The sequence below is a fragment of the Eupeodes corollae genome, chromosome 3, assembly GCF_945859685.1.
Source record: "Eupeodes corollae chromosome 3, idEupCoro1.1, whole genome shotgun sequence".
Lineage (NCBI taxonomy): Eukaryota > Metazoa > Arthropoda > Insecta > Diptera > Syrphidae > Eupeodes > Eupeodes corollae.
In genome coordinates this window covers 67,680,856-67,911,887 of record NC_079149.1, presented here as the reverse complement: position 1 = coordinate 67,911,887, position 231,032 = coordinate 67,680,856, and the positions used below count along the sequence as shown (strand labels likewise).

The window sequence follows — 231,032 nt, the reverse complement described above, 5'->3', positions numbered from 1 at the left end:
TTTCTATTTTCCGGACGGAAATTCATTTTCCTGAATAGCTGATAGTTTTTCTGTTCAAAAGCAAAACAATGCATTCCACTGATTGTGTTCCAATTACTGATTTCTGTCGGTAAACATTTTTCGGTAGATTTCAATCAGAAAATTAGTTCGATGACATACATTTTTAATTGAAGCTATAAACGACTTGTCAAACTTTTATAGCTTTATTTATTGGTTTCAATTATGAAAACTAATGATAGCTATAATTAGCTTTTGAATCTATGCTTGTCCTTTTGAAGGTTTTTTGGTAAAAATTATTATTCATTTTTAAACGCCATATCTTGTTTTTTATTGCCTAAATAATCATATTTTTTTTCAAACGAACGATTGTTTCAAGAATAAAAACCTTAAAGGTAAATATTTATCAAAGACCTCGTTTCGGGCGACGACATCTTCACATAATCCCATGTTTTTAGAAAATTGTTTGGAGTGACGAATTTAAATTCAGTGTTTATAAATAATAAAAGCCCGTAAGTAAATCAGCAAACAGTGATGGTTTTAGGTTTGTGATGTTTTACCTCGCACGGGGAGAAATTATGCGAGCAGGAAATGTCTGTTACAATAAAGCCATATTCGCTCGAGCTGTATGGCATGTTGTTGAAACCACATATTCTCCAAGTCGAATCCTTCAATAGCAGGCAAAAAAACAAGTCAGTAATCATATAACAATTACGCTCCGCATTGATGACGAGAGTCGCTCCATCGTCGTTGTCGAAGAATTAAGATCTAATCACACCTCCGGACCAAGGAGCGCACCAAAGAGTGACTTTATTTGGATGTATAATAGCCTCTCTTCAATTATTTGAGGATTCTCAAAACACCAAATTCGAAAATTTGGTTTATTAGCTTACCCACAGAGTGAAAAATGTGCTTCGTCGATGAAGAAAATTGTGTTTGAAAATCAACGTCCACCACCTGTTGTTCAAGCACCCTTTCGATGTATTAACGACATTGTGAATAGTCAGCTGGCTTCACTTGTTGTGTAAGCTGGACTTTATATGAATGTAGGTGTAGATCCAAATGCAAAATACGCCATAATGTACCGTAAAACAGTCCTAACTCCTGGTACGAGCGAAACGATGAAGCACAATATCTGTAACCAATCCAGTCTCTTCAAATTTCTTCACAATTTTGCCATTTGCTTGCGTAGTTGGAGGATTATGTAAACCATACGAGTAATCTTCTCTTAAAGCACGATATATGGCTGTGGCAGAATCACCATTTTTATAGTAGGTTTGAACAATAATTTGTATGCGTTGTGCGATAGTTAATTTATCCATTTTTGTAATTGTAAGACTTTAAACTGAAAATAAAAATTGATTTAATATATAGCCTAGTTTGGCAGATGTCGATCTCGACCTATAGTTTTGAAACCGCAAAATGGATCACCTGTTATATACAGATGCAGTCTTAAAACCCAATTGAACATCAATTTACAAGCTTCGTTTTAATGTTAAATTGTGTTTACAAATATATGAACTTTGAATACTCCAGAATTAAATTACTTGAACAATTTAATTAAAACATTGGGGCGACTTTCCATTACCGCAGCAGAAATTTCCTTCAGATTTTTTTAAAAGTTGGGTAGGGGTCGAAAAGGAACCTGTTTTAAATATTAAGGTGAGGAAGCACCTTTAAGTCATAGAAAAAAATATTTTCTTTTTCAGTCTTAACCACACTTTTTTGAGCCTAAAACTGCTGCTAAAGCTGCCCTCCTGCAACCCCCTGCTTGGAATCACTATAGGATTTGGGGTGGGTGCGTGTTTGGGTATATGCAAAGTACTTTTTGCATTTCAGCAGTAAAATCAAAAAAATCTCCAAACAAAAAAAGCAATTATTATTATTTATTTATAATAATAATAAATAAAACATATCTATCAAATAAAAAAATTAAATGCACGACTGGGTCGCACGAATTGCTCCTGTATGCAAAGAGTCTTTTTAAAAAAGTACCTTTATAAGGTTTAAAAATATACCTGTTAAATAAGTTTGTCTTGAAAGATATAAATGTCATTTAATTTAAAAAAAAAAAAACCGCGCGATTCACCCCAAGCCACAACGCATACTTGGAAATGAAAAATATTTGTAACCGTACTTAACGAAAACAATTGTTTGTGTATTCAACTAGTTCGTTCAAAGCCTTTTCTTTTATAAAGCGTTATTTTAATTTCATATTAGAAGAACCAGGATGGAAAATAAATTATCTAAAGATAAGAAAGAGGCAGAACACGTATGTTTAAATTGTAAGGCAATCGCCTATTGGTTGTGTGTCTAAAACGGATAAAGAATAGTTGATTGGCGTGCTCAGCTTTATGTAGATAGATAGATAAAGATATTTTAATGATGATAATGAAGGAATGTTATTGGTAGTAGAAGGTGCTTACTACAATCCAATTACTCTCCTTCTTTCCTACAATATTTCAGCTTAAACATGGAATTATTCCGATCAGTTTATTTTTTCGTTAAATTTTAAAAGAAACTAGAACACGAACAAGTACAAGGAATTGCTATTCGTGTGTTGTTTACAGTCAGGCTTTTATGCGTTTTAAATTTTGGTTATGAAGTGACACGTAAGCAATAGTTGTAGAGGTTGTAATTAACACCTGTACTGGTATAATACGTTGACAAAGTGATTTTAATAGAAAATACATATCCTCTTTCTGGCCCGTTTCTTAAACTTGTACTAAGTAAAGTATGTGAGAAACAACCTTAGTCTTAAAGAATAATATTTTAAAATCATACAAAGGTACCAAGACAATACTTCTTGATAGAAACTTTAAAATAGTTATAGTTATAAAAATAGATAAATGTGTACCAAATGCATTAATTTGTATAAAAGATAAGAATGCATATAAAATTTTGTCAAAATAATGCGCTCTTTCGGGCTCATGCACAGTTGTAATAATAAAAAGAAAAACATTATTTTAAGATTCAAAATAAGTTTGCCTTCAAAAATTTAAATGCCATTTTATAAATTAAAAAACCCTTGATTTTTCAATATATTTTTTGAAAATCGTTTTTTTTTAATTATTTATATATATGTATATACATTTTTTCCTTTTTGTTCAAAAAATATGTTTGGTATGCAGTTACTTAGTGATTGTAAATGTACGCTCTACATTTGAATTTCGTGAAAAAATGTTGACCCGTTTTTGAGATAACTGATTTTGAAAAAAAAATCAACATTTTTTTAAAAATCCAAACAATAAAAAATTGCACTTTTGATAATCAAATATTGTTAAGGCGATATAAGATCTTATTAAAAAAAAATTATTGAAATCAATTCATAAGTTGCTGAGAAAATTAAAAAAACAAAATAACAGTTCTATGAGCGGTGCCTTTCCTGAGCAATACAAAAATATGTTTTTCTTATTAAAAGAAGCCAAGTTAAAAAACCAAATTTTAGAGAAAATTTAAAAAAAAAATCTATCGGTTTGTTTTTGAAAAAATTCGAATTTTATTTTTTCGGCCACAAAAGGTGTATGGGGCCACTCTGTGAAATAAAATAAGTTTGAAGCCAATATTTTTAATTTTTGAAAAGCTATTTGAGTCGAAAATCAATTTTTACCAACTTTTGTTAATTTTTTTTCGGTTTTTTAATTTTTTGTACAAAAACTGTCAATTCGATTTTTTTCAAAATTTTACTGAATGTTGAAAACAATATTTCTTATAAGATATAATTAATTTGAAGCCAATACCTACAATTTTTGAAAATATATTTGAGTCGAAAATCAATTTTTACTAAATTTTATACATTTTTTTTTAAGTTTTTATTTTTTGTAAAAAAAAAACTGTCAATTCGATTTTTCTCAAACTTTATCCTAGTGTTAGACCAATATTTATTATAGGTAGAAATAAATAAGAAGCTATTATCTCAAATTTTTGGAAAGATATTTGAGTCGAAAATCATTTTTTACCAACTTTTGTTAATTTTTATCCGGTTTTTAATTTTTTGTAAAAAAAAACTGTCAATTCGATTTTCTTAAAAATGTTACTGATATTTTTTGATAGATAAAAGTAAATTAAAGCCAATATCTCAAAGTTTTGAAAAGATATTTGAGTCGAAAATAAATTTTTATTAATTTTTTTTAGGTTTTTATTTTTTGTAAAAAAAACTGTCAATTCGATTTTTCTCAACATTTTTCAGAATGTTGAAAACAATATTTCTTATAAGATAAAATAAGATTGAAGCCCAAATTTTAAGTTTTTGAAAAGATATTTGAATCGATATTCAATTTTTACCAGTTTTGAGTAATGTTTTTTTGGATTTTTATTTTTTATAAAAAAAAAACTGTCAATTCGATTTTTCTCAAAATTTTATCAGATGCCAAAAACATTATTCTTCGTTGCACAAAATTGTTTTGGAGATGAAATCATATTTTTGTCTTAAAATTTTGGAGGTGAGAATTTTTTCCAAAAAATATACTTGTTTGGTATCACGTTACAGTTAATATAGTTATAAAATTTAATTCAAGTCTCTAGCATTTTTGTTTCGTAAGATATTTAGGGTTAACCAAAATTTGCACCTTATTTTCAAACTGCTATGTTAAAAAAAAACCACCAACGGAATTTTCTTGAGAGCTCTTTCTGCATTTTTCTGCCTTATTATCTGTATAACAAAATTTATTTGAAGTCGATATCCCTTCTGGTTCTTGAGCTATGGACAACGAAAAAAACAGCGCGACGTACGAACGCATGTACCCACGCACGCACAGACATCTTTCTAAAAATCTTGACTCTAGGGTCCTTGAAACGCCGAGAAATGTCAAAATTTTCATTTGAAAAATCGGACCCATTACAATAACTTCCTATGGGAAGTTAAAAATGTCTAACGCGAATCTGCTCAAAACCTTAACTTCCAAGTTTGAACTCAATCGACCCAATGGTTTAGGCTGTAGAAGCGTGGACAGGCATACAAAACAGACCGGACGGAATCGCGGGACCCACTTTTTCGACTTCTCTACGATCGTAATATCATGTTTGATTAAAATGTCGAGTTCGAAATTTTGCACGAATGCAAAGCTTGACATTTAGTTCCTATATGTCACAAGTAAAAACCGCGTGTCGAAATTCGTGCTGCGGTAATGGAAAGTTGAACAAAACCATTTACTTTCCAACAAATAATTTTTTTTTAAACAAATATAAGGTAACTCTAATTTAAATGATCTAATTATACGACCACAACTGTAATATTGGATGCTTAAAATGAACAGGAAAGGATATATACTATATAGCTCCCTTATGTATGTATAGCAATGTCTATGGCTTTGTGTTGTCTCTGAGCTCTGACTGTGAGACTGGGACACTTTCGTTTTGCAGCGCTGCCGCTGCCACTGCCACTTCTTGGAAGGAACCAGTTTCTTTTGCTTCGACATCAGGTTTTAGATTTTATAGTATTCAGTTATATTTTGAACGTCGAAGTGGAAGTGGTTGTTGAAACTTAAGAGAAGTGTGAAATTTTGTGTAAGTTCAACCGATGTGCTTTGTTTCGGTAGAAAAAAAACAAATAGTTTTTTGAAAAGAAAAAATAACAATGTATTTTTAGCTGCATTAAAATTTCGAAAACACAAACACTTTATTTATTTTCTCTGCGGTATACCAGATGAACTTTTTCAATTATTTATTTAAATAACTAAAATTTTAGAAAACAATACAATTTTAAGTGCTTTGTTTGTTCTTACCACGCGGTTCAATGTGACCATTTTTTTTTTTAAGTTTTAATATTTGTTTTTTTTTTTGAAAAATCGTAGGTTTAAAGATAAATTGAAAATTACTTATTTTCGAAATGGATTGCGGAACATCGATGGTGAAATATATTTTATTCCTCTTCAACACATTATGTTCGGTAAGTCCATTTTATTTTAATTTAATTTTCTTAAATTTATCTCAATTGACAATGATTCATATGGAAGATGATGTCATCCCAAATTATTCAATTCCTCCTCAAGAATCTTGCTATTGGTGTTTATCATATAAGATTACCTATAGCTATCTACCTTCCTATGTGCTTCATTCTCTGGGCTGCTGGAGATTGTAACTTTTATATTATTTAATGACCTTGGAAAAGATGAAATTTTAAATTTTGTTTGTTTAACTACAACTCATTCTTCAAAATTAAACACCTATTTATCAGAAGTATATAGAGATGCTTCATTCATTTTGCAACTAGGTATTTTTAATAGAAACAAAAAACACACTATTCGTCTGACAAGGGTAGATTTCTTGATTTTCCTTTGTATAATGTAATTTCCATGAGATATATAGGGTGCAATACATTTTGTTGTTCTTGTTAGTACTGAAAATAATTTCTGGTTCTTTTGGAATTTTGTATTGCGTTGCAAATTTCAAGTCGCTAGTTGTATGCGTTGATGTATCCAGAAGCAACAGCGAAACTTTATTGATGTATAAGAGATATGGGGATTCGATGTGAAGTTGTTGCTTTTAAATTACCTACCATTCACCCCTATTGAGGTATCCGATTAAAATATTTTTCCCATCGGAAGATTTTGTGTTTTCTTGGTAATCGAATCGGGAGAATAAATATTTTTGCAGTGATTTGCCATCGGAAACAAAAATATATGCATTGTTGTTGGAGTTTGACGTTTTTAACCTATCTAGGTACATTAAAAATTATTAAAATGTTTCTGCGATTAAGGCATCCGTAAAATAATAATACAAAATGTTTACATTTTGTACAAATAGAAGGAACTTCATCTCCGTTCGGATACCTGTTACCTCGATAGTGGTGAAGATGTCGCGTTTTGTAGTTAAACTTAAATATTAGTTAAAATGCCGAAGAATTTATATATTTTTTACTGAGAAGCATATATAGTTTTTTGGTCAAATGCCTACATATGTATAGGTATATACCAATATGTACCTATATACTTATGGAAACAAAAAGATTTTAAATTTTAAAGTAAATCTAATGGGTATTTTTAATTCTAAGTCGGAGGACTGCTATTTCCGGTTTACAAAAATAAGAGATCTACCTTTGTAACCATCGCATCAGTTTTATTCCATGAACGTGGAATAGGGTATTGAACAAAAATGTATTAAACAATTGTAGCTTATTTCGATTATTTTATATCTAAAGTTTGATATAATGTGGGTACAATAAATACGTGCGAGTTCCAAACAATAGATTTCTCCGTATTTGTACACATGATTCAAAAAATTAAAGTGAAACGGGATGTGTGGGAAGTGAAAAAAACAAACAATAATTGATAATTGTAGAGAATACTCATACCTCCTCGTGCTCGTACTCGTTATTTGCTATTAGTCAACTATTATTGCTTGACTGCAGCTGTTTAATTTGTTTGCATCAACACAGTAAGAATTTCTGCAAATAAGTTGTATATGTATATATATATAGTCTTTACATAAACAGATATGTATGTATATGATAAAATCCCTCTTTTCGCAAGCTCATTAATCCTATACTATAAATGCAGTTACAAATTTATTTTATTTCCTGCCTGCCTACCTGAATTTATTAGTTCTTTTTAAAACATTACTTTACATTCAACTCCACATTCTTGTAGGTATTTCTATAAAATTGCAAACATGTTAAAATTGAGTTTCTTTTGGTAGATACCAAAGCTAGATACATACAGTGGTTGACAAGAATTTAGCACACTTGTTAAAGAAAAAACAAACCATTTAATTATCAATTTTTTTTTGTTATGAAATTAGTCATATTTTATTTACATTACACATATACATAGCACTATGTTTTCATAGTACCTACTTCATCAAATATGTTTAACATCTGTAAGAAGAAAAAAGTACGGAATGTAGAAACATCAATTTTTCGCCTGGTCACGAATTTAGTCCCTTCAACAGCTCCTTGATAAAATTTTACTTACCATTATCATATCTAAGTTTTTCTTAGTATTTGGTAAGAAAACCTTTATTTTGCAGTCAGAAGCAATTCTTCTTGGCAAACTTTCAACCAAATCCTTTGCAATTGCATACCAAGCATTTTGAATCTCCTGCCACAATTGTGTTAAATTGGTTGTTATTTTTCTGCTCAATGTGATATTCCACAGCATTCCGCAAATTTTCGATCGCGTTAAGATCGGGTGATTGTACTGGCCACTTCAAAACGTCGATTTTATTCACCTCTAAGGCACACTTACTCGTCCATGAAGCGCCATAATAACGTCAAATCGTCTTCTGCTTAGGGTATCATATGATCCAACAGGATATCTCTGTACACGTTCTGGTCCATTTTGGTGTCAATTTTTACGATGGGACTAACGCCGTGCCATGAAAAAGCAGCCGAGGCTATAACGTTGCCTTCATCGTGTTTCACCATCTTAATGGTGTACCTTGGATCATATTCCCTGTTTTTTGGACGCCATCGGCTCCAAAACACGTTTTTTCAAAAACTAATTAGTTTATCTAGTTGAGCTTTGGCAAACCTAGATACAAGCGGTTTTCTCCAAACAAAGCACCCACGTAAATTGTTTTCATTTAATCGGCGTCTTATGGTCCTTGAGGAAACATTTACTCCATAGTACGTAGAAAGTTCGCTTCGAATGGCACTAGAGGTCTTAAACGGATCCTTGGTCGATAACCTATAAATAATTCTATCTTCTGTCTATCCCGGGGGTTTTGTTTAACGTTTTCAATCACTCCAAATGACTAAGGGCATTATAAACCAGCTTCCTGAAGCATTCTAACTTAGAAATGTCTGTTACCGTCCGCCCTTTTGACTTCATTTTCAATATCAGACTTCTTTTTTCCTTTGAGCACCATTTTCCTTTTGCCATGAATAATTAACTTTTTTTATTTTTTTTATATATGTATGTAGATCATTACCGTTACTTGTAAGTAATAAAGAATTAAAAATAGAAAAATACTTGTACTCTTTTCAATGTGCTGAATTCGTGTCCACCACTGTATGTATCCAGTAGCATCCGTTCTGAGAAACGGTTTTTATTTATACCTAGTTGAATTTTGATGTTGGTAATACAGCACAGCCCTTTATGCACTCACTTTCAAAACTTAATACCGAGTACCTTCATAACTTCGTCGATATTAAACGTTAAAGAATTCATAAGACTGGTGGACAAGATATACAGTGTCGGACAAATAGCACTTAATATCATTGGGTTACAATTTCTTTAAATAAGTTTCAAAACTTTAATGAATATGAATGAATGGTTAGCTTAGCTCTTGTATTACAAACAAAATATATGTACATTATTTACACACCATTAGAAAATATAACAAAATATTTAACAATTTATTGAAAATAATAGCTACAAAACTAAAGCAAATAATTATATTCTGTTCTTGAAAGTACTTGTTTTTTAATATTTCGTTGCGTAACCATTACTTTTAATAACTACTTCACATCTACGAGGCATTGACTCTATTAAGTTCCTTATGATTTCCTGGAGGAGACTTTTCCAAGCAATTTGTGTCTGAGCAAACAACGAAACTTGAAGAATCTACTATGTTCCATAGATTCTCTATGGGATTAAGATCAGAGGACTGAGCTGGCCACTTTAAAACGTTGATTTTATTTTCCAAAAAACAATTTTGCACCATCTTAGCCGTGTGTTTTGAATCATTGTCATTTTGAAATATCCACTTTAACGGCATCACTTCTTCCGCGTGTGGCGGCATGATGTTCTAAAGGATGTCTTTATACATAAAGCGATCATGCCTTCTGTGCTATGAATTGGACCGACTCCAGCACTAGAAAAACTTCCCCAGACCATAATACTTTCTCCTCCGTGTTTTATTGTTCTTCTTGTGAAACGTGGTTTTTATCTTTGGCATTTAGGCCTGCGAACTTGCCTTTTTCCATCGGAACCCTGCAAATTAAACTTGGACTCATCCGAGAATAACACTGTATTCCATTTAGAAACAGTCCAGCCTTCGTGCGCCTTTGCAAGGGCGGGCCTCGCCCGTTCGTTTTTCTTGGAGATAAATGGTTTCCTAAGAGTTTTGTACGAATAGAAACCAGCGTCCACAAGCGTTCGTTGGACAGTCCTACTGTCCTGTGACAAGACTAGTTCACTTCATTTTGTTGTTGCCGAAATAAAAGGTTCTTTTTTAACCAGCCGGTTAGTGTTACAGCCCTATTCTGCTATTCACGTGGATCGTAAATTCGATTCACCCATTCGATTCCCTTTCACACTGTCTTTGCATTCTGCTATCCATCGGGTGAACTACATTATCCCAGACCAATTTGACATTCAAATAAACAGCTGTTCATGTAAAAATCTTGGGAATGTTGGATAAATTGTTTTGATTCATACAAAAATTAAGTTTATTCCTTCCCCTAAAAATGTTAATATTCTTTTATTTATAAAACAAATATTCTAAATTTAGTAATAACTTAGTTTTCACTTACATTTTGCTTACAAAAATAAACAAACCAGACATCAAATGAAAAATCACCTGCATTTTATATGCAGATCTGAATTGTATAGAATGAATGCTTTCACGGGAATAGAAGAATACCGTGGAGTATCACCGATGTTACCGACATACACAGATTCACTTGGAATGAATAGCAGAATAATGATTAGTGAAAATTCAAGAAAAATTCCCTCCGATAAATAGCTGAATAGGCCTGTTAGAACGTATAGTGTTTTTTTTTTGGTCTTCCACCACGCTGTTTGGTTTCCAAGTACCCTGAATTGAAATCGGCTTATTATTCGCGAAACGACGGAATGGTGAATCGCGTTTTTTTTGCTATACTGGTCACCGATTGACCTGCATTTTAATCCGCAATTATCTTCTTTTTATAATCTGTGGGATATTTGTTACGAGCCGTTTTCATAAATTTTACACTTAACAAAATTACAACTACTCTGACACTTTAATATCAATAAGATGATTATTGTGTATGCTTAAATTATCTTGAATGAGGTAAAATGTATAACAGAGTAGAAAGAGACAAAGCTATTGTTGATAAAATGTGTCCCATATATGCATCAAATAACCACCTCCTTGAATGAGAGATTTCACTGTAGTTTCTATTTAATTACCCTTACAGGCAAAACAAGGGATTCAAAAATAAAATAGTGTTTCTTTTTTTCATAAATAGACTCTTGTTTATTATTTCGTTGATTAATAGAATAAAATTATTATACAAAAAATCCAGTGTGAACATTTTCCCACCGAAAAACCTATTTTCAAGTTGATACTTTTAAACAAATCTATCTGTCTGAAACTAGCGTAATTATAAAAACCTGATCGTATTTGAAATAATTCCAAACTTAAAAATTATTTCACTCTTATCTTGTTAAAACGAATTTCATGGCCAGTAAGGACATACATAGGTAAGTAATTCACACAGAATTTTGGCTTTAAATATTTTATATTATTACTCAACGAAATGATAAATAACAGTCATTCGTGTTCCTTGTTTTCCCTGGATACACAGCTAGGGTTCTTTTGTTGCGCCATCATAAATACCTTGGAAATGACCCATAAACAACAAGTACCTAGTACAATACGAAGAGTTTTAATGGAAGAAAACTGACGAAACAAATTTCTGCTTTTAACAACTAGGTACATACATACGAGTTGCTACTTCTGTAATTAAAGATTAAAAATAATAAAAAAAAGAATATTACACAGGTACTCACCTCAAAAATAATAGTGTCATAGCTGTAGAACTGGGTGTCGTATCTCATTGGCTTATCTAAAGGGAAACAGTTTTGCATGACCGACATTTTTGAGTCACATATGCATATTATAACGTGTCATGTTTAAAACAGTTTGACACATTTAATAAGAAGAAGTACATACATACATAGATACAGCCTGTTTTACTTGAAACCGATAGTGCCTTTGTGCATTTTCAACGTTCATATTTGAACAGATTTAACTGAACTTTATTCAAATGGTAATCATTTTAAGTGTTACACATTTTTCTACCAATTTCGTTTAAATTTAAAAGCATTTAAAAAATTCAGTCTGAGCTCTGAGCCTTACTCTTTACGTTTCACAATGTAGACGTATTAGAATAGTCTACTTTAGTGGTACTAACTGTACCGGATCCGTACATAATATTAGATTATTTCTCATTAAGGGGCCGGTTATAGCATAAATGTTTGTTTTAAGTTTTTGAACATGTTACAGATTATTTCTAACAAAAGATTGATGCAATAATATGAATCCTATATTCAAGTATTTTTTTTTTCAAAAAAAAAAAAATTAAAGTTTTATTTAATTTATCAATCAATTTTAATATTTTTAATGATGAGATTTTATTTTAATGAACAGCTGACTGCCAAAAGCCAAAAAAAAATCCATTTCGTTTTATTGTTGGTGTTCCAATTTTTTTTACTATTCCGATCACATCATTTAAAATTTTACTGATGAAAGCAATAGTAGGTAAACAAATTGTGTTAGGCGCGAAGCTCGATGTTATGATCGAAAGAACACAACATTTAATGACGTAAATTTACTGATTGCTATAAATGCTCATCAGTAAAACATTTCAGATTCCTCCTGTTTCAAATTTTACTGAAAGCTTTAACCGGCCCCTTAACACGTCAGTTATAGCTATCATTGAAATCAATCCAGGAAAATGTATGAATCGATAATAATTGACGGTGTTTCTCTCGATTAGAAATGTAAATTATATACTAATCGATCGAAAATCACACAAAGAGTTTTTGTTATAAAAAAAAGTGTAATGCATTGACGGGCATTCATTTTCCTGGACTTTTATGTTCAAAAGTGAAACGAATAGTTCCACTGATTTGTGTTCCAATTTCACACAAAACCAATGACAGATTTCTGTCAGCAAACATTTGTCGGCAGTTTTCAATCAGGATTTTTTTTCAATGACAGACATTTTAAATGATAGCTATAAACGCCTTAGGCACCAGTTATAGCTTTCATTGGTTTTGATCATTGAAAAAAAACATTGGAATTTTTTTTACAGGTCGTTTATAGCTATCATTAAAAATATCTGTCATTGAAAACACTTCATCAGGTCCTCGCTTTGCTATGCCTAATGGTACGTATAAAAATCCGCAGTGTTCGTCTTCATATCATGGACGCAAAATACATAGAGCCACAGTTTTCGCAAATAAAACATTTCTTGCACTGGAATCTTCGCCAAAGGCAGGTTCTGCATATAGTCAAACACAATGGTTCAAACATCTTCTCTTTCACCACATAAAGCCAGCATACTTCTTGTTGTTTATTGTAAAACTTTTTTGTCCGAATGAATCATTTTTTCTGCGGCCGCCTCGCGTTTAGCAATATCACTTAGTCCTGCACAATTCATTTTTGTACTTAGTCCCTCGCATGTTGAACAGACGTCAATCTGTGGCCGCCCAAATCTGTACGAGTAATTAGTATGGAAGTGCTTCCGATAAAAATCGTACTTCACGACATCGGTGTGTTCAGGATACTTGGGCAGAAAAGTTCATACATTATCTTGATATTCAGTGATGCCTCCAAATACTGAATATGCTTGCTTCTGTAGTGTGATTCTTTTAAGGGAAAGAATCGTATGTGATCGTTCATAGCACGCTGTTAGGTAACTTGTTTGCACGTACATCATGTTTCCCACGCTGATCTACAGGTGTTCTGCCCGCCGCCACAAGTGATGAGAGCCGATAAATTGCACTACTGGATTCGCAAAACAAAAATGGAGAACGCTTAGATTTTCCATCCATTACCCTTCCTGTTCTAATGCTTTTGTAGGGCTCACCGCGTAAGCGGTGTAACGTTTGGGTTTATATATATGTTTTCTCCTTTATCCTCGCTTCCTTTTACTTATAGATGGTACATCACTGTTGCTGGTGTAACTAGACATTTCTGGGAGAAATTACAAATTTTTTCCTAATTGAAATTTTTTTTTGAAAAAATCCACGTCACCGCTAAAATGTTACACTTACAAACCTTTAAAAATATATTTATTTAAAAAGCAAAAATTACTGTTTTTCAAAAACTGTAAAACTCAGAATAGCTTACTCTCTAATATTAAAAACCAAACTAGATATTGATTTGAAAATAACATCACATTTATAGCACAAGTTTTTCGCGATCCAGACACTTTTTCGCACAGTTTGAAAAAACATACCTTGTTTTTATTTTATCCTTCTTTTTCATAAAGTTCGTGGGTTTTCCAATGACCCCAATATCTATATGAGTCCCTGTTTGCCAAATGTTTACTTTTTGGTAAAAATAAACATTTCTCTGAAAAAAAATATGTATCCAATAAAGGGTGTTATTGCGCTTCTAATAGGGCCAGGTATAAATAACGCAACTTCGCCTTAAAAGAGGTAAAATCTTACATTTCATTAACAGAACATGAGAAATTCCAAAACATTTTCCTAGCGACCTGTCAAAGCTGAATTAAAAAATAATTCGTTTTCCCTTACAAGAAATGATTCCGAGAAAATCTTGAAGAAATCTACAACTCAAAACTGTACACAAAATTCCATAAGCTTTGAGAACAGAATAAGTCCTGGACTTATTCTATTCTTCAAACTTCTGAAATTTTAACTTTGACAACCAAAATATTTTTTTTTCGACTTAGAAGATGCGTCTACGCCAAAAGATAACATCTGCATCAGAAAATGAATTTCGAAAACAAGTGGACTTATTCCGTTCTCACAACTGACGATTCAATTAGTAGTAGTCCATATCCACTCAAAAATCCCACTTTTAATTTACTTGCCTCATATTCTTAGAATTAGAAAAAGAAAACAAAGTTAACGATATGATGTTAGGAAAATGATGAGAAGTGGTTATAATCTGACATCAAATAATAATATTTCACTTTTTATACTGTTCCGTAAAAAAACAAATGACACATTTTGAGTTTTAGTACAAATTTGTTTTAAACCGTTTTACTTATCTCTGTAGGTTCAAAATTAAAATGTATTTTACTATATTGTGTGGTTTTGATTGTGTTATAAAATTTACAGTCACAAGGGTGTGTGCATACGTTTAAGTTGATAAATTATGTATCTTTTTGGGTACACATTTCTTATCTGAAGATTATTTTAAAGGAAATGACATCATGACACAAAATTCATGCATGTCACAAATGAAAATATTTTTGGGATTTGTTAATAGTTTTTTTTTCTTTTAACAAAGGAAAAAACAAGCAAAGATCTTTTTAAAAAATATCCCCTAAAAACACTCAATATTCTTAATTAAATGTTTTAAGATAACAGATTTATTTATCATTTTGTGTAGATATTTTAACATACAGTGATGGAAAAAATAATAGAAACGATGAAAAAAACTACCCAAAGTTATTAACTATCATCTCCGTCTATTTCTTGAAAGTACGAGGTGTGTTCACAAAGTACCCGGAATTTTTAAATTTCGCGGGTCTGGAGAGTCCGAATCCGAAGGCCAATTTTTTTTATTGCGTTGGTATACATGCCCCTGCAGTATGATGCAATTTCAGCTGTATTCACTGTTTACTTTGTCTGTGGTAGTTGCTAAAGCTCGACGTGTTTTTCTGAGCTTGGCGATGTTTGCTAAATTCATTCCAAAACTGCTGAATTTTGACCAAAAAAACAATTGCATGAACATCGCTCAGGAGCTGTTAAATGACGTCAAGGACGATCCAAGTTTGCTTCAAACGGTCATAACTGGTGATGAAACATGGGTGTACGGTTATGGTGTCGAAACCAAAGCACAATCGTCCACCTGGAAGCATCCAAAGCCACCAAGAGTGAAAAAAGCAGGTCAAGTTCGATCAAATGTGAAGGCTTCTTATTCTATTTTCTTCGATTATAATGGTAAAGAGTTATTGCCACAAGGTCGTACGGTTAATAAGGAGTAGTACGTTAAAGTTATGCGATGTTTGCGTGAAGCAATACGAGATTTATGGAAAAATAATTCATGGCTTTGGAACCACGATAACGCACCTGCTCACTCCTCGTTGCTTGTTCGTAATTTGTTGGCCAAAAATAATACCGTAGTCTTGCCCCACCTCCATTCACCAGATATGACTCCGTGTGACTTTTTCCTGTTTCTGAAGTTGAAGAAACCCATGAAAGGACTGCGTTTTTCTTCGATTGAAGAAATAAAGGCCGAATCGCTGGGAATGCTCAAGGACATATCAAAGAGTGAATATCAAGAGTGCTTGGAATATTGGAAAAAACGCTGGCATAAGTGTATTATATCTTTACTACTTTGAAGGGGACCAAATTGATGTAAGCGAATGAAAAAATATTTGTTTGAAAGAACGAAAATTCCGTGTACTTTTTGAACACAGCTCGTATGTTTAGAAAAACAAAATTTAATTTGTTCAATTAAGATGGGAAAAATGTATGTCAGACGGCTAAGAAACTTAAAGTTCGATCCTAAATACACGGAGATGATAGTTTTAAGGATTTTGATGGAAGCGGTATGACTATGAGTTTTTGTCACCATCTGAAGCTAGGCCAATTTATTTAATTAAATGAAAAACATGTGCTGTCGACTAAATGCGGACTCTAAGCATCGAAATTATGCGTTTTGCCGAAGAGGACATGCCAATTAATGAGAATTCACGCAAAATAAAGAATTGATGCACTATAAAAGCTGTAGAAAGTATATAATCTCCATAAAATGATATGTGTACATAATGGTAGGCCCATCAAAATAATTGGATTTTAAAATAATGGAACATTTTTGGTGTGAACTTAAAAGAAACTGCAGGACGAAAAACAAGCTTATTTTAAGGTTAAGAATAAAACAAATTGATAGTATTACGCACTCTTTAATTATTTGTTTATTTCTTCCACGGCAAGTTAGTGAGAAATACTTACCCGTGTTGGCATTGTATATATGTATAGTATAGTAGAAAATTCCCAAGAAAACCCATCGGTAGTAGCCTCGATTTTGTATTAAAAAATTGGTACAACTGAAAGAAGACATGTTAGGATAATAATACAAAATTTACTTCAGCAAAAAAAAACTACCTAAAACTCATAAAATGGACAATTTTCAATTTTACATAAAACACATGTGGTGTTAAAGTGTGCTTGAAGCTCGCCTCAATTCTTTATATAGGTACCTGAATCGAGTTAAAATGAGCTTGATTCGACTCCGATCCCCGAACCGAAATTTGTGAAGAAAAACTTGTGTAAAGGAGCTGGTTTTATAGATAATGCAATTTTGAACACGAATCAAACTATCTCTTTCGCTTCATAAAAAACATCGAAGCACCATTTGCATTTTAGAAAGTGCTGTCAAAGTTAATTATTTTTAAATATTCTTGTGCGGTGGAAAAACCAAAAATATTTATTTAATCTAAACTGAGATAAACCTGTGATGAAAACATAGAAAAACTTTTGGCTTGCAAAATAAGCCCAGTTGGTCCATTTTCATTAACAAAACTAAATAATTTCAACAGTAATAGATTGATATTATTCCCCAATTGAAAACACATGATACCAAATGCGCAACTACTCAACGAACACAGCCATCGAAATACAAATGGAATATCAATCGTACCAACATTTGAGAACGAAATCACATAAAATCCATTTGAGACTTGAGACAAAAACCCATCCGTAGTACGATTCTACTTTAACTTTTATCGGTAGTATTCATACTGCGGATATTATTTTTGTTATTCGTGTAAAATCCTATTACACTATTGATAGATTTTTCAACAAAACACGGGTATTGCTTAAGTTTAATAAGTTTTTCCTTAAAGTATGGAGAGCTGTAATATATTTGTTTAAATTTGTTTAAACTCTTCCCAATACGCTTTCATGTTTGTTTAAATTTGTTTATACTCTTTCTTTATACGCTTTTCATTTTGTTTTATTATTGTTATTTTTTATTATAAAATATATTATTGCAATAGAATTTGCAAACTAAGATCGTTTCTATTATTTTTTATATCACTGTACATAATGTTAATTGTAAGTCTTATAAATTTTGTTTGTCACTGATTAGCAAAGGTTGTTTTATAACTCTTTATTTTTAGAACTTCTTCATTCTATATTAATGCATTGAATTCGAAAAACTTTTGAATCATACAAATATTCTAAATTTTTTTTTAGGTAACTCATTGCTTCTAATTTGCTTCGAACTACTTTTTACAAAATATTAAAGGCAAAGCGAATTAAGTCCTTTTTAAGTAGTTTTAAGAGACTAAATAATAAAAGAGTACCATTTTCAGTGGACTCAACAGAGATAAAACAAAAGATTGAACGATTCAAGTGTTTTGTTTATTTTTATAAAGGAATTAAGAAAATAACAAAATAATTTAAAATCAAATCAGTTTAAGCGAAAAAACAGACATTCTTTAGACCAATACAATAATTGTAAGTGCAATAAAATTTCAAAAAATCTTAAATTAAAGTTTATTAAAAATAACTAAGTTACGAGTATATATGATTACCAAATGCAAATTAAATTTTTGAATATGAAACGTGGTTTTTCACAACTGTCAAAACAAATTAGCTGGATAAGATGTTAATTAAGTTAGTTTAAAAAAAGCGTCGAGGGAATGATAAAATAGCTTTAATTTTAGATGCGTCTACCATAGTACACATTCGAACAGAGATAATTATTAAGAAAATAAAATTTATTTGCTTCGTAAAAAATAAATTAATCTCAAAAAAGATAAGACATTCATCTAAACTGAGGACAACCATTTACCAAAATATAAATTTGCTATATTTTACATTCATAATATTGAAAGGAAAATATATAGCTAGATATAATATGACACTGTTATCTGAGTTTCTGTATGGTGCTAACGGTTGTTTATATTATTAAATTAGCTCATATTTTTGATTGAACAATGTTCATAGTACAAACGACGCGACGAGTCCCAGAAAATTACATAAATACATTTTATTGGTACAAAGAAATAAAAGTCTTAATATTCGAGTATTTGTTTACAAAAAGTATCATAAATGCCTAGGTCAAGACTTTATGGAGAAGGGTTTTATTTACGATACCCTGGAACCAAGCTGATGTATTCAGAATACTGATTTCGTTTAAATTAGATTAGATTAGGTTGCAAAAAATGTTTGTTTGTTTATATTTATAAAAAAAAAACAACGTGAGTGCTTGAAGATTCATTCGAGTAGTATTTATCATATTTCAATGCAAAGAGATGTGAGTAATACTTTTTGCGGTTTGGTTTTAAAGAAAAATTGATGACTCATAGAAAAATAAATAACTCTTAGCACTTTTGTTTTAATTATCTTATGTATATTTAGTCTATTTAGAAAAACACCTAATTGCGCTTTGTTTTGTTTACTTAAAGTTGAACACAGCCTTAGCATTTTTCCTGTTAAGTTAAGTTACCTTTTAACCCTTAATTAAAGAATCTCCAGATTTGATCTTTTTAAACTGAATGTTATAATAGTTAACAAAATAGAACTTAATAATTTTTAAATGATTTTTCTCCATTTTAAACATGAAAGGATAAAAAAAGAATTATACTGAGGGTCTCCTGCCATAAAAATTAATGTGCACAAATTTAAGTTTTAAAATACTCTATAAAAATATGAAAATAAAGCCAATCAATTATGGTACGAAAATTTAATTCGATATTGTACATTCTACTCTATTAATTGACCATTTATTGAAAGATAGAACAAATTTGTTTTTTTACAACTGACTAGGCATAGGTACAGTATAATTAGTACCCGTGACGTGATGGTTTGTGCGAAGGACTGACATGCTAGAGGTCTTGCTTTCAGGCTCTGCTTGTGCCTCCTAAAGTTTTGCTTCACGTGTAATAACTTTGCGAGAAATTGAAAAATCCTACAAGAGTAATTCTTGTCATGGAAAGTGCTTTCTCAATTTCAACTTAATCGTTTGGATTCGGTATAAAACTGTAGGCCTCCTCCATTCGTGAAATGACTACCACACAGGAATAGCTGAGAGTTGAAAGTCATTACGGACTGTTGCGCCACCCAATATATACGAAGTTCGTGCGAAAATAAAAACTCTTTAATTTTTATGGATAAACCTTTTTTATTTTTCAACGTAGTCTCCTTTCAGGCTTATACACTTCGTCCAACGCTGCTCTAGTTTGTTGATCCCTTCCGGATAATAGGATTTGTCCAAGTCTGTAAAGTAGGCATTGGTTTTTGCAATCACCTTCTCGTTTGAATGGAATTTTTTTCCCGCCAACCATTTCTTCATATCGGGGGACCAATAATATTCTGACAGAGCCAAGTCTGGAGAATAGGGGGGGTGTGGAACGATTTGGAATCCTAATTCCAATAGTTTTGCCGTCGCAAAAGCTGAGGTATGAACTGGTGCGTTGTCGTGATGGAAAAGACCTTTTTTGTGGGCCTGTCGTAAAAGTTTCTCTTTCAGCTCGGTTTTCAAACGGTCCAATAGCAATGAATAATATTCACATGTAATAATTTTACCCTTTTCCAGATAGTCGATGAAGATTATTCCTTGCGAATCCCAAAAGACAGTCACCATAACTTTCCCAGCTGACGTCCAGAACGTTCAGCGTCTGTTGTGCTCATATGGCCCTCCGAAAATTTTGAAACCACTTGTAAACTGTTCTACGCAGTCACCATAATGTTTATCAAGCTTCTGTCTAGTCTCCCGAGGAGTTTTGGCTTTCATAAAACTTGGTGTGTATCCTCTCAAGACATATGCTACTAACTGTAAATATGCACCAGTAGTGCCATCTGTCTGATTTTGCAAGGACTTTTCAAACAACCCTCGTGTGTATAATGAATAAGTATACCCAACATTTGAGTAATTAAATTTTACGTTTTTATGGTCGATGTTTTTTCGCAATAACCTATTAATATACAGATGATTCTATTTGTTCTCTATTTACTAATACGAGTATAACTAACTTACACAGGTACCAAACTTATGACTTATCCTAATTATATAACCGTACATACTCTGACAATCGTTCGAATGATTAATATTTGTGTTTGTTATTCATGAAACGAAAACTATTGTTTTCTAAATTCATTCGAATTGCCATAGAATTAAATTTGTAAATAATTAGCCATAGAATCTTGCACAATTTCAATAATTAGTAGATTTGTACGTCTTTACCTCTTAAAGTAAAGATCTAATTGTTAATATGGCTAGTTTTATTATTATAATTGTATTGTAAAGATAACGATTTATAATTTGGTGGTATTGGGATTTCCGATTTGTTTTGAATAAAATTAATTTATACGACTTCAGAGCATAAATTGAAAAACGATTTTGCATTCTGTAATGGGTTTCTAAAGCGAAACTAAGACGACTACGAGTTAATTAGTAACATACTTTGGAATTCAGGATGGCCCCTCTGCCTCTGCCCAGTATGGTCAAAAAGGGTTATGGTTGGAAAACTTGCCAACAGTGCACATTTTCTGAAGAAAGTCAAATTATAAACCTGAGCAGGAAATATGGAACAGGCTAGTGGCCGTGTCACTACATACAGTACTGTGCAAGGCAACTATCACCGCCGATCAAAAAAACAAAAATTCGTACTTATACATATATAAAAGTTGTTCCAATCAAATTTATTTGCATTGCTTTAAACTTTTGTATTATGTTGCCTTATTGTTCATAATTTTAAAGCAGTGATTCACAGTCAAATTCAACAAATGCACTGCGTTTACAAAAACAATAAGGATTTCAGCTTTGCAAAAAATTTGCAACTAGTGGCCATTTCTCTTTTTGTCTCATTTTGATAAAAAGGTTTATCTGATTTATTTTGAGGTTTGTAAGTGAACACGGGTAGCTTCATTTGTCAAGTTAGTTTTAGCCCGGGCTTTGATCGATTTTAAGATAAATTCTTCTTAAATTGACAAAAAAAAATATTTTAAAAATGGCGGGATATAAATATTCATCGAATTTAAAATCCAGAATTTTGAGTGATTTCAAAAAAGAAGCATCCCAAAAAAGAATTTTCAAAGAAATATTCTATTCACAAATCAACAACAAATTAGAATCATCAAAAATGGAAAGGTGTTATGCCATCATAGAGAAGGAAGTCCTCGAAGTACCACAGCAAAAGATGATTGAAAAATAAAACAATTCTTCAATAGAAACCGCACGGCATCATCCAGGGAAGCACTGCAAACCGGATGGCGTGGTTTTCAGATAGCAAAAGACCCATTTATTAAAAAAAAAAATGTAAAAGCTCGTTTGGCTTATCTCAATTGGAGTCCCCAAAAATGGGAAGCAGTCTTGTTTTCTAACGAATCAAAGTTCAATATGCACGGATCGGTTGAAAAACAAAATGTAGAGAGGCCAAGAGGTGTGAGGCTAAATCCAAAATACACTAAGGGACGGTCAAACATGGAGGTCGTTCAATATTGGTCTTGGGCTGCTTCTTTGGCCAAGAAATCGGGCCAATTCGACAAGTGGAGGGCATATTGTAGACATCCTTTGCAACCAGTCCATTGGGAAATGGACGTTCCAACCCAACAATGATCCCAAACGAAAGTCATAGTTTACCACAAAGTGTATTACAGAAAAAATAGAGGTTTTATCATGGCCAACCCAATCCCCCTACCGAAACACAATAGAGAACCTGTGGGAAATTGTGAAGAGAAGAATTGGGAGCAACATTTTTAAGCACAAAAGTGACCTATTTGCTGGAAATATTGGAGGTTCTAGTTGTAAATGTTTTGCACATAATACCCGTGTTTTGTTGGAAAATCTTTTAATAGTATAGTAGCATTTTTCAGGATTAACAAAAACAATATCCATAGTATTAATGACACCGATTAAATTTAGAGTAGAATCTTACTGTGGATGGGTTTTCCACATTTATACGAGTCTCGAATGGATCTTATGTGATTTCGTTCTCAAATGTTGGTACGATTGATATTGCATTTGTTTCTAGATGGCTGTGTTCGTTGAGTAGTTGTACATTTGTAATCATGTGTTTTCTATTGGGGAATAAAATCAATCTATTATTGTTGAAATTATTTAGTTTTGTTTTTGAAAATAGACTGACTGAGCATATTTTGCAAGAGATCTGTGAAACCAACTCCTCCACACAGGTTTTTCTTCACAAATTTTAACTTGACTTCAATTCCCGACGAGATTCGAGTCGAATCAAGCGCATTTCAACTCGATTGAGATATATAAAGAATTGAGACGACCTTCAATCTCGCTTCAAAACCACATGTTAATGTAGTAGTCTACGAACAAACCCCCTCCTTGATGCAATTGTTTAAGTAATTTTTTTTTATAAAGTCTCAATTTCCAGATGTTTTCTTACCATTTCTGGAAAATTGTCCATTTGATTAGTTGTAGTTAGTTTTTTTTTTTGCAAAGTTAATTTTAACTTTTGATTTTCACAAAACTTTCTTCTATTTGTGTGACGCTACAGCTTGTGACCTACAACTTTCATCACATGAATAGAAGATGTTCTATCAATAAAACTAACAACCCAATCAGCGTTAAAATGAGCATACCAAAATACGCATTTTTAGATTTCGATAAATGATATGACCATTACTGTAGAACACCTGTTGATTCGAAGAAAGTGCCTACACAAATTCTTTTCAAAGACGCCTTTTACTTCAACAGAATTTCGCAAGCAAAGAAAGTAAATTTGTTTTCCTACCAGCGTAAAACTCAAAATTTAGTTTCAGTTTATTAGTTTAAAATAAAGTTTTTATTGGCAGTTGCTTTACTGATCTAAGGTTTTGTTTCTTTCTAAATTAAAAAATATTTGCAGATCTACACTAAATCGTATATAGTGAGGTTTTTATTGAAAAAGATTTACAAGTTATCAAAATAATTTAAACTTACAAATAAACTTGTTGAATATATTATTTACCTACTTAGTTTACTATGAAGGAAACACAACTTTCACTTTAAAGGTAACTATACCGTATTTTTGGAAAAAAAAAACAAGTAAACTGACTCAATAGTAAAGTCAGCGAACTCTCATCCGCATGGAAAAAATTTAAGAATGGGTAAAACAACTCTTTTATAAGAACATACAATTTAAGTTCTAGTTTAATTTTGATAAAATAAAGGAAGCAAAAACGATAAAATCACTTAATAATCGACATACGGGGACTGCGGAACACCTTCATGAGAATATACATCTTGTACGTACATATGTAAATAAAATGCAGAGTTAACTAGACATATAAACATTATTGTATGGTGTTGTACCACTGGGCAATACTATAGTTTACAATCAATGTTGGTTAGTCTGACATCTTAAACCCTCTCTTTTGTCCAAAAAGTATATGATTATAAATTATCCAACCTGTATGTGACTCTCAATTTTCCAACCTGCAACCTTATGTTCTTCTGGTATTGGCTTTGTATAAGTTTTTCAACCATAACGACAACTATGTGCGATCTCATTCGGCACTTATTCGCTTGAACACACAACATTTATAACTTATGGTTCATGGATGTTGATGTCACTCAAGTTTCTTATTTTTATTTTTCTAAAGGGTGGTTACATTTTAAGAAACGATGTTGATTTTGAATAAAACACAAATAATTGTTTAGGAAATTATTGTCATTTTGTTTTATTATGATAATATTGGTATCATTTAATTATATATAGAACAAAATCAAGGCCAAATGAAACCCAAGAAAGAAGTCCAACGGCGTCAAACCACATTATCTTGGCGGCCGATTTACATCGCCACAACTTGTGATAACACTCACATTGAGTTTTTCGCTTAAAAGAGACATTGTTTCGTTAGCTGTGTAACAAGTAGCACACTTCCACGAACAGTAGCAATATTTTCTGCGATACGAGCTAAACGAGCAGTATTTTTTGTCGTAATTTTTGGTCATGCAAATACTTGGTATGTCGAATATGGGCGTTGCAAGGCCTTCCTGGCTTGCTTGAACTTATTCCGGTTTTCCTCAGTTGGATTGGCTTTAAAACAACTTACCTTCTTGACCCTAATAACCTCTTTACAGTCGCATCGAACCATGCGTTTTCCTTAGGTCTGATGCTTTTAACCTTATTCGGGATAAATGTTCTCATTCCCAGGAGAATCAAACTTGATTATATCAGCGCTGGCGTCAACGTCACTATCGAGAAAGCATAGTGACCAGTTAAAGATCCTGAAGTAATTATTGAGACCGTCCCAGTTGGCTTTCTGGTTCCCTTAGAAGCTCTTTTTTATACGAGAAATTTACTGATATGACACAATGGTCAGGTGCGGCTAGAGGAGATAGGACACTAATAGTGTTAAAAAAAAAAACAAGTCAAGAGTGTTTTTTGCTCGACCTAACACGTCCGATATTCGAGTGGGCTCGTTGACCAGCTGAGTTAGGTGGTTCAACTCAGCGAAGATCTCAGCACACACTCCTTCGGATGTTGTCTGGCCCGAATGTTGAAGACATTCAGAATGGTATACATTGAAATTGCCCGTAACAAACGATTTTAATGCGGGGATAGAACAAAAAAATTCTTTGGATAGAATCAGACAAGGCATCAAATTCACGAGAAGTTAACACTCTGTCTAAATTAGGGCTTTGATAAAGAAAGCAATAGTGAATGATTTCCTTATTTTCGGAAAATTTAAAACACCACAAAGTCTATGATTTGCATTATGAATTGAATGCCCATTTTCATAATAAGCCTATATAGTTTTAACGCGTTGCTCGATTGTGTATCTTTCCATAGTTCAAATTGGATCCGTCTGAAATTGAGAAATTTAAAATAAAATGCGGAAAAAAAACTTGACGTTTAAGTGTGGTTCACATTCAACATGAAATTTAACCACCCTTTACGAAACATTTAAACAAAAATTTATAACTGCTTGGACAGTAATGTGGATAGATTGTATACAAATACTTTGTGTTATACATATGTACATATTTACATTTCTGTATCTATAAATTTACATATAAAACAAAATTTGCTTGACTGGTTTAGATTGCAACGTTGACTTCACATTCAAATTAAACAAAACAGAATCATGTCCACACGCCCTAAAAAAATGATAACTGCGCAACAAGTTCAGATTCATAAATATAAATATACCTACCTAGATACATAAGTAAATACCTTTTACAAATACACACATGAATATCACAATATCACAAGCTTTATGATGCGTGCGAGTCTTAATTGAATAAATTACTTGCGATTCCAGGTTTAATATAGCCTCCGCCCAATCACGTTTGTTTAAATTAAATAATTGCCTTTATATGAATTAGGTCATTTCAAAGGTCAATGCACAGCAAATTTTCTGTACAAAAATAAATGGCCGACTAGTTATGAATAGTAGTAGCTACGAATGAATTATTTGTACCAAAAACGCGTCGCCCGAAGGTCTTCGTGGGCATTGAACAATTATGTGTTGTACAGAAAATGAATATTTTATATGCATGCCAGGCTTGTATAAAAAAGCAATCTTCTATGACTTTAATACAAAAATTGAATGGATCAAGAGATTGCTAGTTCAAATTTTTAAACAAATAATCATTTGACCTTAGAAGACTGCAATAAGTTTAACTCCAATCATTTGACAGCAACCATTTGAGAATACCTATGTATTTTTTGCATTCTTTTGAAATCTTTCCAATCACTTGAAATCTCCCTTTTTTGAAAGTTCATTACGCACTTTTTTAATTTTGGCTTTAATCGCTTGGTGGCGTACATCAAAAATCGTCAGCGGCGTCTGCACCGACAATTGGTTTCCAAAGTGTATGGGCCACTTTGCGTTTACTAGCAGCGTTTTTTTTTGGGACAGTTGCTTATGCATAAACTTAATTAAAAAAAACATTGGGCATGTTTTATTTAATTTAAATATTATCGCTAAATGATATACGATATGAAGATATGTTTTTAAATATTATTTGATTGAAAAATATATGATTAAATATATAGATTAAGATTTGCCAATGATTAAGCTACCTTAACTCAAACTCAAAAAAATGCTAAGACTTCAAGTGAAAAGTTTAAAAATAAAAAATAAAGCATTTCGATTCACCAAATCTAATGCAGCTTTAAAATCGACAAAAAAATTGTATACTTTTTTGTTTCTGGCTTGAAAGGCTTTTACTATTGATGTAAAAGTAAATTTGGGGTCAGCCGTCGGATAGTTCTTTCTAAAGCTTGCTTAATCCTCCGTTTACATCCACCCAATTTTCAAGCCTGTTAACGAGAATGCCACAAAATATCTTCGCAACGACATTCATGAAGAATATGCCTCGGTAATTTTCAACTGCATTAAGATCACCTTTCTTATGGATTGGAAAGATTGTCAATTTTTTAAAAGGGGACGGCACATCAGCATTATCAAAAATCTTATTAAAAAGTGTATGTAGATGGTTATAAAAAGTAGGGGCTGCATTTTTAAAATATTCATAGTGTATCCCATCTTCACCTGGGACTTTTCCGTCCTTGGCTCTTTGGAGAACGAGTTGTATTTCATTGAGTGATAAAACTAAGTCCAATATATGTATCATCAGTCATCACAAACGAAAGCAAATAATGTAAGAATTCTCATTGCAATTTAGTGATTGCAGTCTTTTTAATTTCAAATGATTGGTGATTGTAAAATTTCAAGAATGAATGCAATCCTCAAGTTTAATTTAATAGAAGATTTAGAATGATTACATTAAAAAAATTGCATTCTTTAAAAAGTCTGATGTAGACACAATTTATACACAAAAATTTAAGAGGGACCTTAAAATAAAACCACGATCTTTGGAACCAATAGCTGTGTCTGTCTTCGAGAATTATTCTAAAACTTCGAGTTTACAGATTCAAATTAATTCTTTACATTTATGCATTAGTATGTCATATCTTAATGGCTGCGTTCAATCTTGTATTGGATAGGGTATCTTGAATAGGCTGATTTTTTGATACCTTGTTGAACGAGTTGGATAGCTGTTTTTAGATAGCTGTCAAAAAATAAAAACAATTTTTCAAAATTGTTGTAAGATAAAACATATAATAGATAATTCAACTGATTCGTCGGACGATGATTAATTGATAGGTGCGTAACAATTTAATAAATAAGAGATAACCCTAATCTGTAATCTATGTTAAATGTCCTCTTTTAAAATTCTATACGATTAACAATTAACTTGCTATTATGCTCTATTATGTACAGAAGATCCTCAAATACAACTTTAACTAACATGTTTACCAACAAATACAAAAAGCTGAAATCAATGTTCAAGTTTCTTGAAATTCAACCATGTGTTGAATCAGCTGTTCAGAAATTCTTGGATTCCTTTTTTGACATCTCAGCTGTTTTTGATCAGCTGTCATTTTACACGTAAAGCACTAACTAAAAGGTTTCCGGGTACCCTATCTGTGTGAGATTGAACACAACCAAAATCATACCTCATAACAAGTACTTCTGTTGAAGTATTCAATTAAAAATCTTATTTCTTATATCTGAAAGAATCTATAAATTTACTCAAAATCTTTTCATTTTTCAGATATGTGGAATTCTATTGGTTATTTTTGGATCACTGTTACTAAATGATATTTCGCTCCACAAAAACCTTAAAGATACTGTTGCTGCCCAACAGATTCCCGTAGCACTTATAGCTATTGGGTCAGTTATTCTCTTGGTTTCATTCTTCGGATGCTGCGGAGCTATAAGGGAATCATATTGCATGTCCATGATAGTAAGATTTATTTTACAAAAAATTACACACAATTTTAAATTATATATTTTAATTTTAGTACTCGGTTTCCCTTCTAATTTTGCTTATCGTGCAAATTGTTGCCTTTGTCTTTTTCTGGATAAATAAACAACAATTTGTAAATTCAATGGGCAAGATCGTTGACAAGGCATGGGAAGAGCGCACATATGAAGCTGACTTTATGGATGCCATTCAAGTTGGAGTAAGTTTCTGTATTTCTACTTCAGTTTCTTATATTGAAAAGTTATGTTTAATTATTTAGTTAAAATGCTGCGGTAAAAATGGTCCAATTGATTATGTAACAACACTATCGCTGCCACGAACATGCTGTGAAAACACTGACTGCTCGAATCCATTGAATACTTATATTTCAGGTTGCAGATCTAAAATGACTGAGTTATGGTCAGAAAAGAGTGAAATTATTAAGATTGCTGGATTAGTAATTGTAGGAGTTGAGGTAAGCTAAAAAAAAATTAATTTATTTAAAAGACGGCGTTTTAATTATTTTTTTTTTTTTGAGATATGAATTTTATTTAAAAGTCGAAATTCGTCCTTTAAATATATTTCACGGCTTAAATTCAAAAACATTTTGTGTAAATGGATTTCAAATGACTGGGACTACAAAGTATAGTTCTTTTGACTAATACCATTGACAGCAGCAGAATATTTTGAGCATTCTGTCAAATCGTATTTTGCAATGGGTAGGTTCAGGCGACATAAGGGACTAGAAAGTAAGGCAAGTTTCTAGCAAAAATTGCCTTCTAATTAAGGCAACTTTATTGGAAACTTGACTGGAAAATTAGTCAATAAAAATCTCCCTAACTATCAAGTCAAGTCAACTTATGTCAGAATGACAATCGATCATGTTTTTTTCAAATAACTGAAAGTTGAACTTTATTCCTATACGATTTATTTATTTTTCGAACAATACGAAATGCAAATTGGGAAGGACTTGTAGCTTGCCCGAGGCTTGGTTTGTAGACAATAATGTTGTTGGTAATTTTTGTACGGTAAACTAAAGGTAGAAGTTAGTTAAGTAAAGTTCTGAGTTTAAAGTTTATGACACTTGAAAAACTAGATAGTTGACTTGGTCAAAATGTACATTCAAGGAATGCAGTTGACTGCAAATGAAGTCCCTTATGTTGTCTGAACCTGCCCAATATGATTTATTTTCACCGTCGTTCATCACGTTTCCAAAAATCTGAATAACTGAACTATTTCGGTACATTATGGAACATTGCTACGAGTATAATAAATATTTAGTTAGTATAGTTTAACATTCGTATTAATTAATTTAAAGGTATTATGACAATTCATTAGTTTTGTTCTGATTTTGTTTTTATTATTTCAGCTTGTTGGTTTTATATTTGGCTGCTGTCTGGCCAACAACATTCGCAACTATAAACGCAGGGCGGCCTACTAAATGATAATATCATGAACTTTTGTACAAAATGCTAGAAGCATTCCAAATTAAATAAACACAACTACAAAAAAAAAGAAGCAACCGAAATGATTGTTTAACGATGCGAATACGATTCGAATTGTTCATAATCGTGTATACAACAACATTTTCTCATTCATTTATAAGATTTTTGATACATTTTTTCTTGAAAAATAAAAATTCAAACAATAAACTTTATTAAACAATAAATTTTTATATATTATGTATGATAAGTTATTACGATAATATATATTTACAATGTTATTAAAATAATATATGTATATGAATTTAATAAGTACACTCCGATAAATTGCATTTTTTTTAAATAGTTACAAAATATTCAAAACGTTGGTTTGTCGAAAAAAGATCTCCACTGTACAACCAGAGAGAACTTGAAGACCGTAGTTACCTATTAATTTCGTTATTTATAGATAGAACGGATAAAGCAATTTTTGAAAGAAAGAAAGGACTTGTGGTTCCAACAGAATATACCGCAAGTGTACAGTTAAAAATAAAAATTCAAATATTCTTAACTCGATCAAGTTCAAAATCGACGAAATAAAAACAACTTTCAGCTGTTCACAAAGATTGTTTTAAAATAAAACATTTAGTGGATAATTCAACTGATTCGGACGATGATGAATTGATTGTTGCGTAACAATTAAAAAAATAGTGTACAGAACACCCTCAAATACAAATTCAACTAACATTTAGTATCTTTTTGTTTACCTTCAAATACAAAAAGCTGAAATCAATGTTAAAGTTTCTTGAAATTCAACCATGTGTTGAATCAGCTGTTTTGTCAGATACCTACATACCCCAGAAACTCTTGGATACGTTTGGATTCCTTTTTTGACATCTCAGCTGTTTTTGATCAGCTGTTATTTTACAAGTAAAACTCTTACAAAAAGGTATCTGGATACCCTATCACCCGAATCCAGGTGAAATGAAAAAGCCCACAAAATCAATGGAATTAAATCCTTCATTGGCAAGAAATTTTACAACAAAAAAAACAATTGGGAATCTGTTTCAAACACCCTTAATTCCTTGGGTCCACAGATTAGAACGGTAAAGAAGTTGCAAAAGGTATGGTTTAATGCCAAGTTTAAAGTAAAACTTCATCGACTATTTCCTTCTTGGGCGGATCTGAATGGTGTTATTAGAAAGGGTTCCATGGGATAGCCTTTATTCAAGCTATTTCTGTTGTACTTACGATGTTGTTAATCTTTTTTAGGTACTTGAAGTTTTATGTGGCTGCCATTCAAAAAAATCTCCAAGTAGCTGACAGCTTTAAAACTTTAGGCACCGATAATATGCTTTTTCTTTTCGGTACCTTTTCTTCAATTTCATTTAAAAGGTAAATCAAGGAGCCCTTATTCAACCTAAAGTACATTACATGTCTTGAAAATATTACAAAATAGAATGATTTGTCTAATGAATCATACTTGGATGTATTTGCTTACTTCGAATCTGTAAAGGATTTGATGTCGATCTTATTCTTTATCTCTCTCTCAATAGGTTTGGTTTTTTATTCTCGTCCAATCTATTCCCTTCAAAGCTCACGTAAGAAGCGTTATTTAACAATATAAACAGTCCAATGCTATACATTTGTGCCTTTTTTATAATTTCACTAAAAAACTTTGATTTAAATTTTTAAATTGAATTTATTTTTTTGAATATCAATGGACGCATTCACAAAGCTAGTTCCTTGCTACGTAGTCAAGGGATTCTGATTGGCTAAATCTAACTACAAAAGTTGTTGAAATTTCCCCTCCGACGTAGTGTAAGAAATACGGCTATAAAGTTAGTGGAGAATGAGTTTGACGTTTCAGAATCAGCTGCTCTGTAAAGACACACTAATTCAAAATGAAATAAATCGTTCAGTATTTAAATACAATAAATTTGATTTTATTGAATTTAAAAACACAAAAGATAAGTTAAAGTTATGAAATCAAAAATATTTCTTATTTTATATATTTGCATTTGTCAATAATATGACAGTTTCAGATTGACTAGCTTTGTAGTGTAGTGTGTTTCATACATATATATATGTATATGGATGACCAATAATTACAATGGTCAAGGGGTTTTGTTCCTGTTCCTGGTAATCAATTTACATTTTTTGATTGGTTTTAAAGGCCTAAATTCAAATCCGACTCCAAAATCACATTAAATTTCTGATAACAATTTTATAAAATTAAAAAAAAACGTAGATATACACAGTTATTCAAAATAATTTGAGTTACATTGACAAGACTAAAGATCATCCTTTGGAATGATGGAACAAAAGTAAAGCTCACAATGGAAGAAATGTTAGGCATCTTTAAGGAAAGGCGTTTGAAGAAAATCTTGGTTAAGTATTGGGCGGATCTTTAAATCCATGGAAATCATGACCAAGGAAACATATTACGATATTTTGAAAGAGATGCGTCCGTGTGTAAAGGGAGATAACGATCTAAATCGCTCTTTAAAGTTAGTGATTTTTGACTTCGCAACAATCGCATCCCTGTGGTGCCCTGAAGAACTCTTTAGCCAACATGGTTTCAACCATGAACACCAACTATGGCGTGAAGTTGAAATATAAAATTAATGGTACATTATTCCGGTAAGTGAATGCCAAAAACTTATAAAGTCTATGCCCGTTCGTATAGAGCCGGTCAAAAATATTAGGAAGGCAACACAAACAATTTTTTTAATTTAAAATTTACTGCTACTTAATTTAATATGACCAGTTAACACATTTACTTTTAGTTTCACACTTACAAAAAAAAAAGAATTTAGTAGAACAAAAATGTATTTTGGAGAAATAAGCGAAATCGTAAATAAGAATAAAAAATTGCACGGTTTCTTAAAAAAATTTTAACTTCTCAATATTCGCTCGTATAAATTTCTAAAATTTTTAAAAATAAGTTGACTTGGTGCTTTCCCTATTATTTTAAACAGCTGCGTATTTTAAAGGCTATCCTCATTCATGGAGTAGTTTTGTTAGTCAATAAAAGCTATTGGGAATTTCCATTTTTATTTCTTTTGAACATCTTTAAAGAGCCATATTTTAAAAAACTGATGTGATAGAAAAATTATAGATCGAGATCGAGTAATAAAACTAGATCACTTTTAAAGTGACTATTAGAATTTGCCTACTACCATTGACAGTTGCATTTGATCTAAATTTCTTTTTTGTTATGGGATTCCCCATGGATAAATGCAGATTTTGCTTCCTTCGCATGGAACACGATTGGATTAATTGGGTTGAGTCCGACAAAAAATCCGGATCTGCAGATTTGATCTTAAATAAAAAAAATCAGTTTATTTTGCCCCATGGAATACAAAAATAGTGAAAATTTGTGTTTTGACGGATCTGGATCAAGAATAAATTGATTTATTTTACCCATCAAAACCGCATTAGATAAAAAACTTGTTGGTAATTCTATCAAATTTTATTTTGCAATATGATTTATTTTAATCGTCCCGTCTGCGTCTTCAATAAATCAGTCAATATATATGGAATATAGAACTTTTTTCATAAAAAAATAACATTCATGCAGAAAAATATTATGTTATTGTTCTTTTGTTTTTTTTTTGTTTTAATTCGTAATAATTACTTTTTTTAATTAGATTTGATTTTTTTTTATTATTTCAGGTTCTTGGTTTTATATTTGGCTGCACACTGGCCAACAACATTCGCAACTATAAACGCCAAGCAGCGTACTAAATTATTACAATCCAAACTTCCTTGCTAAAAGAAAAATGCAACCGAAATAATTGTTTAGCGGACAATACCATTCGAATAGTGTATATCGTGATACAACAAAATTTTCTCACTTATTCATAAGATTTTTGATACGTATTTTCTTGAAAAATAAAAATCCAAACAATACATTTTATTAAACTATAAATTATTGTATATTTATGTATAATAAGTTTTTGCGGTAATATATATGTACAACATATATACTTACAATAAATAATATAAAAAAAGCGCAAAACCACTCTCTTTATTAGTTTAATTTTAAGCGCAGAAGAGTATTTGGGTTTGAATCACTTTGAGCAAGTGTCTGCCGTTCTCTGGATGAAGTTTTGAATTTTATGAAATCTACTTTATTTTAACACCATTTCGTGTATCCATATATTACCCAGATTGAAAGCCAAAGATAAGGTCATTGAAATACATACATGAATCCAAGTAGGGTACTGAGACTCATTTTATTTAAAAAATTAAAAAATATCCAGATCCGAAGAAGGTACGAAAATGCGACTTCCTGAGCCATAAGCTACTTGCAACGAGGTATTGGGTGAAGAGTAGCGATTAGTAGGTCGTCGGATGTTATCAGGGGGGTGGGGGGGGGGGCTGGGTTGCTATGCTACAGTAACCGGATATCAGCTCTATTAAAAAAAAATATATCACACCGGATTAGATCGATGACCAAAAAATATATGAGTATTGGAAGTGCCATACGAGTGACTCAAGTATGCCGCAGCTGCATACCCAATCCTAACCTCTTATGCAGGCCCAGTTCCACCATCATCGCCCGGAACTATCCTATACCCATTCCTCATACTGTTCTTTTTATTGCTATATGCAGTGTACACATGGATTGAGTTGATGTGTTTTCGGATAGATTAGTATATGTGATATCTAGTTAACCAGGGGCGGATCAGTATGCAGATTTTCACTAAGGCATAACACTAGTGAAAGTCTGTTATTGAAAAGTTGAAATTGGATTCTAGATACTACATAATATACTATAGGTAATTGTCCGAATTTGTTGTTTTACGAGGTTTATACATTAAAATGCTGAGTGAATTTAGGGTGGACTTTAGTAACATTCGTGGTTTAAGAAAGAATTGCACTGCATCAAACAGGCCAGCTGTTTTAGCATTGAGTGAAACTCAAATAGATGAAGATTCCAATCATTCGGAATTCAATTTAAATGGGTATAACTTAGTGCCATTATTTTTTCCTCACCATGTATTAGCCGTATATATAAGAAATGATGTTGCATAGCAACTTCAGCCACAATATGGTTCATGCTCTAACACAAACCTTAACTTCATGTGGTTAAAATTCACGGTAAATAAGCACATTATCCACGCATGTTTTTTTATATCGAAGTCCAAATCTGGACAGAAATTCAACTTTTAACGAATTTGATGCTCTGTCCGACTTCATTCAAAGAATTGTTGCCCATTATCCTCACACTGAAATCGTCATTGCGGGCGATTTCAATGTACACAATTCTTTTTGGCTTCGTTATTCTGGCCAGTCAACGCCGCGCCGGAAGGAAGGTATGTTGAGATCTTTGCTGAGTTAAATCAATTAACTCAGCTTGTCGATGAGCCAACTCGAATCCCTGACGTTGCAGGTCAATTTGCCAACACCCTAGATTTGTTTCTTTCCTCTGACCCTAATAAATACACAATCAGTGTATTACCGCTTCTAGGCACATCAGACCATTGTAACGTATCTGCAAAATTCTCATACTAAAAAACCCAGTTAAACGCAAAACTCCTAAGACAACCGTTTGACAATATGAGAAAGCCAACTGTCGGTCTCAATGAATTCTTCAGGAACTTTAACTGGTCACTATGCTTCCTCGACAGTGACGTGGATTCCAGCGCAGATATGGCTACAAATTTATACTTTGTGGAATGAGAAATTTTATCCCGAACAGGGTAAAATCTATCAAACCCAAAGAGAACTCATGGTTTGATTCGAGCTGTAAAGAGGTTATTAGGATCAGAGATGTAAGTTTTCGTTTTTATAAAACCAACCCGACTGAGGAAAACCGGAATAAGTTCAAACAAGCTAGAAAGACATGTAATGGTCATATTCGTAAAACCAAATTTTTGCATGATCAGAAATTAGGGCAAAAAATACTACAATGTCCCAAAGGTATTAAACATTTCTGGTCATTTGTTAAAAATGACAATGACAATCCCTATGTAAGCTCGATTGATAAAACCAATTTGCTTGCAGCACAGTTTGCTGTTAATTTGACGCTACCAGAAAGTCTCATGAGTCCTTCTGTTCTTCAAGAGCGTAAATGATTCTATGGGACGAATCTTCTTTCGCACTCGTGCAATTGTAAGAGTATTGAAAAACCTCGGCATGCACAAATCCGCTGGCCCGGATAGTATTCCTCCTATTGTTCTGAAGAGGTGTTCTTCAACGCTGACAAAACCACTGCGTAAGCTTTTCCATCTGTCCTATTCTAAAGGTCTCTACCCGAGTGGATGTAAAACTGCATTTATCCAGTCTGTCCCTAAAAAATGCGAATCCTTCTCTCCCTCGAACTATCGTCCAATAGCACTCACGTCCCTTTTTTCCATGGTCATGGAAATGCTGATTAATTATCAGCTCAAGAAATATCTTGAAGAACGGAAGCTTCTTAATGACCGACAGTATGGTTTTCGTAGCAATAGGTCCACTGGTGATCTCATATTCTATCTCACCTTACAGTGGAACAAATCTTTACATCGTTTTGGAGAAAGTAAGATTATTGCATTTGAAATTTCAAAGGCATTTGATAGAGTTGGCACCAAGCTCTCTTATCGAAAATGCGTGCTTTTGGTATTGATGAATCGCTCCTTCGTTGGATTAGAAATTACCTTTCTAACCATCCAATACAAGTTGTATTGGATGGTTCCAAGTCTGAAATTCATAAAATAAATGCTGGTGTTCCCAAGGGCTCCGTTTTGTTTTCGACTACCTTTCTTATATTCATAAATGAACTTATGTCTGCCGCTTCTAATCCATTAAACTGTTTCGCCGACGGCAGTACCCTCAGCTTCTCATACTCATTTCTAGATTCACTTCCTTGACCTTCGGATGTGGAACTTAAACGGCAGCGTATGATAAGCTCATTGAATTCTGATCTTGACAGCATTGTCCAATGAGGAGTCAGAAACCGTGTAGAATTTAATGCTTAGAAAACTAAATGCTGTCTCCTGTCGTTAAAGCGAAACACACACCCCATGCCACTATCTATGAGTGGCACCTGCATCTAGGAAACTAATCAACTGTCAGTACTTGATATGTGTATCACAGATCACCTTTTATGGAACGATCATATATTTGATATTGCCAAAAATGCTGCAATTTAATGCTGACTATAATTCGCATATCTGGGCAGGTGCCCCTAAAACAAGTTTAAATCTCTTAGATAGAATACAAAAAAGGGCTTTAAAAATGATAGGCTATAGATCGAAACATTTCCATCGCTAGAACACCGCCGCAATGTTTCATGCCTTTCGTTGTTTTACTGATATTTTAACAAACAATGCTCTGTCGAACTAGCCAGTTGCATTCTACCCCTTAAACGATTAAGCCGTAATACTCGCACTTCCAGGAATGTTCATCAGTTTACCCTTGATCTCAATTTCGGGTGTACTGTCAAGTATAGAGATTCTTTCTTAAAACGCACATCGAGAATGTGGAATGCTTTGGCCAACTCTCTTTTTCCCTCCCATTTTGATGTTCAGAATTTTTAAACCAATGTGCACCGGTATCTCCTTTTAAATCGTTCCCTATTTTCCTAACGCTCGCACTGTGTTTAAATATAAACATATTGTTGCGAACATAACCTTAAGCATACAGCAGCTCAACTGATGTAACCATACAGTGGCTCAACTAGATATACTTTCAACAACCTCTCAAGCTTGGAAGTCAAAATATATAAATGTCATTTATCAAATGTCATATATAATATAATTTTAATTTTGTAATCTCTTTGTTTTAAAAATACATAAATCTTTTATATACTATAAAGCTGTAAAATTGTACCTAAAATGTTACTATTGTTTGTTCAATAAAATTTATTACTTTGTCACACCTCACCGAGGAAACAACATTTCTTTTATTTCTGGTTGGAAAACCGTTTTTGGACGAAACATTTTGGTCCATTCGAGCCATATATATAATATTACAATTAATCTGTGATAAGACTGTGATTCAAAATTAATATAAACTGTGATATAAAACAAAATCGAGCTGTGATATACTACGTGTTGAGTGCTGTCTTTTTCTGGAGTGCCATCAACTTCCTGCCAATTGCTGTTTGTCCAGCGGATCATCGGTGTGATACATACAAAGTACCTGATTCTGGGATATTGTCCAGCGGAGTTCCTTCAACGAAACAAATCTTTAAAAACCAATAAAAGTCATTGTGTGAGTAAAAATAACCATTTTTATTAAAAAAAAAAAACAAGAGTGTATAAACCAACAATCGTTTTTTTCATCATTTTTTGTGAGTTGGAGAAATTGCTGCTGGAGTTGTATCCATTATCCAGTTCTTCAGTGCCGTTATTGAGTGCTGTTGTTGAGTGCCGTTGTTGAGTGACGTTATCAAAAGCAGTTATCCGGAGCAGTTATCCGGAGGAGTTATCCATTGCTGTTTTCCAGAACCGTTGTCAATAGCTGTCGTTTGTGCTGTTTTTTTTTTTTTTTTTGGAATCGCTTGTTGCAGTCATATACATATACGTACGTTCTTCAGGGGTTAGCGGAGTCCCAGGTACCTGAAAGCGATAAATTGATTAATCAAGGAAATCAAAGTGAGTGAATAATCTTTAACAATATTAATTATATTGATTTATTATATATATTGAGTGTGTTACAATGAGTGATTCAGTGGAATTAAAGGTTTTCAATAAGACATGTTCACAAATTTTGAAAAATAGCGCAAAGTTCAGAAATTTGAAACCTGAACAGAAAACTAAGAATTACTTTTTTTTTTTTTTTTTTTTTTTTTTTTTTTATATCCGATGGAAATCTTCAAAAGACACTCGGTAAGAATCGGTACCGAGTAGTGTGGGACTCTTACCGCACTAAAACCACCGGTGAATCAGGACCAATCTATGAAAGATCGACAAATGATTTTTATTTCTTAATTTTTAAAATCGCATTGGGGGAAGTTTAAGGTTATAACACTTTCCCGTAGCTTTTAGCCCATCAGCTCATGAGGCTTGGTTCTTCTTAATCTCCGAACATTGTCTCGTACATTTAATACGGTCTCCATTTCAGAGTTAGTATGACTTTGCAGCCGCTTATTGTGTGATACAGCGTGTTTCTTAACCACTTCTGTAACCATTTCAATTTGAAGGTCACGATGTAGATCGCTATTTCTTATATACCAAGGGGCATTTATTATTCCACGAAGGACCTTGCTTTGGAATTTTTGGATGGGTTCAGCATTTGTTTTCTTTGTACAGCCCCATAGTTGGATGCCATATGTCCAAACGGGTTTCAATACTTGCTTATATAACATTAGTTTGTTCTGGATAGAAAGGTCAGAGTTCTTTCCTATTAACCAGTACATTTGTCTGTACTTCAAGTTTAGTTCTTCTCTTTTCTTTTTGATGTGTTCTTTCCATTTAAGCTTTGCATCCAAATTCATTCCAAGGTATTTGGCGGTATTGGAGTAAGGTACTTCTGTACTGTTTATAAAAATTGGAACATTGTTTATGTTTTTGTTTGTAAAGTTTATATGCGTCGATTTTGTTTCGTTTAATTTGATACGCCATTTGTGCGTCCAATCACTAACTTTATCGACTGCATTTTGCAATTTTTGTGTAGCCTTCGTAACGGATTTATCTGGCACCAATATTGCAGTATCATCAGCAAAGGTGGCCATGATAGCGTTGATGTCCACTGGAATATCCCTTGTATATAACAGATACAGGGTTGGTCCTAGGACACTTCCTTGTGGTACACCGGCTTCAATTTTCTTAAGTTCCGAGTAATTTTGGTCGTACCGTACTCTAAAGAGTCGGTTCGTAATATAGGATTTCAGTATTTCGTAGTACTGCCTGGGGAAGTCCCTATGCAGTTTGTACTCAAGTCCCAAGTGCCAAACCTTGTCAAAAGCTTGAGCAACATCTAAGAATACAGACGAGCATACTTGTTTTTCTTCAAGTGCCTTTTCCACAACATCCGTAATTCGATGCACTTGGTCTATCGTGGAATGTTTATTTCTAAATCCAAACTGATGGCTCGGAATTAGTCTTCTTTCTTCAATTATTTTGTTAAGCCTTTTAAGTAGCAGTTTTTCAAAAACTTTTGCCATGATTGGTATAAGCGATATTGGTCTGTAAGATGTAACTTCTGTTGGTGGCTTACCTTGTTTAGGTATAACAATGACTTCCGCAATTTTCCAATGATGTGGCACATATCTTAGTTTAAGGCATGCGTTTATTATAAATTGGAGTTTCTTGAAGGCTATAAGAGGCATTTCTTTCAGAACCTGAGCAGTTATAAGATCGTACCCTGGTGATTTTTTGTTTGACAGCTTATGTTGACACATGCTTCTTACTTCTTTGAGCGTGACAAAAGGTATTTCACATTCGTCGTTTCTGTCAACAAACTGTAAGGGATCTGTAGCTGTGCTTGCTGGGAATGGCTTGAAAACATTCGCGAGATGTTCAGCAAAGAGATCAGCCTTTTGTTTGGGGTTTCCGATCCATTTACCATCTTGAGATTTTATCGGCGGGTTTTGTGTCTGAGGTCTTTTTAGACGCTTAGTTGCTTTCCATAAGGAGTATTCTGTAGAAGCATCCGTCGTCAGACTTTTCAGGAATCTACTTAGTGAATCATTTTTAAACTCACAGATTCTTTTTTTTAATTCGTTGTTAAGACGGTTAAAAACTACCTTATCATCTGGGAATCTCGTGGATTGCCATTTTCTTCTAGCTCTTCTTTTTTCCAATATCAACTCCTTTATTTCGATAGGATATTTTATTTCTTTTTCTCTCGCATTCGAAATAGTTGGAGTACTTTCTTCTGCAGCCTGCTGCACATCAGCAATAAATTGTTCTACTTCATGATCAATTTGTTCAATTGTTTGCATAGGGGATCTTAGGTTTATAAAATTTTCAAGTTTGTCTCTGAATTCGTTCCAGTTTGTTCTGTTATTCACGAGCTTGGGATTACTTTTTTCTATTATTTCTGTTTCGCTCAGTGATAAAATTACTGGAGTATGATCTGATGATAAATCATAATTACCTTCGACACTTATATGATTTCGTTTAATACCTTTAACTACGAAAAAGTCTATAAGGTCTGGTATTTTGTTAGTATCAGATGGCCAATATGTTGGCGAACCAGAAGAATAAAATTCGCAGTTGTATTTTCGGCCTGCTTGGTATAGCCGTTTACCTTTTGTTGTTATGAGCCTAGATCCCCATTGGGTGTGTTTAGCATTGAAGTCGCCACCAACAAGGAAGTTATGTCCTAACAAATGTAGGAGTTCTGCATAGTCTTCTTCAGTTGGAGAGCGCCTCGGAGGGCAGTATATAGCTGCTATTTTGAATTCTTTCTTTTTTATACCAATACTAATTGTTGTTACTTGCATGTTTTCTTTAGTAAACTTTGGTTCTTCAAAGTGTGTTAAGCACTTTTTTATAAGTATTGCTGATCCTCCCCTAGCTTTGTCAGCTGGGTGCGGAGCGTGATAACATGTATAGTTTGGTAATTTATTATCAAGATTTTGTTCAATAGCGAGGTGGGTTTCGGACACCAAACAAATGTCTATATGCTCTATGTCTAAAAAGATGTTTAGTTCTGATACATGCTGTAAGAGACCGTTTGCATTCCATGTTGCGATTTTGAGTGTTCTGTCCATCATTGTTTTTTAAGAGCGACTTCTTCGCTTAGCTGTTTTATGTTTAAATCTTGTTGGTCAATCCTTTTCAGGATGAGTTCCAGCATTTCTTTTATAGAAGTTTCCTCATTCTTCCGCACATTTTTTACAATCTGGGAATAGGATTTATTTTCATCACTTTTGCTTAGTGCAATTGCTTTTCCCGGTTGATTTTTAGTAATGTTATCGACCGTTACTTTTTTGCTTTCAACTACTGGTTTTGTGTTGGTTGAGTTTCTAAACTTGTTCCCAGTTTTGTTTTTTCTTTTTGTGTCTTGGAACTTTTTTGCTACTGGACATCCTCTGTAACTTGCAGGATGATTGCCTTGACAATTAACACATTTCGCTTTCTGTTCTCTGCCCATGGGACAGTTTTTGGTTGCATGTCTGCCTTCACATTTAACACAAGCGAACTCGCGATTGCAGTATTTTTGTGTATGCCCAAAGGCTTGACAGCGCTTACATTGTGGAACACTTTTCGACTTTCGCAGTGGTTCAATTTTGACAACTATGCCCATAATTGATTTAATACTATAAATCTTATCGAGACTTTCTTTATTTTCAAACGTGAGCATAAATAAAGGTAGAGATCTCTTTTTTGTCGTTGATACCCCAGTGGAGTCTTTTACTATCTCATTTTTAATAAGGTTATTGGCATCGAGAGCTTGAAAGCCTTTTTGTATAAGGTCTTCGACAATTTCTTTGGCAACACATGAAGAGTGAAGGCCTCTTGCTACTACTTTTATCGATCTTGTAGCTTTATTTTCGTACGAGTGCCACTGAATTTTCTTTTTGTTCAATTCTTCAGTGACAGATCTATACGCATCGGCGTCTTCAACCATGACTTTCCAATTGTCTTTATTGTATGATGTATATTTACATGCCTTATTCGTGCATTTTTCTACTATGCTCTTTAGCTCGCCAAACATTGCCAATCCGGAGATCATAATTGGGGGTGGGGCAGTTTGCCTGGTACCTTTAACGTGAGACTTATTTTGGGGTAAATCTCTTATTTCTTTATTGGATGCTCTCATTTTTGTAGCAGTATCTGATTTTGAACCTGTTTGCTGACATTTTATAACAGCCTCTGGGCTACTCTCTGCTTTTCGTTTCTTTGACTTACGTTTATTTCGGTTTGCTTCAGTTTCAAGGAGGAGCTCTTCCTCATCAGTATGAAACTCATTAGCAGTTTTTTGTGGGCTTTTCACTACTGGTGACTTTTGACTTGATATATTGTCTTTCACGGACTTTTTATCGAGCAAGCTGACTTTTTCTTCGAGTCTCTTCACTTGTTGCTGAAGACTTTCAACAAGGGCTTCAAGTTGTTTTCTGGCTAAGATTTCTATTTGCCATTTATCGAAATAATTTTCGGATTCAACTTGGTGGATCTCGTTGTTTTTTGTGAAACACTGCTGATCTTTTGTTTCGATCTTTTCATGGATGGTTCCTTTTTCGTTAATGACTTCTATGTCATTTGATTTTTGCGTTGGGGGTTTCGATGGAGTAACCCTTGGTGATATTTTTGGTGGAGTTCTTAGTGTTTTTGAACTCCGTCTATTTCCTAGAAGCAATAATTGGTCCTCCCCAGAATCCATAGGACCGATCTCCGAAGAGAGTGGATTTACCAGTTTATCTGGATTGCCACCTGGGGTATTATATCTATTTGTTTTACTCATTGCCATATTTGTTTTTATTTTTGTAACTTTTGTTTAGTTCCATAAATAGCTCAGTTACCTCTTCTATTTAGGTTTCTTGCAGAACTGGTTCTTCAGAGCGATTATCTTATCTTTTGCTCCTAATTCCTTGATAGGACATTTGAATATTCTAGAAGAAAATTTTAGAAAAGTATGCGAGTTGTACGATGCTTTTCAAGGCGCCGAAGAAGATGAAACAGTTTTAGATGAGTGTGAGGAAAAGTACGATGATACTATGGAAACTTGCCTGTCGTACAAAGCTGGTATTTTAGATGAGTTAGATAGGTTAGATAGTTTGCAATTTGGTGAAAATTCCAGAGATGAAAGTAAGGATGGTGCCAAATCCCATAATCGGCGGGAATCTTTTTTGAATAACGCGGCTAAATCATCAAACTTCCGTGAAATAAGACTTCCTGCGATAACTCCCCCAACGTTCTATGGGGATTATGACAATTGGCGTCCATTTCACGATCTCTTCGTCTCTTTAATCCATAGCAATTCATCACTGTCTAAAATAGAAAAGTTAACATATTTGAAATCTTGCTTAAAGGGTAGTGCAGCTTCGTTGTTAGATTACCTCGAGGTCAACAATGACAATTATGACCAGGCATGGTCAATTTTGGTAACGCGTTACGACCATAAGCGGATTTTGGTCACCACTCAGCTTAAAACATTTTTCGATCAGCCGGCAGTCAGTGTTGAAACAGCAGATTCCATCAAGGGCCTCTTAGACAAGTCAACAGAGGTGCTTCATGCTTTGAAGAATTTAGGTGTTCCTGTAGATAGTTGGGATGTTGTAATTATTTTCACTCTCCTGCAAAAATTACCAGCAAAAACTCAACAGTTGTGGGAAGAAAAGCTTGGTTTAAGTACAGAGTTACCTACCTTTAGAGAATTTTCAACCTTTTTGACAACTAGGTTTCGTTCTTTAGAGGTTGTTTGTCAGCAGAACTCCAAACCCAAGGTTAACTCGGGTTCGAGTAAGGAACAGTTGAAGCTGAAACCAAAGGTGCTGCATATGAAGTCGGTGAAGAAGCAGAAGTATAGCTGCGCAGTATGCCACAAGGGTCAGCATTCACTTCGTTCGTGCCACTCATTTTTGAAGCTGGATGTTCCTGCAAGGTTGAAACATGTGAAACAAATCGGCGTTTGCGAAAATTGCTTAGCTTACAATCACAAAACGTTTCAATGTCCTAGTGAAAAACGGTGTTTTCACTGCAACCAAAAACATCACACGCTTTTGCACAGTTCTCTTATTGCTCAAAATTCTAATTTCAGCCAAAATTCTCAAAATTCACAATCCAATCAAGCGAATTGTTCCAGTTTTAATTCAGCTACATCGAATGCGCTTAATACAAACACAAATTCACAGTCTGGTAATTCAAATAATAATCAAAATACAAACCAGATTAATCCAAACGCGAAACCATTCAATCCGAGTACTAGCCAAGCTGCCACTTCGCAAATTTATCAAAATTATCACGTCGCAAATCCCTTGAGTACTATGGTGTTACTTGCTACAGCAGTCATCCAAATACAATCAGCCAACGGAGAATTCATCAGTTTGAGAGCGCTGCTAGATCCTGGTTCAGAATCAACATTCATCACTGAACGAGCGGTACAACAACTTCGTCTAAAAAAATGTCGTACCTTCATGGAATTCTCTGGTTTGGGAAACAACAAAAGTGGTTCTTGTCAAAGCTTTGTCGATATGAAAATCAAATCTCTACATACCTCTTTTCAAACTGATGCTAGGGCGTTTGTTCTCAAAACTATAACTGGTTTACTTCCCAATAGAGAAATTCTGCCTGATCAATGGGGTCACATTCAGGGTTTGTGTTTGGCTGATCCTTCTTTCTATAAACCTTCTAGTGTTGACTTGCTCCTAGGTAGTGGTGTCTTCTCCGAGGTCGTTTTGCCAGAAATAGTAAGGGGAAATGAGCCTGTAGCACCAATTGCACAGAATACTCAACTCGGGTGGATTGTTTTTGGCAATGCGCCAATTCAAACTTGCCGTGTCCACCTACAGCTTGTTGATATCGATACCCAGCTTCGAAAATTTTGGGAAATCGAAGAATCGCCGTTTGAAGATCCAGAAACTGCAGAAAATATCGCCTGTGAAGAACACTTCAAAACACACACCAGACGTTTGCCAAATGGAAGATTCGAAGTCTCACTACCATTCAAAGAAGGTGTTCGACCAGCACTAGGAGCAAGTCAGCAAGGAGCATTACGAAGGTTTCTCCAGCTCGAAAGAAGATTCGACAACAATCCTCAATTGCAGAAGGAGTATTCAGCGTGCATCTCGGAATATCTTCAGTTGGATCAGATGGAAAAGGTAGATGTCAGCCAAGGTGAAATTCTCCAATCACCATTCCACTATGTTGTTCCACATCATGCCGTGTTCAAGGAGTCCAGCACAACCACAAAGCTTCGAGTAGTTTTCGATGCTGCCTTTAAAACTACAAATGGGACTTCGTTGAATGAACATCTTTTGGTGGGACCTAAAACGCAATCAAATATAATGGATATCATACTAAAATGGAGAAAATTCAAGATTACATTGACGGCTGACATCGAAAAAATGTACCGGCAGATCCAGATGAAACAACCAGACACCTTTTATCAGCTGATTTACTGGCGAGACAACAAGATGAATCCGCTGCAGCTGTATCGATTAAAAACCGTCACTTTTGGAACAGCCTCCGCTCCTTACCTGGCCACTCGCACGTTGAACAAGCTTGCTGATGACGAGAAGGACAAATATCCGTTAGCAGCCCAGATGATACGTCACGATATGTACGTTGATGATTTGGTAAGCGGAGCAGACTCAGTACCAGAAGCTCAACAAAAGGTAGCTGAAATCAACCATCTTCTATCATTAGCTGGTTTTCACTTACGTAAATGGGCGAGCAATTCTGAAGATGCCTTGATCAATATTGCACCCCAAGAACGTGAAGTTGATTTTCTGTTGCCTTTCGATTCTTCTGAGCACATTAAAACCTTGGGCATAAAATGGCTCCCTTCCAGTGACTCATTCACTTTTCAGTGGGTTCAATCTGAAGCAACTGAAGTCACTAAGCGAACCATCTTGTCAACCATTGCTAAACTTTTCGATCCACTTGGCTGGATTTCTCCGTGCGTGATTTCAGCAAAAATTATCATGCAAAAATTGTGGTTGAAAGGTTTAGCATGGGATGTTCCTGTTCCTCTCAATCTGCAACAAGAATGGATTTCTCTGCGAACAGATTTGCCAAGTCTCGAAAAAATTCGAATACCAAGATGGATTTGCACTGAAAAAGAGAATTTAGAGTTAGAATTACATGGTTTTAGTGACGCTTCTATGAAGGCATATGGGGCAGTAGTTTACCTTAGGATTCTGAACAGAAGCAACAAAATTCACACTCACCTCGTTATGTCCAAAACTAGAGTTGCTCCTCTTAATACAGTTTCACTCCCTCGACTTGAGTTATGTGGGGCTGTTATGTTAGCTCGTCTTCTGTGCTATGTAAGAGATGTTTTGCAACTAGGCCAAATCAAAACTTACGCGTGGACTGATTCCACCATAACTTTATGTTGGATAGCTGCACCGCCATCAAAATGGAAGACTTTTATCAGCAATCGAGTAGCCGAAATTCAGCGATTAACTAACGTTAACATTTGGAATCACGTCCCCACTAAACTGAATCCTGCGGACTTAGCTTCGAGAGGAATTTCGCCATCAGAATTAAAAGTTAACACTCTTTGGTGGCGAGGACCAGAGTATCTTCAATCAATTTGGAAGTTCCCGTTTCCAAGTCCAAAAACAACGTATGAAACTAAAGAAGAAATGCGATCAGTAAAGGTCCAGTTACATTGCGCAATAGAATCTGAAAATCAAGTTGCAAAATTATTTCATAAAATCTCAGATTTGAAAAAACTGATACGAATCATCGCTTATTGCCGGAGGATTGTTCACATTTGCTTAAAAAAACTCCCGATGAACCATTTAATTGAACTACTTACCACTTCCGAGTTACAAAACGCAACATTTAATTGCATCAGAGCTGCTCAAAAACAGATGTTTCCTGAAGAAATCCAAAACTTAATCAAGCATCCATCATCATCGAAACATTTTGGATCACTACATCCGTTTATCGACCGAAATGGTATTCTTCGAGTTGGAGGACGCCTTCAAAATTCAAACTTACAGTTCGAACAATAACATTCAGTCATCCTCAAACCAGAACACGTCTTTTCGAAATTACTCATCCGGGAAGCTCACGAAAAAACGCTCCATGGTGGATTGCAGCAAATGGTCACCAATCTCCGCACCAAATATTGGATTTTGAATCTCAAGAGAAGCGTGAAAAAATACATTCATAAATGCGTAATTTGCTTTCGATTCAAAGCTAAGCCCATGCAACAATTGATGGGGAATTTACCAGCTGTTCGAGTCAGAGTGTCCCGGCCATTTACACACACAGGTGTAGATTATGCTGGACCGATAGAGGTTAAATCCTGGAAAGGACGTGGAGGCAAAATCTATAAAGGGTATTTCGCCATATTTGTTTGTCTAGCTACCAAAGCAATCCACTTGGAAGCGGTAAGTGACATGACGACTCAGGCATTTTTGGCAGCTTTTCGAAGATTTACGGCACGTCGAGGTGTCTGCACTGAAATGTACAGCGACTGCGGAAAGAACTTCGTGGGTGCCAATACCGAGCTCCAAAGAATGATGAAGTCTGCAAAGATCGATTGGAAGCAAATCACAACAACAACAACGAACGTCGGAACTAAATGGAATTTCATTCCTCCCGCTTCTCCCCATTTTGGTGGATTATGGGAAGCAGGAGTGAAATCCGTAAAGTTTCATTTGAAAAGGGTCGTCAGAAATGAAACCCTTACATTCGAGGAGCTCAGCACGCTTCTAACAGAAATAGAAGCATGTCTAAACTCGAGACCTCTTTGTCCAGTTTCCGACAACCTAGACGACTTCGCTATTCTCACGCCAGCACACTTCCTGTTTGGAACATCGGCCCAACTAGTTCCAGAAGCAGATTTGGCAGAAAAGGTTTCCAACCTTGATAGGTGGAGAAAAATCCAAATTGCTGTTCATTCGTTCTGGAAGCAATGGAGTAGCGAATATCTAGCTCGCCTTCAGCAACGACCGAAGTGGTTGAAAACCGAAGCACAGCCTCAAATCGGAGACCTGGTTTTGCTCAAGGATGAACGATTGCCACCTTCTCAATGGGCTCTTGCACGCATCATATCTTTAGTTCCAGGAAAAGATGGGTTGATTCGTGTCGTCAACATAAAAACGCAGTCTGGAGAGTTCAAAAGACCAATTACAAAAATTTGCCTACTACCATCCAATCGAACTGCAGATGAAACCGCAACTATCTAACCATGGACGAAAATCTAACATGCAATCAACAAACACTCGTATTAACTAAATCACAATAAGAAATAACAATCATGCATCCATCACAGTCGTTCAACTCTGATGTTGTTAGCAGAAAATCAAAATATTCAACATCAGTCACTCACAAATCAATAATCATTCAGAAATGTCGTCACAGATAATAAAATTATTTCTGCAAAGCAAGATTGCATTCTGAAAAAATCAATCACTCACAACTCATACTCATTTATTCGATACACTCACTCACTCGCTATCGCTCACAAAATCAATTATTCGATACACTGACTCACTCGCTATCGCTCACAAAATCAATTATTCGATACACTGACTCACTCGCTATCGCTCACAAAATCAATTATTCGATACACTGACTCACTCGCTATCGCTCACAAAATCAATCATCGATACAATCATTCACTATCACTCACAAACGCACACTCAGTAACTTGAAACACTCAATCTTCGATATCGATCAAAACTCACATTCGTTATCACTCTCACATGCAAATCACACGCACTCATACTCTACCAACCGATAACACACACATTCGATCGATATCACTCATATATTCAAAAATATCACACTCACAAGATTCCATAATATTCACAGTAAATCACAATAAATTCATTTTGAAATATCACATAATAAATTATTTTAAATAAACACATATTCGAAAAAAAAAACATTCAAATACAATTTATTTATCACACAACTAATGTTATTATCACAAAAACAAATCAATTTGATCACAGTCACAGAAATTTCCAATCATCATATAAATCACAATTAGGTCAAATATCACAATCAGCACATCATCACAAACTTAAAATCAATTGTAATTCACCGAAAATTAATTTTAGTTTTACTTAAAGCAACTTTAATTCTATGTAAAAGGAATTAATTTAATTCGCCGTAAAATATTTTAAATATACTTAAAATTCACACCAGAATTACAACAAAACATTCAAAAACAATTTGCGAACTCAGAATAAAATTTAATTTTTCGAACGGAAAACCGAAACACCCTGTAAAACTAATTAAAAACCATATCTAATTAATCAAATTTTAATCATCTACAGTCCACTAAAAAAAAAAAAAAAAAATCGATTTAAAAATAATTTAATCAAAATTAATTAATTTTACACATAAAAAAATGAACACCCTATTTCTAAACGAAAATTAGCCCAAGCCATCAATGAAACAAAAAAAAAACAACAATAATGGGTATGCTTATGGGAATACACACGAACACGTATAAGCTTATTGGAGATGAAGGGAAGACACAAAACACACAATTTATCGACATAAACAACAAAGTAACACAAAATATAATTAAAACTCACTTTAATTCGTCACCATATAGCACTATAATTGTTTTTTCCATTAAAGTTATTACTTTTATTAACATATTTAACAATATCACAAATTAAAACAAAGCGAATGCAAAACCGAACTAAAACAATTTACAACCGACGCCGACATGTAGAACTTGTAGCAATTGTGGAACGTAGACAAACTACAAGAACATGATAGATTCCTGTCATTCACAATTAGATCTGTTTGATTAAAATTTTTTTTTGTGTTCTCGTAATGTATTACAATTTATTGTTATAAATGTATTAAATATTTGTTTTATATCGTTCCATGAGCACTCTGAAGGAAATAAAACAAACTTGCGAACGTTGTTCACAGCTGGGGAGGAATGTTGCGAACATAACCTTAAGCATACAGCAGCTCAACTGATGTAACCATACAGTGGCTCAACTAGATATACTTTCAACAACCTCTCAAGCTTGGAAGTCAAAATATATAAATGTCATTTATCAAATGTCATATATAATATAATTTTAATTTTGTAATCTCTTTGTTTTAAAAATACATAAATCTTTTATATACTATAAAGCTGTAAAATTGTACCTAAAATGTTACTATTGTTTGTTCAATAAAATTTATTACTTTGTCACACCTCACCGAGGAAACAACATTTCTTTTATTTCTGGTTGGAAAACCGTTTTTGGACGAAACACATATATAGGGTACTAATAACCCCTTGAGTGCCTGTAAATTATAAAAAAAATAAAAATTATTTAATCAATTTAAATATTTCTTATATTCAGTCTCTTACTAAAATTCTACAACTTATTTAATCCTTATGCACTAAAAATACTGTTACAACAATTGTGTACGTTGCACGTTCATAAATAAATTTCGTAAAATTATCGCAACTGGAATCCATTAAAAAGTTCATCTTAATACTTATTCCTTGGTTTTGTTTTTCTATCAATGACAAAATGCACACAATTCGATGCCTGATGAAGACCAAACAAAATTATTTAATTAAATAATAAATTATTAACAAAAAATAACCTTTTGTAGTTAAGTTCCTTGATACGATTTCTTATTTCTGAAGCTAAATTTTCCGCTAAACTAACTGCTCGCCAAGAGTCATAGGTACGACTTAGTCGATCCCAAAGCAAACGGTCTTCAATTATTGCTTCTATAAGTTTGTACACTTTTTCCATCGAGAAATTATTTTGCAAGAATTGAATGTCCAATTTCGGATGCATATTATCCACACCAGCAGCGTCTGGGTCTGTGTCTTTTACTTTGAATATTGATTTTCTTCGATTTGCCACTGATTCATTGAGAATAGCATTCATACGATTTGTTGTCCGAACTGAAGCAGTTATGCTGAAATACAAATAGGTATTTGAATGAAACATCCTCAGGCACACATTTTTAACTCGGTTTTAAGTTCATCTCAAACTTGGAAAGTAGAAATGATAAAAAACATGTTTGTAAAATCTCCGCGGGTTCTATGTTATGACTAAACTGATTTTAATGGAACTACATTTCCGAATTCTCATAGCCGAAATAGTTTTTTTTTAAGTGTCCTACTTTTGAAAGTTTTCCATTTAATGTCTTGACCATTTCTGACTCGGATGCAAATCACACTCTACATATTGTTTTGAAATTTAAACTGGTAATAATTACTTCACTTGTTACAAAATGATGTAATAATTGCCACTTTTATTTGGACACTATAAAACAATAAATATTTACATACCATGTTTTCCAAATACTCCACGATGCCATATTTTTAATTTTACTTGATTTTCAATAAATAATAATTACAAGCAATTACACTTTTGCAAAAATGAAATTTTCATGACAAAAGCCCGACCCGCTGGTGCCAATATCCGATTTAGAAATAAAGTTTCCGAGCCCCTACGTGCAGTGAATAAGGAAATACTGAAACTTTATTTAACTGAAGTGGATCTCGTGTTGCATGTGCTGGGGAAACCAAAATATGCATCGCAAATAACATTTCTGAGGCATTGATTTCTAGGACAGGATAACATACATATGTAGTATGTAGATAACCATATGTATTTCCGCTTATCATATGCAATATGCCATGCTAACGAATTTAGTTCAATAGTTTTACAATAGGTAATAAAAGTCTATTGATGAGCTATGTATTGTATAACGATTAACGGTAGAACTCATAAATCACTCACATTCGAATCCGGCTCATGGTTTGCGGGAAATAAGGAACTATTATATAGAAAGGATATGGATTATCTTCAACGACGGCAGATACAAAACTGATTTACCATCGGTAGCTGATGAAGGATAACACATGTAAGGTTGAAATAAATTCTTTGTGAAACATTTGCCAGGACGTGCGTGTCAATCCTCATTTTAACACGCTAGTCTTCAACAACAGAAGACAAGTCGGTGCGAAATGCATATTAGGAATATGTTCTTAATGTTCATCATAGGAGGTATATTAAAGTTTGACTGCTCGATAGTGATTTGATTGAATCAATAAACATTGAGTTGTATTTATGAATAATGCAATTAAGTAAATTGATTTATTACTCATATTAATAAACATACTCAAACTGATATGTCTATCGTAAGGAAGTCAATTTAATGTAACCTTGAGAGAGAAATTGTTTTTTTTTTTTTTGGAACGCAAAATATAAGGTTTTCAGTGTCTTCGTTTATACGTACAAGTGGAATTAATTTATTTAGATGAATTTTAACTTGAAAATAAATAGTAGTGCAAAATGAAACAAATAAAGCAAACAAGCACTTTATATACAGACCTTTATAATAAATCTAGGAACATTTTTTAAAAGTTGTAAATATATTACCCGAATATATAAGTTTAATCTTTGTTTAGAAAACAATGGACAAAAGTGTAAATGTTCACTGATTTTATTTTATTTTATTGCATGTACTGTAATATACATGCTACGTATTTTAAGAACGATGAAACAGAGAATGTACACGTTCATGTATACTAACTTCCTAATTTAATTGATTTATATCATCTTTGCGAAAAATTGAAAAAATTGTTTCTAATGGTGTACAATCCAAAACTTACTCCTGTTAAGTCCGTTGGGGACCCCTTCAAGAGCATAGGGCCTCTACTACGCCTACGCGCCATCGTGTACGGTTTCCGGAGATGTGTTTCAGCTCCCTCCAACTCTTGCCTAGTGACGCTGATTCCGCCTCGGCTGTCCTGCGCCATGTGCTTTTCGGTCGTCCAGCTCTTCTTCCTTCTTGTGTGAGCGGATTCCACTGCAAGGCTTGGGCTGCAATGCGTTACTTTTTCAAAGCGTAAGTCCAATCCATTGCCATTTATGTCTTCGTATTATAGATTCTTTAGGTTCCTGATCTATCTTACTATGAAGGACCTCATTTGATATGCGGTTTGGCCAGAAAATCCTTAGGATGTTACGAAGACATCTATTCACAATTGTTTGCAGCTTTCTTGTTATGGCTGAAGTAACCTTTCAAGTGCTGCATCCATAAAGAAGCACAGATTTGAAATTTGAGTCGTAGCTTTGTTCTTAAGCTGATAGAGTTATTCTTCCAAATCTTTGACAGCAACCGACCGCCGCCGCTTTTGCTTTGCCGATGCGGCAGATGACGTCTTGTTCGGTTCCGCCTTCGATGGAAACGATACTTCCAAGGTATTGAAAGCTCTCCACTGTTTCCACCGGTTGCGAGAAAATATTTATTTGAAAGGATGGTCGGGTTCCGAGGCTGATCATTTTTGTTTTGCCGGAATTAATTTTCAGCTCCACAACTTCCTCTTCTCTCTACACTTGTTGTCATATGATGGATATCCATGATCCTATGAAAGAGTAAGCAAACATCGTCCGCGTAATCCAAATGCTTTAAATAGGATGTCAAAGTCCATTGGATCCCTCCGCTACCTGACAGAGTTGAGAGCAGTACATCGCTTATCACGAACAAAAACAATATTGGCGAAAGAATACAGTCCTATCTGACCCCGCTTCGGATTTCAAAATCATCTGACAACCTATCATCGTGCAGAACTTGACACTTGGATCCATCATATGCTGTTTTAAGAATAGCAATTAGTTTTTCTGGGATGTCTCTCCTCCGCAAAGCTAACCAGATATACTCCCTGTTTACGCTATCAAAGGCCTTCTCGAAGTCGATGAACAGCAGGTGTAGTGGTGATCGATATTCAACGCACTATTCACTAATGATCCGCAGGGTGTTGATATGATCAATACAGGAGGATCCAGCGCGGAATCCTGCTTGTTCGGCATCGAGTGTTGCTTCAAAGTGTTCTCTGATGCGTTCCTTCTTCTTTTATGAGCAGATGAAGCAGTTCAAGTCCTACCGCTTTGTTGTTCTTAAGTGCTTTAATTGTGGCAACGATCTTATCTTTACTAGGAGGTGCGGTGCGGATTCGGGGATTAGTTTCTTCAGACGCTTCAGAAGGTATCGGCAGCAGTTGTTTGCAAACACTCTTTTTAAAACCGAGGACAAGGGTTCTTTCCACGTTCTGACTTGCTCATCCACCGAACTTATCGCATACCGTCTACTTCTTTCACCAGGTGTTGCTTTGAGCTGTTTGTACCGGTCAGCTCTTTGATTATTCTGTAAACGGGCCTTCTTTCGCACCTGTTTGCAGCATCTTCTGCTTTTTGCACCAATGCGATGATGTAGTTACGCTTGTCGTGGCGCACACTGCAGTGAACCTCTCTCTTTTTCATGCGATACGAGGACTACAGCTCGTTTCTTTCTTCCTCTTGTGCAGCAGTTATTCGAGCCCTTAACTGTTTGCGTTTGTTGATCCTTGCCCAAGATTCTTCTGAAAGCCAATTGTTGTTGCTTCCTTTTTACCGACCGACAATTCCGTCAGCATCTGAATTGAAAACATTTTGCACAGCATTCCAATGTTGTTCAATGTCATCATGTACTGTGCTGCTGATTGTTCTCATTTCGTGTGACTGGTGGTCCCTAAATTGTTGACGGGTCGTGGGATCCTTTAGTCTGGCGATGTTGAATTTGGGGCTCGTGTTGTTCAGTTGGATCTTCGAGCTGTAGCTGTACGTAATCTTAGGGTAGCTTTCATTAAGTGGTGGTAACGGCCAAGTCCCATATCGGCGCTTCTTCTGTTTCGTACATCCAAGAGACTGCTTCTAAAGCGTCGATTAATAGCGAAGTGGTCAATTTGCTTGGCAGATTGCCTGACTGTTGCCACCCAGCTAATTTAATGACAAAGTTTTTACTCAAACATAGTGCCATAAGTCACAAGGCTATTGGCGTTGCAGAAGTCAATGAACCTCTCACCATTATCATTGCTATTGCCGACTCCGTGAGCACTCATCACAGGCCTTGGCCCGTTGTTGTTACTGCCAACCTTAGCATTGAGGTCTCTCATAACCAAAATTATATCTCCGCAGGAAGTGTTGTTGTGGGCGGATCCTAGTTGACTATAAAAGCATTCTTTCTCTTCATCAGATGCAAGCTCCGTCGGTGCGTAACACTGTATAATGGTGACGGGTCGTAGTCTACTCTGAAACCTAGCTTTGATAAGCCTTTCCCCAAGGGGCTCCCACGAAATAAGGGTGCTGGTTGCCGTTTTTGTAAGGAGTAATCCAACTCCAGCTTCTCGAGCGTTTCCTGGGTCATGGCCAAAGTAGAGCAGTACAGTGTTACGTGTCGGTGACTTGTATTTGCCCGATCCCAACCATCGCACTTCGCTTAACCCTAAGATATCTATCCTGTACCGCATAAATTCTCTCTCTAATTGGAGGAATCTGGTATTATGCGGACCTTCACTGCCTGCGTCCAGAAGAGTCCTCACATTCCAGAAACCAGTCTTTGTCCGGGTACAATACCCAAAAGTCGTGAACGAGTTATCATTAATTATCCGAGGCGTAATTTCGGTTTCTGTAGCGGAATGTTGCTCAGTTACGAAGAGTGCTAATCTCCGTAACCTATCCTGAAGAGGCAGCAAACTTCGCCCTTGCAATTTTTGCTAATTTATGTATATTGGGATACATAAATCATTGCCCGGGGGCCACCACGGGAAGATAAAGCAAGAACTTCGAAATGGCAAGAAATCACCAATTACCCGATCTGCCCTGCCACAGGTACCCTATCCAATAGACAATGCGTAAATACAGCTGTAAATCGTTGTAAACGAGTGTTTTAAAAATATGAATACTATAAAATTTAATTAAAATAAAATGTAATTTCTTAGGTGCATTTGATAGTTGAATTTTTAATTCTATTATAAAAATGTTTCAGTCTATTTTCAAATACAAGTTCAATTAAGATTTTAAAATAAATACATAAGTTTTAATAAATAAAATATAAATTTAAAGCTCAAAACCACTAGCAGCATTTAAATTGTGACAGAGTGGGCAAGTACGGTGCCTCGTTATTTCCATTGGGGACGCACAATGATGGCACCTTCCACACATCCATACATTAGACGGTTGAGTAATCGGTTTACCCGAAGAAATGCATGCTGGAAAGTGGGCACCACAATTCGAACAGGATGGTAAACTAATGAAAAATACTGGAACTAAGCAATGTTTGACAGAATTTCAGATACAAACCAATCGGCAACAGGAGTTTGACAAGAGTAACACTGCACCAGGTCCATTTTATGATCAATAGGTTCATTTTTACAAAAGATACTAACAGCAAGTTCCTCGTATTCTTGTTTACATTTTTCTGACACCAAATCCAAGGACTCCAATTTGATAAATGCAATTGAGCAAGTAGCTTTTAAAAGAAAATTGTATATGAATTATTTATTCTTTTCTTTTTAAAACAACAAAGGCTTACCAAAAGAACGGTCTGCACAACTAGCTAATGCCAATAAACTGAAAATATCTTCAATGCTGAGCACATCTTCGTAGTCGCGTAATCTCAGTGCTGTTATTACCGCGCTATGCACAATCCCAAAACGCAATTGTCGCTGCGCCAGTAGCATAAAATGATATGCTTCTGCGCTGTGCCAAATACGCCTTATTAAGTTAGAATCCTCTGTTGACATCTCTGCCAAAATATTAGTACGGTCAAATCGAATGTTTTGCCTTGTACTCAATGTCCGCATGTGTTCCTCAGCTAAGAGCCCCGCAAGAACATACAACTTCTTCACTCTTAACAAATTTGCCTTCTTATTGACTTCCCGTTCGGCTAGTTTGGTCAAAAGATGGGCTGCATCTAAGTATCTCCCAGCTTTCTTTTGTAATTCAACGGCCTCAGGCAATCGTCCTTCTTGCAATAGTTGTGCCGCGTGTTTTGACAAAAGAACACCTATTTGTGGCATTTTATATTTCTGTGCTAGGTCAACTGCTTGACCCCACTGACGAAGGTTTACACATGTATTTACAGCTGCTTTGTGATCTCCTAGTTTTAAGTATGCGACAACAGCTTCATTACACATTCCTAAAAAACATATTAGTTATTAATTTAAGTATCTCGGAACGTAAAGAACTAAAATATCTTACCCACGGAAGCCATCATTTCAGCAATTTTAGATAACAATGGACTCTTGTCTGGCAGTTTATCAATACAAAGCTTAAGTTCGTCGAATTGTTCTAAATGGTAGAGTGATTCCATTAGACCTTCAATGTGATGAGCTTTTTCATAATACTCTCTTGCACTTTCCCTAGTTAAGAGAATAATGTTTAATACAAACAACTAGAATAATTTTGAATCGGGTACCATGAACGAAGATTTGCAAAATGATTGCCAATTTCTTTCCAAGCCGTTTCCATTTGTTGATCGGATATTCCTTGACCCATTCGATAGAGTTGCACAACTCTAAACCAATCGCACAATGTTGTGCGTAAGTCAATAGACAAATCCCTAATAATAAATTTATTAAAACTCTATTTGATACTTTAAAGTAATTAATAGCATTGCTGTTAAGAAGTCCAAATTTGGAACCTAACCAGTTGGGACTAGGAACATACATATTTGGCTACTCTTAAATTAAAAAAAATACCTTCTATCGGCATCCATATATAGTTTCTCTGCTTCTTCAAATTCACCATAAAAAGCAGTAACTTCTGCCTTTTGAAGAGTCTCGGAAGGTATATTTCTAAGCCGTTTTATCAACTGAATACCTGGATAATTTGCACATCGAACGAATGCACTTTCTGCTGTGTCCATATCGAGTTTTTTTAAAGCTGCTTCAGCTAATAATCGCCAAAGTCTTGGATGCGGATTATCTTCTATGAACTGCTTGGCATCTTCTATTCCTACATGTTGAAGTAAATCATCAGTATCTCGCAAGGATTTTACTCGAAGCTGAATTATGTGATTAACGGGGTTTTGAGTTTCACCACCACTTATTATGTCATCAAGCAAAACACTTGTGATTTCGAGATCTTCAAAACAACATATGTAGCCTGAGCAAGCAATTGGCTCTTCCGGATCATTCCCTCGAAAAACATACATTCGTGTTTTCTCCATTAATGCCAGGAGCAGAGGATTGTCCTTAGCCCAGCAAATTGCCCATACATCTTTTCGCTCAACCCGACTAAAATTCAGCTGACCTTCTTTGCTGTCATCTAGATCCAATAGAGTCATAACACCACCATGATCAATCAGAGCTGCTCGGCTAAAAACCAGTTAACTTAAGTACAAACAAAAAAAGGAAAACACTTAACTCACGTTGAATTACAGTTGATGGCCATTTTATAAACGTGATGCTTAGTTTGATGTCGCGTTCGAAGAGCAACATTTGGAACACTATATTCAATGATAAGTCCAGAATTTCTTGAAACTAAGAGGAGCTTTTCTGATATAGTTACAGCAGAAATCGGGTCTTGGTTCTCATGTGATGATTTTATATTTAATTCCTTTGTATCAACGCCAATAGGTGTGTCGTCGATATGAAATCGTTTTTCTTTTCTGCCTTTTGCTCCTGGAATGTTGGTTGAGCTCTATATATTATTTAGTATAGAATTATTTATGGAAAGATTTACTTTAACGTTTAATCTTTAATATACCTTAGGAGTATGATAGTGCCAGAGAAGAACTTCGTCATTTGAAGCAATAACCACGTACGTAGAATTTATTCCTATGTAGTTTGGTTTTACATCAGTATACTTGGCTGTGGACATAAACAAGTAGAAATTTTCAGAACAGTCAAAATAATTTTCAGTTCGCATTTTACAATCTTTTTCGACAACTTTATTACTCTACATATTCTCTTTTAAAACATTGTAATATCGTGCAAACTCAACTTAATAATGTTGTATCATTTCTACATTTTCACCTCTGTAGTTTTTCATCTAAATATTTGAATTTTTTAGTATTGTTAAAAACACTGCTGCCTGTGTTTGAATTTTTTTGTAAACAAAAATATGTTTCTAGTAAAAATAGACATTTCATTTCAGAATAATTATGGTTTATAATTATTATCAAAACGTCCCCAAAAATCTCTAGCAAGCTTAAACAGTTGTTAAGATTTTTCTTCAATAATGTTGGTTTTTAGGCTGTAACTTTTGAACGGTAAATAAACCAGTTTTTAAGTTTTCTTTGACCAAGCGTTTAGATGCAAAAGCGATTTTCAAAAAATGTCAAATGTCGAAAATAATGGTACTTCGTACCGTGTTGGAAACTTAGGCGTATACGTATTTATGTATTTAACTAATTTAACATTGTCATTAAAGACTAAAAATTGATTTTATTATAAATTAATTAAATTTAAACTTAATTTTGCATCCCGTTTTTGTTAAATAATTAATTTTCATACATATGTACCAGTATTTTTATATACATTAATAATATGTTAATATGGTATTGTAGTACCCGTAGCGTGATGGTTAGGGCGTTGGACTGACAGGTGTCGATGGTATATCCAACGTTGTACTAAGACATTTACCGATGGAAGCAATTGACATTTACATCACACTCTTCAACAATGCACTGAATAATGCATATTATCCAGTGCATTGGAAGACCGCTGTGGTTCATTCTCTCCCGAAAAAGGGAAAGGACAACTCCAACCCTCAAATCTTTGGTCGATAAGTCTTCTTCCGAGCATCAGCAAAGTTTTCGAAAAGATCATCAACAGGGCCCTGAATAAATGGGCTGCAGACAACTAAATAATTCCGGATAAACCTTTCGGGTTCACTGCGGGTCATGACACAATTCATGCTGCTGCTTCTAAACTCGTTTCTGATGTCCAATGGAATAAATCAAAACAACAATGCACAGGTGATTTGGAAAAGGCCTTTGACACCGTATGATTAGAGGGTCTTTACCTAAAACTGAGCAGGCTTGGCATAAGCAAGCCATTGTTGTATATACTTTATGATATGCTTAACGGTAAAAAGTTTGTTGTCAAAAGTGGCAATGTAACTTCTACCATAACATTCTCAATTAAAAATGGTCTTCATCAGGGAGCGGTGAATTCGCCGATTCTCTTCAGCATTTACACCAGCGATCTGATAGGTAGTCTTACAAAGGCAATTGCGTACGCCGACGATCTAATTGCGTACAGAACGGCCCGAAAGGTTGAGGTTATTAGAATTCTCTTGCAGCGTGATTTCGACAAGATTCAGCGATATTCCGACGACTGGGAACTGAAAATAAATGTCCAGAAGTCGGAGACAATTCTGTTTCGGACTCCGTTAGCTAGGGCCACGAGGGGTACGTGCAAGAATTGGCGCAAGATGGTCATCGTTGATCTTCATGGGCGGCCATTAGCGAGCAAAAGTGTAGTGAAGTACCTCGGTATCTGGTTAGATCAGTATTTATATTTCGACAGACACATAAATGCTGCTCTGACCAGGGCCAGAGGAGCCTTCGCTCTGACGAAACTGCTGTTTTACAGCAGTCAGCTTGACCCCAGAGTAAAGGTAATTTGCTACATGGCCCTCAAACGGACGATGATCATTTATGGTTCTCCTGTGTGGTTCAACGTTGCCCCTTCCCAGATGGAGAAGTTCCGGGTGTTCGAGCGGCAGTGTTTACGACGCTGTACCGGCTTATATCGAACAGCCGAATCTTCTTACGTGCTTTTCTATTCCAACGAGGACCTATACAACGGGGCTCGAATCAGCAGGGGGTTTTAAACCTTGGCCGGCTTACATACTTGTTTTAAAGCTTAAGGGTTTAGTTTTAAGTAGAATAGGCATGGTGGCACAAAAAGAAATACAAAAAAAAACATACACAAAAAATAAAAAAAAAAGATTTAATAAAAAAAAAGACAACAAAATATGAAAAACCAAACATGTTAGATAGTTAGATTTTCTACTGTTGTTGTTCTAGTTTTAAATAGTTTATAGGTAGAATGTGTAGTTTAAATTAGCTTTAAGTTTTATATTAAGGACCTTATTTTAAGTAGTTTTAAGTAAAATTAAAAAAGGATCTTGATATTAGGTTTTTTTCAAATTTTCTAATAAAAACAAAATTAAATAAAATTTAAATTGAAGTAAAATAGATCGTAGGGCCGAAAGGCATAAGTATTAAGTGTTATATTTTAACTAAGAGTGACCGTATGGGAACAGTTAGTTAGTTATTAGTTACGGTTAATTAGATTAGATTTATGAATTTTTGTCTAGCTTTAAGATAGGTTCAAGATTGAATTAGTACAAATGAATTTTAAAAAAATTTCAAAAAAAAGTTCGTTGGACTGCCATGCAAGGGGTCATGGGTTCTATCCCTGCCTGTGCCACCTAACTTTTTTCACGGATACTGCCTCTTGCGAGGAATTGACAAATCCTCCAAGAGTAATTCTTGGCATGAAAAGTGCTTTCTCAAATTAGCCTTTCGAATTCCGCATATAAACTGTAGGTCACTTCCATCTCTGACAACATTACTCGCACACAGGAATGGTTGAGAGTTGTAAGTCACTAGGCCCTGGTTCTTCATGAACTGTTGCGCCACCTAATTTATTATTATTTATTTAATCATGGTATTGAAGTCAACAATAGTAGTGATCCTGAATCCTAAGTTTGTTTTTCTAAGTTAAAGTACCAATATTAAACCTTTCGAAACTTTGGACTCGTATTAAAATGAAATAGCTCGGTTTGCGTCGTTTCGTTTTGCGTTTTTTCGAAGTTGCGTCGATGTTTTTAGTTAACATTTTTTTTTAATAACACGCCATGCCATCAGAACTCGGGGCAAACTTAAACTTCAAGGCTTTGGTCCTAGTAGACAATGGTCCTGGCCATCCAGATAATGTTGATGAGCTATCAGAAAACGTGAAATTTATATTTTTGATGTCAATGGTACGACATCGGTTATTCAGCTGATGGATCAGGGAGTAATATCGACTTTTAAAAGTAATTACATCCTAGAGTTTTGGAAGAAGTTCAGTATTATGAAAGGCTTTACTTACTTACTTAAGAAAGCCATAGAAATTATTTCCGATTCATGCGAGGAGGCTAACCATCTTGCATGAATGGTGTTTGGCGCAAAATTTGGCATGAATGTGTTCACAAAATATGTGCAGCAGAAGTAAATGGTACACTAGCCGTTCTTCATGAAGTCTCTTATTTAGCTAGAGAGACCTTAATGAATTGCTAAATTCGAACAACCGAGACTTGTCTAATGAAGAATTATAGCAGCTGAAATTGCAATTTACTAATAAAGAAGATGACAATGACCGTTCAGTAGATATCTCGGAAGAACAAAATTTAACAAATTTCGAAAGCGATGCGTCTGATTGACGAAGCTATGGAGATTTTTTTAAAAAACGATCCTGGCAGTGGAAGAAGTTTTAAAGTGTCCCAAAAAGCTTTAAATATCAATTGCTACAAGGAAACGTATTTAGCAAACATTAGACCGGTGTAGTATTTTTTTTATAAATTGATTGACTATTTTATTTTGTTTTAGTTGGATTTATTGTTTTTATGAATGTAATAAAATTTAATATTATTTTCGCATTTAAAATGTTTACTTTGTTGAATTCGCTTTTTAAAAATAAGTATTTTCGTAACTCTGTAACCTATTTTCAATCTTTATATGGCTTTCTATACAAAATCATAATTCACTTCGCGTCGAGTTTTTTTTGGAACGTAACCACGAAGCAATCGGTGTAGTGGAAATGAAGTGATATGATAGTTAGTTCGTTGGACTGTCAAGTTAGAGGTCTTGGGTTCGATCCCTGCCTGTGCCATCACAAGTTTTTTTTAACGTGTAACGCCTTTTGCGAGGAATTGAGAAATTCTCCAAGAGTAATTTTTGTTATGAAAAGTGCTTTCTCCAGTTAGCCGTTCGAATTCGGCCTAAAACTGTAGGTCCCCTCCATTCCTGATACCAGTAGTTGCACAGTTGAGAGTTATAAGAATTAGTTCTCAACGGACCGCCTAATTTATTTTTTTTAGTGGAAATAAAAAAATCATATTTTTGAAATGTTCATATCTTAAGTATGTTGATTGCATGAAATAGAAATTATTTATTTCCCAAAATAATTTGTTTAAACTTAGAAACACGAACTTTTTATTTGTCGAAAACTTCATATCTAAAAAAAATAAAAAGAGAGCTTCTTTTGGGGTTTTGCATCTAAACTTGGTAAATATAAACACAAATATTTTAAGAAATATAGGATAAAATAACTGTCGAGACAAAATGTCTATGAAAGGATCATTTAAGAAGTTGTAAGTGAAAAAACATACACAATTTTGCCATCGGAAGATTGCGTTATATGTAAGATATTATTTTAAGCATTGCCATTTGAGAGTTAAGACAAAAAAATGATTTTCCTATTTTCTCAAAATATAAAACTTAAAAAAATAATCTTACAAAAAATATATATTTCTTTTTAGCAAATCAATAAATCTACAGAACAAAATACCGTTTATTGACTTAACGAGTATATGAAAAATCAATATTTTCGGGATTTTTTGAAAACTTTGTAGCTTTTAAACCCTTAACCGTAATAACTTTTTATGTTAACTTGGGATTTTTGGGAACTTTTTTACTTGGTAAATAACAATTCCTCAGTGTCTGTAATAATTCGTATCGATATCGGGTTATTCCAAGGTTAATATGTAGTCGAATTGCGATTCGTTCAAGGAAGACCCTTAGGGCAAAGCGAATAAAATTATGTTGGATTGATTTAATACGTTTTTTATGAATTTCGTAATAGAGAGTCCATACCTGCGAAGCATATTCAAGATGAGGACGAACATGACAATTGTACAAAGAAAGAGTAACAAAGGGATCATTAAACTCCTTTGCCCAGCGTTTTATAAAACATAGCATAGAACTTGCTTTATTAACAATAAAATTAATGTGTCAACTCTAAGTTGGAACAGAAATCGTTTAATGTGGAGACGCGACAAAGTTTTTGCTGTGATATACAATAATCAAATACACTAACGATTCGTTTTTAGTAAAAGTTATTGTCTGGCATTTTAAAGGTTTGAGGGCAAGGCTATTTTGTCCAAACCAAAATGTGAAACTTTCAATTTCGGCTTGTAAAAGTATACTATAATGGGTGGACTTTATAATCTTAAAAATGTTCATGTCAGCAGCAAAAATGAGAACTTTACTTGATCGTAGACATGACGATACGTCATTAATAGACAGGATGAACAGAAAAGGGCCAAGATGGCTTCCCAGGGGGACAACAGATTGAGCAACAAAAGGTTCTGAAAGACAATTTCTAAATTTTACCTCATAGGATCTGTTTTCAAGGTATGATTTGATCCAATCTAAGAAAAATGGTGGAAAACCAAGAGCTTTGAATTTAAATAAAATAATTTCATGGCTTAGTTGGTCAAAAGCTTTAGAGAAGTCTGTGTATACACAGTCAACTTCATAACCTTGTTCTAAAGAGTTTGAACATATGTTTGAGACTATGAGGAGATTTGTAACTTTTGTAATTTGTTGATCTTTTTCTCACAAAACCATGCTGTTCGGAAATGATAAAATAAATAAATTGGGTGGCGCAACAGTCCGTTTGAGAACTAAGGCCTAGTGACTGACAAAGTGACAAACTCTCAACCATTATTGTGTGCGAATAGGTACGGTCAGGGATGGAAGGGACCTACAATTTCAAGTCGAATCCGAACGGCAAATTTGAGAAAGCACTTTTCATGACAATAATTACTCTTGGAGAATTTGCCAATTCCTCGTAAGAGGCAGTACCCGTGATAAAAAAAACTAAAGGTGGCATAGGTAGGGATCGAACCTAAACCTCTCGCATGACAGTCCATCGCTACGTTCGCAAATGATATTTTTACTAAAAAATGCTACACTTTCACAAACAACTTGTTCAATCAATTTGTTATATCCACCCTGTTACCTTTCTTGAAAATTAGTGTTAGAAATGACACTGCGAAATTTAGCTGTTTTTAGGGAAAGTTTGAATAAGAAGGTAAGAGGTTCAACTTAAGCATTACTACACTTTTTTAATAATATCAGGGAAATATCATCGGGACCGGCTGAGCAGTCATCATTTAGCGCGGATAAAAGATCAAGGACCGTACTCTGTGGCACAGGGATGTGACTACAGCTAGTTTGCGAAAAGGAGTGAGGATTATGAAAATAAACTTAATCAGCTTCTACAGGGCTATTAATAAATGACTCACGGAAATTTGTTACGAAAGCGTTACAGATATAACAATTTTATCTAACGAAATGTTCTTGAAAGTGAAGTTAACTGGAAAAGTCATCTGATTTTTTCTTTAAGTTTACAAGTTTCCAAATTTTTTTAGGATTCTCTTTCAAAGAGGTACCATATCAGTAACATAACAAGCGTATACAAAATAAGAAAGAGACTTCAATTCATTAAAGAATTCAACACAAACAGAGAAGTTGATTGTAGACAGAGTTTTGAGATAAGTTTTCCATGACTTATTTCTTTTGTTTCGAAGTAAACGCAATTCTTTCGTGTACCAAGCAAGGGTGGTTAAAGTTAGTATTTCTTGATTTATTAAAAGGTAGATTTTTTTTCTAAATAATTATTAAGGATCTTATAAAAAATTGAAATTGCTTCGTCAATATTAGAAAATGCTAAAGTATCAGCAATTCCAGAAATGGTTAAATCTTCAGACAACAACTGGAAATTAGCTCTTCTGAAGTCTAAATTATAAAAGCAATCAAAGGAATTACTGTGTTCAATAAGGTGATTGCTAAAGTCAAGAAAAATGTCCAAGGGGGGGTGATATTTATCAATATTAGTAATTCCTGATTTAGATTCTAGAACAAGAGTACTAATAGCGTCAGAAGAAAATACTAAATCGAGAATTCGATTTTTTGAGTTTTTAATACAGCTTGTTAGCTGTAAGTCAGTAAAAAGGATTTTATCGAGAAAAGATAGTTCCAATTGTGAAGAAGAGAGAGAGGCTTCAAGGCAAGATTCGTCTTCCGATGGAATCCAGTCAATGTGTGGTAAATTAAAATCACCTAGAAGTAAAGTAAAGGAGATTTCACTATTAACAGGCTCTAAACTTTTTGAGGAATATAAACGTTTAAAATGAAAATAGTCTTGGTCTGTACCATTATCTTTACACATACCAGTTCAATTGATAATGCAAATGGAAAATATACAGAATAAGAGAAATATGTATTTTTTACCGCTATTGGAACACCTCCACCTAAATCCTTTGCATTACCAACGTGACGATCATTTTTGTAAACTTCGAACTCTTGGCTGAAAAGTTCTGTGTCGGAAAAGATTGAATTAAGCCAAGTTTTTGTCAAAACGAATACGTCATGTGGAAATGATTGAGAGTTGAGAAAAATGTCAGCAGTCTTACTACGAAGTCTCATTACGTTTTAGTAGAAGAGGGCAAGCCTGTTGAGTTTTTTGGCTTGGTTTTCAAAGAAACACCTCGTTTTTGTATTTGTGTAAATTCTTTGACTAAAGTGTCTGCGGCCCATATATTTCTATTGCAAAAAATGTATTGTTAATAAACATGCCACCTATTTTGTGATGTTTATTTTTATTGTCACTTTTTGTGTTACAATTTGTTGACGCCGAAGATAAAACAATAATATCAAAATGTTTGTGCAATGTCTGATATTTTTGTAAATCAGCTGCAGTAATAAATCCAATTTGGTCGAAGGGAAGGAAGAGAAGGCTTCATTTTATCCACAGGGAACATAACTTGGCTTCAAAAATATTTGTTTGCTTCCTAAACTAATTTGGATTAGTGCTTTGTGCAAGAGCGATACAAAAATCGTTGCCTGTCGAATGTACCAATGTTCCTACGCCCCAAAGTTTCAATAGTTACAACAAATTTTAATATTGAATGTATATACATTATGTATGTAGAACGACAACCGTCTTGCAAATTTATTGTTTATAATATCATTATAAAGTCCTCTTTTGCAATTCCAAAACTACAATTGTTTTATTTATTTAACAACAATTAAGAGAGATTACTAATGCTTGTATATAAAAAAATGCGTAATTGAATTCATTGTATATTTTTTATTTTTATTTTGTAACAAAACTTAACTACACCGAACCTTTTTTGCTTCAATTTGCTTAGTTGTCAATGGAAATTAATAGCAGACGATACCTACTTAGCTATCGTGCAAACGCTATCGTTTTGACGATATCACTTTGACGATTATCGTCTTACGTGAAGTGATACTATCGTCGAAACGATATCAACTGACGATAATCGTTTTACGGAATGACCCCCCTGATTGCGCGAGAATATCTTCACTTGCAGAAGATGAGGTAGAATTTTGGGCCTAGCTAAATCATCAGTCGAAGTGGAACTATCAACCATGATGTTGGTTGCAGAATATACATTTAATTTACAAACTGCAGAATTAAATAAACTCAGTAGCACTTCAAAATCTTTAGAAAGTTTTTAAAATGTCAGCCTTTAAAGAAGACATTTTAAAAACTAGTTGGGATACAGACAGCTTACGGCAGTCGTGACAGTACCAGTTTGATTCAGTAATCAGTTTGATTTTGTCGTACTTTAAGACGTAATTCTTTATGTATAATAAATTAGACTTGTGTTGTAAATTATATTTTCGTAGGAAAATTAAACATTCATCAAAGCTGGGGGGTCATTCCTTAAAACGATTATCGTCAAACGATAGCGTTTTGACGATAGTCTCACTTCACGTAAGACAATAATCGTCAAAGTGATATCGTCAAAACGAAATTTTCAAATCTTCTCATAAGCAAAAACCAAGTTTAATGAAATTTTTAAGTTATCAAACAAGTATTATCTTTCGTTGAGTTCGTTTTGACATTTCAGTTCTCTTTTACTGAAAACGATAGACGAGACGATAGTGACAAAGTTACGTAAGGCAAATTATTGACGGTATCGTTTATGATAATCGTTTTGAAAATTACGAAATGACTAACCTGAATAATTTGTATTGCCTAAAATAAAATATGTTGTTGTTTTTTTTTCAAACAAATGTTTGAATATTTGAAGAAAAATTTTGCTTTTTTACCAAAGAGTTGGGTCTTAGAAATTGGCGACAGCATCTAACTGATGTGACCAACTACCTGGCGAAATGCAATTGGGATACACCTTATAAATATCCTCTCTTAGTAGGATATATCAGAAAAGCACACTTTATTAATGTGTAAAATATGACTTCACTTTTTCTAGGCCCAGCAAATGAAAACTACAGTATTTTTAATAGATATGCAAAGTAACAAGCGTTTGATCATACGATATTTAAAATTAAACCCCCATTATTATTACAGTATGATTTTTTTCTGAAAATTCGCTTCAGTTTGTTAAAAAATTTACAACTCTGAGGCTAATTGTCTGCCTCTAGCATTTACATAATGAAGTTTGTGTTAGATTCGAAACTAACGGTAGGTAGAACCATTATGAAAACGGTTATTTATTTCAGAAGTGAATCTGACGATTTTGATTAATCGCGTAAAAGAAAAAGGGTAGTTCTTTTTCGTTAACGACTTTTCTAATTTAAATCGGAAATTGTGCGCATGGAAACTTTTCAAGTGAAAATTGAGTTATTGCATTTACAATAACATTTCTAAATTCAATATCTTAAAATAGGTAATTTTGATTTTTAAAGTTTTGTAGTAATATTATTATTAAGCATATGATTAATTCATACGTTTATCATCTTTTTTGTAAATTAATTAACTTACAGTCAACAGTTGTTCCTATTGAGTTACACAACAGAAGTTGATAACATTTATCCTCGGCTTTTTTCTCAGCTCCTATTAAAGTTATGTCTCGAATATTTGTATTCAAACACTCAACTGCAATGACACAGTGCTCGTTACAAGCAGCCATACACATCACCGGTTCGACTTCTTTTAAAAAGCGCTAAAATAAAAATATATGTAAAATGTGTACCTTTTCTATTTTCATGAGTTTTTAAAATAACCTGATTTGAATTAGTGTTCCAAAACGTAATCACATTCATTAAGGACTCATGCACTGTATTAAGAAACACTGTAGTCTTCTCAAAGTAGCACCATATATAATCGGGTCGGATATTGGCAAAGTAAATAAATGAATCGACTGCCATTGCAATACGAAGCGATTGACCTTCCCAAGCCATTGATGTTATTTGATTGCCTGGCACTTTCAGTGTCCGAAATAATTGTCCGTGTGGTGAGTAGAACGAAACTTGATTGCCTTCCTTCGAACTGGGGTCGACTTTAATTCCACAAATAGCTAAAACAGTGCCATCGTGGTTCCATTGAGCATCAACGTTTTTCATTTCGGTATCAAATTTAACAGGTGCTTTAATAAACAATATACTCATGTTATCAGGGCTAGTTTATAATGAAACAGAATAATTTTACCATCATCATTTTCATTTTTCATCAACTGCACTTTTCCTGTTTCATAACAAATAGCTAAGATTGGACGATTGGGAGCAGCTTTGCCACTAAACCAACAAAGGTTAGCAATTTTATAGATGCGGCTCGAACTTAGTGGTACGCATTGAATGTTGAGTTTCATCTAAATACGTACGAAACATAAATAAATATTTTTCTGTTGCATGAGTAATTACAATGCAAGAAGATTAGAAACGTTAAAAACTTACAGCAAAATTGCCTTGATTATCATACAGGTGACATTCGCCATTTGCTAAACTGAAAAGTAAAAGTCGATTATCAGGGCTCCATTGAACTCCAGTTAAGTGTGTGTTTTTTAATTCCTTTCCCCATATTCTATTACCATCCACAGAACCTTATACAAAAATCATGGAACTCTCACAATTTGTCTTAAGGAAATACAAAATAATTTAATGTTACCTACCAACTATAATAGCACCATCTTCATACACAATACAAATTTTAGTTCCATCCGAGGTCCATGCCATTCCATTGACAGTGGATTTTTTTCGATCATTTGTCATTTCCTCATACCAGGAACCTTTATAGAGCATCCATACCATAATTACTCCATCTACATCGGACGATGTAAGTTTCTGCTGTGTGTCGTTCCAAGTAACAACTTTAACTTCAGCTTTGTGGCCATCAAGTGTTTGGTTCATGGACAAGTTGCTCACAGCTGCCAATCCTCCTTTGCTTTGTCCGTTTCCTGTTGCTGGCAACATAATATACTTAATCAACCTAAAATTAAAATGATTGGCTTATAGGTACTTACCTTGTTCTAGCTTAAGGACTTTTAACAAGCCATCAGAACCAGCAATAGCAATGTAACCTTGCTCCTTATTCCATGAAATACTATTCAACTGGACATTATTTGGTATTGCAATCTGTAAATTCGAAATTCATTCCTTTTATTAAAAGAAAATTTAATAATCATCTAAGTCTATACCTTTTTACTTAAATAAACAAACATGTTCTCAGGATTTAGCTTTAAATTATATTTATTGTTAATAAATTACTATAATTTCTTGCAAACACAAAATTGTTTTTAGGTCTGTCTCTGTATTGTTAACTTCTTGTCCTTCTTGATGCTTGATTGTTTTTGTTTACATTTTCTTGTTTCCATGGATCATTTAAAGAAGTTTTCAGTGTTTACTTTCCGTTTGTGATATTTTCAATATTTGGGGATGAGTGGAAACATTATACAGTCATCCAGTTTATCTCAAACTGTTTTAAATATTGACCTGCGAAATTTTTAAGTTGTGCACAATTCTATTCATATTTTTTTTAAGAATATAAGGAATATAAATTCAAATAAGAATATTGTTCTTATTAGAAATGTTCATAGAATCTACAAAAAAAAATTAGCTTATAAGAAATCAAGGTAGAGCTTATAAATAACTTTGAGGTAGTCAAGGACTTCGCCTACCTAGGCTCCGCTGTAAACGCAGAAAACAACACCAGCGCTGAGATCAAACGCAGAATAACTCTTGCTAACCGCTGTTTCTTTGGACTAAGAAAGCAATTGAGTGGTAAAGTCCTCTCTCGAGGGACCAAAGTGTTGCTATATAAGACCCTTATCATCCCCGTCCTGCTATACGGTGCAGAAGCATGGACCATGACAAAAGCGAATGAAAGCACCTTGGGTCGCTTCGAGAGAAAAGTTCTTCGTGTGATCTACGGTCCCGTATGCATCGAAGGGGAGTGGAGGAGAAGATGGAACGACGAACTATAAGGGCTGTACAGCGACGTAGACTTAGCCAGAAGAGTAAAAGTCCAACGACTAAGATGGCTGGGTCACGTAGAGCGCATGGAAACCAATGCTCCGGCCCGGAAAGTCTTCGAATCCGCACCCACAGGACAGCGCAGTAGAGGAAGACCGCGGATCAGGTGGCGCGCACAAGTGGAAGGTGACCTCACCCAACTTGGAGCGTGAAATTGGAGACATCTTGCTAGGGACCGAGCTAGATGGAGAAGTTTGTTGGGTGAGGCCCTAGTTCACACAGGACTGTAGCGCCACCTTAAGTAAGTATGTAAGTAAGTATAAGAAATCGATGAGTGATGGCTAGTGTCTTCTTCTAACTTCTTTGTTCATGGTAACCTAGGAATAGGCGATTAAAGTTATAAAAGTAGAATAAATGTATACGTCATCTTGGTATTCCTTAACTCTACTAGCCCTTCTGTAGATTCATTGGAATTATGGAGAATCTTTTGAACTTGATTTTTGTATTTAGTTTATTTTGTCAAACTTTATAATAATAGAAATTCTTAGTTTCTTTAAAAAAAAAATTAATGAGGAAAAGAAACGAGAGATGGCGTTTAAAAATGAATTATAATTCTGTCAACCAAACCTACAAAAGGGCAATAGGATTTTTTTATGGGAATATGAATCGACTAGCTGTGTATATTTTTCACGTCCTTTTTTTCACTGGTCCTGCCTCTTATGAGGACTTGACAAATTCTTGCTATGAAAAGTGATTTCTTAAATCCGTTTGGATTCGGCATACAAACTGAAGTCCGCTCCATCCCTGACATGACTCGCACACAGGAATGGTTGTCATTTTAAATCAATGATTATGGACTGTTGCACCGATAAATTTATTTATTTATTTAGCTGTCCATTACGTAGTACATCAATTGGCTTTTTTCTTTTTTTAATATGTGTTGGAGTTTTAGGTGTAAAAGAACAGCTGATCCAAAACAATAAAGAAATCCAAATGTATCCATACATTTCTGATATATGTGTGGCATCTGACAGAACAGCTGAATAAACATATGGTAACATTATCCGATGAAAATTTCGTTTTACAATAATGTTGTTCCTCAAAATCTTAATCTGTGTCTGTTTTGGTAAACAACTGAAAGCTGTTTTTTTTTTTAATTTTGTCCAGCTATCTCAATTATAAGCTATCCAAATCGTTCAATAAGGTATTTACAAATCTACATATCCAGAATAGAATATCCAACACGAGATTGAACGCAACCATTGTAAACGATCGTCGAAGATTTTGACAGATCGCGTATAGCGATGATTGAGCATTTCTATCATTAAAAATATGCTCTGATTGAAATCTACTGGCAATTTTAAAGGGGCCGGTTAAAGCTATCAGTAAAATTTGTGTTTTAGAGCTTTAGGCGTTGGAAGTTTTGTATACAAAAGTTGAAGTAAGGAAAATGCAAGAGCTAATGTTGCCATAGCCACTAGGTTTCGCCCATATATTCTCGTGATAATAGGACTATCCCTGAGACTCCACAAGAGAAAAATCCAATCTAGCATCTCTTCCGCATCTCATTGTTTTTTTTTTTTTTGACCGGGAATATTATGTCTTGCAATAAGCAACCTCAAATGTCACATTTAACATACAAAAATGTATGCTAATTAATTTCTCGAAGTAAGGGAACTTCGTGATTTGGAGGCGCACCTACTCAAGGACTTACCATGGGAGGAAAGAATTTTCGTAGGATGTCGGTCGACAATTTTGAAGCTGTTCTGTGTCTAGTAAAGATAACTTTGAATTAATTTATTTAGGCACTCGACGACAATTTGAACGAAATGAAATTTTAATTTCCAAAAAAATTTTGAAAATAGACACTCACCAACACATGCAACACAAACATCTAATTTGATGACAGGATTTTGATCAGTTCGAAAAATCCAAACTGCGATGACCGGATCATGGACTGGATGTTGGTCTCTATTGTATTATCTGATGACATGCCGATAGTCCTGTCATCGGAAATGTTCAATGGAGACCCCAAGTATAGATTTTATATGAAAGATGTCAAGTATTTCGTATTCAAAAAAGAACAATACATTTGAAGCTACATTAATTTCGTACCTAATACGTTTTAAAAATTTAAATGATGAAATTTAATTCAAAAGCAAATTGTAAACAAAATTTTATATTGCCAGTGATAAGAACTACTTTTGCTTATGTTAAAAGCTGCGTTTTACTATCGAAATGATTACCTTTTAAAGCATAATAAAAATGTGCGATCCTAGTTTTTATTTAGGTTCATATTTCACAAATCTAAAAATTAGTTTTAATTACGACAGGTAGATAGTGGTGTAAATGTTAATGTTGTGTGAAAGTAGTTTTGAGAACAGGGACAGATAAAAAACATGGATTTTTTTTTTCGTGTTAAGTGAAAATATAGTTTTCCGTCGGCTTTTTGGGTCACTGTAATTCTTGCAATAAAACAGACTGACAAACATATTTCGAAACTATACAAGTTAGAAACATTACATATTCTGAATAACAAAAACAACATAACCGAAAACAAGACACATAAAACATCTCCGCTGTCTATTGGTCTCTTTTTTTTTCTTCTCAAATGTGATTTGTGCTCTATTAAATTCGGACTTAACTTCATCCTACGAAGTGCTAATTATATTTATAATATATTTTTTAATTTACAAAAATGTGTTGGCTATTCCTATTTTGCTTGAGTGAGCTAACTGTATTGTTTTTGTATCGCATGTTTGTATTTTTGTGTTAATAAACTAACTTCCCCTGAAGAAGGGTCATTCATAGGTGATAATAAAACGCAGCCAATGTAAACATTTTATAAATGACTCATCAAAACATTTTATACGTGACTCATCTATACCTCTTATTGTAGGAATTTCTTGTTTTGTATTCTTCGTGTTTTGTATTAACAAACCTGTGAAACTGTCTTATTTTTCAAAATGTCTTTTTAAATTTTCTTTCTCCTGGCGCATCTAAAAATTTTAGGCCTAAGTACAACAATTAAAACTGAACATAGCTGTGAAACTGAAATGACGCAACACAAACGTTGTGTAGTTAATGTAGTATCCCGCCATACGCCCGGCTCTAAGTTAAGTATTATCAATATTTATTCTTTCGTTGAGATAAATTTATATTTTTAATAAACTATATTATTTATGAGACTTGTTTTGTTTTTATTCTTCTAACATGTTCGATAAAGTTTTCAGTGAAACAAATATTACGTGAAAGAATTCAAACTACAGAAATAAAGTTGCAAAGTATAGACACTTTCGTTTCAATCAAGCGCTGAACTCACTCGTTTTTATTGTGTACTAACCACAAAACAAACCCTAACCAGAAATGTCATTCCAAAATTCAATCCAACATTTTATCGGACATTTCTTTCGTGTGAAGCAAATGTCATGTAATTTTTAATTTAATAAGATCAGACTTTTGAAACGATATAAAATTTATCAAAATGAGTTTAAAGGTAATTTAGTGTAAACAATTATTTAAATAACATAAAGCTAAATTTGTTGGAAAATGCAGAAAATAAATGAAAAGAAGTTAGAAGCGTTTACGCTTGGCGCAATGGGAAAAAGGCCACTCTCACGAAAGGAGCTCGAAGATCAAAAAAAGCGTGAAGAAGAGGCGGCGGCAGCTCATGTAATTATTTAATTTTTATATTTTGCATTCATGCTATTTTATATGCTTCTTTGGATTTTAGGCTTTCAAAGAATTCGTTGAAACTTTTCAAGAACCACCAACCTCAACTAAAGTTTGGATCAAGGCTGGAACTTATGATGCCGGTTCAAGGCGTATGTATTTATCAATATTGTTATAATGATGGATGAAGCGTTTTTTTCTTTAATGATAATTTATACAACAGGTGAAGATAAACGAGAAAAGGGTAAACTTTATATTCCCGGGAAAGGAAACGACGAGAAAACAACCGCCGAACGGGCACAGGAATATGCCAAAATGCTTGCATCCGACACAAAAAAAGATACACTTAGTCTAAAGAAAAAATCTCAAGAAAAGAAGAAAAGTAATTTGGAGCTTTTCAAAGAGGAACTGAGGCAGTAAGTTTTTGTTTTGAAATAATGTACCTATTTGAAAATCTTGATTGTGTTGCCCAAAAGGAGAATTTCTTTACAAAATTAATCAAAAGGTTACATACCTGCTGTTTTCTGTTTAAATACAACTAATACAACTAAGAGCTCAATATTAGAACGAAAAATTTACAATTGCTTAAGTTATTTTAGCCGTAATTTCGGTATTGAAGTAAATGGGTTGGATCTGAATGCATTATTAAGATTTACTTTTAAAAAAATCTCAAATTGTTTCTGTTTCTTAAAACAGAAAGATCTGAAGTTGACATATTTGAGTGCATAAGACTTACCAACCACACCATCATTTCCTTTCGTGCTCAAAAGTTATGGAGCAGTTTATCGATTTTGTTTTATGGTCCTTAAGTTAGTGAATTCCACATCTTAGTTAGAGTGGTAATGGGTTAAACTAGGCCTTTTATGATATTAAACAAATTCCTATGCAATAAATGTTTGCAATTTTGATGTTCAAGGCTTGTACTTGCAATTCAAACTTTTTCATACTGTAGAAATATTTGAAAGGAGAATAATTCATAAATATTGTTCGCGCCACCTGATCCGCGGTCTTCCTCCACTGCGCTGTCCTGTGGATGTGAATTAGAAGACTTTCCGGGCCTGAGCATTGGTTTCCATGCGCTCTACGTGACCCAGCCATCTTAGTCGTTGGACTTTTACCCTTCTGGCAAAGCCTACGTCGCTGTAAAGCCCGTACAGCTCGTCGTTCCATCTTCTCCTCCACTCCCCTTCGATGCTTACGGGACCGTAGATCACACGAAGAACTTTTCTCTCGAACCGACCCAAAGTAGTTTCATCCGCTTTTGTCATAGTCCATGCTTCTGCACCGTATAGCAGGACGAGGATGATAAGGGTCTTATTTAGCGATACTTTGGTCCCTCGAGAGAGGACTTTACCACTCAATTGCTTTCTTAGCCAAAGAAACAGCGGCTAGCAAGAGTTATTCTGCGTTTGATCTCAGCGCAGGTGTTTTCTGCGTTTACAGCGGAGCCTAGGTAGACAAAGTCCTTAACTACCTCAAAGTTACGTCTGTCGATTTTGAGCAAGACGTCGGTGTTGTATGTCCTTTCTAGACGGCAGCATGTACCTTGTTTTGCCCTCAATTACTTTTAAACCCATTTTTGTCGCATCTGTCTCAATATTCACAAAATCCCCATTGACATCACGCTGAGTTCTTCTGATTATGTCAATGTCATCAGCATATGCTAGTAATTGGAGAGACTTTTGAAAGATAGTGTATCTAGTGTTGACGTGTGAGCTGCACTACTCTTTCACTATTCTTTTTTGACATCGAAAGGTTCTGTTAGGTGGAGCAGCGTGAATTCTCTATGGTCATCCTGCACAAACGGACGAGTTTAGCAGGGATGCCAAAACTAGACATGGCTCTATGCAGCTCGTCTCTGTAGATGCTGTCATATGCGGCCTTGAAATCGATGAAAAGATGGTGGGTGTCGATTTGGTGTTCTTGGGTTTTTTCAGGATCTGCCGTAATGTGAATATTTGATCGACTGTGGACTATGGTCATTGGCCTTCATGATCCTTAATTTTGAGGTCTACTTAGTTCATCAAAAGCAATAATGTCATTTCAAAGATATAGTATTGCGATTAATTTTTGTTCTCATTCCTAGTCGTGCCATAAGTTCTGTTCCAAGATAATATTTTGCACTAATTTTTGAATCATTTAATCAGTCATGAAATTAGTTTAGTTAAAAACTTTGTGACCATCCACCTATAGGGACACGCATTTTTTCTTTTGATATTTATAACACTGCTTCAGTTAACTCTTTCTTAAGAATGAAAAAATGTATGTCAGAAGTCTTTCAGACAAGTTCTCCAATTTTGGCGTCCCCGAGAGCGAGTGTTAAGCTTCCCTAAGATCTGAAATGTTTCCCTAAGGCACTTTTTGTTGTCTTGGCTTTGTGACTCACCAAAATCCTGTAGAACAATCCATCTATCTTCATTGAAAAAGGTGTTTGTTCAAACCTTTACCAAACCCTCTATCACATCTCTATAGTACAACTTTTTACATAAGTTCCCAGAAGCGTGGTGATGGTTACGTTTGACCCTTAGGACAACAGTTATAGCTTGATATAATTACTGTGGCATAATTTGTCGCGTATTATTTCTTTCAAATCTTTTCATTTAAAAAAAGGAATTATCACAAGCCATTTAACTCTTTCCACAATAACTTTTTAGCGTCGAGGTATTCACAGGTGATCTGTAGAGCGTCAATAGCCCTTAACAGCATTAAAATGGATCTGGTGAATATATCAAATTCCTTATTTACTGTCTCTTTCGAAGATGTTTTAGTTGTATTCGTTCCCGTACTGCTTTCATAAGCTAAGAACTCGTTCCTTACCTATCTTAGGCAATTTTTGCGATTTATGCCGACTCCGAACGGCTAATTTTGAGAAAGCACTTTTTCATGACAATAGTTACTCTTGGATAATTTGTCAATTCCTCGCAAGAGGCAGTACCCGTGAAAAGACTTTAGATGGCATAGGCAAGGATCGAACCCAAGACCTCTAGCATGACAGTCCAACGCACTAACCATCATGCCACGGGTACCACAATACAATATTATAGCAAACAAGAAATATATAAATACCTTGATTTGTATCTTAAAAATCTTCATTTATTATACAATTCCTATAACGAAGAGCAGCGACAATATAATTGTATAGGGCATTCCATCCCACATTTCCGTTTAGTATGGCAATAAGCTCGGCTTCATTAAGGCTTCTTTTTCCAAAATATCTCACCGTGAACTCTTTCATGATTGGACAGATCACATATCACAATAAAATGATGAGTGTCTTCTCGTATGTTCAGATTGCAAAAACTGCAAAGTAAGGGTAATTCTGGACGCATGAAGTTAAGTTTAAGTAATTCTCCTCTCACTATATTTAAAAGTGCTAATTTTATTTAATGGCATTGTGTTAAGAAGGTATGTATTATTACCAAGGCAGAAGTTTAAACGGTTATAATAACATCTAAAAGGCGATGAACGTCAGATACGTTTCTGTCAGATTTCGGCAGAGCTATATGTGTGATTGATAACCGATACTGTCTCTTGCTCAAAGGTAGATTTTTTTACTGCACATATTCTTTTGAATTCAATATTTGCCTCGGAGTACAGTTTTCTAAAAACATTCAAGTTTCGTGACCGGAATAGCTTTAAAAATTTGAATGATAGATCTTTAGCTTTTAAGCATTCAGAATCAAACCACTTTTGCTTATAATTGGTTTTTTGATTTGCTTGTTGGTTTTGTGGGTTCGCTTTTTTGATGATCTGAGTTAAAACAGATATGTCTACGAGTTCGTTTAGTTCTTGAAGTTATCTAATTTCTTTCCTCATGTTTTATTTCACAATGTTGTAAAAGTAACTTCAAGCGGCATGTGATCAGAGAAATTCTAAGTTCTTACTTTGAAATCACTGACTCATATTGTTCCACAATCCAGATAACAAACAGTAGTCGTTTATAGAGCTAGCTCTGTGTCCATTACACAAATTGTACTTAGGCTAAGCTAATTGTGTGCTCATTCTCCTCTGTGTCTTGTAAGGAAATTAAAAAAGATAAGTAGAAATAAAATTGCAAAATCCTCTCATTTGTTGTAAGATTTCAAGGAAATATCTTTGTTCGATTTTTGTTTATCCGATAAAAATCTTCAAAAAAGAAAATTTAGTAATTATCTATCCCGCACTTAAACCACTGGTCAGTCTGTGAAAGATCGACAGTTGATTTTTCTTTTTTTTTATTTTAATTCATTTTAGGGTAAGTTTTTAGTTGTAATACTTTCCTTTCATTGAATATAGTACTTTCGTATCATTGAATATAGTAGTACGCCATTTTTGCATCCACTAACTAACACTAACTTTTATGCAATTTTTATGTAGCTCTTGCATATACAAGATCCAAGGTTGTTCGACTTTATTTTCTTTAGTTCCTAGTAATTTTAATCGTGCCGAGCTCTAAAGAGAAGGGTTGTAACATTCGACTTAAGAGGGTCGTCCCACGTGACGGCCTGTATTTTAAGGAATTTTAAGGTTTTTTTTGTACGACCAGTAAATAGATACAACTTTATTAAGTTTATTATCATTTATTAACTTAGTTCGACAGTATAAATATAAAATTTGAATTAAAAATATTGCAAGAAACACAAGTTACACGGGTGTGAACAACTCCACCTCGAAAAAATGGACTCGCACTCCACGATTCCAGCTGATTGGCTTATCCAAAACAAAAAAAGTAAACGGCGTTTTTATCTGTGAGCCTGAATGCATGGAATGAACTATCATCAAATGAATATAGCAGAAATTGAACTTTTGGGAGACATTTGAAATTTTTGCTTGTCGATAGTTCATTTCATGCGTTTACATGTGCTGAATCCAACCCATCAAATTTTAAGTCATTCGGTCAAGCCGTTTTTGAGATACGATGGAGAAAAGTTTGAAAAACACAGTTTTGAGAAAAACTCGTTCAAAGTTTCAAGTCCTCTTAACTATGGAAATATCAACTTAACTTTCGATCCGCGATGCCTGGTCCATAGAGTATTCCTTCCTCTTCTTCTTGAGACTCTTTCAAAGCAGATTGTTCAGCTCTTGAGTCAATTCTGGCTTGTTTAACGGCATCACTTACGCGCCGCTCAGAACGTGAGATTCGCTATCCATCACGTTTCTCAACATTAGTAGGAGCTTCGCGGCCATAACCGATATTAATTTTAAATAACCTACAAAACCTTCATTAAAGATGATAACTAGGATCCCTTAGTAAGTTTTACTGTGAACATCGCCGATGCATGTAAAATACTTTGCCCCATATTTTTCCATTGACCTGCTGTATCTTTAAAACAACTTCGAATTTTGAAAAATCCCTTTACTACCGTATTCCTGACATATTAAACTAGCAATTTATGAAAAAATCGATTTTTTGAACTCATCACATGGGATGACCCCCTTAAGTATTTTGTAATACTGTCCGAAAGGTCACTATAAAGTTTGTACTTAATTATGAAGTTCCAAAACTTGTCAAAAGCTTTAGTAACGTCTAAGATTATAGCCTAGCATACTTGTTTTTATTCAAGTGCCTTTGGGCGGTTAAATTTTCTAAAAGCTTGTCATTTCCTTCGAGCTCTTCTTTTTTCCAAAATCACCTTCTTTATTTCTGTTGAGAAAAACAGAAATTAGTCGAAACATGTGCCACTGTCTTAAAAAAAAATCTTTTTGTTCTTTAGAATTCAAGAGGAACGTGAAGAGCGCCACAAATACAAACATATTGCACGTCAAACCATAGTCAATATTGAAACGGACAATACGAAAGAATCCAACGAAATTGGTTCATTTGATAACGGTGATCCAAATACCACAAATCTATATTTGGGAAACCTTAGCCCGAAAATATCAGAACAACAGCTAATGGAACTCTTCGGTCGTTATGGCCCCTTGGCTAGCATAAAAATAATGTGGCCTCGTTCAGAGGAGGAGAAATCTCGAGGAAGAAATTGCGGATTTGTAGCATATATGAGCCGCAAAGACGCCGAACGAGCATTAAAAACCTTACATGGACGCGATGTTATGGGCTATGAAATGAGACTAGGCTGGGGAAAAGCTGTTCCCATTCTGAATCAACCGATATTCATTCCCCCGACTATGCTTGAGCTTACTTTGCCGCCACCACCATCAGGATTACCGTTTAATGCACAACCGTCACCAAATGAAACACTGTCCACACCTCCTGGAAACTATAAAGAATATGCAGATGATGAGGAAAAGACCGAGTGCATGAAAAAGGTTTGGTTGTTAACATAAAATCTCAAAACCCATAGCTAACCAATTCACAATCCCACAGATTCTATATAATGCCATCGTCAAAGTATGCATTCCAACGGAGAAGTATGATACTGTTAGGCTAATTTTTCAACAAAAATTAATGTTTTTCCTTTGATTTTTCAGAACTGTGTTGTGCGTCATACATCGTATGATAGAGTTTGTCATCCGAGAAGGTCCCATGTTCGAGGCTCTGGTAATGAGCAGAGAAATGGAGAACCCACTGTTTAGCTTTCTGTTTGACAACGAAAGTCCAGCACACATTTACTACCGGTGGAAGTTGTTTTCATTGTTGCAGGGCGACTCGCCAAATGAATGGCGCGAAAAAGAATTTCGTATGTTCAAGGGTGGGCCGATATGGAAACCACCGTCAGCTAATTTCTACACCCAAGGAATGTCCGACGAACTTGTTGTAGACGATGAAGCTCCTGAGCCGCACAAAGGTGCCTTATCTAACGCGTAAGTTTAAGTTAAGGTGAATGTTTTGGTTTTCTTTTATAATGAAGACATCATTTTTTCAGGCAACGTGATCGCCTTGAAGACTTAATTCGCCACCTTACGCCAGAAAGATCCAAAATCGGAGATGTGATGATATTTTGCATTGAACATGCTGAGGCAGCAGATGAAATATGCGAGTGCATAGCGGAGTCCCTCGCCAACTCCGATACTTTGTGCTCCAAGAAAATCGCCAGACTTTATCTATTTTCCGATTTGTTGCACAACTGCACTGTTAAGGTATCAAATGCGAGTTTCTTTAGAAAAGCGTAAGTAAATGGTTCAAATGTCAAGAACATCATCATCAATATTTTATACAATCTTAACTTAATTTTTATAGCGTGGAAAAGCAGCTTGTAGAAGTTTTTGAAAATTTGCACAACTATTACACGACCATGGACAGTCGACTGAAGGGTGAAGGGTTCAAGGCTCGTGTTCTAAAAGTCATACGTGCATGGGAAGAATGGACAATTTATCAAAAGGAATTTCTTTCAAAACTAAAGGCAATATTTCTAGGTCTACCCACGGTAAATTTTAAACATACGAATATAAATAACTTGTTCATTGTAATTCAAAATGTATGTATATGTAAAATAGCCTAAAGAAGAAACAAAAAAAGAAGAGGAAGACCCAGATATTGACGGAGCACCAATGTCGGGCGATGAAAAGGACGACGAAGACCTAAATGGTGTGCCATTAGATGGAGCAGCACTTTTAAAGGGTGCCCTAATGCGTGCGTTACCTGAAACAATACCAATACAGAAAGATGCCCCTATTATTCAACGTACTGAAAATAACTGTGAAGAAGAGTACGATGATGATATCGATGGAATTCCATGTGAGTTATATGTGACATGGATGTGCAAAACAAATTAAGAGTGCTTGGTTTTTCTTTACAATAGTGGATGACGACATTGATGGAATTCCAATTGACAAATTTGGAGATTCTCCGAAAAAAGGTGGTGCCTTTATACCATCAAAGTGGGAAACTATTGATCCGGAACAAGTCGAAGCTCAAGCAATAACCACAAGTAAATGGGATACGTTGGAACCTCCAGCACCTCCAGAGCCACCAAAGTTTTATGACAGTAACGACAGCTCAGAGGACGAAAATGCAGAAACTTCAAGAGATTTTAGCGAAGAAAAACGAACTAAACTGCGCGAGATCGAAATGAAGTCCATGCAATATCAAGATGAGTTAGAAAGTGGCAAACGGGATGTTCGCCCCGGCTGGACTATTTCGCAACAAGTAGAACACTATCGAAAACGTTTACTCAAAAAGGCAACTCAAATTTATTTCATTGTTTATGTATTTTTGTTAATATTTACTTCTTACTTAATTTCAGGACTTACAGCGAGAAGAATTGGACTCTCCTTCTTCATTTTTACGCAAAGATACTACTCGAAGAACTCCAAGTCCAAGTGGATCGTAAGATTTTTTCTAAGAATAACTATAATCGTAACGCAAACTGATAACTTATATTTTTATATTTTAGAACACACTCGAAAAAGTCACGTCACGCAAAACGGTCGCCGTCGCCTCCACAACATTCTGCACGTTCTAGTCCACCGAGAAGTAAACGACGGTCACGATCGCCGACTTACAGTAGTAGTAAACGTGAAGCATCGCCTTCATCTCGCTATTCAAAGCACCTTAAACGCAATCGTTCCCGCAGCCTTTCAGACTCTCCCAAACGATTTTTGGATAGAATTCCCTACTCTTCTAAATCTTCCAAATACGAAGATAGTCCTCCACAAAGATCCAAAAGGTGAAAAGGAGAAATATTTCAAGTATATGGACTTTGTATCAGTTTTAATTTTTACACTTTAGATCCCCGTCTTTTGGCCGCGTATCCCCTCCTTCTTCAAGATCGAGGCGTAGTCCTGTAAAATCATCTAAGCTAGAAGTTTCCCCGAAATGCAGTAGAAGTAGATCTCCATCTTCCCGACACCGTAGCGATAAACATAAGCATAAGCATAAACACTGAACTCCATCTTTCTCTCCATAATCCTTTCTTAGATCGTAATTTTAGGTGTAATTGCTTTTTTTTGTATAAAAGAAAACTTAAATTCAGGACTCTTTCATCTACATACATAGAATATAAGCTTTAATTTAAGAAACTACATAAATATGACTCAATAATTGTAATTTAAATTCGATTATAATTTATCATTTTAACATGATATACTCTCCCAAAAATAAACGACACAATCATATTTATAATGAATAAACTCTCTAATCTTCTCTAACTGTTTATTTTATATTTTTAACTCCAACGTTTTGGTTTTTAAATAAAAGTGTGTCAATTTTACCAGTATTGACCTTTAAGTAAAGAAATGTTTTTTTCTGTTTTCATGAGAATACCTTTGATTTGAGAATTATATTTAAAAGATGAAAGAAACCGTGAGGGTACATAAAGAGCAACAAATGTCGCATGTACTTGTTTTACATTTGGGGTTATCGGGAACTTCTTTTCCCATGGATTTGGTCCCATATTCGTTGGTATTGGTATCGGGAATTTTTCGAAATTGGGAAAAAATGCCTATGGAAAAATACCTATCGGCAACTTTTTTTTCATTGGAAAATCTTGTGTTTTTCTCTCTGAGTATTTCCCCGTTATTTAGTTGTCGGAGGGGAGCAAACAATGTAAGCAATTATCAACAAAATAATAATGAAGATATTATTAAAAAATTATCTTTTTAAGGTCGAATTCAACAAATACTCGCCAAGTTCACGTTTTAATTAGTTTTAAAATCGCTCTAAGGAAGATATATCAAAATTTCGGAAAGATGTAGAAAAAGAACTTAACAGTTTGGGCCAACCAACAAAATCTATTTCTGAATGGAAAAAGTAGGTGATAAGTTGATAACCATGATTTGTTTTCTTTAAAAAAAAAATAATTTAAGGTATGGTTTCATAAAACAAAAGTACGTGAGGTAGAAAATGTCTGAAAACAAAAGACAAAAAAAGCAACCGGTGGAGGCCCAAACAAGCAGTATAAATTTACTGCGTTGGAGAAAACGATAATACGAATTTGTGCCTAAGAAGAATTGGTGGAAGAATGCCCAGATGCTTAAACTTTTGGTCTTCCAACTGAACATTGAAAACAGAACTTCAACTGCCAAGTTCTCGTTCTACAAAAAAAGCCACACAAAGGCGTAACTTGTAACGTCGTTTTGGAACGAGAAATTGAAATCCAAAAATAACTCTGCAATAAGGTTGAAGAAGCAGTTGAGGCTATAAAGCGACATAAAAATGAAATGGAATACCATTTCAAGAAAACATACAGGTTCAATGACAAAATTAGTGAGTTTCATAAGAGGATGTTGGATGAAAGCTCAAGGCACTACCTTGAAATGAATGTGATGATAATGCAAGAAGTTAAAGCAAAGCTCGACTTCCAAAAACTTTTACACAACAAAAACTTCGTTGTTCTCGTTGTATTTCATCGATTAATAATAAAAACGATATTCTTTTCATTTTTAATTAAGTGTTAAGTCTGGAACGAGAGGAAATCGAGGAATCGAATCGAATTGAGATTTCGATCCAGGTATATGGTGGCACTGAATCGAGGAATCGTATTCAAATGGAATCGAAATAAGATTTGGGTTTTATTTGTGTGGTCAGGTCTATGAGGCGCTAAATCCTGATTCAATTCTGCTTGTAATCACGGTAATAGGGATCGGATCGAGTAATCCTATTTCGATCCGATTAAGGTCTATACGGCGCTAAATCCTGATTCAATTCTCCTTGTAAACGCGGTATATGTTCGAAAATAAATTTATTATTTTGATGTTGGCAAAATTTGTTCCCAAGGAAAATGCATTATGAAAATCCTCCCTATAGGAGAAACTTGCTTCCGGGAAGGGAAAAATATTTCCCAAGGAATTCCCGATAAGGCTGATTAAGTGCTTAATCGAAGTATATTAAGGTACTTCAGCAATTTTTTTCCCTAATTTCAAGTTATTAGTTAAATTCGTCAATGGCCAACAGGGTAGGCTGTTAGCGTGCTAGCGTGCCTCAGTAAAACGAAACATTGAAGTCGATTTTGAATCGTTGCAAGATTAATAAACACGTTTCTTTGAGACCTGGGATTTTGGTTTCAAAGACATCGCCGATCACTTTCAATTTCATGTTATATTCTTCGGGCTTAGTCGCTGAATAATTATCAGCTTAAGAAATATGTTGAGGAACTGGTGCCTCATGGTGCATCTCTCCTCACAGTGAAACAAATCTTTAGAGATTCTTCGGAAAAGTAAGATTATAACACTTCAAGTCTGAAACCCCAAATATAAAAGGTGATGTGTTCGTTTTGTCCAGATACTTTCTCCTTCTTATAAATGATCACCTGCACATCACATTAGTTTGCTTAAGTCCAACATATTAAAGTTATTCAAAAATCCCTTAAAGCGAGCGAAAAATTAAAAAAACAAAAATAATAATGGCATCAAAAAATCTGCTTGGAAATTTTGACACGAAAGTCACCTACGTCATTTGGAATATTCAAAGTTGAAGGTGACCAAAAAATACTTAATGGTTACTTTGTTATGAACCGAACGAATAATTAGGTAAAAGTATATGCTTGTAGTACTGTAGAATGTTGAATATACAATTATGCACCTTAATTGGCGTTTTCAACATAATATACCCCTATTATGGTTGCCGAATCAAACGTTCGAAGTGAGATATTTTCATAGCGACCTAACACATTTGAAATACCACGGTTGGCGAACTTTACAATTCGAGTTCGAAATTGCTACCATACAAAAAAAAAATAACAGGCATAAATAAACGTCAACTCATGAAATTTCAAAAAAAATTGTTGTGTTCATTTATTGATAATTTTAATATTTAATAAAAATACAAAACAAACCAAAATGATAAGCGGCATAAGAGCTAATAGTCTCTGCAGCTAGGCTAATTAATTTTGTTTATTACAATGTAATTTTAATTATTTGTTAATAAAATATAAAAATAATAATAATAATAATAAGCAGCATAAATTTGTTTTTTGGAGAAAACGAAAATTACAGAAAAAAGTAAGAACTGTGCAAGAATATTCGAAACAACCCAAATTTCATGGAACTCCCTAATCATCTGTAAGTATAACAAATATTTTGTACTTACTGGAAGTTCTATTAATTCTAATTCATTTCTTAAGCTCCAGATCATATTTTCGACTGAATAAGGAAGCGTTTGTATTCTTATTAAACAAGTTGGAAGGCCAATTTAAAAATGCAAGCACCTCCTTAATTCCTGCTCTACTAAAATTAGCTTTTGCTCTTAGATTTTTTGCTAGTGGGAGTTATCAGAGCACCGTAGAAAAAGATTTTGACTTAGGCCTGTCACAATCCTCGATTTTCCTAGTATTAAAAGAAGTTGTGTGTGCAATTGAAGAAAAATTATGTCCAACCTCGATCATTGTCAACATGTCATCCGATAGAAAAACAAAACGCACGAAACTCCTTTTTTTTAACGGCGAGGTTACCAAGAGTAATAGGATGTGTTGACGGAACCCATATAGGAATCGTTGCTCCCATTGAGTTGCGCCATCAGTATCTTAGCAGAAAAGGATATTACAGTGATCGCATTCACAAAGCTAGTAGCTACGTAGTCAAGGGATTCCGATTGGCTAAATCTAACTACAAAAGTAGTTGAAATTTCCCCTCCGACGTAGTGTAAAAATTTTGGCTACAAAGTTAGTGCATACTGGTTTTGACGTTTCACAATCAGCTGCTCGGAAAGGACACTATAATTCAAAATGAAATGAATCTTTCGACATTTAAAAACAATATGGTTTGATTGAATTTAAAAAGAAAAAAAAACTATTTAAAGTTCTGAAAACATAAATTTTTCTCATTTTATATTTTTATTTGTCATTAATATGACAGTTCCGGATTGACTAGCTTTGTAGTGGCATTTTGCATTCACAAAGAATTCTGACTACGTAGTCAGTAGCTTTGTGAATGCGCAGTTTAAACGCAATGGTAGTAGCATTTGGTTTTAGTTTTTAAGGCGTGTGACCATAAAATGTGTATTCGTTATGTTGACTCGAGATATCCTGGATCAACCTATGATTTCTTTGTATGGAACTCGAGTAATCTTAAGTCAGTTCTTGAAACGTGGTACCAAAGAGGAGAACGTTCAATGCTCCTTGTTAGTATTTATATTTGTTCAAGAATGTTCAATAATTTTTCTTTTTCATCTCGAGATTGTAGCAAATTGGTCCAAATATTCCTTTTGGTTTTTATTTCGGAAGAACCAACCTCTACAACACCTCTCGCTATATTCGGGTTCGAATCCATCAGTTCGACTAATTTTTAGTACTGATTTGTTTTAGTTTGAATAAAAATGCATTGATTCATGTTATTTTATAATAGAAATGAAATTTACATTTGAACTTACATTATTTTATTTTCCAACATTTCTTTTACATGAGCTTCGACCTTTTCCCATACAATATTCGACAAATTCATTCGACTCGCCAATGGTAACGAAATTTTGATTTCAAAGGAACAAAATGTATGTTTTGAGTAGTATTGTCAATAAATATAAAAAAGCAGACATAAGCCAAAAAAAGAATCTCTAAAAGAAAAATGTAAGTAACTAGTTGGCTCGAAAATAGAAGTAATTAAATTAAATTAGAATAAGGATTTATCAAAATATAATATACAGTGGATCCCACAACTAATCGGACACATCAAAAAATTTATTTTTTGGAATGCATTTTCTCCAATAAAATAATATAGAAGTAGTAGAACGTAAACAACATTGTAGGTATAACACATTTAGGCTCAGTTTAATTAAAAATAATTGAAACATTTTTGAAAAATATTAATGGTACCACTTGTATTTAAAATAAAACTTCAAATTTAGAATGCAATCGATTTATTATTAATCAATCGATATTTTAATGATATCTTAATACAGATAAATGATAAAACATGTTTAAACGTATAAAAAAGTAGTACAAGCTGTACGGGGAAGTAGGAGTGTAAATAAAACCAAATGATCATAAAAATGCAAACTCTTTGCATAACTATCACAAATCCATCAATCAAATAAATTTCAAATTCTAAGGATTATTTCCTTTTCTCAATAATGTCCACTTTAGTTAGCATCTATCTCGGCATCATGATTGTATACTTCCATAATTTCCTCAAGAATCTCCCAATGCTTCTCCTTGCTTAGGCCAGTCACAAATACCTAAAAGCGATGAACATTAAAACACAACAATTTTGTAATATTTTTTAAGGTTATAACTTACATTATACCAAGCAGTGTTCTCATCCGACTCGCCAGTAAGTGGGACTTGTACTCCGTAAGTTTGTAGGGCCAATGAAAGACAACAAATGGCAATATGAGATGGATTATGATTAAGAACCTTGGGATTATGGTGAAAGTCCTGACAAAAATATTTTTTGTTTGAATGTTTAGCTAGGAATTCTTAATTTAAAAATAAAATGTCAATTTTACTTGTAAAAATGCTGCGGCAGTCTTTGCTATGGGAAGAGAACTCCAAGTGTTGGGGCCCAACCAGTCTTTGAGGGATTTCATAAAATACAGAAGGTACTAAAACACAGAAAAGAAATGTATACATAAATATTTATAATAATTTGTATTAAGTTTAGTTTGTAATTAAATTAATGCCTTTTTTGGAAAAAAAAATCAATCCTAAGAAAACGAAGTTTAAAGCTTTATACAATTTTGACCAAGGATATTAGGGAGACATAAGCTGATTTTTTTAATAAGAACATCATTACAAAATATTAAAAAATTACTGTTTTGAAAGTGGCGTTCAAAATGCATACACTACGCCATATCCACATAATAATATTTGATTTAAAATTATTTTGTTTTTTAAAATATTCTCAAGGAGTATCAATACATTTATCTAGCGTTTTCACTATTCTTGGAAACATTTTTACCATAAGCAAACTCTAGCACATGATTTTTATCTTCTTTCGAAGAAAATCACTGTCTACGAAATTTATTTTTGATATTTTGTAACAAGAATAATTCATAAGAAATGTCAAATCAAAGCTGTGTTGTAGATGACCCATAAATTTAATGTCTTCCATTTCGATTTTTTATGATGAAAATGATTTTAATTAATTTATTGGTTCTCCTGATTTTTTCCATTTTGCCAAACTTCCGGGCAAAAATAATACTTAAATGCATTCTAAACAGTTTGACGTCACTCAAGTAGTATGGTGGACAGTTGTTCCGACTTCAAAATTACTCTATCTCGTAAGGTTTTTGAGATATTACTTCTTAAAACTTGAACAATTAAAGTTCATTAGGCTTTTGAGGCTATTTTAATTCATGAATTAGATTTTTTTTATTAAATTCGTGATGGTGTTTCAAATCTATAAGCCTTTTTTACGATAATGAAAAATTTTATTCGATTGTTAGATTTCATGTACATATTTCAAATTTGTACACCCTTTGTGCTAAAACGATTTTAAACAGAAAAGTCTAAACTGGTTGAAAGAAATTGTTGTTCTTAAAATGAATCTGTTGTCTAAACAAGTCTATCATACAAAGTTTTTAAAATACATATGTATGTATGTATGTTAAAAAACATATAAATGATGTTGAATGTTGTAGTTAAAATCATTGTTCGAAATCGAAATCAGCCCTTAAAACCAACTCCAAAACGTATTTTTCAAACTAGAACTAGAAAAATATTAAATTCTAGGTTTGCTGAAAACATTAATGTATAGTCAAACAAAGATTTATAACTTATGAGAATTACAGGAAACTTAGTAAGATACTTAAAGAATTTCAATTGTATCTAGAAGACAAAGGCGGTTTTAAAGGGCATATTTTAAAAACTTGATATGAGAGAATCATTTAAAAGCGAGATTCGAATACAGAACATTTTAATCCTTTAAAAAAGTAATGCAAAAGAAAAAAAAACGCAATTTTGTCGACCAGTGTAATCAAGTCTAAAACATACAAAATCACTAAGTTTAGTTTATTTTCGTAACAACTCAAAAATCACAAACTTATCAAAGGCAATGTCAAAAGGCTGCTCAGATACTTCATTTTTATCAGGGCCGGAAATATGAAGAATGGAGCTGGGTCTATCAGCTAGGTTCCCACAATGAAGTGAAATAAAATCGGAATCTAATCATTCGTGTCTATTGTGCAGTCAGTTCACACCTTGCTAATTATTCTCTCTAAAATGTCTAAATTTTGCTCTTAATGTGATCAAGTCATCAAACGATCCAAAGACATAAAGTATATAAAGTGTGACTATTTTTGTGGTCGCTTTTTTCATCAAACTTGTGTCGCAGTTAGTGATGATGATTATATTACAATTAATGAAAAAAGGTTATTTTGGAAGTGTGATTCTTGCTCCAACATAAGTTTCTCCGATTTCATAAATAATTTCAATGGTCTTGTTTCAAGAGTAAGAGATCTTAAAAATGATTTCTCTTCATTTTTAAATTCACATCAATCGAACTCACCACCTCGGAAAACAGCCAAAAATCAGGCATCATCTTGTCTAAGAGATCAAAAAAATGTGAATAATATTGTTCCCTGTAACATTAATGAACCGCTTTTGAATGAACTAATCTTTAATTTACCAGAAACATTGCCAAAACCCTTAAACAATGAATCAGCAATTAATGTGGCTAACAATGATAAAGAAAATAATGAAAACAATCATAACCTTAATCCAGTGCAAAATGTTAATAATCAAAAAACTGCAAGAACTAAGAGAAGGGTAGATATAATCGGGACCGATTCCACCTCCTCTCTTACTTCCATACCAAAAACTAAGTGGCTCCATATTTCACGTTTTTCTAATAAAACCACTTCCGAGGATATTGTCAAATACATATCTGAAAAAACAGACATATCTTCTGAACTATTTAAATGTTACATGCTCATAAAAAAAGATACAGAGGTGTCCGATTTAAGCTTTGTAACATTTAAATTAAGTGTACCAGTTGACAGTTTGACAACAATCTTGGATGCATCAGTGTGGCCACAGCATGTTCATGTAAATATTTTTTCTCTCTAAACAGAAAAGAGAAAACGGCAGTAATACCACCCCCGCCTCCACCTGTGCAGCAACAACCACAATAACAACAGCTCCATCACCATCGCTCTCCAACATCACATCTATAATTTGTGCCTCTAAGCTATCACTGCTCTGTGACAACTGCTCTCATCATGATGACTCTTCATCTTCACCCACCTGTCAACTCTCTTCAATGTCCACACCGCCACTCAACTCTTGTCATCCAGCTTCTTCTTCTACACCGCTCTTGGTCAACGGCTCTCATATTTCGCAATCATCATCTTCTTCGCAATTCATCGATATCGCTCAATTAAGGGAGCCGTAATAAATACCCATGGTTTTCATGGCTATGTTTGATGTTAAACATTATTCTGTACATAGAAAAGACAGATGCTCTCTTTCAACTGGTTTGGACAGAGGTGGAGGTGTTTTACTTGCAGTTCGGTCTATTCACGCTTCCACTCTATTGAAACTGCCCTCATCATCTTATTCAACATTTGACATAGATCAGGTTATTATTAAACTTTCATTAACTTCTAATAAAGATATATATATTATTGTCAGCTATATTCTACCAAGAAGTCCACTAGATTTATATAAAGAACATATAAATAATTGTAATTTTTATCTATCAAATCTTAAAGATAATCAACACGTTATTATAGTAGGTGATTTTAATCTACCAAATGTAAATTGGATTTTTGATCATGATGAGTCACAACTTATTCCATTCAATGTTTCTAATGATTATGTATGAGAAATTGTAGATTCCTTTGCAGCGCATGATCTAATTCAGATTAATAATTGTAAAAATAGTTTGGATAGGACACTTGACTTTGTATTTAAGGACTTGGGAATGTCAGTAAATGAATCACTTTTTCCAATTTTTTCCAATTCCATGCATCATAAAGGCATATGGGAATGTCAGTAAATGAATCCAATTTTTTCCAATTCCATGCATCATATTGCTTTAAATTTTCATTTCAAAATACTCAATTTCTTTAAACATACAACTAATAACTTATTTAAATTTAACTTTGCAAAAGCAAGTTTTGTTGGCATAGCGAATTATTTGGATCGTTTAGTTTTATGATTTTATTAATAATTTTGATTTATCTTACTTCTGTAGTGACTTTCTAAGTACTCTTAAGGAAGCAATTGACATTTTTGTTCCTAAATCACAAATTAAAAATAACTCTAAGCCACCATGGTACAACAAAAGACTCATAAATTTGAAAAATAAAAAGAACAAAGTTTATAAACTGTTGCGGGTTTCTTCATCTGATGCCAATTTAAAAGTTGAATATATTGGTCTTGAAAAGAGCTTTAACTTGTTAAATAAATTTCTTTATAAAAACTATATTTGTTCAATGGAATCTAAACTTAAAAACAATAGCAAGTATTTTTGGACTTTTATTAAAAATAAAAAAAATAATAATGGAATTCCAAAGTGTATGGAGTATTTGGGATATACGTACACTGACCAACCTAACATTTGCAATAATTTTGCCAAATTTTTCAAATCTAATTATTTAGTTTCAAATAACAATAATGCTTTCTCTTTGGCACCATCTAATAATACGGTTAACATTGGTCAGTTAAGTTTTAACATAACTGAGGTTTAGAAAGTTTTATTGAGCTTGAATGACGATAAGAATGCTGGTCCAGACGAAATTCCTCCCATTATTTTAAAGAGTTGTGCGCCTTCCCTGTCTCGAATACTTTGTTTTATTTTTAACAGATCACTCGAGAAAGGTGTATTTCTTTCCGAATGGAAAACATCTTTTATAACTCCTATCCATAAAAGTGGTCCAAAACAGGACATATCCAAATACCGCCCGATTTGCAAGTTATCCGTAATACCAAAACTTTTTGAAAAAATTGTTTGCGATAAGCTTTCGTTTTTATTAAAAGAGACTATATCCCCATTTCAACACGGATTTGTATCCGGTAGATCAACTTCTACAAATCTTAAAATTTTCTCCAACTTGGTTTTAAATAATCTAAAAAAGGATTTCAAGTCGATGTCATATATACGGATTTTGCCAAAGCATTTGACAGAGTTCACCATACAATTTTGATTGATAAACTGGAAAAAACTAGGTATACATTCTAACTTGTTAAATTGGTTGAGTTCATATCTTACAGGACGCATTCAATATGTCCGTATTGATTCGATCGTCTCAAGTCCAATAGATGTTTCCTCGGGTGTTCCCCAAGGTAGCCATCTTGGACCACTATTGTTTCTTATATTCATAAATGATCTTCCTGATTTTCTCTTATATTCCTTTTCCTTAATGTTTGCCGATGATCTCAAATTTCTGAGATGCATTAAGGATCCGGTAGACTGTGTGCTTCTTCAAAAAGATTTTCAAAGCTTATCAACTTGGTGTAAAATCAACACATTGAACCTCAACATCTCTAAATGTCAATGTTTTTCATTTTCCCGCCGATCTTCTCCTTTTGTATATGATTATCATCTTGAGAACAAAGTTCTCGATAGAGTCTCAACCAAAACAGATCTGGGAGTGATTTTTGACTCTAAATTCAGCTTCAGTAATCATTTAGAATTCATAGTTAACAAGGCCAACTCTATGCTTGGATTTGTTGTCCACAACTCTAAAGGTCTAACTGATCCCTATACCTTAAAAACGCTTTACATTGCTTATGTTAGATCAATGCTGGAGTACTGCTGTGTGGTATGGAATCCGTTTTACAAAACTCATTCTATTAGAATTGAAAAAATTCAAAGAAAATTTACAAGAATAGTTATTTATAAACTTAGATGGAACGCTGATGTTATGCCACCCTATAATACTCGGTGTCAACTTCTTGGCATTCAGACCTTAGAAAATCGCCGCAAAATATATTCTATAATGTTCATTAAAGATAGTTTATCCCATTATATTGACTGTCCGTTTTTATTGTCTCTTATAAATTTACATGCTCCAACTCAGGTGCTTAGAAATCGTTGTTTATTCCATGAGGTATATCATAGAGTAAATTATGCTGTTAACGAGCCAATATCTCGCTGTGTCAGAGAAATTACCCAAATATCTGATTTTATTGATTTTAATTTTCATTTGAGTAGAGATGCATTTAAAAATATGCTCAGCTTATTCTTTCTGGTTAATTGACTGAAATTTATGTTAAGACAAATTTTGTATTTCTATAGTCTGTAAGAGTTATTATAATCTCTAATTGATGATAAATAAATAAATAAAAATAAAATAAAAATAAATTGAAAATCGAGTGAAATTGCTATAAATATAATACAATCTGTGATGGATATAGTTTAATATATATTAAAACTTTCATAATGCAGTGTTCTCTATTTTATTTAAAAAAATAAGAAATTTTGTGTTCAGTTTCATTCGTCAGTCCCTTGTGTGTTATTTAAATTTGAAATTAGAGCGAAATATTGCCGCCTCAACGTCAAATTCCACTTTGAATTTTAATGCTGGTTGTTGCGGGTCGCACTATTTGACGGCCACAATAACTGTACCAGAGTTTAGGTTATGTTTGTTGTCTATACCCGAGCTAAGCCAGTCAACACGTCAGTCCTATGGTGAGTCATTATTTTTTTGTTAATCTAAAGTTTATTTTTATTTATACATATTAGACTTTGATTTGTTAAAATGTAGTTTGCTAGTATTCGAAATTACAAAAACATTAGTCCATATTATAATCTCAAAGTTTCTTCTTTTTTGTCAGTCCCATGGCGTCAGTCCTAATGATCATTTCATGATCATTAGTACCTTTAAGATGAGGCGGTGTGTTTTTTTATTTTAAAAAAGATATGAGATATAGAATTGTTAGTGAAATATGTGATTCCATGAAGATTTGGTGTTTATGCTATGAGATATTTACAAAAGAATTTAGAGAATCTATTGCGATATTGTACAGATCGCCAAGTAGTTCTGACCGTGAATTTTGTGTAGTATTTTCGAGTTGGCTTGATATAATATTGCATACTAATTCCAATGTAGTGATTGTGGGGGACTTTAATATTAATTTAATGGATATAAGTTATACCTACACTAAAGCTTTCTGTGATATCTTAACCCAAAACAACCTGAAGCAAGTAATAAATAAACCAAAAAGGATCACGGACCGTTCCCGTTCATTGATTGACTTCGTTATATACCCCAAAGAGAAACCAATTTGGGCAGACACAGTTCCGAAATTAAAAGTTAGTGACCATGAAGCAAATAAAAAACGATAAAAATGTATTAATCTATTTAAATATAATCAAATTCAATTTAGATCTAAGTGAAAAAAGTGAGCAGTTATGTCTTGATACTGATTTTAATATGTTATCATTTTTGCTACAAGATAGTTTATTATATTGTGTTCAAAAATTAACTAAAAAACCATAGTACATGAATCAAATAAATGTTTCACAAGCAAATTAAGAGCTTTGAAATTAAAAAAAAATACAGTGCTTTCGTAGGGCGAGAATATTCAATAGGTCCAATACAAAAAATATTATTAATTTAAAAATTAACACTTACTTTGTGTGGATGTTCAATGTTCAGATCGAACTTCAATGTCCGCGCGATGAGAAGCTCTGCTTGGACAATGGCATCTCTCATCGACCAATATTCATCACCAAGATCAAGTGGTGCGGTGCCTCTGTTTAATGTACTGTATGATACATTTATGACATCACGAATTTTCACAGGATCATCTTTGATTTTTCCAGCTAAATATAAACAACTTGATGCAATCAACTGCAAAAGATAGGACGATATAAGTTAGACTTTTCGTTAAGTTAAATTTGTATTTATTTAAAACTAACATATTGATCGTAGTCACTTTTTTGAACTTCATTAAAGAATCGATGAAAGATTATAGCGGCTGTGGCAGAAGTCAATGGCTTCATAGAAAGTTTTATGGAGCATTCGAAAAGAAAACGTGGCACTACTCCTTGGCCATCCTTTTTCCTTCAATAGAAAACACATAACATGAAAGAGTTCCACATAGGTATATATTTCTTTAAATGTATATAAATAATCGCATATGCTTACCTGTAGTCAGTTTGGATAGCTTTAGGTGCATTTGAGACATTTTCAGTCCTTTGTTGAATTGACATAACATCAACAATATTCTTCATCATTTATCTTAAAAAAAATATAAATAATATGGAAAATAATTTGTAGGATAAAACAGGTTTAATTTGATAAATGAATACAAAACATTTGAAATACAAAAATTAGAAAGTTTCTTGACACCATTTTCGCGTCATAGAGGCAAGCGGTAGGTGCCGCATATATTTATGTATAGTTATTATTTTACCTGTTTTTTTTGTAATTTGTTTATTAAACAAACTTTATCGCAAAAAATTTTTGCAAGATGAGTTTTTAATGAAATTCAACTCAATTAAGTCTTGCGAACAAGTAAAGGCAAAACAGTTCAAACAATTTCCTCAAAAAATAGGATCAGAGAGGAATTTTTTCAGCAGTGTATTGGGCGAACAATGGACTCTGTAATTTATTTCAATGAGAAAGAAAAGTATCACTAAAAGTTGAATTATCTTAAGACTTTACGTTTAATAAAGATTTATTTCAATAAAAAGTAAATAGAAACTCACAAATTCACATAAATATTAATTAAGTTTAGACATGTGCATCTGCGGTTGGTTGCATTTGCTTCAGCATTTGCATTCAATTTTGTTACTTTTTTGCTATGAAAACGGAGGAGAATGATTGAACGTGATTGAAAGAAAATGACATTGACAGTTGTGAACACAAAGTGATGCCAAGAGTAATTTACTTAAAATTACTGCAAACAAAATTGATGTGTTCAAGGCACAATAATTGTTGAAATTACTATATTCTGCACTTTAAAATCTGGTTGAAAGGCAGATCCAAAAAAATCGAATATTCCGAAATGTCATAAGGGTAAGGGAAATATTAAGACGAACATTTTGGGGCGACTTTCCATTACCGCAGCACGAATTTCCTTCTGATTTTTTTGTACAATTAGGTAGGGGTCTCAATAGAACATGTTTTAAATATTAGGGCGAGGAAACAACTTTAAGTCCTAAATAAAAAATATTTTCTTTTTCGGACTTAACCCTACTTTTTTTGTATTGCATTTTTGACCGCGAGTCGAAATTCATGCTGCGGTAATGGAAAGTTGAGCCAACATTTTTATTCAAGTGAAATAACTTTCACACTGTTTTTTGTCATTGGGCTCAACTTTCCATTACTGCAGCACGAATTTCGACTAGCGATTTGTTTTATTTGATAGATATGTGCATTGTGCAAATAAATAATAACGATAGCAATTTTAGAACGATTATACATTCATTTCTATTTTTAATTAAAAAATGGTTGATTTTGACATTTCTTCCCTGTTTTTTGTTCAGTGTTGACATAATTGCTTTTTCTTTTTGGGTTTTTCTTTGATTTTAGTGCTCAAATGCAAAAAGTACTTTGCATATACCCAAACTTGCACCCACCCTAATTACTATAGTGATCCCAAGCAGGGGGGTGCATACCCAGCTGTAATTACGCCGTGTTATCAATTAAAAAAAATTGTTTTAGGCTCAAAAAATGCAATACAAAAAAAGTTGGGTTAAGTCCGAAAAAGAAAATATTTGTTTCTATGACTTAAAGTTGTTTCCTCGTCTAAATATTTAAAACATGTTCTATTGAGACCCCTACCTAACTGGAAAACAAATCTGAAGGAAATTCGTGCTGCAGTAATGGAACGTCACCCCTTAAGACGAATATGTTTATTTAAGTGAAATAACTCTTTCATACTTTTTTTAACCTTCCGATGCCAAGTGGGGTCACCGATCACCCCACTACTTTTTATAGAACCTCAAGAGAATAGTTTTCTCATTTTCTTTTAATGTAAATACTCGAATTTTAATAAATTATAATAATTGTTTTTTAGTTTCAGTACTGTTTTTTTTTTATAAAAGTTGGTGTGACGATGAACAACAGCAGATGTAATTCAATAAGGCAAAAAAGCCTTGCCTTCGGAAGGTTAACTTCCCATTGGAAGTTATTGTAATGGGTCCGAGTTGTCAAATTGAAAATTTTGACATTTCTCGACGTTTCAAAGTCCCTAGAGTAGAAATACAAGATTTTTAGAAAGATGTCTGTGCTTGCGTGTGTACGTATGTACGTTCGTACGTTCGCGACGTTTTTTCGTCGTCCATAGCTCAAGAACCAGAGGAGATATCGACTTTAAATAAATGTTGTTATTCAGATAATAAGGCAGAAAGATGCAAGGAAATTGCTATGGTAACCCTAAATATCTCATGAACCAAAAACCCTAGACCTAGAGACTTGAATTAAATTTTATATAATATATTGTAATGTGATACCAAACAAGTATATTTTTTGAAAAAAATTCAATTTACGTTTTTTTTATAAATCAAAAAAACATCTGGTAAGATTTTGAGAAAAATAGAATTTATAGTTTTTTTACAAAAACAAAAAAGTTTATTTTCGACTAAAATATCTTTTCAAAAACTTGAGATTATGGCTTCAAACTTATTTTATCTCATAAGAAATATTGTTTTCAAAAATCGGTAAAATTTTGAAAAAAATCGAATTGACAGTTTTCTTACAAAAAAAAAAAAAACTAAAAACATAAACAAAAGTTGGTGAAAATTGATTTTCGGCTCACAATAAATAACAATGCTAAAACTTCTTAAACATTTATTTTCAAATCAAAAAGCTTTTCAAAAATTAAATATATTGTCTTCAAACTTTTTTTATGTCATAGAAAATATTGTTTTCAATATTCAGTAGTTTTTTTTTTAAATCGAACAGTCCGTTTTTAATAAAAAAATAAGATCTCCAAGAAATAGTACTAAAATTTGGTACAAATTGATATTCGGTTCTTGATATCTCTCAAATTAATTTCATTCATCCAATTTGTAAACATTTAAGAAATGCTACTAAAATTGGTAAAAAAATTGTTTTCGATTATAAATCTATTTAACAAAACTAGATTTTCAAACTAAACTATTTATATGAAAAATATTGTTGGTAATTTTAAAATTTGTTAGAATAATTCAATTAACAACTTTTTTAACCCAAAAAGCCTATAAACTTTTAAGCAAGACAAATAGACAGACGGGATGGGATGTTATCAGTGTGGGTCGTAGCCCAGCATCTTTTTTCATGGAATCTTCTGCAAAGTTTAATATTTATAAATTAAAACTATATGTTTTTAATTTTTTTTTATTTTCTTTATTGTGGTCTTGTCTTAATTTTTTAATGAAATATTTCATAATGGAGTTAATAATATAACATGTGGTGTTGTGACACAATTAAGATTCATTTTATTTTCGTATGTATTCAAAATCTATTGGATTACTAATTTTAACTTTTATTAAAGATACATATACTAAAATCGGTATTCTAAAGGTTTATTCAAAAAGTTACATATTGCTCAAAAAATGTTTAATGCTGCAGTACTCTTATTTGGAAATATAAATGTAAAATCAACATTATTAGAAAAAATACGTAGGTTTAAATAATTAATTACTTTGTAGCCTTTATTTACAGATTTTGCGATATTTTTTGTTATTATTTTTGATATTTTGATTTAAATACAATGAAAACAAAACCAACATATAGATTGAACATTAAAAATTTATCAAGACGTAACGTAAAATTGTCCTTTAAGGTTTCAACAAAATGTAAAACAACATTTATCCATAAATAATTACAAAAATAAACAAATAATAATTATAACATCAGTCATTTATCTTAAACAACAATTATTTTCTTAAATTGGAGTACCTATGTATTTTCATTTACATTTTGTCGTTTTTATTTATTCATTCCTTTTTTTTAAAAAAAGACTTTCAATAAGTGCATCTTTAAATACGAAGATGAGAAATTAAGAAGTTATTTTTTATGAACGAGAATGTATCAATGAAGGTATGTAATAATGTTTGGAAACAATTTTAGTTTTCTTCATGCCCAATTATTTCAATGTCATCAGCTAGAGGGCTTTCCAGATCACCTGCAGGGGTCTTTTCGTGGTTGTTTATATCACCTGCATCAAGATTGATCAAGGATAACGTCATTTTACTACTAAGCACAACCTGGAATTTAAAAATAAATTATATAATTAAATATTTGCATTTGTATTTATATTTATATTCATATTTATATTTATACTAATATTTATATTTTTGGTTATATTTATGTTTATATTTATATTTATATTTATATATATATTTATATTTATATTTATATTTATATTTATATTTATATTTATATTTATATTTATATTTATATTTATATTTATATTTATATTTATATTTATATTTATATTTCATTTCATTTCATTTACTTTATTGTATAATTATGCTCTGTAAGATACAATATCTTGTAAGCTAGAGCAAATCTTAGTATCATAATACTATTTTAACAAAAATTGTCCTTTGAATTCGAAAGGTGGAAATATTATGTATGCATTAAACAAATTAACAAAACAAAATCAATTATGTAGGTATAAGTTATAAAAATTTAAATTTACAATTCATCATCATAACGATCACCATCATCATCATCATCATCATCACCATCATCAACATCATCTTTATCATCAAATAAGCACAGAGCTAGGAAAAGAATTCTCTTAGCATTTTTCCAAAAATGGTCGGACTACTTATAATTTTAACAGAGCAGGGAAGAGAGTTCCACAAACGAATAGAATGCACATAAAATTGGCGCTCAGATACAAGGAATGAGTAACGTACTGGGATAAGGCCGCATGATCTTACAGAACGCGTAAAGTGTATTTTATTCTATAAGTATTCAGGTTGATGTGATTGTATGATATTGTGAAGCATGGTTAAAGTTTTTTACTTTAAAGAGATTATCGAGTGAAATGCCATAGATTGACTTAGAAAAACTTGAGTTGTGGTCATATCTCTTTGAGTTTTCGCTCGTGTTCGAAGTCACAATTACTAAACACCTCGCAACAGAAAAGCATAAAGGGGACCTAGAAACGTTTTGGCCAATATTAAGTGTATATTAAGCGAGAACAATAAAGGGCCCAAAATGAGGGACACCTCTCTGAAGAGGAAGGAAAGTAGACATAACATTGTTAGCAAAAACTGCCTAAGATCTACCGGTTAAGTTAGAGAGAATAAGCTTAACAGATGCAAAAGAAAAATGAAATGGACACTTAAGTTTTTCACAAAGTATAAAATGGTTTATGGTATCAAATGCCTTTGAAAAGTCAAGAAGTGTTAATATAGTCACTTTATTATTATCTCGAGCATCGAACTGTTGCTTTGCTTCCCGAATTAGACATATTACTCTATTTCTTAAATTTTTGTATTCATTATGCAATGCTTCAAGCTTAAAGATTTTCCATCGCTTATATGCAACATTTCGTTCCCTTATTTGATCCTTAATATAGTTGCTAAACCACGGCTGGTCTTTCTTACTAGCTTGCTTAGTAACAAGTGGAACATGGAGGTTGAAGAGATAATCAATATTATTTTGAAGAAATAGCACTTGGTCATCAACAGAAGCCATACTATATATTTGTTACCACTCAATATGATTCAAATCAGTTTCTAGTTGCCATTTTTAAAATCTCTATAGCAGTAAGTTGAAGAAGAAACCATAGGTGAACATTTAAATGTAAGATAAATTAAATCATGATTAGAGAAGCATGATGCAGACAGTTGGTCGTAAAGAAGAACCTTCTTAGTGTGGCTTACAAAAAACATATCAAGTAAAAATTATACCGTGTGTGGTGAAATATGTTGGAGTAGCCATATTTATACAGGAAATAAATTCAATGAGCCCATTTTATCCACAAGTTCCGAGCTCCTTAGCACATCATGGTTAAAATCTCCCGCAACAATTATGATATTATTATATTTATATTTATATTTATATTTATATTTATATTTATATTTATATTTATATTTATATTTATATTTATATTTATATTTATATTTATATTTATATTTATATTTTATTTCACACGTAATTTATGGTATACAGTGGTGTTCCTGTATAACGAATGCCGATATAACGCATGATCTTTACAACGAACACTTTTTTCAAGTCCATTAGGTATTCTATATAACGAACAAAATAACCAATTTCAGATAGTAAAAAAAATACTGTAAATGTCTAAACATGTATGTTTATAATAATATTGGAAGAAACATACGCAATTTCCCATACACAAGTGTTTTTTTTTCGCTTGGTTAGTTATGTCCTATGTATTCGTCTTCGCGTATGTGAATAGTTGCTCTGTTCGCTATGCACAAAACTGTAACGGATTTTTAGTCCCATTTTTGTTGATTTACGTTTTTTGGCGTCTGGAATATTTAAAATGGTTTCTCAGTTTCATGTCTGATGCTGAATATGTAAGTTCTGGAAGATGTCGTCGCGCAAACGTCTTACAATGGAAGCAAACATTAAAATCATTAACGAATATATAAGAGGAGTTTCGCTTTCGGACATTTCGAAGATGTTCGGAAGTCCAAAGTCTAGCATATGCACTATCAAGAAAAATGAGACCAAGGTTCTCAAATATCTGAGAAACACAAACAATGGGTCTTTTCGTCGACTATCATGAAAGAAGGGTGAATATCCACAAATGGAAACTGCATTGTACCAAAGGTTTATTACCCAACGTGAGAGTTATGTTCCTATCAATGGTAACATTTTTAAAGGACAAGGATTGCAGTTTCAAAAAAAAATAAATGAAGTTATATATGTTTTTTTTATTCTATTAAGTGAAGTATGTAATTATTTTTTTTATGAAGTTTGAAATAAATTAATGGAAAATACAAATGTACTTTCTATTAACCTAAAGATTTATAAAAAAAATATGTTTCGATATAACAAATTTTTGATATAACGAATTGACTATGGACATTATATCCTTCGTTATACTAGACTATAAAAATGTACTTCTGAATATAAATAACAGTAACATTGTATGTAATTTTTTGATTGATTACTTACAGCTGGTTCTTCCGGGGATCCGTTGAGTTCCTTATCAAAAACTTCTTCTGTGCGAGTCTCAGAATCTGCAACCAGAATTTGAGAATCGTGTCCTAAAGATCCTTCCAAGTATATAGACTGGGGTTCTGGATGATCTTCAAGTTTTTCACTGGACTGTAAATGAAAGTATGTAAGTTAAAAGCATTTTGTTATTTTCAAAATTAAATTTGTAATTACAAAAATGTAATGCAGCGCAAAATTAATAAAAATAAGTTAAAAATGAAAATAAGTAGGTACAAATTAGGTGGAATTAGGGAAATTGACGTTTGAAGTAAGGACAAAGTATTCTTCTTTTAATTATTTTTTTTTGTTGTGTTAGTTCCGACCAATGATTAAAAAAACCTATAAGGTATTAAAAGGTTTAAACTTTTCGAAGACTTTTCAAATTCTTTGATTTTTTCGGCTGCGGCTGTGTAACTTACATGTTCGGGATGAGAGAAAAAAACAGGCGTGGAAGGCCGGCCGGTCCACTTTTGGCCACCTTCACAACTAGCTGTAACTTCCATACCAAGCACCTTAACAAAATAATAATTAAAATATAAGAAATTAAAAAACAAAACCAAAACAAAATAACTAAAGTTAATAGTAATGCAATATTTAACTCACCGCCACTGATCTATCAACGCTACCGTCTCTTTTTTTACGTTCAACTATTTCATGTTTGGAGTTTTCCATGTCATCTAAATGTTTTACACCTACGGATTTTTCTACAGAATTAAGATCATCACATTCGTTAATATTTGTTTCTCCATTTGTAATATTTTCACTATCCATTGTCATCGTTTTGTCGTTTGGTTCCTGTTATTATAAAATACAACAAAATTAGTTTAATCTAAATATTCGAATTTAATTTGGTGAAATTTTATTTTTGATGATGGATGATGTAATAAACACATTTTTATCACCATTTCAAGAGTATATTAATTTCACCAACTAAAAATAATTACATGCGAATTGTCTTAATAAACCATAAAACAAAATTAAATTTACTAAAAAATAGCAAAAAAATATTGTTTTTGTTAGTATAAGTATATATAGTTTGAGTAGAGTTAAATACTGGAAAACGTTTTATTATAATTTAAGATGTAAGTCAAAGAGTGCATTGTAAGGTATTAATTATAGTATATTTTTTAAAAATGAATCTATTGTTAGTTGAAAGACACACACATAAGAAAAATGAAGACGCAGTTAAAAATAGCAGTTATATTCAAAAAATTGCAATCGCCATCTTGTGTTTTGTTTCCATTGCTAACCTTATTTGAATCTGTAGTCGAATTTTGTTCTCGTACTTTTAATTGCTCGTCGGCAGCATCAATTAAACCTTGAATAGCTGTTACAACTATATTGTATGATAATAATTAATGTTTATAACAGGTAAGTATATATTTAAGAGGTATACATAGCAAGGACAAAATTATAGCAGTAAACCAAACTTATGCTCCTTACAGAGAATATATAGCGCAAAAAAGTAAAACAATCCTTATTTTGTGCGCATAGTTAAAGTTTAATTAATTTTAAAGTTTTTTTTTAATAATTGCTTACACACTTTTTAAAATATGTCCCCTTTTAATGTTAATATAAAAACTCAACATGCTTCAAATTTTGAGTGCAGTTATGTAAGTTAGTGCTTTAGTGTGATATAAAATGCAATTTTTCGTATCAAAAGAAGAAAAAAAGAAAGCATTCGGAAATTGTTGGCACACACGCCTTTGCTCAATATATATGTAGTTGTGCTTGTGGTTAACAAATAAAAACAAGAACAATCAAAAGGGATTCCCTCATGCCATGAAAAGCTCAGTCAAATACCTAAAATCATCGAAAGTTTAATTTCGGTACTACAAATTTTACATCAAAAGTCGGATGGAAAGAAAGCGTTGCAGTTTTGTCGGTGCAAACACTGCCCTTCACATCCTGACTTGTTGCATATGCCCTACTGAAGATTATAAAGGGTGTTTTTTGTCATGTATCGTCCTCTTAAAGTGGCAAACTTAACTGAGCATTAATTAAGTTACACTTGACAAAAAGAGCAACTCCCAAAAAATTATTGCCAGATTAAAAAACCACACATATACAAAAAACGCCCGTTACTACCTTTTGAATCGTGACTTACGAAAAATTGATTTTAAATTTAGACCTCGTATTTTTGTATTTTTACTCTTTACACTAACAGAGCGGTTAACACTTCAGATTGGCCAAAAGAATTAATTTCTTATTTTTATTAAAACCACAGACCGTAGACCTGCTACAGGTGAAGCAGTTAATTAATACGTTTGTGTGGAACTGTGTAACTTGTTGTTTACATTTGTATGTAATAAAAAGACCAGCTTTATGAATGGTTAAGAATTCTAAAGCTTTATCAAAAAACGCTGAAAAAAGCTGAAATGGTCGTTAACAAAAGTTGTGTGTTAACAGATTTTCTCAGTAGTTGACTGATGATCCAAATGAGAATACCGGTACGGAGCAACAACATTATTATTATTATTCTTTGTTTTTATCTTATCTTTAAAATAATATACAATTTGTAGTAAGATTACGGACTTGGCATATTTGCCGTCTGCCGGAAATGACGTTACATAAATAAATGTAAATTAATTTAACATACATATATGAATCAATATGATATATTAAATAAGTTATAAATTTGTTAAATACTAAATTAGTTTTAAAATACAATTTTGTATGAATTCACAAAAGATATTAATGTAATATTTTTATTTTTTCAACTTGAATTAATTAAATTAAATTTCATAAATATACAATTTTTGAGTGATTTGAAACACAAAGTGCGAATGATGTCAAACACTATTTCTATATGAAAGGGCAAGCTTACAGAATTTGTACACTTTCGACCAACTCTCAGCACCATTTAATAACCCATACTATCTTTCCACAGCTATTATGCTCTTTTCAAATAACAATCTTCTTATTTCCTGCAAAATAGGACATACAGCAATGAAATGATGGTCATTTCGTAGTTCTCTTCTATTGCAAAGATGAGATATTTCCTTCCGACCCATTCTATGTGGTTTAAAGTTTAAATTCCATAGTTCAACTCTTGCTTTGAAGATAAGACTTGTTTTTTCAGCAGAGAAATTTAAGTTGAAATATCCTACATTTGTCTGCAATCGATAGTTGAAGTTTCGATAAATTGTTCTGGCTATGGTCGTTGAAGCTTTGCTAAGATGAGGGTACAAATATTTTCGTCTATTTTCACAATGAGAAGTGGAAATTGATCAAGCCACTTTGAAATGTTCTTTCCACTCTTTAAAATGTGCTGCATTCTATCGTATTGCTTTAATCACTATTTGCTTATGTAGATTTTAATTATTTCTACCCATGATTTTAATACAGTAATATGTATTTTTTTTGAAGTATTTTTATAAAAATTGGAGGCAGTCCTTACCCTACATAGATAGCATACGTTGGAGTTGACATAGTTAACTTGAAGATTCGTTTGAAAAGTTTCTTTAAATCATCTCAAACTATTCGAGTTGAGTAAAACCAAATGCTTGACTGCCATATAGCATACATGAATCGAATACTTTGAATTTCGTGGCATTGCAAACATTTATATTTTTGAAGAATTTCGGCCACATTAAGTTGAGTGCTAGTTTGGCTCCGCTACATTTTTTTTGCATGTTTTGAGAAGTTTAAATTCTATGTTAATAAAACACCTAGATATTTAAATTCATTTACTGTTTCGAGACTCTCGTTGCCAATCTTCGAAACCTCCTCTGGTCTTTTTCTGCTCATTCGTTTTTCAAAAATCATTACCTTTGTTTTTTGTATGTTGATGGCGTGTTGCAGTACGCCACTAGTTTGTTTATTAGATGCTGTAGCGTGTAGGGATTTTCAGCTTTCAGATAGAATGGATGAAACACCATCTATAAACAAGGCAAATAAAAGAGGGATCAAGATGCATCCTTGAGGAACTCCTAAACAAGTTGCAAACCACTAAAATCTTCAATCCACCCCATACAGCAGCTGAAGATATCGAGAGAATATTCAAGTAAAACAGTGGGAATTTTCTTGACATACCCATGTTCGAGAGTTTGTTAAATAAAGCTTGTCTGTTAATAGTGTTAAAAGCTGCTTTAACGTCGACAAAGCATACGTAAAGTTTTCTGTTTTTCGAGATAATTTCTCACGATACTTGTCAATGCATACATTTGATCAACAGTGGAAAAACCTTTACGAAGGCCAGCTTGAAAGGCGGTAATTTGTGTGTGTTTTCCATTCACCCAACTAACCTATAATACAGTATTGCGGTGAAAACTTTTCCAAGGGAATTTAAAATGGAGATTCCTCTATAATTTTCGGAAAGATGGGTCGCCCTTTTGTAAATAACATTTATAATAGCTTTCGTAAAATTTGAAAAGAGCAGCTAGAGTTTCAGCGTCAAGAGTTTTCTTCGTACTTCTTTTCCCATCGGTTACTTCTTTTACAATATTCCAAAAATCTTTTGAATTATTGCTGAGACAAATTATTTGCTAGGTCCTTGTAGTAGAGAGCTTTCTTTATTGTACATAGTGATTTGTACAATAGTTTTTTGAAAAGTAGCATATTTGATGTTTTGAATAATTTAAGGTATTTGAACGATTGCATTTTGTGACAATTCATAAACCAATCTTTTTTATCGATCTAAAGGCTGCAAAGTTCTTTTAAGCCAATTGTTCGTTTTTATTTGATGACAAACAAAAGAATTGTATGGGTTTGACGAAATCGAATATCACTATTATACAAACTAAAAAGAGAGCATATTTTTTCGAAATTGAAAGTGTACAAATTTTCGAATTTGGTAGGTATTTGCTGTTGCAGTAATTTCAGCTTTTAAAAAATAAAAAAAAATATTTAAAATACTTTTAATTTGCGTATAGAAGATCTTATTCTGATATCTTTTTCAACATAATTATTTGTCGGACCAATGCAGAACTAGGCTAGGCCATAATATAAAAATTGAATTTAAAGCTTGAATACGTGTTTACTCCTAAATTCTAAATTTTTATGTTACAAGGGCATCTCACAGACACGAACAAAGGAATGCAAAAGGTTATCTTTTCATTAAGTAGTACGAAATTAGAAACTTCGGACTCAGACTAATTCTGCATTCATGCGATGAATTGGTAATATGGGTGTTTGATATCAAGTCCAAAGTCACAAGTTAACAAATTTCAATTGACTCATATTATCATATAATATAATAAAGCATACAATAGAAAAATTAATTCATTTGGCGCTTGAATAAGTTTATCATTTGACACTAGGCAGGTTCAGGCGACATAAGGGACTAGAAAGTAAGGCAAGTTTCTAGTATCTAATTGGCCAGCTGCCAAAAAAATGGCTTCCAATTAAGGCAACTTTATTGCAAAGTTAGTCAAGAAAAATCTCAATAACTATGAAATCAAGTCAAATTATTTCAAAATGACAACTGATCGCATCTTATCATTCAAGTGAAAGCTGATCTCTATTACTCTATAATTTATTTATTTTCTGCACAATTCCATATGATGTTTTCTGTAAAAGTGCTCCTTGTCAATTCAAAAAAAAAAGTAATATTTCTCTACAATACAAAAGACAAATCGTAATGAACTTGTAGCTTGTCTGGGGTGTATTTTCTAGACAATAATGTGTTTGGTAGTTCTTGTACTATGAACTTAAAGTAGAGGTTTGTGAAGTAAAGTTCTGCATTTGAAATGCATGACACTTGGAAAACTAACTAGTTGCTTTGGATAAAATGTACCTTCAAAGAATGAAGTTCACTGCAAATGAAGTCCCTTATGTTGCCTGGACCTGCCCACTGCCTCAAAACTGGTTTGTCAAAAACTTATCTGTCATTGTGAAACAAACTCTACTCTGACTTTTTATATTTGGTATTTTGATCAATTATAATTAACAAAATAAATATATTTACTATATTATCTGTAGTATTTGACTGAGTTTTTTATTTTGATTATTATTAGGAAGGAACAAAGTCTACCGCAAGAAACAGAATTGAAAATAATGAACTTTTAATTACTTATTTAAGAAAAGGAATGCCAAAAGTTTGCCGCTTTAAAAAATTCATGGCGAGCATCTTGAAAAATGAAAAATGAGAAGTCAAGAAATTGGTTTTCGAAAATTGTTACATATCGTCTATTGTGTGTTTTCTCCATTTTCATTTATGTATGTATGTATATTAAATAAATATATGTAAATTTGTTTGTTAATAATTAATCTCTGTATATTTGTATGTATGTATGTATATATTGTATCATCCGTATATTAACATGTCGTGTTATTTATGTTTATTCAATAATAATCCTTTAACCAGTGTTAGTGTTTTGTTTGACTCAATGTTGTTTGCAAAATATGAAGTTAACCAAAATAAACAAAATAATTTGCTAACTCAAAATTAAATTTTTAAATTAAAGTATGTCAAGGAAAATATAAAATTAAAAACAAGTTGTGCATGATTTGCGAATCTTTGCAAAACACATTTTTTAAAGTTTTTGCTAACCTTGGCTTGGAATTGATCTGAATTCATTTCGGCTATTAATTTAGCCATTGCCTTTTCAGTTTCCTCAAGTTTTTTCCTCAATTTTTCAATTTCCATTAATTGCTCAGATTCCTTATTTATTGGATGGTTTGATTTTGTAAGTTGATAGCTGGATGATTGGCCAACGCTTTGCGAGCCGTTAGTAGCAACTATAATGTTAGATGATGACATTTCTCGAAGTCTTTGATCTTGGCAATTAATCCGGCTACAGTGTTCTTGTTGCTGGTTAGATCCTATAAAATGTTTTATACGAAACTTCATAATGCAAGTCAAATACTGAGCCAATAATAAAAGGATAAGATAATTTCCGGAACACCAAATGTTAAATTTTATTGTAGACTCACGTGAAATGTTGTAATTTTTTATTAATTGTTCAAAATTCAGCTATTATTATTAATTGTGATAATTCTTCAAAGAAGTGTAGGAAAACGTGTATTTAAAAAATAAAACTGAAATGCATTTCTAATGGGTAGATTTAAAAGATGCCCTTTAAGCCAAAAAAATCAAAACTACCAAAGAGATTATAAATTTATTAAAAGTAGATCCCTACTTATATCTGCATGCAAAACGAAATTTAAATCTAAATATATTTTTGTATATTGCTATTAAGTAATTAAAACGTTAGATTTTAAAGCCTCCAAATCCCTTTTTTCTTACTTTGGTGATCATTTGGGAACAGCTTTTATTTTTTATTGTATAATGAAAATTAGTCGCCCAAATTATGTGACGAATAGTTTTTAAGAAAGGTGTCTTAACGTTCAACTACTGTATTTTTCATCAAAACTTGACATTCCACGACTGCCATCTTAAGAAGTATTGTTATAGTGGAAAAGTAAGAACTCAATTTTTGTATTCTTATGATTTGACCTTTTATATAACTGGATTGGATTGGATTTCCAACATTATTCTATCTATCTTAAAAAATAGATATTAATTTATCAAAATCTCGAGTTCCTTTTTCCGAAATCTTGTTACTTATTCCCACTTCTAGCCAGAGGCGTCTTTAGACTTTTGGTGGCCCTGGCCCAATAGGATTTGGGGGCCAAAATAAGTAGGAATATATATATTTTTGTTTTAATTCCTTAGGTTACGAAAATCATTTTAAAATTAATTTGTGTTTTTTTTTTCAATATTTTTAAGTTTCAAAAAGAACTTGACAAAAAAACATAAAACAGATATTTTTGTATGCTTTCATATTTTTTAAAAATTTAGTTTCTATATTTGGAAATGTGTAATCAATTTCATCCAATGTAATTAGATTGTACAATTTTGATGTTGTAATAAGATCTTCATTTACATCTTTATTGAATTCTTTTAATACGAGGTGCAGGCACTCTACCTCAAGTTCTTCCGCATTAACATCTCTATGGTATTTTTTTATTCGCAAGAATTTTGCAACTCCACTGAAGTCAAATATCGACAAAACAAGCTTAATAGCAATTGGATCGTATTTTCGTCAAAAAACAAGTCGATATTTTGAACTTTTCTCTCCCAATTAGCTGGACGCATAGTGGACGGCCATCAAAATATGTGGCACGCGAACTTCATACTATTTTCCGTTGCATTACGTCTTTATAATAAGCATTTGGATTCTGAATTTTGGCACACGCTTCAAATTTATCAAAATACTCCCTTAGCTCATTTATAGAAGAACATAGTTTTAAACCCTCTCTCCTCTTCCTAGTGCTCACACTGTGCGTCTGCATAATAAGGGTAGTAATATCCCCTTGAGTGTGTGTTCATTATAAAAAAAAGCAAATTGGCAGAAACGTCAATCGTTATTGTTTTTTTGAAGGCTCTTGCTGGTTTTAGGAATTCTTTCTAATATTGTGCTCCAAATTTCTGTTAAAATAAGGAACAGTTTTGACATTTTCTTAGACAGGCCTAGAGCTTTGCTCTTTCTGTCTGGAGCTTGCTCTGGATCTATAGAGATAGCTGTCAAGGCTTCAATAATTTGCTTATAACCATGATGGAGCGCGTTAACTGCATCAGCTTGTGCAGACCATCTTGTTTCAGAAAGGTTTTTAAGAACTCTATGTGAACCTTAACATTCATTCAATTTATTCTAGCGATGGGAAAAAGCAGAAAAAACTTTTATATTTTTTGAACCACTGGAAGAAACTTGTTGCCTCCTGCACACAACCAGCCACATGAAGACTTACTAAGTTAAGAGAATGTGCTGCACAAGGTACTTAAATCTTGCTTACAAACAAGAATATTTTCCCGACATATTAGACGCATTATCATAGCTTTGTCTTGTACGATCCTCTATTGAATTATTATGATTTTCCAGAAATGTCAAGATTGTGTCAGCCAAATATTCAGATTTATGCTCTTGCATAGGTATACATTTTAAGAACTTTACGATGGGAACACAATTTTTAACATACCGAATTACAAAAGTCAAAGGGTGTACTGTCAACGATTGTGTAGAACTGCAGAGCAGAACGAAAGCAGAGTTGTTAAAATAATGTTCACAGCGTGTGCAGGTATATGATTAAGGATTCATGTTGCCAGAAGTTTAAGATGTTGAATTTCAACGGAACGGAGAGTAAAATAAAACTTGTTTTTCTGTTACTGTCTACTACACTTATTTCGTTTTCTATATAATTCTTGTAAAAAAGCATTTATTTTCTGTTGGTGGATTCGGGGGCCAAATTTTTGTGGGGCCTTGGGCCCTGGCCCAAGACAACACTGCTTCTAGCTATGTTTGATTTAAATGACGCAATATTCTGAACATTTTTAAGAGGCTTATCAAATCATCATTTTCTTTAGAGTTGGTTGTATCAACCACTGCAATGTATCATTTACACGTTTTTCTTAAATTATCATCTATTTAAAAAGGGAACAGCTAGCAATACAATATTTAATTTCAAACTAAGAGATTGTTAAATTTGTTTATAAAAGCATATGCTGCAATAATTGTTTGCCTTAAATACATACATTCATCTTACATTTGATCAAGTATTACGAAAAAGGACATATTTTAAAATTTGTAATTTAATTAATAAATGAAGAAAATAAGAAGAAAATGTATGAATTAAAGTTAAAAAAAAAGAAATTCAACGACTACAATGAGCTTACTTGTCTGATGTTCTCTCCACCCTGATTTTTAAGGGGAGTTTAATGATATATGAATTATTTTTAATCATTTTCGTTTTGTTCAATATTGATATATTTTTTTTGGTATTTAAAAGGAATTTCAATACGAGAACAACAAATGTAAAACACAAAAATCTTACCCAATTTAGTGCCATTTGTTTCATCAGGTTTTTTATCGTGACCGAATACTTCCTTCCTGAAGTTAGGATCAGCTGGTGCTGGTCCGTACGGCGCGTTGGGAATAGGTTTTTTGAAGACAATCTTCATTTTAAAAAAGTTGAGAATTTGATATTCAAATATCACGTGGAATAAATATAGTACTGAATTGTCACCTTCATAATTGTGTAAACGAAGAAAACAATAATTCCTATTGTGTATAGTGGCATTATCAGTCCCATGCTGCTTCCTTTTGGTTGAGCCTGGTGAACCGACCCTGCTCCCATAGGTGGACGCATTCCAGGAATAGGTCCAGGCTAATAGTAGGGAATAAAAAGTAAAATTATTTATTTTTTCGGAGATAAATATAATTAGAGATAATATAATCAGAGATTTAAAGTCTTAGCACCCTGAGTTTGTATAAAGCTCATGTAATTTTTCTTACAACTGTTTTTCCATATTATATTGGATTTTTTTCAAAAAACAATTTTGACTGTGAAATAGAAGTACATAAATGTTAAGATAGATTTAAAAATGTTTTTACAAATCGAATTGCTTTTGTGCATACAATTATTTTCTCGAACCTTGTTATTTATAAAACCTAGAGGGCAATATTTCCAAGAACAGTTGAATTAAAATTAATGTAAATGGTATATATATTGTTGGTTACTTTTTTGTTTTGTAATTAGCGAACACTAAAAGGGTTCAGTATACCTTTAATATGCCAAAGATATAGTGTGAGCATTAAGAAAGGGTTCGATAGGAGGTGTCGGTGTACATTGATTTTAAACTTCTGAACATTGCAATGATAGGGAAAGATAGAGCGTGGCAAGGTGTTCTACGTTCGAGTAGTACGGCTAAAAAATGAATCTCTGTACTTCATAGTACGGCTGAATTTGGGCTCAAGGGTAAACTGATGGCCATTCCCAGAAGCGCGGGTATTACGGTTAAATTGTTCAAGGGGAGAAATGCAACTGGCTATTTCACTAGAGCAGTACGTTAAAATAAGGCTAAAAAAGGGTGAGACAAGAAACCTTGCGTCAATGTTCGTAAACGAGTTGATGATGTTAATGTCACCAATAATTTTAAAAGCTCTTCTTTGAATACTGTCCTAGAGGCTTAAATAAGTTACTGGAGCACCAGCCCAGAGATGGGAATTATATTCAAGTTTCGGACGTACATATATACATATGTTTTGTAGATTGTAGCCAGATCAGACGGAGAGAAAAATATCTGGAAACGTCTCAAAAAACCTAGAAATCTTGTGGTATTTTTGGCAACATAGCGTATGTGATCGCTAAACAAAAGGTGGTTGCTGATGCCCATTCCGAGGATGTCGAGATTTTGCGTTTCGTTGATGCAAGTGCTACTCATAGATTGTGGCAAAGAATGTTTATCTCGCTTTAACAATTAGTGCTATCGGTCGGTAATTTGTGGGAGAAGAAGATTCGCCGTTTTTTGGGATTGGCTGAACAAATGTAGTTTTCCAACTACTCAGAACGGACTTAGAAGAATAGGATAGATATAAAAGCTTACGCATTAGTTTTGCTAGCGTGGAAGAACACCTCCTCAGAATAATAGCGGGGATACCATCTGGGCCAGCCGATTTATGAATGTTGAGATCTTTAAGAACTCCACCATAGTTCGAGTACGAAAAAAGATTGGTCCCATAGAATAATTACCCGTTCAAGGGGGAATCATGACACTATCTGGTAAGGTGGAATTTTCGGCGAACTGCCTTGCAAATAAGTTGGTTTTATCAATAGAACTAACTTAAGGAGTGTCATTGACAACAAGCGTAGTAACCGAGAAATTTATTACGAATGACCAAAAAATCTTACTGCCAATGGAACATTGCAGTATTTTTCGCCGTAATTTTTGGTCGTGTAAAAATTTGGTTCTTCGAATAAAGGCGTTGTCCTGGCTTGCTTAACCTTTTCCGGTTTTCCTCAGTCGGGTTGGCTTTGAAACACAGGAAGGTCGAATCAACCCATAATTTAAAATTGGTTTTAATACTTCTAACCCTATTCGGGATAAAGGTTTCCATTCCCAGATGAATCATACTAGAAATCATATCTGCACTGGATTCTACGTCGCAACCGAGGAAGCATAGCAACCAGTTAAAAATCTTGAAGAAATTATTGAGACTGTTTCAGTTGGCTTTATCGTAATGCATTCTTTAACTGGATTTGTTTGACACGAGAAATTAGCAGATATGACACTGTGGTCCGATGTTCCTAGAGGCGTCAATACACTAATTGTGTATTTATCAGGATCAGAAGTGAGACACAGGTAGAAATGGTGACCTCAAGGCAACCTAGCCTGAGATGCAATTAGCGCTGTAGTGCGCCGTTTTGATAAAGTGAGCCACAAGTCAAGTGTATTTTCTGCTCGGCCGTTAACGTCTGATATACGAGTAGGCTGATTGACAAGCTGAGTAAGATGATTAAACTCAGCAAAAATCTCAGCACACATTCCTTCGGGTGTTGTCTGGCCGAATGGCGAAGCCACGAAGAATTGTGTACATTGAAATCGCCCGTAATAACGTTTTCAGTGTGAGGATACAGGGACACAATTCTTATTATGGAGTCAGACAGAGCATCCAGGTTTGGGCTCCGATAAAGAAATCAAAAAATAAAGATGATTGAGAGGCATGTGAAAACTCTTTCGACAAAGTTTGAAATAAAATAGCTGTAATTAATCGTATAACATTTTTATTTGTTGCCATCACATTTTTTGATATTATATTCTTTTTTATATTATTTGAGAGCCACGGTTTCACGTATAAATTTTTAGGGTTGCATAAAATAAAAACCCGAAATAAAATCATATACCTTTACTGTTGAAAAATATATATGGACTTAGTTTTAAACATTATATTCAACAGCCTTTAAACTTAATATTTTTGACATCGTATAAATTATTTCAATTTTTTTCAAGACATTATGTACAGGTATCTGTGCGTTAATGACTTGCTCTCATAAATATATTACTAAATAAAATTACTAAAACAACAGTCTTTCTGAAGGATTTTTACTTTTAGCCTGGCTAAACAAAAACAACTGTTTTTCTGAAAGCTATTTACTTTTAATCTGACTCTTAACAAAGAAATCTCATATAGAAAATGAGATTTCAAGAAAGTTTTATCTTCTACCAAAATGTTTTTCTAATGTACATTTTTTTTTAAATGACCAAAATTCTATAAAAGTTAAGAAGAAAAACATTGATATTGAACTCTTATAATTTGTACTTGGGTCAAATTCTTAAGAAATATTTTCTTTTTTTTCAAAATTTATGATTTTTAATAATTGTCGTATCGAAGAAGAACCATAACAAAATTTTGTTGTTAAAAAGAAAGCAAAACAATTACTATAACTTCTATTTGTTGCTCTATGAAAATGTTTGTCTTATTTTCTAAATAATTTATTTCTTTGCTGAATGAAAGCGTTTCTAAATTGAGATTTATATACGTGTATTATCAAATTAGCAACTAAATATAATTATTAAAATACCGTGGAACAAATAAATATTGACCATGAATTTGTAAACGATAAAAGCAATCGTTGTCGTTGCCGTTGCCATTGGTGTTGTCGTAGGAGGATTAAGGAAGGTCGTCTAAAAATACTGTTCGTACTTATTTCCAATATTTGTACGCAAATTCTATTTTACTGTTTGTCTTTTCGAAAAAATAAAATAAACAAATACCAAATAATGCATCACTATTTTAAATCGCATACAATTTTGAATAAATGAATCACAAATAATAATTATTGTTTTTAAGACAACGTTTCGCCCATCTTTTCCAATTAAATGAAAAATAGAGTTTCTTTATAATTAGATTCAATTTTTGTTTCTCAAATGTAATTAAATAATACAAAACAGTTTGTCAAACATCATTTTCGAAATGATTTTTTGATTTGTAGCACAAACATTGTTTTATGCAATTAAAATATTGTATACATGTCTCGAAATTCGAACACGACCAGAGTAGTTTAGCAAATAATTTGGCACAGGTTCAATATTATTGGAAGCCACATTATTGTGGGACTAATTTTGAAAACAAAATTGTTCATCTACAAATATTGCACGTTTTTTTGTACATAGGTGTCTTGGTATAAAATAGAAAACGAATTTTTCTATCTAACAACACAGATGTATATTGTATATGATAATGATTCCAAGAAGATATATAGAAATACTCGCAATGATAACTTACTCTTCCTTCAACGATTCTCGGGGGCGGATTGCTAGCAGATTTTGCCCTTTCAATGATGGGAACAGTAGGCGTTGCTGGAATTGCTCGGCCCCTCTCCTTCATTGACTGATATATGGATTCCGGATGTAGATGCGATGGCCGTTCTTGACGCAAGCCTGATAGAGGAATAAATAATTAATTAATCTAATTTTGTCCATCTAAAAGACATTACATATACTATGTATTTTTAATATTAAACATTAATGTTCGTAGGTATTAAGAAGAACAATACAACAGAAAATAACACATAATTTGAAAACCACAAAAGGATAGCAATACATTTCGAAATTTAAAACTTAATTTATAGAGTCAAGCGAAATTTAAAAACTCATCTTGTTTTTTAAACTGCTTATACAATTAGCTCGAAAAACAAAACAAATCCTTGTTTATTTCTATAATTGGAATCTTATTACTTTTTTTGGATATGATATTATTTTGTTTTAATTCCCATTCTTAATATTTAAAGCCTGGGTAACACTTGAGTGGGACTTGAAGCCCAAACTATATTTGGTCATTGTGCCCAATTCAACTGGGACCTACTTCTTGTAGCCAATGGTGGCTTCTTTCTACAAGAAAAACATATTTTGGTATTGTTCCAGAAGGGGAATTTTCTCAAGAACTTAATCAACAGATTTCAATAATCTTGTCTTTCAATGCAAGCTCTTGTCGATGGTCAAATTTATAAATTGATGATGATTTTTGATGATCGAAATTGTCATTAATTTTCTTATGGCATTTAAATTTTTGAGACAAATTTATTTTGTAGGTATTGCAGCCGGGCAACACATTTCTTTCAAAATTGATTTTCTGTTGAATAAAACTTTTAAGATCGTTACAAATTAAAGACATCTATATTTTGAAGTGATTTTGCTTTAGATGTTCTAGAACTGAGATTTAAACACGAATTTCAAGAATATCAATGTCCCAAAACAGCAAAAGTGACACCTTTGTTAAACTAATGGCTAATTGAAAAAAACAATGCACGTTTCATATCTATTAATGTGAAAGCTTCGAATCTCTTGAGAACTGAAGTGAAAAAAGATTATGAAACGTGTAATTTGTGACTGCATCACAAAAGTTTTTTCCACCATATTTGTATACCTTAGTTTGTTTTTATTTTATATTCAGAGAAATTATGTACTTAAATTCACTTATTTCCTTAAATGTAAGAAACAAACGTTTTTTTCTCTACAATTTTAAAGTTTTGTTGACTCCCTTAATAAAAAAATATTTGTAAGCATCAGCTCCAATCTACGAGTAAGCAGACTGATAGCGGTAGTAATAATAGACTCCCGAAAATTGAGTCCGAAAAAACTACTAAGAAAAACAGAAAGTTCTTGATATCAGATTCTTTCCCATTTTCTGGGTTTTTCAATATTTTTAATATAAATGGCAACAAAAAAGAAGAAACCAAAGTTTCAAAATAATTTCGTACATTTCTCAATGAAAGCAATAAAAACCCTCTATAATATTGTGTTTTGCTTTTAAATAAGGCATATTTAGAAAACTGTTCGAGTCTTGGAATGCTTTTATAATACGAAAGTCTACTAAATTAAATAGTTAGACTATACCTTGCTGAAAAATAGCGTTCTAAAATAATTTAATAACTTAAGTTGTCAATTTAGTCCTTGAAATGTGTACATTTAAGGTGAAGATGCACATTTTGTTATTCAAATTTTGTTAACCTCGTTTAAAGAACATTTTCCAGCGGTAGGTAAAAACTCGTCTATATGTTAAGCGCGTGAACCCCCTCCCGTCTGGATCCGCCCTTGCTTGTAGAAAGAAGTTGTGATTTATTCACTTGGGGCTCGTGTCCCTTAGTAACTAAATACTAGTCAAAATAATACGTTTGAAAAATCAATATGAAGTATTTAAATAGAGTTCTAAAGTACAATACTCCAAAAACATATAATAACATATACATATTATAACTTTTAAAAATAAGCATATAATCTCATAACTCAGCGGGCAGCAGACTTCTTTCTAGTCTATTTTTAATCAGCTCGAACAGAATGTACTTGCAAATAAAACTAATTTTTTGAAAAGCTGACTGAAGTTAGTCAAGAAAAACCTCACTTACTATTAAGTCAAGACTATTTGTGTTGAAATATCGGCTGATCATATTTGGTTTACTTCATTTATTTTTGATATATGTATTTATTGTCTGCTTAGTTTCATTCATAGTTTTATATAAAACTTGTCAAATTGAACAAGGACTAAGTATTCTAATTCACTATACCATATCAAAATCAAACAACTCATAATGGATTTATAGTTAACGAGAGGAGTTTTTTTAGATAGTAATGCTTGGGTATTTTCTATTAAAAAAAGGTTCAAAGTTTGAAATTAGTGTCAAATTTGTTTTTTAGATTCCAATTCAAATGTAATTAGATTGAATTCTTAAACTGAAAACTTCAATGTAAAGTTTGTTTTCTTATAAAAGTGGATTTTCCCTTAACAACGTGTTATCTGTTTTTCTATTGTTCCTAAATGAAATAGTGTTAGTTAAAAATAAACATAATAAATTCAGTTAGTACAGCCAAAATCAAAAAAAAAACACTTTTCTGCACACATGAAATTTCAGTGAAGGGGAAACGTAAAACGCAATTATGCACTTTGTCTTTGCTTTTCACATTTCACTTTTCATATAATTGTTAGTGAGATTTTCCACACCACACTATACCAGGTAGGTAATTATAAACGTTACGGAAAGATGAGCACACTTTTTCAAATCTCAGTTGGATTTTAAACATACAAAAAACACACGCCATGAACCTACTCAATTCGCCGGTTAGCAAGTTCAATTGCTTTCGATACAAATGTGGTCCAACTTCAAATGGGGTGGAATTCAAGAATTTCTCTCTATCAAGAACGACATCACAACAGCCTTTAATATGTTTTTTTTTTAAATATATTTTATAATACAAAATAAAGTTCACTTTATTATAAATTCATTTTATTGAAACAACTTTTCTTACCTCCAGGAAGACGGTGATCCTTTGGGGTAGGTTTTGGCAATGGGCCACCAAACATCATCGGATGAAATACTTTTGGCCATAATATTGCAATGCATCCAACTACGGTGATAACAATAATCGCTGTTTTCTTCGAGCCTAAACATTCGTTGGCGTGAACAGGTTGAGTCGGTGCCTTTTTCATTGTGGTTTTAATTTAATTTGTTCGTTTAATTTAAATTTAATTTTGAAATTTAATGTTTCGTTTAGGTTTTGTTAGTTTTTTTAATTTAATATTATGTAGATAATTTTTGCTATTATATCATTTTAGACAAGTTCGATTTTTAATGTAAAAACCTTATTGTTAACATAACCTGAAATAAGAAAGAATAAAATAATTACAGGGGCTATTATTGTTTAGTTAGTTAAATTTGGAAAAGAGGTTCGAATATGTATGTTTAAAGAGTTATATGAGTTGATTGAAATTCGTTCTTAGAATACAATTCAAAACAAAAAGGTTATGAGCATTATTATTGAAATTATCGTGAGTTATTAAATACAAAAATAAAATATTTCTTTCCAATATTGTGACGTTTCCTTTTTTTAAACATTAGTCTCAAATACAAATTCTCCCAACCAAAGACGTATGTAGTTAAATTTTGTTGGCTTAATGCGCTACATTCAACTGCTTTTAAACATTAATCCTGCACTGTAATCCATTTCAAATTAAGACTACATTTTAGCAAATAATATAAGGATGTTAAAATGAAGCTCTAACCAAAATTCAGATTTGGCGACATTTTTTCGAGGAAATGGCGCTATTTTATCTAATTTTCCCTTACTAACATAGAAACAAATCTCACAAGAATATATATTTAAATACGTGGTAAGTTATTTGGGTACTTAAGAGCATTGTGAGGGTAAATGGTGAAATATTTATTTATATTTATGAGTTTATACAAAACAACTGTTTTATCCAATTGCTTCTCTTCTCTTCATTCTTACTGAAGAGTGTCCATTATTTAGATATTTTATTATTCATTTAAATATTAATTGACTTTGTTCCATTTTATATTTAACTTTAATAGTTAATTAGTAAAAAAAAATGAGGCTGGGATGCGACCCACACTGATAACTTCGCATCACGTCTATCGATTTGCCTTGCTTAAAAGTTTGTAGGCTTTCGTGTTGTGATATAAAGTTGTTAGTTGAATTATTCTTAAAAAAATTAAAACTACCAAAGATATTTTCATATATTTCAAAATCTAGTTTTGTTAAATAGATTTTTAGTCGAACAAATTTGTTTACCAATTTTAGTAGCATTTCTTAAATTCTTACAAATTGGATGAATGGAGTTTATTTGAGAGATATCAAGAACCGAACATCAATTTGTACCAAATTTTATTTTTTTATGAAAAAACGGACTGTTGGATTTTTATAAAAAAAAACTACTGAATATCGAAAACAATATTTTCTGTGAAAGTCGGAAGTAAATTTTTAACAAGTTTTAGTATTATTTTTGTGTTAGGTTTTTATTTATTTATTTATTATTTAAACTGTCGATTCGATTTTTCTGAAAATTTTACTGAATGTGTAAAACAATATATCTTATAAGTTAAAATTTGTTGAAAGTCATAATCTCAGAGTTTTCTTTAAAGTTTTTATTTTTTGTAAAAAAAACTGCCAATGTGTCAGACGTACGAACGTACGTACACACGCACTCACAGACATCTTTCTAAAAATCTTTTATTTCGACTCTAGGGACATTGAAACGTCGAGAAATGTAAAAACTTTCAATTTGACAAATGGGACCCATTACAATAACTTCCTTTGGGAAGTTAATTAAGTAAATTATGCATCATTAGTTAAAAATGTAAATCACTCAGAAATGTTAGCGTCAATATGCGTTCTACTTTCTTTTATCGAATTATGACATATAAATGTTGGTACTATTAGTTATGCTCGTTTCGGGGTTTTTAAGAGGTTTTAAGCTTTGTCATACTTATGAAGTTTTTTAGAACATGTTTCTTTGGCGAATCGACATTAAAAGGCTTAGTCCGGAACAAGTCGTGGAATTGTATTTTCAAAATGTGCACTGGGTTTGCCTAACTAATAAAGTTTTACCGTTAAATCATCGACAATCAGTGGCGAAGGCACCATACAAGTCGATTCCTATCGACTTACCTGTTGTAAATCTCAATATCAACAAGAAAAACTTCATGCAACATGTATATAAACAAATCATACAACAGCAACCCTTGTGGCATCGACATTATTTTACAATAATTTAATCAACATGTATTTGCTTCTTTCAAGGTATGCCGGGTTATTAATTTATCGCTGAATAGAGCAAAAATTGTTTTCTCTCCCGTTTCCTCTTTTACTTCTCGCTAGGCGCGTGCTTCTTTATTCAACCAACGCTTTCTTAAGCATAGAAATAACCCGATGTTCACCGCCTTTCTTTCGATGAATTTCTATGTATCTGAAAATTCACTTGCTTGTGCAAAAACAAACAAGATTGTTGCGCATGTCAGGTTGAGCCTAAGCAAAGCAGAACGTTGACGCACTGCACTACACTTGTTATTCATAGAGCAAACAAAAATTCATCCATTCTGTATAGAAAAAAATCCAAACGTAACCCGTCTTCTATGGACTTATTTCATATTTTCCTTCATTCTCGGCGGATGAAGTTTAAGAAGTAGGGGTTGCCACTTAAGCAAAATTGCGTAGTGGAATTATTTTTGGCAGAAAGTTACTGTAATTTTAATTAAGTGGCACAAGTAGCCAACATTAGGCAGATTGCAGTGCAAGGTGTATAAATAAAAGTGTGAACAAAATTTGAATTGGAAGTTATTTGTGAAATGTGGTTGCATTTTGTTTAAATTTTAGTAACTTAAAAGTCACAACGGCTCTTATAGGAATAGATTGCTGTTTGAGAGATTTTCTGTCAGATGAAAATAATGACTTTGAGAAACTTAATTTCTTAAAGAAAAAAAAAAAGTGGTAGAAATAGGACACTCTACCCCTCCTTTGAGCTTATCCATTAAATTAGAAAGCAAATATTTCTGGTGTTCTTTTCAATTTGATTCCAAATAAACAAACGGATGTTGAAATCGCAAAGAGAGAAATAGAATGTTTTGAGTCTTGGCTTGGCTCTGATTTCATAGAGAAATTTGAATCAATTTTCGAAAGTCTAAACGCTAACGGAGAACCGCCATTGAAAAAGATACTGCTTGAAACGGATTTAAAAACGCGCTATAAACGCTTTTTTGTACACAAATTAAAGATAATATTATAGGTCAACTTATAATGCAAGACATAAATCTTTTACTAATTTAGTATTCTTAGATTAACATTCTTAATAAATTGAAATAGGATTCTTTTGTAGCAACAATGCCGTATAAAAAATATCTTCTTTAATAAATATTTTTCATGGAATATTCGATTTTAGGGCTTTAAAAAATGAACTTAAAGTTTTTGCATACAACTCCATCCATTCGTCACCTTGAAGATTAAGCTCCCATGTTAGACATGTTACGCGACACATTTCCTCAATTACTTAATTTGAGTAGATTGTTTTTAACACTTCCGAATAGTGTTACTTCAGTTGGGAGATCTTTTTCAGCAAGTACATTTGTGATATTTTTTCTAGTCCCTCATTTTTCTCCGACTTAACTTTATAAATAAGTCACGCCTCGCCACTGTCGACAATAATAATTCTTGTTTAATCTATAAACACGTCAAATTGTGATTTTTGGAGAGACGAGAATCCTTTTGAAGCTTCTGAAATATCATTATATCCTAAAAAAATAACCGTTTGGTGTGGTCTGCATACCAAAGTAATCATGTCTGAAACACAAACACGCTTCAGCTTTGGCATCGTTAAGTTGGGCCTGCTTCGAGGTTGCTTTGAATGGCATTTCCAATATAAATAAATAAATTACCAACAGTCCGTAGAGAACCAAGGCTTAGTGACTTAAAACTCTCAACCATTCCTGTGTGCTAGTAATTGGTCCTACAGTTTATATGCTGAATCCAAACGGCTAATTTGAGAAAGCACTTTTTCATGACAAGAATTACTCTTAGAGAATTTGTCAATTTCTCGCAAGAGGCAGTACCCGTGAATAAAACTTCAGGTGGCACATGCAGGGAAATCCAAACAATTTAATTTATCGCGGAAGTAGCTTACCCAGCCTATAATAACCAGTGGGAATTCCTCCAAAAGCAAATGTACATATTTTGTTTGTAGACAAAGCAAATGTTCAGCAAATTTGAACTAGAGCTTCCGTTTGGAATCACATTACGTAACATTACGTTATTTCCTTACGATTATCAACTGAAACGTGAGGTCCTTAGCTTTATTGTGATAGCATGCATTGAATTGCTACTGCTGATCGTAAACGTCAGGCGAAGCCGAAGCTGAAGCGTGTTTGTGTTTCAGCCTCATCTCAGGCCTACACTGATAAAGTGATAAACTAACAAAGATTGATCTTTACATATAAAATCAAATACTCGACATGAAATTGATTAATTAGGATTAGTATTAGAGTATTTTTAAGATTGGGCGCTCTGTATGCCGTTTATGAAGTGAAATCCAAGAACTCAAGTACAAGAATTTATGTTAAAGCATTAAATGCCCTGCAATTTTAGAGCTAATAGAGCCAAAATGTTGGTCATTCTTTGAATTTGTTGTCTTAAAAAAACAACCGATATACGAGTATGTACGTGTATCTATTTGACACAGTGAATCTGTTTCGCCACAGAATGAAGGTATTTTTAAATACGACATTATTTTTAAAGATATGTAAATATAGCACCCTGTTTAACGGTCAATTTGAATTAGAAGGCTTTTGTTATATTATTGAATTTTTTGTTTTAAGAAACGTTTGTTGAATTTAAGGACCATTGCTGCTAAATTTTGTTGCTGTAGATTCATTTTTGTTATTTTAATTAAACAATATGTTGTTCTATTATTATCTTTTATTCATAAGAAGAGTTTGACTACGAAATGTTCTTTTTCTATTCCCGCTCAAAATATGAGTAATTCATAATTTCGCGTCTTTTTCTATACTATCTCTGTTTTTTTTTTTTTTTATAATAAGCGCACACTCAAAGGGATAAGACACAGTGTGAGCACTTGGAAAGGGAGAGAGGGGTTGAAAGGAGGTGTTGGTTATAATTTTGTCAAAAACTGTTTTTTAAAGCATATTATAAGTGAGAAATAACTTTTTTTTTTAAACCAATTTGTCAAGAATTAATTCGATGAACATTTGGAAACTATACTACGATCAGTATTTATACACATACATAGTTTATGCTCTACAACGTTTTTTTTTTTAAATACATAAGCAGTAAATGACAACTGTCCTTATCATTTTAAATATTTCCTTGTTTTCAGCCATCAAATTGTTAAAATATTTTTTGAAACTACCTCTTTAAAGCTATAACAGTGAAGGATGGGATATTAAGTAGCTAAAAAGATGTAAAAGAAAAGGACAATTTGACTAACACATTATTTATTTAGATTCGTAGTTAATAGATTCAAATGAATGTTGTTCCGTTTGTTATATGATAGTGAGGAAAAAAAAATAATAATACATTTTTGTAATTTAAAACAAAATTATAAAACATTTCGATTTCGTTTCACTTTTAAATATTATTTTTAAGAAAGTTATTAAAAAAACATTGTATATAACAACATTATTTAAAATTGTCAAATGATTTTAAAATTAATAAATATGCAAATTTATTTCCAAGAAAAACATTAAACATCCTTTAAAATATTGTAATAATATTTTGGCAATGCAATACAAAATGTCTATTTGGGTCACAATTTTATTTGAACACTAAATTTAGATCAAGGGACTGCAATGGGTCGTAGATTATTTAGAACGTTTATAGGTTTGGTCTTCATTTTAATTATTTTGTGGAAACATTTTTTTTTCGACTATAAAAAAATCACATCAACAAATACACCAAAAATATGATAAATTTGATCAATTAATAAAAATACACTTTTTCAAAAATATATATGTACAAGTATGTATGTATATGCGAATATATCCTGAACGATTGTATTTTTAGAGCTCATCAGCACATCATCACACACACCGCACACAAATTTATTAAAAATGTTCACGTATTCTATTTATTAAAGCTACGAGTATTGCAGTATTTTTGAATGTTAACAAAAATTAAAACTTCCGATTGTTCACCGTTATATATGTATGTCCATTATGTACTTCGTTATGAAACAGTCCAACTTTTCCGAGATTTGACAACCGGAAATTCAATATTAACGATTATTTGTATCTGATAAAAATATATTATTCAAACTTTTTCCTCTATCTATTGAAAGATATTTGATTTTTTTATTATCAAGTACAATGACAAATTATAAATAACATTCTGCTCTTAAATTATATATTTTTAAAAGCTCCTTACGCAAATTCCGAGTAGGTAGCCCGTTTGAACTGGTCAAGCCAATTTCAGTGACTAGATCACCTAAGCAGATATTTTATAAACCGTCACATACCCATCATAGATATTTATTCCATTTTCTTTCATTTTCTTGTGCCGTTTTCATTTTCAAGATGCTCGCAAAAGCAGCCGGTGCGGTGCGCTGCGCTGAGATTAAAATCTTGGAAATATCAGAAAAATTTCGCTACGCAATTGGTGTTCAGTATGTGATGTGTACCTTAGAGATACTTTTGTATCGGAATATTGTTGCTTTTTTTAATTTGTTTTTCTTATGTGTTCTGTTATTTTTTTTTCCGTGATGGTTGTGTTTTCTTTTCTGCAAATTATTATGTTGCGTCGCCACACCGCGGCCGTCTGCTGTCTGATCGACCTTGTTGACGTTCGTCGGCGTCGTTGACTCAGCTCAAAGTGTTTTCTCGTAACATGGATGCGAATACGAACGTACGAGTTTTCAAGAAAATCAGCGGAAATACACATTACGAAATGATAATTGAAATTTATTTCCATTAATGGTTACAAGCCGGTTAGTCGCATTCTTGATAAAATAAAAGAACTGTGTACGTGAGATAAGAACATTGATTTCTCTCTGAGTTGAGATTGGATACCTAGGATCTGTATCTCTAGAACCCTTGTTACCATTTTAATTTAACAAAATATTTATTTCAAGATATGTCTGTACACTTGTACTGATTGATCTTCAATTTCAAATCATCAAACTTTAAGACCATACAATTCACAAGATCATTTTCTGAATAGTTCAGATACTAAGAAAAAGCTTAGCATACTCACTACTTTTTTCACTAAAGGAGTTACCCAAAGTGTATAACATAATCTAGGAATTATATTGAAAACATTCTGTGACGTCAGTATCTTCTTTTATTTATTTTTTCCTTGTTTTTGAGAGAATTAAAACAATTGAAATTGAAATTAATTTGAGCTACAATTTGCTGTTCTGAAAGGACCAGAAGAAGGTGAATGTGACGTTTATGTTTTTCTTGTTATACACTGAATGAATCCGATTGCAAATTCAAAAACACTTTTTAATTTATCAATTTTGAAAGCAATCATATACATACATACATACATACATATGAATATAGCTCACTGGCCGGGAATGATTTACATTTCATTTCATTTTCACCATATACAAAATAGCATTTAAAATTAAAATGATAATGAGTTATCTATTATATAGTTATATACGAGTAAGCTTTAAACCACGTTAATAATTTTAAAACTAGAGTCTAAGTTAAAATATGAATTAATCGTCCTTTGATGAAAACAAACATAAGTTAAGTTTAAATCTTTTTTTTTAAATTTAAAACTCAACTGCTGAATTGTGTTTAGTTATTTAATAGACATTTTAATTTGAACGGTTTTATGTCTTCTAGTTTTTGAGGAAAATCAAAAATACAAAAACTTATTTTTAACTTCCCATAGGAAGTTATTGTAATGGGCCTGGTTTGTCAAATAAAAAAAATTGACATTTCTCAACGTTTCAAGGTCCCTAAAGTCGAAATAAAAGTTTTTTAGAAATATGTATGTGTGTGCGTGTGTACGTACATTCGTACGTCACGACGTTTTTTTCGTCGTCCATAGCTCAAGAAGCAGAAGAGATACCGACTTCAAACAAATTTTGTTATACAGATAATAATGCAGAAAGATGCAGAAAGCGCTCTGAAGATATAGCAGTTTATAAAAGGTGAAAATTTTGGTTTACCCTAATTATCTCACGAACCAAAAATGCTAGAGACTTAAATTTAATTTTATATAATATATTGTAACGTGATATAAAACAGGTACCTATATTTTTGAAAAAAATCTAATTAACGGATTTTTTTGGTAAATCAAAAAAATTTATCACCTCGAAAATTTTACGAATACAAAATGATTCCTACAGCTAAAAATTAAGTTCTTAACATCTACATCTATAAAAACACTACTTAAAGTTGGTAAAAATTGATTTTTGACTCAAATATCTTTTCAAAACTTTGAGATATTGGCTATAAACTACTTTTATCTTTTAAAAAATATTGTTGTCAGTAAAATTTTGAAGAAAATCTAATTTACAGTTTTTTTACAAAAATTAAAAACCTCACAAAAAAAAAATACTAAAACTAGGTAAAAATTTACTTGCGACTCAAATAGGTTTTAAAAATTAAAAATATTGTCTTCAAACAGAAAATATTGTTTTCAATATTCACTAATTTTTTTTTTTTAAACCAACAATCCGTTTTTTCATAAAAAAATAACATCTACAAAAAATAGTAAGCAAATTTGGTAAAAATTGATTCTCGGTTCTTGATATCTCTTAAATTAATTTCATTCATCCAATTTGTAAAAATTCATGAAATGCTACTAAAATTGGTAAACATTTGTTTTCGAATAAAAATCTGTTTAACAAAACTATATTTTCAAACTAAACTATTTCTTTATATGAAAAATATTGTTGGTAATTTTAAAATTTGTAAGAATAATTCAACTAACAACTTTTTTTACCCAACACGAAAACCTACACACTTTTAAGAAAGACAAATCGACAGAGGGGATGGGAAGTTATCAGTGTGGGTCACATTCCAGCCTCTTTTTTATTAGATTGTTTGGGTATAATATGGCATAACAAAAGATGCTCTACATACAACCTTTATCGTTATTTTTGGCTAAAAAGTTATTATACGCTCAAAACAAATTTAGTGATACACCCACGCATAATTTGTTTTACTTAAATTCAAAGAAGGGACTGTTTTATTGAAGTACCTATTATCTATGGAAACAAATTAATATACATATGTACGTTTATTTCAAAAGAAGTTTAAAAGTTCAGTTCGAAATTACGACGGCTCCGCAAGGATGCCAAACCAAATGCATCTGTTTTGTCAATTCATTGTTAACTAAACGACTATGATGGTGAGTGAATTTTGACTTAACTTTGGTCTTTCACTGAAAAACTTGGCCTTAGAAGTGACTTCTCATATTCTCCCTACAATGTTTGCTCACTTAGTTGTATTTGAATCGAAGAAAACAATTTTATTCAGTCGAAGCGCGGAAACATATCGATTTTCAAAATACTATGTCATTTCCCTTCTCCATTCAATATAGGTGCGTTACATATTTACTTTATAACGGATGTTTTTTTAGACTTGAGGTTTAGTCTGTTGTGACAGCTGTTACTTGATATATGCTCAGATTGATTTGCAATTTTGGAACGAATAACGTTAGCAAATTATGGAAATTTATTTATTTAAAGTAATGGCTCAGTTGACGCCACGCATCAATTTGTTAAAGGAACTTTTGGTGATCGTATTATCTCGCATCTTGGGCCATTTTTTTGTGGAGTTATGTGAAGTCTAATGTCTTCACAACACAAGAAATGTCGAATTGGAAGAGAACATTTAGAGCGTTTTGACGGCCCAAAGTGTCCCGTACGGCAAAAAGTGGCAGAAATTTCAAACTCTTAGCTGGAATTTATTCGATCCAGTTGAAGCGGCCAATCACCCGAAAATCATTTTTAAAAACATAGTTGGAAACATTTATCTTTATATGCGTTTTATTTCTTCTTGAAAACTACACTTCTAAAAAACACACTTTAAGACAATGGAAATAGGCGAGGTTACTTATTGGATAGACAGATTGTAAGAATTTTTAGATTTAAATTTTGAAATAAGTTCTAATATTACATTCAATCTATTTCAAAAATTGGGAATCTTTCAAGGTCACTCTTACAATCTTCGGCATTGAATTTTTCTGATAAACAAATTAAGTACACAGCCTAAAGGCATAAATACTAAATTATATTAAACTTACACCAACTTATATATTAAATATTAAACTTAGTTAAACATCAGTTAAACTCACTAATTCCTGAATAAAGTTGCCAAATTTGTTAATTACTTTTTTAATATGTACATACATATATTCACATAAAATTGATTTAACAAATTCAGAGAAAATATTTAAAGTATTTGTCAAAAATCGTCCACAGTTAATTTTAGTCCCGCACTTAAACCTAAGTAGAAACAAATGAATTCAGAGTCAAAATTTGTTTTATACTTTGCTTAATTGTGAACTAAATACATATTTTTGCAGACAGACAACAATGAAATATATTGGTTGGAACATACAGATACAACCCTGTAGCTGTCTTATCTTTGATAGATGCAAAAGTGGGCATGCAAAAGACTTACGAACTAAACTAATTTACATTATTATTAAACTGTTTTTAAGCTCATATATGCTTCCTTTTACTTTGACTATTATCAACAAATATATTTTAGATATTAACATTAAAAAACATCCGCAGACAAAAAGAAATATTTTTTCAACTATATGAAGTTTCCTTACATTTTTATGATAAAATTTGGTACCTAACCAAAATCACTTTCGCCTCCTTCTGAAAACTTATTTTAAGTTATTTATTTTTTAAACTTTTGTTTATCACACAAAATGTTAAATTTATTATGAAAAAGAAAAATCGATTGCCCGATTGGATTTCTCTTTTAATGCTGTGATGAAAATGCCAGCTGAGATGCTGGAAGTGTATATGCAATTCGCATTGACCATTCATAAATTTTGTACATGCGCTTTAAATTGAAATTAAGCAAAACAAGATAATTCAAGGCGAATCTTTTGAAAAAAAAATTGAACACTGTTTTTAAAAATGTTTCAATTCTCTAATTGCTAAAAAAAATCCTTCTTGTATTTTTTTGTGTTTCGATTGTCTTGTTTTTCTTCAGTATATTTTCATATTGAGCGATGTATGTATGCCTTTTAGCATTTAAAAGTGTTTTAAAAATTTAATAGTTGAGGCCGCTCCGACTTCACAAACCGGTTGAATTTATTTTTTCACGAATATTTTTATCACTTCTTTCTTCTTCTTTTACTATAACTTCTAACATATAAATATGCTACTCCTTCGCTTAGCAGAAATTTGGAAGATTCAAAGAAATCTGACTTTTGGCTATCTACGTTTTGATCCAAATCTTAAGCTTGAACTACTTAGTGATGCAATACCATCACCGATTTTAACTTAATTTTGTTCTATTTAATATCTTGATGCAGTTTCCTCATGGAAATTTGTAATTTCTTAGATCAAAAGACTTTTAATTTTAGGTCTGTATTGTGCTTTTCTCAATTGCTGTTCAAGGTAAATTTCCAAGTTTCTTTCATGGATAACACTGGTCGACAAAAAAGGATTAAGATGTCCTAAATTTGATTCTTGCCATTACATTTTTATCACATCAGGTTTTTAAAATATGCCCCTTTTAAAATGCTAAGAACAACCAAACACGAATTTTTGTAAGCCTAAATTAGAAATCAAAAAATATCTTGTAGAAATTCTATTGAGTACAGGATGTTCGCAGTTGACTTAAAACTTCAGAAAAACAAGTTGACTATATCAACAGTACCAATGTCCAATGCCCATGATCTTTATTTGTTTATCATTTGCAAGTTTAACATACCTAACGTGACGTTTTGATAAAGATAAACAAAATATTTCGCTGTGGCACATGTGAGAAGTAGCTCCACTATCCAAGCACCAATGAGAACTTTAGTTGTATTTAAGACTGTCTGATACCTCGAGTGCTTTTGTAAGAGAAAGCTCTAAGGACTCCTCCTCATAAAACCAGTTTTGCAATACGAGTCATCAACTTATCTTGCCACTTCATCATTGGATCGGCAATTACTTGCCTTATGCCTTTTGCGTCCACAACGTCGACAATTGTAGTTGCAATACCTTGAGCCAAATGAACTTGTACCGAATGTTTGTTATGTTGATTGACCAAATTTCTTGGGTTTGTTGGAATGAGATGAAAAATTGTTAAATTTACCTCTTACTTTCAGTGTATTATCATTTGATAATTTTGGCTTTGAATCACCGAGAAGATCATCATCGAGCTTTGCTTCTAGTTTCGTCAAACGACTGATTATAACACAGAATTCCCGCAGATATTCGTCCATAGTTTGAGTTCTTTCCATACGAATGTTCAATAATTTTTTGAATTCTTCAGCCTTTTGCCGTACACTTTTCCTATAATAGATTGAAGCCAAGAAATCGCAGATCTCTTTAGATTTTTAAAAGTTCTTAACAAGAGCTACTAAGTGTGCTTCCATGGCGAGTAATAGTTCACTTCTTTCATCCAAATCCTTGTCATTCCATTTTTCCTGCTCATCCCTGTTTTCGGTTGGTCTTTCTTCCTTTCCTTGGACTATTTTGAGAAGACGAAGCTTGTGCAATACTCCTTCCATTTGTGTCCTCCAAGTTGAATAATGTTTACCATTAAAAATTGCTATACGAGCTAGTGCGATACAAATTTTGTATTAAATTCAAAAATTATGTAACACTAGCTGGGCCCATAACTTGCAGAAAATCTATTGAGTACAGGATGTTCGCAGTAGACTTAAAGCTTCAGGAAAACAAGTTTAAACCATTGAATAATTACAAATAGAAGGGACACCGGGCAAATCCTGCTCTAGATGGCGACACTTATTTCTCAAATGCTCATAAGTCGCTAGTATCGCCGGCGAGTTATTGTATCTCAGTCTATCAAATACAACACCCAATTTAACAGATTTGGTTCTTATGGGAAATTTACTCACAATTTGTTGTCGAGAAAGAGAATAAAAAACAACAATAACAACTGTGTAGGTATACATGTGTGTGGCATTCAAGGCCAAATCACGTTCGCTACAGAAAATGTATTTTGAAGGTTTGTTTTCCTTTTTTAAATTTCGTAATTCGTTCTCATTTATAAAACGAAAATGATGATGTTTTGTGAGTATTTCTTCAATTTCGTTGTTAGTTTGATATGGGTTGGGATGGGTTTATTTTTAAATTTCTTTTTTTTCTGAAAATAGGGATAGTGGACGAATCATACTTTCTACAATGTACATACATACATAAGCATAGGTAGGTAGGTATATTGTTTAGGCTAATTTTAGGTAGGTAATTGCACAAATGGAGGTTAGTAGGAACATATGTACATATGTATGGAGGTATATATGTATATATATATAACAGAAGTAAGGGGCGTACCTATTAGATTTTTCAACCATTTTAGTAGTATTTTTGGCAGATTTCTTTGCTTTAAAGCAAAAAACTTTGGAGTGAAGAAAAAAAGATGTAATCGAAGTAGAGTAAAAAAGGATTCTTAAAGCCATTTTGGATCATGTTACCATTTACCAGTGCACTGTGTGTACACGAATAACATACAATTTCATCTTGCATTGTTAAATTTGTTTATATACATTTTGTGGTAGGTACTTACATACCTACATGGCTTTAAGAATTAATTTTCTATTTTGTTTTTGTTTTTACGTATTTTTTTGTGATATTGTTTTGCTTTAGGGTGACGGTTGCATGGAAGTAGTTTTGACTTTAAGCAGTTTTTGTAGTCACATGTCAGTGGTAAAGAAGTTGTCTTCTTATTATACCTCGCTTTATTTTTATAACAATGTGATGTGCCAACCTTGAATAAGACATACATAATTATATTTATAGATGAGTTGTTTTAATTAAATGAAATTTACAAATGTACCTATCTAAAAAAGTTATGAAAGTTAACCGACTTTTGGTGAAATATTTATCTACATACCTACTTATAATTTTCAAGGCAGTAAGGTACTAACATATACCTAAAGTATGTTCTTGAACCTTTTCCGATTTACGTTGTATATCAATGTTTTGATCAACTTTAAATACTTTGAATGTAAAGCTGAAGATTTTAAGTAATTTTTGTTTTGCTTGAAAAAAAAATTGTAAATTGAATATTTTTACAAACCACATTAAATTAAGTTGCAACATTGTGTCAAAACTCTAAAATAAAATTATTCCGAACTCAATATCATTGTTTGCTTTCGAGACATTCTAGTCGAAAACCATTTTTGAACAATTTTTAGTAATTTTACCAATCCCTTGGATGGTGTATTTTGACACATGTGTGTTTTTTCTTTCTTTCGATGACTGAGTGATCGACATCGCACTCTAAATGAGTGTGTCCGGGTTCTAAAAACTTATGGTCAATTATCAAAAGATTGGGATTTCTTTCTAAAGCTGCCATAAACATAACACTCAGTTTAGGACTCTTTATTTTTAGATTAAGTTCTCGAAAAACCTGTAAGTAGTTCGGTTTTTCGGATACTTATGACTTGTGTTGTTTTTCCTTTTGCTTATTTAGAATTTCCTGACTTATGTTTTTTTTTTAAAGAGCTATATCTTTGTAACGGACAAAGATATTAAAATGAAAAATTCACAGACTGAAGCAACAAGAAAATGGAAAAAAAATTGCATCATTAACTCAATTTGAGCATAAGTCGACTTATGCTGTTATGGGTTATTGCCACAGATTTGTATTCAAATTTTATTTAAGCTAAAATAAGTATACGATCTACTACATCATGGAGAAACAAAATGTATACCGATTAATAACGGTATCTCATACCTGCTGCACCACTTTTCGTAAATTTTTTTAACAATAAATGAAAATAATTTGAAGTCAATGTCTTTTATTATTCACGAGATATCGAGAACAAAACATCAATTTTTTTATATTCATGAAAATATTTATTTTGTGATTTAAATTAACTTACGTTACATTCCCATTATAAACTTTCTTATTTTGTTGTATTGCCATCAAATTTGCGGTTTTGCAATTATAAGGAACTGCATCCATATTCAATCGCGATCTTATGCTGTTCAAACATATTTCACTTTTATTAAAATGGTCTGCACAAATAAAAATTGGCTCATTGTTTATTAGCTTTTCGGAATAGCTATTTCCGGAGTTTACTAGCCAAATTTAGGCTAGACCTTCGTTTTGTGGCAGTCGAAACCGCGGCACACCTGAACTTTTTTTATTTAAACAATCCTTATAATCACAATACATTTTTAATTTAACTACAAATTTCAATCGACCCGTAGACAAAACCGCACTCAATAAAATACAAAAACTTACAACAAAAAGTCATCTACATATATGATAAACACAAATGAAATACATATACAAACATACATAATATGTCTGGATTGATAATTCATTTTTCTTCCAAAGATGTAGGTATACCTTGCCTATTCTTAAAACCGTTTTTTTTTTCAACGTGTACACATTGATATTAGTGTCCTTTTCAAAAAAGATCCCAAAAGGACTTTTTTAATCCCTTTTGACTTTGTATACAAAAACCTTTTGAGCATTTAAATTAGCATATACAAAAACCAATATCATGAAAATGATATTCAAGCTACTAATAGTACTCACTGGGTGCTCATAAGTCGCATGGTCGTTTGAGCAATGTTCGGTGTCTACTTCTATTTGTAATTATTCAATGGTTTAAACACTTGCTTGTTAATAGTCATAATAGTCAACTTATTTTCCTGAAGCTTTAAGTCTACTGCGAACATCCTGTACTCAATAGAATTTCTACATATCTTAACAATAAATGGTATGAAGATTTTGAAAAGATCAAATCTTTCTATTTGGGATGCAATTTAAAATCTTACTTAGTTTCTAGAAATTCTCATTAGTTATGAGTCTTTATTTGAATCTATATGAAGTTTCGAGTGAAACTTGAATTTGATATTTTAATACTTTTGAAAAATACGTTTTGGACTTTATTTTTAATGCTGATCCAAAGTCTGATTTGAACTATTTGTTCAAGTTTAAAAAGTACCCACTTTCAACATTGTTTTTATTGTTTTAATATACATACTTAAAAAACTTGATTTCGTAAAATTGTTAAGACAACAAGAACTAAATTAACTTTAAAAATGTATAAATCCTCAAAAAACCTTATATATGTACATACATACATGCTTTTACCAATCTTAAAAAGTGATATATTAAAAACCTTTTTTTTTAAATGTTATTTAGCTACGCTCACCGCCTCTTTTGTGCCATACATAATTTATAAAAATGGCTTGTGTACTTTGACAAAATATTAGCACAGCCCATATTCAAATCAGAGTTTGAAGACTTATGTAAGTCTTTTTGTGACTGCAGTAAAGTAAAGTAATGCAATGACATCAAAAATAATTTTAATTCAAAAAAAGTTTCAGCTCATTTTTAAATGAATCAAAAACTCTTTGACTTTTTTAAGTCTTAAAAGTCAATCTATTTTAAAGTCAGTTGGCCTTTCCAAAAATAAATTGCTAAGCAAATGTTTAGGCATCTTCGATTTAAATGTTTACAAAGTTGATTTCCGTGTATACTAATAAATAAATTAAATGCGCCTTTTACTTATTAGTTTTCTATTACAATAACTAATACATTCGGTGTCAAAAAGACAGCATTTAAGTGAAATTAATAATATGTGTAGCAATAAACAACCCAAATGTATTTATTTGAGCACTATTAAGTTTTGAAATCGATTCGGACGATTTATATTAATGAAGACATAAACGTCTTAAAAGACACTACAAGTCGTCGTCCAACTTGCCAATTTAGTCCTTTTCAAATTTTGATTTTAAATATTCGATTTAAATTGTTATTTTTAAAACAGTTTTAAAACAAAAAAATTTACCGGGCGGGCGTTAGCCCTTTAAAGTAGTATTCACATGATCGCTAACAACGAACGACGAATTTATTAGAAAAAAAAACGATAGCAATATAGTTTCTATTTGATTAATGATGCATACTTTTACTTTTCATTAACATATACTAATAAATTTAAGAAAACAAATTCATTCGTCGCGGAAAAAATTGTAGTTGATACGAACTGTCAAACTTTATTCGCGTTCCACATTTTCCACACTCGCGACGAATAAAATAATCGCGAGTCTTAACCTACCAAAAATCATTCATTCGCAACGAATTAAAAACTCTCATGTGAAAGAAATGTCAAAATCGATGAATATTCGTTCATTCGTTGGTCGTGCTCATGTGAATAGTGTTTAACTCACTATAAAAACTTTAAATAAAGTTGATTATTTTAAAGACTTTTTGCTTTCTTATCTTGTCGAGTAAGAATGGAATGTCGAATCTTGTATATTAGTTGAGGAATATGTTCCTAGTAGCTTAATTTATATCATAGAGGAAATATATTATCTAATATAATATATTTCCTCTATGATTTATTTCTTAGTTAGAACTTCATAAATGATTAGCATTTAATTACTGAAAACAAATTTGAAAACATCCCACTTTGTATACGTAAGTCTATTTCAGAGTTTTGATGTGAACTCAGCCGATTAGCAAAATTCGATGCCTGTTAGACTAGCTATGAAAATGGCTACCGAACGATACGGCGAGTTGGAGGCGAAGACAAACTATTTATCAGAATAGTGTTTCGATACAACCACACAAGACGACAAAAATGTGGTTTTCGAATAAACTCGGTGGTGTACAAGAAAATCTATTACATTTTATTTCTCTCCCATCTACCTCTTCGGTAAAAAAAACATGCATTCTTGAACTCTGGCCGAAAAAATTGACACATGTCATTTTGGCATGAATTTCACAGTTGGTGTTGGTTGCAGTTGTCAAAAATTACGTAAATAGCAGGTTAGATGTTTTTTCCAATTTTAATATTAACTAAAAGCATTTATTTTATTGTGATCCAATTAATCATTACAAAATATTAAAACACACAAAATTCTAAACTAACTACACCATACAAATTGATTTTGTTTTTAAACTTCAGCTAAAAGATGTCGCTCCTTAAGGTTAATTACTACGACAATCCCGAAGGCGAAGATGCAGTCGGTAAGATAATTGCCATTAACAGGATTGCAGTCAGTCTGGGACTTGCCTATTCGACAATTGATGTTCTTATGGTGTCGAAACCTCGGGGATATCTCGCCACACTTGGAAGGTTTGCCTACAACACTGGACCCTTAGTTGGAATGGCTTCCGCATTTACTCTAGGATGTTATGCTGCCAATAACATCCGAAAAGTCGACGACAAGTAAAATGATTATATATTTTATTGTATAAGGTGGCTCTTTGGAATACATTTATTTCTAGGTGGAACTACACAATCGGTGGTTTGATGGCCGGAGCTGTATACGGATCATGGAAGCGAACAGTTCCTGGAGGGGTGTTCATGGGAATCGTTTTCAGTAATAATAAGAAAATTTTGTAGCAAACTTTGACATTTAATAACTGTTTTGTGAACAATTTGAAGGTTTGGCTGGATTCCTTAAAAAACTTTCCATTGAAGAAGGATGGGAATTCTTTCCAGAGCGTAGCACCCACGAATTGGGATCACTTCATGGAGTCAACCACGATTATACTTTGATGGCAGAAAGGCCAAAGAATTGGACAACCGGCAAAGAGTAAATCTTGTTTTTATTATGTATCTACAGTTAATGTTAATTAAAAACTAAATTATAACTGAAGAGTTATGGATTTTTATGGCAACAAAGCATCCTGTCTTCTGTATCTTGTGATGACGATATACTTGACAAACATTTCTTAATTCATTCGGCGTTTTTGTTACAGTGTGGCTTATTACCTTATTGAAGTCAACCCTGTATTAACAAATACAATTAATATATCCCAGCATAAAAGGTGTCATAATAACAGATTTTTTATGAAGTTTCGAATTCTTCAAAAAATCTTATCTTTTTTCTTTAATTTGGTGAGAGTATTTTTGTGTTGTTTTCGCTATTAAAAGTGAGAATCTGCTCCGATGGAAAATATAAAAGGCAAATATATATCCCAAGTGAAGCAAAAACGAACTCACAGCTTCGCTATAGTTATATTTAAGTTTAGGAGGAATCTTCTTTTACTCTTCAGAATTATAGGAGCTTGTTCTGTGGAAGTCAAAGTTTAGAAATACAAACGTACGCAGGCGATGAGCTCCGCCTTAGTAATTCAAATGAATACAAGATAATAAATCGAAAAATAATTCTCAATTGTATGATTTTAAAAAAGCTGATTATAATTTCATAAAATCTTATTTAAACACAGTAGATTGGCAACATATATTTAGCAGTAAGGATACTAAACAAGCTTTTACTCTGTTTCGGAACATTTTAGATTCAACGGTTTCTTCTTACGTTCCTATACAAACTTTATTTAAAAGTTCAAATAAACCTATTAGGTTCAACAAAAGTGTATCAAGACTGAAAAATGTCATGAATAAACTTAATAATATAAAAAATTCTTCAATTCATTTAAATGACTAGTTCATACGAATTAGAAGGGAGTATGAGTTTTTGAAAATGTTTGTATACAAGCAATACATCTCGTCTCTTGAATCGAATATTAAGAATAAAAATTGATAATGCCTTGTCTAAGAAAATTATAGATTTTTCGGGTCTTCCTCAAGGTAGTCAACTTGGACCACTTCTTTTTGTCATTAGTATTAACGACTTACCATTAAATCTTACTTTTTCTAAATGTCTTCTATTTTGCTGACGATTTGACTAGAAAAGTTTGCCTTACAAAAAATATTTGGTTACTCAAATGTTCCATCTTATGACACGAGGTGTATTTTAATTAATCTAAAACCTCTTGCTCAGATAAGAAAATTAAACTCAATACTTTTGACTTTTGATGTCTTGAATATTAATATTGACTGTCCAGTTTTGTTATCTATGTTTTTTATGTATTTATTTTAACACGAATAAATAAATAAATTAAGACATTGGTTTCAAGGATGTTACCTAACCACATCATTAATGATGTTATGATATTGTCAAAGATGTTTCCTTTTTAGCTGTCCCAATTGTATAGTTTGGGTGTAGAACTAACATGAACTGAAAAATGATCCTAACAAAAGCTTCTTGGTCACTACCTTATATCATTATATGGTGACAACTCCTACATATAAGTAACAGCGGAAAAACAGAGATATTTCCAACTGCAAAGTTATTTTAGTTTATGTACATATGTATGAAAGATTTTTTCGAAAACCTTTTAGTCCGTTTTTCTACGTAAGTACTTAATGGTCCTGAATATTTTAAACATCAAATGAAATAAACTTATTATTAGCGCACACTCAAAGGTTTTTCAAAGAATGTATGTAGGTAAAATATCATTTGTATACAGCCTCTAAAGCATTTAACGGTTCATTGAGTAAGAATTTTCAAAATTAATCTTGGAAGACAAATTTGTATTAAACTTCGTATTGTTAATTTGTTTTCAAAGCCTTGATAGTGTTACGTGTTCCATTCTGTTTGCATTTTGAAGCATGAAATGGCTTTAAAAAAAATTAGGAAAAGAAACCGGTTGAGTTAAAAAATTCTTGAATATTACAATGACAGGGAGCGATAAGGCATTCCACATTCGCCTGGTAAGGTTAAAGAAAGAATATCTGTACTCCACCGTCACAATACGACCGAAGTTGGACTCAATTGTAAACTGTTGGAGTAAGTAAGCGTGAGTTACGGGTGAACGGGAAGAATGCAGTTTGCTATTTCACTCCATTGAGATAGCGGAAAACTGATAATTCATGAAACATAACGACTATGTACGAGTGTCGCAATTGAGTTAGTAATGTTACTTTCATCAATCTTTAAATTAAAATCCATGCGGTTTTTTGTTCCCCACTGTACATTGCTGTGCAGGTCGAAATTAAAATATTTCTTACATCCGAAGAGAAGGGATCTGAGTCTGAAAACGAAACGAAGAGTTAAGAGTACTATCGTCAGCGAAGCAATTACTTGGACTAGAGACATGAAATAATTTTAAAAAAATGGGGAATAAGTCCTGACATTAGCAGGTGATTTAATAGCCGAACTTGAATGAACAAATCGTTTTCTACGGACTGTTTAATTATTTTTTCTAATGTTGAAAAAGTTTATTTTAAAACGTAAGCACTCGAAATCGACACTTAAAATTTAATTCAAAACGTATTATTCAAAGCTATGAAAGTAATAAATTCAATATTTGCTCAAAATAACAATTTTTTTCTTGTGCGCACACTCAAGGGGATATGAATGAATACCCTTATATTGATTATATATTATAATGATTATAGTGTGAGTAGGATAGGATTGGAAAGAAGATCCTGTGTGCGAATAATTGCAGGGATTTTACATTGTATCTTTATTGAACTTTTCATATACATACATATTACAATTATCTTAAATTAAACTTATAATTAAATATTAAATGATAATGATAAAATATTTTGCTGGCACTTAGGGGGCCTAACTCTATATATTGAGTGTTCTTAGAAAGTAAAAATACACTAAAATATTATTGTAGTTAGATAAAAAAAATCAATGAAAAATGAATACATCCTTGGGGTGGTAAGCTGACTCCGTGTCAGCGTAAAATTGAAGATCTTCTTCGATGGTGGGCTCAAGTTCCTCGGTTAGTATATCCATATCACACAGATATCTGTGCAGTGCAGTGCCAAATTAGCCTTTCTAAAGACAGCTCTTGACTGGGCGTTGAATTTTAACAACTCGTTGAATACCCGGATATTTGGCATTTCTCTTTGCTGGTATCACTGATTCATCTGGGAGTGAGATATCAATGCTTCTGCACCTTGTCGCAGCTCGACATCTACCGTTGCTGGACCATCGGAAACAGAATAGTTCCGATTTCGTGGTGTTGATTCTTATTCCCCATTTCTTATAGAAGTGGAACGGTCATCGGCAAAAAAAAGACTCTCACAGTCGCTGGTCAGCAAGCTGAAGAGGAACGGTCCAAGTTTAGAGCCTTGAGCTACTTCCGCTCTTATGATTTTTATTGAAGATTTGCATTTTCCTGAAAGTATAACTGGAAGTCCGGGATCAGATTGTTCTCGGAGCTGAAAATTTTCAGTTTTCTAAGGATGACCTCTTCTAGAATTTTGCTGATGTTGTTGAGGAGGGATAGATGGGTCTGTAATTGTTGATTTGGTTCCTTGCTCCTTTCCTTGGAATTGCTACAATTTATTCCATTTTCCATCGTTGCGGGAAGTAGCAGTTGTTGAGGCAGTTATTGAGAATGATGGTCAGGAATATGACGAATACGCACTTTTTTATGACCTGGTAAAGCATTAGTGCGACTAAAAAAAGAATTTCTGTACTTTCCACTACGTCCGAAATTGGACACAAGGGTAAACTGATTCACATTACTAAAAGAACGGGTATAATTGTTTGAGGCATAGAGCATTGTTTATGAAAATAACGATAAAATAATGACAGACATAAAACCTTACGGCGGTTATCAAGAGATACAAAAGTTTCAGTTAAACAACTTTCAACTATCATTTTTAGAGCTCTCTTTTTAATTCTGTGCAAGAGACCTCAAGTGTGTTATTGGTAAACAGATTTGGGAATTATCCTCGAGTTTCGGACGAATATAGCCTTTTTAAATTATAGCCAGATCAGAAGGGGTAAAAACTTCTTACATCGATGGAGAAAACCTAATCACTTAGCAACATTTTTACTTCATATATGTGATCACTCCACGAGCGATGGTTTGTAATGCGCATAGCTAGAACTGAAAGTTGTTTAGTCCCCTCAATGCAATACCTTCCATGGATAGTGACATTGGGGAGAGTTACGCGTTTGTGACAGTAGCATTGAGTTCTACATGGCTGGGAATGTAGAAACGAATATGAAAAGCCGAGGGTACTGTCATCAGCGAACAAATTTAGAGGGTTAGAAATTCCAGACAAAAGATCATTTATAAAAATAAAGAAGAGTGTCGGAGACAAAACAGAGCCCTGGGGCACACCAGCGTTTATTTTGTAGATATCAGATTTGAACCCGTCTACTACTAATTGAATTGAACGGTCCGAAAGATAATTTCTAACCCAACGAAGAAGAGATTTATCAATCAAACGCCTTTGAAATATCAAGTGCAATAATCTTACTTTAAAAATAAAGACTCGTAACTAATGTCCTAATGAGCATCTTCAATAATGAAGTACGATACTGTATTGATTTAAACTCCATCTAGAAGACAAAGATTTGTTTTTTCAAAATAACCATACAATTTATTGTTAAGGGAAATGTTTTTCTTTAACTTCAATTTGAAAGTTTAATTTTTTAAAAACAAATTAAGAACATCTTAATCCTTTAAAAAAGTATTGTTTTGTTTGTGTAATAGAGTAAAAAATATATATTTTCCTCAAATAACTTACTTACATTTTTAAGATGGGTGTATTTCTATTTGTTCCTACACTGCACATCATGCAAAAGGAACTATACCTAGTAAGCGTATGTTCATATCTCTAGAAGTTTTTATGCCACGATTAGCATATCGTTGACTTAACTCATTAACATACAACATCACATATTCATACGAACCTACATCATCTAGTTAGCATCTTCGTGCTTGCATATCCATCCTGACCACAAAATTTGTACGGATTGTATACCGAGACGCGACGATCTTCGAGAGGACTTCAATAAATATAAATAAATAGAATTGAAGACGATCACAAGAACAAAACCACTAGATGGATGCTATAAGCTATAACCTCAAGAAAATACTTCAACAGCTAAAGAAAGATTATTCTAGGCAATATTTGCTCTATAGGTTCATTGACACCACAAAATTGCTTGAATCTTATAGTGTGAATGCATTAATAATTATTGTCCCTCAACGCTCAACCTCAATTTACCAAGAGTAGAAGGCTCAAGAAGGCATTTTATTATACAACAATTTGCACAAAATTTTCTTCAATCTGTTGTTATAATTTTTTGATGTCTCTGATAGAAACGAGACACAAGCAATAAAAACTGTACATTATGGCCAGTCCAGTCTCGAGTCAGCTTTTAGTCAGATATATATTTAGTCGAAAGCGTTTTCTTAGCATACATTCCAATTTAAGTGAGTCACGACTGGCGACCTACTCTACAAAACTTGCATATACGAAAAAATGAGATAAAGCGAATACAGTCCGGTTTACTTGATAACACACAGCTTGAAAATAATTAAATTAATTCTGGAAAAGTATGTTGTAATTTAAGGCCTATTGTTGTGATAATTGATCTAGTCAACTCACGAAATTAACTTTGTTCAAGGGTTTTTCAATGGGGATTTGAAATCTTTAATTTAAATTGGGCAGATTTAGACGACATAAGGCAAGTTTCTAGCATCTGATTGGCCAGCTGCCAAAAAAATCACTTCCAATTTAGGCAACTTTATTGAAAAGTTGACTGGAAAGTTAGTCAAGAAAAATCTCCATCCAGCCAGCTATAGCTATCATTGAAATCGATCCGGAAAATGTTTGAATCGATATTTGAAGGTGCTTCCCTTTGATTAGGAATGAAAATTGTATACTGATCGATCGGAAATCACATAAAGATTTGTTCTATTTTCCGGACGGAAATTCATTTTCCTGAACAGCTGATACTTTTATGTTTGTGATCCAATTTCACACAATTCCAATGACACATTTCTGTCAGACATTTTTTGGCGCATTTCAATCAGGACATTTTTTTTAATGACAGAACTTTTTAATGTTAGCTATAAACGACATGTCAAAAAAATTCCAATGTTTTTTTTTCAAAGATGAAAACCAATGGCTGCGTTCAATCTCGTGTTGGATAGGGTATCTTGGATAAGTGAATTTTTAGATACCTTGTGTAACGAGTTAGATAGCTGTATTGAGATAGCTTTCAAAAAATAAGAAGCACAAAAAGCAGAGAAACATTTAGCATTTAATGGATAACTCATCTGATTCGGCGGATTGGTCATCTACAAAACGAGAACAAAATAAGTCAATTTTGAAGTTTAAAAAATAGATCATAATCACCTGTTATTTTACACGTAAAACACTAACAAAAAGGTATCCAGATACCCTATCTGAGATTGAACGCAGCCAATGATAGCTATAACTGGCGCCTAACTATGAAGTGAAGCCAACTTATGTCAAAATGACAATTGGTTATGTTTTTCCTTTGAACTTTATTACTCCATGATTTGTTTATTATTATTGTAAAAGGGTCCCTTGTGAATTTGGAAAAGAAATAAGTAATATTTCTTAACAATACAAAATACAAATCGTGATGGACTTGTAGCTTACCTGAGGAATTTTTTGTAGACAATACAGATTTTGGTAGTTTTTATACGATGAACTTGAAGTAGAGGTTCTTAATTTGAAATGTATGACACTTGAAAAACTAACTAGTTGTCTTGGTCAAAATTTACGTTCAAAGAATGAAGTTGACTGCAAGTGAAGTCAGTAAACTCAAAACATTCCTCATGTTAAAGTACATGAACAATCGCGCTATAGCTACCAATTATTTTTGGCCCGAACTACTCGGAAAATATGGACTTGGACGACCCATGTGCTTTATGCCAATAATCTGATGACGTTGGAACGGCCATATGAACGAATTCGATTTCTTTTCTTAAATGTTTTGATTGTACTTCAAGCCGGTAAAATTTTTGAAACACCGCAAATGGGTTTAAAAAGTTGTCAAGTCCTTCTTGGACAACCCGCTATATTTCTTGGCATATACATAAACATATTGAAAGTATTGTATATTTATCGTTTCTACTTTTGATTTAATCTACGAAGAACCTTTGTGAGCTAAACACAAAATTCGTTTTTGTTCTTCTACAGCACAACTTGGCCCTAACCATCCAATGCGTACTGTAAACTCAGGTTGCATTGTATTATAAAGCAACGCAGTGGTTTACAAAAACCACACAAATCCAAGTTCCAACTTCCAAGAGCAGCTTAAGTTGCCTTGTGTCAGTATTATATCTACCTTTATTTCTCGGCTCGAGAACACTCATCTTGTCATATACATATGTATGCATGTATGTATGCATGTATATGTTTGTGTATTAGGTTGGAGAGAGGAGTGTTTTGACCACATGAAATGTGCAAACAAAGAACTTCTTGCGGCTTTGTTCAGAAACTCGTAAGTTCCGCATGTTGGCCTAGGAGTTCAGCTTTTGAAATTGACCTCTTGGCTTAGCACTTTTCTAGAAACTATTTCCACCATTTTTCAATTAAAATGAAATATAGATGCGGGTGAGTGATCGAGTTATGTCGCTATTTCTTTCCAGTTAGTAGCTTCTAGCTCGAGTTATATTTGTTTATAGGTAGGTATATACCTACACCACATATTGGCTGAAGTTTAAGCATAGGACAGTAAATCTCTTTGCTGACAACTTTTTGTTGTTTATCTTGTGAATGGATGACATCCATGACATCATCTAGCTTGAGCAAGACGACCAGTAGGTTGTAGTAGTTGTCTTTGTTATTATTTTATTTTCTCCAAGCTAAGGTGAGAAACGTGAGAGAAAACGAAAAAAAAACTCAAACCGGAAATACTTTCAGTTTATCAGTTTATACCTAATTTCTTTCTTTTTATTTTCAATAAAAGCCATTGGCCGGAGTCATTATAGTTTCTTGGTAACGAATGATTGATCCTTGAACTGATTTTTATTTTAAAGATAATGATGTTAATGATTTTGAATATGTACTATGTGTTCATGTGGGTACATTTAAATAAAAAGCGTGATTCATTTTAAATTATGCATAAATTACAATCACCTACAAATGAGATCGCAATAGATAATAATTTTAATCAAACTGCACAGGCTTAGACGGTAAGGCATAAAAGGTAAGGTAAATTTCTCGTATCTGATTGGCCAGATGCGAAAAAAGTGCCTTCCAATTAAAGCAACTTTATTGGAAAGTTTACTGGAAAGTTAGCCAAGAAAAATCTCCCTTGTTATGATGTCAAGTCATCTTGTGTCAAAATGACAGCTGATTGTTTTTTTTTTATTCAACTGAAAGTTGTGGTAGGATCGGCTAAGGTGATAATTGACTATCGTATATTTCATAGTGAAACTGACTATCATTTTCATTCCGTCTGTGAAAGATGATTCAACTCAATTCGATTCGATTGAACAATTTCAGATTATAATTGCGACAATTCATTGTTGCCAAGGTGAAATTTTAAAATGATTCTTATAAAATACCTATCTAAATAAAAGTATTAAATTGGCGGTGTTTTAATACTATTCTTACTTTTCTTGTATTTTTTTTTTAAATATCGTAAGCTTTATCCGTCACAAGAATGTGTTTTTGTACTTAAAAAAGGTATCTGAACAAATTTGCCATACGTTTTTGTAAGCGTCTGGTAGCTCTATTCAGAAACGACATATTTGTATGAAAATGACTATCACATTTTTGTTTTGACAGCATTTAAGGTATAAATCTGACTATCATCTAACATAGATCAAATTCGATTATTTTGACTGTCATTTATCAACAATCACTATGTAACTTACCTATTTTCTTGTTTTAGGCATATAATAATATATATAATAATATAGATAATAATGTTTTGGAATGTTATGTAAAGTTCCAAGTTCTAAAAACTAGCTAGATGCCATGCCTCTAAATTTACGTTATAACAATGAAGTTGCCTGTAAATGATGACGGTTCGGCTTTAATGAGCGTTTATAATATTGCATATTTTAAATGCTGGGCATTTAACATATTAAACTTATTAAGATATTGTTTTTTTTTTTAAGTAGATGGATGTGGCCTATTCGAATGGCCATGATGACTTACTTGACTTTTCATTCAATTATATAAGTGTAGGGATTCATAAAGCCGGGTTAAGGATTTCTGAACCAATATAATAATTTAAAATCCAAACCACAGTCTTTTTTATTTAATTATTTATAAAAAAGAATAACTTTAAAATCTTACTTCTTGTTTTACTCCAATATCCAACTATTTAAATAAAATGGCTGACAATGAACTGTCTAACGCCCGACCGAAAAGTATCTACTGCTTTTGCCTAACGTTTACGTTACAAAGCGGTCGCAACGCCATTAAGGCAACTTTATTGGAAAGTCCACTGGAAAGTTGGTCAAGAAAAATCTCCCTAACTATCAATTCAAGTCTACTTCTATCAAAATGACAGTTGATAATGTTTTGTCATTCAACTGAAAGCTGAACTTTATTACTATATGATTTATTTATTTTCTGCACAACTTTATTTAAAGCTTTCGGTAAAAAGGTTCCTTGTCAATTTGGAAAAGAAATAACTAATATTTCTTTACAATACAAAATACAAATCGTGGTGGACTGAGCTTGCCTGAGGAGTGTTTTTAAGACAGTAACTTTGTTGGTACTTTTTGTATTTACTATGAACTTAAAGTAGAGATTTGCGAAGTAAAGTTCTGAATTTTAAATTCATGACGCTTGAAAAACTAACTAGTTGCCTTGGTTAAAATTAACGTTCAAAGAATGAATTTGACTGCAAATGAAGTCCCTTATGTTGCCTGAACCTGCCCATTGTATTATAAGAGTCCATCGTTTTTACTCGAAATGTTAAAGCTCGAGCGAACGCGAAGTTGTGGTTTGGCTAGAAGTCCCTTTACGTTTAATAAACCTGCCCAATACTTGCACATACATATGTGGTAGGCTATAGTTATAGTTATTTAAATATACTCATGAAAGTAGCTTGTATACCTTTTAACGTAGATTTTTTTTCTGATGTTGTGCTTACAGCTTGGAATTGGCTTCCCTTACAAAAATATCTAACTACAAAGTTTTCCAGGAATTTCTATTCTAAAAACTTTCGAGCGTCATTTACGTTCCCATTGTTCAAAAGAGGAAAGTAAATTAAACAAAAATAGTTGCCATACATTTAATAAATTATTGAACTTCCATTTTTCTATCATAAAACTTAATGTTTCTGTTGTTTTTTAATAATATTCTTCTAGTTAAGAAAATTGCCTTAATAACATTGATCCAGAATTGTTTAAAACTTCGTTAAAGAGTAAATTTACCAAAAAGATTCTACTTAGAATTATAAAAACTGAATATTGATAAAGATTAGCATTCCAAAGATACAAAATTTAAGTTAAAAATCTAAAGCAATTTATTTTAAACATTCAATATGTTATTCGAATTGGATAGCAAAATAGTTCTCATATATTAAAAACAAGATGTATAGTTTGGCAAAAATAATTGGAACAAACCATTATTTTTTTTAACTATATCTATATATTTATGTAAGGCAACAAAGCTTTAACGAAGATAAAATTTATACCATATAAATTTATTGGTAAACATTTTATTATTTCATTTCACGATCTTAATTCAATATTTCTATGTTCTAATGCTAAAATGATTTCACTGCAAATATTGCAGTGGCATATTTAAAAAACAAATTTCTATAAACTAAGGACACTGGAGCCCGGAATGGTTCAACGTTGCCCCATCTCCAATGGAAAAGATTTGGGTGTTCGAGAGACAATGTCTGTGACATTGGCTTGCACTACACAGAACACCAGAGTCGGAGTACAATCATTACTATTCCAACCAGGTTCTATACAACAGAGCCAACATAAACAGAATAGATGATTTCTTGCTGAAGCTTGGTAGGGGTCACATTGCGAGAGCGATGTCGTCGACTGACAGCTTAATTTTTAGAGCTTACTACCCCAACAATGATTATTGAGAAAGTGCACGTTTAAGAGGCAACATTCCGTCCGAAGGTTTTCTCTATATATAGACAATCGAGCGCTGATACAGGATAGGGAGGCGGTTTCGCCTCCTTTACAGTCGAGACGTCCTCGCACTGGACGGAGCCGAGTGCCTCCGGTTCAGTAGAACTATTTTCGATAGCCACCGAAGTGATAGCGTGAAGCAGGAGAACCAGTTTTGGTGGCTTCAAATTGAGAATGTCATTTAAAGTTGTCTAGGGCGTTTGGTCTTGGCCGGCTTACATAGGTTTAGGTTAGGTTATAGCGAAACTTTTGGCGATAAAAGAAGTCTTGTCCTGGCAGAAAACGTGACATCAACATCTGATATCCTTTTTTATCCTTTTTTTTCAATTTAATTTTTGAAGAACTTTTGCCCGAGCTGGGCTTGAACAAGCGATCTAGCGTGTGAGGAGCTAGTGCACTACGCACTACGCCACCGCACCCACATGAAAGCTGTAAGCCAATTACAGGTTTTTTCGTTCTATCGAACTATACTGAACCGATTAGCATTTTTCTAAGCACACACAAGTAATTGTTGTTGTTTTATTCAGCTTCATTCTATTATCTCCTCTCAGAACATAAAGCGATTAAGCACCACTAAAGGATTCTGATGATCGGGTTGGTCCCCGTGAAATAGCTATAACTCCAGCCTATGAACTTGGTGGTAGCACATACAAGGTGTTGTTGTTTCATTCTAAATATTCAATATTTCTTTTAGTTTTCAAACACTTCGAACTTATCTTTGAAAATATCACCTTCTTTAAATAAAACAAATTCAATTAAAAATAAACACTTTATTTTTTTGGAAAAATATATATTAGGTATGTAAACATTAATTTACTTTCATTCACATTACTTTATGAAAGATTTAGATTTGTTATCTAAATATTTTTCACATTTAAACAATTTACGTACAAAACTTACAAAATACGAATCACGGTTCAATTTAATATATAAATATCTAAACCTCTTTAAAGAAATTAAAAATTAAATTAAAATATTATAAAACTTTATTCTAATCGCTCACTTATTCTTATTAATCATTGTATATTAAAAAGAAAAATAAGTAAATTTAGGAATACATGTAAATTCATTTCTTTTTTAAGGCAGTAACTTGCGATGTAGAAATATGTTTGTATTTCATTTATTTAAAATGCTAGTGTCTTAATATAAACTTTTAATTTTTATTGACATGTATATGTATATATTTATATATATATTTTATTCAATTTATTTATATAGTCTTTTGTTGCATTTTTTTTTAAACGTAAGTGATTACTAAAAGTTTGTTGTAGTAATATAGCCTAAGTGAATAAACACAAAAATTATTTTTTATTAAATTTAGTTGAAAACATTTCAACAATTCAATGAACATAAACAAATGTGTTTTATAAAATGGAAGTTCGGTTAAAATTTATTTTCATTAGCCACCATGAAAAATTAATAATAAAATAAAGAAAAACAAAAAATCTTAATCCAATTGCAATAAATACGTGTATGTTCTTTTTACATTCATGATATTTTGTGAAAAAATTTACACTGTAATTTTCTTAATTATTTTTTTTTTACCAAAACAAATTATTGGAACTTTTATTTACAACAAGAGGCACACGTTGAAACATCGTTGTAAAAGTATATTGTTCTATATTAACCTGGTTTGTTTGTTTTTGTTTTATGTTACAATCATTGTGTAGCTATTTAATTGAAGGCATATTTAGTATTTAATTATTTTATTTTATTTTGTTGATAAGTATGATTTTCTGGACTCCTTACATCGATTGCAACACAAATTTTACAGTTACCGTTTTTGTTCGCATACATGCACTTAAAAATAATTTCATAAATCCTTTTTTAGATATTTTTAATGAACAAAATATTAGTTTTGTTTACGATCGTTAAGTTTTAGGACCGTTCAATTAATAAATTTGGAGAATAGACATTTTACACATTTTGTATTTATTTCGAATTACTTTAAAAAAAAAATTTGTTAAACGTCAGTTGCTGCCACTTTTGACGACGGCGGTGGTTTTGTAAATACACTGTGTCAAATCAATGCACTGCAAAGATTCTTAAAGGATAGGAGTATAATTAATGACTTACAAAGCTAAAGAACTTGAAAAGCCTTACTTACGAGATTTTTACGATATTTTTTACATCGAACAATTTTATGCGTTTGTATGCGTACAAAATCGGCTTGTTTTTAATATTTTAATATGTTTTTAGTGAAATTTTAAAAATATGTAGGTACACTAGTTTGTGTCTTTATTTTGCTTCTATTTTAACAGTTATATAATTTATGTGTATATATAGTTTTTTTTATATTTTATTAATGTAAAGTGTAAATGAATAGATATATCTAAATTGTCTGCGTAGCCTGATTCACGCAAAGTAATTGTTGCTGGAAGGGATATGTCTTAGAAGTAACCAATAAATGTAGTCGAGTTACAGTTGGTTGGTTAAACATTTTCCATAGGAAAAATACCTGAAAAGAAAATAAATTTATCATTTAGTATATAAATATGTACATATAAAATAAAATATTTTAAATCAACATGGACAGTTTGTATTTGTTGATTGGAAGTCTGTATTATATAAGTGTGAATTTAAGGAATGTATAAAGATCAAGGCAAACTCTTTAAAGATCCTCAAAGATCAAAAAGTAGACAGATTTGATAATGGATGTCCAACACAAGAACCCATACCAAATATGTTTAACAAAAGCAAACTTTATAAAGTACAATCACTATGCAAGTATTTTTTAAATAAATATGTTTTTATTTCTGTCTAATGTTTACGAAGAATAAATTCGACATGAACATCCCTAAAATCACTAAACTCATGACTTCACAGATTTTGAATGTATGTTATTCAATCAATAGATGTCGCTTGAGGACTAAAAACGTTTTTGATTCATTAATTCGATGTTTTATAATAACCGTGTTTGTTGGAAAATCTATCGGCAGTATGAATGCTACCGATTTAGAGTAGAATCTTACTAGGGATGGGTTTTTGACATTTATACGAGTCTCGAATGGATCTTATGTGATTTCGTTCTCAAATGTTGGTTAGATTGATATTGCATTTGTATCTCGATGGCTGTGTTCGTTGAGCAGTTGTGCATTTGGGATTATGTGTTTTCCATTGGGAAAAAAAATGATATTATATAGTTTTGTTTATGTAAATGTAGTGCCCTGATGGTTAGTGCGTTGGACTGTCATGCGAGAGGTCTTGGGTTCGATCCCTGCCTGTGCCACCTAAAGTTTAATTCACGGATACTGCCTGATGCAAAGAATTGACAAATTCTCCAAGAGTTATTCTTGACATAAAAAAGTGCTTCCTCAAATTAGATGTTCGGATTCGGCATATAAACTGTAGGTCCCCTCCATCCCTGACAACAGCACTCGCACACTGGAATGGTTAAGAGTTGTTAGTTACTAGGCCCTGGTTTTCCACGGACTGTTGCGCCACCTATTTTTTTTGTATTTTATTTTTAATGAAAATGGACTAACTGGGCTTATTTTGCAAGTGGAAACAATAAAAAACATGATTAAGTTTTGCTATGTTTCCACGAAAGGTTTATCTCAGTTTAGATTAAAAAAATCTTTTTGATGTTTCCACTGCACAAGGTGGGCAAGTATTGATACAAGACTTCTTTCTTCGTCTCAACATGCCTATTGTAAAAGTAAATCGGTGGAAACAGCGTTACACACCTTAGTTGCTATAGCAGTTTCAGGAAAGCATCTTAACGCCTTAAAGGAACTCTTACAAAATGCCTTAAATAGACTAATACTTTTGGGTGATCTTTGTGGACTGGGTGTTAACCCACACAAAACCAATTAAATCTTATTTTCGAGGAGATACAAAATTCCACTTGTCAACCCCTCTTATATTAAAATTCTCGGACGATGCTAAAAACCTGGGTCTTGTCTTAGATAAAAACTAAATTGGAAACCCAAAGTACAGGAAAGAGTCAAAAAAGTAACTGTAGCTCTCTTTTCTTACAAAAAATCTATTGGTAATAAATAGGGCTTACAACCGAGAATCACGTATTGGCTATACACATCGGTAACTAGACCGATTTTAATGTACGGTGTGGCAGTATGGTGGACTGCTTTAGAGAAAGGTATAAACAGGGATAAGCTAAATAAACAGGCATAATCTAAATAAAGTCCAACTCTACAACAGTCCATAACTGTCGACCATCTCTAATGGAGATGGCACAAGAGTTTAATATTCACCTTTGCTGGGTTCCGAGCCATAGAGACTCGCCAGGAACGGTACAGTGAAGCCCATACTACCACGCTTGGCACATGCTGGCATACCAATCACTACTTGTAAACTGTTGCTAATACAAGACGCAGTGAGGAGGGCAGGAACCAGATGGAACAACATCACCACTTGTCAGGTCACAAAAAACATCTGGCCAACACTGGATTTAAAACGTTCAAGGTGCTTGCTATCTCTAAGCAGATCGCATATAAGCTCGATAGAAGATGCCATAACCGGATATTGTCTAATAGGAAAGCAACTAGGCGTATTCTCATGAATTTTTCAGAATCTGTATAGACGAGGAAGAGGAGGAAGCAATTCTTCATCTTCTCTGTATATGCCCTGCTCTGGCTCGAAAACGCAAGAATTACCTAGGAGAATTCTTCTTTAACGATCTAAATCATATCAGCATAATCAGCCTATCACGTTTCGTAAGGGACTCAAACTGATTCCATTGAGATTAGGCGAAAGCGTGAGGATTCATGTGGTATCATAATGGGCCATTAAACTGGCCTTAGTGTGTTCGTTTCCATCTTGGACAGCCACTTCAACTTAACCCTTCCACCGCACAATAAGATTTAAAAATGATTAAGTTTTGACAGCACGTTCTAAAATGCAAATGGTGTTTCGATGTTTTTGATGTGTAAAGTGCAAGCTCGTTAGTTTGATTCGTGTTAAACAACGAAGAACTGATTAGTCCAGCACCATATATGAATATGCTACCTACTCCATGTCCGTTTTTTTCTGTAATTTGATTAAAACAAAACTATATTTTTGTACACAAACAAGCAAATAAACAGACCATAATGCATTATCTGTTAAACCAATTCCTCCACACAGGTTTTTATTCCCAAATTTGGACTCGACTCCGATCACCGACGGGATTCGAGTCAAATCAAGCTCATTTCAACTCGATTCATGTATATAAAGAATTGAGGCGATCTTCAAGCTCGCTTCAGCACCCCATCTTAATGTAGTAGTCTACGAACAAACCTCCCCATTGAAGCAATTGTAAAATGACCTTTTTTTATAGAATCTCAATTTACAGATGTTTTCTTACCATTACTTCTTGAAAATTGTCCTTTTTATTAGTTTTGGTTAGTTTTTTTTGCAAAGTTAATTTTAACTTTTGGTTTTCACAACACTTTTTTCTATTTGTGTTGTGTGTTTTTTGTTTTATTATTCTGACAGATCTTCATTCAGTTATACTCTTTATAGAATGCCAAAAAACACGGGTAATGTTTTTTTATAAATCGAATATTTTTCACTACCGGAGGGGGTCTATTTTATAATTGTACCTTTTTTAAAAGGTACTGAGGATTATTTTTCTCATGATTTTAAATGATTATGGCCTAATCAATTTTTAATCAAACACTGTACATTTTTTGTTTCTCTGTTCCTAGTTTTAGAGATAGTTGAAAAATAGTAAAAGTATACTTAGTTTAGTTAGTTTATTTTGGTATTCACTTTCGGGATCAATTTTAATGATAAGTTCATTTTTGTGAGTCAAGTAAGGCAATTCGATTGCATTTCCCGTCCCAGTAAGTTAATTTTGAAGTAAGTCAAGAGTTAGTAAAAATAGTCATGTCAATTTTCAGTGTGTTGAAGGTATTTAAGTCTCGTCGAATAATTCATCGTCCGTACTAGTTTCTATCTTGAAGTTTATCATTGATGGTTAAGAGCTGAGGTTGGTAGCAATTCTTCGAGGTATTCACTGCTAAAGTCGGAAGGTTCGAAGTCGTTAGTTGCAGACCCACACTTTCTTTTCCATCAATCAAACATGGGTATACTTTTTTATATTAAGCAAAAATTCCATTGAGTTCCCATGTCTTTCGTATATTTTTCTTCAAGGCAGGATTTTCTATAAATAAAAGTGTCATGTATTGATGGATGTGGAGTGTTGATTTGCGATACTTTTATAATCATGAGAAAAATAATACTTTGAAGTTAATTACTTTAAAAATTTCAAATATTTTGTAATAGACATCAAAAATGTAGGTATCCAAATCGTTCAATAAGGTAGCTATAAAAACCTCCAAATACAGGAAAGCCTATTGAACACCAGATTGAACTCAGTGATTGTTACATAAACATTCTCCTGTCTAAAGTCCCACAAATGTGTATGTAACTAAAATTTATTATTTATACATACATATGTATGTATATAAAAGTTGTCCGGCTGCAAGTACAGCAGACCTTTAACTCCTCCTGGAGCATAGGGCAGCAACAAGATCCTTCCTCCTATCCCGATTCACCGCAACTGACCTCAGCTGTGGCCACGATTTAATACCTTGAGACCGAGCCTCCTTCAAAACTGATGACCTCCAAGTTGTCTTTGGGATTCCAACGCATCTATTACCCTGGGGATTCCATTGGACGGCCAGTTTTGTTATATTGTCGTCAGGTTTCCTCAGTGGTTAACGAAAGCTTGTAGTCTGCTCGAGATGTTGGTAGAGCATTTCCATGTTTCAGAAGCATATAACAGCACTGATTTGAGGTTAGATTCGAATAGTTTCAATTTGGTGCGTAGCGATATTTTGCTAGAGTTCCACACAGGAGAAAGGATTTCAAATGCACCACGGGCTTTGTTTATTCTACTGTTAACATCCAGGTCCGTACCGCCATCGAGAGCTATAAAACTTCTCAGATAATTAAACTGCTCGACCTCCTCTATGGTCCAATGCCTTAGAATAAGTTGTGTGCTTTGGTCCGTGGTCATTATTTTGGTCTTATTTGTGTTAATCCTTAAGGCAGCCACCTCTCCATTCAATTGCAGCGATTGGCACATCTGATTTAAGCCTGCCGAGTTGTTTGCCATGAGACATATATCGTCATCATAATCTATGTGACTAAGCTTGTCAAACAGACTCCATTGGATACTGTGTCTTTCATTTGTACCCACCGTGGCAGTCATCACATCCTCAATCGCCTGCAAAAACAGAATTGGTGACAAGACATCTCCTTGTCTCACTTCTTGACGCCCATCGAAGGAGTCGGGAATCTGTTCATTGTGCAACACAAAACACCTTGCGTTGTTGTACGATTGTTTAATAACAGCAACAATTTTCTCAGGGATTCCTCGCGCAACAAGCGATCTCCAGATGCATTCACGATTAACCCGATCAAACACCTTCTCAAAATCTACAAACATTAGGTACAGCGGTAATTGGTACTCAGATGATTGTTCGAGTATGATTCGCAAGGTGTTGATGTGGTCGACGCACGATCGGCCACTGCGAAACCCCGATTGGTGCCTATTGAGGGTGGACTCGATCCTGGACTTAATCCTCTCAAGAATAAAAGTTGCCATTAACTTCGGAAAAACGGACAGAACTCTTATACCGCAACAGTTATTAGTATCTTTATAGCTGATCTTTTATCATCACTAAAGGGTTGCCGTTTAAATCTAACACGAGATGGTTAGTGTTAGTTCTACTTCCCTGTCCGACAATGTAAGGAAAGCTATTTAAATATATTCAAAGTTCATCTGGTTGCACAGTGCGCTATGTCTCATTGAATTTTTTATCGGATCCTTCTAGACATCTGTATTACGTATTATAAGCTTGAAATAGTCTGACATATAGGTACATACATCTCGAACACTTAATTTACTTAAGATCACGAAAACTATGATTATATTTGTGACTCGATGTTGGTTTTGTCAATATCGAAGCTTCTTATAATATATTGAGCACCAAGCACAATATATTTATATATACAAATCTAGCTTGAGCATTCAAAATTCACACACATCCCCTTAACGAGTCTATCTTTTAAACGGACATTGACATCTTGTCAATTGATTAGAATGAGAGCAACGAAATTGATTGAAGTATGACGTGCTAGATATAAACTCCATAAATAATTTTCAATACAAATTATATGTACATATACTCTTCCTTTTGATTTTAGCTTGACGATAAAGTGTAAAAAATATCATTCGTTCCTGCGCTAGCACTCTGCGCCTGACTCTATAAAATAGCTAGAAGTCTGAGTCTGAAGAAATGCATGTTTTTAACAAAACGTCAATCATGAATTTCAAATTCGTTTTCTTTTTTTTTAATTGACTTGACGAATTGATTATTATGAATGGTGGCAGCCAACATCTTTCCATTCTCTCTTTACCCTTTGACTAAAAGGGGCTAACTCTTCACAAAGACTACTTCGCCCTTTAGGAATTATCTTCTTTACCCTAAAACATCGCCATAGTGTTCGTGACCGCTTTCTTTGCGACAAGCGGCAGGCAGGGCGCGGCGGCGGCGGTGGCGTGTCATCGCATTCCGCACTGTAAATCTCGGATACGGTCTAGATTTGTTTACTTCTTTTTGTTGCATCTTAAGAGCGAACGCAACATGTCAAATGAATAGCGCACCTAACAACATAGTATATGTACCAATGACGACGACGATCTGAGATCTGGAGACTTCAGTACGAGTACAGAGTAATAAATCCATCGCCGTCGTGTGGTACTTGAAATTGAGCTGCCTTCGTCGCGTCGTTCGACGCCGCGCCGCAATCATGGCGTCGGTGCGTTGAGTGTTGAATGCGACGATCAGGGAAGGGAAATTTAAGGAGAGAGAGCGTTAATTAAATATTACTCATATGCCCGAGCACGAATACATGAGCAATGAGCAACATATCCATCAACGAACTTTATTCAAAGCATCATGGCTTCGGATATTAATTTATTATTCATACATAGGGTTCATGCAACTTTCGTCTAGATCTCGAATTACAATCAGGGTTCTATTCATGTTATTATATTTACTTACTATCAACGACGATCAGTACACATCACGGAGGGTACTGGTGGTAAATCTTTTGAGCTTCTGTCAACAAATACAATGCTTAACTATAATGCTGGTATATGTTTAATTGAAATTCCCAGAGAGTTTTCTGAGATTTTCGTTGTTGTTGTTTGTTAGTTTTTATAAGTATTTGAATTAATTTTGTGATTTTAGATCGTTAAATTTGGCCTTTGAGGTCAGCCGTTTTCATTATCATTATAAGAGGGTTACATGCAGTTGTAGTTGTTTAACTAAAAAAATGTATTAACCCAATGTGTTTGCTGCTAATTTTAAAAGATATCTGCCTTCAAAAAGCTAACTCTGTTTAGATGGTGCCGTGAAATAAAGCCAAGTGATGACAAGTATTACTGTTTTATTTTAAAAAATCCAATCGAAATTAAATATCAATATTTGTACGAATAATTTGGAAACCTCAGAACAAGTTCTGCTAAAAATTTAAGGCTTTATAAGATCGAAAGTGTTCCTGTAGATTTTGTTAGAAATACCTATAGAATATACATAAATGTTACACACCAAGATGTTAACGCAATTCTTTCGTATACCAAGGGTGCTTAAAGTTAGTATTTCTTGGTATTCTTAAAAGGAAGATTTTTGTCTAAACAATTATTTAGGATCTTATAAAAAATTGAAACTGCTTCGTCAATATTAGAAAATGCTAAAGTATCAGCAATGCCAGAAATTGTTAAATCTTTAGACAACAACTGGAAATTAGCCCTGCTGAAGTCAAAATTATAGAAGCAATCAAAGGAATTACTGTGTTCAGTAAGGTGATTACTTGTCAAGAAAAATGTCCAATGGGGGTGATATTTATCAAAATTAGTAATTCCTGATCTAGATTCTAGAACAATAATACTAAAGCGTCAGAAGAAAATACCAAATCGAGAATTCGATTTTTTGAGTTTTTAATACATCTTGTTTGCTGTAAGTCAGTAAGAAGGATTTTATCGAGAAAAGAAAAGACCGATTGTGAAGAAGAGAGGGTGGCTTCAAGGCAAGATTCGTCTTCTGATGGAATCCAGTCAATTTGTGGTAAATTAAAATCACCTGGAAGTAAAATATTGGTGTCAGAGCAGGACAAACTGATAACAAAGTCTATTATGCTAAGGAGAGTTCGCTATAAACAGACTCTAAATTTTGGAGGAATATAAACGTTAAAGTAGGAACAAATTCGTTTGTAATGACGAAAGTTATTAAATGTTTATCGAACCAACATTGCAATATGTACATGGGTATTCTAAGTTATTGTCAAAATAGCTTTAAACTTAAGATAAAAATAAAAAGAGACTGGGATGCGACCCACACTGATAACTTCATCCCATCTGTCGATTTGTCTTGCTTAAAAGTTTGTAGGTTTACGTGTTGGGTTAAAAAAGTCGTTAGTTGAATTATTGACAATATTTTCATATAAAGAAATAGTTTAGTTTTAAAATCTAGTTTTGTTAAATAGCTTTTTAGTCGAAAACCAATTTTACCGATTTTAGTAGCATTTTTTAAATGTTTACAAATTGGATGAATTAAATTAATTTTAGAGATATCAACAACTGAACATAAATTTGTACCAAATTTGAGTACTTTTTTTTGTAGATTTATTTTTTATGAAAAAACGGGCTTTTGGATTTCAATAAAAAAAAAACTACTGAATATCAAAAACAATATTTTCTGTAAAATACAAAAAGTTTGAAGACAATATTTTTAATTTTGGAAAAGCTGTTTGAGTCGAAAGTAAATTTTTACCAAGTTTAAGTATTGTTTTTTTTTAGCTAAATGTTGACAACTGTATTTTTTAAAAGATAAAAGTAGTTTAAAGCCAATATCTCAAAGTTTTGAAAAGATATTTGAGCCAAGAATCTAATTTTGCCAACTTTTATTAATTTTTTGTTTAGGTTTTTATTTTTTGTAAAAAAAAATTGTCAATTTTTCTCAAAATTTTACCAGACTTAATTTCTTGTTGCACAAAATTACTTTGGTGATAAAATCTTTTTCTATTGGTAAAATTTTCGAGGTGACATACATTTTTTCAGTTTTTTGATTTAAAAAAACCGTTAATTGGATTTTTTTTAAAAGATATACTTGTTTGTTATAACGTTACAATATGTTATGCAAAATTTATTTCAAGTCTCTAGCGTTTTTGGTTCATAAGATATTTAGGGTTAACCAAAATGTGCACCTTTTATTAAACTGCTATGGTAAAAAACCCACACACGTAATTTTCTTGAGGCCCTTTCTTCATCTTTCTGCCTTATTATCTGTATAACATAATTTATTTGAAGTCGATATCTCTTCTGTTTCTTGAGCTATGGACGACATGCAGCACATCTTTCTAAAAATCTTTTATTTCGACCTTGAAACGTCGAGAAATGTCAAAATTTTCAATGTTACAAATTTGACCGATTACAATAACTTCCTATGGGAAGCTAAAAATAGTGCACTGATATTATATGCAATATTGTTCTATTATTGCTTTTGAACTCTAGTGTGGTTAACGTACTCAACCACCCTAATGATAAGACAACGTCTAACATGCCAAATCTTTTGTTTATTATTATTAAATATATTAATATTGAGTAACATTAATCATACTAGAGATAAACATTATCATATTGCAAATCATTATTTTCTCTGAAAAATCATACTATTAAAGCAAATATTTAAACATTGATATCGTGAACACAAGCATTTGGTGGATATCCAGTAAATATATTAAGTTACCTCATTTAAAAAGTCCCGTTTTATGTCCGTGAATAATATGTGACTCACTTGGAAAATGCAATATTACTCGCATTTTTATCATTTGATATTTTAATCTTTACATTTTTTATTTATCTTATCTATTAACATCAGAAAGGTCTTTAATACGAACATATTATGTTTTTAAAATAATAAAAAACAACGAAGATAGTTAATTTTTTCATTACGAAATGCAATTTGAATTGTAAATACAAAGTCCGGCAAAAAAACATCCTGCATTTTTAGACGTTTATATGTAAAGCTATTTATAGATTAAATGGTAATGTGTAAAACTAAGTTATTATTTTATTTGCTGCTATAAAATACATTGTTGACCAAAACCAAATCCACTTAATAAAATTTTTGGTTTTTGATGTATTAGATTGAAATATTTTTTATAATATTGCCTCATTAAATTAAACTTGTGAACAAATAACTTTTTAAGCTTAACAAAAAATAAATTAACATTAATTAAACTAACTACAAAATGGTATCCCAAAATCCCATTCCATAAAAGTTCCAGAACCTTGTCGTTTTAAAGTTTCCAATAAAAATTCTTGTTTTATTATTCATCGCTGTAGTTATCTTGATCTTTTCTACATAAAAAGATTTCCAATAAGAGGTTTCATATTGAATAGCCCCTTATTTGGGCAGCTGGTATATTGACACTGTTGACTTTTGACATATTAATCCAATAAAGAGGATGTCGTTACTAAGGCATGACACCAAACTTTTTTGATATCAAAAGGTACGTCTTATTGGAAAACCCTGCACTATAACCTACTAAGGTCAGTCGATTAGTATTTTGTACTTATTCTAAATATTAAAAACTACGGCGCAACATTTTAAACAACCTATTTTTAAGCTTCTAACAACTTAATAGTTAGCATTTTACTAAATAATTAGCAATTTATTAAGGAAGTCCAAAATTTTAAACCTTTCTTTTCGTTTTGCTAAATGTTAAATTGCTAAATGGCTTTTATTATGAAACGAGCATCCAAATATTTATAAAAAGTGGCAGTTCGTGAAAATAAACAAAGCATATACTCTTAAATCCTGAAAAAGGAGACCCTCTTAGCTGCACCAACTGTAGAGGAATCAGTCTTCTTAACATCGTCTACAAAATATATTTATGACACTGACATAATCAAAAGAACTCAGCGTGATATCAATGTGGCTTTTGTGAGTATTGAGGCAGAGGCAGCAAAAATGGGTTAAACGGTTAACGAGGGCAAAACAAAGTACATGCTGTCGTCAAGAAAAGACCTACAACAAGGACCGACATCTCGGTCAAAACGTCACCATCGACAGACTTAACTTTAAGGTAGTCAAGGACTTTGTCTACCTAGGCTCCGCTATGAACGCAGAAAACAACACCAGCGCTGAGATCCAACGAAGAATTACTCTTGCTAACCGCTGTTTCTTTGGGCTAAGAAAGCAATTGAGTGGTAAAGTCCTCTCTCGAGGGACCAAAGTGTCGCTATATAAGACCCTCATCATCGCCGTCCTGCTATATGGTGCAGAAGCCTGTACTATGACAAAAGCGGATGAAAGCACCTTGGGTCGTTTCGAGAGAAAAGTTGTTCGTGTCATCTACGGTCCCGTGTGCATAGAAGGGGAGTGGAGGAGAAGATGGAACGACGAGCTGTACATCGACGACGTAGACTTAGCCAGCAGGGTAAATGTCCAACGACTAAGATGGCTGGGTCACGTAGAGCGCATGAAAACCAATGCTCCGGCCCGGAAAGTCTTCGAATCCACACTAATAGAACAGCGCAGTAGAGGAATACCGCGGATTAGGTGGCGCGCACAAGTGGAAAGTGACCTCACCCAACTTGGAGCGAGAAACTGTAGACAAATAGCTACGGAACGAAGTAGATGGAGACGTTACTTGGATGTGGCCTTAGTTCACACAGGACTGTAGCGCCACCTTAAGAAAGTAAGTAAGTAAATAATCTTAAACGGACCTATCATTGAAATTCCCAACTGTAGACTGGACCATTCCATCCATTGCTCTTATAAGAATAGTTTAACAGCTGTCATATGGATCTAGAAAACTGCTTAAAGTTAAAGTAGTCATTCCATGATTTTAACTTTAGCAAATTTTTAAGATATAATTAAATGTTATAATAGTTTAAAATTTGGTAAATCATCTTTTAAGCTTAGCAAAAATACTAAAAATGGATTTAACAATTCATGTTATCGTCAGCTTACGAAGGGCATCTGAGAGCAGTACGCGCCTCTACAAACATCTAGATCATTTAAGAGGACAGATTTACATTAACGATGGTTTCGAACTGAACAAGATCACCTGGATTTTTAAGGAAAGACGTGATTTAATGAAGCTTAATGAAAACGGATTTGGTCAGAACGAATTATCATTACGTAGGTACTGTGTGCAGCTTAAGGGAGGAAGAAACCATCCAGCACTTCTTGGGCAGAGGTCCGGGTTTAAAGGGTAGCCCCTTGGGAAAGTTTGGTTAACAAAAGCGGAAGTAATCCAGGTGCTCAATGGAGAAAACAGCACCAGTTTCAAAGGATTAGCAAATTTTATCACTGTAGCCTTATCATACCGAAATGAACTAGTGAGAAAATATAACCAGTAAAAAATGTTCTTAAAATTATCACCAAATTTTGATTTAAAACTAATAATTGTTATAACATGTACGTAAATTCAACTATCCGACAGACGACGTTTGTCAATGTCGTAAGTTTAACGTTTTTAACTTCAAAAGAAACTTAAAATCTTATTTAAAAATGTTAAATGTTGGAAATAAAAAACTTTTACTACTTCTACAATTCATGTTATCATCTTTCATAAAACAAAATTAAAGTAAACATTTTATAGGACAGTAAAACATAACCAGCGTTATTTTGAAATTTATTTATAATTTCGTATCAACAAAATGTTCTGAAAATAATTCATTACTTTAAATATCCAAGTTGGAGGCCGACGCTTTTTGTTTGTCAACGACACACGACAAAAATAGAATTACATACATCAATGTTCGTTCTTAATATAAAATGTTGACTGTATTTAAGTCAGTAACACTTTACAAAAGACACGTTCCCGTGCGTGGCAAAGAGGAACATGTTGTTTCCACGAAAAACGTGTAAGCAGAAAAAAAAATGAAAAATAACAACAAATAAAAAACACATCTAGCGTAAAAAGCTAATTATGTCAAATGAAAAAAGTAATTGAAGATTTTTTTTTAACTTTCTTCTATATCTGTACTTTAATTTATCCAGTCAATGGCCTCCTTATTATACATCACGAACATCATGAAAACGGCTCAACCAACCACGAACTGCGAGCTACGGCCGACGACGACAATTCTACAATTCTGGTAAAGCAAATATCGGACCTTATCTTCAGAGCCAGGGCAGAGAAGAGCCCTCCTTCTTTAGAACTTTTCATTATAGGAGAAACTATTATTGAACAATAACTACAAATGCAGAAGACGCGACTTGGGTGTCGGGCGTAGCGTCGCGTCGCGTCGGTGTAGAAAATTGTAGAAGTAGTGTAGTAGTCGGCCGGTAGTCCCATTCCCAGTCAGTAGTCAAGTCACTGAAAGTGCTACCTTATGTAAATAAAACTAAGTACGAATACATATGGATATGTATTCAAGAACGATTACGACCACTGGACTGCTGCTTGTGTGGAATAAGAAGTTAACGCTTGCTAGCTTAGGCTGTTGTTAGTGACTACTTAGCTGTTTTAAATATAAGGCACAAGTTAATACTGTACCTATTTACATACGCATGTAGTATGTACGAGTATTTCAACGATTGATAATGTTTTGCACGACATTTTGATGAACACGCAATATAATGTGAAATGTAAGCTTAAAGAATTCACATCTTTTAGTACCTAGTCTTTGGTTCTATGAAAGTGCCATCAAGGGAAATACAATACATTTCTTAACTTCTCTATCTCTATAAGTTAGATCAAAACTTTTGACAAAAATATGTACCTATCTACATTTTAGACGATACTTTAAGTTATATACGGATGATTTCTCAGGCTAATTTAATGTCATGATAGCTGGCTAAGCCTTTTGACCTCGTACTAATGTATAGGTAGTTCAGAAGGTAGATATACTTCCGATTCAGAACCGAGAGCAATATATCAAACTGACATCCATGTGGAATCCAGGGCATTTCTACTGTAGCTGTGATAGACTGACGGGACTTTGTAGACAGACAAGCACAATAAATATGGTTGCATAATATGTAATTGAACTGCTTTTAAACAGAAGAACATTTACATTAAAAAGATAAAAAAATTTATCAGTTTTCTTTTGTAACTAAATATTTACTTCAGATTGGTCTTGAACCTGGCGCGAACGACAGATTATAGAAAAAGTGTAGTTTGCGACAGGGTTGCGACTTCAGTGACACCAGATAAGTTGAACAAATAATTGAAGGAAACAATAACATGAGTACATTTTAATATTTTTTCATAGGATGTTATTGTAATGGGTCCGTTTTTGATAAATTGAAAATTTTGACATTTCTCGACGTTTCAAGGTCCCTAGAGTCGAAATAAAAGATTATTAGAAAGATGTCTGTGCGTGCATGTACACGTACGTTCGTACGTCCGTACGTCCGGGGGTTGTTTTTTTTTACCATAGCAGTTTAAAAAAAGGTCAACATTTTGTTAGCCCTAAATATCTCATGAACCAATGACGCTAGAGATTTAAATTAAATTTTATATAATATATTGTAACGTGATTCCAAACAAATATATTTTTGGAAAACGAAAAATAACGTTTTTAACATCTGGTAAAATTTTGAGAAAAATCGCATTGACAGTTTTTTTACAAAAAAAAAAAAACTTAAACAAAAAAAAGTTGGTCAAAATTGATTTTCGGCTCAAATAACTTTTCAAAACTTTGGGATATTGACTTTCAAATAATTTTATCTTTTAAAAAATACTGTTGTTAACGTTCAGTAAATTTTTTTTGAAAAATCGAAAACATAGTTTTTTTTACAAAAAATAAAAACTTAAAAGAAAATTTAACAATAGTTGGTAAACATTGATTTTCGACTCAAATATCTTTTCAAAAATTTGAGATCATGGATTTTATCTGGTTTTACTTACAAGAAATATTGTTTTCAATGTTCGCAAAAATTTTGAGAACAATTAAATTAACAGTTTTTTTTTACAAAAAATAAAAACCTAAACAAAAAAATTAGGAAAAGTTGGTAAAATTTGATTTTCGGGTCAAATGTCTTTTCAAAACATTGAGATATTGGCTTCCAAATACTTTTATCTTTTAAAAAATATTGTTGTTAACGTTCAGCAAAATTTTGATAAAAATCTAATTAACTTTTTTTTACAAAAAATAAAAAGCTAACATAAAGCAATTCTAAAACTTTATATGAAAAATATTTAAAAGCTAAGCTATAGGAAAGTTAAAAAAAAAATACATACAACTCCGAAAAATGCATGAAATCTTTATTTGGATCAATAGTGCGGTCCATATAATTTAATGTTTGAAGATTATTTCATGCAAATGTTGGCCTTCACTGCGCCTCAAATGGTCCATCCGCTTAGTCCAATTTTAGCATACTCTTTCCAACTTTTCGGCCGTTATCACACGAATAAATGTGCCTTCCAATGCGTAAATTGAAGCGGTCTGGTCTATATAGACATGATCTTAAACAAAGCCCCACAAAATAATCTAAAGGCGTTAAATCGCACGATCTAGACGGCCAATTGACCGTTCCCGAGCGAGAAATAAAATGTTCACCGTACTCGCTTCTCAATAAGTCCATTGTTGCGCATTCTGTGTGGCAGCACCGTCTTGTTGAAACCACATGTCATGCGATTCTTATCATCTTTGAAGAAGTACGGTCCAATGATGCCACCAGCCCATAAACCGCACCAAATTGTGACTTTTTGGATTCATTGGTAGCTCTTACAATGCTTCTGGCTGATATTCACTACATTGAGCCAAAAATGAGCTTCGTCTCTGAACACAATTTTTCAGTAAAAAAGTGGATCTTCTTACTTGCAGTAGGTCGTTCGGCTTCAATTTTTGCACCAGCTGTATTTTGAAGGCATCACACCTAAATCTTTCCCAAAATTTTCCACGTTGTTAAGTAACAGAAGCCCATTGCTGTGAACGGCGACAAATCGATAATTAATGGTAATCATTATCATTGGCGCATACTGCTGCGATATTTTCTTCAGCTCGCACTCTAGGTAAGCGTGTTGGTAGTTTAATGTCCAACAATGTAAATCTGGTGGGAAATTTAGTCACAATTGCCCGAATAGCCACTTCAGTGGCTTTAAACTGACCATAAAATAGAAGAAGCGCGCGATGAACTTTCTTAATAGGGCACGCATTTTGATAATTAAATAAATAATTTTCAAGCGTTGTTCGTTTGTAACACGATTCATGATTAAATTAAAATTCCAAACTGAAGATGTTTGATAGTGAAACAAAACACGAAACTAGCGTCAGCTGTTTAAACCAGTGTTGCCAAAAAGATAATAGCTAAAAAATCACCCTTTATTATGAGAACTGGATATAACAATTTTGGAAGTTTTACTGAAACAAGAGATGAAACCCCTGATGATGCAGAGTATCACTTTTGAGTGAAATGAGTGTTTTTTTTTTTGAAAATAATATTAAAGAAAACAAAATTTAAAAATTATTTTTTTTTAGAAACTTCTTTACAAGAAATCAATTGTTTGTTCCCTTGAAGGTTTGTTATACAGAACTTTGACTGTATTAGCTTCACTCAAGTAAGCAACTCCAAGTAAGCCTTTAAATTAGAAAATAAATAAATTTCCGGCGCAAAATGATCCACTGTGCAACTTAAAAACCGGTGCACTATGCTACTATTGCATGAATTCCGCCAGCCATCATCGCACCGTACGCCCGCCATACGCCATACGCCATGAGCCATAACATGCGATCATCTCATACTCGTATCAACCCAATTGTTCTTAAAAAACGAACAAAAAACTGAATAGCAAGTATCTACCGTGTAAGATATAATTATTGGCTTTTATTACTGTGTCAAGGGCTTACGTAATATTCATCTAGAACGCATTTAGTAATTAATTGTATCACATCGCGCGCTGGTAAACTGACCTCATTGCCAGAGCAATGGTCTCGCCAGCTTATTTAAACAAAATTAATAAAAACATAAATAATAATGTTTGAACTTCTTTTGAACTGTGCGTTTGGCGTTGTGAATTCGTTGCTAAAATTTAAGCAATGGAAGATTGTAAATAGCATATATTTGTTTTGTTTTCTGGGCCCATCTTTAGGCTTTATTTATGTAATCATGGAATTACTTAGCTTTTTATTTTAGTTTTTGCACCATTTTTCATTATTTTTCTGTGCTGTTTTTATGGTTCTAAGAAAGTGAAAAAGTCACAACACTATGTCAACATAATTTATGACTTCAACTTGTCCAAGTTAGAAATTAAACAAAATTACATAGAATTTCTCATTTGTCTTATGGCATGTTCAACATATAGTTAATATTATACTCCCACCTACAGCTTTATAATAACACTGGTCAACAAGGTAAGGTAGGTGGCATTCAAATTATACTTTTTCTAAGGTTTTTTAATGACTTTAGTTTGTATCCAACTTCAAAATCCATCTATCACGACATTGTTCTCAGATACAAACTTTTCTAATTCAAAAAATCTTATTTAGATTTAAAATGGTAAAGCATTTATGCTAAAACTGCATAAAAAGGATTTTTGATCTTATATTATAAATTCTTGGCTTCAGGCTCTTTTGGGAATATATAGAAAAAAAAAATATTTTAAAAAATGTTAAAAACGGGCGTTTCTGAGGCTGAACATTTTTTTTACAATTTGAAAATCAAAATAATATATGAACATGGCAAGATTGCCGTCTGCCAGAAAATAACATTTGCTTTAATAACATAAACAGTTGGTAGGTTTTCATTACATTTCTTAGTTTACGTTTTTATAAAGTAGTATTATGAATTGTTTTGGAAATTTGTAAAATAATATTTTTAGGAAAACAGAATTAAAAAAAAAATTAAAGGTTGAAAAGCTTCTTCGATAATTAAAAGCATGGTCACAGAACATGAAGAGATTTGTCCACCCAACGGATCCGTTCATTACACCAAACATTTGTTCTCTAGAGATTACACCATGTTGAAAATAGAGCCTTCGGACTTCTTGTAGTATCGGACAAATAACTATGAAATGGTAAATATCGTCACGCCCACTTCTGTTACAATAATTGCAAAGGAGAGACCGATGCGGAATATAATTCAAGTTCAATATTTCAACCCTTGCTCTGAAAATTGCACCTATAGCTCTCGCATAAAGTCTATTATTGAAATAATTTGTCGCATTAGTATTTAAGGAGAGGCTTAGATTTCTATATATTTCTCTTGTTGACGATGATGATGCTTTATTTAGACGTTGAACATATATATTTTCAAAAACATTTGCAATAACAAAAGATATATTGCCAGTTATCTATGTTAAACTCATAGATAACTGGCAAAAGTACCTTCATGATAGATGTGTGAAGATTCGAACTTGGTTTACTCATTACTCTTGTTAGAAAATCTGCATGCAAAATTTTAAATTTTTAATATAAATCGGCGCAATTCCAGGCTCAAAATAAATTGCATAGGTCGGAGTCAAATTAGGTAACCGAAATAATCTTTTGAAAAAGATGATTTGTATCAACTCAAATTCTTAAAAATAGATGTGATCAAAAGCTTGAATACCGTAAGACAAGCAACTGTTAATGGTTGCTTGGAAAACTCGGTAAGTTCGTAAGTCTATGTTTTGTTGAAAGCTACTTTAGCTTCTTTACTCTTACGATGAACATGTTTATTAAAGCTACCGTTAACAGACATTAAAACTCCTAGATATTTCAATTTCTGTACTATTTCATAGGTTGGTTGTTAAGGAACCACCTTTCTTTTCTCAACCTTTTACAAATCCATGCCTCAAATACCATTATGTTTGTTTTCTCTGAGTTTATCTTAAGTTCCCAGATATTGCAGTACGTTTCGACCCTATTGATTTGGAGCTGGAGAGAAGATCGGTTATCCGCTAGCATAACCAAGCCATCCGCGTAAAAAAGTACTTTTATACGAATGTCAGAAAAATAAACTCCACCGGGTAAATTATCTAAAATATCTTCAACGTAGAGGGCAAACAAGATTGGGCTGAGGATACATCCTTGGGGAACACCTGCAGTCATTTGAAACCGACTTGAAACCCTGTCAATATCCCAAACTGTAGCATAAGTTGTACATACAAATTTTTCGTAGATACTTAGAAATTTTCTAGATATACCAAGTAAGGCCATTTTTTAAATGACAGTTTGTCGACTCACGGTATCGAATGCAGCTTTTAAGTCGATTAAGCAAGCATACATATTCTTTTTCTTTTGGATACATTTGTTAGCAATACTCGATAAAGCCAAAATATGGTTAACCGTTGAAAAGCCCTCACGTAAACCAGCTTGAAACATACTTAAGCGATTGTTTGATTCTACCCAATTGATATGTCTTTTGTATAGGATTCTAGCAAATACTTTTCTAATGGAATTTAATAATGAATTACCTCTGTAATTCTCAGGAAAGCTAGCATCACCTTTCTTAAATATTGGAAATATAACAGCTTTATTAAAGCTTGTGGGAATGCAAGCAGAATTGACAAGTTCTTGTAAAAAGAAAAAAGATATTGCTTGTATTCTAAAGACGAGTGTTTTAGAAATTCAACGGGAATGCCATCAATTCCTGGAGACTTATTGTTTTTCATGTTAAAAAGAGCTTGTTCCAGTTCATCAAGGACTATTACAGAATCAAGCAAATTATCGACTGTATTTGGGCATGCGTAATGAAACGAGTGCAAGTTATCTTGACATGTCAACAAGGAACATAAATGGGATGCCAAAACTTCAGCTGTAATACACTTGAAGACATACGATTGTATCCCCCCAAGTCCCTTACATTATACCAAAAATTCTTTGAATCTGTACACCTTTCTAAGCTGGTCGCTTAAGAGTGTAATTTAACTTTTAAGTCTCGCAGACCTGTTTGTATATTTTGTTAGCTTCCAGATATGCTGACTTAAAATGATCTAAATTAACCATTTATTTCTGGGTTGCAGCTGCTTGGGACAACTAATTCGGGAAGCAGATAATCTAAAATGTTCGCTTATTTGTTCTCCTAAGTGGCCCAACGTGAAGGATTAATCTTTCTCTCTCCCTCCTGAGGTATCCATTTAAGCCTTGAATTTTTATCTAAGCTTGGGCTATGTGTTTTATGCAAGAAGTTTGTATTCACCAAAATTGGTAAATGAGACGTAAAAGTTGCTAATAATACCTCAAAATCATAAGCAGCCTGACTCCGATCACCATTCACTGCACACAGATCGATAACTGAACTTCCCTGCCCACCCACAAAGATCAGTTCACCACAAACATCACTTCTCGATACACCATTAAAGACCCAAAAACCGAAACATTTAAATAATTCAATTAACATTCTTCCGTTTCTATTTAGTGTTTCATCTTTAGATTTTCTAGTTGAGAATAAATCCGTTAAGGTATTCAATTCTTCGATTCTTGAATTTTGAGAAAGACTAATTCTGGTGATTGAAATCACCGATCAACATTAAATTTTTGAATTTAAAATTATCTAAAAAACCGTAAAATTCTTCATAATTGTTGAACCAATTATTACAGTTCAAATATAATGGGACAATGAAGTGAGTTTTATGGGTTGTGGTACCATCTATCTTGAAAACTAATTTACTTTCAACTATTCTAAACTTTACAAAATTACTAATTTTATTATTTTTTTAATACCACACAATATTCCCCCACTTGCTTTACCGTGAATATTATTTCTTACAGCCGGAATATAGCTGGTATTAAAGTCCGTAAAATATTTAGAAATTTTATTCTGTCTTCCTTCTTCAAAAAACGTTTCAATCAATATAATAATATAGCATTTTGTTTTTAATTCCAGCTATATTGTAGCTTAAAATACATAAATTAATAAATCTACTACTAGTACTTGTTGTTTGGCAGACGGCACTGTTCTCCTACTCATTATTAATATACACCGGAGGAGGTGCTGCTGAGGGTAAAGAGCACTCAGTTTGATGTTCTCCCACGCTGCAGTCAAAAAGTTCAAGTGCATTCAGACCAAATTGTTGTTGTAAAAATGTGGCTAAGGTCGGAGTTTGGATTCCAAAAGTTATTTGATAACTATTGAGAAATTACGAAAATTAGGAGGAATGTTAAATTTATTAAAATCTATATCAAAAAGAAAGAGATTTGTACTTTGCAAAAGTACAAATTATTGTTAAGATATATTTAATATTTTAAGTTAACCGTTTTTGGTTGTCTTTAGCATTTTTCGCACTCTGATGTGATAGAAAAATCTAACCGAACATCTTAATCCCATAAAGCTGTATTCTTTTGTTTATGCAACAGAAAAAAAGGCTCTTTTTGTCGACCAGTGTAAAACTACGAAGGTTGTATTTCTTATCATATATTGTACAATTGAACATGTGGATTTTCTCGTCTCGTTTGAAAACACGTAGGCTGATCATATCATGATTCAACAAATTAATGGAACATTGCATATGGCCTAAAGCAAAGATAACCTGAAGGTAGCGAGTTGCTGATGTCACAAATGTATATAGTGAAGCCAAAACCCATCTAAAAAGCTTGCCGAATATCTCTCCCCTTTTCTGGACGAAATATGTATCTGGTTGCTATATTGTTATCTTCTCATTAAGCACTTTACGGGTATGTTTTGCACACTTCAAATATTACTAAATGCATCAATGCTTGCAGCTTGTTTGGCTTTCCCCCTTTTTCGATTCCAAACGAATTTCATCTGGTCTGGGATATAGTTACATATGTTTGACTTCGTGATGAGGAAAGCAAAATTTAATTTTGTTTACCTATAAGTACATTATTCTCAGAGAAAATACAAATAAAAACCTTCAGCTGAATCGTTTATCGCAACCCTACTTATGAAGGGGGCTTGAAATGTACTATCTTCCCTTGCAATTTGTGATTCTTTTCTTTTTAGATGTGATTTTGTGAAATCACGTGTATTGCCTGAATATACAATGACAAAATAATTGGAATTTGTGGTGATTTATGCTGCAATAAGTGTCCAACCCTCGTTCATGAAAATAATGTAATTGCAATGCATGTTGTATTCCGTAGAGGCTTGCAAACAATATGCTCATAAAGCTATAAATTATTGAGTAGAGTAAACAATAATATTTGAATGTTAAATGGAATATCTAAAATTCTGTTTTTATATACGGAGAGGCAAAAAAATAAATACAAAATATAAATATTAATGAATAAAATATGGATTTGAAACATCTTTAGGTCAAAAGCGATCAACTGATTCTGTAAAAAATCAGTTCTATGAATAAAATACTGCTTGACTACTAACATGAAATTCTTTATTTCTTAAAATAATCTTTTTAAGGGTTTAAATAATCTTTTTAACAGTTTTAGTCTTTGCGGCTAAAATGGTTGAAGCTATGATTGTCTTTTTAGTGAACAATATGGTCATGGAAAATTTACTGCTTATACACGTGTCGTTACGATTCAGTGAAATTTCAAAGAAATATTTAGCATTTTATTAAAGTTAAAATCACGGAATTTCTACTTTAACTTTAAGCAATTTGCTAAATTCATATGTCATCTTTTATTAATTAATTTGTCTTGAAAGATTTTTTTGTTTTAAATTAAGAAAATGTTTTCGGAAGAAGACGAATATTGTGATGTGTTTCGTCCCGAGGAAATCTCCTCCAAGAGCTGGATGATGGATAGTTTTACTCTAGGTATAAGTTTTCAAACTGCTCAATTCTTGGTTCAAAACCTAAACACCTAAACCTAAACACATAAGTTAGTCAAAAGAACCGTAGTTCAATTTAAACTTATTCGATTTGGCGATCTGTCTTAGATCTAGTGGTAGTATACAATAATGATTGCTTAAATATACCTGATCCTTAAACTCAGTTGAACATATATTAAGACCATTGATGAATATCACCAAACTACAATGATCCATCAAATTGCATCATAATCAAATCAGTGCAACTGGTTCATCATTTATTGTGTGACTAGTTAAAAAATAGCAGATTATAAAAAAGTTTAACTATTAATTTATAACAATAATTGCTTTTTTTATATTTAAATTTAAGGAAAATATATACGTATGGATCATTTGAACATATAATTTTCTTAAAAAATGAATTTACCTTTTAATTAATGCATTGATGGTGGCCCTGAAATTAAAAAGAAACGTTACTGATAAATTCGCAATAACCAATAAAAACAGATTTTTTAAATAACTAATTGTTTGTTTTTAAAAATTCAAAGTCAAAGCTAATGTCAAGTTATAATTTTGCAAGATAAATTAAAAGTTGCTTAAAAGTTTGTATTTTTAATAAGTCGAAAACAAATGTTTACCAATTTTAGTAGCATTTCATGAAATTTTACAAAATAGATGAATAAAATTAATTTAAGAGATATCGAGAACCAAACATCAATTTTTACCAAATTTGCGTACTATTTTTTGTAGATTTTATTTTTTTAAGAAAACGGACTGTTAGATTTTTCTCAAAATTTTACTGAATGTTACAAAACAATATTTTTTTAAAAGTTAAAAGTAGTTTTAAACCAATATCTCAAAGTTTTAAAAGATATTTGAGTCGAAAATCAATTTTTACCAACTTTGAGTAATGTTTTTTTAGGTTTTTATTTTTTATAAAAAAAACTGTCAATTCGATTTTTCTTAAAATTTTACCAGATGTTAAAAACTTTATTTTTCGTGTCATAAAATTGTTTTTGAGTTTTTTTTTAATTTATAAAAAAAGCGTTAATTGGAATTTTTTTTTGTATCGCATTACAATATATAATATACAATTTAATTCAAGTCTCTAGCGTTATTGGTTCGTAAGATATTTAGGGTTAACCGAAATTTGTACCTGTTTATAAATTACTATATTTTTTTGGAATAATTCAATCGACATCTTTTTTAACAAAGCACGAAAAACTACAAACCTTTTAAGTTAGACAAATTGACAGACGTGATGGGAAGTTATCAGTGTGGGTCGCATCCCAGCTTCTTTTTTTTCTAATTCACTCAAAATGAGAAAGTGCGAGCTCTAGAAGTTCGAGCTCTAAAATTGCGAGTATTACGGACAAATCGTTTGAGAGGGGGAATGCAACAGCTTATTCGACAATTGTTTATAAAAATATCAGTAGAACACCGAAAGGTATGAAATATGGCGGTGGTTTTTGAGCGATGTAAAAGGCCCCTAAAGTGTTCAATTAGAAAAAAAGACGGCACTGATTCTGTAAAGAAGTGCAATTTGATTCTGGATTAGAATTGTCACTTTTATGTGTTATTGTGTGAAATAGTTTTATTTCAACAAGAATTTGACAATTTTATATTTCTGAGAATTTTTTCAGCTAGCTTGGCAGAGCAGGAGAATTTAGTATCGAGATTTTTAAAACAGACTTGAGAACTTTCCATTTAATTTGGGAACGAGCAACGGCTATACAAATTTCTATCGAAATTAGAATTCAGTGAGCTCAATTTTACTACCTATTTTCGGTGTAAATTATAAGTAGATTGTGTGGTGTTGCCGTTTCAGTGTTTGAGTTTTAGTTAAATATGCCACATAGTAATAAATGCAACAAAAAATAAAAGAAGAAGTTTAAGGAAACGAGGAGGTATCCGTTTAAGATGGATGGAAAACAGTTTTTTCGTCTTCCAATATGAGAAGCGATCAATGTTTAAATTTGAAGGCAACAGCGTAAATCCCTAAAGGTCAAAGTTTTGTTAGCAAAATTAATCCTTGGAGAACTGTCTCTCAAATGTGGTACTCAAGAACAGGGGTGAATGCAGAAAATAATTTGGGGGCGGGGAGATGTGCTATTTCAAAAAATATATATTATATTATTTTTTTAATGTACCATTTTCTATAGGTACTAAAAAAAAGAGAGATGAGGTGTGATTTGTCTATTTCCACAGTTTTCTTTTGTTTGTTATCGCATATTCAAATATCCCGTAGATTGCTGGATTGAATTTTGAAACTGTCAAACACGTTTTTCTTAAACTCACCATGAAAATACTAGAATTAATGATTTTGAATGCGTTCCGAGCCTTTAGACCGAAGAGATGGGTTCATATTCATAGTTCCTTGATAAGTTTTGATTTCGTCTTATCTAAACTAAACTTCAGTTTATGTTATTCATAGAAAATTTAAATCCATTTTTAAACTATTATCTGGAGTCTAAAAATAAACACGACGAAACCTATGTTTAAGCTGTTTCTAAATGTATGAAACGTCAAAAATAAACAAACTGATTGAGAAAATTAAGTTACGAGACATTTTATTTGAAAACTAAAATCAAAAATTAAAATGTCAAAAGAAAGCTCTACTTAACATGATTGGACCCCTTTGAAATAGATAAAGACGATTTGTATGAAAGGTATCGATTCGAGAAAAATAAAACTGTCAAGGTTATGATTCACCTTCTAAATATTAAAGATCAAAATTCAATGAAATGTTTGCTTATATCTGCGTGCTTCGAAGTCTTAAAACCACCAGGCCGACTTCATAAGATTTCTCAACTAACAGCAAACAAAATAGTTAAAAAGGTTTCAAAGATTTTGGCTCTTCAGCTAGCAATTTATTTTGTTACCCTCTACTAGCCATTTTGTAAAGGTTTAAGTTTAAGTGATTTTTTTTTAAATTGTAGTAGAATATGCCTTCAACCTGTTTCTTACTAAACAGAGCTAGCATATTCTTTCTGAATACCAGCTGTGTCTAACCTGCATGTTAAATTTAGACTCCAGTTAAAATAGTCTCGAGTTTAAATATGACTATGAATATGCCCCATATTGTTTTGTGTCTTACATTAAGGTATGTTCAAATGCAGAAACGCATTTAAATGTTTAAAAATATTGAATTAAGGAGACATCACATAACTTACATTATTAATTTGATTCTTGTTCTTGAAAAATAGGGAAATAATGCGACAAATGCAAATAGGGTTGCTGTTTTCGTTTTAAAATATACTTGTGTCACAATTCAAGAAGTGTAAAAAGTTAAGTCAAAAGATATGTTTTTTAATTAACAGTTAAAGCTAATATAAATGAACTGAACAATTTTTCGGTGTTTTGATATTTAAATGTATCATAAGTGAGATCGGTTAAAAAACGAGTACAACAAGTTCATTTTTCATTTTTAGCCATAAGAAACAAAGCGAAAGAGAGCATCTCTGTGTTAATAATAATACTAAGCTCTATACAAAAAGTTAAAAACCCTTCATCTTCTACCTCAGTGTTGGAAAATAACAATACTAAACATTTTAATTGTTAGTATGAATGAAAACAAGACAAATATTTGTCTTTCTTTAGCCAAAAATACAGACATTATTGTTCTGATTTAGGGTGTTTGTGTTTTGTGCACAATTTCTATCACCGTATCAAATTTATTACAATTTTTCGTTTAACAAAGTTTTTGAATTTGAGTTGGAAATTAATTTTGTACCATTTCTGTTTTTTTTTGAACAATAATGGATATTGGGGGGGTTTAACCCCCAAAACCCTTGCCTGCGTTCTCCCCTGAAATTCAAGCATTATTTTGAACACCACAGTATAAGACAATTTATAGATTCGTAAAAGAAACGGATTTAGATAAAACTTTGAATAATTATTTAATTTATTAATTATTTGTTTTAGTAGGTACACATACAAAACGATATTATTTAATTAATTTACAATTTATACTAAAAACATGTCCAAAAAAGTCAACGAAAGTGGGCTTGATATTTTGTCTGTAGGTATACAGCTTATAGGGCATTCACTATTTCCTTATTTTCTGTCATATTATTCTGCTTTAAATTTTGTTCAATAAGAAATTCCAAAACATTAATACTTTTATAGCTAAAATAAAATACTGTATTATCATCTGAAATTTGTATCCTCTAATTTTCTTAAAAATAAAACCGAAGCAGAAATCTTAGCCATTGAAAGCATTAAAAAAATTAAGTTCTCAGTTCTCAATGTTACACTAATTTAAAGGCATCCTTAAATATTGGTTACGTTAATTTTAAAACTTCTGAAAAATACATCATCTTTTATTTTCCTTTACTGAACATTTTTCAAATTATGGAAGTGGAAATGTTTTTTACACTAACCCAAAATGCACTCATAGCAAATCGTCTTAAGTTTTCTTATATACATATGAGTATAAGGATGCAAACTTTCATTCTTATTAGTTTCAGCTTTTTTAAAATTGGAATATGTTTCTTGATTTTTGAAGATTTCTTAGCCCTAAAGTCTTTCACTGAGCTGATTATTTCAAACTCAAAAAAGCTTCTTTAACAAAAATCGATATTATACTGAATATTAGGTAGGCACAAGAATTTACAAAACAAAACATACATTTGTAAGAATACTTGAATTATATTTTAATTTTTATTTTAAAACTTTTCTGCCAAGCCTTTGGGCCAGTTTTATAGGTATAGGAATTAAAAACCAAGCGGGGCTATACTCCATTGAATAACATTCTTTTCGTTTTTTCGTAAATTTGAACATAACGCTCAACAGCCTACCTGCCTTAAATGAGAATTCATTTTTATCTTTGTGATAACAACTGCAAACTAACGTTCGGTGATAATTTATTTTTATTTCTGAGTAAATATCATCAGAGATGATAATATACAAAATAAATAAACGAAACTCTATAGATAAGGCAACTCTCACTATGACTACGACGACGACCGACGCGACGCGATGGGAAAGAAAATACTCTTTTTCCCCGCAAAAGAATGAAATTCATTGTTATAAGCCTAAGGAAAGTCTTGTAAGTTGCAACTCAGTTGATAATAAATAGATTCGTTTTCAGTACACGGAAGTCATTCCCCGTTTCAATTTTCTATTCTATATTATTTGTCGAATGTGTTTTTATCATTCTATATTACGACTTGCAATGCATCGAAACGCTATTCCAGACCAGCCCAAGTTAAGTCTTTCAATTATGAATCAATTTAACTTTTTGCACTCGTTTGTTATGCCAATAATAAAAAATCAATAACTTAGTTCAGTCAATCTAACAGAATATAGGTTGTAAGAGCCTTGCGGATGCCGAGGGTTGATTGTTTTAAGTTAAGTTATAGTTACAGCGCACAAATACACTTATAGAACTTATAGGCATAAACCATGTTGACACTATTATTTATAGAGCGTCACTAGTTTTAATTAATCGATTAAGCGAAAGCAAAGTGACCCCGAACCCTGCAGAATATCTAAATGAGTAAACACAAGTTTCTTTGTCTGACCACTAAAAGTAGGTGGAAAAAAGGTAAGAATAGGACAAAAAGTATGTTGAAATAATTCCAGTTGAATATACCATCGAGGTTTTTTATGAACATTTAATTGTTGAACTTATCTGGTTTTTTTTATTGCAGAAAAAATGTATATACAGTCCCTATCCATGTGGGACTTTAGATTTTATGCAAAATATTAGTTACTAGTTAATTTAATCAGGTTTTCGAATATTGTAATGCATTCAAATTATTTTATATGCAGAATATAAACTACTTTCTAGAAATAAAGCAACATATTTAAAGAATTTTTAAGTAATATTTTCAATATTTTGTTGAACCTCCTTTTGTTTCAAAAATTGACTCAATTCTGAGCGGCATACAGTCAATGTATGATTTGACTGTTTCCTGCATTTGTGGGTGGTGATTTCACAAGTGAATTACTCTTTCAATAAGTGACCGCATCTTAAGCTACTTTCCTCTTCATCAGCTGCCACACGTTTTCGATTGGGTTCATATACGGGCTCCTTTCCCGGCCAGTCCAACAGAGGGATGTTTTCTTTCCTCAAATAAGTTTTTATGGACCGGTCTGTGTGGCATAGAGCTCCATCTTAAAATTTTAAATTTTAAACATCTTTTTTATCTTAAAAAGACTTTACACTTAAACAATTTAATTTAAACTATTCTAAGCAAAAATAATACCATTCTTAATTCTTATCCAATACTTTTGCCAAGACCAAATTGTCACGAATATTTTTGTGATTTTTCATCAAAATATTACTTCGTTTGATTTAAGAGATTTTGAAAATGTACATGGTACATAGTTTTTTAAAAAAAACTTGAAATTGAAGTAGAAGACGCAGTCGAAGATCGTTTCTATTCTTTTTTCAATACAAAAAAGCTTGGCAAAGACCAAGTAAAAATAACTGTGTAATGATTTAAATCAGAAGTCAAATTCAATTCATTTGTGCATGTTTTTTTTAAAGCAGAGGTATCAAAGAAGTTAGGGTGTTCCAATGCTGTTTTCTGGAAGTATTTATGATTAAAATTCTGTTCATTACTGTATGAACTTGCTCATATTTCTGTGTGCCCTAAATTCTGTATTTCAAAACACTTTGGCGCAAAATCCTAAACAACGTATTATTAAGGGTTTAACAATTTACTAGTTAGCAATTTACAAAATATTTGGCTATTTACTAAGGGAGTCCAACATTTTAAACCCTTCTTTTCGTTTTGCTAATTTATAAATTGCTATAAGCTTTTGTTAAAAAACAACTTGCATCTAAACATATCTAAAAGGTGACATTTTGTGAAAATAAACAAAGAAATATGCTAAAACGGACCTAATAATTGGATGTCGCTACGGTTAACTAGACCATTCGAACCACTGCTTGTACAGATGTCATATGGATTTAACAAATTGCTAAACGCCATTTGATTTTAACTTTAGGAAATTGTCAAGAGAAAGTAAGATGTTAAAATAGTTTAAAATCAGGTTAATCACCTCTTTAGCTGAATTAATTGATATTAGTGGTTTTAACATTTTACTTATTCGTTTAGAATTGTGTGCCTTTAAATTAAGTGAATATCAAAATACTCACTTAACAGAACACCATGGGGGCGTATTCATAGAGAGTTACTAAAGTCGTGATTTATTGATCTATAGTTTAAGGCTTCTTGGTTAAATAAACACAGCTCTTATTCCTAGTCAATTTTCCAGATGTGTTTCGTAAAACCCAAGGTTAAGGTTGTATTTTACTACAATTAAACTTCAAATGAAAGGTCAAAGCAAAAAATACTGCTATGTTTTCGAACTTGTTTTTTTTTTGTGCTGTCATTTCTCAAATTGGATGTACATATAATATAATAATAATATCAAAAAAAATGATAACTGTTTTTTTATCCAAACGATATCATTCGTAAAAATTCTTGTCGCTTTATTTAAATGAATAGAACCTTGTTTTGTATATTTTCCTTTTTCTTGGTGGCATATTATGCAGATTACCAAATAACTCAAACTCCTCTAAGAATTCCATATCTTCTTCCATTGCTTTATCAATCGACATTTTTATTTGATATACAGCCCTATTCAGCTATTCACATGGATCGTATATTCGATTCACCCTTTCGATACACTGCCTTTGCATTCTGTATCCATCGGGTGAACTACATTATCCTAAACTAAACAGCTGTTCATTTGAAAAACTTGAGAATGTTGAATTTATTGTTTTGATTCATACAAAAATTAAGTTTAATCAATCCAAATTTTTAATTTGTGTAATTTTTGTAAATTGACAGTGTCGGACTTTTTATTCCAATTGTAAAGTACAATTAGAAAGTACAAAAAAAACTCAGCCACGTCTTTCATTGGTGGTCCTTGGAGATTGAGCCTGTTTCTAAGGCTATTCCGAAATTCTCGAAGGTCTTCGGGTTCGGTTGTTGTTGTGCATTTTTTTATTTTCAATATCTGTATTTAAGTTCATTACAGAAATTATTGTTGCAAATATTCTAAATTAAGCAATAAATAATTTTTGCTATCAACAATTAACAAACCAGACATCAAATAAAAAATCCGCTACATTTCTTATGCGGATCTGAATTGTATGTAATAAATTCGTTCGCTTGAGTAGAAGAATACAGCGCAGTATTACCGACGTTACCGACACAGACAGATTAGTGAAATTTCAAGAAAAATTCCCCCCGATGAATAGCAGAATAGGGCTGATAATTTACTTTTTCAGCTTTTCAATTCACAAATAAAAAATAAATATGACATTTAGCTGTGAAAATAACAACTTAAGCACAGCAATTGCTTTGTTTATAATTAAACCACAGATTAAGGACTAAACTCAGGTTTAAATTTATTTAAAAATAGCCTAAACTCTGGACTTGATTAATAACAATTAGCAACAATTAAGCAAACATCTATTAATATATGTATTAAAATCTAAAAAAAATGTATCAACAAATATAAAATTCTCTATCCTTAAAAATGTTTGCATAGTTCTGTTTTTTGATTATCTGTAAAAAAAACCATTCTAAAAAGAAACAACACACAAAACGTATAATACCATAATATTGGTACATCTTATCGTCTTACAATGTTGTGCTTAAATATGCTTAGTGATAAAACTGTCTTGAACAAAGATTTAAATAAGCTGAAAAATAATAATAACGGCATCTTAGCAAACAGAATTTTGAAATATTTTGTTCATACAAAAGTTATGCACAGTAGTATGATCAGTATAATTGTAGCCTTTTAATGTTGCTTAAACTTTGACCACTGTGCATTCATTTGTTAAGTATGTGAATAAAACTAAAAAGCAAAACAGAAGACCTTTCCCTTCAAAACGTTTCTAAAAAACTCGTGTAGGTATCGGAGAAGCACAATAGTAAAACATTTTGAAACCGAATTTAACTACAATCAACAATTAAACCCATCCGTTTAAAATGATTTTCTATCACTGTGATGTAATTGGCTGTGTATCCGGTTTTAAATTTAACGAAATTGTTTTTATGTGCTGTAAATTGTTTGCTGCCACAACGAATCATAATATCTTGTCAATTTTAAGTACACATTTACAAGCAATAGTTAAAATTTTATTCGACGTTTTAATCGGCCCTTTTTTTGGAAGCTAAGGGTTGCCAATACTTAGAAACTTAAATAAATCGAATCACCCTCTGCTTATAAGAGTACAGTCTAGCTTCAATTTTTGTAGAGTCAAGAAATGCTTGAGTGCACAATGCACATTTTTCTCAATTTTTCGTTTATTCTATGTATAACTAAATACGAGACCTTCACAAATATATTAAAAAATGAGCTTCATGAACCATGACAAACAATGAGTAAGTGAAGAAATTTCCCACATTTGTCTCCGTCGAAATGGTAATTTTTGTTTTTTCAAGCAAAGTGACCAAGGAGTGCCATCTCAGAAAAATAATCAAACAGAAGGACGTTTCTTTAAAAGTTGAAATGAATAACAAATTGGTGGTTTTCCAATTTAAAACATAATAAGAATTCCCCTATTTCGTAACAACGATAACGCGTGTATATCTGATGGGATTGGTGGCATTAATCTTTGTTTCATTTTGATAATATGTACAACCAAACAAAAATGCAACGCTTCAATGAATACATGGGAAACAGAAATGATAGAACACATTTTTGTACAATTGTTCATCAATTAGCATTGTAGCTCACGCACATGATGTCGTAACCGTACGCCACACTCCTACGACTCTAAACAATGTCTAAATTTTATGTTGCATTTCTCTATAACTCACAAAATGTTCTAAACGCTTAGATATGCAAATCAAAATCGAAATCCAATCAAATTGTTTTGTTTCTGACTAATTTAGTAACGATTTCCGGAGTTACGTACAACTAAGTATTTTTAAATAAAGACAAGGCTTTGCATTCGTGTTTGAATAACAGAATATGAACCTTTCTATATAAAATTACACTATACATACTAACATATACCTAACCGAACCAAGTATGCTTTGGATTTACGAGGAAAACGCCAGAGAAAATAACAACAATCATTTGAATAACCACGACCGGTACCGGCAACATTTGGGTAAAATTATGATGACGCTAAATTAATAAACAAAACCAAAGGCAAGGCAACGCTGTACTGCGCTGGCTGCGCTTTACTATGCTGTGGAATTCGTTGGGGCCTTCTCAAATAGTTGATTCAAAATCACGAAAGAGCACTGTGTTCGCTTAAGTGTTGTTTACCATAAGAAACTGCCAATGTAAACAGGGTCAATTCCGTCAGTGTGAGACCGAATGAAATAAAATACTTAGCTAAAGCAAAGCTAAGAATTTTTAATTTTGATCAAGATTATTAGGCATTTTTATTGCTTAGAGAATTTTTTGTGTGATCTATGGGTGAATTGAACTTTGTTGCAGACCACCGCACCGCTACGCTAGTCTAGAATGTATTATTAAAAATAATGCATTTAGCAATAGTGGATATAGCGAAGATTTAAGCACGACCATACATCCGGTGATATACCGACCATAAAAATGAATCAAACAAAATTGGTATTTTAAAATATCTACGTTTGTACTGTATATGCAAATGTAATGTGTATTTGTCGAAAAGTAATTAAACAAATTTTACATTTTTTAAATACAAATACATTACACGTCAAAGGAAAATGTATTGCTGTTACGATTTGAAACCGATAATTGAAATATGGTTATGTCGCTCTTATTTGGCTATCCGGAATTTAACTCTGATCTGGAGCCCTACTCTGTAATGCGTTTTGAACGCCAATCCGATTCGAATGTGATATTCGATTCGTTTATGAATTCGTACTCTGTAAAATGTTAGAATCGAAGGAAACAATCATCTAGTACTTTTTCTTTTTATAGAATAGATTTTCCGAGTCTTGAAGTATTTCTTATGAGATTTGTCAAAGCAAAAATGAAATAAAAAGAATAAAACAAATCACAAAGAAGTCGAGGAAAAACTTTAAATTAAAATTCAGTCATTATTATCACTTGAGAATTATTATCGTAATGACTTTTTTACACTTAGCTGCTTTGCAATTGCCACATCTCTCTTTTTAATTCAAGCTTAGAAAGGTAAAGCTGATTTTTTTTAATAGTCATTTCGTTTTTTGGGTTGAAATTTGTCTTTTGTCAAGGTATACTTTTTTCCTTCAAGTCATACGAATTCCACCATAATTTCAAATTGCTTTTGTTTGGTATTCACGATTCAAGATTCCTGTAATGGAATTTATTTTCTTAAATTTTAAATAAAATTATTTTTTCTTTTATCTATTTTACACAATTTTCCTTTTGTGTCCTTTTAAAACGACCTTCGAATGTCAATTCGTTACCTCTTTTGGTGTAGAAACAAAATTGTCGTTTTTGAACGCTAATAACATTTGAAAACGCATTGCCAGGTACAAAAAATCCAAATGCGGATTTGTCATACCGTAAGTACTAAATATCTTATCCGCAATAAAAATAGCGAGTACAAAATATTCGTTTTAGAAAATATCAGCTTTCCAAACGCATTACAGAGTAGGGCCCCTGGAGTCGAAATTCAAACTTTTTTTGTATAGCAAAGCAAAAACTTAAAAGCAATTGAATTAAACTTCAAAAAGCAATCCGTGTTTACAAAAAAAAGTCAATATATGTATTTGATTTGTAGATAGATTTGCCGAGTTTTCTTAGAGCTTAGAGATTTCCGTATTTTTAGATTTTAATATGTATAAACAACATTTCTTATAGAAATTATCACTTTTGGTGTCAGAAATCTATAAGAACAGAATTTTTGTGATTCGGTTTCTCTAGAATTCTCTATCGCACAATTCTAAAAAGGATGAAAAGATATGCAAAGCTTATTTGATTGCTAGGCTGCTATGTCAATCCATCTGAGAAAATTATCAGAAATCTCAGAAATATAAACTGGCCAATTAATTCTATTGTTAATGTGTTTCTTGTGTAGGGCTAGGGGCGAACGCAGGTATGGGTTTTGGGAATAATATCAAAAATGGTATGAAATTAATTTCCAACTCAAATTCTCAACTTTGTTAAACGAAAAATTTAAATAAATTTGCTACGGTGATAGAAATTGTGCACAAAACACAAACACCCTAAATCAGAACAATAATGTCTGTATTTTTTGCTAACGTTTTTTTTCGAATCGATAGCATTCCTACAAATCGTCTTCGTCTATTTCAAAGGGATCTAATCACGTTAAGTAGAGCTTTCGTTCTCTGTTAGTTGGCAACATATGCTTAAGTCTTTTGACATTTTATTTTTGATTTTAAATTTTGAAATAAAATGTCTCGTAATTTAAATTTCTCAATCAGTTTGTTTATTTTTGACGTTTAATACATTTAGTTACAGCTTAAACAAAGGTTCCGTCGTGTTTATTTTTAGACTCCAGATTATCGTTTTAAAATGGATTTTAATTTTCTATGAATAACTGAAGTTTAATTTAGCAAAGATAAAATCAGAACCTATTAAGGAACTTTGAATATGACCCTATTTCTAGTATTGTCATGGTGAGTTTGATCTACGGTAAATTTGAATATTCGAAAACAAACAAAAGAAAACTGTGAAAATAGAAAAATCTCACCTCATCTCTTTTTTTCTGTAACTCACATTTATTCATGTGTGAGTTCAGCCTAAGAATGATGGGATCGACAACTGGAACTAGGAATTAAAATTAATACAAATTAAGTTTAAGCTTTGAAGTGTTTTGTGAAAGCAAGTCATATTTGTATATATGTATGTATGTAATTTTTATTCATACATGTTTCTTAGTACCAATGCATATAAAATAGTGTAAAACACACAAAAAAACACTAGACATTTAAAATAAAAAAATAATATAGTAGGTATATACTTTTTGAACCCTCCCGAAATTATTTCCTGAGTTCGCCCCTGATAAATTTCTGAACTTTTATACATACATATGTATACACTGTGCTTCAACTGAATACGCACAAACATTTTCGAAAATGCTTTTTGTGTTTTGTCCAAATATTGAGGATTTTCGTGACATATTTCATTGATTACTAATCCCTTGAGATGTTTAGACAAAAAAATTAAACAAAAATATCCAATTGAAAATTCGAGTCTTGTTTTTGCCCAATTGTAAAGTTTTTCATATGTAAAAAATAAGTTTTATTTTGAGTTTTTAAAAAGAAGTAAAAAAGAAGTTTTATTTTGCGCTTACTAAATAGGTAAAACGATAATTGTATCGTTGTTTATGAGCGTTTTTAAGTACTGGACAGTTTAAACCAAAAATGTTTGTGTTTTAAGTGAAATTCAATTTCTGATCTAAAATTTTAAGATCAATGGATAGATCTTCATGCCTTTGCAGTGTTTCAAATTTTAAAATATACATGATTGGACGTGCCGAAGTCTTAATGGCTTTCATTCGAACTTAAAAAATAAACATCCGAAGAGTACTTTTGTATTTAATGGCCCTGATGGCTTAACATTTTATTTTCAGGATTTGAGAAAATAAAAAGTTGTTAAAAACTTCATCACAATTGCAAAGGAGGTATTGTTATATTGAAACCTGTCTGTTATTATGGAACAGTTAAGGTTGAGGTGTTTACATCTTTACTGAAGCTGGGTATAAAGGAAATTTTGGAAAGCAATTTTCTTGAATAATCTAAAATTTTCTGAGCCATAACTTGGCCTACCAACATGATTCACATGGTGCGCATAATACAAACTTGGACAGACGAGCAAAATTTACACTTCCTCCAATAACTGCCGTACTCATCTGATCTAAACATTACTAAACACACTTATTCCAATCCAATAACAATTTTAACGTTTTTACATATTCAGTTGACTCAAAAAAATATTCAATTATTCACAGTAGCAAGCTTTGCAAGTGGGCGAAAGAAAAACTAGAGGTTATTTTTTATTCATTTATTCGTCTTTCAAGATACAATACTTTATCGAGACTACATTGAAATCAAACATTATATTTACAAATTGACAATGGTAAAACATAGTGTTACAACAAATTCAATACATCTTTCTTAATATCTAATCTATTTTTATTAAAATCAATTACAAACTCAAATTCGTTAAAAGCAATACAAGAAGCAGTTATTGGATTATGTTTCGTATAATTTGTGCTACAAAAAGGAACATGTAGAAAATTACCATTTCTAGGACGAAAATTCCGAGATGGAAGATCCATATTAAACTGAGACAATAAAAATGAACAATTTATGTTAGAGTTGAGCACATCGTGCAAAGAGTACTGAATACAATTTCCTTCTAGATACTAAAGGTTTTAAGTCAATTAAAGCACATCTGGTCTCATAAGGTGGAATATTTGAATAATTATAAAGCTTGCGTTGAGCAAATTTTGTAAATCTTTTCTGAACCTTTTCAATCCTTAAAATACTTGATTGTGTAAAGGGATACCATATTATGCAGCAATATTTAGGTAAAGGTCTTAAAAGGGATACAACAAGAGTTTTTAAAGTATAAGGATCTTCGAATGACTTAGAAATTCTTGAAATAAATCCCAACATGGCGTTAGCTTTTGAAATAACATTATCAATTTGGAGAGAAAAATTCATATTCGAGTCAAAAATCACACCAATATCCTTTTGACTTGTTAGCCTCATTAAGAACTGATTCTCAATTTTGTAATCAAAATATATCGGATCCTTTATTTTAGAAAACGTAACAATACTACACTTTTTTACATTAAAATTTAAACCGTTTATGAAACACCACTTGGTAATATTACTAGCATCTAATAAAGAACTTACAGATCTTGAAATCATGAGATCTACAGCATAAAAAAGACATCTAGAACTTTTAATACAATTCGATAAATCATTTATAAATAAAATGAAAAGGAGTGGACCACACTTGTGGTACACCGGAAAAATTTTGTATTTCATTAGAAAGAACATCACCAATTTTTTTGGATTTTGGACGATACTTTTCTTAACATCTTAAGAAATTAATTTGCACCAACAGATGGCACAATATTTGTAAAAGTTTTTGTGGGTAATCAGTTGATCCCGAGTGTATATGTATTTTTTTGGGTCAGTTTATATTTCTTTGATTATGACAATTTTCTCAGTCAGGTCAAAAGAGCCAGAGAATGGACTGGTTCACTCAACATAAGGGACTTCACTTGTAGCCAACTGCGTTCTTTGTACTTGAATTTGAACCAAGGCAACTAGTTAGTTGTTCAAGTGTCATGAACCTCAAACTCAGAACTTTACTTCACTGACATCTACCTTTAGTTGACCAGTTGGCAGCTGGCCAATCAGATTCTAGAAACTTACCTTACTTTCAAGTCCCTTATGTTGGATGAACCTGCCTAGTTCCTAACCCAAAACCCAGGAGTCAGATGAGCTTTATATTACTTTTCTTTTTATTTGAATAATTGTAAGATAGAAAATAATTGAGAAATCGAGTCCAGAAAATTGTATTCTCGAATTTGAACATTTCAGATAGTATGCCATTAAATAAGTATTTAAAAACGAATTTTAATATTAAAGTGAGGTTAAAGTTAAATTTCGCTTTTTTGACTTTAGGTGCGATCTAATTTGATCTTATGTTATTCTGATCTCAATAACTTAAATAAATTTTCATCGTACCTAAATAATCTTTTAAACAATTCGTAAAAAATAAGTAGTTTGCAGTTTTTGTGTATCCTCAAGCAACTTTAAATGTAACAGTGAATGTGTAAAGTCACGTTTAACTTTATTCAGCAAGACCGGATATTGTTGAAAGGCGTCCAACGACTCCACCCAATAGCGGCACGACTTCTAACTAATAAGCAAACCTCCTTCATCCTCACACCTCGCAACCTAAGCTCTTCTATTGTATAGACTAAACATATGTATATTATATACCTACAGGCCTTCAGTTTTCAGTTCACAACGATATGTCTTTCTTTCTTGCAATGGACGGCAGTACGTGTCTAAAGCATTAAATTCAGAGCAAACAACATGGGCATAGTTCTATGGTCTCTCTGTCTCATAGGGTCATTTGTGCTTGTGGCTGTTACTGTTGTTGCTACAATATATCTACCTTCAAAAACAAAATGTACCTTTTTCTTAATTCATACCTGCATGGTAAATTGTGAATGAAACAAAAGAACTAAAATGTGAAAAACGGAATGCATGTCCAAACTCCAAACTCTAAACTTATTTTGCCTTTTTTCTTTTTGCATTGTTGCAACAGTGAGAGGTTGTTGGTGATGGCTGCCGACTCCGAGCCTCGGGGCAGCCATGCACAGTCAGATACATACAACCCTGTATAACATTCACGATATTGCAATCGCAGCCGCGTTAATACCTGTGACGTAGGTATATGTGATACATATTTACACCCGAGCAGCACTATGTTTGTGTTTTTATAACTATAGTGTTTCCATTTCCATCGATAGATTTATCAGAGCTCACAGCTGCTCTTTGTGTTTCCTGGCCATTTGGAAAGAACAATGCATTGAAAAATTCTTTGGTCCTCGAGTACATAAATATTGAAGGGAAGGGATCGATGTGCGTGCACTCTTACCGAATGATATGATTGTGATCGGCAATGCCATTTCTTTTTTTCAAAAATATTAAGGACTTTTGATTTAGCATTGTAAACAAAGAGTCCTTATGCGGGAGATTACCAACCCTAGACTATGTCGAACTTTTATATTGACAACAGGGTGATTCTAATTCTCCAGAAAAAAAGATTCTTTTTTTTTCGGTCAATGGAAAACTTAATGAACCAAATATGTGTGAAGCAAATATGAGTCAACACGCCCAAATTTTACATTTCACATTTTTTTTCATCCAATTGTTTACAGCAAATTACCTTGATGTAACTATATCCTAATTTTACTTTAGTTTTTTATTATCAGAATAACATTTTTAGCAATGGACAAGTCCAGACGACATAAGGGACATAAGTAAGGCAAGTACTGGTAAGACAGCTGCCAAAAAATTGCCTTCCAATTAAGGCAACTTTATTATAAATTTCAATGGAAAATACGTCAAGAAAAATCTACCCAATCATCAAGTCAAGTACACTCATGTCAAAATGACAGCTGATCATATTTTTTGTATTTAACTGAAAGCTGAACTTTATAACTCTGTAATTTATTTATTTTGTGTACAATTTCATTTAATGCTGGTCAAAGAAAGCATTCACTACGACCCACACCAATTCCTTATGATTGAGTAGCGTTACCACTTTTCAAAAAAAGTGGAAGTAGGTTTGAGGAAAAAACCGAAGTAGATTGAGAAAAATGGAAGTAGATGTCAAAAATCAAAAATGAACTTTTTCATATTATTCTACATATTTTTAAATTACATTATTTGAATGAAAGAATTAAAAAAAACTAGACTTATTCCTTCATATCATATAATTCAATATGTTAATGTAAAATTTCTTAAATTAATTGAAATCGCAAAGATTGGGATCGTGCTGGTCAGATGAAATTACTTTAGGATGTTTTGATTGCAAAGGACGAGTTCTACAGAAAATAGTAATTGTAATCATAATACTATTTCAGTAAATAAACACTCCTTTTATCTTTTTTTGACAACTTTAAAAAACATCATATTGAAAATAAAAAATTGAATCCAAAATAATACTAGAGCACAATTGAATGCAAAAAAACATTACAAATAGAAAAGAAATAAATGCATGTATCCAAAAATTCTGTTCAAAACTATGTTCTGTATTTAAAAATTTAAAGTGTGCCTGCACAAAATTTTTAATGATTTTTTTTTATTTTAGTTTTGAAATATTTTTGGTATGCAGTTTTTTAGAACTTGTTATTAGACGTCTTACATTTCAATTTTGTAAAACAACGATGACCCATTTTCAAGATATCAAATTTCGAAAAAAATCTATATTTTTTTAAAAATCAAAAACAATTAAATTGTTGGTCATAAAATATAATCGAAACAGTATAAGAGCTTTTACAGAAAAAAAAAATAATTACATAATATCTTGTGAAAACTTAAGATCAAAATAAAGGTTTTATGGGGGAATACTTCTGACCAGTACAAAAAGATATTATTATATTGAAAGAAGCCAAACTAAGAATAAACATTTTAGCGAACATTTTAAAATTTTCGTTCGAATTTTGAACGTACAAATTTGTAAAAAAAAATCTTGAACTACCATCCTAATGTCATGTTTGATTTAAATCTCTATTTCGAAATTTGTTAACGAATGCAACTTTGCCATCCATCCATATCCTTTATGTCGCAAGTAAAAATTACAAAAGGTTTAAACTAGAATACGTGAGAGGAATCTCACTGCAAACGCAAAGACTTAAGCGATTTTTAATTCTCTTGTATTTTTTATGAAAAATTTTGAGACGACATACAAGAGTGAAAAAGAGAAAAAAGAAGTAGATTCAGTCTATTTTTATTAGAATTGAAGTAGGTAGAAACACAGACCTTAAAAATGAAGTAGTTTTCAATATTTTGGTGATGGTGCGAAGTAGGAAGTAGATTTGATTTTTTTTTTTTTTTAAAAACAAGTGCTGGACTGCACTACATTCAAATTCTTGTTTTTGTCAAACTGATGTAAAGGGAAGTTGTATGCCCTGATCTTTGGCATGACAGTGTATTTAATAAATGCATAATTGTATCTACCTATGAGTTGTCAAATGGTTTGATATAATTCTCCATTTTCATTAAATACTTATTGGCTGCGTTCAATATCAGACAAATATGGTATCTGGATACTTTTTGTTAGTTTTTCATGTGTAAAATAACAGCTGATCAAAAACATGTCAAAAGGAATCCAAAGGTATCCAAGAATTTCTGGGGTATGTAGGTATCTGACAGGACAGCTGATTCAACACATGGTTGATTTTCAAGAAACTTGAAAATGGATTTCAGCTTTTTGTATTTGTTGGTAAACAAAAAGGCACAAAATGTTAGTATATAATAGACGATGAAAAAGCTATTTGCATCCGAATGTTAGGTGTTAGGTAATTATGATCTATTTTTTTAGACTTCAAAGTTGACTTATTTTGTTCTCGTTTTGTAAATGACCAGTCCGACGAATCAGTTGGATTATCCATTAAATGTTTTATCTTACAACAATTTTGACTTCGAAGCTTAAATCCACCTATCCAAGATACCCTATCCAACACCAGATTGAACACAGCCATTGTGTCCGTAAATTTATCCGCGTAGAATAGTGGCTTTTAATTTCCTAGGTACCTAAATAAATTAGTATTCAACTATTTATAATGCCCAAAAAATCGAAACTTCTATAACTTTCAACAAATTTGCAAAGCAAAATATTAAACTACGTGTGTATATATTTTATTATAGTACGTATAATCTTATAAAAAAATCTTGTTCTAAACAAATCTAAACCAAAGACTCGAAACCCCTTTAAATCTAATTTGGTTGAATTATTATGGCGTACAATAATTTTAATTTAATTTGATTCTAAAAAAATCAAAGAAATAATATTTTTTAGCCTAACCAATTTTTGTTTGCAATACATGAAGAACCATTTCTGAGACACACACAAAATTTACAATATTTATTTTTAAACCCTGTATAGAGTAAGGTTTTGCAAACATTGAATGTATTTTTATTTGTTAGATATTAAAATAAGTTTGAAGCTTCAAGCTTTAAAATATATCTAAGCTATGTCTGCAAAAAAAAAAAAATTAATTTAAATCAGTTCAGCAGCTAACGCGTGATTGCACTACAAAAAGAAGGACAAAGTTACTGATTGGTTACATAAAAACTCTTGAGGATGTCAATGTATAAAGATCATGTGTCATTTTTAGTCCTCTTAGATTTTTCGAAAGCTTTCAATTCAGTTGACCACATACTATTACGCAGTAAACTTATTAATTAATTTAATTTCTCTTTTGCGGCAGCAAACTTAATTTTTTCATACTTTACAGGTAGATCACAAGCTGTTTAAATAAATGAGTCGCTATCAAATTTCCTTCCGAATTTAAATGGTGTTCCGCAAGGCTCCATTTTTGGTCCATTGTTGTTTTCAATGTACATTAATTCAATTCCAAACTCAATGAAATTTTGTACCTTAGCTATGTACTCCGATGATGTGAAGATTTTCTTAAATTGTCCCCTCGGTTTAATTGAATACTATATTGAATACTTTAATGAGGATTTTGAAAGGATTCAGAATTGGTCCACAGCAAATAGGCTTCAACTAAATCCTTAAAAGACTTAATGTATAGTTATTTCCCGACCACCTCTTGATCTGTCTTACTTTCCTCGTATTGTCATGAACCATATCCCGATAGAATTCGTTGAGACAGCTAAAAAATACCAATTCTTACTTATGGATGCGAACATTTTTTCTTCTTGTAGTTAACAATGGAAACGAAAACTTACATTCGCATTGAACAATACTGCCCGCTATATTTTTAGACTTTGAAGATATGATCCATCTCAGAAATTTCAAATCATAATCTAAACATGTCATTTGAAAACATGCTCAATTTTCGGACATTGTCCTTGCTTTCTGATATGCTACTTTCACGGAAACCTAACTATCTCTTCGACAGAGTACGACGAACCTCATCTGTCAGATCATTACAACTTATCAGCCCACCTTACACTCCTCTTACTTCTGAACTTCAATTTTATTTTAATAGCATTCTGCTTTGGAATGCCTTGCCAATTTCAATAAGGGAAATACGTGATGCTGTCAAGGCAAACTCAAAAAATACTTGTCAAGATCGTAATTTCATATATATAACTAATTAGTTGAAATGAAATGAACAACAAATGAATCATTTAACTAATTTGTATATAAATTTGTAAGCATTTAAAAATGTATATTTTTACTTATTCAAAAAAGAACCCTTTACAACGATATGGAATTCCGAAAACCATAGAAAACAAATTAAAATGTTTGAAATATCAAACACATGTATCTACTGCAAACCAAAATCGATTTAACAAAAAAAAAACTTTATATTATAGAAGGTAGAATTATATTGATTAGAAAATTAGGATAGCAACCAATTTATGAAAGATGGTAACAAAATCAAAACACCATCGTCACTATTTCCACATAATATGCATTTCAAGCAAAGTTCAAAAAGGATCAAATCACCAGGTAGTTTATTGTTTGCGTCAACCTTACATGGTACTGGAAATTTGTGACTGAGACTTGAGGTTCATTTATTTGTAGGGTATGACATGGCGGTCTTACCATAATCCTATTTGAAATTTGAGTTAGCGAATCAATTGTTTTATTCGTTTTGTTACTTTCCCCATTGGGGTTGACCAAACGCCATCACTCTCCCCCCCACTCTCCTATGCAGACCAAGACTGCACCGCATGTACTATGCAACAATCCTCTCGGAATAAAGGTATCACCTTAGTACCCGCCACCCTTTACAAAATATATATATAATTTTTTTTCGAACGAATGTGTCATCAATTTTGTTAAATGTAGAACTTGTGAAATTTAAAACTAGGTTATGCTTTATTGCAGAAAATACCTGCAGTTCTATCGAAATGTGCATGCATCACTGGAAATTATATACTTTCCGTCACCCGTTACCACCGCGTCCACATCAAGTTTCTTGCTGTTGATAAGTTGAGGCAAGTTCGTTTGTTTTTAGTTGTTTCAGGGCACATAGGGTACAGACATTCTGACCGCTTACCCAGTTTCATTGGAAATGTATCCAAGTGACCCAATCAGACTTAAGGCGATTACCTTCGAAGTATTTACAACTAATGTAGCTAATGTTTTGAAAATATTTTAATAAGAAAATAAAGCAAAAAATTGTTTGTTTAGTTCGCTTGCAAAGCAACAACCTGAGACTTATTCTATAAAAGGGACCTCGAGTTGCAGCATTGCAAATGCAACTGCGAAACAATTTGTCTTTAAATTCAAGAATCAGAAGCAGACCAAGTCTTTGTTTTTTTTTTGGCATACTCAGAAGTACATAAAATATATGAATGCTTTTATGAGCATGATATTTTATGATGTGGCTTCTTTAATTTCAAATGTTGCAGTTGAAATATGACTTTTTGTTTTATAACGTGAGAAAATAAAACACTCATGTAACTGTTTTTATTTTTATTTCATTGCAAGATATGTTTTCTTTTTGCTGTGTGAAAATTCTTTCATTAAGATGAAACTTGAAATATTCATATACGAGTATGTACGTACTTATAATTCAGAAGATAAGATTAAAATATTCAAACTATTTCCCTCCGTCAAATGTGATGAAACTCAATTTCATATGAGTAGCGTGTTCTTGAGTTTATAAGTCACATACAACTTTAAGCCCTTAGTAGTTTTTTGTTTAAAAATTGTCCAAAAGAATTTTATATTACGAACATAAATTAAGCTTTTTGCTTTCTAAAAATGTAAACCCACTCATGTTAGGTTTTCAAATTGAACAAACAAAAAATATAAAATAATGTATTACGATATACAATAATAAGGTAACTACTATTGTTGGGAGTTTACACAAATGGAAATATATACCAATCGAAGAAGTTATTTCAAATTATTCCAAACGATTACGTAAACAAAGATCCTTATTTATTAGAAAACAATCACTAAAAATTTCGATGAAATAGAATTACCTTAAAAAATAACATTTGTTAGTAAAAATATGACCATACAGCGATAGAAAAAATAATAGAAACGATCTTAGCTTGTAGATTCTATTGCAATAAAAGGCGTATTGGGAAGAGTATAAACAAATAAAGAAAAAAAGAAAAAAGAAAAAGTAATAGAAACAAATTAAGTATGGTTCTGTATCTTTGCAATAGAATTTTGTTAAAATTGTTGTTAATCCTTAAATACGTAGTACAAAGTAGCACATTAAATTTAAATAGCATAACCGCATCTTTCAATATAGAATAAATCACCTTGACACATGTCGTGAAAAGTGTGGAATACCATCACTTTGTTTCATTTTTAACCATAATGTCCTTGTCTTTGGCCCTGCAGTTTAATTTAAGTTCATCTCCAGATAGTCCAGTCAATTAACGAAAAAAATTGCCTTCACCTCAAAAAAAATCCAACTGTTTTGAAACTTGGCACACTTACTAAGGGATGTATGGTGATGACCCAAAAAAAGTACCCAAGAATCCGACGTGAGCTCTAGCGGCAGTTAAGGGAAACATGGACTTTGTTTCAGTTTTTCACGTTTATCTCGAAAACTATTTGTCGTTAAAAAAAATGTTTGTTTTACAAAATTAAAGCTCATTAAATTTTATAAAAAAAAGCTTCCGTTAATTTTTTCGTATCTCTTATAGTTTATAAAATAACTCTAGCGGCAGTGAAGAGAAACATACGGTATTCTCGGTTTTTCGGGTGTATCTTGAAAACCATTTGTCGTATCAAAAAATAATCTTCTACAATATTAAAGCTTATTAACTTTTTTGTACTTGTTTTAGTTTGTAAAATAACTCTATCGGCATTTAAGAAAAACATGTGATGATTTTTTTAAACGTTGATGAATATTTTGCACTAAAAAACGTTTCCGGAAACTCTTTCAAATAGAAAAAATAAGTGCATCGCATTATATCAGCTGTGCGCCCTAGATCATTCATGTCTAAAATATTAAGCAGCCTTGCATTGTTTCAAGAAGTTGGTAAACCTTATATCAAGTTTAGGGTTTTGTTCTTCATACTATGAAGCTCAGTTGTTGGAGACATCAGCTATTTGCCATACGTGACCAGATTCCAGCGTTTCATTTAACCAATATGTGTTTGATAATGCCGACTTTAGTGTCAGAACGTTAGATGGAAACATTTCAGAAAACAGATGGCGGATTAAGAAATTTAGTTTTTGAGAATGTGAATTCAAGTTCCGAAGAAATGTTACAGCGAAAACCATATGACACTCTTTGGTTGGCATCAAAGTTTATTGGCATTTACGATGTTCATGTTATGCTGGAAGATTGTGTGACAAATTTGAATTTGAAAATGCGTGGTGGTAACATTTGATCAGCCTCTTTCTATAAAAAGTAAAGAAAACGTAAATTTTCTGATGAGTTGAAGTGGCCTGCAAGAGTTAATGAGTACTATATACGCCCCGGTTTCTGTTAAAAAGATGCTGCAAGGAAAAGCTTAAGTTAGAGCAGTTCGTGTTAAAATACTAATAAAGTCATCTTAAGCTAATGTAATAATGGAACAAGTCTACATAAGCCAACATGAATTAGAGGAAATCCAAAATCTCACGAAAATTTTCTTGTACAGTATCCTTCGTTATGTGCACTAAAACAAAACCCTCATTTGATCCATCTTGGTGAGAAACTACAAACAAATCTTAACAAACTCAAATCTAATCGGCCAACAGCAGGCCGATTACATTGCTTAAGGATTTTATTCACGCTGAGCGGTCTGGCGATTGAAATGCCCATATTAACTGTGTGAAGAATATGATTCCATATATCCATGCCACCGGACACTTCTCGTTAGCCAAATCATGCCACCTGTATTTGCAGGACATGATAAAACTGCCTTCTGGGATGACTCCAGATGAATTTAATAAATTTGTGCAAGAGGGATACTTTACTATAAATAGAACTGACCGATTATGGACAGGGGTGTGGTCGGAAGAGACAATCAAACAAACTCTAATGCGTGGTATGAAGAGAATTGGTGGCTTGAAATGAGAGCGTGGAATCACTAATAGTGTACTTACCAAATGGGTTCTAGGGCAGACTGCTACTCATGAAATTTTCTCATCACTAGAAGAATTCACTGGCTTTCTTTTTTCTACTAGTGAGCAACATGAATATTTTGAGGAGGCACGTAAAATTAGAGATAATACATACATTACAAAGCTGTCAAATTGGTTTTAAAGTCATTCTCCATTTCCTGTTACAAATTAAATTATTTCAATAGCGATTGGCTCGTTGGAGATGATAAAGTAACCATAAGAGCCATATAGTGAGCCAACGAGTTGTCGAGAAGGGACATAAAAATTGAATACTACAATTTTTGTGGACAATTACAGACACAAAAAACAGCTCACGCCGGATTCTTGGGGACTTTCTTTTTGGGTCACCACCAGACATCCCTTAGTAAGTGTGCCAAGTTTTTTTTTGAGGTGAAAACCTTTATTAACTGGTCTAAGAAATATTTAATTGTTTTAAAATCAAATAATTCTTATCGGCCTTCCATTAAGTATATTGTGTTATGGAGATTATGTATAACCTTTCTACAACTTTTATGATCGCTTCGGTTCATTATCTTGCGTGAACCCTTATTAATTGAAATATCCTCTTCTGCAAAGGGTTTCATTTGAATGATAAAGAGTCCGATTTTAGTCCACAGTACATTTTTTCCATCAAAGCCTTTCAAAAAAAATTGGCCTAGTTTCAGATGGCGAAAAAAAACTATCAAAAACTCATAGTTCTTATACCAAAATCCTCTTATATCCGCGTATTTGGAATCGAACTTAAAGTTCGTTAATCGTCTGATATCATATCTAAAAAAAATGTTATTACTTTTTCTAAACAGACGATCAGGAAATTCTAAATTCGATCCCAAATACACGGAGTTGATAGTTAAAAATTTTTATTAGTTTTTTCATCGTTTCTATTATTTTTTCCATCACTGTACATTTGTATTCTCTCTTAAAATGTCTTATTTTAGTCTTCTAAATCTACTCCATTACTATTTCTTATTAATTTAGTACTATTCACTGTCTATAAAAGCTAAACAAAAAACTGTTAAGTAAAAATCTACAATGAAAAAAAAAATATCACTACAATGCACCTCCTCATATCAATCTTCCCTATGAAGTTAATTTGTCAACCAAGTCAACTTCAACGAGTCAAAGTTAACTACACATTTAAAGACATCAGAGTACTATGGCACTTATTGAGGGTGAAATAAAAGACATACCCAAGGCGGTGAGCTTTAGAACGCATAAACATTAAAAGTACCCCCTTTTCAAATAATAGAATAATTTCCAGTACATTGCCATCAAAGCGTCAAAGAAACTACAAAGTGTAGTTAGGTACCGTACCGACCAACACGTTCCTTTTCTTTGACAATTAAAATCTTACATTGAAACAATATTGTTTGCGCGTTTCATTGGTAACAGATTTACGCATTCTAGGGCATACGACACGCTTCAATTGTAATTATTTCATGTGACATCGATTCTTATATAATAGTGACGAGTAATTATCTCCTTGTTGGAAGTTACTTTTTATTTTCTTTTATAGCTTTCCACAATCACCTTCAATTGGCTCCCGCCATCTTTGGGATGTGCTGTATAACTATCTATATAATGACTATTGTTGCACATTTGACTTCTAAGAGAGAAGAGAACTTGTAAGTGTCACAACCCTTTATAACTTATTGAATGCATAAGTAGGTGCACCTGCATAGAATACCCAATAAGGGTAAGTGAATATACATATACTTTTTTTCAGTTTTTATTTTCTTTTTGAGTATCAGCTAAAGTTTAGATACATCAATATTCTGTATATACCTAAGAAGCTGAGTACATGCACACCTCAACTCAAACAAATCAAAGGAATTTCACATGAAAGAATCAACTAATTGATTCTGAACACGTTTTAGAATTTTGTGACTTCTATAAAGCTTTACCCCATATCATACTTCGCTTGATAACTTTTATATTCTCACTTGTTCATGTTCATGGATAAGTAAATATAATGAACATTAATGGAATGTTAACCTTCAAAAAGGTACTATTTTTTTAAATTACAAAGATATAGAAATAAACTTTCAACTAGAATGTATTTATACGCTTTTGAAGAAAGCTCGTGTCATTTTTCTATCAAATTCTAGCTTGCAAATAGAAAACGCGTTCAAAAAAGTCGTTCAAAAAGAATTGTACCTATATTATTTCCAAAGAAAACATTCTTTTTCAGCCAGGCATTAATGTGCAGCCCTTTTAAAAACTAAACAAATTCAAGAGATATTGCTGTTGTTACCAATTGAGGCTAGAAAGGAGAACACAATACAGTGGGAGATATTGCTCGCATTCACAATGCTAGTGGCTACGTAGTCAAGGTATTCTGATTGGCTAAATCTAACTACAAAAGTGGTTGAAAATTTCCCCTACGGCGCGGCGTAGTGTACAAAATTCGGCTACAAAGTTAGTGGAGAATGATTTTGACGTTTTACAATAAGCTGATCGGTAAGGACACAAGAATTCAAAATAAAATGAATCTTTCGGTATTTATTATATCTTCTATTTGGTTGTATTGAGTTTAAAAAAAAAATGTTAAAGTTCTGAAAACACAAATGTTTCTTATTTTATATATTTGTATTTGTCATTAATATGACAGTTTCGGATTAACTAGCTTTCCGGAGTCACTAGCTTTGTGAATGTGCTTAATGTTTCAGTTAGAAAAAGCTCACCTATCATATTTAGAGCTATTCTGAATTCTGTCCAAGAGACTCAAATTGGTTATTGGTGCACCTGCCCAGATATGAGAATTATACTTGGGTTTCAGGTGAATATAGGCTTTACAACTTATGGTCAGATCAGAAGGAGTAAAAAACTTCTTACATCGTCGGAGAAAACTTAAACACTTAGCAGAATTTTTGGCATCACAACAAGTTGTTTGTAATGCACAAACCTAGAACTAAAAGCTGTTCAGTCTCCTCGATGCAAGTACCACCCATGAATAGTGGCATTAGGGAGGGTCACGCTTTTGCGACAATAGACAGCATTGAGTCTTCGAAGAATTAAATTCTACACTGTTTTTGTAAACATAAGAATTTAATGATCCTATCGTACGCTGCCCTTTGAGGAACAAGCATAGATAATCTAGAAACGAATATGAAAAGCTGAGCGTACTGTCATCCATTTGGTGGTTTAGAAGTTATAGACAAAAGATAATTTTTAAGAAAGTGTCGGAGACAAAACTAAGCCCAGGGCCACACCTGTGGCCCTACTCTGTAATGCGTTTCGAAAGCAAATATTTCCGAAAACGTATATTTTGTACTCTCTATTTCTAAAACGGATAGGAAATCTAGTACTTACGGAATGACAAATCCGCATTCGGATTTTTCGTACCTGGCAATGCGTTTTCTAATGTCATTAGCGTTTAAAAACCAACATTTTGTTTCTACACCAAAAGAGGTAACGAATTGCAATTCGAAGGTCGTTTTTTAAGGACACAAAAGGAAAATTGTGTTAAGTTGTGTGATATAAATAAATGAAATCATAATTTTATTCAAAATTTAAGCAAATAAATTCCAATATAGGAAATCATCAGCGAAAAATGTGCATACCAAACAAAAGCAATTTAAAATTATGGTGGAATTCGTAGGACTTGAAGGAAAAAAGTATACCTTGACAAAACACCAAATTTCAACATAAAAAACGAAATGACTATAAAAAGAATCAGCTTAAATTTTCTAAGCTTGAATTAAAAAGAGAGATGTGGCAATTGCAAAGCAGTTAAGTGTAAAAAAAAGTAATTACGATAATAATTCTCAAGTGATAATAATGACTGAATTTTAGTTTTAAGTTTTTCCTCGTCTTTTTTGTGATTTGTTTCATTCTTTTTTTGTATTTTTGCTTTGACAAATCTCATAAGAAATACTTCAAGACTCGGCAAATCTATTCTATAAATAGAAAAAGTTCTAGTTGATTGTTTTCTTCGATTCGAACATTTTACAGAGTACGAATTCATAAACGAATCGAATATCAGATTCGAATCGGATTGGCTTTCGAAACGCATTACAGAGTAGGGTCTTAGCATTTATTTTGATCCTCGTCCAATACTTGAATTGAGGGTCCAAAAGGTAATTTCTAACCCAACAAAGAAATGATTCATCAACACAAAATGCAAACATTTTCGATAAGACAGCTTGATGCCAAACTCTATCAAAAGCCACAAAAATATCAAAACCATGTAAAGTTTTTTCCCCTGTTCGGTGAGATAAACCATGATACCAACAGTGAATCTATAGCTAGAAAAGCGATACTGCCTCTTAATAGGAAGCTTTTGTTCTTCAAGATATTTCTTAAGCTCGTACTTGAATGTCCCTGAACATTTAACTTAAGTTTATATGTTCTATATTTAAAACTAATTTGTGTTCCCTTTTTCATCTCGTTATTAAATTGTGTATATTCTTTTAGTTTGTAGGTACTTGGAAAGTATGGAGTGTTTGTTTTGAACCACTCGGTTTATTGCATAAATATTTTTGTTAAAAGAAATTATTTGAGTTTCACGCAATTAATAACCCTTTCGTATCTACCACCACTAACTATTGTTCCAAGGCCCATTTAACTTTCGATTTGGCTAAGAGTACGATAACCTTAAATAGCACTTGATAAAAAACACTTTAAAACACACCAACGTAGGTACATACATATGTATACGCATGTATGTGGGTAGGTAAGTTTCTTTTCATCTAAGTATTTTCAGGTCATATAATTGTTTCAGCAAAACAAATTCTAAGAACTTCATAAACAAGTCCTTTGCAGAATGCCTTGTTTCTTTCCCTTTTACATTTATTTACGAGTATGGAACAATTTTCCAGAAACCCTTCAAGTGAAATATGAGACCAATAATAACCATCCCGGCTCTAAAGGTCGGTTGTAAATTGAAGGATTTTTTTTATTTTTACCAAAAAGAACCCAATAACCCTCGTACTTACAAGAATACATTAATTATGTCCGTGTACTGTACCGCAAAATATCAATAGCTCATATCCTTACATACCCATTGTTGAATGTTCCACAGTTTGCTCTATAAAAAAAACCTCGCCATATAGGCTTGTTCTTGAAGTAGTCATTGCTGTAGCAATGATATTCCCTTCCCAAAACAAAATGCATGCACACACGCAACGCGCATAATAAATAAAAAAAAATGTACAAACCTGCACATCCAAATAAAATATTATTGCAGAAGACTCAAGCCAAAGCGTTCAGTTCAATCCCATTCCCTTTCTCTCATTGGTGTTTTCCAAAATGAACATATGGCACGCTACATCAAAATGGGATAATGACTCGGAAAGTATATTCTAAAAAATAACACAAGAACACTGACTGAACATAAAACAAAGTTTATAGTCTTCGTCTTCGTTTTGGGACAAAAATTGCATTCCCTTTTTTCAAAACGAAATTTATGTTTTTGAACATAAATAGATTTGAACGATGCGACGTTTTCTCAAAAAAGAAAAAGTTTTAAATTCTTTAAAACCATAGCTACGATGCAATGTGTTTGAAATTGGCTTCAATGTTTGTTTTATTAGCACGCCTTACAATGAATAACTTAAGAGTGATTATTGAAAAACAACAGAAATATATACTAGTCATTCTGGAGACGAGCATTCAAGAAGGTACTAAAGATGGAAGGATCACATTTTTAAACACCAACGTAATTAGTGATTTATTTACATATATGGATGTATGTATGCACATAAGAAGGACTTCAGTTTTTATTTCTTGGGATTTATATTTTTTAATAAAATTACAATTCCGTAAAGTTTGGGTTCAACGAACAGTTTAATTTTCTTTTGAGAAATTGATTTAGTTTCAGAAAACACAATTGTTTTTATATTTATTAGAATATTTGGTTTGTTGATTGAACATTTCGATGGGGTGCATCTATACAAATTAATTAAGGCTTATTTAAAGAAACAAGCCCTGCGTGTGCCATCTAGTTTTCTTCATGAGTACTGCCAAAACTTCCAAGAGTAATACTTGCCATGAAAAGTGCTTTCTCAAATTAGACGTTCGGATTCAACAATCCCTGACGGACGAAGACGTAACTCGCACACAGGAATGGGTTGAGAGTTGTAAGTCACTAGGCCCTAGTTTCCACAGACTGTTGCACCACCTATGTAATTTATTTATTTTTTTAATTAAATTAAATTCTCGGTTTCTATTATTTTTCATTTTTACATTACACAAAAGTACACAAAAACCAATATTTAATGTGTTTTAGTGTGATGGGGTAAGTGTTGGCAACTTAACTTTATTTTTATTTTGAATCTTTCTCAAAGTTTGTTGATTTTTGTCTACAAAATTATTTTTCTCAATATTTGGAGTGTCTTTATTTTAACGCTATTTTTTCTTCCCGTTTATTCGCCATGAAAAATAACTATTTGCAATAATTGACGGAAAAATATGAATCTTGTGTATGTATAGTAGTCGGCAGCCTAAACTTTAGTAGTTGGCCAATTGAGTCTTCAGAAGTCGTATCGTATGTTAAGTTCTACGGTTTGTCTCAAGTAAACAATTATGTATCACAAACAATTGAAGAATAAAATACGTTGTAGCACTTCTTTATTATCATACAGGGTGCAGGTTACTGTTTATATTGGGCAAAATGAATGCTTGGGATACTAAAGAATAGTCTAACAGTACCATGATTTTCAGTCGACTCGAAATTTGTGGGGGCAAATTGGAGTTAGTTGTTTCCGTACAAACTCCAAATTACAAGCAAGTTGAACCCACAGGATGTCCGGTTCGCTTGGAATTCTGCCGAAAAATTATTGCAATCGCCGAAGAAGACAACACATTAATTAATTGTTTGTTCATACCTGAAGAGGCCCATTTTGACCTAAACGGCAATATGAACAATTAAAATTGCCACATTTGGAGTGAATTACATCCATAAATGCTTCATGCAATAAAACTGCACCCAAATTGTGTGGTGCGCAATTTAATAAAGTGGTATTTTCGGGCCATACTTCTTTGAAGAAAACGGTGTAACACTAACTGTCATTGTTCCTGTATGTATGCAAGTAATGTTGTCAGGGATGGAGGGGACCTACAATTTTAAGCCAAATCCGAACGAATCCGAACAGCTAAATTGAGAATAAACAATATTTACTCTTGGAGGATTTGTCAATTCCTCGCAAGAGGCAATGCCGTGAACAAATCTTAAGATTTCACAGGCAAGGATTGAACACAAGACCTCAAGACAGTCCAACGCACTAACCAACATGCCACGGGTACTACAATAAATGAACAACATTTGGTTCCAGCGATATGGAGCTACTAGCCATATAGCCAGACCCGTTATGGCGGGGCTCCACCGAAAACATCCAAACTCCACATTTTGCTGACCGTCAAGGTCATCTGGCCAGACTGCATCATATTTTTTTTATTTGGTTATGTCAAGCAGAAGGTGTACAAAACGAAACCCAGTAATTTGACTGATTTTCCGGGTAAATCGGTGAGGGATCGAATACTCAGGATTAAGGAAATTTCCTTGTGTTTTATACAAGTTCATAATTCATTGATTTATCCACAAAATAATTATTATTTTAGGGACAAAAACTCTAAAAAAAAATAGTAAATAATCCAAAAATACTTAAAAAAGTTAAGCCTATAATAGACTTAACCGAATGTAAGCTAATGTCAAAACCGAACGAAAAGTTATCAGAAGTTATCGTCAAACAAAAAGTAACTTAAGCAAATGTCAAATGAAATGCATTTCAAATTTGACATTTGCTTAAGCTCGAGCCATTTAAATGGCTCTTGCGTAATTGCGCGAAAGTTAGCGAAATTTAACGAAACTGGGAAGAACGTCTATTATGGTTAGTGACATATAAGGCTGCGTATTGGTTCGTTCCCTTAAGCTGGCTTAAGCTCGTTTAGGTATATTATAGTTGAGGCTTTACTTCCCACCAATATTCAGTTTTTGTGTATCACTGTTATGAATTGCATATTCATTATTATTATTAAATGTAAGAGTTAGGCGCCAGTTATACCTATCATTGGTTTTCATCATTGAAAACAAACCTTTGGAATTTTTTTGACATTTTGTTTATAGCAATCATTAAACATTTCTCTCATTGAAACAAATTTCTTGGTTGAAAGTCACCGACAAAATTTTACTGATTTTTTTAATTGTGTTAAATTGGACACAAATCAGTGGAACGATTCGTTTCACTTTTGAACATAAAAGTATCAGCTGTTCAGGAAAATGAATTTCCGGCCGGAAATTATTAAAATACATTTTTAAAGAAAAATAAACGCGTAATTGCACTTTTTTTCTCAAAAATATTCTATGTTTGATTTCCGATCGATCAGTACATAATTTTCATTTCTAATCAAAGGAAAACACCGTCAAATATCGATTTAAAAATTTCCCGGATCGATTTCAATCATAGCTTTAACTGGCACCTTAGTGGGCGACTACTACAGGTAACCCACCTTACATGCCATCACTATAGTCATAAGAAATCAAATTTTGTTTTTAAGCATTTATTTTACAAATTATAAATTATTCCCTTTTTAAAAACGATGCGTTGAGCTATTTCCACAGTAGTTTTAAAATCCTGTTATTTCCATGCAAAATCTGCCAGATTCTTTATTCATCAACTGTAACAGACCTTGGCAGAGAAATTTTAAAATCAGTCGTCCTATTAACTTAAGATGCACTAATTTCGACAATACGGTATGAAATTCACCCTTTTTGGATTTAAGATTAGAAATATCAATTTTTCCTACAAACAAATTTTTACAAGGCACATAATTATGTTCCCTTAACAATGAATACAACAAAAATAAAAAACAATATCGGGGCTCATGATCTTTTACCTGCAAAGAACATCGTTTGGAACATAATAAAACAAACATAAACGAACTCTCTAAACCGGTCTTGAGATACTCACGTTAGAAAAAAGCAAAGCAACAGATGGCAGCAACAACATAAAAAAAAAAAAAAAAAAAAACAAAGAAATAAAGACTCACCTAAGAAGACGCAGGTGCATTTCAAGCATCACATGCTCAACGTCTTATTATTATTTGTCCACTCAAGTCCGGATGTGAAAAATAATAATTTATGGCTCCAAGAAAACAAAGTCCACCTTTGGCAGAAGGCTGCCATACACAAATTATTTTTGTTCTTTTTCGATTCAAAGTGAACCAAAAGTATGACTCATATTCGTTCTTAGTTAATTTATCTTGTGATTAGATCATTTGTTTTATTTAAAGAATCTCAAACAAATTTTTCAATCTTTACATTTTCATCCAATTTGAGCGATTGCCTTATTTAAATACATAAGTTAAATTAAATAGATTAGTTAAATCTTATCAATTTTTTTTAATTTTCTACAATCTTCGAATGTCTATAGATGCATTCAGCAAACAAGAAGCATTTTACTGCACTTTACATCACGGGGTCAGACCAATCCAGATAAACCAATTTGAGATTATATGAGACTTGCAGCTCAAGGGAGCGAATGATGTTTTTTTTATAGGAAGCATACTTTTCTTATTCCCTTTATATCTCCCTTTTTGATTTGAGTTTGAAAACACATATAGAAATTTGTATTCTACATAAAAGCGCACTAAGAAAAAATAAAAAACTAAAAGAACTGAAATGTATTTGAAACAATTTAATTGAGTAAACGACTTGCATTAATCTTTGACGGTGGCGGCTGCAGCGCGGCGGCCGGCGCTGTCTGACTTTTTCAAGTGCGATTCATCTCTTTACTTAATTAAAAGTTCTTGATTGTCCGCGCCAATGCTGCACTTGAGTGATGGTTTAATTAAAAAATTCAGAATAATGCTGTGACTGATTTTTGTTTGTTTATAGAAATGAAGATAAATTAAAAGCACTGAAAGGGGCAGTGAAATAATTATATGTAGTAAAGTTTTCAAAGAAATAGTAAGAAGTTGTAAAATTGATAGAAGAGATGCATTTTTGTATTATGTACCACATATTGATGTGTGATTAACACAGAATCTTGTTAGCAATTTAATGATAAAGTAACAGTTAAAATATATCCATTATATTCTATAATCTGTTTACAGAAAGCATAATCAAACAAATAATCGCTTGAACCAAATCTATACAATTGTAACATCCTAAAGTTTTAAGTACCTCTGTGCATTACATCGAAAATATTTGAATTTACATTTTTCAAGATAAGTCAAAAGCTTATCACACATAGTTAGCTATATTTATATGCATGTACATCATAACATACACCTCGCTGCATTCAAAATATTATGTATTTTAGCTAAAAGTGTGGAAAATTTAAATATGCAAAGCATAAACTAGGAACTATTTACTCCAAGTACCTGTAATCCGAAATATCTTCGTAAAACCTTTTGGTAAGAGTGTCAAACTATAATCCTTAAATTGGTTTAATATGTAACCTTAACTTTGGAAAATTATATTTTCAAATAATAATACTTACAAGCAACTGGATAGGGTGCATACTGCTCTTCCTCCATCCATAATGCTGATATTCCACAAAAAATCCTTTAATTTGCCACCAACGAAGAACCACCGAACAACCGATGTTAACCGAAAAATCATAACTGCCAAGAATTGAAGGTTATTTTCAATATAAACAAATTCTTTTCTTGTATAAAATATTTAAAAAATAATTTCTTTTATTTTCCTTTCTTTCTCACTTGGATGGCAAATACTATTCAATAATATATTTCCACTCCGTTTCTCATTTTCTTTTTTCTAACCTAAATGTACATATAGTTTATTTCTTTTAATCTTAATTATATTAGAAGTCCTTAATGAAATTTTATTTATTCAAAAACTATTTTAACTATATCCGCCAGCCCTGGTCGTCGTCGACATTTGAGTCTGTATCGGAGGGCTCTTCACCGTACATGTCGGCCAATTTTCTGAATCGCGGCCCGAAATTCGACAGATAGTCGAAATTGAGATCGCCGTCGTCTGTGCACGACGCTAAACTAGATAAGCTACCGTCACTGTTGCCGTCACCTTCGTACGCGTAATGTCGCACATCGTCGACGGGATACGCGCCCGAATCTTTGTCACAGTTTTCTTTCTTATCGCCTAAGAAGCCCCCAATGTCGGGGATATCATTGCTATCTTGCATCGGATGCATGTTATCCTTGTAAATCTTGTCTTCATAGAAGGGCTGAGAGCGTAGCACGTTAAGATCATAATCTGTGTCTCGTTCACCGCCACCTTCGTCCTCGTAGTTGATAATAGTTTCTCGGATATCGTCAATGTCTTTTTCGTGCCATCCGTTTTTCTGTTTTTTCTGCACAACAACAGCTAGCAGAATTATCAGCATTAGGGCAATACAGATCAAGAGCGCTATGATGAAATTTCGATCTATACCAAATGAAACAGCCCCTGCCACAAAAGGTTGGCATCCTGGGTCGACATTTTTAAAAACTGACGGTGTTCCCAAATTATATGTGTGGCCATCAACAGTCAAATTTCGAATACAACCGAAGTATCCGGTCGTTTTGGGAATGTGTGTCCAATTGAGTTGTTTACCAAGTCTTTCTAAATCGATTGGAGTTCCACCCAGTTGAAGCGGAGCATTTACGTTAAGGAACTCGTTGGGACCTTGCGGAGCTCCTAAGCTCATGCAAGTTGACAGCTTGCAGTTGTCTACTGTCATTTCAATACTTGTGCTTTGTAAAACGATATCTAAAGCGTAAGTCCTTCCACTTTGCAATTGTATGTGACGGTGTTCGATTCGTATTGCCCCAGAACCGTAATCAACAATTAGCACCGGATATCCCTTAACTAGTTCAAGTGAAAGGAAGTCCGAAATTGGCAGCAGCGGGTTATAGTTCAGTGGTCCAATGTACATAATGAGTCCAGTATCTGTTTGCGGAGAGATTTCCATGGAAATTTTCGTATTATCACATGGTGACACGGGCTGGTACATCGCATAACCAGTGCCATAGAAGCCTATCAAAACAAGTTCGCAATGCGGCCCATTAAATCCTTCCAAGCATTGGCAGATATCGTCATCATTAAGAGTGCCTCCATTTAAACAATGTCTCCTGACCCTTTCTTCACACACGCATTCGGCTTCAATAAACGCATTAACCCCCACAAAGGACGTCGTATTTGAGTAAATCATGTAGGGCACATTTGACTTGTGTAGGATATTCGTACAGGAAGCTTCGCATTTAAACTTTTCGATAAGGCACTCGTCTATATTGACCATAAGCATTTCTAGATCCAATTCGTTCTCGATTTTCCTCTGATTTTGCGCAACCATAGCATTCAGCTTCTCTGGTGCATAGTAGGGACTGCCGTGTGCTGAGAATCTTACATCGAGTGTCCGATGTGCATGCTCTAGCACTGTAAACACATCCACATTCTCCAAAGATATATTGAACAATTTTGCAAGACTCTTCTGAAGTTGATCCTTCAAACTTAGTTCATTTGGACCCGCGTAGCGTGGAACTGAGATAAATTCTTCTTTTGTTATATTCACAAAGCGAATGGAACCACTTTTATCGACTGCTTCTTCTGGGATTTCTTTGATTATGATGGATACTTCTGCTTCAACTGAATGCCGTGGTATAAAAGTAGATTCTTCTGTCACCCTGAAGTAAAGATCATAATGGCCACTTGGAATACCTTCTCTCATTGTTATCATTCCGCTACTTGGATTAAGGTAAAAATATCTTTCACCCTCTTCGGCTTTATCCCGCCATTCGAATGTTTTGTCATCCAAATCCCAGTCATCTGGATCATCGACAAATACCCGACCAATTTCTGTATCGGGAGCTTTCCCCATGTAATTGTAGATGAATATGCTACTAGATCCTGCACTCATGGCGTTATCATTGACGTCACCTATGATGAGATGAAGAATACTGACATTACTTTGCTTGGGAGTTCCCGAGTCACTGATACGAATAGGAATGAAGTACTCTTTCTGCTCCTCTCGATCGAACTGAACATTCGCAAACAAATAGTCGTTGTCAATGGAGAATTTAGTTTTAATGTCTGGAGAAGATCCCGGGTCAATGCCATACGTAAATGGTGGCCCATTCTGTGGTTCGTCATAATCATTAGCTTGCAGCTGCACAACTTGTCCTGGGTTTCGATTTTCCTGCCATATAACTGGCATCTTATTTGTTAAAAACGGTGCATTATCATTGATGTCTTGTAAGGTTATGGTTACTGGTGTTGCAGTCTTTAAACCATTTCCATTTTCATCGGTTGCTGAAATCAGGACTTGCCAGTTTTTGTGACCATTAGGAAGATCTCGGTCGAGGGGCTGGATCAGTCGTAAACATCCCTTATCATCGATAGTTAACAACTTTTTCTGTTCTTCCTTTGTCACTGAGTACTTGATTTGCTGATCAGCCAAGGGATCCTTTATATCTGGATCGAAAGCTTCAATTTCCAGAATGCAATCATCTGGAACTTGTTCTTCCTGAATGGTCTTGCTGTACTTTTCCTTGAACTCTGGAGGATTGTCGTTGACATTTTCGATTTTAATCGTCACTGTAGCATAATCATCGTAAATTCCATCAAACGCTCGAATCTTAAGAACATATTCAGTGATTTTTTCGTAATCCAAACGATTGTTAACGGTAATCTTTCCGGTTTTTGCTTCAATTTTAAATGATTCGCCCACATTTCCACTTTCGATGGTGTATACGATTTGTGAAGCATTATCTTCATCAACTGCTGTCACCTCGATAACTATATAATTAATGTTAGCATCCTCGGCAAGTTTTTCAGCCAGATACTCCGGTCTTTGGAAGTGCGGTTTGTGGTCGTTCTTATCGGCAATTTCAATTCGAAAGACTTGCTGTCCACGATTAGGTTCTCCATTCTTATAGAGCGCCGATGGCGAGTTATCACTTGCAATCACCTTAACGTTATAGAAGTCCCGCTCCTCTCGATCGAACGTTGTCAGGGCTGTTATGTTACCTGTATGTGCATCGATGGCAAAGAACTCTTTGTTGTCAGCTAACTCGAACGAAACAATATTGTTTGCTTCTGTTCCGTCCATATCGAAAGCTCGCACTTGCATTACAGGCGTTCCTGCTGGTTCGTTTTCCAAAATTGTCCCCGTTTTGACCTCCGTAAAGAAAGGAATGTTATCGTTAACATCTTCAATTTTTATTTTTATTACATGTTCCGCTACCAGGTCGTAGATATTCCGCACTGACATCGTCAGAGTGTAATCCGTGATAGCCTCATAATCAAGAGTTTTGCCCAAACTTATCGAGACGGTATTTCCAATCTGGTTGAAGACAAATGTGTTTTTGCTATTGGTTTGTTCTGTGCGACCGGTAATCAGTTCGAAAATAACTTCTGGTTTATCAGGTACATTAGAAACAGCTTTCAGAGTGGCAATCGGTTGGGAATATTCTTTAAAATCTTCCTTAAGAGAAATGGTAGTTTCGATGGGATTTATGAATGATGGTGGTTTTTTACTTGATTCTATTACTCGAATTCGCACTTCAATTTGTGCATCCTGTGGTGGATCTGGAACTATGTTATAGGCTCGTACTGTAATTGTGTAATACTGACCAGGACGTTTGTCAATGGCTCGATTAAGGTATATTATTCCGGCAGCTTTGTCGATTCGGAAATATTGAAAGTCACGTTCGCTCAAAATTTCATATTCTATAATACTGTTGTCGCCATCATCCAAATCGGTCGCAGATATTCGCATCACGATAGCATCGGGCTAGAAAAAAAAAAAGAAAAAAGTTAGGATTTTTTTTAAACTTAAATTCAATTTATCGACAGATATATTTTTGGCAAAAAATGTAAATTCATGTTATTGTTCAGTATGCTTATAAAAATTCATGGTAAAATTGAAAAGGAATCCAACAAGTGTTGTATGATTTTCTTATAATTTTGAAAAGTAATATCTCAAAAACATTTAATGAGGGAGTAATTTTAAAGCCAGATCAGAATTAAAGCTATCAAAGGGGATTGGAAAAGTGCAATTTGAATGCCAGGAACAAAATCTTATCGAACAGTGTTATTATTTTCCTGAAATTTTAAAGTGGCAGTGCAAACTTGACGGAATTCTTTTATTGATCTTACAGTTTTTTGACCTAATCTTATCTAAAAGAGAATCTGTGAATAGATATCAAAGGGATGGTTTGGAAGGCGTTGTTGAAAAATCATGGAAGGAAATGCTTTAAAAACAATGCTAGCGTCTTGACGACTCCATACAACGATACCTTGCAGCAGTCATAACACTAAAAGGTTAACAACAATATATTGCTAACTTACTTACTTTTAAGTTTTTGTGTATTCCTTGTTTTTAACATTTTTTTATAAGAAACAAACGTAAACTATTTTTTTTTTTGATCCCTTCATTAAGACCAAATTTTACCTTTTCTCATAATGTCTATTAAATTAAAGTATTATTTATAAATGCTTATAGAATAAATTAAACAAAACATTTCATTCCCAATTGTGCAAAACATTTGCAACTAGAACCTCCAGCATTTTTCATTTAAAAAATTGTTTAGAAAATCAAACAGCAAAATTCTTTCTTTAGTTTTCCAAACTTTTTTGATATTACGTTATAATTGTTGGAAACAAATAAACACCCTTGACTTAAACAAAAAATAAATAACTAAATACTTTAACAGTTGGTAAAATTACTGTGCAAAACATTTGCAATTTAGACCTCATAACTAAATTTCAAACTATTTTCTTACTTCAAGGCAAGGAAATGTTAATATTTAATTGCGTACTCTTTATTTTTCACAACGGCTGTTTATCTTCTGGGCATCGAAGGTAGTTAATAACCGTTTTTAAAAGTCATTCAACTACCTCTGAATTCCAGCGAATAGGTCACTTTTGTGCTTAAAATCTTTTTTCCAATTCTTCTCTTCACAATTTCCTACAGATTTTCTGTTGGGTTTGGTCGGGGAATTGGGCTGGTCGTGGTAAATCCTCAATATGTTTTTCTGTAATACACTTTATGACCAACTTCGACTTATTTTTGAGATCATTGTCGTGTTGGAACGTTCATTTCACAATGGGCATAAGGCAGCATGGTGTTACAAAGGATATCTACACAGTCTTCAGACTTCATAATGTCCTCCACTTGTCGAATTGGCCCGATTCCTTTGCCGGAGAAGCGACTCAAGACCAACATTGAACCACCTCCATGTTTGACCGTATCTTTAGTGTATTTTAGATTTGGCTTCCTGACATGTTGTTTTATAACCAATCCGTGCATTTTGAACTTTGATTCGTCAGAAAATAAGACCCTTTCCCATTCTTGGGGACTCCAATTGAGATGAGTTTTAGCAAAAGCAAACGAGCTTTTACATTTTTTTTTAAATAAATGGCTCTTTTGCTATTTGAAAACCACGCAATCCAGCCTGCAGTGCGCGGCGTCTGATAGTTGATAGGTCAATGGGTAACCTAAGTTCAATTTTTGCTTCCCTGGATGATGCCGTACGGTTTCTTCGGAAGAAATTTGTTATTTTTCAATCATCTTTGCCGTGGTGCTTGGAGAACTTTCGTCTCTGTTGACATAACACCTTCCACTTTTGATGATTCTACAAATAGTTGATTTGTGAATGGAAAATTTTTAGAAATATCTTTTTGTGATGCTCCTTTTTTAAAATCGCTCAAAATTTTAGATTTTACATTCGATGAATATTTATATCCCGCCATTTTTAAAACAAAATCTTTTTATTTAATTTAAGAAGAATTTATCTTAAAATCGAAAGCCCGGACCAAAACTAACTAAACAAATCAAGCTACATGTATTCATTTTCTCAAATCTCTAAAATGCAACTCACGTCTTCATTCGCAATGACACTCTCAGACCTTCTTTAACACCACCATATGATGGACCTTACAAGGTTGAAGAAAAATCGGCAAAAGTTTTCAAGGTTTTGAAAAACAATTAAACTATAAATGTGTCCATTGATCGAATTAAACCAGCACATACAATAAATTATGACACCATTGATACACCAGATGATTCGTTACCAAATAGAAGCTCTCAGGAAACCAATTCAAGTGAAGAATCATCACCAGCTCCAGTTATAATTAGGACGAATCGCAAAGGCCGCACAATTCGACTTCCTTTACGTTTTGCAACTTGAAGATTGGAAGGGGAGTACTGTGGCGACTCCACGATATCTATCATTCTAGAAAAGACAACGAAACTAACAAGACGTGCATTTTTATTGTGGAAATATAAACATACACAAACTTACCAAACTCAAAATAAACCAAATTAACCGTTATCAAAATGAAACGAAAAGAGAAATGGCCACTAGTTGCAAATGTTTTGAACAGCTGAAATCATTATTGTTTTTTTAAAACCAGTGCATTTGTAGAATTTGACTGTTGATCAGTGCTTAAAGATTATGAACAGTAAGATGATACATATTAAAGTCGAAAAGCAGTAAAAATAATTTGATTGAGACAACTTTTATATATACAGTTGTGTTCATAAAAATAGCACTGCTGGTCACATTTTATTAGATTGTCAGTTATTTAAATAACGAAAATTCTTATAAAAAAAATTATAACGTTACTTTAGCTTGAAGTTATACCTTACTTTTCCCGGTGAGCACCAATTATTTCAAACTTTCTGGATATAGAGTGTTCATAAATATAGTAGTGCTTTTGATTTTATAATTAAAAAGTGTTATAAATTAATTTGTTGTTATTTTTCATTGAGTGAATATTTTACTATATAAAGTTTTAAGTATTTGTAACATATGTACTAGAATATACAAAATTAATAAATATTAGCTCAAAAATAAACATTGGGACGGTCAAGACAGTGCACCCAAAAAATTCGAAAACTTATTCGCAAACTGCGTTTGTAGGTAGAAACCTACCAAAATATTCAAGACATCCAAGCTGCTCAACAAAATGGTCATTAACCTTTTAAAATGGCAAAATAAACCGAAAACGTGATTCCCAAAACGAATGGCTACTGAAAGAACTGACAGAAAAATTGTTCAGTTAGAAAAACAGGCTCTAGGAAAATAAGAAATGGACTTCAACTGTCTGTTAGCGCAGTTAGAATACGAAGACGTCTTTTATAAGCGAGTTAGTTACCAGCGCGAAGTAAACGTAAGGTACCATTCATGACGAAAAGGCATGTGGCAAAGAGAATAGAGTTTGTTAAAGCGCATAGAGATAGGGCAAAAGAGGAATGGAGGAATGTTCTGATGAGCGGTGAAAGCAAAGTCGTTCTTTTTGGGCCCTATTTATCAAATGGGGGGGTATATAAGGGATTCAACCGCGTATGTTAAAATTCTCGAGGATGTTATGTTACCCTATGCTGAAGAGGAAATACCGTTAGTTTGGGTATACCAACAAGACTATGACCCAAAGCATACGTCAAAAAAGAAGTTATCTGTTATGAAGTGGCCCGTTCAATCCCCCGACCTTAACCCCGTCCAACATTTGTAGGGGGGATGTAAAGAACACAGTTCATAAAGGAAAACCCAAGAATTCGAAAAAATTGTGGGAAGCAGTGCGTGATTCCTGGAAGGCAATGCTAGTCGAGAGGTGTCAGCTTTTAGTGGACTCGATGCTACGTAGATGTGAAGCATCATAAAAACCAATGGTTATGCAACAAAGTACTAATTGTAAGCTAAAATTATTTGTATACTTTCATATAAGTTATTAAAGTTTTTCTTACTTCTTACGTAATAGATCTAGTACTTTGTCATGCACTGCTATTTTTATGAACAGTCATATACCTATTTTAAAAGCGGTTTTTACTGTGACAAAGCTTACGTTAAAAAATAGATGATACATATTTTCTGTTATTATGAATAAAATATTTTAGTTTGTTATTAGAAGTTTAATGAAATATATTATAACGTTGGCCTTTTTGTTTTATTTCGAGAGCACTGCTATTTTTATGAACACAACTGTACGAATGTTCGTTTTTTTGATAGACGGTGATAGTTGCAAATCTTTTGCACGGTACTGTGAAAAATCACAACTTGGGTACCGTAAGCTAGTCAATTTTAAAAACTGTGAGATTTGTAAATAATTTGAAAAGTAAATAAAATTATCTCCAGCAGAGTCTGTTGATTTACAATTAAAAAAAAAATAAAGTGACTCATTTATTGTTGGAGTCGCTTTTTAATTGAATTTAATTGAATTGAAAAGCAAATGGTTTCAAAGAAAATTTTCAGACGATAACAAATGTAACTTTGCTGTCTTTTAAAATTATAATGCATCACGCCTTTCTTATGATACATAATTATGTTTGGTAAGCATTAAATAAAAGTTTACACGAAAACTCCATCTCTACTTATACTATTATCTTTTGGTTTTCATAAACTCATAAGCACAAATGTTTACTGCTGCTAACTTGTCAGATTTATTGTTGCATTTAACATGCTCATTACTTGATCTAAATAGTTTTACAAAAAGAAACCACTAATAGGCACATATGAACTTGGATAGAAACAAAATCATTCAAATAGGTCTTAACAAACGCAACGAAACTTTCTTTAACAAAGTCAGCAAACTTTATCCAATACAATGTTTAAAATAATGAAAATAGTTATTTTAAATCTCAAAACCTTTAGAATTTATACTGAAAATCTATTTATTCACCTCCAATTCATATGCTACAATATAATCTAAACACATTTTGTATAGGTACCAACACTTAACACTTTTATTCAAAGAATTGCCTTCGATTTGAATGTACCACTTTTAAATACAGTCAAAATGTTTTAAGCGGTTACTCGAGGTAGACTCGAATCTTAACTGCTTTAGCAGTTTTCGAAAAACTGGTTTGTGGCAAAGAAGAATACAAAATGAAAGAAAACTTTTGCCAAGAAATTACCCGCTAATGCAGAGAATGACACATTCAACAACGTGTAAGATTGCGAAACAACCAACGTGAGTTTGGGTTAATAATAAATCGCATTATAGATCTTGTTATGTGGGTAGATAGTTTGTTATAAAAAAAATTAAATTATTTCCAACAATACCTACCTACCTATTACCTTCAAATACATTGCTCTATATATTATAATACCTACAAAGAAAATCGTACTGGTATAAGATTAAGTTAGAAATGCAGACTGCGGTTTTGCGATTTTAAGGGTTAAACCCAGATGTACGTAGTGGTTTTGTCGTTCGATTGTTGGAAATTGTAAAAGATAAGTCACTATGTGAAGATGATTTTTCAATATCTTGAAGCGTTAAGCCTTGAATTAATAATGTTTTTTTGTTTTTTCTTTCTTTTTAAGGAGAGAAATCGCTTTTCATCGGAAATTAGCTTGCAAATAAAAAGTGGTTAGTTTTGTTTGTTGATGTTGTTGTTTCGGAAGTAATGAAAATATAATTCACTGAATTTAAAACTGGAATCACTTAGGTACACAATATTTGTACCACATTTGAAGCAACTCAGACTTGCTCTATCTATAAACACAGACGCCTAGCCATTCAAAGAGACTTGAATGGTGGGAGAAACATATTTTGCATTTTGGACGAAGACAAGTCATAAATGACTTACCCAAACAATAAGTCACAGATGGCCCAAAAATAGATACTTTAAATGAAGATTCCATTGTTATAACAAATGTACTTAAGTTATTTACATACTTATCTAATTTTCACGTCTCAAGGTATGTATCTACCTATTGTAATAGCCACAAAAAATCCCCGTTCGATTTGCGATTAAAGATTATCTTAGACTATATTGAATTCTATTAATAGAATCAACAATCATCATCAATATTAAGGGTGTTCTTTTTAATTTATAGAACTTCAAGTTGGTAACACTATTTTAATTGACGGCTATTTTTTCAGCTATCAAGTCAAGTTTATTTTTAGTTTGGTTAAATGAATACGTCAATAAACAATACTGCCGTATTTGGAGTGATGATACATCCACAAAACCTGGTAGTTGGTAGACCATCCTTTCATTATTATAATGAACCGTTCATTATTTGAAGAAAATGTTCATTATGAATTATTGTGTGTTGAAAAACATAAAAATGTTCATCATTTTAGAAAATGCTCTTTATTTGTTCATTGTTTTATGACTTTTTTCTTTAAGGAAAGCCTAAACATGAAAACCATGAAATGTTTAATGAAAACGTACCCTTACATCATTATTCGCAGTCTTTCTTTTTCGGAACACTTCCTACTCTCCCAATTACAAAAATCAGATCATATTATACATCGTTACATACAGGGGAAGTTAAACTAATACTCTTACAGTTTCGCACAGGCCTGTCATCCGGATGACTTTCAGCACTGGAAATTAATTTTACCGTTAAGTTTTACTGACCATGACAATGGGTTAAAAATGTGAATGTGAAAGAAACTCATCTTATTTGCATATGGACTAGTTATGGCATCTTCCAAAAGTAATTTTAAAAGTGCACCCGACTGTTGGAATTATTGCATTGTGGAAAAATTCTTTACGTCTAAAATAAATGAAGAGCAAGGATTACACTCTTTCCTGGGACAAAGTGGAGTTAAGTTTAATGTATATTATGAAAAAGAGAAGCAATATTTCATTTAATGACACTGATGCTTCGACGAGTTTTCATGTGTAAAAAGTTTCTTCAGAAAAAATTGTTGAATGAAAGAAGAGCCAAATAAATGCTGGAGGTAGATGGTGGAAGTTTTAAGTTTTTCAATAAAAAAATGATACAGTATGAAAACATTTCAAAAATCGTAGAGATTTGTTTATGCCTTAATTGGTCTTAAAAACTGGTCAGCTTTTTTAATTTTTTGGGTACTGTTCATTACTTTGTCTCGGAAAATATGGTCACCGGACTTATGTTACAAGTCGGTGGTGACAGTTATAGATATAATATTCCTTACTTTTCACCCATCAATTGAACAAACATGATGTGAGCTCTGGTTTAAACCAAACGGCAAAAACGCCACAATTTATTTATTAAAGGAAACGATCATGCGATCTAAAGCAACTTCACTATTTTCTGTGGGAATATGTGAAGTCTTAAGTCTACTCTGATAAGTCTAAAAGGATTGAACATTTGAAGGACAACAATCGCCGCGTTTTGACCATAAAAGTTCACAAATGTTGGAAAAAGTAATCAGAAATCCGAAATCAGACTACATCAGAGGTAGGCCGTTTCGGTCATATACCAGAAATTGTTTTTAAACGTTATTTCCAGAAGGCTATATTTCTAATAAAGTAAATTGTATGTCAATTGAATAGATAACTCTATCAGCTTAAGAACAAAGCTACGACTGTTTCAAATGTCGAATCTATGCTTCTTTATGGGTGCAGATTTTCTGGCCAAACCGTATTTCAAATGAGGTCCTTCATAGAAGGACAGGTCAGGAACCTATAGAATCTATAATACGAAAACGTAAGTAGCAATGGACTGGACATACATATGTACGTTTCGAAAAGGTAACGATTGCATTACAGGCCAAGCAATGCAGTGGAATCCGCTCACACAAGAAGGAAGAAGAGCTGGGAAGCACATGGCGCAGGACAGTCGAGGCGGAAACAGCATCACTAGGCAAGATTTAGAGGGAGTTGAAACACATATCCGGAAACCGTACACGATCGAGCGTAGGCGTAATAGAGGCCCTATGCCCTTAAGGGCATTCCCAACGGACTTAACAGGTCTGAGGACCTGAGTAAGTAAGTAATTGAATAGAAAAACATCCCTTTTTTATTTCATTTCCAAATTATAATACATCTTAAAGAAAACTTTTAAACGTCTATGAGAAAATTATGACTAAAACACAAACACTCGACTTCGCCTTACGTTTACAAGTTCGGCCGTTGGAATTTAATGCATGCTATCACAATGAAGCTTTGACCTCACGTTTCGTTTGAAAATAGTAAAAAAAAACGTAATGTTACGTAATGAGACTCCAAACGGAAGCTCTAGTTCAAATTTGCTGAACATTTGCTTTGTCTGACAGCTCAAAAGCTGAAAAAAAGTCGACAAACAAAATACATTAACTTTTGGAGGGATTCCCATTTGCTATTATGAGCTGTGTGAGCTACTTCCGCGATACATTTATTTTTTTTTTCGATTTCAAAACTCATATGCACGAAAAATCAAAACAAACTATTGAAAAAAAAAATAACAGCTGCTAATAACAGAATTGCCATTTTAGAAATGTCATACTGGAAATGTCATTCAAAGCTACCTCGAAGCAGGCCCATCGTAACGCAGACGAAACCGAAGCTGAAGCGTGATTGTGTTTCAGCCATAATGGAGAATCATTTTCAGTTAAAAAATTAAAATACTGTTAAAAATAGTTGAAAAAACCCTGCTAGACTAGATTTGTATTCAATATACGATGAAAACACTCCTAAGTACATACTGAGTAAGCTATAAGTCTTATTTCCTAAATAATAATTTTTGTTCGGCTCTTTATTGTGCTGCGAAAGATGTTATTTCATAATACAATATTTGAATGGGTAAATAAATAATCCATCTGTGATGGAAACATGTGCTATGACGCTATATGTACACTCCAAGTCCTTAAGATAGAAGCAGGCATTGTTGACAAATAAAATTTTAAATATTGCATACTTTCCTAGCTGCTAACTAAGTACAAAATTAAGAAAGAAATATTAATTTAATAATTTTATTGAAATAATTTAAAAACTCTGTAATAACCGTGGCGTGATAGTTAGTACGTATGACAAACATGCTAAAGATTTTGGGTTTAGTCCCTGATGTGCCACCTAAAGTTTTTGATAAATTATCCAAGAGTAATTCCTGTCATAAAAAGTGCTTTCTTAAATAAGCCGTTCGAATTCGGCATATAAACTGTAGGTCCCCTCCTTCCCTGCAATTACTCGCACACAGGAATGGGTGGGAGTTGTAAGTCACTAGGTCCTGGTTCTTTACGGACTGTTGCTCCACCAAATTTATTTATTTTATAATCCTTGTCATGAAAAGTGCTTTCTCAAATTGGCCATTACGTTTCGTCATAAAAAACTGTAGGTCCCTTCCATTTCTGAAGTGACTCGCACCTTTACTACATTTCATATACAATGGTCGCACACAGGAATGGTTGAGAGTTTTAAGTCAGTAGGCATCATATCATATAGTTTTCACTTGTCAACAATGCCTGCTTCTATTCTTATGGCTTGGAGTGTATAAATAAAGGTATCAAATCGGTAGCAATGAATCAAACAAAATATACTTATTTTTCTTGTAGCTTAGTATGTTTTTAGAGTATGTTTTTTCTGTATTGAAATTATGAAACTGGTATTCCAAATGTTTTCTTAATTTTAGATAAACATTAAGGTTTGCAAATTATGTGTAGAATATAACTATCGAATCTAATACCTATGAAATCTAAAAATAAGTTAACACTTCATGTTGCAAGGGTCTAAGGTCCTTAACAATTCTCTTATAAATTTTAAGTTTTCTGAGCTCATTTATTTCACCAAATTGTGAATATTCTACTAGGTTTGAAGTGACATGAATTCAATAACGAAGGAATAGGTACGTTGCAACACTTACTTGTGAGTCCTCCGACATTGATTCATCATATTTCGCCTTGTTGAACACCGGTGGATTATCATTTATATCCTCGATGGTCACTTTGAATGTGCAAACATCGTCCAAAGGCGGTCTTCCGTCATCGGTCGCTTGTACCGTCACATAAACCGCCTTCTCATGAATCGGTTCGTCACGATCGAATGTGTGAGCCGTCACTATAACGCCCGTATTTGAATTTATATGGAATTTTGGCCTTTCACTAGGCGATTGAGTTAAGCTGTACTTAATTGTCTGGCCAGGATCCGGATCCTCGGCCTGCACTTGAATAACAAAAGTGTTTTCGGGTTGTTCTTCCTTAACCGAAGAAGCATATTCGAGGCAGTTTTTGAATGCCGGCTTACGATTATCCACCAAATTCCAATCCTCACCCGACGAGCCACCATTTCCGAAGAAAATGCTGTCGCCGCCATTTCGTAACGTAGGTGGATTTTGATACACCGAATTCGATTCACGTTTCAGTCGGAGTCGTTGTGTCGTCGTCGTTCGAGTGTCGTTTTTGTAACCGATTCCTGTGCTTCTCACCGCCGGCGACAATTCACTATCAACTTCACCGCCCCCGACAACCGCGACTATTGCCCCGCAACACCACGCCACTGTTAAAAGTAAATTTAATGCTCCAAGAGACATTTTGATTTTGTTTTCATTTGGTTAATTAAACTTTTAAAAAAAATAACTCCTTTCAATTTGTAAGGTATGTGAATAGAGTGAGAGCACAATCAATAAAAATAATAGATTATTTATTCTCTGTCAAGTTGCAATGCTTTTCAACTTTTTATTTATGTTTTATCTTCACTTAACTATATTATACTTTCTATGTACAATATATGTATGTGTACATATATTTCAATTTAAAAAAGAAAAAAAAAATACAGGTAAATATAAAGGTAAGCGATAAAGTACCCGACCCGATGTCGTATACGTATTCCACAATGCGGTTCTTATTTATTTTATTTTATTTTATTTTATTTTCACGTATCGGTTTGTATGAGGAACGAGAGTGAGTGGTTAAACAAAGAAATATTGTAATCCTCTAGCTATTTGTTCACAATAGAATATTTTCTTGGATTCGAATGAAGAATTTTGTAAAATGAGTCACAGGCGCAGGCCAAGTCCACAGTGTTGATGAGGATGCTGCTTTTGTTGCTGTTGCTGCTGCTGGAGCTGGATCTGATAGTGGTATTGCAGTTGCAGATGATGATGATGGTCGTTGTGAAAGGCAGGGATGAAGAGGCAACACAGCATTTTTGCTTTCGAATGCATTTCATGGAACGACCGAACGACGGAAAAATCCAAAACCTGAATTGCTGCTTTACACACACGAACAACCAACACGAAATGATGATGATAATTTCATTCTTCCTTCCCCTTCTTTTCTTTTTATAATTTTATTTATTACACTACAGACTACAGGTAGCAAAACTCAGGTAAATCCAACTCAACTAAGAACTAAGAGGAAAAGAGAGCTACCTATTGGTGAAGCGCATTGACACAAACGAGACGCGAAGCGCACAAAGGGGATCTTAACGTTATCCGGTATTTTATATTCTTTTATTGAATTCAAAAGGCATTCATCACTTTTTACTTCTAAAATTATTCCATTTAAAATAAAATATATATTTTAAACAAATAATAAACGAATGTTAAATTGGGAAAGGTTTCGTAAACGTATAATAAATAAACTTTTTTAGAATCACGATCGTTGGCTGGACAGAGTAGCAGTACCGCTCCGCGACTCAAACCGAACACGTCGAAAGCCAAACTCGAACTTCAGCAACATTCCAAATTCCAAACGAACAAAACCAACACTGGAATTCTTGGAATATTGGAAAGCATAGTTTCATAGGAACGCACGAAAATAAGACATGCACACAAATACATTCTGTTGTATATATAGAATGAAACTTGAGTGGGTGTTCGTATTCGTGTTTGGATATTATGTTTGTGTGCACAGCATTCATTCTCTTCCAATATAAAACTTAAACCGGTTTATTACCACTAGCGAACTGTTGGATGCATTTTTAACCACTTGTTGTTAGCAGTTACTTTACAAATCTGCTTCTGCGTTTGGAGCAAATAGAAGAGCAGCCGCTGTAAATTAAAATTGAAGCAACATTCGTTAAGGTGATAACCCAGGTTCAGGTAAGATGTCAAACTAGGTAGGTATTCAAAATGTCATAAACATTAGTTTAGACCGAGTAAGAATTGCATGACTTATTTGCTGTGTTCAATCAGCTACATTGGACTGACACTTGACAGAAAACTGTAATCGAGTTCAGAATACTCTTCAATACCTTCTAAAATATGTATATTTTGGTAACCAAAACGTATAATTTGTATAAACCCCATTTGTGTTTTTAATAAATATAAAATTTATTATTTAAAAATAAACTAAAGCTGACTTTTACTAAAATAGAATCTTTGGTGATTGAGTGTTCTCTAAAACACCAAATTAAATTTTCAGGAAAGTAAGTAGAAAATTAAGAAAGAAACATAAAAATTTTAAGTAGTTTAGGACCATTTAATGATACAAACCATAAATCTGTTACATGGTTAAGTTCAACATAAATTCTATGTGGTACTTAAATTGAAGAAAGAACTATTTTTCAATTTTAATTAATTTCAAGTCAGTTTTTTGAAATGTCAAATTATCAAGCGTACACATTTCTTAAGTTTTTTTTGTGTTTGAAAAATGTCAGTTAGGGATAAAAAAAAGATATCCTAACTTTTCACAAAATGAAAGAACGCTTCTTTTACATTGTGCATACGAAAAAAGAGGTTATAGAAAATATAAAAACAGATGGCGCTGCTTGGAATGAAGAGAAAAACGCTTGGTTTAGAATAGAAACAAAATTCAACAGCTAACCTGGTAGTTTCTTTAGAAAAGCGAATCATAAGAAAGGTATTATACAAACTATAAGGTAAGAAAACGCAAAGGAAAAGAGTACAAATATCAAAACAGGAGGAGGAAAGCCTTTCAAATTTTGCAACCTTAATTTTGAGCTTGTCTTTACGATTTGGAACCCAAAAACTATCAATGGGTTGTGTTACTTATTGAGTAACAATGAAAAACGCCTTTTTTGAGTAGTACAATTTATTAAAATATTATCATATATTTATGCAAAATTATCCCAAACTAAAAAATTAAGTGCGTTAGGCGCAGACAACTTTTCACGAGCAAAAGCGTTAATATTTAAATTTCTGGGATCAAGAATATTAGAAAGAGAAGAATAAAGTAAATAAAAAAGAGACCACCTTATGATGGTGGACACGTTCAGTTTTCAGTTCAGATTTCAATCCTCGGCCTGTTCAATTATCTTGTCCTTTTTTGTTCTACATCAGCAACAGGTTGGATAATTAATGTGAAAAGGTAGTTAAAGAATATTTGATATTACCTGTTTTTTTAAGTACAGTGAACCAAAAAAAGTTGTACTGTCGATTTTCTTTTGTTTAAATTCAATTATCTATGGAGTTAATTGCAATAGAAACAAAATACTTACCAAAAATAGGGATTTTTTAAAGTCCAGATTATGTCAAATAAATTTATTTGTATAAATTATTTTAATACAAAAAAAAAAAAAAAAAACAAATTAAACAAAGAAAGTCTATTTTGTAAAAAAAGGGGGAGAGTACGATAACTTAGGCGACAAGATATTATACCGGATTTGTATAGAATAGTTAAAAACAAGCATTTTTTTTTACTATGGGAAGGGGGTCTTTCTCCCCCCGTTTAGGCGGTAGGGGTAATTTAAACAAATATGCACGTTACATGGAAACCAAATATTATACAATATTGGTAGTAACTACTTACAAATACGTTTTATAAATTTTTTTAAAGCCAAAATTTTTGTCTATTAGCTTGCTTTTAATTCAAGTCAAAATTATGCATAGTTTTTGAAAAAAATGTTTTAAACTCAAAATTTGAGTAAAAAAGTTAAAAAAAAGGTTTAAAATGTAATTCTTCAAAACTTTAAAATTACCTACTACTGTTTTTTTAGAATTTATTTCTATTATTTGTTTTTGATCAAAAACTGAAAACTAAATGATTTTATGTCCTCTAGTTCTTGAGAAAATTGAAAATTACCAAACAAAAAAATATTTTATTTAAGTTACTTTTTCCTTCCTTAAGTATTTAAGTAGTCTTATTTTGATAGTTTAATCGAATATGGATTAAGATATACCTAGGGTAAATTTATTTTTATTACAATTACACTTTAAACCTTTTTTAACTTTTTTTACTCAAATTTTGAGTATAAAACTTGATTTAAAAACTGGCCAATAGAACAAAATGTTGGCTTTAAGAAAATGTATCATACTTAATTGTAAGTATTACCGTTATTTTTTAACTATTTTTTCCATTTTAAATAATATTTTTTTAAATTGCCCTTCCCACCTAAACGCGGGAGATAGACCCCCCCTTTCATAGTAAAAAATGCTGGTTTTTAACTTTTCTATACAAATCCGTTATAATATCTTGTCGCCTAAGTTATCGTACTCTGCAAAAAAAAGTTGTACATTTTAACTGTTCTTTATTTTGTACCTTCCTTTCCCTCAATTTTTTTCAACATGAGTCCAAAGATGTTCAATTAGATATAAATCCGGACTTTGAGGTGTATGAGGGAGTACTTTTTTCACGTTATATAACAACCATTCTTTCACTATCAACGAGGAATGTTTTGGGTCATTGTCATGAACGAAACTAAAATTATCTCCAGGGTCAATTTTGATGCAGTACTCTAAACTCTTCCGCATGTACAAAATTGTTTAGTGTCTGGGGATCAACTTGGACAGTTTCGTTTTTATTGAGGTCTTCCGCTATTTCCACTGCCGAAATTTTGGGGTTACTTATATATATTATATATATATTTCTTGGTCTCCCACTTCCACTTGGTCTTGTTAAAAATCCGTTTTTTGTAAGAATTAATAACGTACTGAACTGTGAAACGTGGCTTTTTCACAATATCATTGACTTGTCTTAGACTTTTCTTTTCGTCCTACAACTTTACAATAAGTTTTTTTCATTTCAAGTGAAGTTTGTTTGTTTTGCATTTTTTTACATTTCTTTCAAAAAAGAGATGATCTGATAAAGCCCACTGCATAACGGTTCTATACAGTATTGTATCTACAAAGTGTACAAGTTTTTTTTTGGTTTCATAAAACGGACTTTATTCATTGAATTTGTTTTTTTTTTTTAATTAATATTAATTAATTTAAAAAATGTGTTTTACTTAATATTGAGGTTAAAAAAAATCCCTATTTTTGGTAAGTATTTTTTATTATTGCAATTAATTCCATAGAATGTATAAATGCACATACAAAGTTCATCCACAAAACTAAATTAGAATGAAACCTAAAAGTTTTGTGTTTGCATTTTCTATGTCTCCAAATTATTTCGTATCCTGCAATTATTGAAAATTATCCCGTCATTAATTGATCCAGGTAATGTAGCCACCACATTTGAAAATATCATTTTGGCGTTACATATTTCTTGTACATTTATTGAAAAAGAAGTTTTCTTACTTAGAAATCCTTCTGCATCAACACCACCTAAAAATAACATGCCTTTAGATACATGCATATAAACGGGGTCTAAATTTTGATGTACGTAAGAGTCTCAATGGAACCAATTACGTTGGTGCTGCTCAAAAAAATCTCGTTTTATTCTTGAAATTCAGTTGGGGTTTCATAAAATTTTAAATAAGCGTTGGCAATTCTAGCAACTGCTTCGACAGAAAGTATATAAGATTTAATTAAATTTTATGTTGTAAGGATTATCGTAGAGGACACCCTACCTGTTGGAAGGGCATTTCAAAAAACTTTCAATGTTATCCAAAACAAGTATTAATTAACTCGAACGAAAGATTAGAAATATTAAATTCACTAATACATTTGGCGAGGGCTCCTACTTCCAAAATTTCCAAGATATAATATTATCTTCAAATAAGTCCGCCAATTCAAAATCCATTTTTCGAAATAATTCAAATTATAACCTTAACATTATATTTATGTGTAACATAAATAGACCGTCACTCCATTCATTGATGTCTTTTCGGTTTTTTATAACAGCTGTGTTTTGGTCCTTCATACTTGTTAATTATTCAAATATGTTTCTGTTTTTCTTTTTTTTATTGATTTTGTTCTGCTAATTCTATCCTTTTTTTCATTAAATTCGCGAATATCCTTCGTTATTTTATATCTCATAGTTTTTCTGAGTTCGCTTATCTCTATTTAAACAAAAAATTAAGTAGCATTGCAACTCGAAGAACCAAAAAACAATCGGAAGGCGCTCTTCTCAGGAACAGCTTCAAAACGT

The 231,032-nt window shown here is 32.7% G+C and overlaps 9 protein-coding genes across 19 annotated transcripts; 4 read left to right on the top strand and 5 right to left on the bottom strand.

Annotated features, from left to right (window-relative positions):
- Nucleotides 1–5,348: 5,348 nt before the first annotated feature.
- On the top strand, nucleotides 5,349–33,924 carry LOC129952202 (23 kDa integral membrane protein-like). Of its 2 annotated transcripts, none has more exons than XM_056064681.1 (6): nucleotides 5,349–5,502; nucleotides 5,790–5,884; nucleotides 28,378–28,569; nucleotides 28,628–28,789; nucleotides 28,850–29,044; nucleotides 33,669–33,924. In XM_056064681.1, the coding sequence occupies exons 2-6, from the start codon at nucleotides 5,825–5,827 to the stop codon at nucleotides 33,738–33,740; spliced, it is 681 nt and encodes a 226-aa protein (XP_055920656.1). In that variant the 5' UTR covers nucleotides 5,349–5,502; nucleotides 5,790–5,824; the 3' UTR covers nucleotides 33,741–33,924. The 2 variants fall into 2 exon arrangements, with proteins under 2 accessions (XP_055920656.1, XP_055920655.1); XM_056064680.1 differs by lacking the exon at nucleotides 33,669–33,924 and adding an exon at nucleotides 29,939–30,338 and having other exon boundaries at nucleotides 5,351–5,502.
- A 9,666-nt stretch (nucleotides 33,925–43,590) lies between these two features.
- On the top strand, nucleotides 43,591–48,741 carry LOC129950531 (uncharacterized). Its single transcript, XM_056062463.1, has 2 exons — nucleotides 43,591–47,503; nucleotides 47,567–48,741. Exons 1-2 carry the CDS (start codon nucleotides 43,591–43,593, stop codon nucleotides 48,739–48,741), a joined length of 5,088 nt encoding a protein of 1,695 aa, XP_055918438.1.
- A 2,111-nt stretch (nucleotides 48,742–50,852) lies between these two features.
- On the bottom strand, nucleotides 50,853–52,528 carry LOC129951636 (uncharacterized). Of its 2 annotated transcripts, none has more exons than XM_056063883.1 (3): nucleotides 52,282–52,528; nucleotides 51,128–51,451; nucleotides 50,853–51,069 (listed from the first exon to the last, which is right to left on the bottom strand). In XM_056063883.1, exons 1-3 carry the CDS (start codon nucleotides 52,296–52,298, stop codon nucleotides 50,904–50,906), a joined length of 507 nt encoding a protein of 168 aa, XP_055919858.1. In that variant the 5' UTR covers nucleotides 52,299–52,528; the 3' UTR covers nucleotides 50,853–50,903. The 2 variants fall into 2 exon arrangements, with proteins under 2 accessions (XP_055919858.1, XP_055919857.1); XM_056063882.1 differs by lacking the exon at nucleotides 52,282–52,528 and adding an exon at nucleotides 51,828–52,275.
- Nucleotides 52,529–56,274: 3,746 nt separating this feature from the next.
- On the bottom strand, nucleotides 56,275–70,923 carry LOC129951814 (WD repeat-containing protein 35). 2 transcript variants are annotated; one of them, XM_056064161.1, is made up of 15 exons: nucleotides 70,777–70,923; nucleotides 70,603–70,714; nucleotides 70,252–70,542; nucleotides 70,037–70,182; nucleotides 69,792–69,951; nucleotides 69,368–69,729; nucleotides 69,126–69,306; nucleotides 59,074–59,177; nucleotides 58,736–59,007; nucleotides 58,065–58,682; nucleotides 57,782–57,925; nucleotides 57,565–57,725; nucleotides 56,897–57,502; nucleotides 56,665–56,833; nucleotides 56,275–56,611 (listed from the first exon to the last, which is right to left on the bottom strand). In XM_056064161.1, exons 1-15 carry the CDS (start codon nucleotides 70,798–70,800, stop codon nucleotides 56,422–56,424), a joined length of 3,540 nt encoding a protein of 1,179 aa, XP_055920136.1. In that variant the 5' UTR covers nucleotides 70,801–70,923; the 3' UTR covers nucleotides 56,275–56,421. The 2 variants fall into 2 exon arrangements, with proteins under 2 accessions (XP_055920136.1, XP_055920137.1); XM_056064162.1 differs by having other exon boundaries at nucleotides 70,252–70,536.
- Nucleotides 70,924–74,925: 4,002 nt separating this feature from the next.
- Nucleotides 74,926–84,248, top strand: LOC129951518 (U2 snRNP-associated SURP motif-containing protein). Its single transcript, XM_056063715.1, has 13 exons — nucleotides 74,926–75,047; nucleotides 75,107–75,223; nucleotides 75,285–75,375; nucleotides 75,447–75,639; nucleotides 80,917–81,472; nucleotides 81,531–81,574; nucleotides 81,635–81,967; nucleotides 82,030–82,272; nucleotides 82,344–82,530; nucleotides 82,601–82,841; nucleotides 82,906–83,432; nucleotides 83,500–83,772; nucleotides 83,835–84,248. Exons 1-12 carry the CDS (start codon nucleotides 75,036–75,038, stop codon nucleotides 83,566–83,568), a joined length of 2,613 nt encoding a protein of 870 aa, XP_055919690.1. The 5' UTR covers nucleotides 74,926–75,035; the 3' UTR covers nucleotides 83,569–83,772; nucleotides 83,835–84,248.
- A 4,627-nt stretch (nucleotides 84,249–88,875) lies between these two features.
- On the bottom strand, nucleotides 88,876–97,778 carry LOC129952629 (cyclin-Q). 2 transcript variants are annotated; one of them, XM_056065359.1, is made up of 8 exons: nucleotides 97,634–97,778; nucleotides 97,339–97,526; nucleotides 97,071–97,163; nucleotides 96,842–96,986; nucleotides 96,555–96,773; nucleotides 89,481–89,576; nucleotides 89,272–89,409; nucleotides 88,876–89,210 (listed from the first exon to the last, which is right to left on the bottom strand). In XM_056065359.1, exons 3-8 carry the CDS (start codon nucleotides 97,157–97,159, stop codon nucleotides 89,115–89,117), a joined length of 783 nt encoding a protein of 260 aa, XP_055921334.1. In that variant the 5' UTR covers nucleotides 97,160–97,163; nucleotides 97,339–97,526; nucleotides 97,634–97,778; the 3' UTR covers nucleotides 88,876–89,114. The 2 variants fall into 2 exon arrangements, with proteins under 2 accessions (XP_055921334.1, XP_055921335.1); XM_056065360.1 differs by having other exon boundaries at nucleotides 97,339–97,560; nucleotides 97,634–97,733.
- A 2,453-nt stretch (nucleotides 97,779–100,231) lies between these two features.
- LOC129949209 (resistance to inhibitors of cholinesterase protein 3) lies at nucleotides 100,232–132,014 on the bottom strand. Of its 6 annotated transcripts, none has more exons than XM_056060513.1 (11): nucleotides 131,881–132,014; nucleotides 121,084–121,433; nucleotides 120,885–120,992; nucleotides 118,067–118,221; nucleotides 114,027–114,167; nucleotides 113,835–113,955; nucleotides 110,554–110,825; nucleotides 104,664–104,855; nucleotides 104,480–104,572; nucleotides 104,019–104,171; nucleotides 100,232–101,119 (listed from the first exon to the last, which is right to left on the bottom strand). In XM_056060513.1, the coding sequence occupies exons 2-11, from the start codon at nucleotides 121,262–121,264 to the stop codon at nucleotides 100,979–100,981; spliced, it is 1,557 nt and encodes a 518-aa protein (XP_055916488.1). In that variant the 5' UTR covers nucleotides 121,265–121,433; nucleotides 131,881–132,014; the 3' UTR covers nucleotides 100,232–100,978. The 6 variants fall into 6 exon arrangements, with proteins under 6 accessions (XP_055916488.1, XP_055916487.1, XP_055916491.1 ...); XM_056060512.1 differs by lacking the exon at nucleotides 131,881–132,014 and adding an exon at nucleotides 127,504–127,645; XM_056060516.1 differs by lacking the exons at nucleotides 110,554–110,825; nucleotides 131,881–132,014 and adding exons at nucleotides 105,311–105,396; nucleotides 127,504–127,644.
- A 6,865-nt stretch (nucleotides 132,015–138,879) lies between these two features.
- LOC129950093 (uncharacterized) lies at nucleotides 138,880–139,867 on the top strand. The gene is made up of 4 exons (XM_056061901.1): nucleotides 138,880–139,031; nucleotides 139,171–139,434; nucleotides 139,494–139,588; nucleotides 139,654–139,867. Exons 2-4 carry the CDS (start codon nucleotides 139,178–139,180, stop codon nucleotides 139,806–139,808), a joined length of 507 nt encoding a protein of 168 aa, XP_055917876.1. The 5' UTR covers nucleotides 138,880–139,031; nucleotides 139,171–139,177; the 3' UTR covers nucleotides 139,809–139,867.
- Nucleotides 139,868–152,866: 12,999 nt separating this feature from the next.
- Nucleotides 152,867–226,489, bottom strand: LOC129948782 (DE-cadherin). 2 transcript variants are annotated; one of them, XM_056059800.1, is made up of 4 exons: nucleotides 224,684–226,489; nucleotides 210,664–214,917; nucleotides 175,968–175,994; nucleotides 152,867–153,372 (listed from the first exon to the last, which is right to left on the bottom strand). In XM_056059800.1, the coding sequence occupies exons 1-2, from the start codon at nucleotides 225,347–225,349 to the stop codon at nucleotides 211,033–211,035; spliced, it is 4,551 nt and encodes a 1,516-aa protein (XP_055915775.1). In that variant the 5' UTR covers nucleotides 225,350–226,489; the 3' UTR covers nucleotides 152,867–153,372; nucleotides 175,968–175,994; nucleotides 210,664–211,032. The 2 variants fall into 2 exon arrangements, with proteins under 2 accessions (XP_055915775.1, XP_055915776.1); XM_056059801.1 differs by lacking the exon at nucleotides 175,968–175,994.
- Between the last annotated feature and the right edge of the window lie 4,543 nt (nucleotides 226,490–231,032).

What these genes read in the sequence shown, in the direction of transcription:
- LOC129948782 (XM_056059800.1), bottom strand. Translation starts at nt 225,349, where the DNA reads ATGTCTCTTGGAGCATTAAATTTACTTTTAACAGTGGCGTGGTGTTGC. An exon ending in CAATGTCGGAGGACTCACAA is followed by an intron (nt 214,918 to 224,683) that starts GTAAGTGTTGCA and finishes TTTTTTTTCTAG; the next exon opens with CCCGATGCTATCGTGATGCG.
- LOC129951636 (XM_056063882.1), bottom strand. Translation starts at nt 51,856, where the DNA reads ATGGCATCGTGGAGTATTTGGAAAACATG. An exon ending in TGGAGTATTTGGAAAACATG is followed by an intron (nt 51,452 to 51,827) that starts GTATGTAAATAT and finishes TTTGTATTTCAG; the next exon opens with CATAACTGCTTCAGTTCGGA. An exon ending in AAGGAACTTAACTACAAAAG is followed by an intron (nt 51,070 to 51,127) that starts GTTATTTTTTGT and finishes GGTCTTCATCAG; the next exon opens with GCATCGAATTGTGTGCATTT.
- LOC129952629 (XM_056065359.1), bottom strand. Translation starts at nt 97,159, where the DNA reads ATGATGAAGAATATTGTTGATGTTATGTCAATTCAACAAAGGACTGAA. An exon ending in ACATTGAACATCCACACAAA is followed by an intron (nt 89,577 to 96,554) that starts GTAAGTGTTAAT and finishes TCTGTGTTTTAG; the next exon opens with TACCTTCTGTATTTTATGAA. An exon ending in AGAACACTGCTTGGTATAAT is followed by an intron (nt 89,211 to 89,271) that starts GTAAGTTATAAC and finishes CATCGCTTTTAG; the next exon opens with GTATTTGTGACTGGCCTAAG.
- LOC129951518 (XM_056063715.1), top strand. An exon ending in AAGAGGCGGCGGCAGCTCAT is followed by an intron (nt 75,224 to 75,284) that starts GTAATTATTTAA and finishes TTTGGATTTTAG; the next exon opens with GCTTTCAAAGAATTCGTTGA. An exon ending in TGATATCGATGGAATTCCAT is followed by an intron (nt 82,842 to 82,905) that starts GTGAGTTATATG and finishes TCTTTACAATAG; the next exon opens with TGGATGACGACATTGATGGA.
- LOC129949209 (XM_056060513.1), bottom strand. Translation starts at nt 121,264, where the DNA reads ATGAAAAAGGCACCGACTCAACCTGTTCACGCCAACGAATGTTTAGGC. An exon ending in TCGTTTACACAATTATGAAG is followed by an intron (nt 113,956 to 114,026) that starts GTGACAATTCAG and finishes TTTAAAATGAAG; the next exon opens with ATTGTCTTCAAAAAACCTAT. An exon ending in AACAAATGGCACTAAATTGG is followed by an intron (nt 110,826 to 113,834) that starts GTAAGATTTTTG and finishes AACATTTTATAG; the next exon opens with GATCTAACCAGCAACAAGAA.
- LOC129950093 (XM_056061901.1), top strand. Translation starts at nt 139,178, where the DNA reads ATGTCGCTCCTTAAGGTTAATTACTACGACAATCCCGAAGGCGAAGAT. An exon ending in ATCCGAAAAGTCGACGACAA is followed by an intron (nt 139,435 to 139,493) that starts GTAAAATGATTA and finishes ATTTATTTCTAG; the next exon opens with GTGGAACTACACAATCGGTG. An exon ending in GTTCATGGGAATCGTTTTCA is followed by an intron (nt 139,589 to 139,653) that starts GTAATAATAAGA and finishes AACAATTTGAAG; the next exon opens with GTTTGGCTGGATTCCTTAAA.
- LOC129952202 (XM_056064681.1), top strand. Translation starts at nt 5,825, where the DNA reads ATGGATTGCGGAACATCGATGGTGAAATATATTTTATTCCTCTTCAAC. An exon ending in CATATTGCATGTCCATGATA is followed by an intron (nt 28,570 to 28,627) that starts GTAAGATTTATT and finishes TTTTAATTTTAG; the next exon opens with TACTCGGTTTCCCTTCTAAT. An exon ending in TGGATGCCATTCAAGTTGGA is followed by an intron (nt 28,790 to 28,849) that starts GTAAGTTTCTGT and finishes TTAATTATTTAG; the next exon opens with TTAAAATGCTGCGGTAAAAA.
- LOC129950531 (XM_056062463.1), top strand. Translation starts at nt 43,591, where the DNA reads ATGGAAACTTGCCTGTCGTACAAAGCTGGTATTTTAGATGAGTTAGAT. An exon ending in TCCGTTTATCGACCGAAATG is followed by an intron (nt 47,504 to 47,566) that starts GTATTCTTCGAG and finishes AATAACATTCAG; the next exon opens with TCATCCTCAAACCAGAACAC.
- LOC129951814 (XM_056064161.1), bottom strand. Translation starts at nt 70,800, where the DNA reads ATGTTTGTTTATTTAAGTAAAAAG. An exon ending in GGCACTATCATACTCCTAAG is followed by an intron (nt 59,008 to 59,073) that starts GTATATTAAAGA and finishes AATAATATATAG; the next exon opens with AGCTCAACCAACATTCCAGG. An exon ending in TATATGGATGCCGATAGAAG is followed by an intron (nt 57,926 to 58,064) that starts GTATTTTTTTTA and finishes ATTTATTATTAG; the next exon opens with GGATTTGTCTATTGACTTAC.